This window comes from Thunnus albacares, chromosome 12 (genome assembly GCF_914725855.1).
Source record: "Thunnus albacares chromosome 12, fThuAlb1.1, whole genome shotgun sequence".
NCBI classification, from domain to species: domain Eukaryota; kingdom Metazoa; phylum Chordata; class Actinopteri; order Scombriformes; family Scombridae; genus Thunnus; species Thunnus albacares.
The window spans coordinates 24,317,555-24,605,912 of record NC_058117.1 but is presented as its reverse complement, the minus strand read 5'-3'; the positions used below and the strand labels follow the sequence as shown (position 1 = coordinate 24,605,912).

General features: G+C 38.9%; 16 protein-coding genes and 1 long non-coding RNA gene across 30 annotated transcripts in view; 4 read left to right on the top strand and 13 right to left on the bottom strand.

The window, feature by feature from the left end:
- The window catches only part of LOC122994026, a 103,598-nt gene extending 79,343 nt beyond the window's left edge, over positions 1 to 24,255 (top strand). The window contains exon 3 of the long non-coding RNA XR_006406494.1: positions 24,180 to 24,255. This is a non-coding gene — a long non-coding RNA (uncharacterized LOC122994026). The remainder of the gene's footprint in view (positions 1 to 24,179) is intronic.
- The window catches only part of LOC122994022, a 92,382-nt gene extending 30,458 nt beyond the window's left edge, over positions 1 to 61,924 (bottom strand). The window contains exons 1-5 of the mRNA XM_044368548.1: positions 61,458 to 61,924; positions 57,982 to 58,290; positions 57,618 to 57,902; positions 24,177 to 24,461; positions 14,179 to 14,463 (exon numbers count right to left, since the gene is read on the bottom strand). Coding sequence (XP_044224483.1) covers positions 14,179 to 14,463; positions 24,177 to 24,461; positions 57,618 to 57,902; positions 57,982 to 58,290; positions 61,458 to 61,515 — 1,222 coding nt within the window. The 5' untranslated portion in view covers positions 61,516 to 61,924. The remainder of the gene's footprint in view (positions 1 to 14,178; positions 14,464 to 24,176; positions 24,462 to 57,617; positions 57,903 to 57,981; positions 58,291 to 61,457) is intronic.
- A 5,963-nt stretch (positions 61,925 to 67,887) lies between these two features.
- LOC122993095 (ATP-sensitive inward rectifier potassium channel 10-like) lies at positions 67,888 to 81,303 on the bottom strand. Of its 2 annotated transcripts, none has more exons than XM_044366965.1 (6): positions 80,950 to 81,303; positions 73,856 to 74,201; positions 71,295 to 71,506; positions 70,922 to 71,053; positions 70,533 to 70,710; positions 67,888 to 70,060 (listed from the first exon to the last, which is right to left on the bottom strand). In XM_044366965.1, exons 2-6 carry the CDS (start codon positions 74,199 to 74,201, stop codon positions 69,666 to 69,668), a joined length of 1,263 nt encoding a protein of 420 aa, XP_044222900.1. In that variant the 5' UTR covers positions 80,950 to 81,303; the 3' UTR covers positions 67,888 to 69,665. The 2 variants fall into 2 exon arrangements, with proteins under 2 accessions (XP_044222900.1, XP_044222901.1); XM_044366966.1 differs by lacking the exon at positions 80,950 to 81,303 and adding an exon at positions 78,948 to 79,168.
- Positions 81,304 to 92,169: 10,866 nt separating this feature from the next.
- On the top strand, positions 92,170 to 100,689 carry LOC122994180 (purine nucleoside phosphorylase-like). 2 transcript variants are annotated; one of them, XM_044368735.1, is made up of 6 exons: positions 92,170 to 92,308; positions 95,230 to 95,399; positions 95,550 to 95,653; positions 97,049 to 97,224; positions 98,206 to 98,396; positions 99,511 to 100,689. In XM_044368735.1, the coding sequence occupies exons 1-6, from the start codon at positions 92,292 to 92,294 to the stop codon at positions 99,729 to 99,731; spliced, it is 879 nt and encodes a 292-aa protein (XP_044224670.1). In that variant the 5' UTR covers positions 92,170 to 92,291; the 3' UTR covers positions 99,732 to 100,689. The 2 variants fall into 2 exon arrangements, with proteins under 2 accessions (XP_044224670.1, XP_044224669.1); XM_044368734.1 differs by having other exon boundaries at positions 92,172 to 92,320.
- A 3,354-nt stretch (positions 100,690 to 104,043) lies between these two features.
- On the bottom strand, positions 104,044 to 107,189 carry LOC122993614 (zinc finger protein 33A-like). The gene is made up of 4 exons (XM_044367924.1): positions 106,815 to 107,189; positions 106,500 to 106,561; positions 105,841 to 105,934; positions 104,044 to 105,751 (listed from the first exon to the last, which is right to left on the bottom strand). The coding sequence occupies exons 1-4, from the start codon at positions 107,017 to 107,019 to the stop codon at positions 104,688 to 104,690; spliced, it is 1,425 nt and encodes a 474-aa protein (XP_044223859.1). The 5' UTR covers positions 107,020 to 107,189; the 3' UTR covers positions 104,044 to 104,687.
- A 4,713-nt stretch (positions 107,190 to 111,902) lies between these two features.
- On the bottom strand, positions 111,903 to 121,720 carry LOC122993613 (zinc finger protein 184-like). The gene is made up of 4 exons (XM_044367923.1): positions 121,255 to 121,720; positions 117,060 to 117,653; positions 113,507 to 114,283; positions 111,903 to 112,895 (listed from the first exon to the last, which is right to left on the bottom strand). The coding sequence occupies exons 1-4, from the start codon at positions 121,490 to 121,492 to the stop codon at positions 112,174 to 112,176; spliced, it is 2,331 nt and encodes a 776-aa protein (XP_044223858.1). The 5' UTR covers positions 121,493 to 121,720; the 3' UTR covers positions 111,903 to 112,173.
- Positions 121,721 to 129,054: 7,334 nt separating this feature from the next.
- Positions 129,055 to 132,448, bottom strand: LOC122993615 (zinc finger and SCAN domain-containing protein 21-like). Its single transcript, XM_044367925.1, has 2 exons — positions 132,066 to 132,448; positions 129,055 to 130,165 (listed from the first exon to the last, which is right to left on the bottom strand). The coding sequence occupies exons 1-2, from the start codon at positions 132,334 to 132,336 to the stop codon at positions 129,171 to 129,173; spliced, it is 1,266 nt and encodes a 421-aa protein (XP_044223860.1). The 5' UTR covers positions 132,337 to 132,448; the 3' UTR covers positions 129,055 to 129,170.
- Positions 132,449 to 136,317: 3,869 nt separating this feature from the next.
- si:dkeyp-68b7.12 (rho GTPase-activating protein 30) lies at positions 136,318 to 149,601 on the bottom strand. Of its 4 annotated transcripts, none has more exons than XM_044369035.1 (14): positions 149,505 to 149,601; positions 148,536 to 148,930; positions 147,311 to 147,413; positions 147,066 to 147,210; positions 146,654 to 146,736; positions 145,777 to 145,884; positions 145,347 to 145,465; positions 145,093 to 145,267; positions 144,643 to 144,740; positions 144,277 to 144,345; positions 142,486 to 143,247; positions 141,246 to 141,415; positions 140,280 to 140,875; positions 136,318 to 138,649 (listed from the first exon to the last, which is right to left on the bottom strand). In XM_044369035.1, the coding sequence occupies exons 2-14, from the start codon at positions 148,621 to 148,623 to the stop codon at positions 137,122 to 137,124; spliced, it is 4,044 nt and encodes a 1,347-aa protein (XP_044224970.1). In that variant the 5' UTR covers positions 148,624 to 148,930; positions 149,505 to 149,601; the 3' UTR covers positions 136,318 to 137,121. The 4 variants fall into 4 exon arrangements, with proteins under 4 accessions (XP_044224970.1, XP_044224968.1, XP_044224972.1 ...); XM_044369033.1 differs by having other exon boundaries at positions 136,318 to 138,652; positions 149,505 to 149,600; XM_044369037.1 differs by having other exon boundaries at positions 136,318 to 138,652; positions 145,093 to 145,225; positions 149,505 to 149,600.
- Positions 149,602 to 152,250: 2,649 nt separating this feature from the next.
- si:ch211-155e24.3 (uncharacterized protein LOC100150696 homolog) lies at positions 152,251 to 157,036 on the top strand. 3 transcript variants are annotated; one of them, XM_044369047.1, is made up of 5 exons: positions 152,251 to 152,359; positions 152,452 to 152,684; positions 153,838 to 153,959; positions 154,405 to 154,504; positions 155,873 to 157,036. In XM_044369047.1, exons 1-5 carry the CDS (start codon positions 152,322 to 152,324, stop codon positions 156,886 to 156,888), a joined length of 1,509 nt encoding a protein of 502 aa, XP_044224982.1. In that variant the 5' UTR covers positions 152,251 to 152,321; the 3' UTR covers positions 156,889 to 157,036. The 3 variants fall into 3 exon arrangements, with proteins under 3 accessions (XP_044224982.1, XP_044224981.1, XP_044224983.1); XM_044369046.1 differs by having other exon boundaries at positions 152,452 to 152,693; XM_044369048.1 differs by having other exon boundaries at positions 152,265 to 152,693.
- A 1,017-nt stretch (positions 157,037 to 158,053) lies between these two features.
- Positions 158,054 to 191,329, bottom strand: tesk2 (testis associated actin remodelling kinase 2). Of its 3 annotated transcripts, XM_044369039.1 has the most exons (14): positions 190,888 to 191,329; positions 186,097 to 186,276; positions 185,815 to 185,985; positions 184,549 to 184,668; positions 178,996 to 179,117; positions 176,195 to 176,243; positions 170,502 to 170,648; positions 168,211 to 168,293; positions 166,111 to 166,195; positions 165,680 to 165,763; positions 164,798 to 164,884; positions 163,301 to 163,442; positions 161,138 to 161,671; positions 158,054 to 161,015 (listed from the first exon to the last, which is right to left on the bottom strand). In XM_044369039.1, exons 3-14 carry the CDS (start codon positions 185,935 to 185,937, stop codon positions 160,681 to 160,683), a joined length of 1,911 nt encoding a protein of 636 aa, XP_044224974.1. In that variant the 5' UTR covers positions 185,938 to 185,985; positions 186,097 to 186,276; positions 190,888 to 191,329; the 3' UTR covers positions 158,054 to 160,680. The 3 variants fall into 3 exon arrangements, with proteins under 3 accessions (XP_044224974.1, XP_044224973.1, XP_044224975.1); XM_044369038.1 differs by having other exon boundaries at positions 185,815 to 186,276; XM_044369040.1 differs by having other exon boundaries at positions 158,054 to 161,012; positions 185,815 to 186,276.
- A 3,541-nt stretch (positions 191,330 to 194,870) lies between these two features.
- Positions 194,871 to 199,029, top strand: LOC122994386 (zinc finger and SCAN domain-containing protein 32-like). The gene is made up of 2 exons (XM_044369049.1): positions 194,871 to 195,376; positions 196,454 to 199,029. Exons 1-2 carry the CDS (start codon positions 195,094 to 195,096, stop codon positions 197,359 to 197,361), a joined length of 1,191 nt encoding a protein of 396 aa, XP_044224984.1. The 5' UTR covers positions 194,871 to 195,093; the 3' UTR covers positions 197,362 to 199,029.
- Positions 199,030 to 199,040: 11 nt separating this feature from the next.
- nectin4b (nectin cell adhesion molecule 4b) lies at positions 199,041 to 221,419 on the bottom strand. 4 transcript variants are annotated; one of them, XM_044369041.1, is made up of 12 exons: positions 220,902 to 221,419; positions 214,650 to 214,850; positions 213,154 to 213,321; positions 209,131 to 209,409; positions 205,720 to 205,837; positions 203,459 to 203,610; positions 203,276 to 203,317; positions 202,849 to 203,014; positions 202,580 to 202,655; positions 202,189 to 202,248; positions 200,818 to 201,018; positions 199,041 to 200,362 (listed from the first exon to the last, which is right to left on the bottom strand). In XM_044369041.1, exons 1-12 carry the CDS (start codon positions 220,951 to 220,953, stop codon positions 200,075 to 200,077), a joined length of 1,803 nt encoding a protein of 600 aa, XP_044224976.1. In that variant the 5' UTR covers positions 220,954 to 221,419; the 3' UTR covers positions 199,041 to 200,074. The 4 variants fall into 4 exon arrangements, with proteins under 4 accessions (XP_044224976.1, XP_044224978.1, XP_044224977.1 ...); XM_044369043.1 differs by having other exon boundaries at positions 199,041 to 200,326; XM_044369042.1 differs by having other exon boundaries at positions 214,650 to 214,847.
- Positions 221,420 to 223,350: 1,931 nt separating this feature from the next.
- fcer1gl (Fc receptor, IgE, high affinity I, gamma polypeptide like) lies at positions 223,351 to 226,573 on the bottom strand. Of its 2 annotated transcripts, none has more exons than XM_044368909.1 (5): positions 226,384 to 226,573; positions 226,152 to 226,243; positions 225,267 to 225,302; positions 224,688 to 224,799; positions 223,351 to 224,500 (listed from the first exon to the last, which is right to left on the bottom strand). In XM_044368909.1, exons 1-5 carry the CDS (start codon positions 226,436 to 226,438, stop codon positions 224,478 to 224,480), a joined length of 318 nt encoding a protein of 105 aa, XP_044224844.1. In that variant the 5' UTR covers positions 226,439 to 226,573; the 3' UTR covers positions 223,351 to 224,477. The 2 variants fall into 2 exon arrangements, with proteins under 2 accessions (XP_044224844.1, XP_044224845.1); XM_044368910.1 differs by having other exon boundaries at positions 224,770 to 224,799; positions 226,384 to 226,567.
- Positions 226,574 to 228,759: 2,186 nt separating this feature from the next.
- LOC122994296 (vang-like protein 2) lies at positions 228,760 to 247,790 on the bottom strand. The gene is made up of 8 exons (XM_044368908.1): positions 247,706 to 247,790; positions 236,329 to 236,716; positions 234,585 to 234,708; positions 233,239 to 233,846; positions 231,427 to 231,560; positions 230,988 to 231,123; positions 229,746 to 229,989; positions 228,760 to 229,624 (listed from the first exon to the last, which is right to left on the bottom strand). The coding sequence occupies exons 2-8, from the start codon at positions 236,397 to 236,399 to the stop codon at positions 229,364 to 229,366; spliced, it is 1,578 nt and encodes a 525-aa protein (XP_044224843.1). The 5' UTR covers positions 236,400 to 236,716; positions 247,706 to 247,790; the 3' UTR covers positions 228,760 to 229,363.
- Positions 247,791 to 250,648: 2,858 nt separating this feature from the next.
- ncstn (nicastrin) lies at positions 250,649 to 267,275 on the bottom strand. Its single transcript, XM_044368907.1, has 17 exons — positions 266,903 to 267,275; positions 264,805 to 264,906; positions 264,072 to 264,195; positions 263,504 to 263,625; positions 262,769 to 262,914; positions 261,657 to 261,801; positions 261,443 to 261,555; positions 260,222 to 260,374; positions 260,008 to 260,112; positions 259,353 to 259,430; positions 257,135 to 257,304; positions 256,925 to 257,027; positions 256,266 to 256,364; positions 255,754 to 255,841; positions 255,318 to 255,481; positions 254,663 to 254,878; positions 250,649 to 252,074 (listed from the first exon to the last, which is right to left on the bottom strand). Exons 1-17 carry the CDS (start codon positions 266,958 to 266,960, stop codon positions 251,952 to 251,954), a joined length of 2,109 nt encoding a protein of 702 aa, XP_044224842.1. The 5' UTR covers positions 266,961 to 267,275; the 3' UTR covers positions 250,649 to 251,951.
- Positions 267,276 to 267,757: 482 nt separating this feature from the next.
- On the bottom strand, positions 267,758 to 281,816 carry copa (COPI coat complex subunit alpha). The gene is made up of 30 exons (XM_044368906.1): positions 281,598 to 281,816; positions 280,907 to 281,020; positions 280,728 to 280,801; positions 279,944 to 280,024; positions 279,756 to 279,832; positions 279,031 to 279,140; positions 277,233 to 277,342; positions 276,529 to 276,628; positions 275,721 to 275,939; positions 275,218 to 275,368; positions 275,009 to 275,075; positions 274,813 to 274,888; positions 274,525 to 274,607; positions 274,016 to 274,241; positions 273,522 to 273,660; positions 273,026 to 273,188; positions 272,691 to 272,837; positions 272,211 to 272,400; positions 272,009 to 272,104; positions 271,688 to 271,776; positions 271,352 to 271,475; positions 270,892 to 270,981; positions 270,406 to 270,512; positions 270,040 to 270,186; positions 269,787 to 269,927; positions 269,402 to 269,584; positions 269,066 to 269,176; positions 268,800 to 268,961; positions 268,477 to 268,671; positions 267,758 to 268,191 (listed from the first exon to the last, which is right to left on the bottom strand). The coding sequence occupies exons 1-30, from the start codon at positions 281,635 to 281,637 to the stop codon at positions 268,132 to 268,134; spliced, it is 3,672 nt and encodes a 1,223-aa protein (XP_044224841.1). The 5' UTR covers positions 281,638 to 281,816; the 3' UTR covers positions 267,758 to 268,131.
- Positions 281,817 to 284,121: 2,305 nt separating this feature from the next.
- pex19 (peroxisomal biogenesis factor 19) overlaps positions 284,122 to 288,358 on the bottom strand; it is a 7,335-nt gene continuing 3,098 nt past the window's right edge. The window contains exons 3-8 of the mRNA XM_044368783.1: positions 288,311 to 288,358; positions 288,127 to 288,212; positions 287,860 to 288,033; positions 287,608 to 287,778; positions 287,206 to 287,250; positions 284,122 to 285,868 (exon numbers count right to left, since the gene is read on the bottom strand). The exon at positions 288,311 to 288,358 is cut by the window's right edge and continues 115 nt beyond it. Coding sequence (XP_044224718.1) covers positions 285,782 to 285,868; positions 287,206 to 287,250; positions 287,608 to 287,778; positions 287,860 to 288,033; positions 288,127 to 288,212; positions 288,311 to 288,358 — 611 coding nt within the window. The 3' untranslated portion in view covers positions 284,122 to 285,781. The remainder of the gene's footprint in view (positions 285,869 to 287,205; positions 287,251 to 287,607; positions 287,779 to 287,859; positions 288,034 to 288,126; positions 288,213 to 288,310) is intronic.

The following is a 288,358-nucleotide window of genomic DNA, read 5'->3' as shown; positions in this document are numbered from 1 at the left end:
TCATTTTCCACTGTAGACGATTTACTCTTTATGTCCTTGTCATCTAGACTGAAAATTAAAAGGCTTTGACAAAATGTCCATTTTTAATTTGATGCTTTTAGTAACTCAAAAATCATATGAAAGTACAGATGTCTCCCACACGTCAATGGTGAAAGGAGAGACTCTTCAATGTTTAACATGTGCAACTTAAAATAACCATTTTGGCATTTACACTGAGATGTAAATGCCAACCTGAGATGTGCTGCCCTCCTGCCAACACACTCGTCATAAAAAACTAAAAGGATGAGTGTCCTGGGCTCAGCAGCACCTTGTCTTCTTTAAGTCACTGTACGATCCACAGATCTCAATGTGAAGTTTTTCTTGAAACTGTTGCAATATATATTTCACATGTAATTTTAGCAATATTCGAGCAACACAAATGAATTCAGAATATTAATGTAATTAAAGTTCTGCTAGGTACAGCAAGACAGTCTACCTGCAGGGCTCCACTGTAGTGACACTTCTGGTGCAGGTCAAGTCAAGTCAATTCTTTTAAAGAGCCCATTTAAAAACAATGGACACTGACCAAAGTGCTTTACAGAGAGATTAAATTATGGGATTATTTGATTGATGATTACAATCTAAAAAAACACAGGAATGATCAAATATAAACACAGACATGAATAAGAGGATATAAGAAAATGAATATCTTGATAAAATCATAACACAAACAGCATTGCACAAACAACAAATAAAAATACAAGTAAAGGCAAGAGTGTGGTCAGGCATGTCTTCATGCTGACAATTAAGAGGCTAAAGAAAAGAGACAGGTCTTAAGAGGGATTTAAAAAATATCAATAGAGGGGGAAGATCTAATTGTTAATGGTAAACTTTTTATAGTAATAATAATAATATGTTGTATGTTATATGTTGTGGGCATTTTGGTCTGAGAAACTGTAGCCTGACATCTCTCTTTTTAGACAGCAGGTGGCTGCATGATCATTATGGTCACATTGTAGCAGTACATGGAAGAGGAAGCATCAGTTTTTTGTGAGGGGGGAGTATGTATGTACTGTTGATATTTAGTTAGTAGTGATGCTGCTCCTACGAGGATGGACACTTTCCAGAAGGCGTGAGTGTCAATACTTTTAATGAACAGTCCATCACTTTATCTTCTCAAATTCAGATATCTGTAATTAGTTATGATGAGTTCAACTCAAATATTTTTCATGTCTACATGATGCAGGTGGAAAAAACTTAAATGCACTGTAAATGCACACAAATAAGGTTCGATTCATAGGCTCCTAGTAGGACAGCCATACTCAAAATCACACACACACACACACACAGAAAAAACACAATGCAAAACATTAAAAAAAGATCAAAATGTTCAAATTACTCCTCAAACAAAACAATGACTGTCTCACTTAGATTAATGGACTGTCAATATAACAGTAAATCTGGATGCATTTATAGCAGTTTTATGAGTGCTATATAATGCATTCTGCCATGAAACTCACAAAAAGCATGAGAAAGGCCCACTCAGGAGCCAGTGTTTGGTTTGTCACGTTCTGGGCTACTGTTGAAACATGGTGGTGCAACATGGCGGGCTCCATGGAAGAAGACCCACTCTCTATGTAGATATAAAGGGCTCATTCTAAGGTAACAAAAACACAACTTCTTATTTTCAGGTGATTATACACTAATTAAAACATACTTATGATTATTATATTCCATTTCTGCCAACATTTCTGCCAATAGATCCCATAAATCTTACACAAACCTACTGTAAGTCAGCTAAAGAATTGTGAGGAAAGTAATTAGCTAATGTGCACGTTAAAACAAAATTTTTTAAAAAAAGTCAAATGTTACTACATCACATTACAAATCTTACTCAGCAAATCAGAGCCCAGAAGCCCCACCCTGCGGTGATGTGACGGTGTTTATATCAAGCAGCCCCAGCTGCACTCAGACACGGAACTGAGCGGCTCGCTGATCACTTGTTTATTCAAAGTTTATTAAACGTGTCGCGTGTCTAATTAACTTTACACTTAACAGTCCATGTTTCATTAGCAAAAGGCTTGCAGGACGGTCCAGTATGACCTCTGAGTAATATGTTTGAAGACTACTCTGGCTGAGCCGGACTGAGAATCCATCATGACACATCGTGATTTAGTCCTGTGAATGCATATTATCTGTGTTTTTCAGTTCAGGGTGGTGGTTGGATTTCGGAGTTTTTTTAACTGGAGCATAAATGGTCTCTGGCGGGGTGGTGTTTTTAGTCTCAGTGGATCCTGTGGGTCTAGTTGGAAATCCTACCAAAGCATAGGTAGAGTTAAAAGGACGACCTGAAGCATCTTCTGTGGCATTCTGATTAGGTCTTTGCACTGGATTGATGTCCTAGAAATAAATCAAACGACCATTTTAGAATTTTTTTTTCATTTTTACTTTACTTGAAATACTCAGTAGGGGAGAACGGGGTAACATGAGCCACATTTTACATTTGATGATTTTTATGCAAAACGAAAGTATGTTTCAAATAATAGTTACTATATATACCTCAGGTTGTTGTGTACCCATGGAAATTAAAACAAGTTATCTAATTATTATGGTTTTAGAACAATGAGCCATCAAAAAAAGTTAGTCCTATGGCACAATTTGCCCCAAGGTAGGGGTAAAATGAGCATGGGGGTAAATTGAGTGCTCTACAGGTAAATAGCGCTACAATTAAATACTGATATAAAAATTACAGAAAATCAAACAAATTGATTATAAAATTAAAAATAATGTTGAACTTTATTAATGGCATTAATTTAACAAAGGCATAAACTCATACTTTTAAGTAAAATGATATGTTTGTGTCTTGTTGTTCAACATGTTACCTAAACATTTTCAGTAAAGATTAAACTGTGATCTTTGTGTGTGAGCTACAGAAAGAATGTGTGTGTAAATGTGCTTTTGTGTAAATAGACAAGTGACAAATTAAAGGAAAAACCAGTACAGGTCTGAATGCTTGACCCCTACGGTGAGGGGATCTAGTGGCTCTGTTATGCTTTGGGGGGCATTTTGCTGTCATGGTTTGGGTCCACTTGTCCCCTTAGAGGGAAGGGTCACTGCTAATCAATACAAAGTTGTTGTGAGTGATCACCTTTATCCTGTGATGAAACATTTCTATCCTGATGGGAGTGGTCTCCTCCAGGATGACAATGCCCCTTTTCACTGGGCATGAGGGGTCACTGAATGGTTTGATGAGTCTGAAAATGATGTCAATCATATGGTGTGGCCTTCACAGTCACCAGATCTCAACCAAACTGGACACCTATGGGAGATTTTGAACTGATGTGTTCGACAGCGCTCTCCACCACCATCATCAAAAGACCAAATGAGGGAATATCTTTTTGAAGAATGGTGTTCATCCCTCCAGAATAATTCCAGAGACTTGTAGAATCAATGCCAAGGTGTATTGAAGCTGTTCTGGTGGTCCAACACCGTACTGAGACACTTTATGTTGGCTTTTCCTTTAATTTGTCACCCGTCTGTATGTTCAGCAAGTTTGTTTGTGGCTTAAACTTAACATTAGTCAACAGTTAGGTATTTATTCATCAACATTGTAACACTTGAACCAGTGATCAAACATTAACATGAACAGTGTCTCTGGTCTCTAGAATATCAGAAAATAATTTTGGGGGGTAAATTGAGCCATTGACTCAACTGGCCCCAACATCACTGGCACGTTTTACCCCACAACCTCCATTTTGACAAAACTGTTTCATACAGTGGCTCAAATCAACAATTATGCTAAGTTTATGACCTTGTAGCTTACACTGACTTAAATTAACATGTAATAATGTCCAAAACAAATCTATTTTAATTAAGATACAAGACTGATAACTTTAGCAACATGATGAATTCACTTGGCATGACAAAAATCTTTTTTTTCTTTTTTTGCTCTGTTTTGCTGACCACTCTCTCCATGTGCTTGAGTCCAAGATGGATTGAGTAATGTGAACTATACTTTCTTAATTTGTGGCCCCATGATTACTTTTGTTTATGGTTACCTAGATAAAGGGGGTGGCTCATTTTACCCACTGGCTCTATTTATCCCCTTCTCCCCTACTGATGTTCTGTTTGTTGCCCACAGTTGGCTGTGCATTATGTCCTTTCCTTTGACTGTATTAAATAACTGCAGCATCACACAGCAGCTGAAAGTGCAGCTTTAAATTAAGAGAGTGAAATATTTAGTAGTTCAAACAGGGGTGCAAAATTTTCTGTGTTTTTGTGCATCCTAAAGGCCTCAAACGAGTGCTCATAAAATGATAATTGAGGTACAAAATACAAAATGGCTGACTTCCTATCTGGCGAAAAACTTTTTCTTTTTTTTTTAATGTATTATGTCATGAATGATGAGAGCAATGAACCCACTGAATTTCGTGAACATCAAAGCAACTTTATCCCTACATGGCCCTGTACTTGGGGTCGCTATGGAGACTGCTGGCCACGTCCAAGCCCAGTCACTACAGAACTTTGCAATTTTTACCAGTTCTGACATGTATGCCTCCCAAAAAATGCAATGGTGTAAGGGAATAATAATCATCTTTACAAAAACAATAGGTACCTCACACTTTCAGTGCCAGGGACCGTTAGGCAGCACATAAGCCTTGTATTTCCCCAAAAGAATTGTATTCCTGGCAGTGTGGAAAAGGCTTTGAAACTCAAGTAAAGTAACAGCAGTAAAGGAAATTTCAAAATAACAGCTAGGAATGACTCAAAGAGCACATATCTCCACCATAATCCTCTATGTTTGGTGCTTTAATAAAACAAAAGGGTTTTGATGTTTTTTTTAATCTCTGTCTGGATCCACATTTTCAACAAAACACACATAACATTAGATAATGTTGCTGACTGTCTAATGGCAGTCCTAATTTTTGGGGAATACTTAAACCCTGTCTGAGTATATTAGGGCCTTGTAAGAATGAACAATTCAAATTCTAGTTTACTCTATTGTTGTATTCTAATTTCTCCTGCATTGAATGATTTTATCATTCATTATTATGATTTTAATTACATCAAACAGAAAGTGAACAAATTCTTCTTTTTTGAACCATAGATAGGGGTGGACTGACAAAATGAAATAATACATCTGAAAAGGTCAAATTTTAAATGAAGGGTTCAATAGTGCTAAACTACAAAAAACAGACTTTTTTGAACAATGGCTAGGAATGAAGTAATAAATGACAACATATAAAAAAAATTTTCAGTGAACACATGTCTCAGTTTTATAGTATATAATGTCAATAATGTCTAATTCAAAAACAAGTTCCAGTAGTGCCTCACTACAACAACCAGACTTTGAAAACAAAGTCAACCAACAACAGGAAATATTTAAAGTGAAATGTTTTACCTTGTGCTTCCCATGAATACAGCACACAAACAGCAAAGAAAAGTACGGTGAGAGCCATTATGGAAAATGTGCCACATGCAGGAAGTGGAAACACTATTTGTGTACTTTGAATGTGCTTAGTAGCAACTTGTCTTCTGTAAGTCTCTGTATGATCCACAGATCTCACTTAACAGTTTTATTGAACGTTGCTACCAAAGGAAGTGTCCCATATTTCAGATGTAATTTTAGCAATATTTGAGCAACACAAATGAATTCAGAATATGAATGTATTTAGCATTGTGGACAAAACTGAAGAGCCAGAGTTATCTGTAATTAAAGTCCTGCTAGGTACAGCAAGGCAGTCTGCCTGCAGGACTCCACTGTAGTGACACTTCTGTACATACCTGAGAGCACCGCATCTTTACCAAAAAAGGCCCACATTTGATTTGGGATCTTTGGGTCATATTTGCTATTTTACATGTGGGCCATTTCAGGCTCACATCCATTTTGTCTGGGCCAGAAGAAGGCCAGCAGTACCACATCATTACCTGAAGTGGCCCACTTCTGTATCCTATCTGGGAAGGCAACTCAAGTAAATTTTTTTAAAGAGCACATTTAAAAACAATGGACGTTGACCAAAGTGCTTTACATTTTGAGATTATGACATTATTTGATTGATGATTACAATCAAACAAAAACACAAGTATGATCAAATACAAATACAGACATTAATAAGAGGACATAAGAAAATGACTAAAAGCATAGAATATCTTGATAAAATCATAACACAAACAGCATTGCACAAATAAGATACAAACTGATAAAAGCCAGACTGTGGTCAGGCATGTGTTCATGATGATAATTAATAGGCTAATTAATAATTAATAAAAGAGATGGGTCTTTAGTGGGGTTATATTGTTGGGGTTGATATTTAGTTAGTATTGATTCTGCTCCAGAAGGCGTGAGTGTCAATACTTTTAATGAACAGTCCATCACTTTATCTTCTCAAATTCAAATATCTGTAATTAGTTATGATGAGTTCACCTCTAATGTTTTTCCTGTGGACAGGATGCAGTGGGAAAAAAAACTTAAATGCACTGACAGACAACATAAGGTTCAAATCAGAGTCTCCTAATAGGACAGCCGTACACAAAATTACACACACACTAAAAAACACAATGCAAAACATTTAAAACAGATCAAGTAAGATGTTTTTGCAGAATACATTATATAACACTCATAAAACTGCCATAAATGCATCTAGATTTACCATTATATTGACAGTCCATTAATCTAAGTGAGACTGTCTGACATTACTTTACTTGTCTCACATTATAAAAATGAATGTTCAAGGAGTAAAGGCAGTGGCAGAAATATTCAGCTCACTTTCTTGATGACCACTTTTAAAAACAGTGGTGACTGAAAAAGCATACAAATGATTTTGATTTCTGTTCTTTTTACAGGGTCCAGTGATGTGACAACTGTGTTTGTGCAGAAAGGGAAGGATTTACGTCTGGATGTTCAGAAACCTGTTCAGAAACCTCCAGAACTTGCATTGTGCATTCTTATACACTGAGTAATTTGTGAATAAATTATTCAATTTGAGTTCTTCTCCTTGGGTAATTTCTACTGTTCATCCCCGTTAGGACAGACATACAAGAGTCCTAGGCTCTCTCCTAGGTGGCGTTTTCATTTTACAAACCTCTTCACCGGCCACACATGTCTTTTTGTCACATCATTGGTGCAATGCAAAGATGACGTCAAAAGATGAGGCCTTTACAGGCTCCATTTTCTTTGCTGCAAAATGTCGGTTGTCTGTTTGAAAATTTACAGATGTCCACACCACTGGTATCTTTCATCTTGCAGCCCAAAAATGCAAGAGGTGTTAAATAACCTGTAGTGCAATGAGAAAGGAAGTGGTTATATTGCATGTGCAGTGAGCTACCTAGATAAGTGTGTTAAAGTGACTCAAACTAACTAAACTAATACAACAAATACACAGTATAAACTTTTAAGTGGACCACAGATGAAAATGATCCGTCAGCTAACTCTGGTGCAACATAAAAAACCTTTTCCTTTAAATATAGCGCTATTAATTATTCAAACTTTTCAAGGATGCCAACAGGATCTATTGAAATATATAATAGTATTCTTGTTTATCATTATCTCAACTTCTTATTTGACAGACTTAAATGATTTCAATAATTCCACAACAGCTTGGAGAGGAAGTTTGAATAGAGAAGTTATTTTGTTCACATCATCAACATGGTAACATCCTGTAAGTTTATGTGGTTTTAACAGGAAAACACACCTGTGACACAAAGGCGCTGCACCTTGAAGTCAGGGCAGCCAGAGATTATGATGTTTATCTTTGTGATACTGGGACTTCTGCTCTACAAAGAAGTAGCAGGTAGGACAAACATATTATATTTTAATTTTATTACAGATACAGCAATGATACCTGAGCAGACTTTGTAAGGGTGATTGATGCACTGAGCATTGTGGACAAAGCTGAAGAGCTGTAATCATCTGTATGAAAGTCCTGCGAGGTACTACAGCTTTGAGTTCATGATTAGGAACTAACATGCAGTTTTAAAGGTTTTTATCAAAGCAGCAGGAAAGAAGGTGATACTGTAGCTTGATTAAAGGGTATCCCTGCATTTAGTAGTTGGTAGGCACAAAAAGAAGTGATAATTTTTTTGAGCATCTGAAATGATAGAAATAATAATCATTGTTATTATTAATTATTATTGAATTGATAATAATAAGAATAATATGTTGTATGTTTTATTTTGTGGGCATTTTGATCTGAGAAACTGTAGCCAGACTGATCTCTTTTTAGACAGCAGGTGGCTGCATGATGATTATGGTCACAATGTAGCAGCAGCACACGGAAGAGGAAGTATCTGTATTTTGTGAGGGAGGAGTATGTATGTGTTGTTGATATTTAGTTAGTATTGATTCTGCTCCAGAAGGTGCAAGTGTCAGTACTTTTAAAGAACAGTCCATCACTTTATTAAACCTGAAATTCAAATAAATAAATACATTCAAAAAACTTAAATACACTGACATAAGGTTCAATTCAGAAGCTCCTAGTAGGACAGCCCTATTCGAAATCACAAACACACACAAAAAACCCACAATGCAAAACATTTTGTTTGTTTTTGCAGAATGCGTTATATAGCACTCATAAAACTGCTATAAATGCATCTAGATTTACCATCATATTGACAGTCCATTAATCTAAGTGAGACTGTTGTTATTTTATTTGTCTCAAATCAAGGAATAAAGGCAGTGGCAGAAATATCCAGCTCACTTCCTTAATGATGATTTTTTCAAACAGTGGTGACATACAAGTGAAAAAAGCATACAAGTGATTTTGATTTCTGTTCTTTTTACAGGGTCCAGTGATGTGACAACTGTGTTTGTGCAGAAAGGGAAGGATTTACATCTGGATGTTAAGAAACCTGTTGTTCTAGTAGAAGACACTGAATTTAGATGGAAATTCAATAATACTCACAATGTAGTAAGATTATTTCCTGATAAAAGAACAATAATAAGTAGCAGTTGTGTAGGAAGGGCTGAGTTTTCTCTACAAAATCACTCTTTGCTGTTGAAGAATGTGCAACAAAATGACAGTGGAGATTATACTGCATCGATAATTGGGGACAAATACCAACATGTAGCTGAATACAAGGTCATAATTCAAGGAAGGTTTCTTTAGATTTCAAATGTTGATACACAGTAGTACCCTGTTTTATAACCCTTCACATCTATTTTTTCCCCTAGATCCAGTGTCTCCAGTTAACCTGTCAGTGGACTCTGTGTCTAACAGCATAGAGTCCTGTAACCTCACTGTGAGCTGCAGGACAGAGCGCTCTCACATCAACAGCACTTTTGGATGTGAAAACCAAACCTGCTATCAGAAGGGAGGAGAGCAATCAGAGGTCACATCCTCTGATTCTTCTCTCCATGTCTACCTGTTGAATGACTACATCATTAACCATAGCATGTAACCATAGCAACCAGGTCAGCTGGACCAAAGAATTGAAGAAGATTCGGATGGCATGTACAGGATGGATGCTAATAGTGTGTTCACACACATGAATGCAAAGTCGTAGTCAGTCTCTGACCTCATATGAATCTGTAGTTCTTTGTGTTTGTGTTGTATAGAGAACGTAATTTACATACTCCGCTTCGACTGCACAGTTGTTTTCTGACCCAGCTGCTGTACTAATGGACCAATGATGACAGCGTTTTGTTTCCACACATTGTCCTTCTTTTAACAGTCCCAGTAGCTCATTGAATACAGTGTAGTATAAAGGTAGTAGAAGAACCAGAGACCATGACGATCAGCTTTTCCTCCATTTTAAGTTATTTCCAACACATCCTCATAACTAAACAACCACATAGGTGGATTGTACCTGCACTCCAGAACAACCCATTTTCAGAATGACCCATGGGAGTGTAATATGCTGCTTTCAAAAACCGTTACCAAAACCAAATTACTGTTAAAAAAATATTGATGTTTTATGGTGTGACAACGCTGTGGTTAAGGTCTGGTTAGGTTTAGGCACAAAAACAGCTTGGTTAGGGTTAGGGAAAAATCATGGTTTGGGATAAAATGATCACTTGAAACATGGTTTCTACTTCCTTAAAGTTACACAACCTTCGTCGTCATGACAACAGTAAACACCACAACAATCATTGTTATGTTTTTTTTTTTTTTAAATGTCCCAGCTGGAAACGTGACACTGACAGTTGGAAACGGGAAGCGGACAGCAGTCTCCTGCAGCTAAGTAAATTTTTGCCATCCAGTTATCTGGAAAAGAAAAATAACAAATAGAGATTTTTACATTTTTGTTTTTGTATGAACTAAACAAACATTTTAAATAGTAAGCTTTAGAGGTTATGTATATATTTTTAACTTTGTAGAGAGTAAAGCTAGCTGTTTCCAGTCTTTGTGCTAAGCTAAGCTAATTGACCCCCTGCTGCAGCTTCATATTTGAGGCACAGACATATTTTCATTTATCTCTCAGCAAGAAAGCAAATAATGTTTCCCAAAAAGCCAAGCTATTCTTTTGACTTATTTAATGTATTTTTATGTAAGTCTTCTTGTCCAGGTTGGCAGTTTACTCCCCCTCATACAGGTTAGGTGAATTAGGGACTCTAAATTGCTGTTGGCTTTAAATGAATGTGTGAACAGTTGTCTGTATATATGCGTCAGCTCTGCAACAAACCTGTTCAGGATCTCACCCAATGGTAGCAATTACCTCCAGAGGCCCCAAGACCCTGATCATGATAAGTGGATAATGATAATGGATGAATGGAAAAAATAATAAATTTCAACATGGATTATCATTCAGCCAACAAGATTAAGTGTTCTTGTTTTTCTGTCTTCTTCATCTGCATTTGTTGTGTATGTTCAGTGTATCATTCTTGAAAGAAATCTCTCCCACAATATTGGAGTGGGGAAAAAACTTCATGCTATATGATCATTTACAATACAAGGCCCTAAGTGATTCACAAAAATACACAATATGACATGAGAGTTTAGTTTTCTGGTTCTTGTAATAAATAATGTGTTTACATGTTTCGCTTAATTTACCCAAAAGTTAAATCAGCATACATACTCAAACAAATATTAGGGACAGAATTTATGCGTTGGTCAGTGTGTATCTGTTCAGATCTGTTCTGGTCTATTATTCTGATCACTGAGAAGTCCTGTCTGAAATCAGAAATCACATGACTATTACTTCAACCAAAAGGTTTTGAGTTTCCTTCAGTCTTTAGATATAAAAGGCCTGCTGCTGTTTCTTTGTTCTGCAGACAAACTTGTTTCAATCAGGCTGCATGAACAAACTTCAGGAACAAATATCTGAGGTTGTATTGATTTATGGTGTAAAACTGATTTATTTTTAAGGTAAAACAGGTTTATTAAGACAGACATCCTAAAGAAGAGGAAGCAAAACAAGTAGGTGAAATGAAGAAGATTTATTAAGCACCTAGGTTGGCTGTTGAAGTAGCAACGCAACACTCTTCATTAAGAGAGACAGAATATTTTTACAAAGTTAAGAGGTTGTGATATGTAGCACAACAAGCAAGTGAAGCTCTGTAAACAGGACCGCATTCCCACATACACACAGTGGTGTCTGCTGTACTATTTGATAAGAATGTACATGACAGGTTGGTTAGTGTAGAGTCGTCAACAAAAGTCATTTAAAAGTTTATACTGTGTATTTGTTGTATTAGTTTAGTTAGTTTGATTCACTTTAACACACTTATTTAGGTAGCTCACTGCACATGCAATATAACCACTTCCTTTCTCATTGCGCCACAGTGTATTTAAGACCTCTTACATTTTCAGGCTGCAAGATGAAAGATACCAGTGGTGTGGACATCAGTACATTTTCAAACAGAAAACCGACATTTTGCGGTAAAGAAAATGGAGCCTGTAAAGGCCTCATCGCTTGACGTCATCTTTCGAGCACTCTGAATTGCACCAATGATACACGACAAAAAGACGTGTCGAAATGCAGCTCACATGAGAAAAGAGTTTAGTTTGTTTCCAAACTAAACTCAGGTCAGATGGGTTGAAAACGTCACTTGGTCTCATGTAACCTTCTTCCTTTTATAAAGGACAGAATTATTGTGTTAGTCAGTGCTGCCAAGTCTGCTTCTGCTTTGACCAAAAAGTTTTTGAGTTTCCTTCAGTCTTCAGATATGAAAGGTCTCCTGCTGTTGATCAGTGCTGCATCAACATTAGTTTAGTTTTGGTTTATTTAATTTACAGTGCATGAACATCTTCTTCATGGTCTTCTAATGCTGTTAGAATAGGTAAGTGTGTATCTTTAGTGCATTGAGACTTGATTTCAGTTGTTTTTAATAAGATCTTATATCAGTATGGTTTGCAGGTTTAGGTTCACAGAAATTATGGACCAGACAGACAAAATATGACAATTATTTTTACATTTTTGAGACCAACAAAATGAACGTTTTCTAATTTCAGTTGGACTTAAATAATCAGCAATGCACTAAATGCTGCTGTATTTAGATGGGAATCCACAGCTGTGGCAGAATGCATGATTTACAACATATCGACAGGGCAGGGTAGTTACTATCATGGACCGGCTCACGGTTCAGACAAAGAAGGACACAAAAGGTTGTAGGTCAACAAAATAAACTATTTATTAAATTAAACTATTTACAAAAACAAATACATAGATGTGAGATGTAAGTACATGGGTGAGTGAAAAATAATGCAGGAAGTTTGGATGCTGAAAGAAATGACAAATCAAACAAACAAAATTAGGAGATCAAGTGGGAGCTGAGAGAGAAGGAAGACCAGGTGAAATGTTTTGAAAATCAAAGAGCTTGTGTGTGTGTTAAAGTGGAACAGAAATACAGCTTTCCTAATGCACTGGTCAGCCTATAACCATGTACACCAAACACTTTATCCTAATGACTTGGCAGTCTATCTAAATGATCTCCATCTCTCTGCTATAACAGCTGCTTCACCCAGTCTGCTGTACTGGTGCTGCTGCTTGCTCCCACTGAACCTGCCACATGCAGATGTCACTGAAGACAGCACTGTTTGTGCTGCTTTCTTGTGTTTAAATGTCTTCATTTGAACTGAATTATTTCCAGATGTACCACGACCCACCTGTCCAAACCTGCTGCTCTCATTGTACAGCAGGTTTGAATATATACTGTACTGAATATGTAAAAATGGAAAACATTTTTCTAACACGGTTGTTTGATTTATTTCTAGGAAATCAATCAAGCCCAAAGTCCTAATCAGAATGAGGAAATGAAAACATGTATGATGGATTTGTATAATTAATGATTTTCTACTTTTATATTAATTTGAGGTTAATCCAGATGAGAATGTGCATGACAGATTGGTTGGTGTAGATTTGTCTCTTCATTATTGCTTCTTGAGCTTCTCCATCAGGTGGACACTGATGACGGCAGACACCATGATGACCAGACCGACAGAAAGCACGACTGTCTTCACCAGACACACAGAGATACCAGCAGAGAGACTCTCTGAACCTGCAACATAACAAAACTGTAATTTCATTACAGTACTGACAATACAGCACAACATACAACATACCGGATGTAACAAATTACCCCAAATACTGTATTTGGAAAACTTTTTGTGTCTTTTTAAAATTTTGACAACTTTTCTGGCTTAAAAAATGGTCCACATAATTTTGTCTTACAAATATATTGTTATACAGTAAGTATTCTAATTTATACATTTGAAAATAAATGTAAAGTACAGTTGATTTTTATGACAGCACAATCATAGTATTTAATGAACTGTGTTGATTGATTCTTTATTTTTGCTTTTTGTGTTTAATTTTGTTCTAATTCAAACAATCAAGGTCTGTCGTACATATACTGTACTTCATTGAAGCAACAACTACAACAACAGTAGACTGTCACTAACACAGACAGAAAGACACTTAAAAGAGAATATTTGCCATAAAAAAACAAAATAGGTCCCATGCAAATGTCATTAAGACTTTATGATGTGCAAGTTAAATGAACACAACACAAGAATTGAGTATTCTAACCTTCAAAAGTGAAATATTTTTGCAGGGCATTTGTATTGACATGCATTATATCGCAATACAGTACGTTCCTATAATTTTGTGCAGCCCATGTATGATCCCTATAGTGAAAAGTTGTAAATATGTAATTTTAACTTTGTGCCCAGAAATCTATAAAAATGTTGCAGAAGTTTACTTTTACATTTCAGTGAAATAACTTTATTCACATTTTGATTTGTCATTGTCTTTATGTCTCACCAGCAGTTGAAGAGCAGAGAAGCCAAATCTTCTTCAAGTCTTTGGTCCAGCTGACCTGGTTGCTATGGTTACAGAAGATGGAGTCACTCAACAGGTAGACACGGAGAGAAGAATCAGAGGATGTGACCTCTGATTGCTCTCCTCCCTTCTGATGGCAGGTTTGGTTGTTACATTCAAAAGTGCTGCTGATGTGAGAGCGCTCTGTACTGCAGCTCACAGTGAGGTTACAGGACTCTATGCTGTTAGACACAGAGTCCACTGACAGCTGGACTGGAGACACTGGATCTAAGGGGAAAAATAGATGTGAAGGGCTTTGAAACAGGGTACTACTGTGTATCAACATTTGAAATCTAACGAAACCTACCTTGAATTATGACCTTGTATTCAGCTAGACGGTGGTTTGTTTCCCCGGTTATGAGTGCAGTGTAATCTCCACTGTCATTTTGTTGCACATTCTTCAACAGCAAAGAGTGATTTTGTAGAGAAAACTCAGCCCTTCCCTCATAACTGCTACTTATTCTTGTTTCGTTATCAGGAGATAATCTTACTACATTTTCAGTATTATTGAATTTCCATTTAAATTTACTGTCTTTTACTAGATCAACAGGTTTCTTAACATCCAGACGTAAATCCTTCCCTTTCTGCACAAACACAGTTGTCACATCACTGGACCCTGTAAAAAGAACAGAAATAAAAAAAAATGAATGTTGCTTTCACCTGCCTTTATTCCCTGAGCACTAATTAATGTTTTTAAATTAATTTTAGTAAAATAATGGCAGACACTCATTTAGATTAATGGACTGTCTATTTAGTGATGATTCTTGGTGCATTTATAGCATTTTTAATAATGCTACATAATGCATTTTGCAATAACATATATTACCTGATATGTTTTAGATATTTTCCATTGCTTTTTTGTTTGTTTGTTCTGGTTTTATGTGTGTATGTGTGATTTTGAGTAGGGCTGTCCCCTGAATGAGGAGCCTCTGATTTGAACCTTATGTTGTCTGTCAATGTATTTATAGTTTTCTTCCACTGCATCATTGTACACAGAGCCATAACTAATTACAGATATTTGAATGTGAGAAGATAAAGTGATGGAAAAGTTAAAAGAATTGACACTCATGCTTTCCTGAAAATGTTCATCCTCATAGGAGCAGAATCAACACTAACTAAATATAAACAACACATACATACTCCACCCTCACAAAGTACAGATGTACAGATGTAGAAGCACATGGAAGAGGTTCCATGTGCTGCTACATTGTGACTATATTCATCATGCAGCCACCTGCTGTGTAAAAAGAGATCAGTCTGGCTACAGTTACTAAATCACAGTAAGCAATAATAATTAATAATAATTTAGCATAATTTTGTTATAATTGTCACCTGGTTTTGAAACTGTTGCCAGTTGGGATATTTGCAATTTGTAAAATCTCTGCTATAACACTATAAATTTATTCAAACAAGTTGAATTTATCCGGAAAAAGAGTTTTAGAGGTTCAACAAAGAGTGAGAAGACAGAAGCTGCAGTTCCTCCAATAGTGAAGTAGTTTTATGACAAGCTCTTCACTGTAGATTTAAATATATAAATATATACATATAGTCTTATGGATGGTATGTGGCTGCTTGTATTGATGTGGACACTAATCTTTGTCATGGTTAGCAATATGTAATCAATTATAACCCAAGACAAACAGAGGAAGACACACAAGTCTGCATCATTTTAGCACATGTCAAACAATACAAACAAATGTTTCAAGAACTTAAAAAAGGTCGTCAAAAATGTACTGATAAAAAAATGGAAGTGAACATTTGACTTCCTCAAGTGGTTTTAACAGGTCTCATGTGGAAATAAATGCTGTTCTACATTTCAGCAGCTCTTTTCTCACACTAACAAATGTAATCTATAAGCACAAAATAGTACCTGTTCACCTAATGTTGTGACCAAAAAATGGTCTGACACACACACACACACACACACACACACACACACAGATGCACGTTACAGGGAAAATGAGTTCAGGTTTGTCCTAAAGCTCTGTGATGATATTGAGCCCTTTTTATGTCATTTTTTCAATAACCATAATTTATTGTGGTTCTTTCATTAATTTGTGTAATCTTACTCTGCATTTTAAAGTTGTGTCTCTACATCTTGTCCATATTCATACCCTTCTTGTAAATACAGTTGTAAAGTCTGTAAAAAGAACTTGGGGACTGTCTCAATGTTTCATTGTTTTTTTTTTAATATATGTAATCAGGACTCCTAGGAAATCAGGATTGATGCTTAATTGATTTAAAAGAATATGATGTGACTGATTTTGCCTGGTTCCAGACGTCTTAATCGCTGCCCACATCTTAGGCTTTGAAACTACATTCACACTCTCATGTTGCAAAACTCAATTTATAGAAAACACGATTAAGATAAAAAAAAATTAAAGGGGACATATTATGCTTTCCTTATTTTCAGTCCTATATATAATGTCACAATGTCAGATGTTCATATTAAAAGTAGCCAATGTGTCAAATAACGTGGTAAACGTATGTAAAAGTAATCCCTGTGTGTCGGCTTCAGACTGCTCTGAGTACTTAGTTTAAGGGTTTTTTCTACTTTCAGCCCAAGCCGACATCAGCTTGTGACAGATTTCTTTATATGGTCATCTGCTAGATGCACAGCACAAGTTCACTACTCTGCTCTGGGGGTGGTCACGCTGAGCCATGACTCCATTACAAGGCACAGTGAAGTAAAATAAGTAGTTTACCTATTGGCTGGTCGTCTGCAGCTCTACATCAAACATCATCATCACTGTGGCTGTTTCTAGTTGTACTATTCCTCTCTGTGTTATTTCTAACTGATTCGCTGAACAGATAGCTCCAAATATCTCCATATGTTGTTGTTTCAACTGGTTTTTAGTACTGCTAATAAAGCTCCGCTACTTTACTGAGGAACATGTTTCATTTCCTGTGAATTCTTCACAATAACAGTCTCCTGGTTTTTAGTAATTTAAAAGCTTTTAATTTGAGACAGTAAAGCAGGAAATGTTAGGTTTGCATCATTGACTGTATATAAATATGGATGTCATGACAGATCCCCAAAAGTGAAGCCAAGACATCTCGATCGCCCCCTGGTGGCTGGCTGCAGTATAGGTCATAAGTCCCGCCCCCTCCATGTTAGTGAATGGGACATTTTTCCCAGAGATGGTTTCTGTAATTTCAGGTAGTTCTTATCACACTGCTGTTTGTCCAAGTGCTCATTTTTTCTGAAAAGTTTGTTGTTAATTAGTTATTTCACGATATAGAAAGGGGGTCTGACGTCATAATTGACAGCTGTGACAGCTGCTCTCAAACCTCCGTCAGGCAGCAGGATGGCTAAGGGGGCTTGTTCTGTGGGCCTTCATCCCGCCAACCGACTCTACTTCGCAGACTCTGTCTCCAAAGATATCACGCAAGCAAGATGGCAGACAGGAGATATTTTGGCTTCACTTCTGCATCGCGGTAGGAAGTGGACACGCGTTGTCCATATTTATATACAGTCGATGGTTTGCATTGGCGGTAAAGTTACACAACTCTGATACGTAAAACTGGCCATCAGAACAGTGTGGGTTCATCGGGAGGGGGGCCTTAAAGAGACAGGAACTAAAACCGCCTGTAAAGAGAAACAGTGTATATTGAGGAGCTGCATAAAGGGCCAGTATAAGATAAATAAGGAGTTTTTCAAGTGTGAATCATGCAAAGCTACTCTAAAAATTTAGAGCTGAAATGAGCATTATAGGTCATCTTTAAAGATAAATCAGCCTAACAGTGCAGATATTGAAAGGAAATATACTGAATGTCAAAAGCTCCACAAATGTAGAGATATACTGAAAGTAAAACCAGAAAATAAAGAGTGTATGCCTCTACCATAATACTCTATATTCATTATTTTAATAACACAAAAACGTTTTAATTTTTAAAAAATCTCTGTCTGGATATATTCTGGTCTTGTACAGAAATGAAGAATTCTAGTTTAATGTACTGTGTTCAAATTTCTTATCTTATCATTGATTATTGTAATTTTTCTCATTTACATCAACCAGAACGTTAACAAACCCCATTTTTTGAACAATGGATTGGGATGGAGTAATAAATGACAACAACAAGTTCCAGTAGTGCCTCACTACAACAACCAGACTTTGAAAACAAAGTCAAACAACAGAAAATATTTAAAGAAAACTGTTCTACCTTGTGTTTCCCATGAATGCAGCACACAAACAGCAAAGAGAAGAACGACCAGAGCCATTGTGCATATGAGCTGTATGAGGAAGTGGAAACACTATTTATGAACTGTGACCGTGCTTAGTGGTAACTTGTCTTCTCGGAAGTCTCTGTACAAGCCACAGATCTCACTGAGCAGTTTTTTATTGAAACTCTTGCTACTGAAGAAATGGTCCCATTTTTCACATAATCTTTGGAATATTTGATTACCACAAATAAAATCAGCCTCTTGCCAACGCACTCATCATAAAAAAACCTAAAAGAATACACTACTGAAAAAACTGAAATGAAATATGGCCTCTAATCTCATAATCAAGTTTAAGTCATTTTTTAGAGAGAACGGTCTCATTTGAAAATATGTTTTCAACAGATCTCTCTATCTGCACTTTAGACAGCATTAACACTCCTGAGCTTAATGTTAATTAGAGAACGGTTAAAAAGGTTAAAAACATGTTCTATGCAATTTCCAACATATTCATATCCATCATACTTCATCTGTCATGTCTAACCATCATCATCACACATTTCCATCAGAACAAATTAATTATCAGTGATTTACAACATCACTTTCATTTCATATTCACACCTCTCAACACTCACTTCTGGTGTGGTCATCTTACCACTCATTTTCCACTGTAGACGATTTACTCTTCATGTCCTTGTCATCTAGACTGAAAATTAAAAGGCTTTGACAGAATGTCCATTTTTAATTTCATGCTTTTAGTAACTCAAAAATCATATGAAAGTACAGATGTCTCCCGCACGTCAACGGTGAAAGGAGAGACTCTTCAATGTTTAACATGTGCAACTTAAAATAACCATGTTGGCATTTAAACTGAGATGTAAATGCCAACCTGAGATGTGCTGCACTCCTGCCAACACACTCGTCATAAAAAACTAAAAGAATAAGTGTACTGGGCTCAGCAGCACCTGGTCTTCTTTAAGTCACTGTACGATCCACAGATCTCAATGTTTTTATTGAAACTGTTTATTGGAACTGTTGCGATATATATTTCAGATATAATTTTAGCAATATTAGAGCAACACAAATGAGTTCAGAATATTAATGTAATTAAAGTCCTGCTAGGTACAGCAAGACAGTCTACCTGCAGGGCTCCTCTGTAGTGACACTTCTGGTGCAGGTCAAGTCAAGTCAATTCTTTTAAAGAGCCCATTTAAAAACAATGGATGTTGACCAAAGTGCTTTACAGAGAGATTAAATTATGGGATTATTTGATTGATGATTACAATATAAAAAAAACACAGGAATGATAAAATATAAACACAGACATGAATAAGAGGATATAAGAAAATGAATATCTTGATAAAATCATAACACAAACAGCATTGCACAAACAACAAATAAAAATACATGTAAAGGCAAGAGTGGTGTCAGGCATGTCTTCATGCTGACAATTAAGAAGCTAAAGAAAAGAGATGGGTCTTAAGAGGGGTTTAAAAAATATCAATAGAGGGGGAAGATCTAATTGTTGATGGTAAACTTTTTACAGTAATAATAATAATATGTTGTATGTTATATGTTGTGGGCATTTTGGTCTGAGAAACTGTAGCCTGACATCTCTCTTTTTAGACAGCAGGTGGCTGCATGATGATTATGGTCATATTGTAGCAGTACATGGAGGAGGAAGCATCTGTTTTTTGTGAGGGGGGAGTATGTATGTACTGTTGATATTTAGTTAGTAGTGATTCTGCTCCTACGAGGATGGGCACTTTCCAGGTGTGAGTGTTGATACTTTTAATGAACAGTCCATCACTTTATCTTTTCAAATTCAGATATCTGTAATTAGTTATGATGAGTTCAACTCAAATATTTTTCATGTCTACATGATGCAGGTGGAAAAAACTTAAATGCACTGTAAATGCACACAAATAAGGTTCGATTCATAAGGTCCTAGTAGGACAGCCATACTCAAAATCACACACACACACACAGAAAAAACACAATGCAAAACATTAAAAAAAGATCAAAATGTTCAAATTACACCTCAAACAAAACAATGACAGTCTCACTTAGATTAATGGACTGTCAATATAACAGTAAATCTGGATGCATTTATAGCAGTTTTATGAGTGCTATATAATGCATTCTGCTGTGGAACTCACAAAAAGCACACGAAAGGCCCACTCAGGAGCCAGTGTTTGGTTTGTCCGTTCTGGGCTACTGTAGAAACATGGTGGTGCAACATGGCGGGCTCCATGGAAGAAGACCCACTCTCTATGTAGATATAAAGGGCTCATTCTAAGGTAACAAAAACACAACCATTCTTATTTTCAGGTGATTATACACTAATTAAAACATACTTATGATTATTATATTCCATTTCTGCCAATATTTCTGCCAATAGATCCCATAAATCTTACACAAACCTACTGTAAGTCAGCTAAGGAATTGTGAAGAAAGTAATTAGCCAATGTGCACGTTAAAACAAAATTTTTTAAAAAAAGTCAAATGTTACTACATCACATTACGAAGCTTACACATTGCTGTAAGGTGAGGTGCCGGGTAGAGGGGTCTTAATCCAGACAGAGACTTCACTAGTGAGACTAAACTGAGGTTGAACCGTAGAAGCAGTTTACAGCCTTCCATTGGTTGATTCTGCTGCCAATCAAACATGTCTGTGCTGCTATTGACTAGTTTTACTGCCTCCGCCTCTGTTATTTTTTCTCCTGTTCTTCTCTCTCGGGCAGTTTTACTGAGCAGGGCGCATTTAAAGTTAAAGTTAAAGTTTAAAGGATGACCTGAAGCGTCTTCTGTGGCATTCTGATTAGGTCTTTGCACTGGATTGATGTCCTAGAAATAAATCAAACGACCATGTTAGACATTTTTTTGGACTTTTTTTGTTCGACAGCGCTCTCCACCACCATCATCAAAAGAACAAATGAGGGAATATCTTTTTGAAGAATGATGTTCATCCCTCCAGAATAATTCCAGAGACTTGTAGAATCATTGCCAAGGTGCATTGAAGCTGTTCTGCTGGTCCAACACCTTACTGAGACACTTTATGTTGGCTTTTCCTTTAATTTGTCACCCATCTGTATGTTCAGCAAGTTTGTGTTTGGCTTAAACTTAACATTAGTCAACAATTAGGTATTTATTCAACAACATTGTAACACTCGAACCAGTGATCAAACATTAACATGAACAGTGTCTCTAGTCTCTAGAATATCAGAAGATAATTTTTGGGGGTAAATTGAGCCATTGACTCAACTTACCCCAACATCACTGGCACGTTTTACCCCACAACCTCCATTTTTGACAAAACTGTTTCACACAGTGGCTCAAATCAACAATTATGCTAAGTTTATGACCTTGTTTTGTAGCTTACACTGACTTACATTAACATGTAATAATGTCCAAAACTTATCTTTTTTAATTAAGATACAAGACTGATAACTTTAGCAACATGATGAATTCACTTGGCATGAGAAAAATCTTTTTTTTTGCTCTGTTTTGCTTACCACTCTCTCCATGTGCTTGAGTCCAAGACAGATTGAGTAATGTGAACTATACTTTCTTAATTTGTGGTCCCATGATTACTTTTGTTTACGGTTACCTAGATAAAGGGGGTGGCTCATTTTACCCACTGCCTTGATTTACCTCGTTCTCCCCTACAGTATATATTCAAACCTGCTGTTCAATGAGAACTCAAACTGCAGGTTTGGACAGGTGGGTCGTGGTACATCTGGAAATAATTCAGTTCACAGCAAGACATTTAAACACAAGAAATCAACACAAACAGGGGCATCTGCATGTGGCAGGTTCAGTGGGAGCAAGCAGCAGCACCAGTACAGTAGACTGGGTGAAGCAGCTGTTATAGCAGAGATGGAGGTCGTTTAGATAGACTGCCAAGTCATTAGGATAAAGTGTTCAGTGTGCATGGTTATAGGCTGACCAGTGCATTAGGAAGGCTGCATTTCTGTTCCACTTGAACTTACACAAGGTTTTTGATTTTTTTTTAACATTTCACCTGTTTCTGAAAATCAGGTATTGACTGTTAAATTATTCACAATGTGAAATTCTGTTCCTCAGTTTGACAAGCAAAGTTGGGAGAGTTATGTTGTTATGACCCACCCTTAGTCGGCCCTATGGGGTGAATAACACTCCACCATTTACCCAAAGTAAAACTCCAGCACCTTTTAAAATACCCCAAACCATGGGATTTATTAACAAAAACATACAAAACAACCAGGAGGCTAAATAAATGCTAAAAAACAATCAAAATACAACAGAAAAACTAAATAACATAAAGTCCCAGGCTGAGAGGCAAGACCAGTGGTCCACAAACAGGAAGCTCCCTTCTCTGCAGCAGGGACCTGGAGCATTTAACCCTTCCTCCCTCGCCAGGTGCACCTCACTGTGGATCGATTATGTGGAGGAGACCTGAGCGGAGCAATAGACAGAAGAGGAAAAGGACAGAAAGCACAGAAAATACATGCAGCCGTAACACATGTAGAAAAAAAAAGAAAACAACAACACTGTGGCGCTCACCTGAGGAACAGCATTTACTGTTTTTGCACTGTTGGTCTGTCAAAAAACATTGTTGATTTGCTTAATAATAATGATAATAATAAAGGCTATCATGATTGAGGTTAGCAAGATTAATTCAGGAAGCAAAACAACATGTAAAATTCAAGATGGACAGATTTTGGCAGAAAAAGAAAATAAACCTGTTGATGCTTATTGAGCTCAAATACAAAATATGATGTTTATCTTGTTCTGAAGTTCATTGTAGTGGGAGGGACTTTGGCTTTTTTTTGTAGCAGTTTGGGCAAAACTTGATTTGCATTTGAACAACAGAAATGAATGAGAAACATGCAGTTGATGTTCTTCGTAATGTTATTTAATTAAGTTTAAACTTTGCTCCTTTTGTTATAAGCTTCACCATTATTGTTACTGGTTGATAAATATTCAGTTGAGTTTTTATATAGGAGAGAGGAGTTGTTTCAGCTTGTGGAGGTGGGCATGACAGAGGAGATTTGGGAACCAACTCATGAAACCTCTTTTACCAAGCAGGTCTATGTTTCCAAAGTAAAATATACATATTTTAATTTTAGTTGGACTTCAATCATTCTGGTGGCATTTTTTTATTCATACATAGGAGGTTTGTGGGTGTGGTAGATATTCTCTGCTACAATACTGGAATTCAAATACAAACAGATATGAAGATTTTAATTACATTATTACTCTTGCTGAAATTTACATTGGGACTCCATTATTGTGGTTCTCTCATTAATTTGTGTAATCTCACTCAGCATTTTAAAGTTGTGTCTCTACATCTTGTCCATATTCATACCCTTTTTGTAAATACAGTTGTAAAGTCTGTAAAAAAGAATGTGGGGACTGTCTCAGTGTTTCATTGTTTGTTTGCTCCCATTAGGAACTGTAAATAAACAACAACAACAAAAAATAGATCAGAAATGTTGACATATTTCAAGATTGCAGTTTTAATTTCATAATAATTTCTGGGAGGCAGAACAGAAATAATCTCTGTCTGAGTTAAACCTCAAAGAGTTTTTGACTACCAACCCTCTAAAAGTCAATGAATTCATTAAATAACTTTTTAGCTACAAATATTTTTCTGAACAGTACGAAAATGTTAATATGTTGACAAACACAGTATTTGGTAATTAATCTTTATGGATGAGGAAGATTTGCACTGCATGACAAGCAGTGTGTGTAAACTGTGTTATTGTCAGTTAGCTGTTATGTCTTTCAGTCTCACCAGTATTTAGAGGGCAGAGAGTCCGAATCTTCTTCAAGTCTTCCTTCCAGCTGACCTGGTTGCTATGGTTACAGATGATGGAGTCATTCAGCAAGTAGACATGGAGAGTAGAACCAGAGGTTGTGACCTCTGATTGCTCTCCTCCCTTCTGATAGCAGGTTTGGTTGTCACATCCAAAAGTGCTGCTGATGTGAGAGCACTCTGTACTGCAGCTCACAGTGAGGTTACAGGACTCTGTGCTGTTAGACACAGAGTCCACTGACAGGTTAACTGGAGACACTGGATCTAGGGGGAAAAATAGATGTGAAGGGTTATAAAACAGGGTACTACTGTGTATCAACATTTGAAATCTAAAGAAACCTACCTTGAATTATGACCTTGTATTCAGCTAGATGTTGGTTTTTTTCCCCAATTATGAGTGCAGTATAATCTCCACTGTCGCTTTGTTGCACATTCTTCAACAGCAAAGAGTGACTTTGTAGAGAAAACTCAGCCCTTCCTACATAACTGCTACTTATTCTTGTTTCGTTATCAGGAGATAATCTTACTATACTGTGAGTGTTGTTGACTTTCCATCTAAATTCATCTCTTCTTCCTAGAACAACAGGTTTCTTAACATCCAGATGTAAATCCTTCCCTTTCTGCACAAACACAGTTGTCACATCACTGGACCCTGTAAGAAGAACAGAAATCAAAATCACTTGTATGCTTTTTCAGTCACCACTATCTCAGCTACTAATCGTTCTTATGATTTTTATGATTTAAGACAAATAATGGCACAGTCTCATTTAGATTAATAGACTGTCAATGTAATGATTAATCTTGGTTGAGCAGTTTTATGAGTGCAATGAAATTTTGCAATTACATATATTACTTGATCTGTTTTTACTTTATATTTATTAGATTTAATAATATTATGTTATTTGTTATATTTATTTAATATATTTTGCTTTTTTTTTTTGTTGCTGTTGTGCATGACTTCGAGTGACTGTAAATGTATTCAAAAAGTGAGTGTTTCTCAGAAAAAAGAGTTTTATAGGTTCAACAAAGAGTGAGAAGACAGAAGCTACAGTTCTTCCAACAATAAAGTGGTTTTATGACGAGCTCTTCACTGCAGATTTAAATATATAAATATATACATATAGTTGTATGGATGGTATGTGGCTGCTTGTATTGATATGGACACTAATCTTTGTCATGGTTAGCAATATGTAATCAATTATAACCCAAGACAAACAGAGGAAGACACACAAGTCTGCATCATTTTAGCACATGTCAAACAATACAAACAAATGTTTGAAGAACTTAAAACAGGCCGTCAAAAATGTACTGAGAAAAAATGGAAGTGAACGTTTGACTTCCTCAAGTGATTTTAACAGATTTTCTGTGAGACTAAATGCTGTTCTACATTTCAGCAGCTCTTTTCTCACACTAACAAATGTAATCTGTAAGAACAAAATAGAACCTGTTCACCTAACGTGGTGACCAGAAACCACACACACACACACACACACACACACGCACGTACATGTTACAAGGAAAGTGAATTTAAATTTGTGCTTTGTCCTAAAGCTCCGTGATGATATTGAGCCCTTTTTATGTCATTTTTTCAATAACCATAATTTAATGTGGTTCTCTCATTAATTTGTGTAATCTCACTCAGCATTTTAAAGTTGTGTCTCTACATCTTGTCCATATTCATACCCTTTTTGTAAATACAGTTGTTAAGTCTGTAAAAAGAATTTGGGGACTGTCTCAATGTTTCATTGTTTGTTTTAATATATCAGGACTCCTAGGAAATCAGGATTGATACTTAATTGATTTAAAACAGTACGACGTGACTGTTTTTCCCTGGTTCCAGACGTCTCCAGACGGTTTTTAATCATTTAAAAGCTTTTAATTGGAGGCAGGTTTGTATCATTGACTGTATATAAATATGGCAGCCTGGTCGCCAGAATAAAACATTGGCACTGTACGTTTCTGCAAACCACAGAAACGTTGAATATCTACATTTCAACACGTGAAATACGCAGCATATTAACATTTCAACAAAACGTGTCACATCAACATTTCTACAGAACGTAGCATATTGACATTTCAACAATACGTATCATATGAAAATGTCAACAAAACGTATTATATCAACATGTCCAAAACACGTATCATCTCAACATTTCTAAAGTGACATAGTTCACATGTGATCTATATGAGTTGATCTTTCCTATATAGGCGCATGAGGGGCAGGTGGATGGTTAGTAAGTTTCTTGGCAGCAAGCTGGAAATCAGCAGAGAACACGGTTCGAGACCACCTCGAAACCGAAACCAATGTTCATTTCCCATTTCAACCAACAAAAGCGGGTGTTTTTAGCAAGATGTCAGGACATTTGCAGCCCTTTTTTCTGGCGGGATAACCGGCTTTTTTTAGTGAGACATTGGCCGTTTTTATTTTATTTTTTATTTTTATTTTAACCCAAACCATGATCTTTCCCTAACCCAAACCAAGTGGTCTTTGTGCCTAAACCTAACCAGACCTTAACCACAGCGTTGTCACACCATAAAACATCATTATTCAACAGGTAGAAATGTTAATATGCTACGTTTGTAGAAATGTTGATACGATACGTAATTCACGTGGTGAAACGTGATTCACGTGGTATATATTCTACGATTCTGTGGTTTGCAGAAACGTTCAATGCCGTTTTCTTCTGGCGACTGGGTTGAATATGGACATCATGACAGATCCACAAACATGAAGCCAAGACATCTCGATCGCCCCCTGGTGGCTGGCTGCAGTATAGGTCATAAGTCCCACCCCCTTCATGTTAGCGGATGGGACATGAACCAAACTAAAAAATCAAAGTACACATCAAATAAATTTTTCTCAAAGATGGTTTCTATCATTTTAGGTAGTTCTTATCACACTGCTGTTTGTCCAGGTGCTCATTTTTCTGATAAGTTTGTTTTTAAATAGTTATTTGACAATATAGAAAGGGAGTCTGACATCATGATTGACAGCTGTGACAGCTGCTCTCAAACCTCCATCGGGCGGTGGAATGGCTGAGGGGGCTTGTTCCGCGGGCCTTCATCCCGCCGCCCAACTCTACTGCACAGACTCTGGCTCCAAATGACATCACACAAGCAAGATGGCAGCTCCCGCAAGGACATATTTTGGCTTCACTTTTGCATTGCGGTAGGAAGTGGAGACGCGCCATCCATATTTATATATAGTCAATGGTTTGCATTGGCGGTAAAGCTACACAACTCTGATGCATAAAACTGGCCAATCAGAACAGAGAGGGCTCATCGGGAGGCGGCCTTAAAGAGAGACATACTGGAAGGAAAACCAGAAAATAAAGAGTGCGTGCCTCTACCATAATACTCCATATTCATTACTTTAAAACCAAAAGGTTTTAGTTTTTTTAAAACTGTCTGTCTGGATATATTTGGGTCTTGTACAAGAATGAAGAATTCTAGTTTAATGTATTTAATGTATATTATAATGTATTGTTGTATTCTAATTTCTCTGGTTCTAAAGAATATTTTATCATTGATTATTATAATTCTTTTCATTTACATCAACCAGAAACTTAACAAGCTGCATTTTTTGAACCATGGATAGGGATGAAGTAGTAAATGACAACATCTAAAAAAGTTCAGATTTTCAGTGAACACATGATTCAGTTTTATAATATATTGTGTCAGTAACATCTAAATCAAAAACAAGTTCCAGTAGTGCCTCACTACAACAACCAGACTTTGAAAACAAAGTCAACCAGCAACAGAAAATATTTAAAGAAAAATGTTTTACCTTGTGTTTCCCATGAACACAGCACACAAACAGCAAAGAGAAGAACGACGAGAGCCATTGTGCATATGAGTGAAAGAGGAAGTGGTAACACTATTTGTGAACTGTGACCGGTAACTTCTCTTCTCGGAAGTCTCTGTACAACCCACAGATCTCACAGTTCTAGGAACAGTCTTTATTGAAACTCTTGCTACTGAAGAAATAGTCAAATTTTTCAGATAATTTTTGGAATATTTGATTACCACAAATAAAAATCTGCCTCTTACCAACACACTCATCATAAAAAACCTAAAAGAATACACTACTGAAAAAACTGAAATGAAATATGGCCTCTGATCTCATCATTAACTTTATTAAATTGTTTTTTTAGAGAGAACGGTCTCATTTGAAAATATGTTTTCAACAGATCTCTCTATCTGCACTTTAAACAGCGTTAACACCCCTGAGCTTAATGTTAATTAGAGAACAGTTAAAAATACATGTTCCATATAATTTCCAACATATTCACATCCGTCGTCTGTCATGTCTAACCATCATCATCACACATTTCCATCAGAACAAAATAATTATCAGTGACTCACAACATCACTTTCATTTCACATTCACACCTCTCAACACTCACTTCTAGTGTGGTCATCTTACAACTCATTTTCCTCTGTAGCCTATTTACTCTTCATGTCCTTGACGTCTAGACTGAAAATTAAAAGGGGCTTGATAAAATGTCCGTTTTTTAATTTGACAATGTTAGTAACACACATGAAAGTACAGATGTCTTCCACCTCAACAGTTAAGGGAGAAACTCTTCAGTGTTTAACACGTGGAACTTAAAATAACCAGGTAGGCATTTACATCTCAGTACCTGAGATGTGCTGCCCCGCTGCCAACACACTCCTCATAAAAAAAAAAAAACTAAAAGAATAAATGCACTGGGGTCAGCTGCACCTTGTCTTCTATAAGTCACTGTACAATCCACAAATCTCAATGTGAACAGTTTTTATTGAAACTGTCACTAGCAAAGGATAAGTCCCATATTTCAGATGTAATTTTAGCAATATTTGAGCAACACAAATTAATTCAGAATATTAATATATTTAGCATTGTGGACAAAACTGAAGAGCCAGAATCATCAGTAATTGAAGTCCTGCTAGGTACAGCAAGAGAGTCTGTCTGCAGGACTCTGGAGTACGCTTTTTTAAAGAGCACATTCAAAAACAATTGACGTTGACCAAAGTGCTTTACAGTGAAATTAAATTATGGGATTATTTAATTGATGATTACAATAAAATAAAAACACAGGAATGATCAAATAAAAACACAAACATAAATAAGAGGACATAAGAAAATGAACAAAAGCATTGAATATCTTGATAAAATCATAACACAAACAGCATTGCACAAACAACAAATAAAATACAAACAGATAAAAGCCAGAGTGTGGTCAGGCATTATTTCATGATTACAATTAAGAGGCTAAAGAAAAGAGACGGTTCTTTAGAGGAGTTTTAAAGATATCAATAGGGGGGAAGACCTAATTGTTAGTGGCAAACTTTTTATAGTGATAATAATATGTTGTATGTTATATTTTGTGGGCATTTTGGTCTAAGAAACTGTAGCCAGACATCTCTTTTTAGGCAGCAGGTGGCTGTGTCATGATCTCGTTGATCTGAAGATTAATGAAATTATTATTGATCAATAAGGAGACAGAACTCACACAAAGCAAATCATTCCCCTGTCTCGCTATACAAAACCAAACTTTTTTATAGTCTTCAGAGACAAAGAAATGATCAATGATTGGTCTTATGGAAACTTATGGATTACAGCCAATGGCAAACAGCCATGAGATGTACATTTACATGCACATGTATGTTAGACAAGAGTCACATTTCCCTAAGACTCAAGAAACCAAGGGCCCCAAGCCAGATATGGCCCTTGTCCCCTTATGCCTGGGACACAGCCTGTTGACAGTCATATTGACATCATACCAGCAACATTACACCTTTCACCATAGTTTCAATGTCCATATCTGTACAATATGTCACAGACATGAAGTGACACCACTACTGCAGGTCAGCCTGCGCGGTGCACACCGGGGCAGGGAGCCGCTCTGACAGGGAACTCCAGCATGGAGAGTCGGTGACACACGGAGCTTCTTTTCTCGACTCCTGTTGCTCTCTGTGCATTGCTGAACAATGAATGTTATAATCTTCAATCTGTCTTTCCATCTTAATTTGAAATTGTTACTGTGATTGACAGCAAAGTCTAATCATGTAAAGTTAATCAAAACATAATGCTTGGGATATAGAAATGATCATGGTGAACAACAAAACTTTTAGAGAAATGAATGCAGCATAATTTATTCACCAGAGGTTGTAGTCTGGACTCAGTTTAATGGAGTTAATTCACATGTGTGATTGGGTTCATTTTACTATGAAAATTAAGTTCATCAAACTTATTTATAGGTTGGTACAAGTAACCTGTACTCATTTTAATTAAGTCCAATATCATGTGCAAGTGAGTTACCTTTACCAAGAAAATTAAGTTTATCTAACTAAGTAATATCTGTAGTATTAGTTAACTCAGCTTGATTTTGCTGGGTTCATGTTAAGTAATTTAAGTGTTCATTCTACTTAAAAAAAAGCCTTGAAGTTGGCTCAACTCAAAAAGTGCAATGTAATCACTTATCTCACTTTTTATGTTAGGCAAGGCAAGGCAAGTTTATTTGTATAGTACATTTCAACAACAAGGCAATTCAAAGTGCTTTACATAGAGCACAAAAGGCATCAAGACAGAATTTGAAAAAAAAAAATAAAAGTAACACAAGGCAATGTAAAAAGACATTTAAATACAATTAGAAACTGTTGAAAACAGATAAAACAGGAGTATAAAAGTTATAGTGCAGTGTAAGATATTAACCATCAAATTTGGTTTAATCAAAGGCAGTGGCAAACAGAAAAGTCTTCAGATGTGATTTAAAAGAACTGAGAGTTGCAGCAGATCTGCAGTTTCCTGGGAGTTTGCTCCAGATATGTGGAGCATAAAAACTGAACGCTGCTTCTCCACGTTTAGTTTTGACTCTGGGAACAGAAAGCAGACCTGTCCCAGACCACCTGAGAGGTCTAGATGGTTCATAACGTAGCAGCAGATCAGAAATGTGTTTTGGCACTAAACAATTAAGTACTTTATAAACCAACAGTATTATTTTAAAATCAATTCTTTGACAAACAGGAAGCCAGGGTGAGGATCTGAGAAGTGGAGTTATATGATCCACTTTCTTGGTCTTAGTGAGGACGAGCAGCAGCGTTCTGAATCAGCTGCAGCTGTCTGATTGATTTTTTAGGGAGACCTGTAAAGACACTGTTACAGTAATCGAGTCTCCTGATGATAAATGCATGGACAAGTTTTTCCAAATCCTGCTGACACATAAGTCCTGTAATTCTTGATATATTCTTTAGTTGATAGTAGGCTGACTTTGTAATTGCCTAATGTGGCTGTTGAAATTCAGGTCTGAGTCTATGACTACAACAAGATTTCCGGCTTGGTTTGTGGTTTTTAACATTATCGATTGAAGCTGAGTGCTGACTTTTAATCATTCTTCCTTGGCTCCAGAAACAATTACTTCCGTTTTGTCTTTGTTTAATTGAAGAAAATTCTGGCACATCCAATCATTCATTTGTTAAATGCACTTACTCAGTGCTTGTATTGGTCCATAGTCCCCTGGTGATATGGTTATGTAAATTTGTGTGTCATGTGCATAACTGTGGTAACATATTTTGTTGTTTTCCATAATCTGAGCCAGTGGGAGCATGTATATGTTGAACAGAAGAAGCCCCAGAATGGAGCCTTGGGGAACTCTGCATGTCAGTGTTTAGGTGTATGTCATTGAAGACCTTAATAAGAGCAGTCTCAGTGCTGTGGTGTGGTCGAAATCCTGACTGGAAGACATCAAAACGGTTGTTTAGTGCCATAAAGTTGTTCAGCTGTTGAAAAACAGCTTTTTCAATGATTTTACTTAAAAATGGGACGTTTGATATGGGCCTATAGTTGTTCATTAGTGAAGTGTCTAGATTGTTCTTTTTTAACAGTGGCTTGATGACAGCAGTTTTCAGAGTCTGTGGGAAGACACTTGAGAGAAGAGATGTGTTGACAATCTGTAGAAGATCTGAGGCCATGCAGTTTGAAACTATTTTGAAAAAGCCTGTAGGCAGAATATCTAGGCAGCAGGAAGAGGATTGTTGTATAATGTCCTCCAGGTTTTTATGGTTGATTGGATAAAATTATGTTATACTACTCAAATTGTTTTTAAGTAGACACAGGGACAAAACATACCCTGTGCCTGATATGGAGGCACTGACTGCTTGTCTAAATTTCTGAATTTCGTCAGTGAAGGAGGCAAATTCATTGAAGGCCTTAATGGATAGAAGTTCAGGGGCTACTGACACAGGAGGGTTTGTTAGCTTGTCAACAGTAGCAAACAAGGCATGTGCATTATTATTGTTTTTGGCAATGATGTCAGAGAAGAAGGACCAATTTGCATTTCTCAGTTCCAAATTATAAATGTGAAATCTCTCTTTATAGATGTCATAATGAACCTGGAGATTTGTTTTTTGCCACCTGTGTTCAGCTTTTAGACACTCTTTTCTTTTCTGACCAGCGTGGCATTTCTCTATGGAGATCTTTTCTTACTAGAGACCACCTTCATCTTAGTAGGTGCAATGACATCAACAACATATGTAATTTTAGAACTGAAATTATCTTCAAGCTCATTAACTGAGACCCAAGAGAGGGTGGAGGTGTGGACGAGAAAGCTTGAATAAATATTTCACTGGTGTTTTCAGTGATATACCATTATGTGATTTTTTCTGTTTGAACATTTGTGTGGGTGCACTCTCAAAGAAAACACAGGAATGATCAGAGAGAGCAACATCAGTCACCACAACCTTAGAAATGTTCAGACCCTTGGAGATGATTAAGTCCAGAGTATGCCCCTTGTTGTGTGTGGGCTCCGTTACATGCTGAGTCAGTCCGTAGTTATCAAGAACATAACACAGTTCTTTAGTCCCTCTGTCCTGGGGGTTGTCAACATGGATGTTAAAATCCCCAACAATAACTACACAGTCAAAGTCAATACAGACAATAGACAGCAGTTCAGCAAAGTCATCAAAAAAGGTAGCACAGTATTTTGGTGGCCTGTAGATATTTAGAAATATAGCTCAAGAGGAGGAGTTCAACTGAAGAGCCACATATTCAAAAGAATAAAAATTTCCTTAAGACATCTGCTTGCACTGGAGGGAATCATTAAACAACAGCAGGCGCTGTAACAGTGATGAATGTGTCAAGACCAGCTGAGGACTTAAAGCCATCGGTGGGATTGGGGAGAAAAAATAGGAGTAGGGCAGGGTGTGAGTTTGGTCCCTGTAGTGACCAGCTCTTTCATCTGGTCAGTGAATTCAAAGAGGGGGGAGGAGGGGGAAAGGGTGATTGGAGAGTGAGAGAGAGGAGAGTGACCTGGATGGGGTGTGGGGGGGGGGGGTGAAAGGGGTTAATCCTCAAAGGTGGAAGTTGGTGAGGGGGGTGGAGACTCCTCCTCTCGACTCTGATGACTGTCTGGTTTAAAGCTCTCTTCAGACAGAGGCTGAGGCGGCTCTCTTTCAAGGTTTCTGCTGCATTGTTATGTCTTCTTCTTGTTTTGATTCCTCTTGTCTCTTGTCCTTGGCAGAGGGAACAGATGGATGACGCAGGAAGTAAAATAAGTTAGAGATGAACAATTTTACTCCTGACTTGTTAAGGAAAATTCCATCTGCCATAAAAAAGATATCTGCAGTCCCAGAAAAAGTTGAAATTGTCAATAAAGTGCAGTGAATGGACGGTACATGCAGTTTAGAGCCATGTGTTCAGTGCAAACAATCTGCTGAATCTTTCAACTCCTTTTCTGATTGGTGGTAGAGGACCATTGATAAATACTTCAACATTCAGAGAGCTGACTGTGTTCAACAGATCAATAACGTCTAGTTTCAGCACTTCAGACTGTTGTTTCACAACATCATTGATCCCTATGTGCAGTATGACATTTTTCACATTTGGATGTGTAGCCATGATATGCAGGATTCTCTCAGTCATTTCAGAGACCATGTCTCTGCCTGTTACTTGTCCTCCTGTTTTCCCAGGAAATAATTTACTCGTAGGCTTTGCTCTAAGAGGGTTCCAGGGAGGACTACCACTTGTAGATTTATTATCCTGTTCACAGCCCTCCTATTTCTTGGTAGTCTTGGTGGTGCTAATTAGCCGTGTGTTAGCATGCTCTTGTCCACTGTTCTGAGTCCATGGTAAGGTGGTGTCCCTCCCACATAGTTCATTCACTTCCACGTTGACTTCTAACCTGGTTTCCAGCACTGCAATCTTCCGTAGAAGTTTATTGTAGTCGTCCGTGGAGAAGGGAGGCATCTTGCTGCTAATTAGCTTTAGCTAAGTGCCACGTTTCCAGTCACTGCAGTACAGGCTTGTGCTGCTGGTAGGTATCACTCATGTAGTGCTGAGGAGGTCATAAAAATGTTGAAATATAGCACTAGCCTACTATATCTACAAAAAAATAGTCCCAGTGATTTATAAGTATCCAGGAGCTACTGCTCATAGTTTATTTAAGAAAATAGACAGGACAAGTTAGAGAAAGGCATTACTTTGTATCCAAATTATATAATACGTAATACAAATGAGTGTATCCAGATGACAGACAAATCTATATTTCATTGTCTCCTGACAACAAAAGGACTTCCAGCACCTCTGCTTCCTCACTTGATTGACAATAATGGATGATCCCTTAGATGTAGTTATGGTAATGTAAAGTGATTCCTTATCAAAGTCACCAAACAGCCGTACTTTTATCCATTATGTTTCCTTTTGTGGTGCAGGACACATGCAGAATCCATTCCAACAACCAAAGGTATTTACATTACAAATATGGTTTTTAGTTGTTGTGGAAACAGTCCATATTTCATTAGCAAAAGGCTTGCAAGAGGGTCCAGCATGACCTGTGAGCAATGTGTTGCTTGAAGAATACTCTGGCTGAGCCAGACTTAGTATCCAGCATGACACACCAGGATTTAGTCCTGTGAATACATTTTATCAGTGTTTTTCAGTTCAGGGTGGTGGTCAGACTTTGGAGCTTTGGTTGAGCATAAATGGTCTCTGGCAGGGTGGTGTTTTTAGTCTCAGTGGATCCTGTGGGTCTAGTTGGAAATCCTACCAAAGCATAGGTAGAGTTTAAAGGAAGACGTGAAGCACCTTCTGTGGCTTTCTGATTAGGTCTTTGGGCTGGATTGATGTCCTAGAAATAAATCAGACGACCGTGTTAGAAAAATGTTTTCCATTTTTACTTTGCTTGACATACTCAGTACAGTATATATTCAAACCTGCAAAACATTTAAACACAAGAAAGCAGCACAAACAGTGACATCTGCATGTGGCAGGTTCAGTAAGGACAAATCAGGTCTTAACTGTTGAATTATTCACAATGTGAAATTCAGTTCCTCAGTTATGTTAAAAAAAAAAACAACACTGTGGCGCTTACCTGAGGATCGGCATATATTGTAATTTCACAGGTCTTCTTTCTTTTCTGTTTGTCTGTCATAGAAAAACATTGTTGATTTGATAAATAATAATAATAATAATAATAATAATAATAATAATAATAATAATAATAATAATAATGATGATAATAATAAAGGCTATCATGATTTAGGTTAGCAAAGGTTGATTCAGAAAGCAAAACATCTTGTAAAATTCAAGATGGACAGATTTTGGCAGAAAAAGAAAATAAAAACTGTAAATGCTCATTGAGATCAAATACAAAATATGATGTTTACATATTTTCACTTCAACATGTAGTTGAAGTGAAAATGACTTTTTTCATTCTAAAGAGAACTCAAGAAACATCTTGTTCTGAAGTTCACTGTAGTGGGAGGGGCTTATGTCTTTTAGGTGAAATTTTTTGTAGCAGTTTGGACAAAACTTGATTTGCATTTACACAAGAGAAATCAATTAATTGGTTACTAGCTTCACCGTTATTATTACTGATTGATAGATATTAAGTCAATTTATGCATAGGTGGCCATGACAGGAAAGGTCTTGGAACCACCCAGTAACGCATTTTTGGTATGTACAAAAAGAGCCTTAGACTAAAAACTTAAAGTTGTCGATCCAAAGAGAATTCAAGAAACCTCTTTTACCAATTAAATAGGTCTATGTTTCAGAAGAAAAATATAAATATTTTAATTTCAGTTGGAGTTTAATCATTCTGATGGCATTTTTTTTATTCATATATAAGAGGTTTGTGGGTGTGGTAGATATTCTCTGCTACAATACTGGAATTCAGTTCAACTCTTTTGCTGAAATTTACATTTGGACTTACATAAAGTGAAAAGGCCAAAGCAAATACAAAGACCAACGACCAAACAGCCGACTATGATCCCGATCCAGCTGCCTACTGTTAGGCTCCCATTAGGAACTGTAAATAAACAAAAAAGAAAATAGATCAGAAATGTTGACATATTTCAAGATTGCAGTTGCAGAGTTAAACCTCAAAGACCTTTGGACCACCAACCCTCTAAAAGTCAATGGATTCATTAAATAACTTTTTAGCTACAAATATTTTTGTGAACAGTCACAAATTGTTAATATGTTGACCCCCACAGTATTTGGTAATAAATCTTTATGGATGATGTAAACGGTGCATTATTGTCAGTTAGCTGTTATGTCTTTCAGTCTCACCAGCAGTTCGAGAGCAGAGAGGCCGAATCCTCTTCAAGTCTTCGGTCCAGCTGACCTGGTTGCTATGGTTACAGATGATGGAGTCATTCAACAGGTAGATGTGGAGAGTAGAACCAGAAGTTGTGACCTCTGATTGCTCTCCTCCCTTCTGATAGCAGGTTTGGTTGTCACATCTAAAAGTGCTGCTGATGTGAGAGCGCTCTGTACTGCAGCTCACAGTGAGGTTACAGGACTCTGTGCTGTTAGACACAGAGTCCACTGACAGCTGGACTGGAGACACTAGATCTAGGGGAAAAAATAGATGTGAAGGGTTATAAAACAGGGTACTACTGTGTATCAATATTTGAAACCTAAAGAAACCTACCTTGAATTATGACCTTGTATTCAGCTAGACGTTGGTCTTTGTCCCTGGTTATGAGTGCAGTGTAATCTCCACTGTCATTTTGTTGCACATTCTTCAAAAGTAAAGAGTGATTTTGTAGAGAAAACTCAGCCCTTCCTTCATAACTGCTACTTATTCTTGTTCTATTATCAGGAAATAATCTTAATACATTGTGAGTATTATTGAATTTCCATCTAAAGTCACTGTCTTCTACTAGAACAACAGGTTTGTTAACATGCAGATGTAAATCCTTCCCTTTCTGCATAAACACAGGTGTCACATCACTGGACCCTGTAAAAAGAATAGAAATCAAAATCACTTGTATGCTTTTTCAGTCACCGCTATTTTTTATATAAAAAAAAGTGAGGTGAATGTTGCTTTCACCTGCCTTTACTTCCCAAACACTGAGTAATGTTTGTAAATTCATTTTCATGATTTGAGTAAGTTTTAGATTAATGGACTGTCAATGTAATCATAAATCTTGGTGCATTTATAGCATTTTTATGAGTAGCTAAATAATGCATTTTGCAATAACATATACTACTTGATCTGTTTTAGATATTTTAGATATTTGGCATTGTTTTTGTTTGTTTTGGTTTTGTTTTGTTGTTGTTGTTGTGTGTGTGTGTGTGTGTGTGTGTGTGTGTGTGTGTGTGTGTGTGTGTGTGTGTGTGTGTGTGTGTGTGTGTGTGTGTGTGTGTGTGTGTGTGTGTGATTTTGAGTAGGGCTGTCCTCTGAAAAAGGAGCCTCTAATTTGAACCTTATGTTGTCTGTCAATGCATTTATAGTTTTCTTCCACTGCATCATTGTACACAGAAACATCATTTGAGGTGAACTCATCACAACTAATTACAGATATTTGAATTTGAGAAGATAAAGGGAGGGACTGTTCATTTAAAATATCAATACTAACTACATATCAACAGTACATACATACTCCCCCCTCACAAAATACAGATATTTCCTCTTCCATGTGCTGCTGCTACAGTGTGACTATAATTATCATGCAGCCACCTGCTGTCTAAAAAGAGATCAGTCTGGCTACGGTTACTCAGACCAAAATCACAATTATTAATAATTTAGCATAATTTCATTGTAATTGACACCTGGTAATGAACTGTTGCCATGAACTGTTGGGATATTTGCAATTTGTAAAATCTCTGCTATAACACTGTAAATGTATTCAAACAAGTGAGTGTTTATCAGGAAAAAAGAGTTTTATAGGTTCAACAAAGAGTGAGAAGACAGAAGCTGCAGTTCCTCCAATAGTGAAGTAGTTTTATGACGAGCTCTTCACTGTAGATTTAAATATATAAATATATACATATAGTTGTATGGATGGTATGTGGCTGCTTGTATTGATATGGACACTAATCTTTGTCATGGTTAGCAATATGTAATCAATTATAACCCAAGACAAACAGAGGAAGACACACAAGTCTGCATCATTTTAGCACATGTCAAATAATACAAACAAATGTTTCAAGAACTTAAAAAAGGCCGTCAAAAATGTACTGAGAAAAAAGGAAGTGAACGTTTGACTTCCTCAAGTGATTTTAACAGGTGTTATACAGAAAAAAATGCTTCTCTACATTTCAGCAGCTCTTTTCTCACACTAACAAATGTAATCTGTAAGCACAAAATAGTACCTGTTCACCTAATGTGGTGACCAAAAAATGCTCTGACACACACGCACACAGACATACATGTTATAAGGAAAGTTCGCACTTTGTCCTAAAGCTCCGTGATGATATTAAGCCATTTTTATGTCATTTCAATAATCATAATTTATTGTGGTTCTCTCATTAATTTGTCTAATCTTTCTCTGCATTTTAAGGTTGTGTCTCTACATCTTGTCCATATTCATACGCTTTTTGTAAATACAGTTGTAAAGTCTGTAAAAAAGAAGTGTTTCATTGTGTGTTTTAATATATCAGGACTCCTAGGAAAGCAGGATTGATACTTAATTGATTTAAAAGAATACAATGTGACTGCTTTTGACTGATTCCTAGTTTTATTTTAGTTTTGGGTTTTTTCACTTAGCTATTTTAAGGCCTGCAAAATAAATTAATAAATAAAGTTATGTATTTCCCCAAAAGAATTGTATTCCTGGCAGTGTGGCAAAGGCTTTGAAACTACATTCAGATTCTCATGTTGCAAAACATAATTTATAGAAAACATAATTAAGATAAAAATAAATTAAAGATAAATCAGTCTAACAGTGCAGTTGTTGACAGGAAATATACTGAATTTCAAAAGCTCCATAAGTGTTATCTGCTCTAACGGTTGAAAGATTTACTGAAAGTGAAAGCAGAAAATAAAGAGCACATGCCTCCACTATAATACTCTGTTTGTTACTTTAATAGCACAAAAAGGGTTTTTTTTTGTTTTTTTTTATCTCTGTCTGTATATATTCAGGCTTTGTACAAGAATGAATAATACAAGTTCTAGTTTAATGTATTGTTGTATTCTAATTTCTCTTGTATTGAAGAATATATAATATATAATAATCATTAATTATTATTTATTGAAGTAATAAATGACAACATCCAAAAAGTTCAAAATTTTCAGTGAGCACATGGCTCAGTTGTATAGTATATTGTGTCAATAATGTCTAATTCAAAAACAAGTTCTAATAGTGCCTCACTACAACAACCAGACTTTGAAAACAAGGTCAACCAACAACAGAAAAATGTTTTACCTTGTGTTTCCCGTGAGTACACCACACAAACAGTGAAGAGAAGTACGACGAGAGACATTGTGTATGAAGTGCCGCATGAGGAAGTGGTTATACTATTTGTGCTCAGGTTGCTATTTGTGCTCAGTAGAAACCTAGCTCTGGGGAAGTCTGTAAAATCCAGTAGTTTCACTGAACAGTTTTTATTGAAGAAGAAATATTCCCATTTCTCAGATGTAATTTTACGAATATTTGATCACCACAAATGAAATCACTATATACCTATATGAGTCTGAGATGTGCTGCCTTCCTGCCAACACATTCATCATGAAAACCTTAAAGAATACACTACTGAAAAACTGAAATTAAATATGGCCTTGTTGTGGAAATTGTCTGAAAACACTAAACAAATATATGAAATAATACACAAAACACTGCTGGGTTGAAGATTAAAAAAATATTATTGTAGAATAAGGAGACAGAACACACAAAATTTTGCATCAGTTCATCTGTCTCACTATACATATCCAAACTGACCTTTGTACAGTCTTCAGAGACAAAGAAATGATCATCGATTGGTTAAATCATACCAACTTATGGATAAAAGCCAATGGCAAACAGCCACGACAGACATTCACATGCACATGTATGTTAACTAGGAGCCACATCACCCAAAGACATCACCTGTTTACTGCAAGACACAGAATGGTACCTTATTTGAGCCTAAGCCAGGATGGAGAGAGAGGAGTGTGGGCCTCCTAAGGCACATTCCTTCTCGCAGGAACATGCACACATTAGCAAAGGAGAGAAGTAATGATTATCCTTACACAATGAATTAAAATGATAAGACAATCCTTTAGTCTTTGATTACCTTTACAGCCTCTTATGTCATAATCAACTTTATTAAATCATGTTTTTAGAGAGAACAGTCACATCTAAAAATATGTTTTCAACAGATCTCTCTATCTGCACTTTAGACAGTGTTAACACCCCAGAGCTTAATGTTAATTAGAGAACGGTTAAAAACACATCTGACACCCAAACCTGCTATCAGAACTCAGGAGAGCAATCAGAGGTAGCGACCTCTGGTTCTTCTCTCCGTGTGTCAGAGTCTGCTCTCCCCCTCACCAATCATTCAGTCTCACTCTCTGCTCTGCCACACCCCTCATTAGTTCAACCACTTTCACCTGGCGCTCCCACCTGCTCATCATCTCCAATCAAGCCAGTATATAAGCTGCCTTGGCCCACTCCTTCTTTGTCAGATTGTCTATGCTACTATGCTAAGTCGTCTTGTCTTCATCTCTGGACTGGGTTACTTCCTGGTTCCTGATCAGCTTGTCTACGACCGTCGTTCCTTGTCTCTGCCTTCCAGCAGTATGCCCCACCCCCCTGCTGCTTCCCCCCAGAGCTCTGGACTAGAGACTGTTCTTGTGCAGTGTTACATCTTTCCCTCTTTGTCACCGATCTAGCCTGCCTAAGAACTGTTGGACTGTTGCCAGTGCTGTGGTTTGTCTGCCTTGGGAGTGGAAGATCGGGGTTCGATTCCTGGTGGAGCCATACTCATCAGAACTGTGTTTCTCTGACCGTGCCACTATTGTCTTGACATTGTGTGGAATAAAGACTGTAAAATTTATACCGGTGTCATTTGTGCTGCAATTGGGTCCATTCTATACCCGTTACACCGTGTCTACCTGTTGAATGACTCCATCATCTGTAACCATAGCAACCAGGTGAGCTGGACCAAAGAAGTGGCCTCTCTGCTCTCCAACTGCTGGTGAGAATTAAAGACAATGTGCAATAAATGCGTTCTGAATATGACTAAACTACACTGTTGGGCCTCATGGATGAAATCAAATCAAAATGTGAAGTGTGTGATGTGTTATTTAACTGAAATGTTACTTAAGTAAACTACTGTGATGTTTTTATAGACCTCATTTACAGGTTTACAACTTTGCAAGAGGGATCATACATGTGCCGCATAAAATTACAGGAACATACTGTATTGAGATATAATGCATGTCAATACAAATACCCTGCAAATATACAGTATCTCACTTTTAAAGGTTAGAATACTCAATTCTTGTGTGTGTGTGTTTTTTTTTATGGCAAATCTTCTATTAAGTGTCTTTCTGTCTGTGTTTGTGACAGTCTACTGTTGTTGTAGTTGTTGCTTCCATGAAGTACAGTACATGTGTGACAGACCTTGATTTGTTTGAATTAGAACAAAATTAAACACAAAAAGCAAAAATAAAGAATCAATCAACACAGTTTGTTAAATACTATGATTGTGCTGTCATAAAACTCAACTGTACTCAACAATATATTTGTAAGATAAAATTATGTGGACCATTTTTTAAGTCCAAAAATTTGTCAACATTAAAAAAAGACACAAAATGCTTTCCGGATACAGTATTTGGATTAATTTATTACATCCAGTATGTTGTATTGTCAGTACTGTAATGAAATAACTGTTTTGTTGTGTTGCAGGTTTGGAGAGTCTCTTTGCTGGTATCTCTGTGTGTCTGGTGAAGACCGTTGCTGTTATTTCTGTCATTCACCGGCTTTCTCTCTCTCAGAGAAAACTTTCCACTGCTGTCTTATGCTCACTCGTGCTCTCAGCTCGCTCGCCCTCTTTCTCTTGTCTTTTTGAAAATGAGTCAGGTAACCCACTGCAAAGCCTCACTTTTAACATTATCAAAGGAAGAGAGATGTCGTCCCCTCCTCTCTCTCATGGCAGGGTTGTACAGCTCTGATCATGACATGTAGTTGCAGAGCACAGGAGCTCCGCCCTGCCGCTGCAGAGAGCAGAGCTTGATCACTTGTTTATTCAGAGGCACCAAATGGCACCAAATTAGTCCCCAGACATACACCTGCCAAGTATGGAGTCAATTGAATGAAGGGTTTGAGAGATACACAAAGGACATACACACAGACATACAGACAGAGATTCCTTCCTTTAGTAGATAGATGTTGCCTTGTCTTGTGCAGGACACATACATAATCCATTCCAAAACCCAAAGGTATTTACATTAGTTTCTGAGGAAACAGTCCATGTTTCATTAGGCTTGCAAGAGGATCCAGCATGACCTCTGAGTAATGTGTTTGAAGACTACTCTGGCTGAGCCAGACTTAGAATACATCATGAGACACCGTGATTAAGTCCTGTGAATACACATTATTGGTGTTTTTCAGTTCAGGATGATGGTTGGACTTTGGAGCTTTGTTAACTTGAGCATAAATGGTCTCTGGCAGGGTGGTAGTCTCAGTGGATCCTGTGGGTCTAGTTGGAAATTCTACCAAAGCATAGGTGGACTGTGGAGAAAGGCCTGAAGCATCTTCTGTGGCATTCTGATTAGGTCTTTGGGCTGGATTGATGTTCTAGAAATAAAACAAACGACCATGTTAGAAAAATGTTTTCCATTTTTGCTTTGCTTCACATACTCAGTACAGTATATATTCAAACCTGCTGTTCAAAGAGAACTCGGACAGCAGGTTTGGGCAGGTGGGTCGTGGTACATCTGGAAATAATTCAGTTCAAATGAAGACATTTAAACACAAGAAAGCAGCACAAACAGTGCTGTCTTCAGTGACATCTGCATGTGGCAGGTTCAGTGGGAGCAAGCAGCAGCACCAGTACAGCAGACTGGGTGAAGCAGCTGTTATAGCAGAGATGGAGGTCATTTAGATAGATTGCCAAGTCATTAGGATAAAGTGTTCGGTTTGCATGGTTATAGGCTGACCAGTGCATTAGGAAGGCTGCATTTCTGTTCCACTTGAACTTACAAGGTTTTTGATTTTTTTAAAACATTTCACCTGTTTCTGAAAATCAGATCTTAACTGTTAAATTATTCACAATGTGAAATTCTGTTCCTCAGTTGGACAAGCAAAGTTGGAAGAGTTATGAAAAAAAAAAAAAGCAACACTGTGGCACTTACCTGAGGAATGTCACATGTAATTTTGCAGGTCTTTTTTCTTTTCTGTTGGCCTGTCATGAAAAACATTGTTGATTTGCTTAATAATAATAATTCATCTATTACCAAGCAGTTCTATATTTCCAAAGTAAAATACACATATTTTAATTTCAGTTGGAGTTGGACATTAAAGGTGCAATATTTGACATTCAGCCCCACTAGATGTCGCACTATAGCACCAGCATCTCAGACCAAAACAAATTTGCACATCATTTACTCAATAAAATTGGAAAAAAAATAAGGAAGCACCCCTGCGCTCAGAAAACTCAGATCAAACTGTCAAACTAAGCAGTGCTGATCAAATATGGATCAAGATTCTGTTACTTTATTGTTTATTTCTCACCTCAAATGTTTTCAGAAACATATTTTAGTGTACTGTTTAGCTGTAATTAGAGAAACTTTGGGACCCCGCCGCCATGTTGAAAATGGACACGAAGGACAGGGAGGGACTCACACAGAAGGAGTGTGGCTTTATTCTCTAATCAGGACATCATTACTCCACTATATCTTTACATAGCAAATAGTTGTTTACTGACATCTAGTCGGGCTGAATGTTGTATATTGTAACTTTAATCATTCTGATTGCATTGTTTAATTATACAGGAGAGGTTTGTGGGTGTGGTGGGTATTATCTGCTACAATGCTTAAATTCATATACAAACATCCAGGAAGATTTCAATTACATTATTACTCTTGTGAAATATACACTTGGACTTACATATGATGGAAAGGCCACAAATAAGAAGGCAAAGGAAAACTGCGATCCCGATCCCGAAGGCAATTGTTTGGCCCAGATTAGAAACTGTAAATAAACAAAAAAAAGAATTGATCAGTATATTCATAACTTTTTAGAACTTTTTAGCTACAAATTACACTCAAAATGCTATTATGAGATAGTAAAATTTGTTCCCACTTAATTTGTACACATGAGATACAATTAATTCCCACGATTTGGTTAATTTGTGCACACGAGATAAGTGTATATACAGAGAGCCAGCACAATAGACCAGCCTTTCTCCACGTAGCATGAAGCGCAGTGCACCTGCTTCAACTATCAGGTGTCAGACTGTGGCTGCCCACTGCTCCTAAATAGTTAGAATGGGTTTATAGTATAACAATACAATAGAATGGGTAAGGATAGGATGCAGAGTATAAATTCCTGATGTATAAAATGTACTTGGAAAATGATTCTAACAGGATGATGAATAGATTTCTGTCAATATTCAACAAGCACTAAATAGTACAAGACTTTCTGATAAACATTCCCTGTCAGGTTGGTAAATGTGAACACAAAGTTGGAACATTGAATCACAGCCAAGACAAAAGGTTTGTGACTTCACATCAGGTGAACCCTTTGGAAGAAGTACGGAGACCTTTTACTCAGACCCGGTGCCATGAGGTGTCTTAAGGTGTATTTTTTGTTAAAGCTTTGTGTATCTATAGAAAAATAGCAAAAAAAAAAAAAAAATGTGGCTCAGCTGTTGTTTCAGAACAATGAACAGTGATATTTGTGAGGGTGTGTGCACCACACCACGCGCCTCCCCCTGCTTATTTGACAGAGAATCATCCATAAATCAAAAAAATGTTTAGCGCTCTGCTCTGATTAAGAAATGAATCTTTGATTTTGAAACAGTAGACTTATGTTGTTGTTATGACTTTCTGAGGCTGTTGCATGGTTAAATCAATGTTTTATGAAAAAAATGCCCCCTTGCATTTATTAACAGCCTCCTCACTCACTTCATCCTGGCACTGGGCCTGTTTTTACTCAAAAAGTAGCAATACCAAGATATAAAAAAAGGAGGTGCACTGCACTTCCTGCTCTGGGAAGAAAGGCTGGTCAGTTGTGCTGACTCTCTATACACACTTTTCTCGTTGGCACAAATTAACCAAAACTTGGGAATGAATTGTATCTTGTGCGCTCGATGTAGTAAAATATAGCCTCGATTATTTTTTTTTTCCCTCAATGGCCCTTCCGCGGCTCCTTAACAAATCTGACTAGTAAGAAAATATTAATGTGTTGACCCCCCAGTATTTGGTAACAAATCTTTATGGATGAGGGTGATTTCCACTGGATGACAAGCAGTGTGTGTAAACTGTGAATTATTGGCAGTTAGCTGTTATGTCTTTCAGTCTCACCAGCATTTAGAGGGCAGAAATCCCAAATCTCCTTCATGTCTTCTTCCCAGCTGACCTCGTTGCTGTGGTTACAGATGATGGAGTCATTCAGCAAGTAGACATGGAGAGAAGAGCCAGAGGTTGAGACCTCTGATTGCTCTCCTTCCATCTGATTGCAGGTTTGGGTGTCACATCTAAAAGTGCTGCTGATGTGAGGGTCCTGCGTACTGCAGGTCACAGTGAGGTTACAAGACTCTGTGCTGTTAGAGACAAAGTCCACTGACAGGTTAACTGGAGACACTGGATCTGGAAAAAAAACATTTGTGTGAAGGGTTTTGGAAATTAGAGTACTATTGTGTCAACATTTCAAAATTATAATGAAAAAATGATAAGAACCTTACTTTGGACTATGACCTTGTATTCAGCTATGTCTCGGTCTCTTGCACCAGTCACTAGTGCAACATAACGTCCACTGTCGGCCTGTTGTAGATTCTTTAATAGCAAAGAACGATTTTGATCAGAAAACTCAGCCCGTTGTGAGTAGCTTTTATAGATTATTTTTTTGCTTTCATATGGTAATTTTACTATAGAGTAACTGGTATTGAATTTCCAAACAAAATCTTCCCCCTCAGTGAGCTTAACATATTCCTTGACTTCCAGAAGTACATCATCTCCTCGCTTCACAAACACAGGAGTCACAGCTGTGGACCCTAAAAGAACATATCAAAAAAGAACAGATGTCAAAATCATGTATGTGCATATTTAATCATTAGTGTTTTTATAGTGGTCATAATTTGATTCAAAATTAATTATTTTGGTAGTAAGTTCTTATTTTCTTTTCATATTTATTAATGTTTGTGTTTATTCGTTTGTTTATTGGGGTGAAGGATTAATAAATGGCTGTCTAATTTGAGCTGTTAAAGCAAGTTTAAAGTTGGATTTATATTGCGGAGTAGGGTACAAAGGAGTGAGGTCTGCACACTGTTAAGCTCCCAATAAATATTTTTATTCTCTTTTTTGAGGCAATGTTTCTTTTTAATGCACAAATTGAAGGACCTGGCCATATTACATTTCACTATGATTGTACCTTATATGATTTCATGTGGAAAATAAACTTGATTGATTGATCGTATGCAAAGAATACTGAAGAGACCACTTGGGGGCTTTGTGGTTTGCCAGGTTCACTAATGTACCAGAGTCAGACAGTTAGCATGTTGGCTTGTGGATATTATTCCTGCTCCCTGCAGAGATCACTGCTGCAGTTTGGTTGATAGTTAGACAACTTTTAGTGCCTGTTAGTGAGAGTATTGCATATTGATTTAAATACTTCTATCATCTCCAGTTCATTTTTTATTTCTGCTACTGTCATGTTACACAATTATCACAGTAAATAGTAAAATAAAAACACACTTGGTATAAAAGTTATTTAACTCCGTTCCAACACACAACACACTCCTACACTGTTGTGGGTTGAAAGATGTGCAATGCTTTCATATTCAAAAACCCCAAAACTCAAAAGTTCAATACATTTAGAGGTCAGATCCCATGTACACTGAGGCCAGACAACACTCAAACTTCCCGTCACTCTTCCCTAGCCCTCACCTCTCACAGTGGTTGAGCAATAATGTAGCACAATGTAGTTGGCTGTGAAAGCTACAACACCACAAATCTGATCAGACAAGTCCAATTAAAACAGGACATGTAGTTGTCTAACATGATTTCCATTGCAGATTCAAATGTATGCTTGACCAATCTCTCTGTGTGTGTGTGTGTATTCGTCATGTTAGCATACAAACGTTGAATGAAGGGTTTCTGGAACTAAAGATGGTGAAGAAATGCACTGAGGAAAAGAGGGAGGTGAACTAGCAGCCGCTGGGTTTCCGCAAGTAGTTTCACAGGTTTTTGATAGGAACAAATGTCGCCATAGATTACAGAAGCTCTTTTCTCACACTAAACAAATGTAATCTGTAATAACAGTACCTGCTGCTAATTTACATCAAAACAAAACAAACAAAAAAACACTATTTGTGTTTTGCTTAAAAACGTATTTGTATTCAGGCTCAACCCTACTGTATATAAATATGGACGTCACGACAGATCCCCAAAAGTGAAGCCAAGACATCTCAATCACCCCCTGGTGGCTGGCTGCAGTATAGGTCATAAATCCCGCCCCCTCCTTGTTAGTAAATGGGACATGAGTTTGTTTTGTTTGTTTTTAAATAGTTATTTGACGATATAGAAAGGGGCTCTGACGTCATGATTGACAGCTGCTCTCAATCCTTCATCGGGCGGTGGAATGGTGAGGGGGCTTGTTCCGCTGGCCTTCATTCCGCTGCCCGACTCTACCGCGCAGACTCTGCGCAATGACATCACACAAGCAAGATGGCAGCTCCCGGAAAGGAGATATTTTGGCTTCACTTTTGCATCGCAGTAGGAAGTGGAGACACGTCCTCCATATTTATATACAGTCAATGGTTTGCATTTGCGGTAAAGTTACACAACTCTGATACGTAAATCTGGCCATCAGAACAGTGTGGGCTCAAACAGTGTTTGACAGTACAAGAGAGAAACAAGAGAAACAGTGTATACTGAGGGGCTGCATAAAGGGCCAGTATAAGATAAATAAGGAGTTTTTCAAGTGTGAATCATGCAAAGCTACTTAGAGCTAATTTAGAGCTGAAATTAGCATTATAGGTCATCGTTAAAGATAAATCAGTCTAACAGTGCAGATATTGAAAGGAAATATACTGAATGTCAAAAGCTCCACAAACGGTATCTACTGTAATGGTTGAAAGATTTACTGAGCACGAAAGCAGAAAATAAGAAGCACATATCTCCACCATAATGTATATGTTTGTTACTTTAATAACACAAAAAGGTTTCATGGTTTCTTAAAATCTCTGTCTGGATATATTCTGGTCTTGTACAAGAATGAAGAATTCTAGTTTAATGTGTCGTATTCTAATTTCTCTGGTACTGAAGAATATTTTATCATTGATTATTGTAATTTTTCTCATTTATATCAACCAGAATGTTAACAAACCTCATTTTTTTTAACCATTGATAGGAATGGAGTAATAAATTACAACATCTAAAAAGAGTTAAAATTTTTAGTGAACACATGGCTCAGTTTTATAGTATATTGGGTCAATAATGTATAAACCAAAAACAAGTTCCAGTAGTGCCTCACTACAACAACCAGACTTTGAAAACAAAGTCAAACAACAGAAAATATTTAAAGAAAACTGTTCTACCTTGTGTTTCCCATGAATGCAGCACACCAAAAGCAAAGAGAAGTACGACAAGAGCCATTGTGCATATGAGCTGTATGAGGAAGTGATAACACTATTTGTGCACTGTGACCATGCTGAGTGGTAACTTGTCTTCTCGGAAGTCTCTGCATAATCCACAGATCTCACTGAACAGTTTTTTATTGAAACTCTTGCTACTAAAGAAATAGTCTGATTTTTCACATGTAATTTTTGGAATATTTGAGCACCACAAGTGAAATCAGCCTCCTGCCAAGACACTCATCATACAAAAAAACCCTAAAAGAATACACTACTGAAAAAACTGAAATGAAATATGGCCTCTAATCTCATAATCAACTTTATTAAATCATGTTTTTAGAGAGAACGGTCTCATTTGAAAATATGTTTTCAACAGATCTCTCTATCTGCACTTTAAACAGCGTTAACACCCCAGAGCTTAATGTTAATTAGAGAACGGTTAAAAATACATGTTCCATACAGTTTACAACATATTCATATCGTCTTAACCATCATCATCACACATTTCCATCAGAACAAAATAATTATCAGTGACTTACAACATCACTTTCAGTTCCTATTCTCGCCTCTCAACACTCACTTCTGGTGTCATCATCTTACGACTCATTTTCCACTGTAGACTATTTACTCTTCATGTCCTTGACGTCTAGATTGAAGATTAAAAGGGGCTTTGATAAAATGTCTGTTTTTAATTTGACAATGTTTGTAACTCAAAAAACACATACAAATACAGATGTTTCCCACCTCAACAGTTAAAGGAGAGACTCTTCAGTGTTTAACATGTGCAACTTAAAATAACCATGTTGGCATTTACACTGAGACGTAAATGCCAACCTGAGATGTGCTGCCAAGATAATAAAAAAAAGCCAGAGTGTGGTCAGGCATGTCTTCATGATGACAATTAAGAGGCTAAAGAAAAGAGACAGGTCTTTAGAGGGGTTTTAAAGATATCAGTGGAGGGGAAAGATCTAATTGTTAGTGGCAAATTCTTTACTGTAATAATAATAATAATAATAATATGTTGTATGTTATATGTTGTGGGCAATTTGGTCTGAGAAACTGTAGCCTGACTTATCTCTTTTTAGACAGCAGGTGGCTGCATGATGATTGTATTCACAATGCAGCAGTACAAGGAAGAGGAAGCATCTGTATTTTGTGAGGGAGGAGTATGTATGTACTGTTAATATTTAGTTAGTATTGATTCTGCTCTAGAAGGCACAACAGTCCATCACTTTATCTTCTCAAATTCAAATATCTGTAATTAGATATGATGAGTTCACCTCAAATATTTTTCATGTAAACATGATGCAGTGGGAAAAACTTGCACTGACAAGTCAGAGGCTCCAAGTAGGACAGCCGTACTCAAAATCACACACACATAACTGTGTTTATGCAGAAGGGGAAGGATTTCTGTCTGGATGTTAAGAAACCTGTCATTCTAGTAGGAGACATTGAATTACATGGACAATCAATAACAGTCACAATGTAGTAAGATTATTTCCTACTAAAAGAGCAAGAATATTTGGCCATTATGTGGGTAGGACGGAGGTTTCTGTACAAAATCACTCTTTGCTTTTGAAAAATGTTCAACAAGCAAACAGTGGAGATTACACTGCACACATAACTACCAATGTGTAGCTGAATACAAGGTCGTAATTAAAAGTAGGTTTCACTAGTTTTCAAATGATGATACACAGTAGTACTCTCATAATCCTTAACACACACACATTTCCCCCCCTAGATCCAGTGTCTCCAGTCCAGCTGTCAGTGGACTTTGTGTCTAACAGCACAGAGTCCTGTAACCTCTGTTGGGCCTCATGGATGAAATCAAATCGAAATGTGAAGATAGTTATTTAACTGAAATGTTACTTTAGTAAACTATTGTGAAGTTTTTATAGACCTCATTTACAGGTTTACAACTTTGCCATATAGGGATCATACATGTGCTGCACAAAATTACAAGAACATACTGTATTGCGATATAATGCATGTCAATACAAATACCCTGTAAACATACAGTATCTCACTTTTGAAGGTTAGAATATTTGATTCTTGTGTTGTGTTCATTTAACTTGCACACAATAAAGTCTTAATGACATGTGCATGGGACTTAATTAATAGAAATGTTTACAAAGTACTAAATAAAATGAGTACAAGTGACTGTCAGCAGTGCGGGGCGTTTGTTGTTTTTTGTTTTTTTTGTGGCAGTACAGTACATGTGTGAAAGAATGTAGTGATTAGATGGAAAAAGTAAAAATAAAGAATCAATCAACACAGTTCATTAAATACTATGATTGTGCTGCCGTAAAACTCATCTGTACGCCCCAGGGTCTTGGGGGTTCTGGAGGTATTTGCTACCACTGAGTGAGATCCTGAACAGGTCTGTTACAGAGCTGATGCATATAGACAGACAACTGTTTACACACATATTTAAAGCCAACAGGCAATTTAGAGCTCCTAATTCATTTAACCTGTATGTGGGGGAGGAAACTGCCAACCTGGACGACACCAACATTTACACAGGGAGATCATAAAAATATCACATAGGCCATGGCGAGATGGGTCAGATTTTTAAAGATGGGGGAAAAACCTTAATAGCTTTTGAATAATTTTACATATTGCAAAAAGCTCTGTCTTGTTTTAATGATTTGCTTTGTTTTATAAACAAAACACTAGTGTGTAGGATTTAGTGGCATCTAGTGGTGAGGCTGATGATTGCTGAATACACTCACCCTTCCCTCCCAAGCATGTAAGAGCAGCATGCAGGTTGGTTACATTGCTTTCTCACTCCCTCTCCTCTGCTCCGCTGTCACGTGAGAGTGTTGTGTGTGAGAAAATGTCCACCTTTCTAAATAAACAGTGCTAAGCATATAATTAGTGAGGGAGTTCATGCTTCCTCACACACATCAAAAGAAATCCTAAAGAAATCCTAAAATAATTTCAAAAAGTGAAAAGTTGCTTAAAACATACATTAAATAAGTTAAAAGAATAGCTTGGCTTTTTGGGAAACAAAACACTTTCTTGCCGAGAGCTAAATGAAAAGATGTCTGTGCCTCAAATATGAAGCTGCAGCTGGGAGTCAATTAGCTTAGCTTAGCACAAAGACTGGAAACAGCTAGCTTTACTCTCTACAAAGTTAAAAATATACACCTAACCTCTAAATCGTACCAATGAAAATGTTTGTTAAGTCTGTACACAAACAGACATGTAAAAGCCTCTATTTGTTATTTTTCTGGCCAAACAGTTTAAATTGCAGCTCAGCACTTTTCTGCAGTATCACCACTGGTTACCAGGCAACCTCACAGTGAAGACAAGGCTGCTCCCAGTTGTTGTTCACTAAGAAATACTTACAGCATGTAACAGCCTGTAAAACCACATACTGTCATTTTTACATTTCTGTTTGTGTACAGATTAAAATCTTTTAAATTAAAGCACAGACATGAGAGTCAATCTTCTCATCTAACGCACAACAAGACAATGAATATGCACATTTCATAACATTGTTAAAATTCCTTTAATTCAATGTTTTAAAAGACAATATTAAAATTCTACAGGCTTATCAAACACAACCTCGGCTATCATATCTATCCAGATGACAGACAACTCTATATTTCATTGTCTTCTGACAACAAAAGCACTTCTAGCACCTCTGCTTCCTCACTTGGTTGACAATAATGGATGATCCCTTAGATGTTGTTGTGGTAATGTAAAGTGATTCCTTAACAAAGTCACCAAACAGCCATAATTTTATCCATAACTAGTGAAGTACCCATTCAAAATGTGTCGATTGCTTATTATTTCTCGAGAACCATATATATATGTATAAATTTGGCAAACATATCAATTAAAACGATGAGGATTTAATAAATTAAATGGTTGAATCCAGACATAGACTATACCAGTGAGACTAAATAGGTTGAACCGTGGAAGCAGTTTACAGCCTTCCGTTGGTTGATTCTGCTGCAAATCAAACCTGTCTACACTCCTATTGTCTAGTTTTACTGCCTTCGCCTCTCTTTATTTTCTCCTGTGTGCGCTTACACTTTTCTCTCAGGCGGTTAAACTGAGCAGGGCACATGCCTTTGTCTCGCTCAGCAAGTCAGAGCCCAGAAGCCCCACCCCGCTGTGGTTATGACAGTGTTTATATCAAACAGCCCCCACTGCACTGACACTGAGCTGAGCGGCTCGCTGTTCGCTTGTTTATTTAAAGGTAATTAATAATAAATGTGTCACATGTCCAAAGTGTCCCAAAGGTGCGTCTGTTTTCACAGTAAATCACCTGTTGAGTATTTAATGGTTGTTTATTTGTGCTTTAGAGTGTAACCGCCATCAAACAATCAGAAAATAACTTTTTATTTCTTTCATTCACGAGTTTTCTCTCTCTTTGAGAAAACTTTCCAGCCTGTCTATCTGTTGCTCACTTCTGCTCTCAGCTCTCCCACCCTCTCTCTCTTTCTCTTGTCTTAAATGAGTCAGGAAACCCACAATAAAGCCCAACCTTTAACGTTATCAAAGGAAGAGAGATGTCATCCTCTACTTTCTCTCATGGCAGGGTTGCACAGCTCTGATCATAATATGTAGTCACAGAGCACAGAAGCCCCGCCCTGCAGCTGCAGAGAGCGGAGCTTAATCGCTTGTTTATTCAGAGTATAAGTTTATTAATATTAATTGTGCTGCTTGTCCAAATTGTGCCAAATTCAACACCGCACTCTCTTCCCTAGACATACACCTGCCAAATGTGGAGTCAACTGGATAAACGGTTCAAGAGATTCGCAAAGACTACTCTGGGTAAACCGGACTTAGAATCCATCATGACAAACCATGATTTAGTCCTGTGAATACATATTATCTGTGTTTTTCAGTTCAAGATGATGGTTGGACTTTGGAGCTTTTGTTAACTTGAGCATAAATGGTCTCTGGCAGGGTGGTGTTTTTAGTCTCAGTGGATCCTGTGGCTCCGGTTGGAAATCCTACCAAAGCATAGGTGGAGTTTGGAGAAAGACCTGAAGCATCTTCTGTGGCATTCTGATTAAGTCTTTGGGCTTCATTGATTTCCTAGAAATAAAACAAACAACCGTGTTAGAAAAATGTTTTCCATTTTTACTTTGCTTCACATACTCAGTACAGTATATATTCAAACCTGCTGTTCAGTGAGAACTCGAACAGCAGGTTTGGACTGGTGGGTCGTGGTACATCTGGAAATAATTTAGTTCACATGAAGACATTTAAACACAAGAAAGCAGCACAAACAGTGCTGTCTTCAGAGACATCTGCATGTGGCAGGTTCAGTAGGAGCAAGCAGCAGCACCAGTACAGCAGACTGGGTGAAGCAGCTGTTATAGCAGAGATGGAGGTCGTTTAGATAGACTGCCAAGTCATTAGGATAAAGTGTTCGGTGTGCGTGGTTATAGGCTGACCAGTGCATCAGGAAGGCTGCATTTCTGTTCCACTTGAACTTACACAAGTTTTTTGATTTTTTTTTAAATATTTCACCTGTTTCTGAAAATCAGGTCTTAATTTTCAAATTATTCACAATGTGAAATTCTGTTCCTCAGTTTGACAAGCAAAGTTGAGAGAGTTATGAAAAAAAGCAATACTGTGGCGCTTACCTGAGGAACAGCGTATATTGTATTTTCACAGGTCTTTTTTCTTTTCTGTCGGTCTGTCATAAAAAACATTGTTGATTTGCTTAATAATAATAATAATAATAATAATAATAAAGGCTATCATGATCAAAGTTAGCAAGATTAAGTCAGAAAGCAAAATTACTTGTAAAATTCAAGATGGACAGATTTTGACAGAAAAGGAAAATAAAACTGTTGATGCTTATTGAGCTCAAATACAAAATATGATGTTTATCTTGTTCTGAAGTTCACTGTAGTGGGAGGGACTTGTGTCTTTTCGGTCAAATTTTTTGTAGTGGTTTGGGCAAATCTTGACTTGCATTTGCACAACAGAAATGAATGAAAAACATGTAGTTGATGTTCTTTGTAATGTTATTTAATCAAGATTAAACGTGGCTCCTTTTGTTGCTAGCTTCACCATTATTGTTATTGGTCGATAGATATTCAGTCAATTCATGCATAGGTGGCCATGACAGAAAAGGTTTGGGAACCATAGTGTACTCAATGCCTCATTTTTGGTAGGTACAGAAAGAGCTTTAGACAAAAAGACTGAAATGAAAGTGAAGTGAAAATAATGACTTTTTTGCTCTAAAAACAACTCAAGAAACCTCTTTTACCAAGCACGTCTATATTTCGAAAGGAAAATATAGATATTTTAATTTAAGTTGGACATTAAAGGTGCAATATACGACATTCAGCCCCACTAGATGTCGCACTATAGCACCAGCATCTCAGGCCAAAACAAATTTGCACATTATTTACTCAATAAAGTCGGAAGAAAAATAAGGAAGCACCCCTGAGCTCAGAAAACTCAGATGAAACTGTCAAACTAGGCAATGCTGATCAAATATGGATCAAGATTCTGTTACTTTATTGTTTATTTCTCACCTCAAATGTTTTCAGAAACATATTTTAGTGTACTGTTTAGCTGTAATTAGAGAAACTTTGGGACCCCGCCGCCATGTTGAAAATGGACACGAAGGACAGGGAGGGACTCACACAGAAGGAGTGTGACTTTATTCTCTAATCAGGACATCATTACTCCACTATATCTTTACATAGCAAATAGTTGTTTGCTGACATCTAGTAGGGCTGAATGTTGTATATTGTAACTTTAATCATTCTGATTGCATTGTTTAATTATACAGGAGAGGTTTGTGGGTGTGGTGGGTATTATCTGCTACAATGCTAGAGTTCATATACAAACATCCATGAAGATTTGAATTACATTATTACTCTTGTGAAATATACACTTGGACTTACATATGATGAAAAGGCCACAAATAAGGCAAAGGAAAACTGGGATCCCAATCCCAAAGGCAATTGTTTGGCCCAGATTAGAAACTGTAAATAAACAAAGAAAAGAATTGATCAGAAACGTTTACATATTTATTTGAGTTACCTTTCAAACATTCCTAGATTCATAACTTTTTAGAACTTTTTAGCTACAAATTACAGAGCCCCTAAGGGGACCAGGGCAAAAATATATATTTTTATTGAGGCCACGCCGTCCTACATCGAGCACTTGAAATACTATTGCGTGCACACAAGATACAATTCATTCCCATGTTTTGATGAATTTGTGCACTTGAGATACAATTAATTCCCACATTTTGGTTAATTTGTGCACACAAGATAAGTGTATATACAGAGAGCCAGCACAATAGACCAGCCTCTCTCCCCCGGTGCACCTGCTTCAACTATCAGGTGACAGACTGCGGCTGCCTACTGCTCCTAAATAGTTAGGATGGGTGTATAGTATAACAATATAATAGAATGGGTAAGGATAGGATGCAGAGTATAACTTCCTGATGTATAAAATGTACTTGGAAAATGAAGAGATTCTGATTCTAACAGGATGATGAATGGATTTCAAATAAACAGTCCAAGACTTTCTGACTGTACACATTCCCCATCAGGTTGATAAATATGATCATGGAGTTGGAACATCAAATCACAGCAGAGACAAAAGGTTTGTGACTTTACATCAGGTGAATCCTTTGGAAGAAGTACTGAGACCTTTTACTCAGACCCAGTGCCATGAGGTGTCTTAAGGGGGCTTATAACACCCTCAGTTGTATTTTTTGTTAAAGCTTTATGTAGCTATAGAAAACAGCAAAAACAACAAAATGTGAATATGGCTTAGCTGTTCTTTCAGAACAATGAACAGTGATATTTGTGGGGGTGTGTGCACAGAGACAGAGAATCATTCATGAATTAAAAAAATGTTTAGAGCTCTGCTCTAATTAAGAAATTAATCTTTCTCTGATTTTGAAACAGTAGTCTTATGTTGTTGTTATGCCTTTCTGAGGCTATTGCATGGTTAAATCAATGAATTTCATTTTATGAAAAAAATGCCCCCCTGCATTTATTAACAGCCTCCTCAGTCACTTCATCCTGGCGCTGGGCCTGTTTTTACTCAAAAAGTAGGAATACCAAAATAAAAAAATACTGAGGTGCACTGCACTTCATGCTCCGGGGAGAAAGGCTGGTCAGTTGTGCTGAATCTCTCTATATACACTTATCTCGTGGGCATGAATTAACCAAAACGTGGCAATGAACTGTATCTCGTGCACACGCAATAGCATTTTGAGCACTTGTTGTAGTTAAACACGGCCTCTATTGATTTTTTTTCTCTCTCTCTTACCGAGCTCCGTAACAAATACTTTTTCTGACCAGTAAGAAAATGTTAATATGTTGACCCCACAGTATTTGATAATCAATCTTTATGAATGAAGGCGATTTGCACTGCATGACAAGCAGTGTGTGTAAACTGTGTTATTGTCAGTTAGCTGTTATGTCTTTCAGTCTCACCAGTATTTAGAGGGCAGAGAGTCCGAATCTTCTTCAAGTCTTCCTTCCAGTTGACCTGGTTGCTATGGTTACAGATGATGGAGTCATTCAACAAGTAGACACGGAGAGAAGAGCCAGAGGATGTGACCTCTGATTGCTCTCCTCCCTTCTGATAGCAGGTTTGGGTGTCACATCCAAAAGTGCTGCTGATGTGAGAGCGCTCTGTACTGCAGCTCACAGTGAGGTTACAGGACTCTGTGCTGTTAGACACAGAGTCCACTGACAGCTGGACTGGAGACACTAGATCTAGGGGGAAAAATAGATGTGAAGGGTTATAAAACAGGGTACTACTGTGTATCAACATTAGAAATCTAAAGAAACCTACCTTGAATTATGACCTCGTATTCAGCTAGACGTTGGTCTTTGTCCCTGGTTATGAGTGCAGTGTAATCTCCACTGTCATTTTGTTGCACATTCTTCAACAGCAAAGAGTGACTTTGTAGAGAAACCTCAGCCCTTCCTACATAACTGGGAATTATTTCTGTTTCGTTATCAGAAAATAATCTTACTATATTGTGAGAATTATTGTATTGCCATCTAAATTCATCTCTTCTTCCTAGAACAACAGGTTTCTTAACATCCAGACGTAAATCCTTCCCTTTCTGCACAAACACAGTTGTAACATCACTGGACCCTGTAAAAAGAACAGAATTTATTTTACATTTATTATATTTATTAGATTTTATATTATTATATATTTATTATGTTATATTTACTTAATATATTTTATATATTTTGCATTGGTTTTTTGTTGTTGTTGTTTTTGTGTGTGATTTCGAGTAGGGCTGTCCCCTGAACGAGGAATTTCTGATTTAAACTTTATGTTGTCTGTCAATGTATTTAAAGTTTTCTTCCACTGCATCATTATACACAGAAACATCATTTGAGGTAAACTCATCATAACTAATTACATGTATTTGAATTTGAGAAGATAAAGTGATGGACTGTTCATTTAAAGTATCAATACTAACTAAATATAAATAATACATACATACTCCCCCTTCACAAAATACAGATACTTCCTCTTCCATGTGCTGCTGCTACATTGTGACTATAATCATCATGCAGCAATCTGCTGTCTAAAAAGAGATCAGTCTGGCTACAGTTACTCAGACCAAAATCACAATTATTAATAATTTAGCATAATTTTGTTATAATTGACACCTGGTAATGAACTGTTGCCAGTTGGGATATTTGCAATGTGTAAAATCTCTGCTATAACACTGTAAATGTATTCAAACAAGTAAGTGTTTCTCAGGAAAAAGAGTTTTATAGGTTCAACAAAGAGTGAGAAGACAGAAGCTACAGTTCTTCCAACAATAAAGTGGTTTTATGACGAGCTCTTCACTGTAGATTTAAATATATAAATATATACATATAGTTGTATGGATGGTATGTGGCTGCTTGTATTGATATGGACACTAATCTTTGTCATGGTTAGCAATATGTTATCAATTATAACCCAAGACAAACAGAGGAAGACACACAAGTCTGCATCATTTTAGCACATGTCAAACAATAAAAACAAATGTTTCAAGAACAAAAAATGTACTGAGAAAATGGAAGTGAAAGTTTGATTTCTTCAAGTGGTTTTAACAGGTGTTATATGGAAATAAATGCTTCTCTACATTTCAGCAGCTCTTCTCTCACACTAACAAATGTAATCTGTAAGCACAAAATCATACCTGTTGCTATGGTGGTGACCAGAAAATGCTCTGACACACACAAACACAGACATACATTACAAGGAAAGTGAGTTTAAGTTTGTGCTTTGTCCTAAAGCTCTGTGATTATGGTTATTGTCATTTTTTCAATAACCATAATTTATTGTGGTTCTCTCATTAATTTGTGTAATCTTACTCTGCATTTTAAAGTTGTGTCTCTACATCTTGTCTATATTCATACCCTTTTTGTAAATACAGTTGTAAAGTCTGTAAAAAGAATTTGGGAACTGTCTCAGTGTTTCATTGTCTGTTTTAATATACCAGGACTCCTAGGAAAGCAAGAATGATACTTAATGATACTTAATTGATTTAAAAGAATACTATGTGACGGTTCTAGACCTCTGAATCTCTCCCACATCTTTATTTTATTTAGCCATTGAGAATGAAACCAAAGGCAATTCAGTCTATCAGGTTCAGGCTGATTCCAGTATTATTTTAGTTTTGTTTTGTTTGTTTTTTTCATTTTAATACTTTAAGGCCAGCAACATGAATTAATAAATGGGGTAGTGCATTTACCCAAAAGAATTGTATTCCTGGCAGTGCAAAACACAATTTACAGATAACATAATTAAGATAAAAATAAATTAAAAATTAATCAGTCTAACAGTGCAGATATTGACAGGAAATATACTTAATTTTAAAAGCTACATAAGTGTTATCTGCTCTAATTGCTCTAATTGAACGATTTACTCTCTGAAAGTCAAAGCAGAAAATAAAGAGTGCATTTATCCGTATGGCTGCCACGCCAGAAAAAGAAAAACGGATCAGTACAACGTTATAACGTGAAAAGTTTGTTATAACAAGATATTTTCACGTTATTACAACATACAAACTTATCGCAGTATAACAATATACTACTTATCTTATTATACGTGACACGTTTCGCGTTATAACGTGAAACTTATATTGTTATATCGTGATAATTTTATTATAACGTGAAGCTCATATTTCAATGAATAAACGGCGTGCGGAGAACGGCAGGAATATGGCTCATTTACTTCATGCTTGGGTTGAGACATGGCGAGATACTGCAGTTATTGAGCACAGAGGATGATATTGTGAAGAGTATACGTACACTAAGAAGGATTTTGAAATGCATGGGGCTGTACAAAAGGAAATATCAGTCCGATCCGCTGGAGGTAGTAGCATTTCTCTTTGATCAGTTGTACGGGCATAATTATTCAGTTAACGTTGGAGGGGCTACCAGAGTCCATAAGCACTAACACACACATGACAGGTCGCTGTCTTCTGACTCCTTTTAAGAAGCGTTTAACCAGGGGGTGCGCAAAGGCAGATCTCTCTCTATAGCCTTCATGGCAGGACCGTACATAGAGCCACACTTCTATCTACTAACAGTTGGAGGGAAATTAAGACGAGATAGAAGGCACGATGTGTGCCCCTCTCCTCATACCAGCACTGAAAAATGGGCCATTTCGTGTGCAAGAGGCCCTAGTAGGTGAGGTGTAGGATCGGGCCGTCTTGTTTCATTGCGAAAGGCCAATTGCTAATTCATAACTGGAATACATCAAGGGGAGTCCACCTCCGCCCAAGACCAATTTATCATGTTATAACAAGAGAGACCTAGTATATTGTTATAACGTGATACGTTTGTATGTTGTAATAATGTGAAAATATCTTGTTATAACAATAAACTTTTCACGTTATAACGTAATACTGATCCGTTTTTTTTCTTTTTCTGGCATGCAAGTACACTTCCGTATACTTCCACCTACATTCAGGCCGTGTACAAGAATTAAGAATTCTAGTTTAATGTGTTGTTGTATTAAAATTTCTCTGGTACTGAATAATATTTTATCGTTGATTATTATAATTCTTCTCATTTACATCAAACAAAAAGTTAACAAACCCCACTTTTTTGAACCATGGATAGGGCTGAAGTAATAAACGACAACATCTAAAAACATTCAAATTTTCAGTGAACACACTCAGTTTTATAATATATGGTGTCAATAATGTCTAATTCAAAAACAAGTTCCAATAGTGCCTCACTGCAACAACCAGACTTTGAAAACAAAGTCAACCAACAACAGAAAATATTTAAAGAAAAATGTTTTACCTTGTGTTTCCCTCAAATACAGCATACAAACAGCAACGAGAAGTACGGCAGGAGCCATTGTGCATATGAGTCAGATGAGGAAGTTCAAACACTAAAAGAAAGAGAATGACTGACAGTGGCTTCTCTCATACACGTGGGTTCAGGTAGATCACAGCCCACAAGTGACTTCCAGTTTGCTGAAAAGTGGCTTTCCAGGGTGTAGAAGTATATGTATGTGTAATGTCTAAAAAGGAAAACCTTCACGTAAAATAAAACTAGCATAATTAGCATGACCAGCAGTAACAGCCAACAAAAAAAAGCAAAATCATCTTAGCAAAGAAGGAATATACATGTAACTACATTAAGAGTACTTACAATTCGATGGACACACACAACAGCCAAAAGGCAGTGACACCCCTCTTAGAACTTGATTAGCTTCAATTTTTGAACACTGAAAGCAAACAGCGGTCAGTCCCTTGAACAGCAGTCTTAGGCTGCATTCACACCAAATCAGGCGGTGCGGCATTCAGCCGCAGGATCAAGCGGAGGTGTGTGGGTTTGTGGGCATGTTTATTTGTGCTCTGCGATGTAACCGCTGTGAAACAATCAGAAAATAACGTTTTATCGATCTGATTCACCGGCTTTCTCACTACCAGCGCTCCCTCTCTTCATTCACTCTCTAGCTAACTCGACCACAGCTGCTCTCTCTCTCTCTTTCTCTGGTCTTTTTTAAAATGAGTCGGGAAGCCAACAGCAAAGTCTAACTTTATTAACGTTATCAAGCGAAGAGAAATGTCCTTCCCTCATCCTTAGCATGATCTCCCTCATCCTTAGCATGATCTCCCGCTGTAATTGGCCACCGCAGCCTTCAGCTGCAGTGACGTCAGGTTACGTTTCTCCAAAAGCTGACTGAATCAACTTTCCGGCCGCAGTCCCATGCAGCACCACAGCAGCTAAAATGGCCGCAGCCGAGCCGCACTGCCCCCATTCAAACTGGCGTTTTCGCCACACCGCCTGATTTGGTGTGAATGCAGTCTTAACGAGCTACACAGTGGAGGTGGAACATACCACTTTGGGGGGGCGGGGGGGCGGAATAGTCCATGTGGTGCTGGCCTTTTTTACAGCTGCCCCCAGATTTCTGTAGGAAATTTGTACAGAACAAAGGGCCGATAGCCAGTACTCACCTGTCTTTAACAGTCTGGCAGTTTAGGAAGGCTGACTATCCGGGATACCGGGTGGGTGTAAGAGCAACCTCCTACTTTTACTTCCACAGTCCTTACTCTGCCGTCAGGTGCAGGGACAGTCTGGGTGATCAGTCCTATGGGCCATGAAGCCCGAGGTAGCTGAGGGTCAACAATCATCACTGTATCACCAACTTGAAGGTTTATAGCATCAGAACACCACCTCTGTCATGTCTGCAGACCAGGTAAGTAGAATCTGATAAAGCTCCTCCAAAAGTGATCAGCCAGCAGTTGGCTGTGGCACCACTGCCGTCTGCTGAGGAGTTCGGATTCTGGGTACACCGCCTGAGGCAGTGATGCATCCAGCCGCTCCTTCAGCAGGATGTTGGGGGTGACAGGATCAGGGTCTGCCACATCTGACAACGCTCAGCCCATTGACTTGGAATTAAGGATGCCTTCAATTTCTACAAGCACAGTCTGCAGGACTTCTTCAGGGACGGACTGTGCGCCAATGGCGACTTGGAGCGCTTGCTTTAGTGACCTTATTTCTCTCTCCCAACAGCCACCAAAATAGAGAGCACTTGGCGGATTAAAGTGGAACTTGATCTGTTGAGAGGCAAGCTGGGCTTGTAAGTCTGGCTGCAGTGAAGAGAATGTCTCATGTAGTTCATGCTCTCCACCCTTGAAGTTCGTGCCCTGGTCAGAGAGTAACTCAAAGGGCTTACCACAGTGGGTGACAAACCTTCTCCAAGCCGTCAGGAAGGAGTCAGTGTGAATACTTGTGAGGAGTGGACCACCCTGGTGGTCATGCACTTGAAGATGATCCTCCATCTCTTCTCAGTTCTTCTGCCAATCTTTATAGTGTAGGGACCAAAACAATCGACCCCTGTCAAATAAAAAGCTTATGGAGGCACAGCCTGGCTGGGGAGAGATCTGCCATTTGTGGGATTTGCGGTCTCCCACGCCACTTCCTGCATTCAGTGCAATGGTGCTGATGGCGTCGAACAGCCTCCCTTCCTCGGAGAATCCAATATTTTCTTCTCAGCTCAGCAAAAACTCATTCACTTCGTGGATGGTGAAGCTGGGCATCATAGTGCTTAATGAGAAGGTGTGTGATTTTATGCTTTGGATCGAGGATGATTGGGTGCATGGCCTCAGAATCCAGGACAGTAGTGTGGTGAAGCCGTCCCCCAACTCAGATGAGCTTAGCAGCCTTGTCAAACTCTGAAGTGAGAGTGATAAGACGACTGCTGCCTGATAGGGGTTTCCCAGTTTTCAGCTGCTGCCAGTCATCAGGGAAACATTCCTGTTGCTCTCACTGGAGTAGTAGGTTCTCTGCCTCTTTGTAGTTATCAGCAGTCGGTCGAGTGTTAGCCGCCCCCTGTAGGGACTGAGCAGTGGCTGCAGTCAGCTCTCTCCAAGTCTTGAACTGCTCCGTGTCTGGAGTAGTGGGGAGGGCAGGTGCTACAGTGAAACCACAGAAAGTTACCTTATTTATTTCCTCGCAGTCTGTAGAGATGGCTGGCATGTACTGCAGTTGTGCCCACTGGTCTGAGCTCCTTTGCAGGAAGGCAGGACCTTGGAACCAGTGACTACTTGCAGTCAAATCTTGGAGGTGTTTTCCGCAGGTGATATCATCCGCTGGGTTATTGGCAAAATCCTCATATCTCCATGATTCTCTGGCAGTAAGGTCCTGGATCTCCGCAATGCGTGTCCCGACAAACACCTTGAACTTGCAGGAATCTGAATACAGCCAGGCAAGTATAGTGGTTGAGTCCATCCATAAGGTGATCTGATGGATGGAAAGAGTGAGCTCCTCTTTCAACACCTTTGACATCTGTGCTCCTGTTAGTGCTGCACACAACTTGAGGCGAGGGATAGACTGTTGCCCTTTTTGGGGCTATACAGGATCTAGCAGTGAGAAAGGCAGTCTCCACTTTACCCTCTGCATTCTCAGTCCGGAGGTATGCCACAGAACCATAATCTCACTCTGAGGCATCACAGAAAATGTGAATTTCTCTGTGGCTGCCTTCAGAGTCCATCTCCTCACTGCGGTAGTACCTGGGAAAGATGATTTTTTGCAGGGCAGGGAGCTCACTCTCCCGCTCCTGCCAGGCATGCAGAAGATCGTCAGGAAGTGAGGGGTCATCCCAGTTCCTCTTCTTATCCCACAGAAGCTGCACCACCACTTTGGATCTGGTGGTATAAGGAATAATAAACCCTAAAGGGTCGTATTGGTTGGCAAGCACCTGATATATGGTGCGTATGGTGACTATTGGGTGTTCTAGGGGACGGTGTTTGTAAGACAGCATGTCTGAAGGGCAATACCAAAGAAGTCCAAGTGCTAGTTCAGAGGCGTTTGGCTGACCTTGAGTTATCCATAACTCTGCACTATCTGATCTGATCTCAGGTGGGAGGTGTGTTATGACAGAAGGCTTGTTGTTCAACCATTGTCTCATTTCAAAGTCCCCGATGGCCAGCGTGTCCCTTTGCTTCATCTTCTGATGTCCGACTTAGTAGACAATTGTCAACATAGAATGACTCCAGCACTGCCTCTCTGATGTCCTCACCCTCACAGCTCTGTTCGATTATGTGTTTCTGGAGCGCAAATGTAGCACAGCAGGGGGAACTGGTGGTGCCAAAGGGAAGCACTTTCCATTCATAAATGCTGGGTGGCTCGTCACGTTTCAGATTTCTCCACAGAAATCGGAGGAGGGGCTTCGGGAAGCAGTCTGACTTGGTGAAACATGCTGTGAATGTTTCTGCTAATGGCAATTGCATGCTCTCGAAATCCCAATAGCACAGCCAGTAGGGAAGGGTTGGTCCAGGGAGCAGGAGCTGGTTTAGGTTATCACTTCGGAACTCAAATGAGCAATTAAAGACCACCCTGTTCTTCCCATTGTGCATCACCATATGATGTGGAATATACCAGCTTGTGGGTGTGTCTTCCCCTCCTGGTTCCAACCTTTTGACATAGCCTGCCATGTGGAGTTTCTCAATTTCGGCATATCGTGTCAGGTCGATGAGTCTCAGTTGGAAAGAGTTTTAAATTAACTCAAGGACAAAAAACTTCTCTTTGATATTCAAAAATCATCAGGAGACAGAGTTCTGAGCAGCAAAATGTACTTTAATGCCGGCAAAAAAGGAGAGCAAAACAGTGTACACAAAGTTCACCGGAAAGCTCTGGCAAGCTGACCTTCAGCCCCCAGTTTTATATCTTTTGTCTTATATAAGGCACGCCTATTGTCCAGCCCCTTCATACTAGCCAATTACACCATTATAATTTCTTTGCATCACCTGTTGCAGGCCTAAAATCCTGCAACAGCTGAACTGGATATGCCTAAGCATATCCAGTTCAGCCCAAAACCTATTCTATCCAGTCCTATCCAGTCATGCTCTTTTCCTTTTTTATAACTGTTTAGGGTCACTTTACACCATTTCTGCCAAATCTTCTCCTGGCTTTATTTTTCTTACAAGTTACTCTTGCCATTTTACACCCTTATTTCTTGATCCTTTCTTGAGGTTATTATTATTTTTAAAAGTGAAGTTTAATACAAAAGGTGGTATTAATTATAAACATACTTATATTTTGTCCAGTGCTCTGGGTGTGATTACTTTTAACATATTCTGTGCCCATGTATTAATCATGTTTACTGTGATGCATACATACAATATAATAATAATTCAACACACTTCTACTTAATGTTTATCCTCTTAACAGTAATCATTTGCATTGCATTGTGTCTTTCTCTCAGCACATCATAAGTCTTATAAAATTACACCACAGGCACTATAGGCTGCTGCTTTCTCACGGTCTCTCAACAATCTCTTTTCGGTGGCTCGGAGCTGGGAGAGGACTGCCTCCTTTGGGGCCTTGAGTAGGGGCATGCTCTGAACCCATAAGAGAGGGGTAGCATATCGGTGGACACCTTCTATCTCCAGTCTTATTGTCCTGCTCTCCAGAAGAGCTATGGCGTCTTTCTCCTGGCGTGAGCAGGTACAAGCCTTCTCGCTATGCCATGGCAGCACGTCCATTTGCCACAGTTTCTCTACGTGGTTGTAGATATCTGCGGGTGGTGACAAAATGGAGGTGAACAAGCACTGCTGCTCTGACAGACAATGCCTCAGTTACTGAGCTGGGTCTTGGACAGTCCACCCGGGGCGAGTCTTCACCGCTGCTGGGCCTCCGGGGGGGCCCCAGACGTACTGGCTCAATGAGTGTGATCAAATGGGGATGATCAGAGCCAATAATTAGAACTGGGCAGACACAATGCAATGGCTGCAGGGGTAGATGTCTCACTGGATGCGTGTGCTCAGCTAGCCCCAGGTGTTGTGCCGTGAAGGCTCAATTGACAGAATAAAGCTGGTGTGGTTTATCTGCTGAGGAGATGGTGAAGAAGACCATGGCGCCATGTAGGATCTGCAGCTCTTGCCTGACCGTTCTTAGAGGGAGATCCTCAGGTTGCCCTGTGAGGCCTAGCTGCTGGGCTGCCGGGTGGAGGAGGATAGTACGTTCTGACCCGTCATCCAGAATGGCATAAGCATCCATGGTTCTGTCTCCATTTCTCAACACCACTCTACTGACCTTGAGCAGAACCTTTCGTCCCTCTAATGGTCTGTCTATGTATAAGACTTCCTCTGTGGTGCTGTTAAGGGGGGCTGGAATGCACTCTGGCTTCACTCCAGCCCGCTCTCTGTCATCTGTAGCTCACTCATTGATGTCATGCAGGGCAAGGAGGTGTCTGTTGCTACAGGTCTTGCATCGCATCTTCAGGTTACATAGAGTAGCCCAATGGCCTCGGCCACAGTGCCAGCAGCCATTGTTATCCTTGATCTAAGTCTGCTTTTGGATGGGGCTAAACATCTTAAAATTAGCACAATTGTTCAGTGAATGTTTACTATTGTCACATTAGGGGCAATATTTCTTACTTGTCCCCACTGAGGTTGGTTTGGGAACTGCCTCCTTCTGTGACATAGCCACTGTGCTCATTAGTACTGTTGAGGATCCCATCGTAGACCTGGAAGTCCTTTTTTTACAAACACATTTTGTGCTCAGCAGCAACAGAAGTCTGACCACAAAACTGATTTTTATTGAAACTGTTTCTCCAATAGAAAAAGTCTCATTTCAATTTTAGGAATATTTGATCACCACAAATGAAATCAATATATAAGTATATAGGTCAGAGATGTGCTGCCTTCCTGCCAACACACTTGTCATAAAGAAAACCTAAAAGAATACACTAATGAAAAAATTGAAATGAAATATGGCCTCTTATCTCATAATCAACTTTATTAAGTCATGTTTTTAGAGAGAATGATCTCATTTGAAAACATGTTTTCAACAGATCTCTCTATCTGCACTTTAGACAGTGTTAACACCCCAGAGCTTAATGTTAATTAGAGAACGGTTAAAACACATGTTCCATACAGTTTACAACATATTCATATCCGTCGTACTTCGTCTGTCATGTCTAACCATCATCATCACACATTTCCATCAGAACAAAATAATTATCAGTGACTCACAACATCACTTTCAGTTCATATTCCCACCTTTCAACACCCACTTCTGGTGTGGTCATCTTACAACTCATTTTCCACTGTAGACGATTTACTCTTCATGTCCTTGTCGTCTAGACCAAAAATTAAAAGGGGCTTCGATAAAATGTCCAGTGTTAATTTGACAATGTTAGTAACTTAAAAATCATGTGAAAGTACAGATGTCTCCCACCTCAACTCATCTCACACCTCAGTGTTTAACATGTGAAACTTAAAATAACCAGGTAGGCATTTACATCCATACATGTACAAAAGCTGTTTGTGGCTATCTCAAAACATTATATCACTAAAATCAGGAAGTTTGCTTAAAGCCACCGAGACACTGAAAATTCAATTCCAGTTAGTTCTGTAGGGCGAAGGCATCTATTTTAAGGTTTATTGGAAGTGTAAGTGCATTTAGTAATGTTAAAAACTTTTCTTTCTAAGGTAAGCAAGTAACCTTCCTAAGGTGCAAATGTACTTACATAAAGTGCTACCTTTCTGTTTAAAAAAACAGCAAAATCAAGAGATACAATATAGAGAGCACCGTGAGCACAGGATATTCCAACTTAAGTGTGTCTACATTCAGTTTTGTAGTGCTACATTAGTCAAACAGAATCTCCAAAGTGCTTGATCTTACATATAACATTGCAATGCCAGTGTTCAACAGGAAATATAAAAATATCATGAAAGTGTTGATGGGAGGAAGCGGGGGTGTGGGGATTTTTTGAGTTATAGATTAAGTGACTCACTCATGCCTGTTTTTTTAACTGTAATACAATCCAAAAAACTTAACTGGAAACTCCAAGTCACATGATTTTTCTAAACATGTGCGTGTTTCTGTGTGTTTAAACAACATATATACATGTATGTTAGAATAATGAAGCTTCTATCATTTTATACTGAAGTATCTGTGGATGTTTCCTGCCCACATTATCGTACCATCTTTACCACACTTCTCTATACCCATCTAGCCTTTTTACACTGAAAAATACACCCACATATTGACTCATACTTTCTTTTTTTGATTTAACATTTAGCACTAAGGGCCCAAACAAGCCCAGAGGGATTTGTCTCCTCTCCTGCACAGCTTGTTCTGTTTCATATTTTTGTTTTTTTTTCTTTGCAAATAAATAATCCAACCTGTTGTTTTTTTTGTTACAAAAGTGTATACAGTATATGTGAGGTGAATGTAAGACCCCCACACTCAAATGCAGTGTGTTATGCCAACATGTGAATACAATCAAACCAGTTTAAAACATGTATTATCCTAGCAAACAATGACAAACTTGAAGTTGACCATAGTCCATAGTCTTATATTTGCTTTCTGCATCAATTGGTGCTACTGGGACCCTAAAATCTCTCTGATATAAGTTCAAAACAGTCTAAAAAGACTGTCAGCCAAGCTGTTTTGACATAATGTTGCATTGATTTGCTATTGATGTTGAACTTGGACGTCTCCTGCATGTTGCTCTCTATGAAATGCGCTCTTCTCATTCAGTCCAGCTGTTTACACATTGCTGATGCGAACACTGAGGGGAGTGTCCCTGACACGCCCACGGTCCTCCCCTCTCTCCCTATAGCTCTGCTCCAGACGAATCTTCTCTGGATCAGACACCTCGGGCAAAGTCCCGCCCCCATTGCTCTGGTATCCATGCTGGGGGCTGGCTGGTTTGAAGATGGGCGTGGTCTTGGTCTTGGCCACTTTGTCGAAGAAGGCGAAGTCCGCTACGTATTTACCTGACGTGGAGAGGGAGACCACAGGGGGGAACTCATAGCCCCAGAGGATCTCATCTGGCAAGTAGGAGGTACGAACCTGGCAGGTGGCGGAGGTCGGCTCCACTGTAGCGCTCATGATCACCAGCAGCTCAAAGTCAGCCAGCTCTGGATCTGTCCAGCCACCACCTAGTAGAGGTAAATGGGATAGATTGTAAATGCACCGCTAGTGCTATGGTCCGCTCCACCCTCTTGTCCAAATATGGTCACTTCTGGCTCCAAAAATCAAACATGGCGATGGTCAAATCCAAGAAGGCGATGGTCAAATCGCTACACTTGAGGCTTCAAAACAGCAGTTCACAAACCGATGGATGACATCACAACGACTGTGTCCATATTTTTTTACAGTCTATGGTTATAATGGCAGTACGTGTCTCAAGCCCAATACATTTCAAGCTTGAAAACCAATCAGCACAAATGATTCTGCTGTTCTTTTTGGCACTACCCTTCATTCTCATCACCTCTTGAACCCGCCAAGCAGAATAGTAGAGCTGTCTAATGTATTCTCACCAATGACATCTGATGGACTAAAGATAAAACACCTTTTACTTGTGACTCTTCCACGACTCACCAAATCTCCCACCCTCACCATCAAACTTACCCTTGGCTGCCCAGGCTCGCAGGGGGCTGCTGTCATCAATGACGTGGTAGAAGGTGAGGGGCAGAATGAGGAAGGGGCTGTCGCTGGATGTATCCACTTGAAAGGGGACGTTCCTCTGGTCCAGACGAACTGTCTCACCTTCCTTGGTCAGAGATGTCTGAAGCAGTTTTCCAGTCACCTGGAGGGAACAAGCCGCATAGAGCAAAATTTGTTTTACTGTTTGACAACTTGGTCAGAACATGAATACAACATATTATGAATCATTTAACGTAACTGTCAATTTGTTAAGACAATTTGGTAAAGAAATAGTTTTTATTAGTAGTAGTTGAATTTTAGTAGTGGTGTAAATGATCGGATAATATTTTTGTCTCTACACACTCTTATTGTACCTGACACCCCAACAGGAGACTCTTGCGCATGTTGGCTACCCTGATCATCAGGCAGGGTCGGCCTTCGTGGGTCGACACCACAGCATGCTGGCTAAACTTCACAGTCTCTCCTCGCTTCTTTGGCCGAGCAACCTGAGCAGAGCAAGAGTTCAATCAGTTCTAGTTTCAGTTTGATAATCTTTGATGAGGTTCGTGTACAGTAAGAGTCTCAACATAGGAACAAGTGTGTGCGGTACTGTGCATAGTTGCGCAAAGCAAATTTAAGATGCAGCGCGATTCAATTCAAAGTCGCATCTGTGCAAGTTGAAAATATTTCAACTTGGGCAAAAAATTCGCACTGGATGTTTCGTGTATTGGCTGCCGATAGTTGTACCTTGGCCAGGAAGGTACCAGTGATGAAGATCTCCATCAGCATGGTGAGAACCAGCTGGATGATGAGGAGGATGATGGCAGCTGGACATTCCTCAGTGATGCAGCGGAAACCATAGCCAATGGTTGTCTGGGACTCCAGGGAGAAGAGGAAGGCCCCTGTCAGGGTCTGCATCTGCATCACACAGGGTGTGTGATTGGATGGAGGGTCAAACTCTGGAAGAACACAGTTGAAAGCTCATTCAAGGTATTCTATGTTAACATAACATATTCAGTTTGTGTGCTGTTGTTTTTTAAAACTTGATTATAGGATGCTGGTTGTTGCATTGTCTCAAAAGCTCAATGTTTCTAGGGAAGAATATCTACCTCACTAAAAAATACCCCATTGACATGCAACATTACACACGACTATAAATCTTTAATTATGACACTAGGTAGAGCACCTACATTGGAAACATGACTAATATTAGGATGTGGGGGCGAGAGCAAGGGTCTTATTGGAGATATGAAATAATCTGCTGCCATCACGGATGTTTCACTTTTGTTAAGACTGGTTTAAACTCAAGACTAAGTTCAGGCAATACAATAAATATCATCATTTATACCTCTTTACGACAACTAAACATAACACTCACATTCAATGAAAATCCATAACGGAGCTCGTGAATCATGTATTTTATCATTACTGTGCATGGATTGTATTAGCTTATTTATTGGGCACTTGTTAGAGAAAAGTTACAAAGTATGTCATATAACATAATTAATAATTTAGAAAAATATATGAACATTCAATAAATCTATATACAAATATTCTTAAATTTTAGAAAACAGTAACACAATAAGAAGGTAGTTGAAACCGAAAAGGCATAAATGACATGTTTTTTTTTTAACATAGCACTTGTCACTGTTTCCAGGCACCCTTGACACCCTTCACCCCCACATCTTTACACCATCTTTCTTGTCACATTCTCACTTTTTTTTTTAACAGTGTTAATTCCTCCCCTTCCTATCTTTTATTGCACAATGTCTATGTACACAGATGTTTAGGTATAAAAACAAAAGTCACATGCACAGAGTTTTGGCAATGTGTCATTTGGACACTTAAATCCTTGACAATTATTATTAATAATTGACAATAATTATTAAGAGTTTAACACTCAAAAGCAGCTAATTTGCTTCATCAGGACTGTGTGTGTGTAGTTTGCTTAGATTTGATTGGCAGTGACCAAACAACCAATCAAATGTCATCAGAGTCTGATTCAAATGTTGCCTAAAAATGATTGGTGCATTTTCTAACTGAGCTACATCACCTATAAAACCAGTGAGAAGAGCACAAAGGGAAAAGAAGAAATATAGAAATCTTTCATGTGAAATAACAAGAACTGTTCTAAAATTGGCAGAAAATAGTGTGTTAATGTAAGACCCCATCACTCGTAGTAAGAAGATTATTGAGAGACGTTTTCAGGGGATTTTAAGAGGGAAACTAAATAAATATTGTTTTGTTTGCACATAATGTATCTCTCTTCACAGCTATGCAGACATTTTGGTGTTGTGGCCAAAGTCGGAATTGCAGGTCACATGACCTCAAAAAGATGCCCATAGGATTTGAGCCATTAAATGGGCCCAATAAATGTCTCACATTACTGTGTCAGCAAATTAGTTTCATGCTATTCATGTATATGAGGAGCCAGCAGAAAGTCAGCCAGCTCAGCCAGCAGAACAGTCAAATGGGGATGCTCTATGGGCCCAAAAGCTAGAGCACCCAAGAAGCCTATTCAGCCTCTCCGCCCAGTGAGCAACTTTCATTGAAATGAATTGGGTGCCATCTTGGATCAAATTAGTGAAAAGCAAATAAAAAACAGAATAGGTGTTAAATAAATAGATTGGATTTTTTTCATGGACATTTGGACATGTCACAGTAGAAAAAGCACAGGTGTAAATAATGAAATGAACGATAGATGAAGTCCATTTAGCCGCTTCAGTTTCTGGATCTTGGTATCATGCGTGCTGGCTCACTGTCATGATTTTTTTCTTGGACACTTGAATAGAACTGAGCCACAGTTAAGGTTATCAGTAACACCTGAGCCTTTCCTAATATGGTGTGTCAAATTATCTTCTGTGGAAATGGTATATGCTGTTTCATTTCGTCATTTGGTTTGTCACTCGCTTGAATTTTGTTTCGGATAATTTCCTGCAGTTTACTTTAGTTGACTCATAATGTAATTCACAGCCGTGCATAAGTGCTAAAAATGAGTCTTTTATTTGCTGAGTTCACGGGAAATCCATTTTGGCGGTTTCTGCTTTGACCCCGATACAATGAGGTGAAAAGAATTTTTGTTTGTGCTGCTCAAAGCATTTAAAAATGTCCTTTGAAAAACTCGAAGGGCAGAAACAATGTCCCAGTGATTCAAGATCATTCTTGCTACCCGTTTTCATTGGAACTACTTTATCCACAGTAGGGCAGAAAACGGGCAGATTAGGAGAGTTTAGGAGGAGACACATCAAACTACCAATGAACCTTTGATCTCCTCTTTTTTTTTAAAGCTCCCCTTCCATCTCTCTCACCTAGCAGATCTCCATGCACCAATGCCACAAGGTACCACAGCACCCCAAACAGGAACCAGGTCCCCGCAAACGTGGCGATGAAAAGGAAGAACTTGTAGCGCCACTGCATGTCCAGAAATGTTGTCCAGAGGTCACGCATGTACAGAGCACTCCGCCCGCTGACATGCTCGATGCGCACATTGCTACGTCCATCTTTGGACAGGACGCGTCTCCTCTTCCTCAGTGTTCCACCCCCACCAGAAATGCCACCACCCAATAAGGGTTTCAAAACGTCTGTTTGTGTCTGAGAGTGGCAAACTTTCTGAGGCGAGGAGCTACGAGAGGAAGGAGGTGTGGCAGATGTCATCTGGTGAATAACAAAGAAAGAGGGGTTAAGTGTTGTCATTTCTCTGGTCAGCTTCTTAACTGACCAGTGCTGTTAATAGGCTCGTTTGAGATCTTTTTCAAGTGGACTGGGAGATCTGAATAAAGTTTGGATACATAAATATATTAGCTTTTCTAATACTGTGGTATTTACAACAGCAGCGGTTTCTCTTGATATGATAAAACTTATGTTGACTTCCTCTGTAATTCGGGGAAAGATAGAAATTGCCCATGATCACTGTGGGTTTTGGTAATTCCCCTGCAGCCAGTTGCTCTCATTTTTGGGGGAAATTCATCTCAAGTGAGCCTAATAATGCATAAAAACCAAACCCGGGAAAAAAATATATACTGAAATGAAATAAAACAACCAGCAAATAAGTTAACATTGATCTGTTACTTTGAATTACAAAGCAGAAAGAAATCACAGTTTTAATCAGCAAATTATCCAAACTAAACTGAAAGGTCATGCAAATCCACACAAGTGGTTTTGGTCATTTTGGCTAATTAGATGTCTTTTTCTGTTGAACTGTACTGGGGGTTTCCTCAGATCACGAAGCTCCCAAACACCAAACTGTACTGTACTTACACGCAAAGGTTTGATTAGTATTCTCAGTAAATACCAGGTAAATACTAGGTTAATACTAGGAACTCAATTCCAGGTATTCAACCCTAATCATCCAGAATGAGTAAAAACACCTGTGTGGGTGTACTGTGCATGAGTGGCTCTCAATCTTTTGGTTCATGATTTCAGAAATACAGACAAAGTGGTTTCGAAGCCAGCAGGTTTTAAAACAAACCTGGTTATATTATGTTTATGTACAAATGTGTTTACACGATATATATTCCAAATTACCACATTCAGGGTAAGAGAGGGGTAAGATGTGATGAATTGTACAAATGGGGATTATGGCATACATTTCTCTTCCTGAGGGTATTCATGGTGTTCTGCACAGTTGTACATATGAATGGAGATAAAGGTAGTTTTGGGAACTTTGTCCCTCTCTGTACACTTGACTTATCTGACTGTCAGATTCTCTGTTTCAGGAAGTTGCAAAAGTTGCCACACCAACCCAACTCAATTTTAACCATCGAAAGGAGTGAGGGGAGGGGGGGTTTCAGGTGCTGTTAGATGATGGATAAGCACATCACGTGAAGCACACTGAGGCCCTTAGCTTGCACTCATTGGAAATTTTATTAAAAAACATATTACAAAAAGTGACGCAAGCTACTGTCAGATGATATTGTCATGGGAAAAAGTTGCAGCTGTCCGAGAAGTGTGGAGTTTTTCAGTTGAGAAGAACAGGCACTTCCCCTTTACTTTTGAAAACCCAAAGTGTTTCGTCATTGTTCCGCACTTATGAGGTAAGTATCATTTGTGTAATCCATACTTCTTTATAATATACAGCCAATGACAAAGCTTGTTTTTCTCTTTTTCAGGTATTGCAGAGTACTTGAGTTATTTGTCTTAAGTAGGTTGCAGAAAGTGATATTTATTAAAAACATATTGATACAAATGAAAACCATAAAGACTAATAATAATAACAGTAATATATTTTTATGACAGCAGAACATTTTCACATTCTACTCTGGTGTGAACCATCAGTTTGAGAACCACTAACCAAAACATGCAAAACCACAGTCAGAATAAAGCACTGGTGCAGAAGAAGGTTTGTGTCAGACCTGAATAACAGAGGCCCTGTCTATTAAAATACTTACTTAGTGTCAACATTTCAACCTGTCACCAATTCAAACTTGTTTCAAGTATTTTGTAAAATCAAGTTTCTTACTACACTGGCATCATTTTGTATCTAAACAACTATCAGATGACTTGCCATTAACTTTTGTACAGACATTCATTGTGCCCAGAGGATGAATCCTAATGACTTTGTTGATCCCATGACTTTTCATCTCGCATCAGGTCAGCAGGTCAAACCTTTCACTTATCCTACCAAATTGATCAACATCTACTAGATCACAAAAATTGGCACAAAAATTTGGTACAGATGTGGATGGTTCTCAGATAATCCTAATGATTCCCAATCTGGTGACCCACTGACTTTTCATCTCTTCACTAAAATGAGGTTGACATTTTTGGTTCAAAGTGAAACATTTAAATACCTACTGGGTGAATTTCCATAAAAATTTGGCGCACACATTCACGTCCCACTCAAGATTAATTGTAATAACTTTTGTGATCCCCTGACATTAAAATTTCAGTATGTTCAATACTTTGATTTATGACCAAATACTTGCAAAACTAGTAACATTCCCATCATCCTCAGCTGTACCTTGTGTTTAGCGGTAATTAGCAAATGTTAGTTTGCTAACACGCCAAACATCAGCATGTTAATGTCATTGTGAGCATGTTAACATCATAACCAGCTGCCAGTTATGCATATATCTGACTGCAGGCACTATAAGGATTAAACACAAACTTTAGACCTAAACTTTTATCCATCTTATAATTGATTTCTTTACAATTAGAATTACAACTTCACACAGACACTAGTGTGGCTGCAGAGTCATGTGAGGACACAATTACAAAAAATGCCTTGGTGAGAGAGAAATGATTTGCAGTGTGTGCAGCGACAGAAGCAGTTCCTGTTTACTTGATAACTTCAAGATCTTCAAAGATATATTTGGAAAGGGGAACTAGTAGTATAGACTTGAGTAATTTGCTATGATGACATTATTTCACTACATGACTGTACAATTTTTGAGTCACAAGGCAAATCCATTTTATTATTGTCTTTGCAAATACTCCCAATGGAAAAGCTACATGTCACTGTTATATTTGTTTCATTTTTTTAGTGCTTCACATTGTGGGATGCATGCATGAATGTGTGCCTGTCAGTCCACCCCTGTCACAGACAGACAGTTACTGTATTTCCACACACTTGACACGCTCACTTACGTCAAATAAATCATGTAGGCCCATGGAGAGAAGATAACCGAAAAAAGGAGGAGGAAGATAAGGAAAGAGAATAGAAAGAAGAGCAGAATTAGAATGAAGGTGTACTGCATTGACCCAATGAACAGTGGACACAAAGTCTCATTTGTGAGCCAGAGGAGAGAGGAGAAACTTGAATGAGTCAATTAAGGTAAATCTTTGTCCAAAACTCGGACATTTATCTAGATAAAGTTGGGGTTTTTTTAATGGCTTTAGTGTTGATTCTAACCAGAGAGGCCTTTAGTGGACAAAGAGTGAACTTCTGACTGGAAACTGGAGACGACTGTAAGAGTTTGGTAGGAAAAGGGCCAAAGTTTTGGCTTTCTGGGTGCCCTGCTCCAGACTTCTTTTCAGTCTGGCACTTTTGCAATCTTTTTCTCAGGTGTTTTTTGTTGCTTTACACACTGCGTCCTCACAGGGTCTCTCTGTCTCTCTTTCTCACACATATTAAAGCAGAGCAGATAATCCTACCTGATATACAAGTTGTGAATGTTATACTTTGTGGCCAAAAGCATGTGGACACCCTGGCATTACACCATATGTGATTGCTGAATATCTTTTTCAGCCTCTACTCTTTTTTTTTTTAACAAGATGTTTGAGCCTTGCTGCAGGGATTTGTTCCCATTGTGCTACAAGCGTATTAGTGAGGTCAGGCACTGATGCTGGATAAGATGAAGTCAGAAAGTACCACAATGTAAAAATACTTAGTTAAAAGTAAAAGTCTTGCATTGAAAATCTTACTACCAGTTACCACTACTACCACAGACGTATTATTAGCACACCGCAAGTAAAAGTACTAAAATTGCCCCTGTGACTCATATGTAAGCTTATACAGTACCAGCCAAAAAAGACACACTTTCTCATTCAAGTAATATTATTAGTTTGTTAATACTGATGCATCAATGCACAAGCAGCATTTTACTGTTGCAGCTGGTTGAGGTGGAGGTGGTTTTAACTACTTTATCTAATGTTTCCCAACATAGGTATTAGGCTCCCTCTAAAGGTTGACAAGATAAATCTGAGAGGTCATGAGATGATGAATGGGGTAGGGAAGAGGAAAAGAAAAAGTTCTGCTGCACATACATGTATTTGTTTTTGGTCTTTTCTCACATATTGCTTGAAATGAAACTATCTGTGAAGTTTAGAGTGGAAATCTTTTTTTGGTAAAGTTGAGTAAAGTGTGCAATTGCCTGAAACTGTACTTAAGCACAGTAGTTGAGTAAAGGTACTTGATTGCTTTCCGCCATTAAGGCAAAGCTTGTAGTCACGATTTCAGTTCATCTCAGAGTTGTTGGTTGAGGTTGAGGTCAGGGCTCTGTGTGTCAAGTTCCTCAACACCAAACGTGGTGTGTAGAAGTATACAAGAGAACAAAAACAGGGATGTCCATATACTTTTGGCCATATGGTGTAACTCAAAATAGCATTTCTGCATTCCTGATCATGGATTACATAACCAATCAACTTTAATTACATCACACTTTTGTGATTATGAAAGGGCGAGCCCCTCAGAAGCTTCATAACTACAATGACACCATTGAAAACTTCACTCCACTTCACTTCAACTCTGAATCACTCCTCTCACCCAATCTTTTCTTGTCACTCACACACTCAAACACGCACACACGCACAAACACACACACACACACACACATACAAATGCACTCATATGTCCCCGAAAAAAAAACAAAAAACAGATTCCACTACCAGCGTATATCAGATAAAGAATAAATGACTAAATGAGTCGGTGAGAGTGAAAAGAGGGAAATATTTTTGACCAACCTCTCCAGTAGGATGTATTCCATCTCCATGGCAACACGACAACTTACTGTACTGCCCTGCCTCAGTGAGTCGAATCCAAAAACTGAATCAAAACTTTTTCTTTTTGCCAAACAAAGGAGCGCTGAATGTTTTCCTGATCTCCCTCTCTCTTTCTACTTTCCTCTTTCTCTCTCCTTCCTTCTCTCTCTCCTCTGTGTACACAGGAATGCTTTGTTTGGAGCTGAGATAAAAGAAACAAAAGACACCATTGACAAAAACGACTCTGTGCCCATCCACGTGTGTGTGTGTGTTGGTGTGTGTGTGTGTGTGTGTGTGTGTGTGTGTGTGTGTGTGTGTGTGTGTGTGTTTGTGTGTGTGTGTGTGTGATTATGTGCGAGTGGGCATGCAATTACATGTGTATTTCTGCGTGTGTGTGTGTGCGTGACTGTAGGTATACATGTGTGATTTTGTGTATGCATGTATGTGTATGTGTGCAATTATCTGAGTGTACAATTATATGCGTATAAATGTGTGTCTATGTGCAGTGTGTGTGAGAGATGAGTGAAAGGAAAAACGAGAGAACGGAAGAGAGGAAGGGAGAGAGAAAGAGATCTGTGACAAAAGGCCCTCGTTAGTATTCTGGAGTGAGGAGTAATCCCCCTCCATCTCTCCCTGTCTCCCCCTTTCTCCCCCTCGCACACACGGACACACACTTTCTCTCTCTCTTCCCCCCTTATTTTGTTTCTCTCTCACCTTCCTATTCTATCTCTTTCTTCAAATAATTACATTTTGGCACAAACCGAAACACTTAAAGAACCGAAATGCGATGATATTCATTAGGAACAAATTAAAACTTACGCGTAAACATGTGTTCGAATGTGTAAAAGAACTCTTTTGTACCTCTAGCTCATTCTTTATCTCTCTGTCTCCTTCTGCCTTTCTTTCTCACAAACTTGCTTTTTTTCTACAGTTATCAGGTTTCTTCAATACTTATTCCTCCTGGTACAAGTGTAAAACACGTAGGTAATTATCAAATACTGATGGGGATGGGCAGTAGCAAAGGGTAAACCTGCACAAATATGTATTAGTTTGCAGAAATGATCGCTATAAACTGTTTTAAATAAGAAACTAATGTATGTTGTGTTCGTAGCAGGTTCCTAAGGCAGCACAAATCACTTCTTTATTGACATTATTTGATGAATAAAGTACACTAACTGCACAATTACAGTCCTTGGCAATAAAAACGCACAACATTCAAGCCTAATGACTCAGTTTCATTGTGCTTCTCCAACTTTAAAGGAAAAAAACATGACTTTTTGTTCATTTTTGGTCATTGATTCCCACTTTTTACTCACAATGCTGCAGCAAAGTGCACAATGACAGCAATAAATACATCTCGTCTCATAATGAGAAGAAGTTTAAATTCAGATTTCACTAAATGATCACTTTTAGAGCTTCTTTTTTTGTTTGAACTGCATTTTGAGAAGTATTGCATGTGTATTTCACAATGATGGTACAAACAACACTGTACTTGCTCTAAAAGCTGGCAACACTGAGAAGATATTTCCGTTTTCCATAAGTCTTGAAGGTGTTGTATCACGTGTGGAGGTGCATCCTGTGAAACTCTGTACTAAACTTTACGGCTGTGTCTGTGTCAGTTAATATATTGTGAAGGTACTGAGAGGAGAGTTTCAACCTTGTCAGGATTCATTATGCAATTGAAAAAAAAAAAGCCATGTAAACTACAAGCTGTGAACTGTAAACACGTCATCATGAAATAAACAATCAACTTTTTTTCATTACCTAGTTTTTGTAAAGCTTACATCATTTTGATACTACCTAGTGTTGTGTGATTTTCCCATCTTTCTGGACAAGTCATTATCCAGGTAGGAACAAATAAGAAACTTACCTTAATTGTTTAAGAAATGCCAGTATTTTTTCTCATTTCTTAACTTAGGAAACAAATCAGTTTAGTTGCCATATGAAACTCTTAATTCATTTCTAATGTATTTGCATTGCTTACCTTCTCGGCGGGGATTGCAAACTAATTGACCCGTGCAGAGAGGAGTTAGGAGCCTGGAGCCTCAGCCTTTCGTCCACATGTCTGCTTTGTTGTCATATGCATGCTCACACAACACAACTGGGACTGTAATTCTGCAGGAAGAGTAACTTCAGCGGCTTGCGTTCCTCGACATTGATACACCATTGAGGAGAATTATGGTGACAGTCAATGGACAGGGCTCCTGTTTCTGACCAAAAGCCCAGTCTCACTGCTCGCAAATTCTTCCCAAAGTGACAGGACTTGGCTATATAAGAGGCAACTCTCTCTCCCTCTCTTTTACTCCTTTCCCCTCTCTCCCTCACTCCTGAATTCCTGTTGTGTCCTGCTCACGTCTGTGTAATTGCTGTAATAATTGATCGCCAAAACCCCCCACCCACCCACCCACCAGTCTCAATTCAATATCAGAATAACACGAGTGACAACAAATGCATCACATTGCGGCCTTAAAAAAGAATTTAAAAAAATGAAAGAAAGAGGTTCGAATTATTGAATTTTTTTCATCATGTTTTGTTGCATCTGTTGTTGCATCAACCCCTCCCCTTGTAACTAAGACCTGAAAGCCAAGAAAATGTGCACATGTTTGGGGCCTCACATGCACATTCTCCACAAATGCACACGGGCACACGAGCACATGCCCAGAAACATCCCCAACAAACCACCCCCTGCAGCACACACACACACACACACACACACACACACAAACACTCTTTTAGGGGGTACCACAGAGCCCCCTATTCATAACTTCTTTGCCCAGCGTTTGCTGTGTCCAAGAGCGTCTGTACGGAGCGTCCTGTTAAGCTGAAACACATAAAGAGGGACATCCGTGAGGTGAATACAAGCCCTTATTCTGCCTCAGGAGAGGGTGACAAAGCATTATTTAATTGAAAGAGAGAGAGATGGATGGTGTCGATAAGGACAATTGGTAAAATGTGCCTGAGAGTCCCCGTGTGTCCGCCTGGTACAAAATTCAGGAAGGCCTTTTTTACATTTTTGTGGTATTTTTGTAATGTTAAATAGCCGTGTACCTAAAGTACACAGTGGTAAACATGTGGAAGGATGGGGGCAATTCTAGTGAAGAATATCATGATTTTATTTTCACTTTCTTACCATTTACCTTATTTATTTGCAGATGCAAGTTTCAACATGGAAGACATGAACTCCACGTCTCAGGGCCCTGGAACCACAAGCCAGATTAGCAGACACTGATGGTGATACTTAGCATCACCTCATGTCACCACACTTCCTCTATTTAAGTTGCACATACTGTGAAAGATAGACTGTGAATTCTACACCTACATGACAGGAAATGTCACTGTGGTTACTCACAGTGACTACGTGACCATTTGTAAAGAGACAGAAAAGAGAAAACACGTAGCATCATGGAAAGACAAAAAACAAAGCTAAATAACCTACAATTTCCACAGCACTGAATCTGCTTGAGCTGTCTCTATCTGCTCTATATGATCACATAGAAACGGAAAATAGCTGTGATAAAAAAGGTGCAACTGCTGCTGTTTTCGTAAGCCTGTGGTCTTCTTCTGAAGAAGATGGAAGCAAAAAGGAGAAGCCAAACCCAAATTAACACATTCAGGCTCAACAGCCAATCAGAGAGCTCTCTCTCTCTCTCTCTCTGACCAATAGCCTTTTCAACAGAATCATCATGATAAGGGCTGTCTAATGGTGATGGTGTTAGATGTGACAGATATTAAGCTACAGCTAAATATGACACCCTAGTGTCACAAATGCAGTATAGACCTACACCAGATCTTCTCCACCTCTGTTATGTACAAATGTCAAATTGTCAATTCTTAAAGAATTTGGCTGGTGATTTTCTATGTTTTTCTTATTGTCAACAAATCTCCTGTGCAGAGTGAAACCAACAATGAACTGATCTACTTATGAGTATTGTGTGTGTTTATGCAAAGCCTGATATATCTTATTCTTCTGTGCTGTAGACTTCCGTTGTTATCTAAAAGCTGTTAAAAATACATCGGTGAGCCACACTGCTGCACTGGGTGACATGTTCCTTCACCCTGAAGAGTTGTGATCATGGTAGTTTGTTTAGAAACAGCTCCAAAGAATAATTACAGCAGCAATCATGTTTTGAGTCTCCAGAGAGTAGTTCTTTGTACGGCAGATGCTGCTGCGCATGCTAGCTTGTTGTGGTACATATCCCAACCTCTTGACTTTATACTAAAACTGTACAATATAGTGTAAAGTCAAGAGTTTGTCATACTTAGCACAACAAGCTAGCAAAGCTCTATAAACGGAACTGTGTTCCTGCACGTGCACACTGGTTTCTGCAACAGTGTGCATCAGACAAGTTTCTGAACATTTATTGTAAATTAGGTATATACTATTTGGAAGCTGGTTTAAATGACTCATCAAGAGAAAAGAACTGTGTGCCCCATGAATGCCTTTTACCGTAGGCATTAAAACAAACGTTGAGCAATAAAGGTTCAAAAGTAATGTTCATAATTAGACTGGTATTTGAGTAATTAAATAGTTTCTCTTTGTCTCTTTTATTATATTCCACATCATTATTATTAATTGTGGTTTAGGTTAACTACATACTTGGTTTACTAAACAACGTCTATCTTATTTCATTATTGCTGCAATTTACTCTATTTTATTTTTTGGTAACTTTGTGTGAAGATTGTTGACAGAGGGCGACGGAGACGGGATGGAATGAGGGTGATTGGGAGGGATACATATGTCTGGATGTGCTGAAATTCAAAATGACAATAAATATATATGTAAAAAAAAAAAAAAAGAAATAGTTTGTTGTTTATGATTTGAATTCAATTACAATATCTGAAGCACCCAGTTTTAATTTTGTGACGATTTCAGGTGAGAGATAAAGTCTTGACCTGCTGTTCAGTAATTTATCTCACTTTCTAAGTAAAAGCATGTTGTAGAGGTTGTCATATAGTTTCTGTAAAATGTCCAACAGATTAAAGATAGATTTGGCCACCTTCACATCACGTGTAAACACGGGTATGATCTGCATTTAGTACGGTGTTTTCATTCTTTAATGGGGAAGTTGAACCAAACTCTCACAACCTCGACATGTTCGACATCACCTCTACACGACATGTGACCTGCTTCACGGTAAAGGCCTGAGAAAGAAACAACTGTTCAAACCACTTCCTCTGTGCTCAACTGTGGTGCAAAAGGAGGGGAATGAAAAAGGATGGTGTGCGTGTGTGCATGTGCATGTGTGTGTGTATGGGGTCAGTCAGTGCTCTTGGCTCATAGCAGTGGTGGTGTTGGGTGGTGTTGGTGGACTTACCTCCGCTTCATTCAGTCTTAGAAACTCTCTTTTCTCCATCCAGCCTTTTATCTAGCTCTCTACCCCATGTCCTGCATATTTATTTCTTGTTTTGCTCGCTGTTTCACTTCCTTCCTGTGCTGTTCATGCAGTCAGATTGAAAAATACTGACAGGGTCACAGAGAGTGTAGACACCTGCTGACGCTTTGGAGTCAGTCACAGATTCATGATGTTGCATTTGTTCAACATTGTATCTTTGTTTACTAAAATTTTTCAGGGTAAGGACTAATGGGTGTGTCCAATGTACAGCACCTTGCTGTGTGTACTCCTTTTTGTAATGTATATTATTCATTCTTTCATTTTGTGCTTTTTTGAGAAAAAACTGCTTTGTATTTGATTTAATTTAAGACTGTGGCTATTATTGTTATTATTTTGGGTTTTCACAGTGTATTAGTGTTCCTAATATTTTGCCCTCCTCATGTAGGTTAATGTAGTGGACAAAATATTAGGAACACTTTTCAATATATAATGCACCCCAGCACACCACCACCACCCACTATGACCTATCTGAATCTATTGCATTAGATTGCATAGGTGTTCCTAATAAAGTGACCGATGAGTGTATTTTATATATTATATATTTTGTTTCATTAATTAATTCTATTCATCATCCACCAATATGTAATTAACTTCATCCTTACATCAACCATTCATTTGGTTAAACATGCTGTGTTACAGTAGATAATAATAATTATTTGTAAATAATAAATAATTCAATGTCTTGATCATTCTGCAGAAGATTTCAAATAATAGCTTAGAGTTGGTGCAGATGTGCAATACCCAAATCTGCTACTTCAAAATATTCTATATCTGTAAGAGTTGATGAATAACTAATGACCCCTCAAGTGACTGATGCATCCACAAATGTATTTTTTGCTTTCAATGAACAAGAACTGAGGTGCATTGTTGCACTAATTCTTCAGTAATTCTGTAAAACAGTGTGAGCTACACATATAATATGTTAATAAAATGTGAGGATAAACATGGTCGTGCGTGCAGATATTGATCAAAGATCTGACAACAAAAGGACATGTGGCCATATTTTACCATCCCACGACCCCACTGGCTCATACTAATTAAATGAATAGAAAACAGAAAGGGAAAAAACTAAATCCCCGCTGCCCTTGTTGCAAGTTTGAGTTCAGCCAACAGGTGGCAGCAGATAACAGATTTTCTTCTTCCATGTAGAGAAGGGCTTCTTTGTGTGTAAGTAGGTGTGTTTGTGTTTATTGAAACTTCCCACAGTGCCCAGGACGGCTGGTTCTCTTTCTCATGGGAAAAGGACTTCAGTCTGCTCAGCTGAAAGCAGACACACAGTTAAGGGGCTTGATCTGTGGTACTAATAACAAATAAACACACAAAATAAATAAATGCATAAAACAGGATTTTTGTAATGATCTGCACAAAATGATGGATTGAATTTTAATTTTTTCAGCCCACAACCAAATACTAGCTGACAGTAGATGTGAAACAACTTCACTTGTATTTTACAGCTTTTTTCAGAATTTGCACGTTAATATCATAACATCTATATTTGAAATACTTTGCATGCATATGGAGTCAAAATATATTTGTTTTTGTTGTTGTTGTTGTTGTTGTTTTGGAGGGGGGGATACATTTCTTTACAAACACTTGAAATGCATATTGTATTATTTAAATGAACACATTTTGAAAGAACCCAAAAACAACATGGGTAAGGCAAGAAGTAATGCCCATATTTAATGAATTTTCTGTCTTTTTTTAAGGATGCATTAGTTTACCATCAGAGGTGACTTTAATCACATCTTCAAAAAGTTCCTGAGATTGATGAAAACCTCATGTCTGACCCCAGTGACCAAAAATAATCGCTTAACGTCTTGAAAGATGACGTGTTTTTGGTACAGAGCTCATAAGTTACAAGACCTTTGAGATGCCATAGCAGTGCTACTACTAACGACTTATTCAGTACATAAACAAATTCATCTTTAGATCCAATGACTGAAGCAGTAACTTGGATTGGGGCTCCCCTCACTGGTGGTTAAAAGCATCATTGTCTGATTAGCTGCAGTATAGAACGTTACAGATCAAAGAAATGGGCCACAAGGTTGATAAACCAATCAACCAAGACTGCTTTGCTATGATGTAAAACAGACTTTAAATATATATAGGCCTATTCAGAAGGTCAGGTGGTGCAACGCAAAAAGAAGATCCAGTTTGCTTCCTTGTCAGTAAGCTTAAGTAACTGTTACTTGATTGGCATGTGACTGATACTGTGTACACACCTACAAAGACAATAACACATACTGTGTACTTACCTATACTGAGGAGAATTACTTGGAGCTTAGATCATACAGAATGAAAAACTACTGTATGATTTTTTGTTTTCCTTGAACATGTAATAACTGTGTGAAACGCAGTGTCTTGAATGGAGCTGTAATAATGATACAAACAAGATTTATTTGTATTTTGTAAAACAACACGTAAATACATCTGAAAGCAGAACAATGTGCACGAGGCAGGAAAGAAAATAGGAAGCGAAATTTAAATAATAGATCGCAAAAAGGATGATGTTGGGATGAATGACATATGGCCATTCAGAGTTTCTGAATGATTCAACGGTTTCAGATGTACTTCTACTAGACTGTATACATTAGAGTGCAGTAGGAGCTATGCAGTTTGTTCAGAGTTATGGTTATAGTTACTTTTGGACAAAATTAGCTTTTGCACCTCAAAACAATGTTAAATGACATGATCTACAATGCATGTTCTGTATCTTCTCAGGGAATGCAAACTCCATCCACTGGTGACTCATCTCTGTTTTGTCTACAGAGTGAGAGCAGCAGGTTTTGGCTGGCGCTCCGGTATAAAGGCCTGACAACCGTGTGAATACAAATCAGCTGTTACATAACACCGGGTTACCACAACACTGGCTGCTCTGTATTGTTATCACAGCATGTACATGAAACGCACACATATTGTAGATATAGAGTACTGTGTAAAAGTTTTAGGCACTTAGTTTAGATTCTTATCCATAATATAAAACCATCAGGGAGGCATCTAATCAGTCAATTTATTCTGCAGCATGACAACAATCCCAAACATACAGCCAGACTCATAGATGCAGGAACAACCAACCTGCCAAGTACCTTGAAAAACTGCATGTGTACCAAGGAGAACTGCTGCTGTTTTAAAGGCACAGCTGCTCACACCAAACTTTGATTTCATCTAGGTTTCTTTTGTTTATGGCTTTATTTTTGAACGCAGTTACTTTTAGTGTCTAAAACTTTTGCACAGTACTATATATGCACATATAGAAACAAATACCATGCTCACTTACACACTCAGGAATGCATTCACATGCTTGTACACATATATACACCCAAGTATTTCAAAGCTATGCACATAAAACCTGTCTGAGCCTATTCACTCCAGCTGTTCAATCTGTTCTTCTTTCCATCCATCTGTCTCTTTATTGATTAGTCCATCCAAACTTTGATCAAGAGCAAGACACCTCAACAAATACCTGCCATTTATTTAGTATAGTTGGTTGTTCCTGATGGTTTTGGTTAGTGCTACCCTCAGGTCATAATATCTTCATCAAAGATCTTCAACACTAACGTCCAGATCTCCATTGACATTTGATGTGAACATTCATGGTTTCCAAAAGGTCGATCCTAATGTTTTTGGTATCTCCTCATGATTACTGTATTTGTAACCACCATCAGGCCAAAATGTACCCTGGAAAAATTTACATCTGCTCTAAGCACATTCATTTTAGCTAAGTTAGTTGCATGGCTATAGGGATACAAACGTCGGTCTGTCAGTTTTCCACCAGTTTGGTCAAGACTCAAAGGTCTCAACAACTATTACAAGGATTATCGTGAAATGTGCAGACATTCATGGCCCCTAGAAGATGAAGCCTAAGGATCCTGTGACTTCTCCTCTAGCACCACCATCAACATAAGCAGAGCAACCATAGGGGCAGAGAGGACAAACACTTGGCAATAGCGGCAAGGAAAAACTCCCCTTTAACACAAAGAAACCTTGAGCAGAACCGGACTCTGTGTGGGAGGCCATCTGAGAGGGAAAGAGGGGGGGAAGGAGAGAGAGGCAATAACAATAGATATATGACTAATAATGATAATGGCAGGCATGGGCGTCAAGCAGGACCACATCAGCACAGGGTCCCCATGGCCACGGTCCATGGAGGCCGGCCGTCCACAACTAGGGGGTCCACGACCCTGATCCAAAGGAACCTGTGTGACGAGAAAGCACAAAAACTCCAGGGAAGAAGCCAGGTCAGTAACATGCATTAATGGGCCATGAATGCGTACAGATGGAGAGGGGGAGGAGGAGAGAGGAGCTCAGTGCATCATGGAAAGTTCCCTGGCAGTCTAGGCCTATAGCAGCATAACTAGGGGCTGGTCTAAGGCGAGCCTGGCCGACCCTAACTACAAGCTTTATCAAAAAGGAAAGTTGTAAGCCTACTCTTAAATGTAGAGAGGGTGTTTGACCCCTGGACCGAATCTGGATGGTTTCACAGGAGAGGAGCCTGATAGCTGAAAGCTCTGCCTCCCATTTTACTTTTGGAGATTCTAGGAAAGTAAACCTGCATTCTGGGAGCGCAGTGTTCCTGTGGGGTAATGGGGTACTATGAACTCTAAGATGTGATGGTGCCTCACCATTAAGGGCTTTAAATTCTATTCTGGATTTTACAGGGAGCCAATGCAGCGAAGCTAAAATGGGAGAAATAAGATCTCTTTTTCCAGTTTTTGTCATTACATATGCAGCTGCATTCTGGACCAGCTGGAGAGTCTCTAGAGACTTGTTAGGGCAGCCTGACAATAAGGAATTGCAATAATTCAGCCTCATAGTAACAAATATGTGGACTAGTTTTTCTGCATTTATTTGAAACAGGATGTGCCTGATTTTTGCAATGTTACATAGGTGAAAAAAGGTGGTCCTTGAGATTTGTTTTATGTGGGAGTTAAAGGACATATCCTGATCAAAGATAACTCCAAGAGTCCTTATGATGGATATGAAGCCAGGGTAATGCCATCTAGAGTAGCTATATCATTAGACAATGTTTTTCTAAGCAGTCATATTATTCCAGTTTGAGAAACGATTTTCCAACTTCGAAAGAAATGGCCAAACTGTTCTCAGTACTCAATCCAAAGCACTGATGCTGAAGAGCATTTGCATTAGTGCATGGATGAGGCCAGACTATCCAACATCACTTTGCTGTGTGTTGAGTGGGACATAAACATTGACAAAGACAAAGTGGTTGGCAGGTTTGCCACCATGAAGAGAGAGGAGGATGAAATTTTAAAAAAGGACTGTGATATGTACAAAGTTTGTTAACCTGTTCAGATTATTTTGTTCTACAGAGGATGGCGGAATACACAAATGGACGAGTGAAACATCTATAATTAGTCTTTATTAACTTAAATTTTGGTTAGAAATCAGTCAGAATGTTAGATTAATCTGTTGTTTAACTCTGTGTTTACATCTCAGCACCTGTCTGTGTCATTGCCTGTGTTGTTGTAGACTGTCTACTTTGTATTGGGATAGGCCTTGTATAGTGTTGTAGATCACTGAGTCTGTTTTATGTTCATGTTATTCCCGTGTAAGAAAGACATGGTACTGAGACAGTGCACCTGGCCTGTCGCCTGTCAGCTATTTTACAGTTGTGAGTTTTAAAATGACTCTATCAGAAGGGTCAGCTCCGCCACTGACCATCAATTTGACATTTTTGGTTCAGAGTGAAATGTCTGGACAGCTATTGGATGGATGGCCTTGGAATTGGTTAAAGATGTTGAAGGTCCCAACAGGATCAATTCTAATGACTTTGGTGGTCCACTGACTTTCCATTAGCACAACCATCAGTTTGACATTTTTGGTTCCGAGTGAAATGTCAGGACAACTATCGGATGGATTACCCTGACATTTGGTACGGCTATCCAAGGCCCCCAGAGGATGATTTGTAAAATCTTAGATCCTCTGACCTTACACCTAGCACCATCATCAGGCCAGAACTTCTGTTTATCCAATACTTTGGTTTCTGACCGAAACTAATAATATTCCCATCAGCCTCAGCTGTACTTTGTGTTCAGTGCTAATTGCTAACAAATAGAAAATGTTAGAATGCCAAGAAAACTAAACTAAGATGGTAAAGATTATACCTAATACATTCATATGTTAATCATCAACATACAGTACTCGCCAAAGCACCAGAGCCTCCAGCATTGCTATAGCCTCTTTGCATTGTCCCTGGAGGATGAACCATTTCAGTTTAAAATATTCCATGAGCTTTCTTTAGTTTCATCTCTCAGTCCAAAATGTCAACATTTCACACAAAATATCTCATCATAAACTAAAAGGCAGACTGATGGGACATTTGCTGAGCACTTCCAAGCTCCAAGCAATTGCAAAATCATCAGTTAAGCGAATCTTATTCAAGACCTTGGAAATAGTAGTTTGACAAAATAATCTTAAAGTCTTAAAGTACACTTACTAGCTTTTCCTGGAGCTTTCAATTGCGTCTTACGGTCTATTATAATAATTTTGTAAAACAATGAGTGTTTTTGTTTTTTTTCCCCACTCATCACTTTCGTATTGTGGAGTGTCTGGTAAGTCTTGTTGGCTTCTCTGTGCAACTGACACACACACACACCCACAAATACACACACTCACACACACACCCACAAATACACACACCCACACACCCACACACAGATTGTTGAAAAGCACTAAAAGTTATGTGCTTGTCCAGTTAATTAGAAGACAGACGTCTTAACCTCAAGTTTTGTCCAGCTGTCTACTACCTCGACACCTGTAACATACATTTTTGTAATTTTTTTTCCTGTTGTGTCCTGCTTCTTCCAGGCAGAGGCAGACTTTACAACTTTAATAAAAGATATGAACGGTGACAAACAACAGTTTTATTGTGTGAACAGGGAGGGTTGATTTATCATAAAACTTTGACTTACTGTTAATGATTTATAGACATTTTAAAGTTAACCTTTGTTCTTCATATATACTAAAATAAATGCGTGTTATTTACAACCACAACTGCAAGGCTTCCAGCTGCAGTCCTATGGCCTCTTTGGTTATTTCTTACAAATTTAAATGAATAGATGGTAGTTATAAGTGCACAAACAGAAAACATTTTCCATTCCTCTTATAATAAATAATGTATTTCATACAGGCTAAGCTTCCTTAGAAATAATAGTACCAGGAAATTCTGTGTATGAAATTAAAGAAGCTGTGAATCACTTGAAGTGAAGCAACATGGCCACAGAATTGATCCGGTCCTGTTTGAAATCCTACTATTACACACAGGAAATAAACACAACTGGGAAAGTGATAATGGGATATAATGATAGAAAAGTTGAGATTTATAGAAATCAAGTGTCTAAGTCATGATATATCACAAGTGTAAATAAACAACCATGTATTATATTATTAAATGAATATTTACTATGATGAAGTAAATAAAACTATATATAGTTCTTTATATTGCTACATTTTTTCTTCAGTTACTTCAAATATCTTAAATAAACTTAAGATGCTTTCATATCTTTAATATTATCTAAACAATTAAGGTTTCTTCTAATTGTGACTATTTGTGGACTAATTGTGTTCTTGTATTAAATTACCAGTCAGCGAGTTGGGGTTTTTTTGTTCCTACTCTGCTGCTATTCTTAGCTTCTGCCTCATGTGTATTTTCTCATTATCTCGATCTTTGGGTTGCACCTAAACGCAACATTAGTTACTGGGCTGCGACCGCATCACAAAGAACAACGCCTGCGCTCTGACCAATCAGAGCCTCTGACGGTTGTGACGTGTGGAGGATGTGGTGATGATGGTGGAGGAGGAGGAGAGATGGAAATGAACCTAAAACCAGCCTCACTATTCCAGATACCCAGACAACGCTGACAGACCTAATATAACACGGAACAACCCGCTGACCCCATCTGCGTCACGTTGCATCATGTTCTGCATGTCTGAGTTCATGTCTGGGTGAGTAAATTTACTTACTAAAATATTCTTATTCTTAGAGGAAAAACGATAATAAACCTTTGTTGTAATCGTATATACGGCGTTTTATCCATTTACATACATTAAACCTCTCTAGAAACGTATAGTTTGGCTGTGACGCATGGTGACGTGTGAAGCATAATGTCATCACCCGGTTTCCATCGCTTATACACGTGGAAGCTGTAGTTTACCGATCTCCCTTTAATGTAGCTACACTTTCACCCAATCCCCAGAGAAACGTGTACACCCAGGATAGATAATTAAACTGATAATTAAACACGAGCTGAGAAAGCGCGCGCTACTGACACGCCAGGATGTCGCGCTCTTGAGGATGCAATTGAGTTCATTTTCATCTTTCATGTACACAGACCGGGCAGCTGCTGACTCGTGTTATTGAGGGTGGAATAAAAAACGTCTTCATCTCTATAATCCGTTAAAAATACAATGAAGCGCGGTATAGTCCGAGTTTTTGCTCCACTGACGGGACGGAAAAGCCCCATTTGGCACATGCTTCCCCCCCGTAGTGACGTCATTTCTGCCAACCCACCGCCCTCGTGCTTATAGAGGAAGGCAATTTATTTCAATGGGAACGAATTGGGCTTGTGTTTACATGCTAAATGACTGTGAGTTTGTGATTGGACCAAAAGTGACGGTGTCTATGAATCACACACGTGGTATGCGGCGGTGGTCAGTGACTGAAGTCACGTAGCACTAATGGAAGAAAACGAGGAAAAAATGATGATGATGAGTAACAGAGTTTGATGCTCTTTTAATCTCTTATACACACCCACAGCTCTCTTTTTTTGCTTTTGGTTGAGTGCAGTGGGCTTTTTTTTTTCTTCTAACTTTAAATAAAAAGAAGTCAGAAAGTATAAAAACAAAGGCAAAAGTTAAACCAGCAGCTGTGAGGGATGCATTAGGAAGTAACCTCAATACTTAAATATGTTTGTATTTCTGTTTTTATGAGAACCAACTGAAGTTTTAGACCTGATTGAAAAGGTGGCTCGCTGCTTCAGCTACACTCTCTCGTCATATGTGCTTTACAGTTTCACACACTCACACACCGATGGCAGCGAGCTACAGTACAAGGTGCTGATCTGACCATCAGGAGCCATTTAGGGTTCAGAGTCTCGACCGAGGACACTTTGATATGCGGACAGGAGATGAGGATTGAACCACCAACCCTGTGATTACTGAACATACCTGATATGAATGTGAATCTACCTCCTGAGCCAAAGTTTTCTAGAATAAACCACTTTGGACACATCTGGATCGCAATTCTTTTAAAGCCAAATTTAAGGAATCCTTAGCAATAAATGTATTACTGTCTGTTTAAAATGAATTTCAGGCAGGTTATTGTAAATATTGATATCAGTATCAGCCTCATATAGTGTCAATAATGTCAGGATCTGATTTTGGTTTAGGGTCAAATGTTAGATTCAAGATTAGGGATTAAAAAGGTTTTGGAGGACAGAGAGACAAGAGTGTCCTGAATGTTGTTGTTTTTTATAACATTAGATGTATTTTTTGGCATATTTGTAAGGTTGTGTTTCATACTTAGTGCCATTGATCTTGGTCTTAGTTGCATCACTTGTGATTGGAAATGTATTAATTGAATAATTGTATTTATATTTGCACTTTTTAACTTAGTTTCAGCTCCTGAGTTACACTAATGTGTGAGTTTGTAAGTTAGTGTTAATATTATAGTGTTAGTAGTCTTTCATGTGTCATTTGTTGTGACCTGTCTGACTTCTGTCTCTTTTCTTTTTTACTTTACATCAGCAAAGAAACCAGTTTCTCAGAATCAATAAAGTTATTTGTCTAAAGGGCTCAGGTTGCAAATGTAGGACATGTTAGAGCCTGAGGCAAAGGGATGGTCAGTACTAATGGTAGAGTCCTGACAAGCACAGAAATATAAGACTGTAGTTATTGTTGTGGCATTTAAAGGTCCCGTATTTCATCACCTGAAGGTGACACGTTGTTGGCACAATAGAGCCACTCAAACGTTTTAACTCCAGACACACAACAGGATTTAACCTGTGTGTTTTTGTGTGTGTACTTATGTGTGTTTAGGAAAATATTTCTCACAGTCAACAAAGAACGTCAGTTCAGTGACTTTATCGGACGCCTCCATCTGCCAAATTCCTTCCTTTTGTTAAATCGGATATTTGTGGTCATCTCCTGGTAACTGAATGCAACATGACGATGAGGGGAAGTTGAGGAGGTAGAGTTCAGTATATGTTCACCAAACTATATTAGTAACAAATGAAAATAGTAAAAACATATATAGGATGGAGAAATTAATATTGGTAATAATGTAGAATAAAGACCAGATTAACGCACATTTAAAGCATTAAAGAAACAAAGGAAACAATAAAAAAAGTGCAAAACAGAAAATGTTTCAATGTCTAAATTCCACTACACATTACCAAAAGTATGTGGACACACCTCTAGGCTGCATTTTATGTTCTTTCTTAGTTCCAAATAAAGGAAGACTTTGTGCTACAATGACATTTTAAACACTAGTGTGCTTCTGACTTTGTGGGAAATGTTTGAAAAAGGCCTTTTCCTGTTTAAAGCAAAGTCCATAAAAATGGTTTTCCCGGTTTGATGTGGAAAAACTTGAAAGGCCCACACAGACTGAACCTCCGCCCTATTTGCACACAGTTTGGAACTTACAAATGTGTTTGTGGCTTAATCGGTGCAAATCCATGCAGATTAATGTTCATGGTTTTGAAATGACATGTTCAACACATCACATATGGATGTAATGTTCTGACATCCCCATTTGTTAGGGTGTCCACATAATTTTGGCCACTTAGTGTATTTAAACTTTACAGGAAAGAGTTTAGTACGTACATGACTGATATATGTTTTTCTCACTCTTCCAGGGACAGCTATGATCAGTGCCGCGCTACAGCCGATTGGCTGATGTCCAACACACAAGTGAGGCCGACTGTGGGCATCGTGTGCGGTTCAGGTTTGGGGGGGCTGGCCGAGATGCTCAAGGACCCACAGATCTTCAAATACTCTGACATTCCTAACTTCCCCCGAAGCACAGGTATGGACAACCTGCAGCTGTCTGGGAAAACACAGCTGTTAGTGTATGTTTTGGCATGTTTGTTAGGTCTAATTTGTCTCACTGGGTGACTAACAGCGTGTGTGTGTGTGTGTGTGTGTGTGTGTGTGTGTGTGTGTGTGTGTGTTGCAGTGCATGGTCACGCTGGAAGGCTGGTGTTTGGAACACTAAAAGGGAAGCCGTGTGTTTGCATGCAGGGCAGGTTCCACCTGTACGAGGGTTACCCCATCCAGAAGGTGAGTAGAGTTTCAAACCTGCACCCGTCACTAAAAAGAATTTAAAGGGTCAGTTCACCCAAATCATAAAACTCTCACAAACCACTATAATGCAACTCTATAAAGTGTTTATAAACTGCAACTGATTGATCACCAGGTTGTAAAAATCACTTAGGCTGGTGTTTATCCACCTCCATGGCACTTGCTTTGTCCTTTTAGCTCTTTAGCTCATGAAAAAGACCCCTTAAATGGATCATTAAACCTGCAGAGCATTTATATTAACTTTTACAAATGCAGACTTGATGCATTATTGTAAGAACCCTTCAAAAATGATTTATGTACATTTATAATTGCAGACTACTTGCTAACTTTTGCTGGAATCATGACGTAACAACCCCTTTTTATATGGTGAACTAATTAAAAACGGCACTTTGATAAACATCAGTTTGATAAGAACTACTTAAAATGACAGAAACCATCTTTGGAGAAAAAATGTATTTGACGTGTACTTTGATTTTTTTAGTTTGACTCATGTCCCATCTGTTAACACAGAGGGGACGGGATTTATGACCTATACTGCAGCCAGCCACCAGGGGGCGATCGAGATGTTTTGGCTTTACTTTCGGGGAGCTGTAATAACGTCCATCTTTATTTACAGTCAATGTGTACAAAAAAGTTCAACACTGTGAATGCCTTCGAGGCCAACTTTTCTGTTATTCTCATATTTAAACGCACCCATCTCTATAATGGCCGGCTTTCCACCCCGCCTTTGGGTGAAGCTGTTTGCAACAGCTACACTTTTGTGTTCAGATGTTGAACCACATGTTATACGAACAAGCAATTTTCTAGCATCAACCAGCCCTTAGCCAGATTTCTCAGACACAAACCTCAGAGACAGACTTCCCAAAACCTCGACAAATAAAATCCAAACTATTCGCATGGCTTTTGTGAACTGGCTCTCTGGGTTTTACGTTGCTCATCTACTGTAGCTTTTTATTTATTCAGTTGGTGTCTGGAGAGTTGTAGATATCAGAGTGCATGTTCCTCCCTTCATGAGGAGCCACCTATTCATTCTTATTCTGGGAAAACAACTTCATCCAGATATAAATAAATACACTGCTGTAAACATGTTTTCACGTCAATTGTTGCATTGCGTGATGCTTGGCTTACTGTCAGTCACTTGACATGCAGATTAAGAAACAGATGTGTTTCCTCTGAAAACATTTAAAGGGAACACACTCTGCATTTCTGTTTCTGCATTTAGTCTTTGTTTCAAACAAGGTTCGTAGGCCAGGCATGCATGTGTTTCTTATATTATGCACAATAACAATGGTAACACTAGTAGTTCTTTTTCATTATGTTTATAAATGTTATTTTTATGCGTGGAAGTGCTTTACATTACCTTGCGTCTTCCAGATCACGCTGCCCATGCGTGTCTTCAAGCTGATGGGTGTGGAGACGATGATCCTGACCAACGCAGCCGGAGGCCTCAACCAGGACTACAAAGTGGGAGACGTCATGATCATCAAAGACCACATCAACATGCCGGGCTTTGCTGGACTCAACCCGCTGGCTGGACCCAACGATGACAGGTGAGTTGGAAGAGGTGGATGAATGGACATATGAATGTGTTAATAAAGGTAGATATTTACCATTATTTTTCTTATGAACCTGCTTGTTTGTAAACTTTTACACATGTTTAACCTTTTGCACTAAAGGAACCAGTATTTCCTGTTTTTTGAAGAATGTTGTTCTTGTCACAGTGTAAAAGCTCAGCAGCATTTTACCATCATAAAACACTCAAACTTAAAGAGACTCACTCACAGTCTTTCAAGTGGGGTAGTAGGCACATTAAAGGGCCAATCCACCAAATTTATAATATCACTGGCAAATGTTTTTCTTAATATTTGGCCAAAATTAATTTTAAAAATGTTTGTCATCAGTTTAAAAAGGTCTGGTCATTTTCATTTGAATTAATAAAGTCACATCTTATTTTTCTTGCTTTCAAGCAAGCAGTAGCTACTCATTCCTTTTACAAATGACTCAGCTGTACAGTCTGTCCTCCCCCACCATATTTGACTCTGTGGACTGATAATAAGCATGAGATCTCAGTGTCGACAGAAGCGCTTATTGTTCTCGAGGGCTAGAGGCTTGAGGCATGATTACACGGCGCTTCAGAGCACAAGTGTAATGTGAAGAAGAAAACAGACTTACACATGTTTTCTGGCATTCATGAACTGCAGGAGTGACCTGCTGATGTATTTGTTGGACTGAGCTGACACTTCCAGCCACAGGGTTTACATATATTATCATACACAAGGCATCAAAACAAGCACTGATGCTATACCGACAGTGTTTTATGCTATGCTGGTTTATGCTGCTGTTTGCACCGAGCACAAAAGCCAGTGAGATATGGAAAATGTTTTTGTTGTCATGGTGAAGTTAATTAATCTCTTGGTGTACTGCTTTATCTTTACCCGAGTCATTTTGGGGAATTTCAGTAATAAGAGGCACAGGTGTAAAGATTCCTACAGTTGGTTTAATGTGTGTTAACACCATCCTCCTCCCTTTAGGTTTGGTGTTCGTTTCCCCTGCATGTCTGACGCCTACGACCGTGAGTTGCGTCAGCTGGCCAATGATGTAGCGGCAGAGCTGGGCTACAGCGACTTTCTGCAGGAGGGAGTGTACTGCGTCCTGGGCGGTCCCTCTTTTGAAACTATTGCTGAGTGTCGTATGCTGCACAGGCTAGGAGCCGACGCTGTTGGTGAGATTTTAAGTCTCCCTCTCATACTGACATGTTTGTACTTTTACACTTGTGAAGACCTTCACTGACATACTGCAGTCCCTAAACCCTTTAACCATCACACCTAACCCCAAACCCAACATTATCCCTAAACCCAAGTCTTATACTTCAGACAGTCCTTTGAAGTTGTGAGGACCAGATGTCATGGCCATTAATTCTCAAGATGTACAGTCACGTCACCGCAAGATACCTGAGCACACACACACACAGAAATCAATTTCACTGAACTGACACACAGCAGGAAGTGTTGGCGTAATTCACAGGGCTTATTATCAAACTTTCCTTTGATGCAACTTCAGCCAAAAGCAGGATGTTTGAGAAAGTAATTTGTTTATCCTGTTGCTCACCATAAATTATAACTATGTACATTACAAAGGTCATTATTGAACATTTAATCAGTCATTTGTCATTTTATCATCATGTTTTGCTAATATGAAAGAAAAAAGTAATTGTAATTTTCAAAAAATGACTTATAAGTTACTAGTTGTGATATGAAAGTAAGAAATGTACTACTCCAAAAACCAGTTACATCACCAAATTAGGCCCTTTTATGTATTAAGTATCTATTAACAATTTAAAACATGTTCTCTGTCACTGGCTATTGTTTACTATAAAGAAAAGATTATCACAAAAGATCACTGAATCTATAATGTTTAGTTGTGATATATTAATATATTTATTTTTTTGTGTTATTTATTGTGCTTGTGATAGTAAAATTGCTTGAAATTCAATTGACGAACAGTTTATAGACACAATAACCACAGGGGAATGTCTGTTTTTGGCTAATCTAGTGAACAAAGTAGCTTCATCACTTTGATTTAAAATTCTGTAAATCCAATATTATCATAAATCAGTCCCACCCATTGATTTGTAACATTTTTCACATGGCGTTATACAACCATAAATATTAAGTCGAGAGCTACCTACTGTTATAAACTGTGTCGCTAATTCTCTGATGGTCTCTTTACCAACCCTAGTTTATAACGTAAATCTCCACATTCGTCAACAGTAACAAACCAATCGTATATTAAGAACTTTGCGGTGATGTCTCACCTTCTCTTTGTCTCCACTGCAGGTATGAGCACTGTACATGAGGTGATCGTCGCCCGTCATGCCGGGATGCGTTGCTTCGCCATGTCGCTGATCAGTAACCGGGCAGTGATGGACTACGACAGCCAGGAGAAGGCCAACCACCAAGAAGTCCTGGAGACGGGCAGGCAGAGGTCCGAGCAACTGGAGAAACTGGTGACCACTATGGTGGCTCGACTGGAGCACAACAATAACAACTCATTCTAAAGACATCTTCTGCTCACGTGGTGACCGCCACCACTGTACCTGGTCTCATGCCCTGTCCGGCTTTATCTCTGCACCACAACAGGAAGACTATTGAAATGCTTGTTAGAACGCTAAAAAAAAAGCTTTGTGCGGTTTCAAACCTTCAAGCCTGGTTTACTAATTGATAAACTAGTTTTGTAGTAAAAAATATTTTTTAGAAACGTTCCCACTGATTGTTATGTTAGGTCTAGTCTTAGGATCCTGGGAACTGGTCCACTTTTTTATACACTCCTCTATCAACAATGTTTACATTTTAGCAGCCTGCAGATAAATAATGCTAATTTAGTGGGAGTACTTTTCTGACAAATTCCTGTTATGATATACTTTACTGTATACAACCAACTTTAGTGTTTCAGTGAAACAGCATCGTATTTTAACTTAATAACTTTTAACTTGAAAACTAAATATTTATTGTTTCACTTTTTACATTCCCTGATATCAATCAATAACCAACATGAAAACAGTGATATTTGCATTTTTTCATTAAAGTAGAGGACCAACTCATCATGCATGTCTTAATACGGCTAAAAGGTGGAAATAATAATTTCATATAGTGTAAAAGAGGTGTAAAATATTCTAAAATAGGTCTAAATTATTTATACTAAATGTATTTAAGTAGTGTGTTTATTTTCTTTGATATTGTACTATGTTGAATAGACAGATCTTGAAAAAAGGGATCATATCCTGCATGGGACACTGACCACAGTATGTAGGTCAGATTTTGAAGAAAGGGATCATTTCCTGCATTGGACACTGACCAAAGTATGTAGGTCTGATCAAACTCTCTTTCCATGTCTTATCACTGTATTAACAAATGGACTGGGGTTTTGGTACTTTTAGAGGTACTTGACTGAGAACTGTACCATCTGGGTGGGCTGTGGATCAACTCTTACAATAAAATGACCCAACTTGAAAACCATATGGTTTAAGTGTGCTACATATGAAACTGAGAGGTCTAACCTTTCTGTCCTCATTCTAGTTTGTTCATTGGTGGGATATTTCTGATTTTTCCACATCAGTTGTGTCGTCAAGTCACAGGGAAATTTCCACTTTCAGATATTATAATGTTATAAATTATCAGTTTGAAATCCTGCAGTTTTTCCCCCTGAACTGTTCCATGTGCATGGTTAAGTGAGTGGAGCCTACACTACCCACGGGGCTGTTTTCTAACAAGACCAAGTGTCTACAGCCATGCTAGTGGCTCTTTGAGGTAGTATCTAGGCACAGTAATGCTTTGAGCTAAATGTTCAACATCAGCATACTAACATGCTGATGTTTGGCAGGTATAATGTTTACCATGTCTACCATCTCAGTTTAGTATGTTGGCATGCTAACTATCACTTAACGAAAAGCACAGCTGAGGCTTATTGAAATGCCATTTGTTCAGCAGGTACTTGGTCATAAATCAAAGTATCAGACAAACTGAAATTTTGACCCACTTGAAACATCATTGGGTATCGAGGTACCGAGGCGAACATGAATGTCTGTACCAAATTTCATAGCAATTGATCCAATGGTTGTTGAGATATATAAAATGACAAACTGTTGTTGGCGCTAGAGGAAAGCTTAGGGATCATCAGAGTCAGTAAGATTCATCCTCTGGGGACTGTGAATGTCTGCACAGAATTTCTCAGCAATCTGTCTAATAGTTGTTGAAATATTTAAGTCTACACCAAAGTGATAGACTGACTGAACGACGCAATGGTACTAGCATGGCTAAAGAACCGAGGCTGGATTACCATCTGGATGAGGAATGCAACCCTCAAATCTAGTTTTAATACCTGCATTATTTCACCTGGTATTGTGTTTATATGGTGCATACTGTGAAATAAATTTGTGTTTATTCTAATTACCACAAACTAATTGACACACAGTAATCCTACTGGTTGGTTTCTGGGGCTCTAGGAAAAATACGCTGCAGGACAAAAATATGTAACAGCATTGTGTCATGCAATGGATTCTGGTCTATTGATGACACTGTAGGTGCTTCCTGTATGGATGGATTTTCCTACATGAATAACATCAGTGAAATAACATCATACAGTATACACTTTTGCCCCTGCAGTGTATACTGTATGAATGAAGCATCACCACATAGCAAAACCAACTAGACACGCAAAACAGGATCATCAAGATCTGTCCCCTGATGCCATTAAAGCAGTAAGTAAGTCCCAGAGTAGGAATGCCGAATCTCAAAAATCTCTAAATCTAGATGGTGCATTCACTGTGAAAGAGAACATCAGGATGGTTGATATGTTTACTCCTGGTCTGGTTCATCTTATCAGCATTGTTTCTCCTCCCTTCTCCCTCCTGTCCAGTTTGCCCTCGCTCTCTCATGGATTTTCAACTTCCTGCTCTGCCTGTTCTCACTTTTTTAGTCTATCCACTGCCAATCGTCCCCTTCCTCCTCCTCCTCCTCCACCAAAAAGAATGAAAAAAAAATTTTCCATGACGCTCGGGCACCAGTGTTTATAGCCATAAAAGGTTGTGAGAGTTTTATGAACTGTCTGCCTGCAGCGAATGAGCAGGTCCAGGTGTCCGAACAAATTGTACTGATTTACAGCAGGGTAGAGAAGCCAAGTAAGCCAGGGGCGGTAGTCTGTTAGACTGACATGCTATCAGTAAGTTCACCTTCCAGTTTGGCAGGTTAAATCTATGGCTACACACACACACTCATTGATCTTTACAATTCCTAAATGTACTTAGGCTAATTAGCTTGCTTCATAGGCTAATTAGCTTGCTTCATACTGTGCAAATTATGTTTAACATGGGATTGTGGATACAACTTAATCGTTTGTTTAAGCTGTTTCACTGCTGGCTGTTAGTTCTGTTTTTTTCTTAGAACAAGGAAGTCAAGGGCATGACCACGAGCCATCTTGCATTTATTTTAACAAACTACCTTTTCAACCTTCTCATGGTTTTGCAAACACAACTCATGGAAACAGGCAGCTAGACAGCCCTGCATGAATCCTGAACTTGGGGAAATCATTAACTTAAAAAACGCTAACGTCCACCTCTTCCTGGCTGTGTGTATTTTTGCAGGGAGGTTCTGCAAAATAAAGCTGTCAAATGGCTGCTTTTTCATTTATCTTAACAATCTGGAAAGATAATATCCATGAAAAGGAAGCATCTCTGGCACTGACTACTAGGGACATGCTGTTCCAGAGAAGTGTTTATATTATGCTTTACTACCTGTGTAACCCTTTAAACACCAAACTACACCAATGTTAAAATTGGCATACACTATTAAAGAACAAACACAATGAAAATTATACTTTGAGTGTGGAACAGAACACAAAAATAGATAGAAATATATGGATATTGTGCCGAGATGCATAAAACCTACATCATCAATGCTTACAAAGCAGACACCCGATAACTGTATGGTCCAATAAAACAGGAAGTGTTCTCTCATCTAAATGAGCTGTTATGAACTCTACGCATATCAACCATATAGAACTTCTGCTTTGTATAGTTTGATGGAGGGCGGAAAAATTAAACAAAATCATCAAATAGTGAGCTAAAGGCAACCGGTATAGATTTATAATGAATCAAACAAAGATGACATGAATGAATGAAGTTCTGTACTGTTCTAAAGTTTGAATTTTACAATCTACCACCATCAAATACCACTTCAGTTCACAGTTCGGCTATAACTGGCACTTTCAATAATAAATACGTTTTTTAAAGTGTGAAGTTTCTTTTCCTGTTCAGGCTGCAGCTCCACAGTCACAGTTCTTTCACTCTCTGCACTGTTTTGTTTGAAAGGATGAGTTAGACTGCCCTCTGGTGCCATTTTATCTATCAAAGCGACACAACTACGAGGCTTGAATGATGCAGTATTTTGAGTGGTGCTTAAACCATTTAAACAGTTAAAAGTTAAACAACGACAATTTTGATGATCCGTTAATCATTTATCAAGCAAAAAACTTACAAATATTCACTTGGTCCAGCTTCTCAAGTGTGAATATTGTGTGAGATTGTGCTTTGTTTCTGTTTCATTTCAATGCTTTTTTATATCCACAAGTATAGATAGTTTGAGGAACAAACATGTCTTAGTTATTGACAAGTGTGACCAAAGTGTCCAAAACTAGAAACGCTCTGAGAATCGAAACATGCTCTCATCTAAAATCTGCATGTTTTAAATTTAAAGTGTAAATTTACTGAGACTTCACCTGAGAATCACTTGGAGACATTTGGTTAATACAGCGAACACATCCAGCTGATGACTTTTAACAACACTTTAACAGAAATCATGACAAATAGCAAAGGATTGTGGGGAGAAATTTTATGGGAAAATCCAACTCAAAACAATAATCAAGCAGGTTTCTACCATTGTTGACATCAAAACATAAAACCTGAGAGGTCCTCCACTGGCTTTGAATGGGAAATCCACTTCATGGAGAATGCGGCTGTAAAGGGGAGAGTTTATGGGGTTTCAGTGCTGAGATGATGTACAGCTCATTTCTACAAGAGAGACTCAAAGAAACTGAGTTTAGAAGTGAAGGTCAGTATGCAGGTAACTAACAGGAAAGCTGCAGGGTTTTTGTTTGATTACACCACCTTTTAGGCCTTGTTTTTTTTTTTTTGGATTTCTAGCTTTAGAAGTGTGTTGGTGTCTTGCAAACACTGACTTGTGGGAAATCTGTTTACATGATTTAAATTTATGTTTTAATAATCATAAGACGTTAAAAGTATTTTTTTTTTTTAAAAAAAAAAAGAAGCAAACGTTTTAAAATCCATCCCGATGGATTTTGCATAGTAAAATATACATTAAGATACAAAGTCTGTGAGCAATGCCACAATCTCGAGTCCCAACGAAAAACAAAAGAGCTGCCACTCACTGGCTTTGTGATTTGGCTTTGAAGGTCATTCGAGTCCTTTCACCTGAGTGACATCGCTCCACGCTCCTGCGCCTCAGCTGTACGTGTGGATGATTCTGTGCCGTTTCAAATGGTGCATCAGGATGAAGGTTTTCCCGCACTGGGCGCAGCTGTAGGGTCGTTCCCCGCTGTGTGTGCGCTGGTGGACCCTCAGGCTGCTCTGCTGCGTGAACCTCTTCCCGCACTGTCCGCAACCGTACGGCTTCTCGCCCGTGTGGGTCCGGTGGTGTATGCTGAGATGGGAAGAACACTGGAAACTCTTCCCACACACCGTGCACCAGAACGCCCTCTTTCTCTTGTGGCTCTGCTGGTGCAGCTTGAATTGGTGGAGGCGGGCGAACGTCTTTCCGCACTGCGAGCAAACATAGCCCCGCGCCGTGCCGGAGAGAGGTTTGTGGGGGGTGTGAGGGTGGTAGCTGCCCTGTGTGAGAGCGTTGTGCGAGTGCGATACCACCTGTCTATCCGTGGCCGCAATTTCCCTCTCGGGGTGATCATCTGGCTGCCTTAAATGTGCAACATGTGAGGCGTTTCTCTGCGAGTAATTTTGTTCCTTCTGTCTGTCTTGCTGTGAAACGGCAACCTGAGGTCTGAGCTGAAAATTGGACGACTGCGGATCCTTCTGATACTCACTGTTGTATATCCCATTACACGGCCTCTGGGAGGACGACTGCTGGACATTAGCTGACTTGCCAGTGTTAGAAACGACGTGGGTATCCGAGTGGTCCGGGAATGTGTTGGAATACTCCTCTACTACACTGGAAAAGTCAGGAAAACCAGAGTCAATGTCGTTACCTTCAATTATGGATGACCAGAGCTGATTCTCCCTTTCATCCAGGGAAAAGTCTGCAGGAAGTTGATTCTGCTTCCCTGCACCGTGCTGGCATCTGTCCTGACTGAATCCTGATCGATTCTCCTCCTTCTCTGTCTTGACAGTCAAGTGAAGGCCACTGATCTCTCCTGCATGATGACTTGAGTTGTACAAGTCACTGAACTCTGAAGTCTTCTGTCTCACAACCTCTGGATGGGTTAACTGACGGTCTTCTTCGAGCTGCTGACTCTCTGGAGCATTAGCTGGATTAGGGTACTGTACAGCAGTACCTGCAGATCACATGTGTTAAGAGTTATGTAAGGAGGTGTGTTAGGTTTAACCAAAAAACATCATATTTTTCTTTTCTTTTTATACTCACCAATTAGTTCAGCAGAATCACTGATCCACAGCGCCTCGTCTGGACTCTCTTCTTTAATTGTGAACGATACAGTCGCATCTTCAATCTCTGGAAACTAGACAAAATGGGAAATATTAAAATATCAATAATAATAATAACAAGCATGCTCCAAACCAGTTAGGTGGCAATTTTGGGATTCTAAACAGGTTCATTAAAATAGAAACAGGATTCAGATAATGATCGGATAAACCTGCTTGGTGGCCCCAGGACAAAAATAAGCTGCTGGGCCCGTGTTCCCACCCCTCTCTGTGCATTATGTGCAATTATTCCTGGAATATTACATGGCCCCAGGTTTGCTGAGTGGTGATTTTACTAAACACATCTTAATTTAGTAATGTAAGCACACTATAAGTGGCAATAATGAAGGTCTCTAACCTAGATTTTGACACACAATCAGGTAATTAAGGATTTTTCCCTTTAGTAGTGCATATTCCCAAATAATTAATCAAACTAACAGCCACAGAGTGAACGTGGGGATTTTAGGTCCCCGGGACAGTTGCCCACTTTGGCCGGTGTGTAATCCAGCCTTGCTTCAAGTACATCTGCAAACAGGTTTGTGTCCCTGAGTAATATTATTAACATAAATTAAAAGTTTTTGTGTTTTGAAAAATGAGACAGACCTTAATATCTCCTGTGGGATGTGGACAGTTGCCCACATCAGTTCCTCTGTCCATGTAGTTTTCTGGATGCAGAAAAGGAGGAAAATCAGTTTAGCAGTTGAAACTACATTTTCTTTTAAAAGCAGGAAATGACTCCATTCACATTAACAGAGAAATGACATTCATTAAGTAAGAATATAAAGCATTCCTGCCCTCTACTCATTTATCTACCTTTTTTTAATAAGACGATTAGGATTTGTGTTATCGCAATTTAATACTTGAAAACATGCATTAATAGTCAATTATAAACACAAATGAGGCTTTTGAGCATCTTACCAAACCCTCGCTGCAGCTGTGCGTGTTTATTCTCCATCATTAGTAATTTCCTCTGTAGCATCTCATTCTCGCTTTGCTTTCGGGATATTTCAAGATGCAAAAACGCACATTTGTCATCGACTAGTTTTGATATCTCTGCCACTGCTGCTTTAACCAAAACCTCCATTATTGAGGATAATTGGGTTTGGAAGGGAATGCACGCCATGTTAATCCATACAGGGTAATATGTGACAAAAAATACTAATAAAAATGTCCTTTATCGCAATGATTTCTTACAAATTGCAAGGATCGATGCACTAGAAAAATTTGGACATCCCTGTGCATTTCTTGCTAGCTGGAACCTTTCTTCCGTATGGCGGAGGGATCTACCGTAAATACCGCAGTACAGACGCAGTAGAATTACATATGAACAAGGAAGAGACGAGCAGAGGTCTGATAGGAAATGATGGCCTTTGATTCTGTTTGCTATTACTTGAAGGTATTTCAGGTAAAACTATGAGTGACTTACCTTTTCTGTCTGTCAGAAAACCGCAATTCTTAAAAACAAACGACGATGAAGATGATTTATATTTATTTTATGTTTATATGTAAGGATAAAGAAATTGTAGTGAAGGAAATTTTATTTTCATGCATTTTTTATTGTTTTATTGATATATTTTCTTAGATTCACTCAGTATTTCTGTGCAACAAAACACACGTGAATACGAACGAATAAATAATAAAATAAAACCAAGTAAATGGCTATTTCAAAAGTCAATACTGCATTATGTGTACTTAACAGTATTATTGAAGCCTTGGACAATCATCAACACTGTGCTGCACTTTTCATAGATCTATCTAAAGTATTTGATTCAGTGGATCATACTATTTTACTTGAAAAACTACACTCGATTGGACCAGATGAACCGTCCATTAAATGGTTTCATGACTATCTCTCAGGTTGAACTCAGGAAGTATCTTCCAACAGTTCCAAGTCAAGTCCCCTAAACACTAGTATAGGTGTACCACAAGGGTCTACTCTTGATCCTCTTTAATTCATCATAAACAATATCATCAATATCATTTATACATTTCAGATCTCTCTCATCAAACATAAGCTTATTTTAAATTCTGGCAGAACTAAATGTATGCTATTCTCTAGGTCACTTGAGAGTATCCAGCCTACTGCCCATATCCATACCCCTGGCTGGATACCAGACTCACTTTTAATACCCATGTTGAACACCTACCAAGCAAACTGAAGGTCAAAACTGGATTTTTGTATAGAAACAAACCATGTTTCTCTTCTGCTAGTTGAAAGACCATTGTACAATCTACAATTCTGTCTGTGCTAGATTATGGTGATATTGTATATACGCATGCTGCTCCCTCTGTATCACAGTACACTGCCCTTCGTCACAGGTGATTAATTCCTTACTCACCATTTCATCTTAGATAGGTTGGATGGTCCTCCTTAACAAAGAGAGCACCATTGCATGGTATTGTTTATTTATAAGGCTCTACTGCAAAAACTCCCTGGTTACCTCTGCTCTCTGGTTACATTTAAACACAGTATTTACAATGTCAGGTCACAGGACATTTTAACATTAGCTGTACTTCTTGTTCACACTGAACTTGCTGCATATAAATGGAATGAGCTGCAAAAAAAATATGAAGTCTCTAATTTCACTCCAACATTTTAATAGGCTGTACTTATGTATTTGCAATCCTACTTGTAATTGCAACAGACTGACATTTAATGTTGAAGGCCTGTGACTTTTGAAGTACAAAATTACAGTTGAAAGTACTGCATTATAAGTAGCCTACATTACCATCTTTACCGATTAAAGACAAGTTACTGGACTAATCTGCGATCTTTGACTCAAGAAATTTGACCCGAAGGATCTATATTGGGTCCTCTGCTTTTTAGTCAAGATCAAACCTCACACATTTTCCATGAATGTGGAAACCCTGGAGGAAAGAGAGGCAAGAGGAGAGAAGTAACAGAAGGAGGAAGGAGGAGGTGTGCAGGAAACATTCAACAATCATTTATTTGCACTGATCAATATTAAAATAAGCAGAGTGCCACACTCAACAATTCTTAATTTGGAATTTATTTGAAAATACAAAAAGCTAAACAAAGAAAATCAGATTTTTCATTATATATATATTTTTTGGACCTGTATGTATATAACTGTAAAGGTCATGTGATACCTGTGAATCATGCTATACTGAGTACCCAACGGTCGACATTATTGATCAGTGATCTTGTGCAGTAAACCATTGGATTAAAGCAGACTGAAAACACTCATAAATTATGAAAGAACAAACTTAGAGGAATTTGAATTTGTCACACTGTTTTGCAAAGCAATAACACTGCAGTGGCAGTTAGAGGTTTGATTCCCATGTGAAAACGTAGGCACTCATACTGTACTATAAAGGGGGTTGAGTCACCCTGTCGACCCTGGACGGTAGGCTTAGCTGGACTGTTAGTTTTGTCAAACTATTTTAATGACCTCTTCAAGTCCAGCCACCTGCTACAAACAAATGCGAACTCTGTTGTTCATTCAGGACCTTTAGCAATTTACTCAACCAGAGTAATGGCTTTTTGTATTAGTTATCTAGTTGTAATGCATTTTATCAGATAGCCTTATCACTGACATTAAACCAGGGCATTCTTTGACTGAAATGTATTTTGCAGGAGATATTTTTACAAAGTGAACTATAAAACCAAAAGAGAAGTCCCAAATTCTAAGACTTTGTCAAACTCTTCATTACTATAGGAACCCTGTTTATCAGTGAGGTATTTCATATTTCTTTAAGAAGTTACATATAAAGCCCAGTTTCCAGCATAATAGTTCAATATTTAGTATATATATCTATAGTTGCATCTTTGCTTTCCCCATGGCAAACATTACCATGTTGTCTGTTACCATTTTTGGTAGCAGTTGCTTTAAATTAGCCTTTTGAAAGACCAAAGCAACATAATATTGTAATATTATTATCAAGACATATTTACATGCAACTTTGAAGGCAATAGTAATTTGAGGTATACAGTACATTGTTGTATGAGGACAGTTCAGTTTGATTTAAAATTAGGATTTTCATCTCTAGGAATATTTCCAACCCTGGCCTTCTACATGTGCCCTCGCTACATCCCCCTCAAAATGAGAACTAGGTATTAATCTATATTTTAAGATACAGTACACTGATGTGGATCCACACAAAGCTGTGTGTTACAACAACAGTCAGCAGTGGCAAGATGTCTTCTTTAAAGCTTGATCAAAACTGTCCTATAGACTTTTTTCATGTTTTTTATTTAAAAATGCCATGGTAAAAAAAAAAAGCTTGATAAAGAAACTTGATATGCTAAATTCATGCACTTTGCAGATATTGTAATTTGTATTGATTCAGACAAACTCCACTTAATATTGTTTGTCACCAAGGATTTTTTTTTCGCATATCATTGAACCCTACCCTACACTAAAGAAACAAAAAACTTAAACTTTGTTACTGATCCATGTTATTAACTGATTTGTCTATTTATATATATTTTTTTAAATACACAGATTGTATATTCTGGACGATAATGAGAATTTTGATTAATTTCGAATCAGGAAAATTCTTTCTATTCCTTGCAATATAAAGAAATAATCAGTGTTTCAAAAAAGAATAACAGTGTGGTTCTATATGAGGGTGATGCTTGATTAGTTGGACTAATAATCCTTCAATTACCCGAACAGTCTACAGTGATAAAATACAGTACTTTTAGCATAGATATGAATATCTTTGACTGGTTTACATTTTATGTTCTTAACTTGTTCTGTGAAAATAGCAGCAGCACAGCAAAAACCCAATATTTCAGTTAGTGCTGTGACTCAGCATTCACGCATTCTTGAAACACTGAAAAGTATCATTAAAATAATTTCAGGAAAGTGAAACTAGTGATCAGTCTGAGCAACAGCTTTGGCTGTAAACCAGCAAATGTCCGGCTTCAAGTGCCACTTAAAACAACACTCGGCATTGTTTGGTTTCTCTCCGATAGTAATTAAGTCATTATCAAAGCCACTCAAACGCTAAATATGGGCCAACTCAGAGCAAGTAGAGAACAATTGTGTTTTCTGTCTATGCCAATGGAAGGTGGAGGAGGTCATAGAGGCAGGAGGACATTTGTGCAAAGTGTAATAAATTTTGCTCTCACTGCAAATAAGATTGCTGAGGATATGCATTTAATCAGCACTGCAGTGAGAAAAGTGATGTTGTTCTTCTGTTATAGCCTTTGGAAGTTTTGGGACATGTCAAGTATTTGTTTAGACCATGAACTGTCAACCATGACAGAATGGTCTTGTGCACATTGCCTGAATACGATGAAGCCTGGTGGCAAATCACGTACGAGGGAGGACCCAAAAGTTCCCGGAATTGTTAAAAAAAAAAAATGTCATTATAAATCTCACAGTAGTACCTTTCTCATCCCCTTTAAAAGTACTGTCCTTGAGATGTGATACACTCATTCCAGAGCTTCGCCCATCCCTGGAAACATTTCCTGTAGTCTTTTTTGTCACAATGTCCAGAGCCTCCTGCATTTCTCCTTGGATTTCTTCCAAGGACGCAAATCTTTTCCCTTTCAGTCCCAATTTTAGTTTCACCAAGCTGCAGGTATACACTACCTCCAATAACTACACCCTACTCGTGTGCTATTGATGGCTTCTGGGAATTTTTGGGTCCCCCCCCTTGTATTCTTCTTGTGCACACTAGAAATTAGTTTATTCCATGTGCAGTTTAAAGGGGACCTTTTATGTTTTTTCTTATTTTGTCATAACATTGGATGTTCATGTTAAACATGACCAGTGTCAAATAATGAGGTAAATGTATGTAGAAGTAATCCCTCTTAGAAAAAAGCACCAGCTTCAGACTGCTCTGAACACTCTTCTTCCAACGAAGCTCTGCTAATTTGTTGAGGAACACATTTCATTTCCTGTAAATTCTTCAGAATAAAAGTCTCCCATTATTTAGTCATTTAAAAGCTTTTAATATGAAGCAAAACAGGAAATGCTGGGTTTGCATCAGCAGTAACTTAACACAACTCTGATACAGCTGCCCCTCGGCCAATCAGAACTGAGTGGGCTCATCGGGAGGGGGGCCTTAAAGAGACAGGAGCCAAGTCTGCCTGTTACAGACAGAGGCTGGACTGAGGGGCTGCATAATCGGCCAGCATAAAGATAAATATGGAGTTTTTTGAACTATGAATCATACAAAGCTACTCTAGTGGAGTCACAAAAGAAAAATATAGAGTAGGAAATGAACATAATAGGTCCTCTTTAAGGTGCAATTTCAAAATGTCCGTCTGATTCAAAATCTTACCACATATCTCACAGCTGAATTATTGCTCAGTGACATTTTTACACTGGTGTTTTTGAAATAAACTGAAACTGTCAAAGCTTTTCCCACAAGTTGAGCATATAAAGCAGTTTTGCCTGGTGGCATCTCCACTGCAGTTATTCTCACAGTTGCCTGAGTCAGTCATATTAAAGTCAAATACACCTCCCTCCTGGGTCCTATCACTCCCTGCTGTGTACTCATTCACAGACACCTCTTGTGTAACATGTTGATCTCGCAGCTCAGGTGCTAAAGTCATGTCAGAGCTTCTACATTGTATTCCCATTAATGGATTGTGCATCATTTCCACCTTTTCTTTGTCGTCTAGAAAAGGCAGATCCTTGAATGGTGATATATATTCTCTCTGGTCATTTGCTGCTCCAGCAGCAGGATTGAGGTGATACTTAACGTCATGTAAAAATACACAGACAGACTGTTCAGTGGCATCATCCCTCCTCTCTGTCCCAGTTGTCCATAGCTGACTTTGGTCTGGTGCTGCTGTGGCGTCATCATTCCCTGTCTGACTTAGAGTCTGAAAATCTTTACTATCGGGCTCCAGCTTTACCATTACCACTTGTTCGCAAAGTGTCTCGTTGTACGTGGAGCCGGATAGCTGTTCGTCTAAAGCTGCCAGTCCAGTCTTGGGCTCTGCCAGGTGCTCCAACGGTTGATTATCAGGCATTGTAAACATCATGTGATGTGCCTCCAGCAGTTCTGTGTTCTCCCCTTTTTTAAAGAAAGCAACAGAATTAAAATGAGCAATGAATATTTACAAGTTTGCTTGTGTGCTTTTAAAATATATACAGGAATGGGGCTTTAAGCAGTCTTGACCAAGATACGGATTTAGAGAAAAAGTCATGGAGTTAAAAATTGATATTTTACCTAAAAATTATACTGTCAATTTAGTATTTTCTCTTAAAGAATTCTATTCCAAGACAACCTTTTGGAAAACATTTCTATCTACTGTATCTAAAATGTAGAGAACTTAATTTGTCATTAATATAAAACGTGTCACCTTTACAGGAAGTGGATCAACAGAAAGTTATTCAGCAAATATTTTGAAAAAAAAAAAATCACTGATTTGAGCCTCTCAAATGTGAATATTTAATGGATTTCTTATTCTATGAACAAAATTTTTTGGATCTTGGATTGTTGGTTTGACATAATAAAATTTGAATATGGCATTTAGGGCTAAAGGAAAATGTCATGGGATTTTTTTTTTTTTTTTACTATTTTCTGACATTTTATGGACTAAATGATTGATCAGTTAATTGAAAAAATAACAGACCAATTTATCGTGGTGAAAATAATTGCCCAAGTCAATACATTATCCTTACCATTTCTGTGCGTCTTCATGTGGCCCTTGAGGCTACTCTTCTGATTGAAGCACCTCCCACAGATATGGCAGCCGTATGGCTTCTCCCCAGTGTGAATTCGTAAATGTCTCTCAAGGTGCCCGCCACGCTCAAAGACCTTGCCACAGTACGAGCAGATGAAGCATTTCTTTGGTTTGATCACCTGGAAAGACCTGCTTCTCCTCTGTCGATGGTGATCCAGTGAGTCCCCCTGCAGACCAGGCAGGCCGGCGTGAACAGCTTCACTTGGAAGCAGGAGTGTTTCTGAGGACCCATACGGTGGCTGGGACATCATGCTGTTTTTGAGTTCCCCAAACGGTTTCCCCTGAAAGGGGAAGTTGCTATGGGAAGCCTCTACTTGTGGTGGGAGTAACTGAGCCATCCCTGGGAAGGACATCATATTCTGTCCTGAACTGCCCAGATATTCTGTGCTACTCATCTCAGAGTTGTTTTGCCCTTGTAACCTGGACATCCATTGTTGGCTGTCTCTCTCAAATGCTGTGAAGTTCTCCCTGAGGTCATCTACACCTTCCCTTATCTGTCCGTTTTCTCCAAGAAATAGTGGTTGCGCTATATTTTCCTCCATAGGCTCAGATTTGACCTGTACTGGTGCTGGAGGAGTGTCCTCAATCTTAGGTAGGCCATCCTCAGCAGTGCTGTGGCTCTCTCCCTCAGAGTGACGAGTATCAGTACCTGGCTTCTCCTCAGGAACCGGTTTCTGTTCAGCCACTTGGATCTCAACTGGTCTTGGCTGAATACCTGTTTAAGTAGAAAGAAGTCATCATTATTTTACCATCCATGTCTAAGAAGTGAAAAGCATTTGACTGTTAATTCTTCAAATTTTAAAATCTAAACAACTTTATTGTCCACCTTTGTAGCACAAAAGTAGAAATTTGTCTTCAGCTTGCATGATGATCAACATCAGATTTCACATCATACACATCAAAAGCAGTAAGTAAAAACATTTAAATACACTATATTAGGTATAATTTTGTAAAAAAAAAAAAAAAAAAAGCAAGGAATAAAATATTTGAAATAATTTAAGAAGTAACACTATTGACATATCCATTAATTACCAGTTTAACTGATGTATGGCATGGGATGATGGATTTTTTATAGATATTTTTCTTTGCACAGTGTCTCTGTACCATCACCCCGAATGCAGGAACTGAAAGTTATGATTCAGGGGATAGCATGAATCTTCTAAGACTTTGTCATTTGTGCAACTGGTTTGTCGTGGTGATAAACTAACAGGTTCTGTTTACAGCCTGATATTGCACTAACAAGTTTGACTGTTCTGGAGAGTTTGGCCTTGTTTTTGACAAGCAAGTATGTGAACCGGGACACAATGTTCAAAAAGACGATGTCTGTTAAACTCGTAAGTGGTTTGTAAATACATGTTATAACTTTTTAAATGAAATAAAACATTAACCTTCAGGGAAAAAGAGAATAGGCAGCATGTCACACATCAAATGCTATATTTATATAGTATCTAATGAGATTGTTCAGGCATTCATCTGCCAACTGCAATGATCACGAGTAGAGATGCATCAGTATCTTAGGTGGCTTACCACTTCTGCTAAACAATTTCCTGGGGAAAACCCTGAAAATGTACAATTTGTTCAGAGGGAAATGTACATCTTGTCTTCATCCATACAAGCGTTCTTTAGAGGGGTTCGAGGAGAAAATTGCAGGATTTTTATTGCCTGTGCAGAAAGGACATAAAAGACCAGGCCCTCTTATGTGCCACCCCGGCTCACACAGCTGTCAGCGGGACACTTTAAAGTCACCATCCCCCCCCTTCACTGTCGTCTCAACCAAATTTTTTTCTCTGCTGACTGTGACACCGAGGAATGTCACAACCAAAGACTTCCAACTGTGAAGTGAACCAAGACTGCAAGTCAGAAAATAAAAATAACACAAGAATAAATATAAAAAGCTACAGTGTCGGGGAGATGTGGTGGACCTTCGAGTTTTTAAGAGTAGGGCCCAACCAATACTTTGTGGCCGATACCAATATTAAGGAGTAAAAAAATTCTGCTATCGATATATCAGCTGATAATCTTATATACACAGATTGTATACATAAACACACATTTTTTGCAATGATCCTTCTAACGTTGTTGTCAAACACTTGTGATAAAGCTATGTAATGTTTTACAGTTTAACAATAAACTTTATTGTATAAAATGACATCAGTGCACTGAAACAGTTCACTGGGAATTTAATGATTATAAATTACTATAAATAAAAAAAAACAGAACAAAAAACATATGTACGTATATATTAAATTTGAATTAAGAAAAAGGATCAAATATACATAAAATGCTGCCTATATAACTTTAAAAAAATTAAAATATTGGCACATATGAGACAACATAAACGCAGATACTGATATATCTGTGATAGGCCAATAATATTGGCTGATATATCGGTCAGTCTCTACTTAAGAGATACATTTATTGCTTCTCTGCAACAGTTTTCTTAAAAAACAGCTACAGACCTAAAATATCAATTCATGAAAAGGTCCCAGTATTTCAAAGAGAACCAAATAATGAATACAGTTAAGAATAAATACACTAACAGTGAGCAAGAGACGCTATGTTTTCAAGGTTTGATTCCCCCCACGATCCTTAAAGAGGACATATCATGCTTTTTGTCATTTTCTGTTATTTTTACAGTTATGATGTCAAATGTTGAACATGGACGAAGGTCCAAAACTTGAGGTGAATGTATGTAAAAATGCTCCCTGCAAGTCAAAACACTTCATTTGCAACATTACCTCTACGTCCTCCTCTAATGACATCAGATTGTATCAAACAGCCGTCTGTTCTGCAGCCTTTGTTGCTAAAGTTGTTCCATGAGTTGTTCACGTTGTCCGCTTGCATATTTTGGATCGTATTGGGGCTCAAGCACGTACAGATGTATTTGAGAAGTTTCCGTTTCGAGTAAAGAATGAAAAAAAGAAATGAATTCCTCCTACAGCTGTTTGTTTATGTAGCCAATCAGAACAGAGCAAGCTGATCAGGAGGAGGGCCTTAAAGAGACAGGAGCTAACAGGCCTGTTTAAGACAGAGACTGAACTGAGGGGCTGCATTAAGAGCCAGTATAAGATAAATAAGGAGTTTTTTTAAATGTAAATCATGCAAAATATTCCAGTAGAGCCCTAGAATATGAATACAGACCTGGAAATATGCATGATACGTCCCCTTTAAATACCCAGCAGCTCCAGTTTTGAAAGTCATAACCTCCCAGTGCAGGAAAACTTTTTTAAAATTTCTTCTCAAACATTTATCAAAGGAACACTGCCTCAGCACACAGACTGTTTTGCGTGTACATCAAGCTCTCTGACACTTGAAAGCTGCCAAGTACACTCAGTCTTCAGACTCAGAGGACAAAGCACTTTGCTCAAGGGCAACTCTAAAAAGCAGCTGTTAAAAAAAAAAAAAAAAGGAGGATCAGAGCTTTTTTATGCTCTCCACAAACTTATTTCTCATCTAGTTCAATCCAAACAACAATAAAGCATTTCACTTACATCTTCGGTGAATCTTTGTGTGCTCTTTGAGGCTACACTTCTGATTGAAGCGTCTCCCACATATCTCGCAGTGGTACGGTTTCTCACCGGTGTGAATCCTTTTATGCCTCTCGAGGTGCCCGGCACGCTCGAAACATTTACCGCAATACGGACAGATGAAGCCTTTCTTAAACATTAACCTCTTCACCGTCCTCCTCCGTACCGTGTTGTACAAGTTACGGTACTGACTGTAACCCAGCAGCCCCCGGCTGAACGGGCTTTGCTGGAACCCACCGGAGCCGCTGCACGACACGGCTAGCCCGGTGTCCAGAGAGGATTCGGGAAGACACAGCTGGGAGTTTTGCCCTAAATTTAGATCGTCTGAGTTGTTGCGTTCCATCTCAGTTTGTGTCGCTGGTCTCCACTGTGCAAGGTCCCTCTCATACAAACCCAGCTCTTCTCCCAGCTGGCCGGGTTGTCCTCTGGCCTCTTCACTTCCCTCTTCCACGGGTTCGCATTTCACCTGCACCTCAGGTATCGACAGGCTGTTTTGGTCCTTATCAGCGTGCACCTTTTCCAGCAAAGTCCTCTCCTCCCCAGTGACACTCTGACTATCTGTGGAAAGACAATGGTACAGTTGTAGTTATGAAAAGGTCATCCAAAGGCTACTTGACACAAATCCTATAATTATTTTCGTATAATATATTGGTAGTTTACTTTATTCTGACATATCTGTGGCACCACAGTAAAGGGGGGAATAATGATACTGACTACATAAAATTCAAAGCTGAGGTGGAGTCACATAAGTGTCTGAATCATTCCAGTAAAACACCTGTTATGGTCCTTTACTGGGTCTTAACAGTTTTATTTTGCACTGTTCCATTTTTTTAAAAAGAAAACCAAAGAAACAAGCACAGTGTCCATCACTTGAACTCACTTTAAAGTGAGTTCAAACCATTTCTAAAAAAGGTGACACATGTAAGAGAAACACAGAAACAGCAAAGTGGTCCTCTGCTGTCACATTATATAACAGGAGACGACTGTTGGAGTTTTAACATTTGTAAAACACAATATAGGTAGAGCCTCAAACCTGGACTTTCTGAAACCATCAACAATTCATCACTAAATGACTTTTAATTTATTAATTATTATTTATGAGGGAAAAATGTCAAACATTTTCTGATTCCAGCATCACAATGTGAGGATTTTCTGCTTGTCTTTGTTTTATATAATTTGAAATTGAATATATTTGGGTTCCAGACTGTAAGTCTGACAAAACAAGCAATCTAAAGACTGATGGCCTGTTTTTACATTTTATAGATTAAACAATTAATTAATTAACTGTTAAAAAAAAAAAATACTGGACAGATCACACAAAAATGAGAATAATCATTAATTTGCTACCCCTACATACATGAGTGATTACGCCTACACCCATCATACAGTATTTTGGCAGTGCTAATGGAGGAGATTAAAGGCAGACTAGACAGAGCACAAAACAACAATCCCTTTATGAAAAGGACATTACTTGAAAGCCTTTATTTAATGCAACTAAAATAGGCCAATTAAGCAGTATTGGCAATATCATCATGTATGTACTGCATCTACATCCCTGTTATGAGCCTTATTTCAGTGTGCTGGTTCTGCTCCAGGAGTTATTTATTGAGACTAACCCCAGCAGACAGACTGACAGATCCTTGCGGAGGTGTGGAGGTGATGAGGTTGGAGAACAAGGGTGGCCCCACATTACTGTGTTCTTTCAACTGGTTTGTGCTAATTTAACTGAGAATTTGTTCTGATATAGGCTATTCACCACCAGCCTCAACATGAGTCCTTCTTTATTGCTGGACCTTGAGGCCCATTAAGCCATGAAGAGGGACCCTGTGTCAAAAAATATCTTTTTAAAACATTCATTGGTTCAGTTTTGAGGGGATGTGGTTTTTCCAAAACTTGAGATGAACGTATGTAAAATGCTCCATGCAAGTCAAAAGCCAGGGCTTCAGCCTGCTCTGAACGCTGCGTTTGCAATATAACTTCTACTTCATCCTCTATATCCTCCTCAGGATGGCGTCAGATTGTTCGCCAAGCCCCCGGGAACAACGCCGGGCTGTGAAGCCAATTGGACGGAGATAGCTGCCAAACCGTGTAATCCCAGGTCCGTCACGCACACTGGTTCAAAAAGCGATTTTCACGCACACAAACATTGGAAACGGAGCAGCTGTAAAATGTTGAATGAATTTTTCTGAGCGTCACAACACTCGCAAAATGACTCATTTTATAATCGGAATCTGATCCAGTTGGCCAGATAACATTTGGAAAGTTTAGCTAAAAAGGAGGGAGGCGTCCTGAAGCCGTATGCAGACCAAATAAGGCACCAGTCCTCCCAATCATTTGAACGGGGGTAGAGTGTTTCCGGTGCAAGCATTTTTTGAACTTTTGGAGAAACGCAACCCGACGTCACTGCAGCTGAAGGCTGCAGCGGCCAATCACAGCCGGAGATCAGACTGATCAGAACAGGAAACTCTGCCATGAGGGAGTACAAAGACGTTACTGGGAGGAGGGGAGGACATTTCTCTTCGTTTGATAACGTCGAAAGAAAAGTTAGACTTTGCTGTCCCGACTTATTTTAAAAAAGACAAGAGAAAGAGAGAGAGAGAGAGCAGCTGTGGTCGAGCGAGCTAGGGACTGAATGAAGAGAGGGAGCGCTAGTAGGGAGTTATTTATATAAAACATTATTTTTTGAAGAATATTTCTTGAGAGTGAATCAAGATCTGACCTGGACATAACATTTGGACAACACATCTGACCAATAAGCAGAGTGAACGTTCTCATGTGGTTTCTAGTCATGCATTTTGGTTCAATTGGATTTTTCTCTATGAAAAGAAACCGAACCAAGTTTACCAACTCATCCACTGATCTGGCCCAGAGAAAAGAAACTATAGGTTTGAAATCGAACCACAGGCAGAGGATAAAGACCTGAAAATGAGCATGATACGTCCCTGCTGATGTGTTAAAACCAAATGACCACACAGAGAACCTGGGGCCTGGGGCCAGCAGAGAAAAACTGTACACAGTCCAAAGAAAAGGGGAGAAACTGGGAGTTAAAGGGAACCCAGAACTTCATTTTCGCCCCGGGGCATCTAATCAGGTTACTGCGGCAATGGTGGTGAATATCCTCACCAACCATTGAAACCTCAAGATCAGATGGGTGATAAGAAAACACAGGTTTCTGCTCCCTCACATCAGTTTCTGAGTGAGCAGCTGCAATGTGTGATGTGTGGCCAGTGGTAGAAAGTCACTTAGTGCATTTACTCAAGTACTGTACTTAAGTATAATATTGAGGTACTTCCAATTGAGTATTTCCATTTTGTGCTACTTTATAGCCTACTTCTACTCCTCTACATTTCAGAGATAAATATTGTACTTTCTACTCCACTACATTTATTTGACAGCTTTAGTTACTTTTCAGATGAAGATTTGACACAATGGATAATATAACAAGCTTTTAAAATACAACACATTGTTAAAGATGAAACCAGTGGTTTCCAACCTTTTTGGCTTTTGACGTCTTACAAAAAGCAGTGTGTAGTCGGGGTCACATTTCAGATGTCTATGAGTTGTTAACAGCTCCACTGAACAGTGATTTTCCCTCTAAACTTCTCACATGGTTTCATTCCAATAAATGTTCAAATGATCCAATATTTCACCAATAATCAAAGATTAGAGAAAAAGTCCAAAAACTGAAAACAGATTTGTGAATCAGAACTGTGTTTTTTCTTCTTTTCTCTCCCATTAATCATCTCACGACCCCTCAGATTTATCTGCTGACCCTTTGGAGGGGCCCCGACCCCTAGGTTGGGAACCACTGGATTAAACCAGCTAACTGTATATAAAGTAGTTGAAACTAGCTCCACCTCCAGCAGCTACAACAGTAACATGCTGCTCTAACACTGATGCTTCAGTATTAATAATCTAATAATGCCATATATAATAATATATCAGTCAGAGGGACCAAATCACTACTTTTACTGCAATACTTGAACCACATTTTACTGATAATACTTATGTTTGTTTACTTGTGTAGGATTTTTCATGCAGGATATTTCTTCCACCACTGTGTGTGAGTGTACCTCAGATTTATACCAAGTTAACATGGTAGACTAGTGTGTTTTGGGTGTGTGTGTGTGTGTGTGTGTGTGTGTCAGGTCCATCTTACCATCTCTCCTGTGTGTTGCAGGTCGCTGGGTCACCCTCTCCTGCGCTGCTCTCAGCTCGCTGTGCAAAAGCTCGATGTTGCTCTTCAGCTTCTTGATCTCGTTTTCACGCTGGCACATCTCCAGCCGCAACACCACCTCACCATCCTCCACAACTTTGGAGATTTCTGCCACGGCTGCTTTGGACAGGGCATCGATAATGGAGGCAATTTGAGTCCGCAGAGCAACGCTGCTCAACATTATTATAAAGCAACCGAGTGACTGAGAAGCCTGAACTCTGACGCGGCGCTGAGGCTGCAAGTTGGTGCCGCTGATGATGTTACGCTCGAAGCGGACTACTCGACACTGTATCGACCTTACAAAGCAACAGCGGAAAGATGTTTCGATGCCTCGATTTACCACGCCAAAAATCACGTGACCACCCCAAACGAGGCGTCGTTACGTCACGCTCGTACCAAAGGGGGGTGCCACCTTCTTTGTTTAAAGGACCAGTGTGTAAGATTTAGTTGCATCTAGCAGAGGGGACTTTGCAGAAACTGAATATAATATTCATAAGTATGTTTTAAATAGTATATAATCAGCTGAAGATAAGAATCATTGTGTTTTAATTACCTTAGAATGAACCCTTTATTTCTAGGTAGGGAGCGGGTCCTCTTCATGGATGTATAAGAGCTGGATGGGCGCTGCTGCTCAGTCTTGCAGCCAATTTTTCCCAGTGGCCACTCGCGGTATTGCAGCGAAAAATCCCCAAAAATTCGGCCCAAAAATTTTCCCCATAGACCACCATTGTAAAAGAGACGCCGGTAAAACTGTTGACAGGACCCCTCGAACTGCAAACAATGTCGATTATGACTCTTTCTATTATGACTATTACTTTCCTCCCAAGAAAAGTGATTTAAAAATCTGTGACATCATCACAATGTAAAGTCTATGGGCCGAGTGGGAGCTTGCGGGCGGGGCTAGCGGGGGAAACACTACTGCGCATATTCAGTGGGCCACGGAAGCAAACCCGGACGCTAAAAACTTTTTTTGGCATATGTGCCAGGCGAGTAATTCCTATAGGATTGAATGGGCGCCATTTTTAGTCCGGTATCCAGCTCTTATAATACATCCTTGGTCCTCTTCCACAGAGGCCACCATATTGCACCGCCATGTTTCTACCATAGCCCAGAATGGACAAGCCAAACACTGGCTCTAAGGGGGCCTTTCATGTTTTTCTTGAGTTTCGTGGCCACCGTAGGTCCTCCTACACATCTGAAAGGTGTGGGGGGAGGGGTTACTAATTGGTTTCGATCTGCAACCTCATTGCTAAATGCCACTAAATTCTACACACTGGTCCTGTAATTAAATAAATATTTAAAGTCACAAATGTGCTAATAAACATGTAAGAAATGATAAGGAAAAGGAAGGGGAAATTACTCCACATGGGGATTTGTGTGGAACTCCCATTTTTCTAACATGCACTGGGAAACAACACGGCTTCTCCCATAATTTGTTATCCACAACAAATTGAAAGAATTATATTACAAAACCATGCATAATATATATCCCACCAACAAATTTGTCTCAAGATTTGTGGATATCGTTAACAAATGTGAATTTTGTACAAATAAAGAAGAAACAACTAAACATTTATTTTATGAATATCAGTATACAGGATTCTGGGGGGTAAAAAATGAAGATTAGTTTGACACTCAAACAAACGATTCAATTAAGCTGGAAGCCAAGGTTGTATATACTATGAAAACAAAACGAGAAACTTAAATGGATTGCCCATTTATTAATTTTACTAGGAAAATTTAAACTTCACATCTGTAAATCCAAGTTCTCAAGGTCTCACCCATTGTTTGAACTTTTCACAATTGAATTTAGAAATGCACATACAGTTAGTATGCTCCAAGACTTTTTTGAGAAATCTGATTTTATTGCCTCTTTCCTTTTTTATTTTTATTTATTATTATTGCTTTTACCCCATGTCCTGTTCCCATGTTGAATGTATCAACCAATTGAAAGTGAAGTCATGCCTATTATGTTACCTTTATTATATTATCACGCCTAAGTGTTTTCTGTGTTCATTTATTAATAGACTGGATTGAACAAAATAACAACGCTGAAAGCAGTAAGACCATTTATAATTGTTTAAATTGAACATTGTATAAATGTTTCATCTCGATTCAGCCATATAAGTGTAATACCAATAGTTGCCCAGCAGACGCGCCATTTTGATTATATCAAATGCTTCTAAGCAGTGAACCATTTTCAGTGCAACTGTTTCATATTGATTCAGTGCTTCCGAAAGCTTCGTTTCCTCAACGGTCACAAACTGCAGCTGTGTAGTTAACTTTGTGTTGGTTTTTGATGTGTGCCAGCTTTGAGTCAGCAGCGGCTGGAATAAACAATAAACACAAGTCGTCGTTTTACGGAAGTCATGAAACAAATACCGTAACAACTGGGGAAAACGCGCAACGCACATTGCTACAAGCACATGAGAGGTTCTCCCTTTTTTTATTAACCAAGAAACATTTCAAAACATTGCATGTCACATGTTTTTGTTTGTATGTGAACTATACGATTAATAGAATAAAAATAAGTACTTTTATTTTAAATAAAATAAAGAAAAGGGGGTAGTATGAAGCTATCTGTTCACATCACCCAGAGGGATTTTTCTCTTCAAATTTCTCTAAAAGATCTCCAGATTTTTGGAGACATAAAAAAAATACTCTGCTTTGAATAATAATTGGTGTCTGACATGTTTTTTCCACAAGAAAGTTCTTAAATTTCTTAAAAACTGACATCTCCTCCTTCTCTATCATTGAAAAATCCAGGACTGATGAAAATGAAAATATTTTTAATTTAAAAGTTTGAACTGCTGGACACAAGATGTTTCCTACTTCACTGTAAAGTCCATTCTCAGTGTACATGCACTGGAGGCTTCAAGTGTCCACATCATACTTGTGTAACTTGCACACTGGACCACAACTGGTTCCAAAATGGTTGTGATGTCATAAATCATACTCGTAGATACACGCCTATAACTGAGATTTTAAGTGAACACAGAGAAGCTTTCCTTCTTCAGCAAATAAATGTGAAAACAGCCTTCTAGTGTCAAACTCTGCACATACATCATTCAGCACAGTGAAACTCAAACATCCAACTGAAGGAACAAGAAGAAAAACACATTTGTTATTGAGGGTTTGAGTAATCATATTGATTCATTACTTTTAAATTATTTAAAAATCCAAAAACATTTAAAATTGACATTCGACAGTGTTGTTACATACTGTAAATATTACGTTGGCATGAAAAAAACAATGATATATGTTATATTACTATACTGATTCTCCAAACTAGAAGAGGTGATGTTCAAAACAGTTTCTGTTGTTTATACAAGAATTTGACAATGGCATGTTTTGAAATATAGAAATTGAAAGGACAGAACATGTATTGTACTTGAGTAGTATTCTCTTTCTTGCCACCTTTTACAAATAACATTGTGAACTGGCTCAGTAAAAAAAAAAAAAAAAAAAAGACAAGTTACAGTATGTTTTTATAACAAGTCTGAAAAAAGAAATGGGAATCAGGCACTTATATACCTCTATGTACTTATAAGTATATATTTTATATATATTTTAGTATATGCAGTATAAAAGAGGCGGGATTGTTGCCGGTTTGATCCAGTGCAAAATCAACTGGTCCAGTGGAGCTTCAAAGTGTCAATATGTGTAACTATGGGAGTGTGATCAAGGCTTTCCTGTAAAAGAGAATTGGGCTCTTCCTGAAAGTTCCCTAAATAAAAGTAAAAAACCAAAACAAACAAAGAAAACCTCTATTTAACATTCAGGAATAGAGACGCTGATAAGAGGAATAACAGGGAGGTTTATGGCTCTACTTAGCCATCTTGTCTGCTCTCTAAACAACAAATTCTAATCAGTACCAGTTTTTAACAACCATATCTCAAGAACCTGACAAACACAAAGTCCTCTGATCAGACAGCCCATTCTCCCACATCAAAAGGGGCAGTGTCCCTTTCCTACAACAGATGATTTAACAATGATTCAGCAGTAGAAGTAGAAGTACACATTTTAAAATCTAGCGAGGGAATATGAAATGGAGGCAAAATGGAAATACAAATGTAAAAATTAAAACAAATCTCCACAGATGATTTAACAAACTATTAACTATTGCAGAGGTATACACCCCCTTTACTATGACACACTTGATAAGTTGAATGGTGATCACTTATGTGTAATCATGGTGGAAAAAGTGATTTCAGGTTAAAGTCAAACAGCTTGTTGATTGATTTCCTGGCAAAAACTACATCATGAAGACAAAAAGTACCAATCAGGGAGAAGATACCAAAAATTTCAAAGGCACGGAAAAAACCCTCTGAGTACTGCAAGATCATAATACAATTAGAAAAACTGTGGCCCTGCTGTAAATCTATCTGGAGGAGGACATCCTCCTGTGTCCCTGTGAGAAAGTGTAGAAGGACATCAAGAAGCCCCTGATACTCTGTAGGAGCTGAGATGACCATCATGACAATAAATGCTTAGTATTTGTTTAGGGTATGGTTGGAGTGATATGTATATAATATATATATATATATATATATATATACTGTGAGTAGATATATATATATTTGTCAACCATCAGAGATTTTGTTGTATGGTAGTTATCTCTTAAATATCTCTGGGTGTAGAAGACCATTGTGAGCCATACTGGAAATCAGTGAGCAGGACTGCTTTATGGCAATATTGGGTTTTTATTAAAGCCCAAACAATACTTGATTTTTGAGTCTAATAACAATTAAGATATCTTAGAGTTTTGTTTAGTTTTTTCATATTTTCTCAGCATGTTATGCCTTTAATAGATAGAGACAGTAGAGAGAGATCACAGGACACAAGGAAGGAGAGATGAGATATGACAGGAAATGAGGAAAGAGAAATGAAGTATAACGTGCAACAAAGTTCCTCTGCCAGAATCCAACTGTGGACATTGCGGTTATGTGGCATGCGACTAAACCAGTAGGCTACCGGGATGCATCGAGTTTTGTTGGGTTTTTTTTACCTAAAGAAATAAGATGAACAAACATTATAAAGGATATGTTAAATTTGTTGTTTGTTGTGACGATATGTATAACTAGAAATGCATTTCCTGTGGAAAGTGTGTGAAAATGCTGACAGCTGAAATAACTTGCAAAGCATTGCCCCAGATACGACGCTTGTTCAGCATCCCCATCTGTACAACTTTGCAGAATTTGGTTACCATGGTATATTACATTTAAGAGATATGGCAGTTAATATGTAGTATGGTGGTGTTTTACTCATGATTACAGGGTGGAGATAAGAGCATCATCCACACCTTCAAAAGTTTGGCAACCAATTACAGACAAACAGAAAGTGATGCCAAGAGATGAACTCATAAGTTTTGTCCGGGGTCATCTAAATATGATATTTACCAAGTTTGGTTAAGGTTAGAAGCAAAAAATCCTAAATGGCAGAGAACATTTCTGGGCGCAAATGGGCGTGGCCTATATCAGTTGAATCAGCATTGTCCAAGGAAAACACTGTGCAAATATTTTGATCCCTCATGTTCATGAATTATGTAAGCATATAACTGACCACATGGTGGCGCTATTGGTCCCATATTTTAATATGTTAAGCATCTCCACATGGGACACCTGCCCATGTAGTATTAATACTTTAGCACTTTTAGGTTTTGAGATACCACCTGGCAAACATTCCTCCCATTGACATTCTGTCACTTTTTGTGTTTTGGGGTTTTTGGTTTTGTTTGTTGCAGATGAAAGATTGTAGTGTTGTTTTGCTATTTGAGTTGTATTCATGTTTATTCTGTGGCAGTTTAGTATGAAGAGTTCAGTGTTTTCTGGGTTTTGTGTTTTTTGATGTGTTCCCTCCTAAGTTCCTGTGTTTGCTTTGCCCATCTACACACCTGCCCTGCATCTAGCATCGTTAGCAGTGCTCTGCTGTGTTTCCACACACCTGTCCTGTATCGTAAATAAACCTTTGAAAACAATAGTGTGAATGCATGTGTATATTTTGCAAAGCTTGCCCTGAGAAGCATGTCCTGCCCATATAATATTTCTGACATTTTCACTTGGCCGTAAACTAATCAAAGGTTCATATTCATGTGTTTGGTGCACATCTAGGACTAAAGAGGCCTAAATCACCTGACTCACCAGAGAGCAGCCATTGTATTGGTAAATCAGAGTTACTTTTTGTATTTAAAAAGTCATTTAAGCATTTTATTGTGAAGTCCTTGTTAACTGGAATGATTAGGAATTAGGACTGTAACACGAACTAGAAAATGCATTTCCTGCAGAAAATGTATGAATGCTGACAGCTGAAATGAATTGCAAAGCATTGCTAAAAATGCAGAAATCTGAAATGAATTTTATTTTTTCAAAAAGCTGAAAGCTCAAATACACTGCACTGCTGAAAAACCTGGAAGCTGAAATGTAAAACTGGCAACATCGGAAGCTGAACTGTGTTACCTAAAGAAGCTAAGAGTTAAAATACATTGATAGAAAAGCTGGAAGCTGAACTATAATACTTTCAATGATGGAAGTTGGAATAAATTGCCTAAAAAGGCTAAAAGAACAAATGCTTTGTATTAATATTATGTAGATGAACTGAACTGCTAAACACATTGGAACAGAAAAGGCATCGGCCCCAAAGAACTGAGAGTTGCAAAGTATTACTGAAAATACAGAAATGTGAAATGAATTGCTAGAGTTGGAAACTAAACTGCATTTTCTAAGGAATCTATGAGCTGAAATGCATTGCTATGCATTGCTAAATTATTGAAAGAGCTTCATATTTTAAAAAGTAGAAAAGTAAAAAGTGTGGAATGGACGCATAAATGTCCTAAAAGAGCAAGTTTAACATTTGAATGGCTTCTGTAGCTTCAAGTATGAAGAAGTAGTAGTCAACCAAAAAACATACAGAAGAAGAACAAATTGCAAAGCATTGCCAAAAAAGCAGAAATCTCAAATGAATCACTAAACTGAAATTCCAGCCTCATCTGTGGCCCACAGGTAAGCTCCTATTAACATTTCAAGACTTTAATTTTGAAATAAAAGTCTCATCCTGAACTTCCTGTTAGATACAGTAACTCTATGGGGCTTTTATTAAAAAATAAATAAATAAACATTACTGCCTGGGGCTTTTATTTTGCAAAACTAGGTCCATTCCTAGTTTCCTGTTCAGATACAGTTAGTGTCTGGGGCTTTTATTTTGGAAAACTAGGTCCAATCCTTTGGTTCCTGTTAAGATATAGTTACTATCTGGGGCTTTTATTTTGGAAAAACAAGCCACATCCTGAGCTTCCTGTTAAGATACAGTTACTCTATGGGGTTTTTATTTAGAAAGAGTGATTGTGTGTACATGTCTGTCTGTCTGTCCTTTAAAACTATAAGAAGTAAGACACAAAGAAGGATTCAGGTGGAATGAATACTGCTTATAAAAAAGGTAAACAGACAGAAGTATTTGGGTGGAAAAATCCTTTAACACTACAAAACGTTAGACAGAAAGTAGTATTTGAGCGGAATAAACCTTTAAAACTATAATTAGACAGAAAGTAATATTTAGGGGATATAAAAAAAATCCACAAAGATATATGATAAAGAATGAGCAAATGCATTGCCCAGTCCTAGTCTGCATTTCCAGTATATGAACGCACTGGTTAGAGGAATTATTAACTATGGAAATCCCATTTTTCCTCATCCATGGTTTGAACACTGCCAGCATCCCTGCTCTGGCCCCTGAAATGCAAGGTAGACATTTTTATTGTTGCATTCAATGCTTTATTTTTAGTTTAAACAACAATACCCTGGCAAGATAAATAATTTGTGCAAATTCTTAGACACCTATAGAGCGAGAGTCCCCGTAACTGAGCGCTATCGTCCGTGCAGGTGAGTCTCTAGATGTATTTTGAGGTTACCCAGCACTGTGAAGCTTTTACTACACTGCCCGCAGCTGTACGGCTTCACCCCGCTGTGGAAACGTTCATGTCTCAGGCAGTTGTCCTGCCTCGAAAACATCTTGCCGCAGATTTTGCAACTAAACGGTCTCTCTCCCGTGTGCACGCGTTGGTGCGTTTTCAGCCGGGTCTTCTGGGTAAAAGATTTCCCGCATTCGAGGCACCTGAAAGGTTTGAAGGGTTCGTGGGTGATCTTGTGCTCCTCAAGCTGGGACAAGCGGGCGAAACCTTTGTTGCAGACCGAGCAGATGAACAGTTTCTGATTTGCTCTCCACACATTCAGTAGCCTTTTTGCTCTATAGTTGTTTCTACTGAGGATGTGATCTTCTGCGTTTGATCCCGACATTCCCACCGTCCTCTGCGCGTTAGGCGTTGCTAGTGACGGACCCGCCTGACGTGAAATAGACTGACTGACTGCGGGCTGTGAAACATGTCTGAACTGCTCGCTATGAACGGACTCTGAAGCGGTGCTTCCCATGCACATAGGTCGCATCTCAACCTCTACTTTTATCGGCACGCTTAAGGAATCATCTGCAAATTCTTCTACTGCAGTCGATGAAGAATTATAGGAATTTTCTGTATTTCTATGAGCAGCAAATTGTTCGGGGTGAGAGGAGAAAATCGGTATTTGCTGCTGCATTGCGTGCACTGCTTCAACTGAGCTTTCCTCAAACATGCTACAAGCAGGAGGAGGCCAGATCTGATCGTCTGGCTCTCGAGCATCAAAGCAGGAGTTATTGGCTGCTGTTGTAATGTTGTCAGTTGTTTCCTGGGTGGCAAGTTCATCTGCTGGCTCACATTTCACCACTGGCCTCATGTTATTGATCTCTTCTGTTCCAAGTTGGGGCTCGCAGAGTGAATCACCAGGGTTCGGTTCCAGATACACTGCAGGCCGTTCCTGGTCTTCTTCATCTGAAGATAAAAGAAAAAAAAAATGTTGATACACATGAATTTGACTATTAAAGGGACGGATTCACAATTTTTCAAGTCTGCCTTAAACAACAGTCAGGAGCCCAAATGAACATTGAAATAGGTTTTTCTTGCTGTGATGATTCCTCCTATTCATACTGACCATTAGAAGATCCCTTCATGATTTTCTTACAATGTAAGTGATGGGGGACAAAATCCACAGTCCTCCGTCTCTGCAAAAATGTATTTAAAAGTTTATCTGAAGCTGATATGAAGCTTAAGACGTCCAAATAAGTCAAATCAAGTAGATATCTTTCAATGTTACAGTCTTTTTAGAGCCAAAGTCCCTCTTTTTGTTACTGTGCTTCAACTGCAGCTCAACATGGAAACACTGTCTGAGGAAACACAAAGAGGGAATTTGATGCTAAAAAGACTGTAAATGTGTCAGATATCCTCTTGATATGACTAACTCAGACTGCTGAATCCTCATATAAGCTTCAGATCAACTTTTAATGCATTTTGCACAAAATGACTGTGTGGACACTGTGGATTTTGACCTCCATCACTTACATTGAGAGCACATTTGAAGGGGATCTTTTAACAGTCAGTATGAACAGGAAGAACGATTACAGTGAGGAAAACCTCTTTCTCTGTTCATATGGACACCTGGACTGTTGTTTTAAGACAGACTTGAAAAATTCTGAACCCGTCCTTTAACTGCTAACTGCTAATAACTAACAAATGTAAGCAAACAAAGCAAGAACATTTAAACATTTAAACAGTACAGCTACATTGCTATTTATTTAGCCTGTTTATTGAAGGGTGTCCATATCTGAAGAACACGATGTGACATTTACTCAACACTAAGGATGAATTCTTTAACCTTGGACTTGTCCACAAGAGACATGATTCAATTTTTTCTGTCCTAATAACAATTCTGGTATCAACATCCGATAACAGTCTTTTCCTCAAATTCATAATCTTCAGACATAACTGCATGGAGCTCATTTGAATCAAATATATAAAAAAATATGTTAGCTTAATTTTTCGACCTCTCCTGTCACACAGACTTCTTGTATAGAATCAAAGGATGTTTGTCTTCCTCCATCAGTAAAACTATTGTGCAGTCAACCTTCATGTCTGTCCTTGACTATGGAGATATTCTGTATTGTCACGCTGCCCCATCAACACTTCACGGCAGTTGTGTATCATAGTGCTTTATCACAAATGACAAATTTCATACTCATCATTGTTCTTTGTATCACAAGGTTGGTTGGACTTCCTCACAGTCAAGAAGAAAAGCCATCTCATGTTATTCATCTATAAAGCTCTACTGTTGAAGCTTCCAAACTACCTCATATCTCTTCTCTCATTTAAATCTACTAACTACAGAAACATGATCCAGTAACAACTTAACCTTAAATATCCTTCATGTTCACACTAATGTTGGTAGTTTCAGGTACTATGCAGCTTTTAAATGGACTGAACTGCAAACTGCCCTCAAACTTGAGTCTTACATTCCTCTTAGAGATTTTAAAGCTGTTATTTTATAATTCTTGTATTTTTATTAATTCCTTGTTTATTGTGTAGTTTCTTTGTGCTGATTATCTCCTTATGAATGTTTCTTGTTCTCAGGTCCCTCTTGGAAAAGAGATCTTAATCTCAATGAAATGACTTCCTGATGACATAAAGATTAAGCAAACATCTTTTATTTATATTATCTGGATTTTATGCAGTCTAAACTTTTAATTAAATTAAAATATTGAAATGAGCGGGGTTTTTTTTCCCGGATTCAACATAACTCCTGTTCTCTCAGGCAAGAAACTGTGTAAGCATCTAAAATCGTAATTTCAGATTTTTCTATTTTTATTTTTTTTGAATGAAGTTTGGTGTGGTTGCTCACCTTTACTTGGCACCTGAATGCCGGTCGGTGTCTGCTCCTGTTTGCCCTCTTTAGCTCGGGTTGTGGCTGCTTCTTGAGCATTACAGAGTTCAACCTCCATCGATTTTAAACTTCTTTTGAGCTCCTGAAGCTCGCTGTCCCTCCGACACATCTCCAGGCGCAGAGACACGATCCCGTCATCCACCAGCTTCGTTATTTCTGCGACTGCAGCCTTCGCCAACACATCCATGATAGCTGCCACCTGCATACCAAAAGAGGAAGGGAAAGACATCCTGCAGAGGGGAAATTAAATTAGGCTTGTTCCTTTCTCTGTTTCACAGGTAGAGCTCCAGCAGGGGGCCGAAGCACCGAGATTTATTTATTTGGGTTTGCATCCGAGATGGGATGTGACGTAGGGCCTTCTTCTTCTTCATTTCCGGTAGGTTAGGTGCTTTGAGGGACATTGTTGCCTCCCGCAGGTCAGGATTAGGTTGCAGGTCAGGGTATGTCTCTGTTCAAAGGTGTAATCTTGTGGCAGTGACGATAGATAGATAGATAGATAGATAGATAGATAGATAGATAGATAGATAGATAGATAGATAGATAGATAGATAGATAGATAGATAGATAGATAGATAGATAGAACTGCTGGTTGGTCAGTATTAGTCCTGTCTGTGTATGTCGTTCTACCAGGTACTGCAAGTTCGTCCACATGGTCCACTTGGGGTATGTTATGCTGATCCACAGCCTGGAAAAATAAAACTGATGTTTAAGGCTGTTCGAGACTGGCTCTGCAGCATCACAATCTCCTTGTGTCTATGAGCTTTAATTATGGAGGCACAGCAGATGGAGGTTGTAGAGGAGGTACAGCAGATGGAGGCTGGAGCGGAGGCACTAGGGTCCGAGAAGACCTCTGTGGTGTCATCAGAAACCACTAGATCTGCAAGTGTGGCTTCTCCTCCTCCCACAAATTCCTCGAATCCCTCATCTTCCTCCATAGGCTTATTCTCATCTGACTCCTCCAGCAACTAGGATGTCTCCTCAGAATTAGGGTGCATGTCTTGTAGGGGCTTCTTATTCTGCCTCAGCAAGTACTTTATTCCAATGAGCTCCCCCAAGAAAATGTTAAACCACGAAATTGAGAAGAAGAAGCTGAGACAGCAGCAGCCGCCCGGCCTTGGTTACAGCAATTTAGTCCTTCCAACAGGTAAATTTAGTAGTTAAAGGTGTTTGCGCTGTTCCCTGAAGGAAAGAACAGTACAGGATGTTAAGTATAAGAGGTTCCTGCTACAAGGTAAAAAATAAACAGTGTCAACAAAGAAAACACTATTGTAATTACAAGTTTGAATGTATTTAGAGCCACAAATCACTGTTTACAGTCTCCGTGGACTTTACAGGCCCACAGGTTTACAACAAACAAAACAGGATGACACCCTCTGACCTTAACCCTCATACACAATTATAAATAAACAGTAATTTATCACAGAGAAATATGTGGACATGAACAACATGAACATTTAGCACAAACCTTGGAATGAATCAATTCAGGTGGCAGTGAAACAGTTCCAGAGATGTGGAACCCTCTGGCACACCACAGAGTTTTTAAATAGGACTCCTCCCTTGGTGCTTCCAATGCCACACAAGGAGGGTCCTGAATACACTCCACATACCGCCTTTGGTCACGTCAGATATGCTGCATCCTGACAGTGTGAAGGAGAGGAACACCGAGGCCATCGTTCCCCTTGCGGCTCATGTCTCCTCTCTGCGGGTCCTTCTCCTGCAGTCCAGTGCAAGTTCATCCTTTGATGTGTCAGTCCAGTTCCCTCTCAGTCAGAGCAGGTCAGTCCCGCTGGGTTAGTTGTGCCCTCTTGGCCCTTCTCAATTTGGCAACATCAGCTGCATCCCATTCAAAAATGCAGGGTAATACGCGTGCCATGAAAATAGGGTACAGCTGATGTGCAACAGTGGTGCATCCCACTGCCAAACGACACATGAAACGCCAGATGTCTAACCGGACATTGATATTTGGTCACCCACTGAATCTGGCCTTCAGCTTAGTCTCTCCCACCTCCTTGCAGTAGCCACTGTCCACATAAAGGCCAACAGGAGGATCAACACTGGCCGCCTGGTACATGAGGAGATCAGGACGGCTGATTCAGTTTTGCCTCTTATATCTGGACCATTCTTAAAACTCACCTTCATACAAAAGCATTTTTGTTATTCCTTGTTTCTTTATGTGAAGCACTCTGTAACTTATTAGTTATTTTTGACATTGTGACATTACAGCTATTCAAATAGTTTTTCTAACCTTTGTAGTGGAATCCATTTTTAAAATGGATCCGTATGTTGTGTTATGTTAGCCTTGATACCCCCCAGCCTGTTGAGGATGTCTTGGCTGTAAACTACAGTGAGCCACTTGTAGCTGGGCAGTACCACAGGTTTTGCGGGCTCCTGGAAATGTTGTGGCAGCAGGCTAGAAATGGCCATGAAGGCAGCATCCGCTGGAGCCACTTTCGATGTGGTTCTCCTTAATCCGTACTGGACTGTTCCCCAGACCTTGCTCACACAGAAGATGGATAACCTGTATGTCACAGTCATATCTTTGAAAAGTAAATAAATACATTTGATTATATTTCTACACATTGCACAAAGACATGGTACTGTATATGTGTATGTGTGCATGGTGACATGTAATCTAACTGCGTGTAAGGATGGCCCTGAACTCAGAGGGTCATTCAAACGTATTAACCCACACCTGTCCATAAATTCCTCTAAAGTGTTCCTATTATTATCTTTTATTTTACTGCACACAACTGTACGGTTGTGTACATTGAAGTCACCCACCCAAATGACCGGGGTCCCTATTTGCACCTTAACCCCCTCATTTTAATTCGCAAACAGGGATCGGAAAAATGTATTATGTTTACCCGTCCATGCTTTCCCCATACCCTTACTACTACGCATTCTAGTGTAGACTTAAGTTTCACCCTCTGGTACTGTACATCCAATCTTATAAATATTGCACAGCCTCCTCCAGCTTTTCCATTTCAATCATGTCTGACACTTTCATACCCTGGGAACACAAAGTCTAAACATGGCTTTTGTCAAGTTTCGAGAACACACAACACATCTGTTTGATCTTTAAATACATCTACAAATCTCTTAAATTTCTGCCTATTTGCAACCAAACTCCTTGCATTTTATCGTAAAATGTATAACATCAGCAGCTTAACAGTCATATTCATATATTTTCATGTTTCCTTCTTCAATGCAATCTTCACTCTTGTCGGTACACTTCTTTTCTCTTCTCCCTCTCTCATACACTTCCTGCTTCTGCCTCATGTATTTGTGCAGCTCCTTTGGGCCCTGGTATACACCCTCAAGGAATCTCTCTGCAACATCTACCACCACTCTAATGATGTCTGACCTTTTGGTTTGGCTTCTAGCTGCCCATAAAATGTCTGCCATAAATGCAAGGAATGACTGTGTGTCTATTACCTGTTTGCTGCCTCCTTAACCATAGGCAGTGAGGAGAATGCTCTAGTTACCCCTGACCTGCTAGGTTCCCCTAATCCCCTCACTTTCCTCAAGGAATCTACATATGACATTTTCCCCTCAGCTCTCATTTTGCTATTTCCACAGCCATTACGTGATGCTCACATCCTCTGGAGGAAGACATGGTTTCCACGACAGTTGCAGCACTTGATTTCCTCAGACTGACATTGTGCAAAGTTGTGGTTTCCTCCACGTTGTCTACATATTCTATTTCTCCTACACGCTGCTGCTACATGGCCAAAGCACTGACACTTAACAACGCAGTGGGAGCCATATGTATTGACTCACTTGAAAGCTCATATATCCCAGACTAACTCTTGTTGTCGGTGGCTGTGAAACTCTACTGTAGAAACATGGCAGTGCAACATGGCGGGCCCCATGGAAGAGGACCAGCTCCATATGTAGGTATGACGGGCTTATTCTAAGTTAACAAGAACACAACAATTCTTATTATCTAGTGATTATACACTAATGAAAACATACTTATGAATACTATATTCCATCTCTGCTAAGTCCGTTCCACTAGATGCCACTAAATTCTACACACTGCACCTTTAATATGTAATTAGTGTAATATGTGTAATACAAACTGTTTTATATATAGCTTATTGATACAATGGATGTCTTGGCTTTGTAACCCTTGTTCTATATGTGGTACTTGTTCCAATAAAATGTTAAAAATGTAAAGAAGTATAGTCAAAAATAAATAAAGTCATTGTCACTGGAAATATAATTTTATTCACATAATTCTGTAAAACAGTGACTTCGGCAGGCATTATATTTACCCTAAATTATACATTCCATTCATCAAACCTGCTTCTTCAAATCTACCATTTAGTTAAAGAACTTCCAAGCTTTTGTTTATACATATACTGTATATATACATATACTGTATAGAATTACAATTTATTAGATAATTAGACAGCCAGCATACAGGGGAGTGAGCTGGATTTGAGGCTCATATTTTTACTTTTAATCAAAATTGAGTTACACAATACATAATCACTGAACGATGCTTTTCAAACTACTGTTAAGATTCTGGGGTTTGTACAAGTTTCAGTGTATTTACTCGGACAAGACTTGATTAATGTATCTTAATCTGTACAGCCTACAGATCCAGAATAGCGGGAGGTTATGACACGTCTAGGTTTAATTTTTTTTTTTTGTTAAGCAACAGAAATTTGTCCTGATTTTTTGTCTTAATATTTCATCCACAACATGTTGGAGCAGCACTTCACCTTTAATCCCAACCCCACAGCTTCTGAGGTTTTATATAGCTGCCGCGTCGGCAGCTAAATTCCAGCCATTTAACAGTTTCTTGATTGCACATGGTATGTGCATGCCAGAGAAATATCTAAACATCTTGAGCAACATTAGATTTGCAATACTGTTGTTATACATGCATTTGATAATGAAAGAAAATCCTCAACCAGTTTACTAAAAAATGCATCCCTTTATGCTACATGTAGAAAAATAGTTTGTACAGTAAATCAGTTTAAATCAGTGTATCGACAAAAACACCTCACTGCACTTCACTTCCCCAATCCCTCTGCCTCTCTTTCTCCTTCTCACACTCTTTCTCCTTTTCTCGCCTCATGGTTACCATGGCAACCGCCTCATCGAAACACAAGCTGAGGGGACTGTTTCTAGCCGTGTCCCTCGTGGCACCTTCATCCCCGTCCCTCCTCCTCTCCCTATCTTTCTCCCCTACCCTGAGCAGCTCCTTTTTCCCCTTGCCCTCATGCTCCAAGTCTCCATCTTTCCCCTGTTCTCCTTCTGTTGGGACTTTCAGCATGCAAGCGGCGTCTCTCCTCTCTCGTTCTTGCTGCTGCTGCCGGATGTTCAGGGCGGTCATTTTGCAGTGCTGCGGCTTCGGTGGCACCACCGGCACCGCTTTTACTTGGTAAATTTTAATTGGAGACTGTTTGGAGATGACCAGCTTCCTTCCAACTCCTCCCTGGCTCTCCTCACACTTCCAGCCCTCTTTTGATTCTCTAATATTTGACTTGACCTCTTTTTGTCGTTTATCCTTTTTATCTATGCTTGGCGGGAATGTAAGTTGCTCATTAGCTTTGTCTTTGTCATTGTTCTCTTTATGTTCCACTTCTTCCCTGTCATGATCTTGTGCTTCTTCTTTGCCTACATGCTTCTCTTGGATTTCTTTTTCTAATTCACTTCTCTTTGGTAAGTAAGTCTCTTTTTCCTCAAACTCTTGCTGCGTCTCTGCATCCTTGTGCTTTTCTTTAGCTGTCTCCCTCGGTTCCTCCACAACCTCTATTTTATCTTCAGTTTTGTTTATCACTTTTTCCTCAACCTTCGCCATTTTCTCTCCCAAAATCATTGCTATCTGGTCTACATCCTCTACAACAGCTCCCTCCTCAACACCGTCTCTAACACCCTTCCTTTCATCCTGCTTACTTTCTTCATCCTCGATCACTTCACATATAACATCCTCAAGTTCATCCCAAATTTTGCAGCTTGTTTTACAAAGTGCCTTGTGCTGCTGTTTGCCATTTTCCTCCATCTTTTCCTCATGTTTTTTGTCAGCTATTTCTTCACTGTCTCCCTCTGTGGGCTCTTCGTACATGCCCTCATCACTTTGTTTTATTTCCAGAGCCATTTCTGTATCCACAGCTGTCTCAGATCTGCTTTCCTTTCTTTCTCTTTCTCGACATATGTCCTCTATCTCCTTATCTATCTTCCTGTCCTCTCCGTCATCGCCCTCTCCCTCTTTCTTTCCCCCTATAACACATGAATTGAACTGTTCTGTTGCCCTTTCAGAAAAGTCTCTGGACGCTGCTGAAACGTCAGCAGTTTCTTTCTGTGTATCACAAGAATCTGTGTCACAAGGTGGATAATCACTGTGAAGATTATCAACCACTTCATTCTCTTCGTCAGCCTTCGTGTCAGCCATAGTGCTCGATTCATCAGTGTCTTCAATCCTTGGCAGTGGAAACTCCACTGAGCAGTGTGTTGATGCCTCTGAAGGGGGAAGTTTTACTTCATCACACCAAGCATCCTCCGTGGCACTGAGATCTACCTCTGTCGCTCTGCTGCAGATGGATGACAGGTAGAAACAGTTTAGACATGAACTGTATCAGTATCTGTGTACTTTCAGTGTATTTACTTGGACAAGATTGGATAAATAATGTGTTTTGATTTATAGTTGCATGAGGTGTTTCTTTCATTTATGTGATGTGAATATACTGTAGATCTACTTTTAAAAAAAATATTACGCACTGCTTACTTTTAGTAAAGCTACTGTAAGTTTTACGTAATGTGGCATGTTTCAAAGTATCCTGATGGTGCAAGGTTTTCTCGAAACCTTGTTGCTTTCAGTCCATTTAATGTCAGTGTCCTCACGTAACAGTTTGCATTGCTGTCTGCCACAGTGTCTCTTTTGATATTACCGCTGACAGGCACTAAAGATGGACATTGTCAAGTTTCTAAGTGACTATGTAACTTTTGCTGAGTAATGACCACTGTGTCCATAAGGGTAAATGCTGACATACAACATAGTGTAACTGTAGCACAAGTAGAGAGGAGTCATAATGTCAGCAAAGCGACTAATTACTGTCAATTATGAGGTGATATTATTATATATAAACTAATGTTTACTGGCAGTAACCAACACCATAAGTTGCTGGTCATACCAGACCAAGTAAGGCTGCAGTAGCTAAACACATGAATGTATTTCTAATGACCATGGTTGTGGTTTATCGCTAATGAATTGAATTTTTATTTTGTAAGAGGAAGATGTGTTATCTCTTAACACATCTTCCTCTTAACAAGCTACAAAACACAACATTGACATATTATCATGTCAATGTTGTCAGGTTCACCAAATGAACCTTTATACCTTGAAACCTTGAACCTTGAAAAGCATATATTCATTTTCCCGTTTACATATCCAACAGATGTGGTGAAACATGAGCATTCACTTAGAGTTGTGTTGTGTCCACCTAATCAACGTATGTCCAATATTCACTGTTCTTCTAGTTCTCCTGGCTATATTTTGGTCTTTGCCAACATCTGTGTGAAATATCTGGCTCTTTAGCTGCTAGATGTTCCACTTTCTTTACCAGCTAGTTGTTAACTTTGTGTGTCTGCAAAAATAGTCCGACTCAGAGTCCCGCAGCTGGGAAGAACAGCAGGTGAGCCAACCGCCAGTCATAGCTATCAGTCAACACCCACACAGCAGACATCAGAACTACTACAAGTCTTCAAATCTTATTAATGGTGTGATAATTTCCACATAATGACCACAAGCACACCAGCAGAATTTAGCAAGTTGAAGCTTTTTGAATGGGAGTCACTTGGAGCCAGAATCTAGCAGCCATCAGTGGCGTTGCACTTTAAGGTATATTTTATTATTTATTTGGCTTCAATCTCAAGCCACCCGGTCAGGTGATCATTTTTTACGTGTTAGACACTATGAGCGACACCTTTCACATTATGCATCGTCATTTGCTTCATTGTTAGTATAAAAATATTGATTAGTGCAGCTTTAAAGAAAAACGCATTCAATGATAAATACTTCCATCAGTAAAGACCAGGACTGACAGAAATGCACTTGCACGATAAGTGATTACTAATTTTAAGAAATTAAAACAGATTTGTTATATATGTTATGAAATGTGTTCTGTATGAAAAGAGATTTGAGATAAGAATGAGTTTCACCTTTGCATATTGCTCTCTGGTTGGTCTCGTCCCTGGTGAACTGTATCTTCCTCTTCCTTCTTCGTTACCTCCTCTCTCTCCTGTCCATCTTTATCTCCCTCACCTTCTTCTTCATCTTTAATTTCTGCCTGCTCCTGATCTCCAGCAGTTGTTTCTTCACAGGCAGAATATTCAGGGTGCAACGACTCAGATTCTCTTTTTGACTGATCTACAGGAACTTCATCAAGAGCGCAACTGTGTGTTTCATAATCGTTTAAAATGAAATCGGCAGGAAGGCTTTTCATAAACATGTGCTCATCTTCCTCACTATTGTACTCAGGATCATCAGAGTACTCCCCTTCAGACTCTTCGGACTCCTCTGGTCCATGGATAGGTGAGGTCATATAAGGCAAACTGAGGGATTTAGCGTGTCGGCTGTCTATGTCGAGGCTGAGCGGCCTGTGTGAATTTAATTGAGTTTGACTCTGAGTGTGTGTTTCGGGGTCTGGCTGAAGGTGTTTCTGTAGCTCTGCAGGATGATGGTAAGCCTGAGCTTGTTCCATGACTTCATAGTCATCATCCCAGTGACCAGGAGGTTCGACGGAGAACTCATTCACCTGAGAGGTAAAAAGAAACAGAAGTGGACAGGAGGATTAGGGTTAAGGTTAGGGTTAAGGGTTAGGGTTAGGTGGGTTAGGGTTAGGGTTAGGTGGGTTAGGGTTAGGGTTAGAAAAAGTTGAAATTCTTGGAAGATATTATTAACAAATACAGTGTGTTCTCATTAGTGCTTCCTCCTTCAAACAACAGTAATTTAAATCACTCAAGTGCCAGAAAATATAATATTATATATAATATATAAAAGTATATTTAACAACTAGAAAAAGGTTGCAATTTCACGATCACATTATGTGTTAAGACATTTTTGCATTTCCTCAAACACTGTTTCAACCTGATAAGAACACCATCTACATGTAAAACCACACACACCTGATAGGGCACACTGCAGTCCATGTGGTCCAGAAATTCAAAGCTATCTTGAACGTAGCCAGACAGTTCGTGGTCATCCTCTTCCACCTCTGTAGAGTTGAGTACGTCAGAAGCATCTAACGCACAGTCATTGTCACGATGAGTCACCTCTGACTGAAATTCTTTCATTTCTGTGAATGATACACAGGCTTAGATGAGAGATTAGCTAATGTTTGTAACATCCATGTTGCGCAAAATACTCGCAACATAATTAGCAGCAAAGAATGCGTTGTTAAAAGGGACTAGTTTTTAGATGTGTAATGGTCAATGATCATATCACCAAGAGATTAGATATAAGAGTATGGTCTAGACCTGCTCTATCTGAAAAGTGCCCTGAGATGACCTTTGTTGTGATTTTGTGCTATATAAATAAAATTTAATTTAATGTAATCTCTATAACAGAAATGCAAGTACAATATTAGCCTGTGCCTTGATATTTGGTTGTATTTTCTTTCAAAATATTTATCCAGTGTTTGTACTAGTATTTATTAGCTGAATTAGAATTATTGGAAAATTATTCCAATCACAATTTTGATAATTGATTAATGTTTAAGTAGCTCTGTGAGGTTGTGCTAAAGAGTTTTTTTATCTGTTCCAAAGCTGCAGAGGTGAGACGCAATAATCGAGGATAATGTTGCTCATTTACAGACAGGGCATTTATAGTGTTGCATTTAGTTCTATGTACAAAAAGGAACAGAAATAGTTGTATGAAGAATGAAAACTGAGAGTCTGAGTGAGAAGTTCAAACTCCGCCAACTTTCTGGCCTCCTCACTCCTGGCCAATCACTGTGTTAAGTAAGTGTCTGATTTTTGGTTTCAGAATGTATGCAAAGTATTGGACAAAGATAGTTTTCGACCTGATAACGGAGCTAAATGAAAAGTCAGGGGATCACCAAAGTGATTAGAATTCATCCTGAAGGGGAGATGAATGTCTGCAACAAAATTCATGGATATCGATCCAATACTGTTGCCTACTCGAAACTACAAATGTAAACTCATGGTGGCGCTAGAGGGAAAGTCACCAGAGGATTCAACCTCTGGGGACCATGAATGTCTGTTTAATTTTATGGCAATACATCCAGCAGTTGCCAAAGTGATTAATAGACTCAATCGATCGATGACTCAAATGAAATTGATAATAATAATTAATTGCAGACTTAGTATTTATGGAGTATTTATGGAAATAAATAAAGACCATTACCCATGTATTCACTGTTTTCATCAACATCGTGGTCCTCTTCCCTATGGTCATCATTGTCTTCCTCCACGTTGGATGTCAGACTTTTGGGTCGTTGCTTCAGTTTCCATTCTTCTCTCACGTCTTCTTCCTTTTCTTCTTCCTTCTCCTCCTCCTCCTCTTTCTCTCCAACCTTTTCCTCACTAGCAATATCTGCCACTGTATCCTCTTCTCCGTCCGTGACTCCTTCCCTGTCTGTTTCTCCCCCCCTGTGATTTTTGTCCTCTTCACCAACCTTCCTAACCTCTTCCACCTTCCTTTCCGTTTCCCCGCTTTCCTGCCTCTCCACCTTCTCTCCTCCCTCTTTACATTCCACCCTGTCCCCTCCATCCTTATCCCTGGCACGGTGGATGATCCTGTCGCCCCCGCCTCCTTGCAGCACACCTAACGCCAGGTTAGAGGTGATATGCAGGGGCACTGTAACGATGGTGGGCCCTGTTATGTGCATAGCTGCTCTTCGGCCTACTTTAGTAGAGAGTCCCGGAGATCTGGACTGGACAACATCGTTGCTTGTGAGCCCTAAACCTTCAGGGTCAAGGGCAGTATAGGTGCCCTGGACCCCCGCACCCCCGCTTACTAGTCCTGTTCCCCTGCGGTAGGTCACAGCATATTCACTGCCACCCATCGCACCAGTAGGTGCCGGAGCCTCTGAGCCAGACTGGGTGGATGGGGCCACGAGGGGAGACATGTTGGTGGAAGGAGGGCGTTGGGAAGGATGTCTTGCACCTGGAATATAAGAGACAGATAAGACCTGGGACCAAAACTTTTCAACATTTCAATCTAAGTAAAAGTATAACTGTGAATCTGTTTCTTTACCAAAACTGTTTCAGACAATTTATCTGCAAACAATTTTAAGATTTTGTTGATTAAGAACAACCAAATCATAAAAATACTTTCCTCTCATCCTCAGTGTTATGTTGTCATGGACTTAAGTTTAGTTTTCAAGATATCTGTCTCTGAAACTTTTGTTTGTGGTACTCTAAGCATTTTGAAAGTGAGAAAAGCTCCCCGCACACCGTCTCACTTCCTGCTGGAATATTTATTGAATCATAACGTTTTGCTCTGTCCGACCGTCATCAGGTATATGGGCAGCGTCACAACACTTCCATATATATATATATGCGTCACCAGTCAGGTAAAGCATTGGAAAGATTAGAAAAACACAAAATGGCACAATATAACATTTTCAATGAATCTTATTATACATTATAGCAACATTCATATAACCCCAAAACTCTCCGAGAATAGAAAATGATAAGTGAATTAAGAGCAAAAGTATTTATATATCATAAATCTTACAGTGTCATCAAACATACCAAACCTATTCTATCAAAAAGTTAGAATGGAAAGGTTTCTTAAGGACAAAAGTTTCCATTTCAATTTAAGCATTTAAAAATGACATTTCTGGAAAGTCAACAAGCTTCGCTGTCAACAGTCTTTCCTGGAACGTCTTTTTACCGAGAAAAAAAAAAGTTATCCCTATGAAATTAGTTGACAGCATGTTCTGCAGAGGATTCGGGGATTTTTCAATGATTTGAGCAACACAAGCAACATTTAATTAATCTCCATTGTATTAGGGTGGCCACAGAAGTTTTAGGCAAATATTTCAAAACCCTAAAACAGGTCACAGTTGAGCCAAAACTCTTTAGTATGTACATTTAAATAGTAGTTTCTTCAACTGTAGAAACATTTGTGGTATTTATTTATCATTCTGAGTCACAAAATCAGTGGTGAAAGTTGTGAGAAGAGCAGTACCTTCTGGAAAGCACGGGGAGCTGAGGGAATCCATGCTTCTCGCTGGTCTCAAAGTAGGTCTTTCTTTCTCTACAAAGAAAAGCAAATGATTTTAAACTCTGCAAATTGAGTATGTAGGAACCTAAAACTTTTTTCTTTTTTTTTAGCAAAAAGCCATTTGCCACAATTTTGTTATAAACTCATTGATTTTAGCAAAATCTAACATTCATAGGCCTAACTTTGACATTAAGAAACTGTCAATTATGACCATCCGTTTTTAACAGTATGGAAGTGTTCGCTGCTGAAAGAAAATTGGGAAATCAGTTACACATATAAACTGGAATGGGAGGTTTTATGGTTTTAAAGTGTTATTGTCATAAAATGTACCTTTAGCTGAGTGTTTGTGCCTTCGCCTTGGGTCGGGGAATCGTCCTCCGATGTTGAAGATGGACATCCACTTCCTTCCCTTGAGGGATCCTTTCCTCCTGAGGCAAACAAGACACAGACATTCACACTGGTTAAGGAAAAATGAAACAGAGAAACTGGATTTTTCCTTTCCTCAGGAACCTGTTTTCTAAGATACAATGACTCGATGTAAGCAATATTTTACCAAAAATATTATACACACAAATTAGACCTAACATGACATATTAAGAAGTTGTCTAAATGTCTGCATGGCAAATATTTAAAACATAAAATTGGAGCGTCACTTTCATCAAGCACTCAGAGTTTTGGAAATGGTACCAGCTGGTAATGACTGAACTTTGACCTCTGGATGGAAAAGTTCCTCTCAACTAGATTAAAAGGTTCAGGCAGATAAATAAAAGGTCTACTCACTTGTCAGTGCCTTCTATTATAGCGTGGTAAGGTCGTATAGGAAGAGGACCATCTCCTGGGCTGAGGTTTCCATAGTTGGCGTGAGGATGAGTGGGAATGGACTTGAAAAGCCCTTCCGCCTGAATGGGCATCGCTGAAGGAGAAGGGAGGGAGTTTCTTCTTTCAGATGATACACCTGAATAAAGCAGACATGAGTTTGTGTGTGTTTTTGTGTGTGTGTGTGTGTGTGTGTGTGTGTGTGTGTGTGTCTGTACCTTGTTCAGGAAACAGCTGAGAGACGTGTGTGAGGATGAACTCCACCACGATGGACTGGACCCTGACCTCCATGAAGGCAGCTGTGCCGTTAAACCCTGTAGCCTCAATGTCCTTTGACCTTAACATAGAAATTGATTGATTAATTGATTGATATCATAAAATGGAATAAAGGAAGGGTTGGGCTGAAAGAATAAAGGAGGAAAAGAATGAAAGCATCAACTAATTTTATAATATCCACCAAACAAAATAGCCCCAATGATTACATTTTAATTAAGAATTCACATGCGCCTCTCAAACACACAAACAACTTGTATGTTCCAGCAGATTCAGAGCAGGATGTGGTTCAGTGTCTTTCTCAAGAGCATTTCAGCAGAGATGGACAACAGCACACATACAACACATATGATCTATGACTATCTATAAACAAACCTGAGCAGATTAGGAGCCCAGACGATGGCCAGGTTCCTGGCGTGCATGTTGGTCTCGGAGGAGAACGAGGCCATTTTGACAAGATGGCACATCAAAAACTCCAAAGTCCTGAAGGAAACAAGAAACGAGAGTTTCAGAGATTTCAACTGGTGCCTGAACCACTGAGTGTTAGAAACACAAAAGTAAAAGCTTTCGAGCTATATGTTTTGGCTGAATCATTACTTTCATGTCATACATTGTTCCTCAAGGCAAAATCTCATTACAAAATCAAATGTAATGATTTCCTCAGATGGTCCAATTTTAATATTCTTGATTTCAACTACTAACATAATGCTGAATTACAAGACATACAATGAAATGATGCACATGGCATTCAAGTTTTTAATTAGATTAAATGGTGCAAACTGAAAAAAAGTAACTTTGGATTTGAATATTTATCCTAATATAACCGCGGTACAGCTTTGATGAAGCTCTGGAACAGGAAGATGTAGAGTTAGAATATATACTTAAGTCAACAGTTATTTTACTACGTTATAAGTCTCTTGATGCTACATGAAACTTCCTGTGCTGTATCTACAGTAACCTGATTGTCCCAGCTGGCCTGGCATCTCTAAACCTCTTTCTTAGAGTGTCTGCTATGAAGTGCTGGATGGCACAAAACTCCTGATGTGTAGTTTATTTTTGTTAATCTCTCTGAGGAATGAAGTGGGCATTTTGAATATAGATACCTCTTTGTTTCCTCAAAAGTGAATTAATTAAAATAATGGAACAGAACTGTTTTAGGGTTATCCATTGGGTGACATTTAATGGCTTCATAGAAGTCAACTGGGAAAACTACATGAATATGAAGCATCCAGTGTACAGCGGAGGACTGTACCTGTAATGTTGACTTGGTAGTTCTTTCAGCACATCTTTGATTTTCACCAGCCTCTCCTCCTCCAGCTGGATGGCCACAGCCTCCTGCAGGAACACAGACGTGTGTTTGAAGCAACATGTTCACACAATTTATAACTGTTTTCCATTTTATTTTTTTAATGAGTGGATTTCAATTTAATTGTTGGCATAACGGGATTGTACTTTACAGTCTCTACTAACCATTCATTGCAAAAAGAAAGCTGATTTAAACATTTAAAACCATACTTGTATATTTTCACTGGGGGATCTGGACTTATTCTAATTTATATATTTCATGCTTTCTTTGCACTGGAGGTTTTTCATACCACGGTCAGATACACTCCACGGACACACAGGAGGGGGTAAATTGTGTGAAATGTGTCAGAGGTACTCACAGCAAACTTGTCGTAGAGCTGGTATGTGAGCAGAGGGTTCGGCAGCTCTCTGAAATACGCTTTACACAGAGAGCTGACACAGTGGATGTCCTGCAGGTAGACATCTTTGTTCAGATCTGGATTCGCGTCATTCTCAAACTCATTCCTGTTTTTAGGAAAAGAGAAAGTCGCTTTAGAGCATGTTAACCCAACTCACACACAAACCTGATGGGTATGATTTAACACATATGTACGTAACAACTGACCTCAGTTTCTGTATGTTGGACGATACTCCAGATAATCTGTAGATCCCGTCCACGATTCCATGATGCTCAACAAACTCACTGCAGCATCGCAAGACCTGAGGAACTGTGGGAAACAGGAAATGACTCGAATTAATGAATGGATAATAACCTGAGAAACATGCAGTTAAGTGTATAAAGTTTGTATATGAATATACACATTCAATATTTAGGTATTTTGTCTGTATGTTTCACACAGTACATGGTAGTCTGTTACATGATTTGTGTATGACAAATTTGTCATATCCTGCATAATCCCATTCCCAATTTTTTTCTCTTCAACATGGACAACTGAGGAAGACCATTTTGTGGTTGAACAAGATAGCAGTGTTGTTTGGTTTTTGTCTTTTTGTACAAATTATTGTTTTAAAGCAACTACAAATAATTTAATGATTTCCAAATGTGTCATCTACAAACTTTGTAGAACAAATTTGTATTATCAAATTAACATACGCATAGCGTGGAGATTAAGAACTGTATCGAAATTGTGTGACACAAAATACACAAATAAGTGTTTGTATACATACACTCAGCGAGCACTTTATTAGGAACACCTGTGTAATCTAATGTAATCTAATACAACAGCTCTGCCATCAATTCTACTTTTACAAAGCTTATACATTTTCAGTTTTTGTTGACATTGTCAAAAAGGTGATAATTCTACTTCATGTTTATTACTTTATTATGTCACAGGTTCCTGATAAAGTGTTTGCTGAGTGTATATACAAGTTTATATAACTGAAAATGAATGATCTTATTATATAAATTATTGTTGTGAAAGATTTTTTCTATCTAATGGAAAATGTAAAAATGAGATGACCTTAACCCTGGACTTTTAAAAAATAAGTACTGTAAGAGAAACTAAAATACATGTGCAACTAGTAACATGGTAATAACAAGCAACACAGGCAAATCTCTCTCTACATGATACTGTTTAACAAATGAGAATATATTATCTTTTACATGCCGCATGGTGACCTTTCAGAGGATGTAGTCATAAAACATTAAGTAACACTTTTTTACTATCACTTCAATCTATATGTATATTTCATGGTTGCTCAGATGTGTTTCTGGTGAGGTTAGAAGTACATGTATGGCTATGTATCTGTACAGCATGGTGTTCAGTCTGTTGATTAAAGTAGAACACAATAGAGTAAGACATGTTTTGGAGTGAGGGCCGTTCACTTACTCTCTTGAGAGGTGGCTGTCAGGTGCTCCAGCAGATCACATCCAAACACCTTCTCTTTGTTCCCACCTTTTCTCCGATTTCTCCGCATCGTTTCCTGTCTTGCTGTTTCACCTCACATTCAGACCGGCCTGAGCTGCTTTGTTTGTTGACCGTCAGACTCACTGACTGTCTGAACTGTCCGCTGCTGGCTGCTGGATGTGTCGCCCGAGTCGGTTAATGTGACACTGACTTTGTAGAAGTGCCGCACATCTCAGAGATTTTGACCGTGCTGCTGTTATTTCCTTTTCTTCAGCGCATGTTGTCGGGTGCAGGTTGTTTCCTCTGTAAGCTGCGTTGCTTTGGAGTTCATGTGTTAAAGCTGGAGTATTAGGACATACTTTGGTTTGTCTTCCACCCTGCAAAAAGGAGAACTGATAAAAGTTTCTTTGTGCAAACACCAGCTTCAAATTGCAGATAATAACATCCCCTAAAAGCAAACAATAAATTGCACTGAATCCTCAGTGTGCATATGTGGCTCTCCACTTCCCCCTGATGCACTCAATTTATTTTCGAATGAAAGGCCACACCCTTGCCTCTGTACTTCTCCTATTCAGTGAAATAAGCCTGTGACCATTTCACTCCAATCACACCATAATATCCCTCTGGGCTCGTGGACCCACCTAAACCTGCAATCTCAGCTTCAGCCTGAAGTCTGGGCTCCTTACAGGCCCCATCTGTCCTCCCTGCCCGCATGTCATGGCCATCGCTGACTCCTTTTTCACTGGAGCGGAAGTCAAGCTTTGTACAAGCCTGATCATATAGACTCAAACAGACAATCTAACTCACTCATCATCCCCTCCATCTTCCTGACACCTGTCGCTGCTCTCGTTCGTCCAACATCCCTCCCTATATGTCCACTTTTAGGAATGATTTCAAATGTAGAAACACAAGGAAATAAACAATTTAAAAAGCGATTATGAGTGTACCTACCTTCAGTCTGCATCGGCACAAGTAGCAGCATAAAATGATGACGCAAGAAACCACTAAACTTCCCCTGCTAACTTCCTGAGTGTCTCTCCTTCTTTTGTGCTTTCTCTTTGTATGTGGCCCACAGTTTTTTCGGCTCTGCTGATTGGGTAGGGAAATCAGTTCTGTGTATCTGTACAGTGCATCTATTTCCCTTATGTGATGTGTTTGTCTCTGTGTAGGCCGAGCTCCATGTGTGTTATTCACTCTGACAGCGAGAAACAGATAGTGTTTGCACGTTAAGGCCCAATTCAGCTGCTGTTAGATAACGTTAGGTTCATTTCCTGTCACCGTGTCAGTGTGTAGACCTATGCTACGTAACAGTATGAATTCCTACAACCAGAGCCTCATTAAATACTGCAGAAGAACCTGCAAACAACTACACAGTACAGCACAGCGAACCACAAAGTACAACAAGGACTCAGAAAGTACTTGCACAAACAATCGTCACAGTATGCATCCTGGATTGCTACAAGCTACTACACAGAGTAACTCAAACTGCTATTAAGTGCTGGAAATTACTGCAAATCACCACATATATCCAAAAACTCATAAATCAACCACAAATAAATCACAAATTACCATAAATGACGATTACACAGTATTACACATTATTGCAATCACTAGAGTGTTCTGCAAATTACCACAAAATAGACCTTTAAGTGCCACAAGTACCACAAAATGCCAAATTAGTACTACAGAGAGCACCAGTGACCTTACCTTAAGTATGAAGAGTTTCACAAAGTGCTACCAGTAAGAAATGAAATAGGCCCAATATGGAATACCATAGAGTAGCAAAATGATGACTGAGAACTGCAAAGAATCACACATATGTAAGTAAAGTGTGATATCACACACTGCTGAAGTGTCTCAGTACACTTTACAAATGTGTTGTAAACATTACAGTTAAAAAAAAATGTAAAAAAAAAAAACCTCACAAAAAACATATATTACACAAACTACAAAAATGTACTACAAAAAATCACAAAATACCACACGACATACCTTAAAATACAGTCTGCATGTGTCTTATTCTTTGTATTTTGTAAATACCTGGATATTACTTGGGCATAAGTGTACTATATTTTGTGTAATACTGCATGTAATAAAATAATAATAAAATATATCACATTTTAAATATTGTGGCAGTATTGTGATACTCTCTGTTATAGTATATGGTAGTATATTGTGGCTGTACTTGTATCCAGGGACACATCCAGGACTTAGGTCATAAGGTCAAGAGCTAAATTTTTGACTCTTCTTTAATTTATTTGAATGTTTCATATTTTATTCATCCAATTAACTGACTCCACACTACCAAAGATAAAATTCTGGTGATGAAAGGTTTTGAGAATCCTTTTGGCTAATGTTTATTCTTTCTATTTGTTGGTAATTCATATATATAATATATGTCATATATGTGATTCCACCATATTTACATACATTACATAGATGACATTTTAATAAATGAACATATATTAGATTTCTGTATGCATGAGTCTACCTGAGTCACAAGAGGACTGTCTAAAAAGATAAATCAAGTGTCCTGCTGGAGGAGGATAAACACCAGCTGCAGGGATATTTCACAATCTGGCAACCCGATCTCATTAATGGCTCATAACTGATGTATAAGGCATTAATAAATACATTTATAAGCACTAGTTACAATTTATAAACCCTTTAAAGGGTTAATTATGAGAAAGTGGTACCAAATGCGCTGAATATAAATGTCTATTTTCTCTCTTATACATTAACTTGCATCTAAATATTGTCATTCATTTTCATGAGATCTGTATCCTTCATATGACAAGGTTACTGATATAATGATTTTATTTGAATAATTACTGATCTGATATATAGTCATTTGTATATCTATGATAATATGTGCTGTAAATATTGATGTCTTGTGAAGGTGTTTTATAATCCCATGAGATGTTGGCCATTAGATGGCAAGACACTAGAGCTGCAATGATTAGTCAATTAATCAATTAGTTTTCAACTATTAAATTAGTCACCAACTATTTTGATAAATGATTAATCATTTGGAGTCATTTTTTGATTAAAAAAGAGCAAATTCTCTGATTCCAGCTTCTCAAATGTGAATATTTCCTGTTTTCTTTAGTCCTCTATGACAGTAAACTGAATATATTTGGGTTGTGGACTGTTAGCCGAGACATTTTAGGTTGCATCTGACAATTTATAGAACAGATAACTAATTGACAAATCAAGAAAATAACCGACAGATTAATCAATAGTGAAAAGTAGTGAAAAGTGAATAGTTAGTTGCAGCCCTACAGGACACCTAAATACAATAATTAATTGAACCTTTGGAAACAATTTCAGATCATTACGGATGTATGATGATGAATGACAAGGAAAACAAAATGCTTTTGTCATATAATATAGAGTCAGCTGGATTTTGACTTCAGTTCTACCACTAGGGTCGTAGGACGGATGTAGTCCAACATTTACGGTAACGGTAAAAGCCTACTACGTCATCTGTCGTTAGAAGTGAAGTAGCTATGGTCACCTCGCTTTAATCCTCACTACGTGCCCCATGGGCGGCAGTACAACTGAGCGAACAAGCTTGTTGACTTTAAAAAAAATACACAAACACTTCCCAGATCGTATTTATTTTTCAAATGGTAGATGGTGTTGAAGTATATTTATAATACAGCTCCAATAATAATGCGACCAGAGGGAGTGATGCCGCCCGTACGAACCGAGCGGTGCTAAAAACCGAGCGCACCTCTTCCACTACGATCCGTTGACATTTCTAGCATGCACACATCTTTCGCTCTCCGACAAAGACAGACGCGGCACTGAAACTAGTCGTTTATCAGGCATTTATCCTGTAAGTGAGTGAATTACAGTCCACACAGACGAAGATATTTATTCATATTTTAATCAGAAACGGAAGTCGGGTCGAGATGGAGAGCAGCAGCTTCCAGACTCAGCTGCTGTCCGTCATGGACGTCCTAGCGAAAGCAGCCGTTGCGGAGATTAACCGGCGTGTGGATGACAGCTGCGCGGTGCTGCGGCTGGAGGTGAGCCGGAGCCGGAGCGACATCGACCTGCTGAAGAGGAAGTGTGAGGTGATGGAGGCAGAGCTCCGGAGGACCAGGATGAGAGCCAGGAGGAAAGGTGAGCACGGTGGGTCGAGGCTGGGAAGTTCCTGATTCTACTATCTGGTGGTTTATCATATCCAGTAGTGGAAAGTTACTAAGTATATTTACTCAAATACTGCCCTTAAGTAGTAATTTTCAGGATTCAAAGCATTTCTACTGTAAACCTACTTAATCTGGTGCAAAATTACATTGTATTTATTTATTTCCTTATTATTTTAGAGCTTTTACTGTCAGCTGTGGATGCTTGTTTGTTTAGGTTGTTTTGTTTTTATTGTGTTTTGTTGCTTTCTATTTGATTTCTATTCTAATTTTGAGGTAGTTATACTTTATTTGAGTATTTTCATTTGCTACCTTATACTTCCACCATTACATTTCAGAGGGAAATATTGTACTTTCTACTCCACTACATTTATTTGACAGCTTTAGTTACTTTCCAGATGAAGACTTGACACAATGGATAATATAACAAGCTTTTAAAATACAACACATTGTTAAAGAACCTTTTTGGCTTTTGACGTCTTATAAAAAGCAGTGTGTAGTCGGGGTCACATTTCAGATGTCTATGAGTTGTTAACAGCTCCACCAAACAGTGATTTTTCCCTCTAAACTTCTCACATGGTTTAATATCAATAAATATTCAAATGATCCAATATTTCACCAATAATCAAAGATTAGAGAAAAAGTCCAAAAACTGAAAACAGATTTGTGTATCTGAACTTTGTTTTTTCTTCTTTTCTCTCCCATTAATCATCTCACGACCCCTCAGATTTATCTGGTGACTCCTTTGGAGGGACCCGACCCCTAGTTTGGGAACCACTGGACTAAACTAGCTAACTGTATATAAAGTAGTTGAAACTAGCTCCACCTCCAGCAGCTACAACAGTAACATGCTTCTCTAACACTGATGCTTCAGTATTAATAATCTAATGATGTCATATATAATAATGTATCATTCAGAGGGACCAAACCACTACTTTTACTGCAATACTTTAACTACATCAAGCTGATAATACTTATGCACTTTTACTTAAGTAGGATTTTTCATGCAGGACTTTTACTTGTAATGGAGTATTCTTACTTTGCTGTGTTGGTACTTTTACTTTAATAAAGGATGTGAATACTTCTTCCACCACTAATCATATATATATCTTTGTGTTCTTCCTCCTCAGTGTTTTATCCTCCAGCAGCAGAGATATTTTCTCCTTTAGTCAAAGTGGTTTTAAACAAAGAGAGGCAGATCACAGCCTGGGACAGACAGGTGCACAGTGAGGCTCAAACTCAACCCCAGCAGGTACGTATATACATCCAATACATCATGCTCTCTGTCTTTTATTCATCTGTAAGTGCATAATAGTGTGAAAGCTATTTGAAGTAAAGTCTTCAAATAGCTTTTTTGTCAGAGCAACAGTCCAAAACCATATTATATTTCATTTACAATGATTTAAAACAGGGAAAAGAGATACATCATAACATTTGAGAAGTATTAAAAACATTTACTGAAAAGAGTAACTACACTGTGCTGGAAAATTCTGCAAAATTGTTGTTAATTAATTTTGCATAAACATAATGTGAATGTTTATATCTTTTCTTCGTAAAGTTTTATTTGATTATCTGTGGTCAGATTTTCATAGATGCCATTTTAACGGAGTTTGAACTTCCACTTGCATAATGTGTGCATGTTTTCATGTGTATTCATTTTTCACGTTCAAGTATTAATGTGGAGCCTGATGTTGCAGTGTGCAGACGAGGAGCCTGTTAACGAAGCTGAAGCCGTGCACATCAAAGAGGAGTGTGCAGACGAGGACGTGTGGAAGAACGACGCAGAGGACAAACTGAGTGAGTATCAGATACAAACAGAAACGCCTTCTGCTAATATTGATGTTGGAATCACACACACACACACACAGTATAAAGTTTCGGGTGATGTCACCACCTGACTTTGACCAATCAGGCGACGACAAACTTTGATATCTCACTGAGGATTTCAGATGCTCAATTTAACACACCCTCAAAAATCTAGACAGTATTTAACCTTAATAAATTAACTATTAAGGGCCTTTTATGTTTCTGTCCTTTTCTGAACTTTCAACTATCAAATGAAAAAGGCAAAAATACTCCAACAACCTTTAAAAAATAACTATTAAAATAAATAGATGGGTGCTACGTCTGACCAAAAAAGGTTCATTCAGTATCTATCTCCTTTTTCCTTTTACTAAAAATACTATCAGTTAAAATTAGATACTTGTACTTCTCATCTGAATATATATATATATATATATATATATAAGCAGAACAACCAGGAATGTTCAGAGGGCCTTAATTTATTATTTCGGTGCCTAATTTATAAATCTGTGAGTGAACAGTGCTGTTATTTGGGAGGGGGGTGTTCAGGCTTACTCATCAGATGATCAGCAACAAGTGTTTTGTAGCAGCTGTTACACTCAATTACAGATCATGTGACACATATTTTTAGTACATTTGAATGAATTTCCACTATATCATTTGACTGAAAAACAAAGTTTAGCCCTAAAATGTCACAATATCCTCAATTTAGAAACAAATCCAATTATTTTTAGACCATTTACATTTACTTATAATCTTTCTTCAGGCTGCAACTGATGATTATTTTTATGTATTTTAAGATATTCAGTTTTCCATCATGTATGAGACATAAAAGCATCAAATCCTCACATTTGAGAAGGAGGAAATGTTTGGTATTTCTCCCTTAAAAATGACTAAAACGATTAATCGGTTATCAAAATAGCTGCACATTAATTTTCTGTTGATCAACTAATCGATTAATCGACCAGTTGTTGCAGCTCTAATCTTACTAAATAGACCTACACCCAAATAATGTGCTGCTGCCTGTTCCTGCTCCATCATTATGTTTGGTATTATTTTTTGCAGGTTGATTTAAACTCCACAGCAGCACCAGTCATTTCTGCTGTATTTTTAATCACAAAACACAACATATTACCTGTTTGTCATGCGGCTTTAACACAAGTTTGCTCGGACACAGTCGCTCTGCGATTAGTCTGTTGGAGCCAAAACATTTCAGGTCCAGCTTGTTTGGATTGTCAGCTCAAGACCTCGTCTAGAAGTCTAGAAATTGTTCAAATGTGCTTTTTCTGTGCTTGTGGATTCAAGTTTCTGGATCTGAGAGCCTCTTCTATGAAATAATACGTTTCTCCTGCTTTCTTTTAGTCTCTGGAGCCGAGCAGCCGCCATGCTTCGAAGCCTCACAACCCGCCCAGACTGACAGCTTCGTAGAGCGTTACGACTCAGCCGAGAACGCAGCCGACCCCGGAGCTCTGGTTTCCCCGACAGACGGCTATGACACATTCCCGGAGCAGCAGCAGCTGAACAGATACCAAAGTGAGGCAGAACCCCTAGTGAAACACGAGAAAGAGGAAGAGCCCGACGAAAACGCAGCTCCTCTCGATTCAGGCCAGTTTGCGATGGAGGAAGCTGACGGACAGCTGTGGACGTCCGATCTGGGCGGAGACGCCGCCGATCCGAGCTTCTCCTACACGGGACATCAGTACGAGCAGATCCCTTCTGTGTTCACCTCTCTGAGCGGTTTGGTCGATATGGTACCCAGAATTCACTCAGTGGGGAAGTCACATTCTGTCATGGTGAGCGCGGCTCGGGCGAAAAGACGAGCCAGGACGTTCGGTTTTAAGAGAGCGCAACAAGACGAAGGACACGGCACTTTATCCCAGATTAACTCCATGGATCCGAGCTCGATCCCTCCACCAATACAGCAGCAGTACAGGGACTCCGCACCTCACGCGAGGAACCCGAACGAGGATCCGATGGCGCCGAACCCAGCAGCATCCGTGTCCTTCGGGCACGGGCGCAGCAGCATCAGCAGCAGCATCAGCAGCAGCAGCATCAGCATCAGCAGCGGCGGCGGCGGCTTCGGCCTGGTGAGGAGAATGAGGACGCCCTGGAGATCGGGCATCGGCGAGAAGAGGTTCAGCTGCACGTACTGCGACAAAAGCTTCATGAGGTTCAGTCAGCTCAAAGAACACCTGAGAAGTCACACGGGAGAGAAGCCGTTCAGCTGCATGCAGTGCGGGCGGAGCTTCACCAAACAGTGCAACCTCATCAGACACGCCGTGGTCCACAGCGGCGAGAAACCCTATGAGTGCTCGCTGTGCGGGAAATGTTTCACGCAGCGCTCCAGCCTCAAGTCCCATCAGAAAACAGCACACTGACTTCAGTCCGGACTAACTTTCTTTCTAACTAAAGAAACATTCCACTATTTTTAAATCTCTAAAGGACACGTTGATATAAAACCAATAACTTAAAAGTTTATCTGATTTGTTCTGTGTGAATTAAACCAACAATGACTCTACCTGTCAACATTTTGTTTCATTTTTTTTTTTATTTGTTTATTATGAATATTTTCTAAAGAGGAATTCAGGCATATCGTCACATTATATTAATAATGTATGTTCAAATTATTTCCTTTAATTGTACAATGTGAACCACGATGTAAAAACGATCAGGTTTTAGGTTATTATCAGGTTTTTCTGTATTGAAATTATTTCTGTTATTTATATAACAAAAAGTTCATATTTTTCTTGTTTTATGTGTAATTTCTGGCTACAATCTTTTTTAGTTATAATCTTTTTCATTGTGCAGCAGACAAAATATTTTTGTAAGCAGATGGACGGAGGTATCTCTGAAGACTCTGGAAATACTTTTTTAACTGCAGTTAAGTGTCGTAAGGCTGCAACTAAAGATGATTTCCATCATCGATTAATCTGCTGATTATTTTTTAACTAATCGTTTGTTAAATGTTAAAAATGTATGAAGAAATAGCATTCACAGTTCCTCGGAGCCCTCAGTGATGTCTTCAATTTGCTTGTTTTGTGTGACCAACAATCCAAAAAGTTTTTTAATTTCCTGTCACATGACAATGAAAAGCAGCAAATCTTCACATTTGAGAAGCTGAAATCAGAAAATATGATACTTTATAAATATAAAATAAATATATATTAAAATAATTGCAGATTAATTGTCTAATGGTTGCATCTCTTAAGTGATAAACAACATACTGGATTCAGAAAAGATCATCTTTTTTCTTTAAAATCGTTACTTGGCTCTTTCACTCATAATTATTATACATGAGAAGCACAAACTGAGGCTCAGCTAGTTGACCAGTCTTAACATTTCTTCGTGCAGAGACGAAACGTCTCCTTGAAACCTCATCAAGATGTAAAATCCAGATCTTTTGAGACCAAACTGTCCACATGTTGTCATTTTTTTAACATTTATTTTACAACAAATATAACTTTATAAATTTGAAGTCCAGGCTTTCTGAGCTTTTCTGAAATCAGCCAGAAGAAAAGAACAAGAGACAAATACAAGAAAAACTCAGGGAAGTTTTGTTATTCAATCAGCAAAAACGTCTCAGTCTGTATTCATCAAAGCAAATAACACAAAGTTTTTTTTACACAAATATACAACAGTAAGACATTAAAAATGTTCTTTTTTTCTCATAAATATCAAATTAGATTCATAATCCTGCAAAACAGTGTGATAAAAGTTACATTTATTGCATAGAAAAGTAGTGATAAAGTAGTTGCGAGGAGATCACTGTATATCTTCAAGTGCATTTTAGTTTTCCTATCGAAGTGATCAGACTGAGATCAGCAGAATGTAACGAGAGTCGTCACGCGGGAGCCGAGGAGGCAAACATAGTTCATGTTCAACAAATATATTTAGTTTATACACTGAAAACATTCAGAAGAACACTGAAAATGGTTTTGATGTGAAATAAAAACCTTCTCGATGACACTTAAATGATTTTTAATACTCATTAAAGACAAATAAATTTCCTTAAACCCCCGATTAGTGACATGTTCAACTCTCAAATCTCAACACAGGAAACAGATAAAACAGAAAGTCTTTTAACGAATCTGTTTAAGATTTTTCTCTGGAGTGTGTTCATAAAAGCAGGAAATGTCATGAGGCCACCAATTTATTTAAAAAAAAAAATCAATCAAATGTTAGCAGCAACCACATATGGAGTGTTTCAGAGTCTCTTGTGAGTTTTGGTGGGTCAGACTGGAAGGAAATTTCAAAATAAAGGAAATGTGCTCCAATTTATAAAAATGACACATTGAATTTTAAGCCAAATCTCACTATTTGAACCTTGGCTGGACCATCAGAACCATCAGAAAAACAATGAAGGGATAATTATTCTTCAGGACAATTAAATTTGTTACATTTGCGATAGAACAAACACTTTTTTGGATGCTTGAATGTCTGTTGAACTCAAAACCAGGTCCTCAAGAACTCAAACACCAGGTTGTGCTGTTTCAAAAGATTATTCAACCAACCTACGTTGTATTCTGACACTGAATCCGTCTCCTGTAGCTCATTATACGTAAAACGAGTCCAACAACTTATGTCTTTTCTGAGTTTTCAAGTAAGTGAAATGAGATGGAATTAAACCTAAAAATAAAATGAATTTGTGTGGGGGTTTTACACAAATCATTGTTCAAAAAATTAAGAAATTGGTCTTGGATACGCATTTTAACGAGACAAATCCAGGATAACAGGCTGAATACGCTGCATAGTCACTCCCTCGTCATGTTGGAAGAATCAACTCATCACAACTTCCAGGACACATTATGACACCATTAATTAAACTTTTTGTGTATATAGTTCAGATGACTACCAGCCTTTATCTTAAATAAGATGTAAATTTTTAGATCAGTTTTGCATCTTGTTTCTATAATTTCAGTGATATAAAAACATAACTTTAAACTTGTTTTAGAGTGTAATTCATCATAGTAAATACATTTTATTTTTGACAGTTTTAGCATCATTGTGTAGTAATGTAGTCGAAAGGGAGAACTCTTAAAACCCTTGAGATGCTTTTGAGAAAATGACATCTGAGATTTGAGAGCAAAAACACAATTAAATTTCTATGCTCCTCTTCACAACCTTCATGTTCGCCTGCAGTTCGTGAACGCTCCGCTATGACCGCTGATGATACACCGTATGATGCCTATGACCAAATACAACGATCTCCTTGTCAATAAGAGGCTACCAACCTGCTGTACTTAGCAGTTAGTGGGCTAACTGCTTGTTAAATATGGTCCTTTCAGAGCTCATGCAGACAATGTAACAACCACTACAAATGCTGAGCTGCTTGCACAAATATAATCTGGCCTCTAGGATTTTTATATTTACTGGAATAAACTGTATGAAAACCTAAACTGAAACCATCTCTAAACTCATCTTCACCATTGCAAGGTATAAAGTAGTGGACTGTAAATCTGCTAAATGAAGATACCACTCCAGCCTTCTTTTTCTGTGGTGCTTTAAAACGGCTTCAGATTTAATGTCTCATGAATATCTGTGTTTGAGGCACACATTTATTATAAATCATTATAATATTTCTCAACTGAATGTCAGCGAACTGTCTCCTTAATCAAAAAAGATCTGGGATGTTTTTGATTTTAATATCAGGGGTTGTGTAACAAAGAACACGTGGGGGGGAGAGGGGTTGACTTTTAAACACTCACACATACACAACACAAGGGATCTTCAATACCCCTCATCAAGACATCTAATGTAAGAAACCCTTACAGGAAAAAAAATCTACATCATCTCACAATATTAAATATAAACAACTTTTTCAAAAAAATAATCTCTATGCTGGGTGTCCATTGTGTTGATAATAGCCTTTTTTTGTGCTAAATGGAGACTTGTTCTGTCACACCTGGGTTATAAGATCTCTGAAAAATAGTTATTTATCTGAATCAGGTGTGCTTGATTTCTTCAACATGTCATACATTCACTTGAAAGATAAAAATCAAGTGCTCTATCTTTTCTTTTTGTTAGATTTTTACCAAAGTCTTTGAAATGTGTCCAGTTTTTCAGTCCTCACATCCAGAGGTCAGAGTCTCTCTCTCTCCAGTCCCGAACCCCCACCATCCTCTCCGCCACCCCTCCGTGTATGTGTGTGCCTGCGTGGGTTTACAGGTGCGCTACATGGGGCAGGTGTGTGTCCCTCTCTCTCGTTGCTCCTCTTCCTCCAGGCTGCTGGAGCAGTCCATCGCCTCTCCACTGTCTCTCTCGCTGCTGGGGATCATCGGAGACCAGCTCTCCCCAAACGCATCCTCCTCGTTTCCCTCCTTCTTCCCTTCTACTGCTCCATCCTCCTCCTCCTCCTCCTCCTCCTCCTCTTCTTCCTCCTCCCCTCCTCTCTGCCTGCAGTAAGGTGGGATCTCAACCACGACGTATTTCTTCGCCCAGCTGCTCAGCCCCGCTTTCTGTCGGACATCGTTTCCCATCAGGCCTGACTCGGACCAGGAGTTAGCTGCTGAGAGAAGAAGTGGAAGGGAAAAGGAAAAGAGCAGAAAAAAAGGTGAAAACACACTAAAGCTAAATGGTAATGATGAAAAAACAAACTTAAACAACAACCTAAACATTCAGGGAGCTCACCTGGCAGCGTTGTGGACAGCTGGCTGGAGTTACAGGTGAGAGAACCGTTGTTATTGGAGTTAACAGCAGCAGTGACGTGGAAGACCTCAGACCGCGGGAGTTGGGGGGACACCGGTAAGGAGTGACACTGTCTTCCTGGCAGCTGCTGCCAGTAGTAAGACGTCTCCTGTTGGGGTCCGCCGGGTCCGTGAGCAGGGGGCAGGTTACTGAACACGCTCCCCGGGGGCGAGTGGAGGTCAAACACCAGCGAGAAGACAGACTTGCTGGGCACGTCGTAAAACTTGATCTTGCCCCCGCACAGGTCTTCTCGGGCGGTGAAAGGGTTGATCTTGCGAGCTTTGGAGGCTCGCTGGGAGGTGGGGGGGTTGTAGTAAGGGTCCTGGACGTTGACCTTTCTTCCCGGTTTGCAGGAGAAGATGTCCGATTGGCTGCGGCTGAGCCAAATGTTTCGTCGGGGGCGAGGTGATTTGGGAGGGATTTTGTCATCCTGGAAACCGAGAGGATTCAGACGCTTGAAGCCCTGGATCTTCTCACCTTGAAGAGACAGAGGAGGTTTTTGTGACTCGTTTTGCATAAAATGTACATAAAACTGTGATAAAACATAATATTTACTTGTTGCATATTTGATTTGGAGAGAAATAAACATATCAATGCAATACTGACATATCTTGTTCATAGTTTCTGGAGGTAAAGTGAAAATCTAATGTAACCACCAGGTGGCATTACAGGCTAAATCCTGCATCGAGTGCAAGTCATGGTCTCCTTCAATCCCTGTTCAAATGCTTCCAGAGGCACTTTACTGAAGTTTGGCTGGATTTTAATTTTCTCATAAACTTTAATTATTACTGATTTTAAGTCTCAGTTTCCAGCAATTGTTCATTTTGTTTAGAAATCAGCTTTGTTCATATAAGCACATATAAATGTTAGTTCACAAAATCTGTCATTCCCAGTGGTCTTGCATGTAAACTAACGAGCTATCCAGGAAAACGTCTTATTTTATCTTCCTCTCATTTCTCAAAGTATTTTTGCACATCGGAGTGATCGAGAGTCTTGTTTATGCCAGGAAATATCTGAAGGAATTACTCATGTTGCTCACCAAAAAAAGCTACTCTACAAAAATATTTTGCTAAAAGTGTTTTGTTACGCAGCAGAAATATTTCCTACTATTTCCTACTGGTCTCAGGAAATGCTGAAGAGAGATGGAGGAGGAGGAGGAGGAGGAGGAGGAGGAGGAGGGACAGACAGAGAGAGGGAGCAGAAGAAGTTTATGATGTAATAATCGACAGAGAAGTGTCAGATCCAGGCCAAGTTTTCTATACAGCTGTTGTATATACAGAATGTTTCATATATTCTGCTTCTTCTAGATTTACATCCTATCACCAGATGAGAGAAAACTACTGTATAAATCACGACTTCATCCTGTGACATCATGTGTTCGTGCTCTGCTTCAGACAGCGTCGCCCTGAGGAAAAGGATCTATGTTCGGCTTGTCTAAACAACAACCTCACTGCCTCCTGACTCCGTGACGGTCGGACATGCGGGCGGCTGAACGCTGAACCAAATTAGAAGTGAAACCTGGACCTGCATGGATCAAGTATCTGTAAACAGGAAGGTTGATCTCGAACCAGTTTTCCTCTTAAGCCCTTAAGTTTATGTTATCAGAAACCATTCTGGCTCCGGATCTTTGAAGGGTGATGCTGGAGATCAGGGGATAGATGGAGATATTACAGTGAGGTTATCGCTCGCCTGACAAACTTTCTGACTTTCTGAAGTGAAGTAAAAATCTAGTTTGGCTCTGGTTGATTGGATGTGGACAGTGTAAACAGTTTCCTCGTCACTGACTAACTGGACAAACGTGACACTGTGCTTTGCAAGAGGAACTGCTGTTAGGAAAGGAGGGAAGTTTCCGTCAGACTTGTCACAGACTACAAGTGAAATATTGACTGGTTGGCAGTCTGACTACATAATAGTACAAGCAGAGTGAATGTATGTGGTGGTAAAGTGGGGTGAAAGGCTCTCGAGGCCAAGAGAGGTGTTGTAATAAACATTTCTGCTGCACTGCTTGGATAACAGCTTCCCTTCCTGTCAGCGTAAACCTGAAGCTGAAACGACAGATCACAGAACTACACAGCGTGATTTTGCGCGTGTGTTCAGCGTTCATACCTTTGGGTATGGTCTTCTTGTCGTTGTTGTCTGCGCTGAGCGGGACACACTCGTGCTCCATCTCTTCAACTTTGAGCCGCGCAAGGATCTCCTCCAGGTGTCTGACGATTTCTGGGAAGGATGGACGGAGTTTAGGGTCCATCTGAAGGAGAACAGAACGGAGAGATGAAGGAGGATGACTGTGAGACGACTTATACATGATTATACATCCCATTTAAAAGGAGCCACATTTAAAATTGTAACATAAACTGTTACCATGTTACTTATGAGACATTATGATAATTAACATAAACAGACAAGGCCAAAGAAACGTTTCCTCTTTTTTTATGCAAGGTTTTACAGTGTGAAAGTGACATTTTACGAGTTTGGTTTTCCAAGAAATCTGCTTTATTGCTTTATTGCTTTATTGACACAGTTTCTCAGGCAAACTGAAAAACCGCTTCCTTCATGATAATAGTTCTGAATGAAGAAACAAACATCTGCTTTGTAACTGGAAATAACAGAATTTACAAGAAATGTGTTCTTAAATACACCAATACAATTACATTGTTAGTTGTCTTCAACAATCATATCCCACTTTTGCCTTCTTCAACACTAAATTACAGATATTTTAATCTGTTGTTGCACTTTAAGTGAAAATATTAAAATAATTATGAGGAGGACAGGCTGCTGATAGAAGTCTAGAGTACCTAAATGTGGATCAAATACGAAGGAATGAAGCTAATAAAGAAGTACAAAGGGGTTAGAGTAAGATGCTAGAAAGATACTGTAAACATGACTGTTCAAAATGAAATTAGAAAAAAACCTGGAGGGGGAAGAAGGAAAACAAGGATGATAAAAGCGAGACAACAGACATGGATGAGAAAGGATGGAGGGAGCCAATATAGGATCAATCAGCAGGGTGCCCCAAAATCTTTAATGCCTTCATCCTCTGTGATTTGTAATTATGTCTACCCGCTACAGGATTCAGGAAGTCCGACAAAAAAAAAAAAATCACAATTACAGTCCGATAATTATGATATAATACAAGCAAAAAGAAACTGGCCAAATCTCCTGAAAAAAATACATTTTATTCGGTTTGATTCACTAAATTCTCCATATTTCATCACTCAACTGAACAACAAATCTAACGCATGTATGAATAGTGCAAAAAGAACAAGTCCACCAAGTCACTGATCCAGCTTTCAGAGAATAGAAGACCCCCTGGATAGTGAGCTAAATCAGATTATTCAGATAATCAGATTGCTCCTCCATTTCTGAAGTACTTAAGAAATTAAAAACAAAACAGGAGAAATTACAAGAAATGACCGAAGAATGCTACATTATAGATGGACTAAAACATGGCAAAACTTGACCACAATTCACTAACTTTGCCAGCTATATTAAAGTTATTGCCTGATAATTTATATGCTGCCCGGTTATATCACAAATAGGCTTATTTTTTTTTACAATAAATGTGAACATCATCACAGACAGAAACAGACATGGTGCACTCACATTGCAGCAGTTGAAAGCCAGCTGGAGGAAGTCGGGCGGACAGTCTCCAACCATGTGCTGGAACATGTGGTAGTCCAGGCCGAAGTTCTGGTCAGGAGGACAAGACGACAACAAGACGGAGAGACACAGAGGCGTGAGTATATGAAAGTTAGACAGGAAATTCATTTTTACCATTCTGATAGCAGGATAAAGACAGACAGAGCTTCATCACATGTTTGAAATACTTTAACTCTTCTGCCAAAGCCAGCTCCAGGTCAAATTAATCCCGCTGACATGGTCCTGCTGACTGCCAAACTCTCTTATGATTGTAGACCATCAAGGATTAATAACTACATTTCTGAGTTTGGATTCATTTCTAAGCTTGGCTTAAAGGCGCATCCATTAAGTCTGATATTTTGGCTTCAACTAGAAATGTTTTATTAAGTGTGAGTTTTAGTCTTTATTTTCTGTACAATTAATTGCAGTTAGAATAAAGTTTGAGACCAATTCTGCCCAAAAAAAGTTGTTTAAAACAACAGATGTAACTAATATAACTGAAAAGGCTGCGTTCATCTGTACTTAAAAACAATTACCTGTAATTTCGTCATATTTATGTACTACTTTACAGATTTAATACTAAATACAATACACTGAGAGAACATGAAGAAAATAAAACTTGCCAAAAGTACTTAAAAGTCCTGGTATAATTTTGTTGAAATGGGTAGAATGTATCGTCTTCAACATTCAGTTCTTTATTGTTCATATATAATGTCAACAGTGTAAACAAGGTGAGAACTATGGGATACCGAGAGGATTAACCTGTGGACATTGTAAACAAACACGCAGACGGAGTGTTATGAGGTTACGGGGTGGTAAAAAGGTGAGGAGGAGATATTCAGTCACCTCTGTGCGGGGAAGGAAATCGGGGTCAGCCTGGATCCTCGCAATGATCTCGCACAGAATTATACCATAAGAGAACACATCGGCCTGAAAAACAGACAATATCATCATACAGATATTCAAAAATGAAAACTTCCTTCTTAAATAGCCTGTTTTACTGTTAAGTGGTGCATTTGTAATATTCCCAAGACTTATACGACAGATTTACCAAACTCCCTGACCTTCCATGTCCGCAATGCAACTCTCTACAGATATGTTACGATCAATGATCTCATTCACTTGCTTTGTAATGCTAACACTATGCTTTTATCTGTTACATCTTATGGGAGCTTATCAACTTAATCTGATGAAATTTTATGAGACATTATTTTGCATCCTATCTTTACTACCACTTCTTGGTATCAGTTGGCAGAAGTTGAGGTCGGTGATCTCACCTTCTCGTTGTAATGTTCATCTCTCAGAACCTCTGGGGCCATCCAGAAAGGGGAACCAACTACTGACAGCTTCTCTCCTTCAGCGCTACACACAAACACACAACAAATTATTATGCACAACATGTTGACATCTTTGGCTCATCATAATGAGGAAGTCATCTGTGCAAGATAATTTAAGAAGGTTCAGGGGGTTTGAGGTGATTGAACTCTAAGTTCCTGGTTGACTAATGCAATAACACCATGTTTACAAAGGACATATTCAGTAGCAATTTATGTGTAAATACTGTGTGTCAAACTGGTGAAAAGTTGGGATGATATAATCCTCTTGTGACCCCTGCAAACACCAGAAAAGCCTCACCTGACCCTGGTCATGTAGTGTGTAAATAAAGACTGTAAGATTGCAGAGAAAAACACGAGGTTGGGCTTTCTGTTGCCATTTTCAGTTTTCTGAAGAAATCGTTGTTCCAAGCAGACCCTCTAATGATCACATAATTATAGTTTTTTAAATTGTAGCAGACCAAGAATCACTACGGTTTTACCTTTCAATCAGTTTCAAACATATTTCAGATGCTCTCTAATCCTTTGAGTTCAGTAGCTTTTGGTGTATTTAGATTTAAATTGGGTGAAGTCCAATCAATGCAAGCAAAGATGTGTCATTTCTTGGCGAATAACACCTTCTCCATTAGTAAAAATAATATATGTGACTACATTCTGGCATGCAAATCTATACATACCCACATACCAATGCATAGAGATATGAGATTATACATTGCAAAATTATAATTTTTGTTCAAGGCTTGCCCACTTTGTTTCTGAAGACAGTAATTTAGTAAAGAGAACACAAGCCCCCTCCTTTCTCGTGCCATTGAAGCGTTAAAAAAAAAAAAAAAAAACCCTGCACTGATAGTATCCTCCTGTTATCAAAACACTAAAGTGGAGAATGTGAACTGTACACGCCGCTGTTAATGTTAGTGTCTGACCCGTGTGTTAATAAATAACCCTGTGTCTGGTATGAGGAGGAGGGACACTCTTACAAATAGCTATAACAGAGAAAGGTAGAAAAAAAACATAATAGTGGGAAGCAAATATGTACAAATCGATGATAAGATGCTGGAATAAAAATCTTCTGATGTAACATTTTCCCTCTGTGTATGTAATTAAAATGAATAGCACCAGATATTTATCTTGACAAGGCTTCAGAGGGTCAGTGAGAAGATTTCTTTTCTCATGTGAAGGGAAGTGCGGCCAAGAGGATACTTAAAATAAACTAAGACAAGACAAAAAAAAGCTACCTAAGAGACACCCAAACACATACCAAACTACTGAAGTACTCAACGTGGCCTCCAGAGACAAGTATTTGTGTTTTGAGGCTACAAAATTGGCTGGAACTTTTTTATCAATGGAGCCAAATATCACTTAAGCTAAATCACTAAAGCTGCATATGTGATTTTTTTTGTCACTAAGGGGGAAACAAAATAATCGAAACAAGCTAACAGGTAGTGTAAACAGCTACAACCATACTTCAACTTATGAAGGTGTTATTGCTGATACATTAACAAACAACTGGCTATTTACACATCACGCAAACACAACATTAGTATCCGTGTGGAGTCATGTGTCCGGCCACCTGAAAAATCTCACTCTCCATTTATCTGAGTTTTTCTGAGAAACAACATTTTGGGACTCAAGTTGCTACATGTTTAACTTTGTTCGTCGGCCACTCGCTAACTGTCTGTCTTTAAGTGATTCACAGATTGTGTTTTTTTTAACTGGAAACATCCGCCTACATGTGTTGGTGAGAACAGCTGAGACATAACCACACAGTCAATGCGCCGTAAGACCGAAACAGCAAGCTAAAAGAGGCTACAGAGCTACGTCAGATAGAGTTGGGTGATAAGTCTCCATGATTTCAGCACTGTGAGCAGCTCCTTCTACATTACAGAGTCATTAGATTCAATGTTAATATCAAAATTATTGATTAATGCCAGTTTCAGTAACTAAGTAAGGCAGTAATGCTGCTAGAGGAACAGAAAAAATGCTTTCAAAAGGCTTTTAGTTGTTATACATTTACTAAATGTAAGATTGGTTGTAACTCCTTACAGATTAGTGGGGATCTTTTCTGCCAGGCCAAAGTCTCCCACTACTGCTGTGAAGCTGTTGTCATCACATTTGATCAGGCAGTTCTGTGAATACAAAAAAAAAAAGAAACATCATAATCAACACATACTGTATGTGTAGTTGAGGAAGTTGCAACACTGAAGGATTTCAAAAAAACATTTTGTGGCTCAGAGATATCAACATCCACTTCCTAAATGAACTTGAACTCAAGCCTTCAATATTAGTTTACAGAACATTCTTGTTCTGTGTATGACTGAAAATGGGAACTAACGGGACATTTCAGCGTGCACACCCATGAGGTTCGGGTTCTTACTCTGCACCGTAAAGGGGACTTTGTTTGTGAATCTATTGTTACGGTTAGTTGCTGCACATACAGGACTCACACTCTTGACAGCATTAATAATTCACAACATCTGGTACCGAGTGGAGCTAGATGTTGATCTTCTATAAACTCGTACTTTATTTATAGTGTACATATCCTTATACTTGACATCATTCATAAAACATTAGCCCGTTGCACAACCAGATTCTCACTATGCTTCCTTCCTGTAAGTTACGTGCTGCTCCGGTGTACATTCATGTGCACTCAATGCATTGTTATCTTGCCCTTTAATCCTTGTATCATGTGGCATTATGTTGTAAAATGTATGTGCTCCTCTAGTGTCAGCGCCTAATTCCTTGCACTTTGTGAATATATTGGATGGGTATACTGACATGTAGCGCTATAAAACTACAGTATAATCTGTAAAACATAGGATAACAGTACAGTTGGTATGAGAAAGTGTTTGAACAGATACATACTATGAAACAAAGAAGAGAGAAAGTTTGTCTGTTCGTTGACTTTTATAACTGAGGTACAGTATGAGTCATGAGCACATGGACTTTGTAATAATTGGAGGAAGTATAATCAACCATGCTACGTTTAACCATTTAACCCCTAATGTCAGCTAAAAAAAAAAATATATGCTGGCTTTTCAATTTTTCCTTCAGTTTCTCTGAGCAGGTTTTTACTCCTCTGCAGATTGACCATCTTTAAGCTGAGACAGGAAATGAATATGAGTTTATTCGTTCACTGGCGCTGTCCGCTGCCAGTTCCATGCCAACATGGCTCTGGGTCAAGTTGGAAAAACTAGAAGCTGCCTGTTACAGATTATCACATCTGACAGTGACACTGTGTTCTTTGCAGAGAGGTTGGCAGGTCCAGGAGTAAAGGATACGTTACATCTAACATCTAACATCTAACGCAGGTTTTACATACAGAAGTTGCTTCATCCTTCTCGGGTCAAACACTGATGATGTACTATAAGCTGTCAGAACCGACTAATATTTAAATAAATGCTAAACAGTTCTGTATAAAGGTACTGGGCCGCCTGACAAATTATTATTAGTCAAATGAGGAGTTACACAAAATCTTCTGAACTAATACATTTTCGTCCCAGTCATATGTCGTCTTCTTCTCTACACAGAAATACTTGCAAACAATTTACCGCAGGCCTTCTTGAAAAAATGGCAGGATAGTCTAACATTAATGCATAACTGCAACGTTCAAAGGTATTTTATAAGTAACAGACAGTTTGATTAATAAGTGTTCCTTAAATCAATTGTGTGAGTGACTCAAGATATACAGAATATATGCCTGTATCAGTTTTATGGTGAGTAAAACAGTTAGAGCTGCAACAATTAGTCGATTAATTGATAAATGGTCAACTATTAAATTAATCGCCAACTATTTTGATAATCTATTAATACTTTTGAGTCATTTTTTAAGAAAAACACGACCAAATTCTCTGATTCCAGCTTCTTGGAAGTGAATATTTTCTGGTTTCTTTAGTTTTCTATGTCAGTAAACTGAATATCTTTGGGTTGTGGACTGTTGATCAGGACAAAACATTTCAGGTTGCATCTTCAGCTTAAAGAAACAGTCATCAACATCTTTCACCATTTTCTGATATTTTATAGACAAAACAACTTATCGATTAATCAAGAAAATGATTGACAAATAAATTGATAATGAAAATAATCGTTAGTTACAGCTCTAAAAACAGACCCAGGACCATACTTGGGCCTCTAAACCAAACACACTACTCATCAAAGCTCCCATTTATCAAGATAAATAGTTTAAAAAATGTAAATACTTATGTAATAAACATAATAAATACAAATGTACAGTGAGTATTTTGTTCTACTGTGGACACAAGCAGGCCTGCAGTTCTATCTTTAGCTATGAGTTCTCCTCCTAACGACCAATTAGCCTACTATCTATCGTAACTAACCTTGGAGGTCAGATCCCGGTGGAATATGCCTTTGGAGTGCAAGTAGGCCAGACCGCTGGCGATCTCATAGGCCAGTTTCACCCTGGTCGGCCAACTCAGGTGTTTGTTGCTGTCTAGAAGCTGCTCCAGGTTTCCACCGTTGATGTACTAGAGAGAAGTACAGCGAGACACACAAATGAATGAACAAAACACTAACAAACAAGTGCAGGAACATACTCCTAAACTGGCAAAGAAAATTGAGAAATACTGATTGTTTAACAACTTATTATGGGCTACAGAACAAACTGTGCTATTTAGATTGACAAATTATATCTTACGACTTTGCACAAACAGTAATTACTTAAACTAAATGTTATTTAACCAGAAATTTCATTGCTATCCTCTGAACAGCAAAATGTTTGGCTGCATACTGTATGTCCATTATATTGGTGAGTTGGGAAGATGTCAAAACGACTTTTCTCAGGAGTTAAATGTGAGATGTCTGATCTCAGTCAGTGTGAATACTTTAATCATAGCAACATAACACTGTCAGGTGCCAGCAAGACAAACAACAGATGACTGTCTAGCTATCTTAAGAATTTACTGGCCAAATGGTAACTGACTGATCTGGTTAAAAATATACAGACATGCTTAACAAATAGCACAAACGTACTGAGTACATTACAAAAACCCAACCGCCTATCTGACTTCATCAGAGTGGATGGTTGGTGGGGTGTTTTGGTTACAGACAGCCTGCCTGCCTGCCTGCCTGGAGGGCTAGCTGGTGTATCGACCAACTGGCTGAATAAAAATCTGGCTGGCTTCCTGTTCAATTGGCTGACAGAACTGCTAGTTTCCTAAGTACATGAATGTCGACCGTCTGATTCATCATGCAGGCACAAGAGTGGGCGGCCAAGAGAACAAATCAGCTCAGTGGGTTTAAAAGTATCCAGGGTCCTTCACTCTGTCTGTCAGCTTTGATCCAGAAGAACCTGTCTGACCTTGCTGCTTGCATGCAAACACACTAGCAGACACACTAATCCCATGTCACATATCACGGACAACATGGGTTAACTAGAGAGAGCGGAGATGGGATAAAGAGCTGGTCTAGTTTAGCTGTGGTGATCGGTTTGAGTGACAGGCACAGAATTAGGACAGAGGGGGCTGACGGTGAAGGGAGGAGGTCTCTACGTCTTCACACGGTTGAATGAACTGGGCTTGGTATATTATTACAACGAATGTAAAACTATCTGAATGGAGTCTTGTAGAGATAAAGCCTGATCAAGAGAATTGTGATAACAGTTAGTAAGATCGTATCCTGTCCACTCCCTGAGCTGCCTTCCTTTAACAGATCTGTTTATCTATGCATCATTTTCCAGCTGAATGCAGGTTCACATCTCTAGTCACAACATCTCTCTAGACCACTTTAATCTTAAGTGCTGAGATGATTCAGCCTCTGAGAGAAGATTAGGTTTCACAACGTCAAAAGATACTGACTGGATTTTTTTTTTTTCAACACAGGATTGCGTCTTGAGATGCAAGATGTATTAGAAGTTGTGTTTAATTTTAGTATCTCAAACAGAAAATAAACATGCACATAACAGGATTGATGCTAAATAGATTTACTTTGGATTACAGCCCAGCATAGCTAATATGGAAAACCTGCTTTGCCAACCAAGTTAAAGTCAATATGACACAGTTGGCTCAGGAAGTCAATGTAGGTAAGGCACATAATGGTTTTATATTTTTGGATCCACTGCCGAGTGACCTATACTAGCTATTTGTTACAACTATAAATATCTTTCTAACCACAAACATTATTTTAAAAAAAAACCTACTCAGTGGTATATATATACAGCAATAACCTCAATGGTAAATGGCCTGCACGTATATAGCACTTTACAGCCTCAGCAGACAAAGTGTTTTACAATTGGTCTCTCTTTCACCTGTTCACACACACTCAGACATGTGGACAGGAGGACAACCTTACAATTAATGGATGACCAGCTCCGCCCAAACTAGAACGTAGATAACAAGTAATGAAGATAACAAGTGTGTTGGACTATTGCCTTACAGGAGGGACTGAATAGAATAAAATATATTCGAATAAACCTCGTCCCCGACAGTGGAAAATTGCCTTTGGCCCATCTGGTGGTTCGTTAAAACATCAAAACACACACACACCACATAACAACACAGTGAGTACGAATACTCCAAGTAATAAAGCTACATGAACATCATTTAACCTACAATAAATCCACATCAATTTGTTCTTAAATCCTAAATCCTCATTAACATTTCAGAGAAAATATTCTATTGTGGCTCAGAAGCTACTGGAACAGTGATTGATTAGAAATATCTTGAAACGCCAAAAAGGTCAAAAAAATACAAAAAGTTAATGATTAAATATTCTGGGGAGTTGTTGACAAAAAGTAATTTGTGTGTCAGTATGTACAAAAGTCATTAAGCCTGTCCTCCAAAAGGTTGAGCTCGCTGCAGTCTTATACCCATAAACATTCTCACACACGAGCGTACCACACACACACACACACCCCCAAAGCAAGACACCGGAGGATTACAGTATTTGTCCAGCAAATTCCTTAGTAGCCACAGAGTTCAACATCTGTTGTCTGCCTGTTTGGGGTTTTGAGGGGGGGGAGAGAGGGCTACAGGGGAAAACTGCACCGGAGACAATTAAAACTGGGACTAATCCAACTTCCTTCCTTCATCAACTGATTTACGAACTAGACAGCACCGTTTTATATTCTCACACTTGACGGCATATGCAGAGAACGCAAAGTGTGCTTTGTTAAAAATACAAAACAACATAATTTAGTGGAAGTGCGCACCTGCTGTGTCAACTAAAAAGTAACTGAAAAGGGTAAAGTAGCATTCAGAAAATCCTCTTATTCAAGCATGGTACTTTTCCCTGGAATTTCTTTTATCCTACTTGTGGAGTTACTGATATACCACAGTAATCATTCAGCATAGCACATGTTTAGGTCATTTAAGCGCCTCGCTATGATCATGTATAATGTAGAGTGGTAAGGAAATGAGAAACATACGGCTGGTAACACAACTGGAAATTGCTCTGCTACACTATCTGTGTTTCAGGTTAAAAAACCCTGGAAAGACTGAAACAAAGGCTCCTTGTTCACCACTGGGAGCAGCTTCAAACAGCAGTATAATCCTGCCATGGGTCATGACTTACCATTAGCCCAGATTATGATTGCAATAGCATTTCCGATAAGGTGCATTAAATTGAGATTCAGCAGAGACCGAAACAAGGCTTCGTGCTCCAGATAACTCTCTACATCTTCTAGAGTCTTCAAAGGCTCATTCTTATGTGAAAGTTAATCCGTCGGTGGTGTTGGCAACCTATGTTTTGCAGTAGTTCTATAATATATTATAATATAATTCAAAGTCTGGTGCTAGTCTGTGGTGGAATATTCCTGATGAGTCCCTTGATAAGTTAGTAAGCTACTGCAAAATGTTTAAAGATGCCTTCCAGATATGTTTTAAGACATAAAAATACTTTTAACTGCTGGACAAAAGATGTCTCCTACTTCAATGAAAAAAAAAGCCCTCCAAATTAGTTGTCATGTCATAAATCATGCTTGTAGGTACATGCCTTAAAATCAGATTAAAGGTGAGCAAAGAGAAACATCCTTCAAGTGTCCAACTCTGCACATACATCATTGTGCACAGTGAAGATCAAATATCTAACCGAAGGACACATTTGACAAAAACACATCTTTGAGTGGAGGGGTAATTAAGTTCTGTCTTCAACACGGGGAGATAACACACAGATAAGGCTCTTTGGTTGTTCTTAATGTTAAAATCCTTCACAAAAAGTTTTAGATTTAGATCAATCCATAAAGTGTTTAGGGGCAACATACCAATACTTCATTAAACAGTTATATTTTGCCTATTTTTTTGTGTATTTTGCTGTTTCCATGTGGATTTGCGTGTCTCTGTGAGAGAGTTTCTGGAGGTAGCTCGGGGCCATGCAGTGACTTCATTCTCCATTTCCTCTGAGCACGGCCTCATAGTGGGGGTCAGGTAACAAAACAGCATGAGCCTGCAACCAGGGTCAGAGCATTCAGTTTGGTCCTGACACGACACAACAGGATCTGTTTACGCTCCAGCAGGAAAACAAGACCTACCGCAGCGCGCATGTATATTCATATCCATGTCTTACAATACGCGGATTCTTTTTTGCAGCTACAGAAATGAGCATGTGTGTGCATGTAAGTTGTGTATTTTCAGATGTGTTCCCTTACGCATTTGCATAAAGTTGGTGTTTCTCTTTGTTTGTCAAGGCTACAATAAGCACATTCACTGTGAAACGCAACAGTGTAATCAAGTACACGTGTGTGCGCCTGCAAGCATCTTTAACAGAGTGTGCTTTCTTCAAAGTGTGATGAATCGTGTGTTTTGTAGCATTTCTCCATATTTGCATGTATTTGCTCATTGCATGTGCATTCAAATACACATATATATGCAGAGATGTATCTGAAATTGTTGGTTGAACTGTTAGTTTGTGCATACATCTGTACATTTCCAGTGCATGCGTTTATCTGTCATGACTGTATTTTTATGCAGTTTATGCAGAGTACAATTAACACAGAACTGTCAGCTTGTGGTTTGGGATGTCAAACTAATACGGTGATGTTATCATCCCTGAATAAAACTTGTGCATCAAGAGGAGAGTGCAGCAAGAAATGTTTTTTTGTTTTAGAAGGATCGTCATTTCTTCCTGTCCACCATCCATCATGTGTCAATATTTCCTTTATCCAGAAAGTGAAATGATACCCAGCTACTGGCTCTAAACTGGCTCTAGTTATATATATAGTCATTTTAAAAAAGCAACATCCTCTTTTAAATACTGTCAAAGTCCATCTGCTTCATGATGATGCATGGTCTTTTTATGCCAAAGGAAAAAAAAAAATAGAGAACCAACATTTGATGCTTGTTTTGATTAAGTAAATCCACTCTAACAGGGATGCCATGTTAATTCTGCCTCAAGTTACCCTTTGTACCATTCATTTGTCTTCCAAATTAGGAGAATTAGATTGACCTACTGTACAACTATGATTAACAGACTATTGTTTCTAAATATATCAACTCCTTATCATGTATTTTCCATGACTTATAAATGATTATCACAACCAAAAAAGTTCTCTCTCCCTCTCGCAAACACAAACTCAGACACACAGATAAACATACAAAGGTTAAATATAGGCTATGTGCTGCCTAAAAATATAAATATTGCTCACTTTAACCCTAATGGTCCTAACTTTAAGCATCTCTGGATAATTTCATTAGCTGTCTGTATCAAATTCTGCCTCCCTCTTCCTCACACACACACACACACACACACACACACACACACACACACACACACACACAAGGATGCAGCTTAAGTGTTATGTGCCCTTAAGAACATTGAGTTCTTTTGGTTTTCCACAATTACAGGCTACTACTGTAGTACTATGTTGTGTTCACGGATGACGTGATGTTCACCTGAAAAATAGTAACAACAAAACACACAAACACAGGTGCTCACACTCACATGTAGGCACGATAAGTACTGGAACATAAGCATACCACTTTTTATTATTAGAGCCACTTTGATCTCACATATCATTAGTTTGTACGGAAGTTTTAATGTGAAATGGTGTGTTTGTGTGTGTGTGTGTGTGTTGTCCTACCTCCGTCAAGGCGTGAAGCTGGCCCTCATGAACACACACTCCCTTAAACCTACAAGACCACAAAAAGACATGCAGAGTGAAGTTGTTGTTGAATACTGGTGTCATAATGTCATGATTTCACCGTTGAGACAACAGGACTTTTGTTAGAGTTAAAAACAGTCACATCTTACTTATTTTCACCATATAAAGAAAAAGTTGAGAAAAAAAACTCCTGTGCATACAGATTTTAGTTTACTCTATAGGGTCATATAAATTAAAATAAGTTGGAAATATCTTAACAGAGCACTTGGACAACCCTCTCTGTCATGGGTAAACAGAGAAAGCAGGAAGCATAGTTAAGAAAAGATTAAGATTCCAGCAGGCAAGACCAGACAAGTGATTCCTGCGAGACTGTCTGTTAACAGGAGGATAATAACAGCTCAGACGCTTCACCTGCATTCCTTACATTTTCCCCTCTACCTTTCCTATCAATTTACACATTCTTAATAAAAAATACACGGTATCTTCCTTACTACTCTTTCATTTATGTGTGTGTGTCTCTACAACTGTGATGCCCTGGATGTAGTTGTATTAAAAACCTATACCTTGCTTTTAGCTTAGTAAAAATGCATTTTAAACTTGTTTGATGGAGTTTTAAGAATCTTCTTAATACCAAGAGGTTGGAAAAAGTCCTTAACCCAGAGAGGACCATGCACTCCTTCATTTAAAAACAAACAATGAGTGTGTGCAGAGCAACATATGAACCAACTTTGTTCCCGAGCAGCGCTGAAGGCCTCATAATTCCAGAGGCAATGAAAAGGTCGACTTTGTGGGTCCTTGTTGGATTTTAGCTAACAAAGACCCCCTCAGTGTTTCCTCCTTGTTAACACACAGAAAAAAAAACACACACACACACACACACAATCCACTAGGCATGCTCAACAAAGATGGCATTGTAAAAGATACTGAGCATGTGTGCGTGTAGACAAGTACACACACACGCATGCCAAGACGTCGATGCATGTATGTGCATGTTCAAAACACATGACCCCGTAGCAGAATGTGAACCTGATATAAAGTTATTACTGCAAAAACAGGAACAATACTACTCTGGGACATCATAGCCGGTGTAATTGAGATTGAAAGGATTTATATTCTCATTCCTATAAAGTTTTATTTTGTCTGCCGACTTTTTATTTTCCTGTCGTAAAAGGTGAGGCGAGCAGGTTTATTTGTATAGCACCTTTTAACACAGAGCCAATTCAAAGTTCTGACTCAAGGCACTATCAGCTGACTGCTTCCTACAGATCAGAGAGACCTACTGGCTTTAGATTGTATGTGGCCCGAGGCTGTTGAGTGATTTATAAACTTGCAGCAGCACTTTAAAAAAACTCTTCTATAAGTAACCTGAAGTCAGTGTAATGTGCTTAGTTCTCCTGGTTCTTGTTATAACTCTGGCAGCAGCGAAAGTGCTCAAGTTGTCTGATGGTCTTTTTGGGATAAAAAGTGAGAAATGACGGAAAGTTATTTTACATTCACACCCGCCTAATAACACAAATAAACAGGAGTTTATACTATTATGTATTCATGAAAAAAGCTCAATTCTTTGTTGCAGGTGATAACAGACACAGTTGCAATTCCTTGCTATACTTGTCAGGTTTGCAGTAAATACAATAAATACACAATTTTGCCTCTGTCACAGGTTTAAGTATTGGCATATTTTGGCATATTTTAGTTTGACCAAAGAGAAGATTGCAAGTGCTTTGTGTCTTGGTAATAGAGGTAGAGGATCCAGTCACCTATCTAAGCTGCATTAAGTCCCACCTCCACTGAACTGTGATTGGTCAGCTCATAAAAACAGTCAATATTAAAGAGCTGCTCTAAAATGTGTTTGCTGGTGATGATTTCTGCTAAAGTCAAAGTCTCTGCAGGAGTTTGGAGTAGAATAGAGGTGATACAAAACAGACAGAAAGTGTCTCTGAGGCACCACAGATGAAGGGGTCAAACTTTACCCTTTTTGTCGGACCAATCATTGACCAGATTCTCTAAAAAATTAACTGGGGTGTTGATAGATTAGTCCTATTCCCTTGTGACAGAAAGGGTCCTCCTTGCTTTTCGCCTCTAGGCAGCTGCTGCAACTCTAACAAGAGCTGGCAGTTTAGAAAATCCATTGTTAATAGGCTCTGTGTTTGACACAGTTTCAAGCTAACCCCAAAGGAAACAGGTCACAACCACAGACTCATGAGCAAGCCAGAGAACAGAGGCAGAGGTGAAGGTAGAGGCAGACAGCACGAGAAAATATATCTAATTAATAACCGAAAGTGTCAGGTGTTAACAGAAATTACTAATATAATGTGCAACATCATTTGTGCGGAAATAATAAGGATTTACTCTATTTGTTATTAGCTGTTACTCAGTAATCTAAACTCTTAAGCCTTAAAATAATCCTATTGTGAATTTATGAAAGTGAGCTCATTCCAAGTTATTACTGGCACCTGTCTTATAATGAACTGATACATAACAGGCCTTATGGATTAGACCTTAAAATATGTTACGGGTAGATAAATACCAATAAAAGGTTTATTGCACCAGAGCTAATCATGTTTTATAAAGAATCTGCCCTTATGTGATAATGCAATTATCAACCATTTAGAAAATAATGGTGTGTTCCTTGGTTAATTTGTTTCATAAGCAGTATTAAATCCCTTTCAAGCTGATGTCCGATGGGTAGTAGAACAAGCACAGTTTCAAAAGTGAGATGGAATTCACATATTTTATTAAACCCCCCCTTGGTTACAGTAAACAGTTATTAAGATACCAACCTGAGTATGTTTGGATGTGAAAGCCGGTTCATTAATTGGACCTCTCTCAACATGTTTGCTCTGTTGCTGCTGAGCTTGTTCATCTTCAGGGCCATAACTTGATCTGAAGCTCGGTGACACACCTGCAAAACCAATTAAACCCATTTCAACACGTTGCAGATACAGTCAAATACATCCAAACAATGGTCTTTACTGTATACCTGGGAAACCGAAACCTGGGACAGGATTTCAGAATGATGTTACAAACTATGGATTAACATATAATTTAAATAATTTTCAGATTGGGCCACTATAGGAACAGAGCTAGAAACACTGCAAAAAAATCTGGCTCATGCTACACGACAGCAGAGGAAGCAGAAAAGGGAGGTAGCACACAAAAGAGAACTGAAATGAGGTCAGTCACTGCTGACCAGCCATGACAAAGTAGATGTGTCAATCCAGAGCTGCTGTACAATCAATTTTGTATTATTGTGCATTGGGATTTTTAGTTTCCATCTCATTGTTAAATAGTGGTGGCATGACCATCCATGGTTGACTGGAGCCTATCCCAGCATGCCTTGGGTGAAAGGCAAGCCACACTGTAGACAGGACACGTCAGCAATAAGCAATAAAGTCCTTCCTGCTGATGTTAAAAACAGGACACACGGTGCTATAACAAAAGACATAGTTTGGTTTGTCAGATCTTGAAGACTAAAAATATTACTGAATTACAAGTGAGATCACGGTACTAAAAAGAGAGCGGAACAGTCTCTGAACAGCAGGCGGCATGTTGGTGATGGGTTTCATGATTGATAAACATTGACTGGGACTGGGACTACCAAATGTGTATGAACACTGTTGCGAAAATCATAAAACACTCCTGACTAAGAACAAGCAGTACTATGTGTTCCAGTGTTCATTTAAAAAACAAAGACATTAAATTGAATTCCAAAACACTGACATTTATTTTCCAAAAATACCTCCAGTCCAAAACCTTTCCCCAGAATGTTATGTTTCATAGGGTGAAAAGGCCTCTAAAAGAGCACTTAGCACATTTAATCTCTCTTCTGAAACCTAAACAAATGGTTTTTTTTATCACAGTAAATGTTCTATTTAGGACAACGACAACCACCCTGCACATCTAAACAATAGCCCCTATTTCCTCACAATCGTAGTTGAAATGATCTGAGGTTTTCACACCACAGGTTTCAGAGAATCTACAATGCACAGATATTGATTACCGAGAGCTTGAGTTCTTCTGAACACGTATGCACGTCTGCAAACCACAAGGCACCACATCAGATGACTGAGCTGCTGCAGACTGATTTAACAACTTTAACGTGCTACCTCGTTTCCTGACGCTGAAACACAGCGAACATATTTAGACCATGAGGAAAGTTCAGGGGGTTTGACAAGGCTAAATTGATTCTGCCGGTGTCTATACTGTAGGTAGTCAGCGACGAAGAGTCTATTCGAACATTATCAGCAGCTCCAGACAAGTAAATAAAATACAGGAAATGATTCAGATGCATCATACACACATGCAAAATTGAGCTGTTCACCATTATATTTGTATAATGGCTACAGTTTTATCACATTTTTGCTACTGTACTCGTGGCACCATAAATCTACATCTTGGCCATTTTCAACTGTAGTAGATATTGTGCACAAACAGTTAATAAATGGTTTATATACACTCACCAAGCACTTTATCAGAAACACCTGTGCAATCTAATGCAGTTCAATACAACAGCTCTGCCATGAATTCAACTTTTATGAAGCTTATACAGATACAGATAAATAGATCAGATTGATAATATAGTAAAACTGTTGTAATAATATAACATATGTCCTCATAGAAGAAGTTGACAAACACTGTACATTAATAAAAACTGTAAAATGTCCTTATAGCTTCTTACAACTATATTATAATGTGGTATAAACCATTCATTAAATGTTCATGTATTGCTTGTAAATACTAAATATGGGGACTTAAAACAAGATGTTGCTGTGATAATATATGATTCAAGACAAGATATAATACTTGGCAGAAGTGATGCAACATAATTTTGGATGGTACAAAATGGAAAATATGGTACCAAACAGACTGTCAGTCATATTAAGTACAACAGTGGGCAGCTTTATGTCATCTTGTCACAATGGCTCTTTGAGTTTCTTCCATCATCACGGCCACGTTGCACTGGTGGCACAACGGGCGGTATCACTTACAGCAAGAATGAGAATTGACGGATGGGACAAAGACAATATGGATTACACAGGAGGTATTAGCAATGAAAGTCAATAATATATAATGCTGGTCAATGCTGTTGCTATAGTGCAATGTTGGTGTACGAAAACATCATTTAAGGAGTCTGAATTGTCGCCATTATCTACGTAAAGTAGGAAAATCATAAAGGAGTTTTGAGTCAGATTGTGGGAGTTTTCTGTGTATGCTTCTCTCTCCCTCTTATACATACACACACAGAAAATCGCTCTGTTCAAGTTCAAAGCAAGGGGCCTGGCTATAATAGCCGACAGTCTCCACCGCAGGACAGCAGAGACAACAGATGGCCACTCCCCTGAAGGCCTCCTCCCCCACATCCATCCATCCTCCTCCGACCCCCCTATTCCTCACTCTTCACATCCCCCCATCTGCATTTATTCCCGATCCCCCTCTTTCTCCTCCTCGCTGTGGCCTCCAACAAACCGTCATCCCCAATCCTCATATTCCCAAGCAGTCAACCCCGAGCTCTTCTTACACACATCTTTCTCTTCTACCTTTTTTCCTCTTCTCGTCCCCCCGCCTTTCTGCTCTATGCTATCTCCTCTCTTCTTCCACCACTGCACATTACTGGAAAACATGACCCCCACTTCTCCTTCTCCTCTAAACCCTTTCTCCCCTCTGTCCTCCTCCCCCTGACCCAAACTCTAGCAAACCTCTAAATCACCTTCTTCTACAGAACTCCTCTTCATCTCGTCCGCAACCCTTTTCTGCCCCCATCCCTTGTACTCCATAAACTCCAAAAACCTCCTCTCAACCCCCATCTTTCATCCCGTTCATTATTCTTGCCACCACAACTCTCCACCATCTGAAGTTTTTTTTTTCCCCTCTGGTTCCTCCTCCTCTATGCCTCAACCTCTATCACCATTAATTTCATCGTCTTTTCGTTCCTGTCTCCGTCTGTCATTCTCCTCAACTTCAACCCTTTCATCAGTCCGGTCCAATTTCCTCGTCTTCGTATCCATTTTCCTCTCTCTCTCTTTCTACCCATGGATTCCTTTCTCTCTTGTTAAAAAAAGCATTGACAGGTATTTCCCAAGAGGGTGAGGTGGTAACTACACGATGATAGGAGAGAAGTGTTGGAAGTTGGACGTTTGCAGATTCGCTCAATTAAAGCCCAATTTGGCTCAAAGGTCAAAAGAAATACTGAGGTAGTCCATTTTAGATTTAGACTGACAGAGAAACAAGACAATCCCAATCTAATACTTAACCTACATTGTCCAAAATAATAAAGCTGCACAAAGCTGCACCGCCTGTTGGCACCTACGTCCTATTGGACTCAAACTTAAGCTTTATGGCACTTGCTCGTGTTGTTGTCTCCTGACTAGATCCCTGCTTGTGTTGTATCAGTCTCAGATGTACGTCGCTTTGGATAAAGGCGTCTGCTAAATTAAATTGTAAATTGTAATTGTAATTAAAAACATAGCTCTAAGAAGGCCTATATTAACAAAAGTAAAGTCAGTTTAACGGTAGACGACTTCTAGCCTCCATCATTACTTTCCTTTCTAAACAATAAATGGTATGTTTTATTATTGTGTACAGTATACTAAAGTGTTTTGTATCGTGTGTGTGTCCTATAGTGTGTTATTAAAAAGATCCAATGGAGAGAAGAACTGTTGTGGGAGATGTTTTTGGACAACATACTGAAGTTCAAATGCATTTTATTAAAGAGCAGCAGCACCGAAGCAACTGTTGACCACTTTTTAACCAAAAAAAAGGAATACTTGTTTCAATCACTGACACATGATTTAAATGTGGATATCATTAATTGAAATTGTTGCTGGATTTTTATTTTTTTCATGTGCCAGCTCCAGTGTTTACACAGCCCACAATGGGGTGTTTTTGAGCTGGCACATCTGGAGCACAACGGGTTAAAACAATATAAATAATAAATATAAGCTCAATTAAAATATCCCTTGATTAGCTCCAGTACAGATCTTGCAGAGTAGCTTAGGTCATCCCCAACCTCATGCGCATCGCAATCCAACATCACGGATAGCTGTCAGACACCATCAATAACACTATCATCCATCGACCCAACTCTGAGTTATAGCCTGACAGTGAGACACAATGGAAAATAAATGTCACGCCAGTTCACGAATCTAACAGGAGTTATCAATTATACATGCAACGGATGGCACATCATTGTAGGCAGATTCATGGTACCAGAACAATAGAAGCTCCTGTACACTGTACTGCAATATGACACAACAAAAATAGGAAATGAAGTTGAGCTTAATGTCATTCGAGGCCAACGTGTTAGTTAATCAGGCATCATTTCCCTTCGGTCGGAGATCATAGACAACCCTTCCCCCATACATGTCAACTTTATTCTGCGTGTGAACCCTTTACACAAAATACAAAAACAAGAGATCTATCTTACATGCACACAAAAGCTCTGATTAATGCTCAGAAAAGCATGTAACTTTCTATACAGCAGTCGCATTGAACCAACTTAAAAATGAACTGCTATCAGTCTATCAAGGCCATGGCTATTTTATTTTCACACTGCTTATCTAAACCACATGGGCCGTGCCAAACCTCAACACTGTCATGGTGTCTTGATAATAACACTAAAAAGAACAGATCAAAGAAATTTAATTTCCCCGCTGATGGATGTTTGATAAAGAAGCGTTCATTTTTCAAAGCCAAACTCATAATCCTAAGTGTGCTTGTGTGACTCCCATCCACATGCCTGGAGAAGGGGGAGGGCATGAAGTAACAGGGTTAACAAGCTCGTATTTAAGTGATGTCTTTGAAGTGATTGTGGTTTAACTTGACCTCAAAATGTCAGGGGAAGAGTAGCAAGCGAAGATCAAGATGCCGTCTTTGACCCAGTCTTTGACCCACCATGCTCACCAACTTGATGAGATCGAATCAAATGAAAAGTGACTGAGTTTCATCGTTTCATTATTTATGAATGGCGTTTACTTTTCAAGGCCATACTTTTCAAGTTCCCTTTCATTTCTATGATATTCAAATTCCTAACCACTGTACAGAAGGCACAGTATACCAGAAGAACTTTTGTCACGCATCAGGGAAAATAAATTCTGTGGTCATGTGTGTGTGTGTGTGTGATTTGATAAACATCTAATCTATTATAAAGCACGTTAGATGGATGGAAGGGAGGATGCCTGAGGAGAAAATGAGAGGTCACAGGAATAAAACAAGGGGATGGAAATGGGCAGAAAATGAAGTCAAGTAGGGTAGCAAAAAAAAAAAACCCAGAAAAGATAGGAGATAAAGCTGATGAGGGTGCATAAGAAAAGAAATAACAACTGATCTCTACCCACCTTGTAGACATCAGAGAAAAATCCAGAGCCAATCCACTCACAGGTGAAGTCATCAAGGCGTGTAAGACAAGAGAAGGCACTGATGAGGGCTCTGTAGGATGATGGCCACACCCTGCCCACCTGGAGAAGACAGGAGCAGACTGGTATCAACAGGTCAAGATGAAATATTTACCTGATGGGAATGCTATAGGACCGTCGCTATAACTTGCTTATCTTGCGAGGCAGCTGGATTTGCAAGATCATGGCATCAAAAGATCACGCGAGAATCCATCTCGTCAGGCTTCGAGTTACGCGCTTGTGTCAGAACCACCGGTGGTTCAGACCAATCAGTGTCCTATGAGGATCCTCACGTGATCTCGTGAATCCAGCTGCCTCGCAAGGTGAGACGGTGATAGACAGATGGTTCACCCAATCACCTGCCGAGTATTTTTTTTTTTAAAGTTCCTGCCCTTTTACAAACAGTTGCCAAGGACGACTTCTCAGATGGTTCTGTGTAACAAACCCTCTGGTACGTCAGGTTAATAACTTGCTTGTTTGTGCAGGAAAACTCAAGACATACTGATCAAACAGGCAATTCAGATATTTGAGATAATGGTGTCTATAAGCGGAACAAGGACTAACAGACTAGAAACTACACCTAAAGACTTTATTTAGAGTACGATTAGAGTTGTGTCACTAGGCAACCACAGACTCCTCAACAACCAAAATCCAGCAAGGACACTAATGCTTGTGTGTTTATACCAAAACAGAATTTCAGATAAATCAATCAACAGTATTTGCATTTATTGAACAATTACTGTTTTATGGAGATGCTTATTTGTCCTGTAATTTGCACAGAAAAGCCAAAATCACAGATGGAAAAAGAATTTCGGTGAAAAGATTGATGGATGGACATGAATAATATTCCCAACCATCTCTAATCTTAGCTTAATTTTGCTGTTTATGGTCATTTTTATGCACTTGTCGACTTCCAGTTGTTTCTTAATTCAATTAAAAAAACAAATACATTTCTTTTAAAAAAACAACCTTCCTTCTAGCGCTCTTTCTCATTATACTTCTACCTAGTCAGCTACTTGAGAATTTGTACCACGGCTCTTTTAAATTACTGTCCTCTAATGTTTGGTTGTCCTGCCTCACTTGTAAATCGCGTTGGATAAAATCTGCCAGATGTAAATGTCAATGCAAAAGAACCCTGTGTAATGTACCATATACACTGACTGCACTTGTGAAATGCATCTAACTGATAAGTAAAAAACAAAGACTGACCTGTGAAGGCGGGTTCATGCCCATATCGCAGACCCCAACCCCTACAATACCATCTCTGTCCTCATTGAGACGGTCAGGTCGTCTAGGGAACCCAGCGATGGAGTTGCGTTTGTTCCGGTCCATGGTGATGTGAAAGACGGTGATACCAGTGAGGGTAATATGGGCCTTTTTCTGTAATGTACCCACATGACAAGAGCACTAGATTGTTTTAATGGTGCCGAGGGATCCACCGCAGCACAGAATTTGCTCAGTTTGTGTCCTGGGAGAAAATATGTCACGCACATAGACTTCAGTTTAAAATTTTTGTTTAGGGCAGCCCCCGATGACAAACACTGGCTGGATACAAGACGTTTTCCTGTAGTCCTGTTCCTCCTCACTGCTCGTAACTGGGGAGTCCACCAGGATGGAAAGGGGGGGGGGGATTTCACATGTTTAACTGATGTATAGTAAGCCCTCGGAGACCTGGAGAAAGTAAAGAGAAAAAAATAAATATAGGGGCATTTCAGTGACTACCAAGGACACACACAATACCATTTATTTGTGAATCCTACTGTCCCAAAGGATGGAGGGGAAGCATAATACAATATGATCACAGGAACCCTTTCCAGAAAAAAACAAAAGCTGACATGCTATTCTGTCTTTCTTGAAAGATTTGGCTGTTCAATAGCAGCTGTAGCTGTAAACTGGGGTTTTGCCTTGTGATGGATGAGACAAGCCACTATTGCTCAACAGGCCCAAATGTAATGGCTGTAATAAGGACCAATTGTCCAATTATGGGAGATTAGCCAAGGAATAGCTCAGGTCCTGAACCTTTCTGCCATCCAAAACAAAATCAGCTTGGTACAAAGGGGACAGGGAAGGAAGTCTGGGCTGAAGGTCTTTTTTACACTCATAAACAATGTAGCTTTCAAATTTTCAAGAACTTTCAAGAATACTTTATGCCAGACAGAGATTTCTTTTGTTGATAAAACATGTTGAATCTAGTTATAAATCTTTCCTCCGAGTACTTTAAAAGAAAAGTGGAGTAAAACTATATTGAAAAACACATTCCTTCTAACTGAGACGGGAACAAAAAAACTCCCCTTCAGTTATTTTTCCCTTTGAAGGCATTTGTGAAAAGCTTATGTTTTTACTTGAGACTGAAGACTGAGGCCCAGATTTACTAAGAAAAAAAAAAACTGTTGTGCAAAGTTGTGCTGTGGTTTTTACAGCACAACTTTGCAATCTGCACATATTCAGCACCTGGTTTACTAAGATAGCAGTTAGCTCCTGGACTGCACACCCTGCACACAACTCACCCCTCGGACGATGCGAGGGAAGGAGGGATATGAGATCACCGAGCCCAGAAAAGACATAGTAACATAGTGATCTTGATTACAGAACATTTACTTTGACTGTGGTTCAACTCCACCTACTGACAAGAAAAACTGTAAATCAAAATGTTACTCTTTAGCATCTATCTAATTATAAATACATTAGGAGGCACAAAATATTGGAGACAGCGAGGAGGTGGAGTGAAGATAACTCAGAGTGGACATTTAACTTTCTTAACATAAGAAAGACAAGTGTAGTTGTAGCCTGTAGTGATTGAACAGTTCATTGAGCAAGTTTGATGAACACACACACAATTTGTGTTACAGTAATCAGACATAATGCTCATTAATAACGGCCTTGTTGCTTAATTTTTCTTTCTAATAATCCATTTTTAGTGACATACAAGTCTAAATGTAATGCATGTTTCTTTTCTCTACTACAACCTTCCTTGTGGCTCTTGGAAATCCCATCTGTGTTCATGCCTCAGTCTTAGACGCAGAGAATTTCACACGCAAAACTGACCATCACAAATTGCGTGACTTCAGTTAATCCAGAGGAATACATAATCAAACTGTGTTAAAATATCTTTAATTATTTGCGCAATCTTCTTTTAATGATCATGCAAAAAGGACAGAGATGGACACTGCAAACACATCTGTTTGATAAATACTGCACATGTTTGGGGCAGAATGCATCAGAAGCCTTAATAAATCTGAAACTGGACATCTTATACATAATTGTTGAATACAATAATGGATGAAGCAGCCTTCCATTGAGAGGAATGAGCCTAAACAAAATAATGCTCTTAGGATCTTGATGTCCAGCTGGTCGCAAACTACTTCTCAAATGAATTTTCAGATAATGACATCATGATGTATGCAGCAATCACAATGTAAAAATGTAAGAAAATATGTGACAGAAAATGTTATCTTTATTGCTCAGCCTTACTCCATATTTAATTTTAGTTTTACCATCTCCAACGGAGTAAATCAATGCGACGCCTGCACTCTCCTTGTTGTAGACAGAAGATTCTACACACACAGCAACAGTGGTTACCAACAGAGGCAACCACGTCAAACAAAATGATTTACAGTGGTCCAGTTTGGTTGCTTGGGGAAACTAAGCAACCATTACTGTTGATCTCTGCTTGGGGGTTATTCTATGATGACAGTTTTTTAGCCCACAGATATCCAAATAAATCCAACAGCAGCACCATCTTAGTGTCTCACGAGTTCAAAGCCATTTTTAAGGGGAAAATACTATTCATTATCTAGTTCCAGACTCTTAATTGTAAGGATTTTCAGAAGGAGAAGGAGTTATACATCATTGTACATTGAATATGTTTGAAGTTGCGATTGTTGGTTGGACAAAACAAGATATTTGAAGACACCACCTTGGGCTTTAGGAGATTGCGATGGGCATTTTCACTTAAATTGCAGCCCAATTTTGATCCACTTCAGTTGTTTTAAGAGAAGGCTGACACAGAGTTGCACAAACAAACTTACTGTGTAACATGAAAATACAAATTTTTGCACGTGTCATGATAAAAAGAACAAAGATTAAAGTTTAATTTCTGGGTGAACTATTCCTTTAAGTACTCACACACAATGAGTTAATGTATATCATAAAATAAAGTCACAGAGTTTACGCTATCGTATATCAAGGATGCAAAGTCTAACATGAAGTACTTTGATCTGTCGTCACAAACAGATTGAATATATTGCAGCCATATTTGCCAGGTGTAATCAGAATTTTACAATGTATGTGTACATAAAGCATAATGCAAACAGTTCAGTCAAACAATATAAAAAGTAACAAAGATGGAGATTTCAAATTAATATACAGAAGAGGCCTTTATTAACCCACAGAAGAAACACAGAAGTCAATTTTAGACCCAGATGAGGTCTAAAATCCTAAAATAAGCATCGAGATGACACAGCCAGATTCTGCCGTGGTCCATTAGCATTACATCACAGACACTGGACTCTTAGAGAGTTACTGTACACCTACTGGACTACTTCTGATGTCATTCTCTGTCCTGGCCACATCCTTAAAAGGCTTTTCATCCACCTCTTTCTCTTTTCTCTCCAATGACACCTCATTTTCTGCCTTGTTGAAACGATACCACAGAGAGAAAAAAAAAAAAAAAAGAAAAGTCTCTGTGCCAAGAAAAATGCAAGCCACAAGTACCAGACCTAAGCTTTCCTATCCTATTTCAGTAGCTTTCCCATCCAAGAGCAAGAACAGACACACACTTTTAATCAATGTCGTTCTATCTTGGTAGACGAGAATAGGTCAGCGAGTAAAATATAAAACTCACCCTTGACTCAAAACAGCTAGCAGCAACAGAGAAGAGCTTCTGTATCCACACACCCACATCAGTGGTCAAGGCAGCGAATACTGACTAAACACAGACTTCCCACACTTACTAGCATTTCAGTCATGCAAATTATATTCTAAAAAAAAAAAAGTTGGTCCTGTGTCATTCTGCAGTTCAGCGTGGGTGAGTGAAATCAGCCTACGTTCAGGTTATACTTCCAGGCTTAAAGTGTAGGCTGAGAGAGAGAATTGTACTCCCACGTCTACTGCCAACATGATAAGCAGACATCAGCAGCATCATTTCTGATCAGCATACAGTCCAATTACAGTGAAAACAACCCTAACCAAACCTATGGAAACCTTCCATGAGCTATGCTGCTACAAATCTTCTTGATGCAAGTGATTAGAAGAAGAAAACAGGCAAGCCACCAGTGTTCATTACTATATTTGTTTCCAAACTATACCCTGTTGCCTTCAAATCCTATGACCATGCATTTAAAACACCACAGTAAAAGGAGACTATGGACAGAAAAGGGTGGAATTTTTAAAGGCGGCCTTTTTTTTTTTTTTTTGGTCTGTAAAATGTGGCCAGTTGGTACTCCAAAACAGATGGGACATCTCCAAAGCAGCCTCAAGCCAAATGTTTTAACAGTAGTTTGGGGGCCTGAAAACTATCCAGCTGTGTCCCAGTGGATTAGAGACTAATAGAAAATGTCAGCGATAAATCACAAGTTAAGTGATGTTATAATGGTGGGTGACAGAGAGCGTTAGTGTGTCTGTGTGTGAGGAACAAGAAGTATTAAATGGGCGTGTGAATATGTGTGAGAGGTAATCATTTGCTCGTGGACTGTGTACATGTGCAACACAAAAGAAGGAAAAAAAACAAGCACTAATCTTACAGGCCTGGACATACTACAATTTCACAACTAAATCTACTGACTTAAACCTGCTTACTGTTATTAAAATCTTCTCAAAACACATGTCTGCGTTTGAGCAATTTACTGTCCTTTCTACCTCCTTTTTACCTCCACTAAAAAAACAAGCTTTGTCAAGTATTTGAGCAAGGTCACATTCAACAAGTCAATAGCAGCCTCTTATATCTGACCACAATCTATTGGTAAACTGCCATGATATTTGAGCTGTTGCATACCTGTCATTCTTCAAGGGTTTAAAGTAATGAATAAGTCCATGGGGCAGCCTCCGTGGAAAAAAACTGCCCATTATCTGGATACCATAGACAGCTAATGACTCAATGCTGCCAAAAGAGCTTTGTATAAGTCATACTAAGTAGAGGTAGTTAGATAAATAATTAGTAGCTCGAAAAACATGTCAAATGTGTTAGTAACGTGTTAGTAAACGCCAGACAGAAAATGTAAACAAACCAAAGCAGCAAGAGTCAGTATTAGCTTTCACTCCTTATTTCAACTTTAGCTGACTTACCTGTTTTTATTTCATGAAGATGTTTGCAAGACCAGTTCAAGCTGGAGTCCATGCCTTTCAAGGAGAAACATTTATCGAAAACGGCGAGCTAAGCCCCGACTCAGTAAAGTTGGTAACGCAGCTAGCTCCGAGACTAGCCGACTGGCTAGTTTGTCAACAAAACTCGAGCTGAGAGAAGAGCTAACAGACATTAGCCTGAGATCCACCAACACACACACACACACACACACACAAAACAAGAAGTTTTTTCGCCGCGACGTTTCAGTATGTCCACATTCCCCAGAGCTGAATTCACGAAGCAAAGTCGAAGTCTGTCTCTGTAATCCTTGTTCCCGCAAACGAGCAAAAAACCCGACGTTTTCTACTTCAACTGTCCGGGATAATATTTCAGACGACTGTTGCTGTTTGACAGCTCCGTCGTCTCTCCGCTCTCACCAGAGTAACTCCCACTGGCTCCGCCCATATTTGATTGACAGTTAATTCAACCAATCAATGGCCAGAACTGTGTGTGTGCGCGCATGTGTTTAACTACAAAGTCAATACAGTTAATACAAGGTAAATTAACTGAATAGAACAAGAAAAAAATGTTTTTCTCATCTTTTCTTCCACTATAACAAGTTACAGACCTTTTGGCAAGAACTTTCAGTTTCATTGATGAGCCTTTTACTTTTACTTTATATTGATGTAATTGCATTTTTTTCCTACACAAAGAAAGAACAGTTCCTTTCAGTATATTGTCAATTTTTATATTTTGATGGCTAAATTTAATATCAACAAATGCATTTTTTTCTAAATTTCCAGCTACTTTGCTGCCTTTCCTGCAGATATTAAAAGTCTCCTGAATTATTTTTTAGGCCATAAAAGTGCCTTACTACTATCTACTATCTAAACATGTAATCTTTATTTATTTACTTATTTATTGTCTTCAGTTTTCTTATTTCTTTTGCGTTTCTTAGTTAGTTAGTTTAGTTTTTTAAATATATGATTCTATTCCTGTGCCTTTTATGTTGTTCTACGTCCTGTGTGGTTTTGTCGGACTGTTTGTTTTGTTTTATTTGAAGTTTATTTGCATTGCATATAAAGTTGAAAGTGATTTACATGCTGAGGAGGGGGGTAATGCATACACCAACAAAAAAGGAAAATAAAGAGAGCAGACAACTTAAAACAGCAGACAGAAATAAATGCATGGAAAAGTAAACATAAAATCCAATAAACCAGTGTATAAGGATGTAGAATTGAATAATAAAGTCTTTCAAATACTGAATGTTATCTTTTGTGGGTTTAATTTTAACATTCTGTAACTCATAAAGGTTAAAATTAATTTAAAAAATAACTTGCCTGTTTATAAACTCCTTCTGCAAAGTAGTCTGTTTGAGTAATAAATGCAACCACAGCCACCGCCACATTTGTCGGACTCCAACTTTATTGCATCTTACCAAAGCTCTTTCAAGTGTGCAACAAACTGGGAACAGGAGATGACAAAGAAAACTTGAGGTCTTTTTGTTTATTTATGTTTTATTGGCCCATTATTTTTTCCGTGGAAAGATTACTTTAACAGATGGAGACCACTTAAGAGTATTGCAGTTGGAAATACAATGATCCTGTGATTTATTTCATTCATTAATATGTTTTACAGACTTAAGATGCTTCTTTTGTGGTTATATTCACAGTCAGATACACAATGTCTGTAAATGCAAATTGGTAAATTAGCTAAATACATTTTATACTGACAAACTACAGCACTGTAGATAAAAAAGGTCTAATTTTTAGGAGTTTTCCTAGAAGGCAGGTTTATGTGCTGTCATGGAAATAGAGCCTCATCTAGTGGACAAAACAAGAAAGCACTGCTACATACAGTATATCACACTCAAACAGCAGGAAACTGCCACACAAGTGTGCTCTTGGTTTCCTTTAAATATAAATTTGGTGCATGTACAGGTGGTTTTTTAAAATGTGTCCATGAAGGATTCAATCATCGATAGAGACACAATGTCATTCCGTGTGTCCTGGTGTCAGAGAAACAAACAGGATCAGACTATTAAGCATCACATGACAATTATCAACACTGCTGGGTGAGGTCGCGTCACATTTGTTTCCACTTATTTTATCTCTTCCATATTATGGAAGCCTATTTCCACAACTTATTAAAACAAAGTCCACCATTCATAAACATTCGTGTAAATTATTATGTCAAAGTCATGATCATTTCTCACAGAATAAGATTTATTTATGAGACTTTTTTACCAATGGACTTTCTCTGTTATGGCTTTATAGGCCTGCTTATTTGCCAGACAGAGTTTTTGCAATTTAAAGTCTATTTAAGAAAGGAACACATCTAATGATACCTGGTGGAAAGCCTGGACTACCAACTGGGCTCTCAGACCCCAAGGGGCTCCAAAAGCCCCAAATTCACAGTTTGCCATTAGGTTTTTGGAATTTCAAATTTGTTTTTAGTCTTATAAATTTGCATTGCAATGCTGTGCTTGTCTCTACCAGTCCAGGGGCTGCAGACGGAAAGTGCCTATTAAAATGTGGTGTGTGCATGCTGCACGTAAGGTGAGTAGTGGGTGGGTAGTGGGTTCAATAGGGGGCCTGACAGTCGGTGGAATCACAGGGGGAAAACTAGCGGATGAGGGCCCCTGTCACACCCATTTCTTCCACACTCGCTGTGCATTATATATGAATTTGTATTTAGTAAAATGCACCATGTAAGCACAATATGAGATGATATTAAGCCCTAAAACTAGATCTTAACTCGATGGGGCCTCTAGATTGAGTAATAACCAGTGGTGGAAGAAGTATTCAGATCCTTTACTTAAGTAAAAGTAACAATACCGCAAAGTAAAAATACTCCATTACAAGTAAAAGCCCTGCATGAAAAATCCTACTTCAGTAAAAGTACATAAGTATTATCAGCTTGATGTAGTTAAAGTATTGCAGTAAAAGTAGTGGTTTGGTCCCTCTGACTGATATATTATTATATATGACATCATTAGATTATTAATACTGAAGCATCAGTGTTAGAGCAGGATGTTACTGTTGTAGCTGCTGGAGGTGGAGCTAGTTTCAACTACTTTATATACAGTTAACTAGTTTAGTCCAGTGGTTCCCAAACTAGGGATTGGGCCCCTCCAAACGGTCACTAGATAAATCTGAGGGGTCGTGAGATGATTAATGGGAGAGAAAAGAAGAAAAAACAAAGTTCAGATACACAAATCTGTTTTCAGTTTTTGGAGTTTTTCTCTAATCTTTGATTTTTGGTGAAATATTTGATCATTTGAACATTTATTGAAATGAAACCATGTGAGAAGTTTAGAGAGAAAAATCACTATTTGGTGGAGCTGTTAACAACTCATAGACATCTGAAATGTGACCCCGACTACACACTGCTTTTTGTAAGACATCAAAAGCCAAAAAGGTTGGAAACCACTGGTTTCATCCTTAACAATGTGTTGTATTTTAAAAGCCTGTTATATTATCCATTGTGTCAAATCTTCATCTGAAAAGTAACTAAAGCTGTCTGATAAATGTAGTGGAGTAGAAAGTACAATATTTCCCACTGAAATGTAGTAGAGTGGAAGTATAAAGTAGCACCAAATGGAAATACTCAAGTAAAAGTACAACTACCTCAAAACTGTACTTAAGTAGGCTACGGTGCTTGAGTAAATATACTTAATTACTTTCCACCACTGGTAATAATAACACAAGTGTTGCCTTATAATGGCAAATAAATTATGTTTGCCATAAATTAAATTACCACAAAGTAATTATAACTGCCAAACCCTGAACCTGGAGTCTCTGGGGCCCCCTGAGGGTCTGGGACCCCCGGGGAGTTGCTGGGAAATCCAATCTGCTTCTATCCAACAGCAAATTTTGAGGAAAAGTTTGAGGATAACTTACTTAAATATATATATATATTTTAAAAGCCATTTATTAAGGTTATTCAGGTTAAGTGCTGTTGGTTGTGTTCGGGTTTAACTGATACATTTTGTCCCAACATCAGCGCCGTATATCTTCCGTCACGTGATCACCAGCGTTTCCTGTTACTATTGTATTACACTTCCATGTTTTCGTCTCAAACAGCTACTGTAATGTAAACTACAACGGAGAGATCTCAACTCTTGTGTGATCGGCCCCACATATAAAGTCAGTTTCAAGTCTGCCACGTCGCTAGAGCCGGCAGAGGTGCTGATCCGGGGGACAAACATGGCCAACTGTGTGGCTTTCCAGACCAAGTTAACCTCGATCATGGAGATGCTAGCTAAAGCCGCCGTGTTAGAAATCAGTAAACTGTGGGAGGACGGCTTCGCTCTCGTACAGGCCGAGCTCCGCCGGAGGGAGAGCGAAATTGAAGCTCTGAACAGAAAGTTGATGTTGTTGGAAAACGAGCAGCTGACGGGCCTGACTCAGGTTCAGACTTCAAACCTGTCCTCACCGTCTTCCTCCAGGAGAGAGCAGCAGAACAGGCTGCTGCCGCCCACCGGTGATGGTAAGGATAACCGCTGATTAGTTAATAAATAATAATCAATAATGGGGTTTATTCTAGAGCTGAAACAATTACTAGATCAATCCGTTATAAAGCTAAAACCAGTGGTGGAAAATAACTACATTTACTCAAGTACTGTAGTCTACTTAAGTACAATTTTGAGGTAATTGAACTTCACATGAGTATTTCAAACAAGGCAATTTGGAAAAAAAAATCACTGTTTTCAGAATTTTTATAGACTGAATGATTAGTCGATTAATTGGGAAATAATCAACATATTAATAAATGATGAAAATAATCGTTAGTTGCAGATCTAGTCCATTTACAAAAAAATAAATAATGACAGCAATTTTGAGACTCCATTAGTCGTTTAATTAATTTCTTAAACAATAAAGCCAAACATATTCTGCTTTCATCTTCTTAAATATGAGGATTTGTTACATATTGTAGACCGCTAGACCAGGGCTGCAACTAACAATCATTTTCATTTTTGATTAATCTGACAATTTTCTCCCGATCAATCGATTATTTGTCAAGTCGATCATATGTCAGAAAATAGTGAAAAATGTCCATCACAATTTCAAATTGCTTGTACTCTCCAACCAACAGTCAAAAAGCCAAATTTATTCACTTGACTATCATATATGACAAAGAAAAGCAAAAGATCCTCACATCTGAGAGGCTTAAATCAGAGGAAGTTTGGCATTTTTGATTGAAAAATAATTGCAGATTCATTTTCTGTCAATCAGTTAATTGACTAATTTCATTTTCAGCTGTACGCTACTGTAATTCACCAGGACACGACTATAGATGTACCATAATGATCTTCCAAAATCCTTTCAGGAGAGTCAAACCCATATTATTGTCTGCTGATGTCTATGGGCATTATTGACCTTTTAACTTCAACTGTGACGAGTAATAGAAGTAACTTAGTGTTGATACAGTTATTCCATTAGTCCGTCAGTCTGCCTTTGTAAATTACAGTTGTCACTACCAGAATTGCTGGTGATTCAATCAGAACGCATTTTTTTAAAAAGGTTTAATAAAGGCTAAAAAGATGAACCTGCTCTGTCATTTCAGGACCCGTTATAGATTCAGTCCAGACATTATCGTCTGAGCAGAGCGTCAGAGAGAAGACGGACACGTCAGCGAATCACAGAACGTCTCCACCCGCTCAGTCAGAGGAGAAACAGAGTGAGCAGCTCAAGTCCGACTACTGTGAAAGCGACAGCAGAGACGACGAGGATTTAATAGTCAAGCTAGAGGACGAGGACGACGTTCAGATCGTGGAGCAGATAATGGACTGTGAACACAGCGTTACTGACGGAGCCGGTCAACACGAGATGGAGCTGAACCACCAACCCGCCGAAGCTGCGGAGGAACAAGAGAGCCAGCAGTGGTCGTCTGTTTCAGTGGGAGACAGCGACACCGCCGACGACTCGGACTGCTTTTTTGAACCGAAGCAGTTGTCGCAAAACCTGGACTCAGAAATCTTGCTCATTCAAAACGCTTTGGACATTCTAGATAATTCAGCGGAGACGGCGTACTCTGACAGGTTCATGAGGGATAACGGTCAAGGTGCGTCAAGTAAACCGAGGGCTCCTGTGACTTTCAGCCAAGCTCAGCCAAGTCAACCTATAGAAGCAATAAATCACCCAGAGAGAGGGGTATCCATCAGATTCCTCTCAGAGAAACAACCACAGACTAAAAACATGTCCGCTTTCAACCCGGACAACAGATTCTTTCTCTTAAACGACCCGGAGTTGCATAAAACTATAGCAAGTCGCCGCATAAAGGAGAAGTGGTTCATTTGCCCGTTCTGCGGCAAAAGCTTCGATCGCGTCAGCCATCTGGAGATTCACCAGCGGATTCACACGGGAGAGAAACCGTACACGTGCGATACGTGCGGCAAGAGTTTTTCTCAGAGGAGTAACCTTCGCACTCACCAGCGGACTCACAAAGAGGTTTTAGCCCAAAACTCAGTTTGATTCATGAGATTTTTAAAGAAAGAGGAATGCTAGGAATAGTTCTGTGGCATTTATGTTTAGACGAATTAACAAATTACTTTTGTACTTCAGTATTACTGAAAAGTAATGTAGCAGACTGATTTTACTGTGTACTCCCGTTTTTGTTTTTTTTTTGATAAATCATAACTTTGACATAGATTGGATTTTAAACTGTTTGTTAATCCCGTAATTTAAGAGATTTATAAAAAACGTGTAGGGATATCCAGCCTCAGCGACACAGCTGAGTATTGACTTCTAAATGTTATACTCAAAATTTGTTATTTAATATTTGGCAGGTTGATGTGTTGGAGAGATCATCACTGCAGACCCGTCTGATATCCCTAAACGTTACCTATGTTACATTATTTTCTGCACATTCATCATTCATTGTTACATTTGTCAGTCGATGCAGGTCTGCATCTAAACAGACTCAAAAAATTAATCTTCTAACCAATTTTCTTTCTCCTAAAGGAGAAATTATCAAGGAGAAATCGTTACGAAAACACTGCAGCACTTAGAGAAAGATACTGAATCCACATGTGTTGTTTTCATAAAACTGTTGGAACAAGTTTGGTCACAAGTACATTTTTCTAATGTAAATTGTGACTTTTTGCAAAGAACAGTCGTGTTTACTTTAGACTAAGAAAGACAGGAAAGCAAGAAAGGAAGCACTGACTCTTCTTATCTTAGCATTTGCTGTTTAGATGTTTACAGGTCTGACAGGATCCCCTGATTAGACAATACTTCTTGAACATGTGTCTTTATTCTTCATCCAGAGCCCCCTCCAAGGCATGCTGGGAGATGAAGATCTTCTTGTAGGTTATCTTAGATTAGCCTAAGGTCCCCTACAGCCTGATTCACTTCCATCTCAACTGTCCAGTCTGAGTGGAGAAGCAATGTCTTAAACACTTTCTTGCACAGAGTGAGATGAGAAGATGGGAACCTCTCTTTACACTACACATGAATCTACAACCAGGAGACGGTTAGCTTAGCTTAGCTTAGCGACAGAATGGAAACAGCTAGCCTGGCTCTTTCCAAAGGTTAACAAATTCGCCTACTAGCATGTCTAAAGCTCACCAATTAACACATTATATCCTGTTAATAATAATCTAATCTTGTAAAACAACTCAACATATTAACATTTCAGTTTTTGTAGGGATGAAACAAACAGGATATAACATGTTAATCGGTGAGCTTTAGACATGCTAGTAAAGTTTTTTTAACCTTTGTACAGAGCGCCTGCTTCCAGTCTTTATGCTAAGCTAAGCTAACTGTCTCCTAGCTGTACTGAATGTTTATATTTAACAGATAGTATTGATCTTCTCATCTAACTCTTTGCAATAAATCAAATAAGTGCATTTCCTAAAATGCAGATATATTCCCTCAATACAGAAAGTACAACTAAGTCTTTTTTTGACTTTTGTATCCACAGTGTCAATTATTTCAGTCACTACAGACCTAATGAAGATGTGAAATACAAATGAGGAAATCACTATAGTCCGATACAACAGCTGCATTACTGCAGCAGCTGTGATCAGTGTCATGATGCTCTTCGTTCTCACGTACGAGGGCAAACCAGCGTGTCCCAAGTTACAACACAACAAGAACAATGACTTTGTTTTTATAATTGCATATGCTGTACTTTTATGAATAAACATTTAAACATTTACATGTCAGTTTTGCAGTTTCATTTAAAAAAAAAAACACTGAATGAATATAAAACAATTTACATAGTACTTGTCATCAGCTGACAGTGCGTTAACACAGAAGGTATTTACAGTTCATCTTCTGCATCCAGTCTCTTCATTGCTTTGTTGGCACTGTTAGCGTAGACAGAAATAACTCTGGTCACATCCACCTGTTAAAAATATTTTTTCCATGTGTGTGTGTTCAGGTCCTCACAGTAACAGCATTCAGTGAGTAACAAATTTTTTGTTGTAGTTGCAGGTAGCTGTTAATGACACGATCATAAAAATACATTGGCTCTTATCTATCTGATATCTCCCCCATATACATATAATACATACATACACAAATACACACCAACTGTTCATGCACAGGTCCATTGAAGCTGCAAATATCAAGGCTTCGAGTACAGTTTAATCTTAACCCACCGCTGACCTCAGAGCTCAGAAACTGTGTCTTCGTCCATATCGTCCTCCTTTTATGTTTTTGATGTAAACAACCTTAAGTTGACAGTCAGGATTCATTGGAACTCTCTGCTTAGAGGATGTGACATTTCAGCGCTTCAGATAAAACAGTAAACATTGTGTAACAGGAACTTTGATTCCTTGTACGTACAAGGAGAGTTTTTCATTTACATGACAAATGTTAGCAAGTGAAAGGCAAAACTCGCCAGTCACTTCATTCTCCAAGAGCGGATCTTCAAAATAAGTAGGATCAAAAACTTCCCAAATGTGTGTTGCATGTCGTTCCCCATCCCTTTCTTCCCCTTATTTCTATCTCTCCAGTTATTCCTCCACTGTCAACTATCTAATAAAGGCATAAAACGCCCCCAATTTTTTTATTTTTATATGTATTTTTTTAAAAACTCAGAGGCAAAAAAATATTCACATTCTCAACATTTGGATAGTCCTTGCTGCTAATTATCCTGTAGGCAATATATATAAAGCAAATAAGAGATCACAAAGAATAAGGTTTTCAGTTCAGGAATGCAGACTGTCCTGTCTGCGGTCTAGATGATCTGGGCTCTGGGGTGCAGCAGAATAGCGTTGGAGTGTGGCCGGGGCCTGAGGACGCCGTTGCTGTAGTAGAAATGATTGTTGAGCGCCTCTGAGATCTGGTAGGAGCTGCTGTCGACGTCGTCATCCTCATGTCCCTCCGGTACCGACTGGGTGGGACTCCAGTTCTCTTCACGTGGGGAGTCTCCCTGTCTGAGGTGGCCCAGGTCTGGCTCTCTGGGTCCGACGCCGTCGTCCTGCTGGACCTTCAGGGGAACCAGGGATGAAGGAAGACCTGAGTCCTGATTGACAGCAAGAAATTAGATTTACTACTTTAAACTCTAAATATTAGTGTTGGATGTCGATGAAGGTAAATATTTATTAAATGGGGCCAAGACACAGGACCACAACCGGCTGAAAAAACCTGCTCCAAAACTCCAAAACGAGGTGAACCTGGGGTGCGTTCAATATGAAAATATTCTGACGGAATAATTTGTCTCCTCCCAACTTTGCACAATGTTTTTCAACAGCCTATGAAATGTGTTTACTTCTGTTTAACGGAGGTAAAAACACTGTACCGTTCCAAACAGCTATCAATCCTTTGTTTTGTTGTGTTTGTGGCGCTTAACTCCGTTTCCATGACACCGACTTACAGTAACGATGCAAAAACATCAGTAAATAAAACCTGACACCTTATGACAAATTACAAATGAAACAGAACGCATTTCCACATAATCCCTCTGACGTTGACACATACCAGCGACATGTTGCTGCTCTTCAGGTACGACTCCACCCTCCTCCTGCGCTCCTCCTTCTCTCCGTCCATCTCTGTTCCTCTCATGCTCTCTCTGCCGTCGTGCCAGACGACGGGCCGTCCCAGTTCGTCCACATCGACCCCACCTGGAGGCCCCCACTTCCCACCCAGAGTGGACTGGCTGCCTTTGTAGATGGGTTGCTCCTGCAGGCGGGGAGGTGACACAAACAATAACCAGTAAACAGTTACCTTCTAATCACACTGTAGTATAAACACATTTTACATTAGATAGATGCTACTAACAGAAAGCTGGTGACTGGTGCCACTTTTTGGTATTTTTAGTTTACATTCTTTTATTTAAAAATGGGAATATGCATAATTTAACCCACATGTTTATTATTATTAGTACGGAAAAGCCTCTAAACTAAACTTCAGACTGTCTCCATTTAAAACAGACAAAAAATTCTCCCAACCAAAACTGGACTGATTTTTTTGATCAGCCATTAGATGAATAATCATGATAGTAGTGCTGCAACTGATGATTATTTTCATTATTAAATATGTTTATTATTTTTCCAATTACTCAATTGATTATATATTCCCTAAAATGACAGAAAACTACTAAAAATGACCATCACAATTTTTTCCGTCTTTAGTTTGACAACAAGAGCTATTTAATTTACAATGTGTATTGCTTAATAAATGGCAATTAATCAAACATTTAAAATAGTTATAATAATCTGATTTTAAAGGCCAATATTAGGAGTGAAAAATAAAGATAAAATCCTCTATGAATATATTATTTTATATTTTTGTATCAAGACATATCATTATATAGGTAATTTACTGAAAATCAATTAAGAAATTGTTTATGGATTGAAAAAAAACATACAGGAATGTTTGTTTTTGACTACTTGAGCAAATTAAACAAATCAAATCAATGTATTTTATCAGATTGATGCAAAAATCATAAATTTGATACTGCCATTGATTCACAACACTGTCCATAATGGTCCAATACAAACATAGAGAGGAAAGACAAAGCTACCATGATATAATAGACAAACGTATCTAAACAAATAACTTACTGTCATATCACCAAAACCAAGATATTAGAATGAGATTTGATATCAGAAAACAAAGTATGCATCCATAGAGGTTTCTAAACATATGTTGACTAAGACTCACCCCAAACCGAATGTGACTGAAACCTGGTCAATTCCAGTCAGGAACACTTATATCATGACATCCTCCTCTTTCCCTCTCTCTTTCTCTCACTTAATTTCCTGTCAGTGTATACTTTGTACTATCAAATATACGCAAACTTGCCAAAAAAAACAAGTCGTAAACAAGTCTTTCCAGTGAGAAACTCACCAGAGACGTTTGGCTGTTTTTCATCCGGCTGTCTACTCTGAGCAGGGTGTAATCCTCAGACTGGAAAGAACAGAGAGAGCGAAGGAAAGTTGGTGAACATGAATACAAAAGATCAATAAAATGAATCACACAGAATGGGGATATTAATAATATGTGTGTATGAACACTGCCTGTTATTTGTTTAAAGCTGCAGCAGCCTGTAATCATCGGCCTCCACAGCAGACATGGCTGCTGACTTGCAAGCGGCTCCACCCAGGCTGCACCCGGCCAGGACGGGTGTGTTGACCTGGTTTCTCTCAATCCTGCAGGTTATTGTTTTCAGAGGGTGTGTGTGTGTGTGTGTGTGTGTGTGTGTGTGTGTGTGTGTGTGTGTGTGTGTGTGTGTGTGTACCTGCGCTCTGGGGTCTGTGCTGACAGAGTTCAGTCTCCTGAAGGAGGCTTGTCTGGAGAAACTGTTAATTTCCTCTCTGGGAAAAAAAAAGAGAGCACATTTGAAGGATTTACAGAACAATAGAGCGACTGAAAATGTAATTTCAGAAAATCTGTCACAATCTGTGAACATTTTAAATAGCAGTTTATTATGAAAACAGTCAAACTCTCATCATAGGACCTCCAGTTTTTCACTTTATGGCTCTCTCCAGAAAATGTGGGTCAGCTCACTTTTTTTCACTGAGCTCCATCTCGAGTTTTTTGTTTCTTTTTCGATGATGGCGGTTGACCAGCAGGACGATGATGACCAAGATCATGACTAAAGCTACTGCCGAAGCACCAATAATGATCAGTAACAGGTTGTCAATGGTGGACTTGTCGTTATGTTTAGCAGTCTCTGAAGGAAGAAAGAAAGATGAGGAAGACATAAGTGCTGATGCAACTCTTTCACACACCAACAGAAGTACAGTGACATTTTTCATGCAATTAGTTATTTTGATCCTGATTGAGTTAAATATCATCTGTTCGTGCCCTCCATCCAACACAAGGGGGCAGCAAATCTGCACAATTACTCCAAATCAAAAGGAGAATTTTTCATGTTTTTTTTGTTCTGTTTTGTTTGTTTGGTTTTTTTTTGGCTGTGTCTTTGTAACTCAACTTGTCTCATGAGCCCAAGTATCCATCTTCTTATTTCCTCCTTCTGAAATACCAACAAAACACACAGCGGCTGTGCAGTTTCTTACTCGAATCCTGTGTGAGTTTAACCACTAACAAAGCTGAGAAGCTACAAATCTAGACAGATCCCCGAGATTCTGTTAAGAAGTAAAAACCTTTCACTCACCTGTTACGTCCAACATATACTCTGTCCTCCCTACTCCTATGTTGTTCTTGACCACACACTCATAGACCCCGCTGTCATTCGAGCGGAGAGCCCGCCCGAAAATGAGATTTCCTCCAACCACAGACACCCCATCCGGCAGAGCTCCCCCTTTCCTGTGGACAATCAAAGGTAAAATGTCTCCATTAGTTTGCACAGATGTAACACAGAGGTGAACTTTACAGAAGTTTTTTTATGACTCACTTCTTCTAGCTGTGACTCATTTTTGACAGAGAAACAAAGTGAGCAAAGTTCAAACCTGCATTCCAGTTCAAATGATTTCTACTGAATTGTATGAGCAGGAAACACACACACACACACACACACACACATATCTAACGACATCTCATCTAAAACAATACATTATCAAATACAACTGGTGAGCAATCCGGAAGTGATTGTGCTTAATGAACCATCAGAACAGGATCAGGTTCACCGCAGAGTGTAACCACCAATTTGCATGCACCTCAACCAAAACCTGCTGGGCTTAAAACTGGCGCCCATTGATCTGAATAGACCAGATAAATCATAGGTTTGGGGGATTTAAGCAAGTCCAGCTACTGAGCAAGTCCCAGACTGGAACTTGAAGACATTGAAGGCCACATAATGGGGGAACCAGTTTCTGATCAAGTCCACTGAGAGGGGTCATGTTGCCTCGGTTTCACTGTGCTGCTGCAGCAGCGCCATTTAACTGCTGCTTACCCCCCAAACCGGAGCCAGATCAGATTTCTTTTTCTCAAAACCCCACCTAGCTTCTCTAACCAGCCTTTTATAATAGAGTCACAGGTGGAGATTGAATCTGACACAGAGTAGATGGTTGAAAATGATACAGATAAGGTGAATAATCCACCTCAAGCAGCCAAAAAAAAAGATTCTAATCTCACTTCAGTTGACTCACAAACTTTGCAGATTGAATGTTTGTAAGTAAAATACCACAAATTCAACACAATGAGAGGGAGAGTTTTCATCTTACAATGAGTGCAGCTACAGAATACTACAATCTGAACCTTAATGTTTGCAATATTACCCATTAATTTCTCCTTAAACGTTTTTTCTACAATCTATGACATCAGATATTTTGTTCCAGTCTAGTAAAACTTAGAAAGAACTGAGGTTCACACGTGCATTAAAATATTCAAATCCAAAACACTATTTTTAGTTGATTCATTCTCAATCTTGGGGACACATATCTATAATAAATATTCTAGAATGAAGAAGGCCATAGGATACAGTCGAAAGCTGCAGAAATAGCTAAATAAGTGGAATTTGCCTTTTGAAAATTTACCACACACTATTGTTAAGGGTTGCTCTAATATAGCAAAAGGGAAAATTTAGATGTTATGTGCATGATTTTACGCACATTTCTTTGTATTCCAGTATGACATAATTGTTATGGTTGGAAACTATTTTTAAAGGAATAGTTCAACATTTTTGGGAAATACTTATTTACTTTCTTGCAGAGATATAGATGAGAAGACTGATACCACTCCCATATGGTGGTATCAATCTTCTCATCTAACTCTTGGCAACAAAATCAAATAAGCGTGTTTCCAAAACAAGCTTCCCTGGGTTTAAACAATGTTTGTCCCTCACAGCATAAGTTTGTACTGATGGACGCGCCGAGGGGTCTGTGGGGTTGAAAAGGTTTAATCCAGAATAAGCTTAATATCTCAAGATTGTCTCAGGGCTAAAATATTTTTTTCACTCAGCACACAACATTCGATCATTGTGTGTTCAGTCATAGCTGTAATGGCTGGTGCGGTGTCTCTAATTAAAGTACAGACCCTGTGTTTTACCAGGAATTAGAGTGATATTTAAAGCATGGCACTATGATTAAGCGCTTATCATGTGTCTCCTGCTCTTCCTTGTGTCGCTCACTCCCTCCCTCGTGTGAAAATATCTCCCTCCTTCTTTTTCCTGAACTTCAAATTGCGCAACACGACACCATATCTTTTATTCCGTGATGAATTGCACCAGAAGAAAAAAAAAAAAAAAAGACGCCCTCCCTTAGATTCAAGCACACTTCTTTGTTGTTCGTGGGTGTATATGCGTGTGTATGTGTGTTAGCGGTGGCTTATGTGTGTTTTGAGTCACATTCCAGCGCCATGTAAAGAGCAATTTAGCAGCATAGATAGTATTACGGTGAGGTTGAATTAAGGTGTAATTGTCAGAGTCTTGCTGGCAGCCAGACAGAGTTAAACCATAGACAGCCGTGATGACAGTACCATTTCCAGGTGAGGTTCTGAGGTTTGGGGTATCCTCCGCTGTTGCAGACCAGCTCAGCTTTCTCCAAACCGACAAACCAGTCTCCTGTAGCGGCGGAGATGGTTGCATCTGGGGGATCTGACACAAAAACACATATATAAGAGTGCAGCCACACAAAATATTCACATACTGTCTGTAAACACACTAGATGTTCTCGTCATGTGGCTCAGGTCGGGCAGCACCTGGAGGTTCCTTGATGCCCTCCTGATCATATTCTTCATATATGTTATTAATTTATCTATAATTTTGTCATCCTCTTTTTCCATATTGTAATTTTGCTGTCTTGGTCTATTGTGTGCAGACAACATCTAATGCATGTCTGTCTGTCCCTCCTCTGTTGCTCTTCCTAAGGTTTCTTCTTTTTTTTCCTCTGTTAAAGGGATTTTTTAGGCAGTTTTTCTTATTAAAATCAAAAGACAGAAGGTGTCGTATTGCTGTACAGATTGTAAAACCTCCTGAGGAAATTTGTGATTTGTGATATTAGGCTATATAAATAAAAAACGACTTGACTTTTTTTAGTCTTTATTTATGCAGAGATAAAGTTTCTTATGAATCAACACTGTTTTTAGTGCTACTTTATATTCACTCTGATTAAGTCTGCAAGAGTGGGACAAAGTCATTGTTGTGTCAAAAGTAAGTATCAAGTCTAAGAAGTCAGAAGTCAATTTACAGAAAAGGTGAATGCTTCTTAAAAAAAATAATTTATTACTTTAAAATTACATCTAAAAGCAAACAAATCAGGTGTTCCTTGATATGTTATTCCGGTGTGACAATTACAGTGTACGTCATGTTTGAGCCAAAAGTTTTTTATGTCGCTGTATTTTGCTGACCTCAACAATTCCAACCATCATTACCACACTGTCAAACACACCTTTCCCTCCGGCAGATTGTTTCAAAATATTCTGTCATGGAAAAAGACCCGACTGGCTGAACACTTTTTTATTACATAACTCATCTTCAGGGCTTGAGGAGGATATAAAGTCATTCCAAGTAAAAAAAAAAAAAAAAGTCAAAAGTCCAAATGAATCGGAGTTAATCAAAGTCAATTTGAAATCTTCACACCTTCACACACACCACACCTCTGTACATCTATAAACTGCATGTTACCCTGAACAAAGAGCTGTTGTTGTTGAGTTTAGATGCCTTTACTCCAACTGCACTAATAGCTGAGGAGGGAGCATTACTCATACACTTTCCCAGCATCCAACCTGCCAATATTGGCTAATCTTTAGTCTACTGTCACCCATTTATTTTCACAGACAGGAAGTTAAGTCATACAAATATCTCTTGCAATGTAGATAAAGAGGAAAATCTCTTTGGTTAAATTAACCATTTGTGGGCTGAGCTAATAAAACGCTTGAAGGCTAATGCGCATGCCAGTTCACTTGTATGACCTTTTTACTGACACACCTAAAATGACACAGGATTATCATTAATGTTATTAGATACACTTGTTTTTCTTCTCCTGCTATGAGAATCAGAAGCTGTTCCCAAGTTACTACATGCCACAATGATTCTCAGCATATTTTGAGTAAGTAGAGGGTTTTCACCAGAAAACACAGTGTGCGTAGTATGAAGTGCTTGATTTTTGACAGCACTGTTGATGTTGATACAGCACACAAAGGAAATACAGGCATTAACATGGCCGGATCTACGCACAGGCGTTCCAGACACAAGGCTAGGGCCACAAGGGGGGCCAGACAGACAGGTAAAGAACATCAACTGCCTACATTAAATAATGTTTAACAAAAAATATTTAATTATTTTAAAAATATAGAAATCTGATCTAAAACTTTATTTCAATGTTCACATATATATATATATATATATATATATACAATTTTAGCGCCAATGTGCAGGAAAAAGTATTTCCAGTTCAGTGGAGATTATGCTTGTGTGTTAGCAACAGCGACATATAGGCTAACAGCTTTCCAGTATGCTTTCGGGTGCAGCAAAGTGCAAAAAAAAAGAAAGAAGAAGAAAGAAGAAAGAAAACCGACAGAGTTTAACACAAGTTTCTCTCAGGCCCTGCAATTTCAAAGCCCACAAGCAAGCCTCAATTACCGGCTACAGCATAGACCCTCCACACCCGAACAGTCAGCAGCAGAGGCAGGTGATTTTAGCTCCAATGTTACATTAGCAGAGCAGCAGCAGGTCACAACTTTTACAGATACCGAGGACAATTCCTCTACAATGACACAAAAACACCACAACAAGCAACAAGGATGGACAACAGATGAAAACAACGCATCAACAACAACATCAGCATCAGCATCACGGGACAAGACTATGGAACCAGAACAGGCCAGAGAATGTGAGCCAAACATCTTTTTCACAAAACCTCTGGACACAGACAGGGTTGTAGCAAGCTAACGTTATTCATCTGACCCTGCAAAGTGGATTTTGACCATATAATGCGTGACTACTTCGCATCAAAGACACCCGGTCAAAATACCGGGGATTTTTCACATCACTGAATCTGCATCACCTTTGCCCTGTTGGCAACTGAGAATGGATTTACGACCTCTCTGGATTTTGATGACATTGTCAAGGACTTCACCTCATTGAAAGTCAGGAGAAAGCATCTGTAAATGTAGGTTTGCCATTTAAAAATCTAAATCTGAATAAGTAAAGACACATATTAAAATCAAATGTAAAATGCATATAAATGAAATGTATAATATAGGGCTATACTTTCCACGATAAATAAATTACTAACTAATTGCATATGAATACCAAAATAAAAATAGATAATCTAACTAAATTAATGAGCATAATAATCACGTGGCAATTAAAAGTCATTTTATTTGTTTATCAGGTATCAAAATGTGCATGTAGGTCTGCCTAGTGTAATCTACCCATTTAATCCGGCTCTGGTCGCTAGTCACAGCTGCAAAACATCAAAACAAATTGTGGATGGTACCAAGACAACTCAAGGAAGTACTTTGTGTACGTGCTTTCTCTTTTGTTACATATAATTGATAGCGACATTCCAAAGATGCTATTTGATGCATCTTCAAACGTGCGTGACACATATTTTCTGTTAGTAAAAATAAACTGCAAGTAAAGCACTTGTTTTATGTTTATCTCTCGTTACAAATAAATATATTATGACAATTAGAAGAGCAAATACTCTATACTTTACAATTAGTATGTTGTATGGAACTGGGACACATGTTATTCTTTCAGTTGCACAGTGAAAAACAGTATTGTAGGTCATTGGTTCCATTTTAACTCAACCAGTACCCATAAAATTATGATTAAAACTCTAATCTGATTTGCTTCGACTTCATAGCTGACGTCTTTTGGCCCTATGGTTTCAACTCATCCTAAATAAATCACACAGCATCGTCGTCATCAGCTGCACTTACATTGAACCACCAGGCGGTTTGAGATCCGACGCGGCTGCTTCAAGCCGGGATGCCACACCAAACAGTCCAATCGCTTCCCGTTCATGCTGCGCAGGGGGTGGAGGTGGTAGTAGCTGGACACAGACCCGCCCTGGTTGGTGCGGTTCTGGGACTGACCTGGCAGGTCAGTGTCCCAGGAGAGACGGGGAGATGGGCGGCCCACGGCGCGACAGGTGGCGGCCAGGCCGTACGACTGGCCCTCAACCAGATCCACATGTTCCAGAGACGAGATGGGTAAAACTGGAAGAAGAAGAAGGAAGAACATGATGAGTTTAGGATTTCAGGTCCTTAAAGGCATTAAAAGATTTGAGGTTAAGTCAATGACTTGTACTTTCTCCAAAGGATCAAAATGGCTTTCATTTGTGATTAGAGACATGTAGGATAAAGATGGCTTAGAAAAGTTAATTTTTACCTACATTTTTTTAAATAACTGACCTTATATTTACCTTCTTATATATGTTTGTTATTAAGTTTGTCTGATTTTATTTAATTGTAGTCCTGGAATGTTTAATCTAGTTTATTATTAGATTTTTACATACTACAGGACGATCACCGACATATGCAAACATGCCACCTAAAGCAGATTAGTCAAAAATCAACACACTTATTCAATATTTTCATTTCACTTCCTTTAGGTATAACATAAAACAGATTTAATCACTTTTACTTATTTCCTTGGGTAAAGTAATTACAAAAATGAGAGTCTCTTTGCACTTTCAGCTGTCAAATACAGGCAACATAATAATAATAATTTATATAATTCAGGGTTGTTATTAACACTCTCCAAATCCCGCTCAAAGCTAATTTGCCTTGACCTAAAATTACCTTAAGCGGTTGGAATTAGATCCATTAAAACCAGGATTTGACTGTTTTTGTATGTTTGTGTAGTGAATGTCATTGTAATGTACAAGTATGGACAAAGCCTGAAAGTATCAGATAAGAATATGGATCCCAAAAAAAACAAAGATTTCAAAGACCTTAAATACATCATGAATTACAGTGAAGACCACAATCAAGAAAACAAGGCACCACCAGTATCTTACTCAGCCATGACGGATGGTGGAGCAACAATAAAACTGAAGGGATTGTATGACGGAAAACTACACCGTGATTTGCCGCTGCAATTTTCAGTTGCTGGATATGGAGGTGACGGTGACGTATTTCTATCTAAAAAACATCATTGTCCATCTTGATTGTGCAAGAATACTGTATCCAAAACTGAGTACGTAAATACATTTTTGTTTTGTTACTCTTCACTACCAACTGGTTTAACACGATTGTGATTCACACGGAGGTCATGACAACTTTCATGTTGACTGTTGTAAACACTCAGCTTGCTAAATCTTTCTGCAATATTATTGCAGAAGAGAAAACAGGTAGTTAGCATTAAAAACAATATCCATTACAGATTAACAGACAAAATAAACCTGTAGAAACTCAAACTTCATCAGAACTCGCAGCAAGACATCACAGCGCTGCCGACTGTTTGATTGACAGGTGATACCTGGGAGGAGATGCACGCTGCAAAAAAAGGTCAAATTAAAAAATAATTCCATGTTTCAGCGTAAGAGAGGAACCTGTAGCCAAATAAACCTCGATGCATAGAAGTTGTATAGAAATGAAAAAACCAAGAGTATATCAGAGATCCCATTTTGTCATTAGAGACTTCTACACTTTTGTGCACAAAAGAACAGAAAGCAAAACCTCCATCCAGATGCATAAAATCTATTGATGAATCAGTTTAGTGTTATCATCAAAGCAGAAGACAGTTCTATTAAGTATAACTTAAAGGGCGAGTGACAAGATTTACACAAGCTAGGTGTGTTAAATTTAAAAACATGTAAATAGACAGTGTATACTGTATGTAGTTCATGCATAAACCCACGCTGAACATCTTATGGTTGAAGGTTTATGTTTTAAACAATAGAAGGAATTCAATGCTGGAGGTTGTCAGTTACTACTGTGAGTTTGTCTCATCTGTGGCATGTCGGGACAAGCAGATGTCACCACAGATGACTGGCAATGAAAATGAGAAAGTAAGAACAGATAGCAATCACTGCATGTTTTACTTCGAGGACAATCCATTCAAAGACTGAATTCCCACAGTTGTGTGATCTTTTAAGTGATGAAGAAGGAGATCTAAAAACTGATGACCCAATCACAATGACATCAATGTAACAAGAGTGTATTTCAAGACATTTTATCAGGTTTTTATCTTCTTTTACTGTAAGTCATAAGTTGCAGATATCTCCAGTGAAAACCTAAATGTTTTGTGACTCTGATTTATACTGATATTGAGCTTAATTTGCATACAGAAAACTGAGGGCAAGGTACTATTATTCATCATCAGCGGTACAGTAAAGCTGCAACCAACAATTATTTTCAATTCAATTGTTGCAATGACAATTCTTTTCTTTAATAAATCATTGCTTGTGTGTCAGAAAATAGTGGAAAATGCTGATAATCTTTTGACTGAAGAGCAAGTTCACATCTTCAAGTGACTTCAAGTTTTGTCTGATCAATACTCAAAAACCTCAAGAAGTTGAGTTTACTATCATCGAAAACTATAAAAACAATAATTCACATGTGAGAAGCTGGTTTTCTCCTTTTAAAAAAATAGCTTAAAAGATTTATCAATTATCAAAATTGCAGCCAATTAATTTTCTGTGAATTGATTAATTACCTAACAATTTCAGCTGTAGAGTGCTATCATATATAGTCGGGGTCAATAGTGACCCAAACGTTTGCCTCAGGGCCCCATAAGAGGTTGATCCGGTCATGCCAGTAGCCAGAAGTTGCATGTCTGAGCCATATTCTTTATATACTGTATGTTTGCACTTCATTTACCTCATATTGTCATTCTGTGTCCACATATTGTTATTTTACTATTTTTATTTGTCTTTACTCTTCATATTCAAGATGGAAGAGGGATCTCTCCTCTCTTGCTTCTCCATTTTTTCCCTGTTAAAGGGTTTTTTGGGGGGGTTCCTGATCCGAATTGAGGGTCATTCAAGGAAAATTTGTGATTTTGAGTTATACAATATAAGTGAAGCTGATTTGACTTAACTGGAAAGTATCATAAACTGAATCACACCCTGTGTTGAAACCTGTTTATCTTTTATCATACTGTCTCCACCTTGTTTGGGCAGCTTGTCAATTTTTTCACATCTACCACATCTTTTGGTATCTGTAATAATTTTCACTTACATTCTCACTTTTTGATGCCATTTCAGATTTCCTTATTTTGTATTTTTCAGCTGGAATTAAGCAGTAACAGGTAATAATAAGAAATAAACTATTACAAACTGTAATTTTCTGTACTTAAGTACAATTTTGAGGTACTTGTGTTTTACTGAAGTATTTCCATTTTACGCTGCTTCTACTCCACTACATTTCAAAGGGAGATATTGTACTCTTTCCTCCATCACATTTCCCTGACAACCATAGTTCAAATCAATATTTTATATATAAATTATCATAAAATATGCAGTGTTTTTAGACTATTCAGCAGTAGTTAAGATTAGTTGTTAAAGTTGTTAAATTTTGACATCAAACATCAAAATGCTGATTACATGTTTGTGAACATGTCAATGAATCTGTATTAATTAATATTCCGATAATATATTTGATAAATATAACACTCAAAAGGAGGCCATTTCACATAATGAGTACTTTTACTTTTGATACTTTAAGTACATTTTGCTGCCAATAAATATATACTTTTAATAAGATTTTGAAAGCGATACTTTTACTGGTAATGGAGTATTTTTTCATTGTGGTATTTCTACTTTTACTTAAGTAAAAGATCTCAGTACTTCTTCCACCACAAGTATTTTTGGCCACGTTGGCAAAACAGCTGAAATTTCCCTGGTTGGCAGAGCTTCTTCCTCTATGAAGATGATTATGGTTTAAACATCATTACAGCAGCTCTGACAGGATTAGGTAGGTGTGGGAGAGAGGAGAGAAAAAGTGAATGACTCTTACTCCACACGGTGAGCGTGATGTGCCTCTCAAAGTTTCCATTGGGGAAGGTGGAGATGTGGCAGGTGTAGCTACCCTCGTCCGACTCCTCTGTGCTGGGGATGAGCAGAGCCGAGTTCTCGGTGGGGCTGCTGCTCTCGAACCTCACTCGACCGGAGTAACGCCCAAACTCTGATATACAAGAAAAAGACCAGATATTCTTTCCTTTAGAAAGCTTAAAGGTGCAGTGTGTAGAATTTAGTGGCATCTAATGGAGCGGACTTGGCAGAAATGGAATATAATATTCATAAGTATGTTCCGATTAGTGTATAACCACCTGAAAATAAGATATGTATATATATGTATATATATGTGTGTGTGTGTGTGTGTATAAGATGTAATATATATGTATACTCATGGATGTATTAAGAGAACTAGATACAGTGTCGGAGGCGGGGCCCCATTCATTCCTATGAAAGTTGCTCAGTGGCACATCAAGCCAAAAAAGCCAATTCATGCTGTAAAGAAATTACCCGGATGAAAAAATACTGTGCATGCCTGAGCGTGCTCTATGGGCCCCAGAGCCCATAGAGCATGCACACTAGAGACTTCCGCCGGCCAAGACAGCTAACTTCCTGTTTAGCCCTCTGTGCCGCTCTTCTAGACTTTCCAAATGTTATTGGACCAAATTCATCAAATTCTGATAGTGAAATGAGTAATTTTGCGGGGAATCTGACACTCAAAAAATGTATCCACCATTTAACAGCCGCTCCTTTTCCAATGATCGTGTGCGGGAAAATACTTTTTGGGCCTCTGTCAGAAGTTGTAATTACACGGTTTGGCCACTATATATATAAATTGTCTTCAAAGCCCAGCGCATTTCCTGGGGGCTTGGTCCTCTTCCATAGATCCCGCCATGTTGCACCGCCATGTTATACAGAAGCCAAGAACAGACAAACCAAACACTGGCTCTAGAGAGGGCCTTTCGCCTTTTTCGCGAGTTTTGTGGCTACTATAGGTTCTCCTCTATACTTGAAAGGGACGCGGGGGAGGGTTATTCAGTTTGTTGCAATCTGCAACCTCACCCCTAGATGCCATTAAATCTTACACATTGGTGTAGAGAAAGAATTATACTTTAACACCTGTTCCTAATGAGAAATGTTTAATCAGAGAGCATCCAATCAAGGAAGGAGTAGTTTTTCCTGAAGAAAGACAGTAGTCGAGTAACAGTTAATGTTTCAGTAGTAAAACATGGGGTGTAAGGTTGAATTCCTAAAAGAACGACAGATCCTGCAAGTGTACTTGCAACCCAAGGGTGCATCATGTCTAAAAAATGCAGTAACTGTAGTAACCGCTGGGAAATAAATACTTGTGTGTGTTCATGAAATAGTTCTGTAATGTCAAACACATATCTCAAAGATGCTTCATCCTGCTCCTATTGCTATTTTTATGGAAAACAGTTGAGAACATTCTTCAACTATCACCCTGGCATTCACTGTTAACTCCTCACTGCAGCCTACCTGTGTGGCCGTCCGTGAAGTGGGCGGTGATAATCTGCTCCTTGATGCCATCAGGCAGCTCCTTGTACCAGGTGACCTGCACCACCTTCTCTCCTCCCTGCACCTGGTAGTGACAGGGAAGCCTGGTCTGACTCTCTGCCATGGAGCGCAGGGAGGTTTCGGGCTCAGGGGGCTCCACGAAGTCACCATGCACACATACTGCTGAGGAGGGGAGAAAAAATGAGAGAACTTCATTGAGTACAATTGAGGGATTAGAAGTTGTTATTGGTATGTGAAGAGTGCCGTGTAGTGCTAAAACTATTTAAAACCAAAGATAAAGAGCCAAACTTAAAACTTTGGGCTCTGGTAATTGTCATTATTTCTGACATTTTATGCTCAACAATAGTGAAAAACATTAGTTATTAGTATGTGAGGCTTTCAAACAGCAGTGATGGGAATCTTTTATTAATGTGTTCACCTTTAGCAATGCACACCACTTTTATCTTTATTTATATCTTTATTATTCATTCGTTTTAGGGCTTTAAAAGATCAAAGTCAATTATAATCAATTGGCTGAGCGACAAAATTAATCAGTTCATCATTTAAAAGTCATTTAGTAACAATATAGACTGTTTTCATGGCAGATATTTTGACTTGTCAAAGCAGGGAACACACAGGTGGTATTAATAACATTAAAGGGGACCTATTATGCTTTTCCATACTTTCAGTCATATATATATAATGTTACAATGTCGGATGTTCATATTAAATGTGGCCAAAGTTTCAAATAATGATGTAATGTAAAGTAATCCCAGTGAGCAAAAAGCTCAGGCTTCAGACCGCTCTGAACACTCAGTTTCCAACAGTTTTTTCTACTTTCAGCCTGAGCTGACGTCGGATTGTGACGGATTTCTTTATATGGTCATCTGCTCCACACACACAGCGCGCCAGTCCACTGCTCCGCTCCACTAACATTATGGCATTTTTCGTTCTGGGGGTGGTCACACCAAGCAATGACTCGAGTCGGGCTGGCACGCAATGAGTGTTTTTCCATCACACAGCACGGCAAAGTAAAATAAGTTGTTGGAGGTGTACTGGTTGTCTGCAGCTCTTCAGCAAACATAATCACTGTGGCTGCTTCTGCTTGTACTATTCATCCCTGAATTATTTCTAACTGAACAAGGAGCACCAAATATCTCCATATGTTTTTGTGTGGAACTGTTTTTATTGTAGAATAGCAGCCACTAACAAAGCTCTGCTAATTCAGTGAGGAACATGTTTAATTTCCTATCAGTTCTTCACAATAAAAGTCATATTATTTAGTCGTTTAACAGTTTTTAATATGAAGCAGTAAAGCAGGAAATGTTGGGTTTTCATCGGCAGTAACTTAACAGGACTCTGATATGGCTGCCACTCGGCAGGCTTCCAGAAAGCTGGCCAATCAGAACAGAGTGGGCTCATCAGGAGGGGGTCCTTAAAGGGACAGGAGCTAAGACTGCCTGTTAAGAGACAGAGGCTGGACTGAGGGGCTGCATGAAGAACCAGCGTAAGATAAATAAGGAGGGTTTTTTTTTTTTAAGTGTGATTCATGCAAAGCTACTCTAGTGGAGACCCAGAATAAAAACAGAGAGCTGGAAATGAGCAAAAAAGGTCCCCTTTAATCAAAGCTGCATTCAATTTAGGTGAGCCAGTTCAAGTGCTCTGGTGTTGTACATGTCACGTTTATGGTATTTCTTATGCATTTGTCTACTTCTAGTTGTTTCTTACTTTAATAATTATATGTATATATATATATATATATATATATGTATTTATTTAAACCCTTCTGTGTAGCGCTCTTTATCATTGCTTTTGTACCTGGTCAGCTACTTGAGAATTTGTACCAGGGCTCTTTCTGAGTCACTGCGCTCTGATGCAAACAATTTACGAACAAGGCAAGACAATTAATGGAATGCAGAAATCATAAGTGTTGTTATTTACACCTGTGCTTTTCATGCTTTGAAAGGTCAAAATATCTTCCGTGAAAATGGTCTATTATTAGCAACAAGACTAGAGTCAGCAGCCATTTAGCAGCTTTGTGAGGCTGTCGCATGCTAACAGCGAGAATGCTAACATGCTGATATTCAGAAGGTATAATGTTTACCATATTCACCTTATTGGTTTAGCGCGTTAGCATGCTAATCAGCACAGACAGCTGAGGTTGATGGGAATGTCATTAGTTTTGTAGGTATTAACATATTGGAAAAAGTTAAATTTTGAGGACATGATGGGACTACATGAGAAAGTCAGGAGATCAAAGTTATTAATCTAACAAATTTAATAATCTAATCTAACAAATTTGTGATTTGTGATACAGGACTACACAAAAACATTTTTGGACAAAACAAGCTAATTGAAGACATCACTTTAGGCTCTGGGGACTTGTGCGGAGCATTTGCCACTATTTTCTGACATTTCATAGACTAAAAGGTTAATCAAATCATCAACAAAATAACCAACAGAATCATCAATATTGATAATCATCATTAGTTGCAACCTTATCTTTTGTTCCAACACTGATATGATGAAGCTTCCTTCAAGACAACAATGAGAGACAAACAATATGCAAATCCTAAAACTTTCTTTGCACATTTTATTTATTAATTTGCTTGAACAGTCTATCCATCTATACACGTTATGCTGTTCAGGGTTGCAGGTTGAGCCGGAGATTATCCCATGTGGGGTTCACCTGACAAGTCACCAGTCTATCACAAGACTTTACACATACAGACAGATAAACACATTCAAACTCACATTCAACCCTAGACGGCCGGCATTTCACCAAACCTGCTTATCTTTGCAGACACAGAGAAAACACACAAACGCCACAAAGAAGGGTGACGGGTGTGAACCCAGGATCTTCATGCTGTGAGGCGACAGTGCTAACAACCTGAACAATAGTGCTTTTATGGTGTTAATTCTTTTACAAAAGCAGTAAACAGACATGCTGTTAAAGAGTTTTAGTGTTACATGATGATTTAAGTGCTGCTTTAGAGGCTTTTTCACATGGACTTGAAGTTTTTTGTAATATCCTTTATAATAATTGATCCGATTGTTCTTGTCTTCTTCAGTAGACTTCTCAAACATACATTTTTTATAGGATTTGTTTAAAGTTAATGAAGATTTTTCCAGTTTGAATATGAGACTTGGACTGATTATTGTCTGATCAGCTTCCCCATCCCCCTTTTTAACTTCTCTTATAAAAAAAAACATTAAAAAAAAACAAACAAACAAATATATTTTCATATTATTATCGTATTTTATATTAAAAAAAACTGAAGAAACTTTCTGTTCTTTCGCATTTTCATATGCACTCTATGGATCTTACATATGCTGTTTGTCTCATTTTAAAGACATTTTTATTAATTATTGATATGTAATTCTCTCAGAGATTTGGTTCCCCTTTTGATTAGTTGTTGTAGCCTGTGGATTTATTATAAAGATGTTGTTGTTTTATATTCTGAATTTGATGCCTGATGAAGGTCCATGACTGAAGTGTTGCATTTCTAATAAAAATCAATGCTGACAGTGTGGAGGAATCAAACTTTTTCTTTTACCCAGACAGGAACAAAATTCTGTGCAGCACTGAACATTTGTCTATTTTTGGCAGGAAAACATAAAATTCTGAAAAATGTTGAACAGAATATTTGAATAGTACAACTCTAAATGGCTTTTTTTTTTGCATCTGTAGTACAAAAAGGCAGCTACTGGCTTTGATGACTCATGTCAGCAAGGTAAAGACTAATGACTAAGACTGACTGTACTTTTAATCACACCTGGTGAAAGGTTCAACATCTAAGCGTGGGACACAAACAGAAACGTGAGAGAACTCAAACAGGAAAAAACAGACTTTGCCCTTCGATTTCTAGGGTGAACATGCTTTTTTTTCCCTCTGTGGTTACTGATTCATGAATTCATTTAATGATTACACTACAACCAATATGGGACTCCCACGGATTAAGTCTCTCGGTTGGTGCAAGGACACATTGACAAAAGAGTGACAGAAGAGGGGAAACAGGTCTTTTCACACCCACAGAAAGTTTAAATTTGGTCAACAAAGAACTGCAGTGTGGGTGACCTAATTGTAGAGTGGGAAGAAAAACAATGTTGTACAAGAGAAGCACAAGTTATTTTAACACGGCTGGTTAAACACTGGTTAAACTTCATATCACGAAAAGATAGAAAGGGATAGACAAACAGAGGTCGACACAGAGAATGACAAACATTAGAGGGAGTCAGAGAGAAATGAAGACAGATGTGAGAGTGTGAGCTAAGAGAGATAAACACTGAACTGAAAGAAAGAGTTAAACACACACTCCAGACAAACACAGGTTCACTGAGAGCGTCACAAGGCTGCTATACAAGCTTTTCCTGTTCACTCAGGATGACAGTAACTTTATCACACATGTGGTTGCAGGTATATAAAAAAAAAAAGAGAGACTTATATGTGTATTTGCCCTTTTAAGTGGAGCAACATAGTGTCAAAGTGTGAAGTTTAATCTCCACTGAAGAGAGAAAGAAAAGCCACATCAGAATAGGTCACAAAAACAGGAAGACGCAGGTTGAGCAATAAGTTGCTAAAAGTAAGAATGTGACAGAGCCACATTCTGTTGTGCTCCTTGTGTGTCTCCACACCTGCAGAGACAAACAGATAACCTAATGGCCAAAAGTATGCAGACACCTGAACATCAGACCCTCAGCCTTCAGGTTTCAGGCTTTCCAGCAGATTTTAAAACCCAGCTGCAGCAATTTGCTCCCCTTAAGACAGAAAGGTTTTAGGGAGGTCGGCCATTGATGTTGGGTGAAAAAGCCTGGCTCGCAGTCTGCGTTAGTTCATTCTAGAGGTGTTGGATGGGGTTGAGGTCAGGGATCTGTGCAGGCCAGTCAAGTGCCTCCACACCAAACTTGGAAAACCATTTCTTTATGTACTTGGCTTTGTGCTCAGAGTCATTGTCATATTGAAACAGTGAAGGGCTTCCTCCAAGCTGTTGCCAAAAGATGTAAGCATGTTATTTCCTGAAATATCACTGTATGCTGTAGCATTAAGATTACCCTTATTTGAAAGTAAGCGGTTTAGCCCCAAACCATGAAAAACAGCCCCAGATCAGAAGTACAGTACACATTGTATTGTATGCTCTACAGTTTTTATGTATTTTAACTATTTTCTACTGAATTATTGTTGTTTGTTGATGCGTTGTCTCTGTCACTTGTCCTCCTCATTATGCTGTATTGTCAATTATCCCATATTAAATAGTTTTTAATGCTATGTGGTGAAACCAAAGGTAATTTTCCACAACATGAACAAATTCAAGCTCCTAACTAACTAGATAACTAACTAACTACGGTAACATTGGTGTCCAGATACTTTTGGCCAAAGAGCGTAAACTGTTTTAATGAAACATCATGTTTACTGTTTGGTCATTTATCAAATACACCACTACACTATAAATGAGAGAGAAATACAAACTGAATCACAGAGAACAGAGGTGCCAAAGTGCTTTTGGCCATTTGTAATGTAACTACAATAAACCAGACAGCACATTCAGACAGTACATATTAGCACAAACATACTCTGAAGGCACCTGACTGACGACAAACAAGGTTTATACATGCAAATGTGTTTGTAATAGATCCGTAGTTACACTAAAGGGCCCAGTTTTGGAGGATAGTAGGCCTACGCAGACAACACACACAAGCTGTAGGTTCCTAAGAGAATATTATAGAAATATACAAATATAATACAATGTTCTGCTTAAAAAGTACATTATAGTGACTATAGTCTCACTCCAGCTGCTTTTAGGACTTTTATTGGGTTTTTATAGCATCAGATTTTGAAATGTAAGAAACCATGAAGGACTGTAAGGTTGCTATTTATCCTTCCATCCCATGCGTCGTTTTCCTGTAAAGCACTCTGCAACTTCTGCTTTGGAAGTTGCCGTATAGCCCATAAATCAAATAAAATACACAATAATAAGCACAGTAAGTTTACTGTTAGCTCAATATTTAATGTAACGCATACTGCAACTCCAGTTTTAGGAATATTACAGTTACTTTTAGTTGAAGTGACAACAAAGTAAACATATATTTTTCCCCTTTTTAAGTATTTACTCTGAATATGTCCAGAAAAGTAAGCTTTCTGGACTTGGACTAGCACCATTTTCTACATGTGTCCCAAAATGACAGTACACTCAATACAGTGAATTATGATGTATTTGAATGTAACACAAAACTCACCAACAAGAAACAGCAGAGCCAGACACTTCGCTACTTTACCGTCCAGCTCCATCTTCAGTCCAGAAACCCAAAGTTGGTCAGAATGAACTTCCTTTTTGGTTGTCAAATTAATGTCATATTAAGCTTTCATTAGTATAATCGCAGTAATAGTTGATAAGTTCAGACAAGAAGCTCAGTGCTGGAAGCAGTTTTCTGTCAAGAGGCGGGCAGGCAGGTGCAACAGGTGTTTCCTCTTCAGATCACACAAGATGTTCAAAAAAGAAAAATCCTTCACTGTTGTCCACTGACAGAAGCTGAATAATGTTTAGTGCAAGTTGTAAACTGCATGAACTTCATTTCGAGTGCAAGTCGCCTGCAGCACCTGTAGAACAAATCAGCTGAGACGTGAATGTAAACAGAGAAACGGGGACAGTGTAAATTATAGCTGAGCTATTACAGAGAAGAAAAATAAAGTTTGTATTGACCAAACAGAGACGTGTCTGGTTGTCGCGCACAGCGGGACGCACCTACAGCACAGATTTCACCCTCTGCACCTGCTGGTTGTTATAACCCCGCCCACTTCACCGGGTGTCCACGCCCATTCGAGGGTGCGTTCAAGTAATGTTAAAAAGCTCGGGACAGGTGGGCGCTCCTGTTTTGCAGTTAAGAGACATCCTGCAATTTAACAAGCTAATTTAATGAGATTTATCTAAACAAATGTAAATAATGATTAATCGAGTTAATCAAGTTACAATTACTCGATCACCTGATCATCTCTACTCATTTTATCCTTGTATCATCGTAATCAGTCAAGTCTGCTGTTATATATAAATTTACACATGACAGGGAGATTGAAGAGAAAAGAAGATGTGATAAAAACATGACAGAAAATGAAAAATTAAATTAAAAATCATAAAAATCCCATGGCACATAGAGACAATAAACACCTACAGAGACTTCATCAGAAAATTTAGATTAACAGAGTTAAAGGTCAGTGAGTAAAAGTGCGATTTAGGATGACTGAAGTCAGCTATAAACATGTATCCCATATAAAGGTGCTTTAGTGACACAAATCTTCATTTTCCCACTATTATATGAATGTTTTCTATTGTATTAGTTCTATATCTCAAGTAAAACTTGCCCTTATCTTTCTTATTTAGCATCAGTCCTGCCTTCAACTCATGCAGATATCATCTTTACAAAATGAGAGCACATAAACACACATAAAGGTTGAAATTACTAGGAGGTGATGCCGAATTTTTGACTTGAACTTCTTAGATTCAATAAAAACTGAAAAAATGGGGGCATTCTAAAACTTTTGACTAGTAGTATAGTTGTAAAAGTCATAATTTTTCAGGATATGTACTGTTACAGTGTAGTAATTAATAGATTTTGTTTGTTCAGTGTAATCTTTTAGTTTGCATGGATTTTCTTAATAATGATAAATGATCACTTCTTGTCCAAATGAGCATCTTCCATTCACAGGTTTGTCAAAGTAGCATAAAACAACCTCTTATTGATACAAATATAATTACATTAATCACGTTGTGTGTTGAAGTGCTTTTGCCTCTTTTTTTTTAAACACAACATGACACTAACAATCATGCTTAAAGCTATGTGTATGAATTTTCCAGGAGGACTTGAACACAGCATTATTTCCCGTGGAATTCCGAGAGATTCAGTTTTTCCAAAATGGGAAAACAGGAAGATGCTCCTGTTGTTTCAGCTGTTTATCGGTTGACTTATTCTGAGCTGATGGCCTGCAGACACAAAACAACAGACAGCTACATTCACACGGAGGCACCGTAGCTGTTTGAGATGGTGACTGATACATTTCACTCACTCACTTTATACAGGTGCGGCATTTTTTAGAAATACCTCAAATGAACGTGTATTGAAGTGTATCTTTATCAAAACAGCAGCAGAAGCAAAACACAAAAGCCTGAAAAGGTTCATTCGAATACATTTATTGTTTTGGTGCAAGAAAAAAAGTCACTTCTGGCAATTAATAATTATTTTATCATGATAATATGAACAATAAACCAAAAACATGCATGCACATGATAATAAATACTCCACCATCATCCGAATTCCCTCAAAGGTTTCCAAACTTCTTATGTTTCACAAGTTAAGGTGGGTATGATGCAATAGACGTTTGTGTCATTGTGAAGAGCCTGGGGGGCAAACAGCACACAGCCAGACTGCACGAGCTGTTATGACTCTGTTTTGAGTACATTTCTAGTTCTGTTTCTATGTAAATACGTGGGTGAGACTCCGGGTGAGACTCCGGTTTAGACTCTGGGTGAGGCTCTGGGTGAGGCTCTGGGTGAGGACCGGCCGTCACACAGGTAGAATGAAAACTGGCTTTCATAGTGACAGTGTGTGATTGCCCTCTGGTGCTGCAACTGTTATATTTCTATTATAAATGAGCATTAATGAGACATGAAAACTTCAAACAGTGAACCGCATCTTGAAATTCTTATCACTATATTTTTATTTAGATTAAGCATCAACTTAAGAATATACTTCCATTTTTCTTTACAGTCAGATAAAAAATATATTTTGGCCTTCGGGCCGCAGAAAAAGCAACATGTTAATTCAATGTACATAATGCTGCATTCTGCAAATAAAAATAAAAAAACAATAAGTCACATTCTCTAATTTTTATTAAGTGCATTCAACATGATTTTGCTGCTGGATCACAAAAATGAAAAAGAATAACTTGTACTTGGAATGGATTGCACATAAAAGGACAGAATGTTAAAAGTTGCTGCTATGTGATTAATTTCACTAATACAATGTTTACAAAATGGACATAAAATGTGTTGAAATGAATGTTTTAAATGTTATAATAAGAGGGAGAGCCGGGTGCTTCAAATCTAAATTTCAAGCAAAATTAAATTATTAAGTTTTCATCATTAAATTTGTTGAGTATACACAATATTTCTCCAACTCCTAGTTTTGTTCACTAATGCTTATCAGCATTGATTGATTGATTTTGCCATTTCTGAAGCACAAAACCAAAACATTAACTAGTTCCAGCTTCTCAGTTGAGAGAATTTGCTGCTTTTCACTGTTTTTATACAACTGAATATCTTTTGGGATGTGGACAAAACATTTGAAGACGTCACCATTGATTTGGCAGGTGAATCCATAATGAAAATAATGACTAGTTGCGACTCTATTTCTGCTCCTGAATTTATAAGAAAAAGGAACACGAAAAAAGAAACAAAAGCTAAAATTAAACTTCTGTTTTTTGGTAGACTGTGTGAAACCAGCTGTGAAACACGGAGCGACATGCAGTGAAGACACAATGACATAGCTTTCATCAATACATTGTTAAATAATTTTGTAGTTTAAACATCTAATTCATGCAAGACACAAAGGTTAGAAATAAGAGGTATTTTTACAACAAAAAGGAAGAAAATGCACGTGGAGCTTCATGCACAGGCCCGCTGCCATTTAACACAAATTAATTTACAGTATAAAGCTTCACAAGATTCAACTCAATGTTTTTTGTGCTCGCCATCCTCTCTGCGCCAAATCTTCTTTCATCAGACAATCGGCTTCTTGTCTATTTTGATGCTCTCGTAGGTGTCAGTAGTGTGAGAGCTCAGACCCTGCGGGACACAGACAGACAGAAATACTGAGAGGTAAAAACACCTCCTATAAAAAGTAAGACGCTTGTTCTGTTTTGTGCATTTCTAAAAAAAAAAAAAAAAAACAACACAGTGAGCATTTCCTGCGCTGAGGTCTAAGTGTGACTGTTCTGACAGCCGGGTAGGTGAGAATAAAAAAGTCCTTTACCGTCCGCTTTGCGGTAAGCTGTCACTTTTCCATCATGTGCCATTTTAAATGTCTTTTTAAGCATTAGAATGAGAAGTCTCACCGCATAGATGCCTCCCTCAGCGGGCTGCTTCTGTGGGATGGAAACAGTTGAAACAAGAAGGAATTAGCAAGTGAGCTTCAGCAACATGCATCAGTTTCTTAATAAATGTGACACAGTGTTTGAAATGTCTAGTTCCTCCTTTGAGTCTTGAAAGCCATATTGGTTACAGGTTGTTTTATTTATGTTAAGCTTTAAACAATTTGATGTCATTTTGGATGCATAAAGCAATTAACAGGAAGTGGAGTTCACACTTTAAGTGAAGACACACCGGTGGAAACTGTGACTGTGTACAGTGTATAAATAATCTAGGTCGGTGGTCAGCTCAAGTTTACAGGAAATGATAGACTGACGTTGGCTGTAAAGAAGAACTTCTGTTTTTGAAGACAAAATGCCACAAAATACGGACAGAGCATACACAGAAAAAGGTCATCAACTCATAACTGTCCTCTTTTTTTGTGCTTTTCTCACACAAATACAGACACAAACATAAATTTTACCTCAGGGTTGTTCGCAGGTTTACTGGTTTGATGAATCTGTCAAAAATACAACAGAAAACTCACATGATTCAATGATTCAGATAATATTCAGTCATGTATGACAGTTTAAAGCTGGAATAGCTGGATGTGAAGAGTTTGCCTCTAAAACAAAAGAGGGTGTCAGCTGCCAGTAATGGAGGAAGTATCCAAACCTTTTGATTAAGTCAAAGTAGCAATGCAACACTGTAAAAGTACTCCATTACACTGAAAACGTACTTATTATCCACAAAATGTACATAAAAAGTAAAATTACTCAATGCAGAGACTGTTATACTACTATATCATTATGTAAGTATTACTGATACATAGTTGGTCGCAGTGAGGGTAATGTTATTTACTTTATATATTGTTGGATAATTAATCTATAACAGTATATCATTTTATAAACTCACTATATGTTTTGAATTAAATCGTAATTTCTAACCTGTCAAACAAATGTAGCCTAAAGTGGACAAGAAGAATAAAGTGGCATGAATTAGGAAGTACGGCAAATGTGTACTTAAGTACAGGACTTGAGTATACAGTATGTACTTAGTAACTTTCCACCACTTTCAGCTAAACTTAGAGAATGAAGATGAAAGAAAAGGCCATTGAAGTAGAAAAATATGGAGGGCTTGAGGTATTTTGACAAAAAAAATGACCAAAAATGTGGTTAACATTGGTTAAAAGTGAACTTTCACATTTTTCGATGACTTTCTCCATGCAAAAATATAGAACATTTCTGAACAACAGCCTAAAATGTTGCATATTTATTTTTGTTCTGCCGAATGTCCGTAAAGTTCTACACTTTATAACAGTCGTCATGACAGGGTGTACGCATGTATGCGTAGTTCCTGGTTGTCTTACCCTCAGTCTGCAGTATAAGACGGTGAGAATGATGCCGTAGAGGATGAGGATCCCATCCAGGATATAACAGACGTTCATGTTTCCAAGGGATTCTGCACACAGACACAAACACATCATCATTCACCAACGTCAACCTCCAAAACCAAAAGCTGTTTTACTGAAAGTTTATATGATCGAAAAATAAAAATCTTCCTAGAAGAGCTCAAAAGATGTGACATTTCTTAATCCTCACCAGCACAGGCAGGATTGATCATCAAAAAGACGGTGATGAGCGACGCTCGCATCATCTTACCAGGCGAACTGCAGATAAGAGGGTCTCTTTTTGTTGCTCCTTTGTAGGCTGTCGGCGAGATCTCTAAAAAAAAGTGTCTGAAGTGAGCTCTGAGAAAGAGAGAAGCAGCAAACAGGAAGTCCGGGGCTCTCTGTCCGTTTTGAAGCTGTGAAACCACACGCCTACTGCACTGCCACCCCCCCCCAGCAGTTCCTCTAAAACTCTTGTGAAAAACATTGTACATCCGTTTGGTAGAAAATTACTCAAATCCAGTGACACAGCGTTTACATCAACAGGGAAAGAAACACACTCAAATCAGAAAAGCGGAATCTGTTAAGTGTGTAAGTGTGTCAGAAAAAGCAACCTACAAGTGGTCATTATGTTCACTTCCATGCAGTTCTGCATGTTCTTCCTCCTCACAGACTTACGTCATGTTTTTTAACAGGTAGTTTTACTTCAATAACTTCTAATGCCTTAAAAGGAAAAAACAAAGAAAACAAGACTTCAACGGAATAAATGGTTTAATAATGAAAAATGCCTAACACACTATACAAGCTACAGTTACCAAAAAGGAAGAAAATACAAGACAAATCTACAAATTTTTTTTTTTTACAAGCCACTTGTTTTTCAAAAGTGAAAACATTCAAAAAATTTGCATCATCATAACTTAGGCACCTTAAAAATGATAGAAAACAAGTTGTTATAAAAAAGTTTTGGAGCCCAAAATAACTCTAGCATGCATTTTTTTTTTAAAAAAACACATCTGCATTTTGATCACTCAGATGAAATGTCATACACGTGTAACCTGTCGAGATAAATGTTCAGAAATGTAAAGGGCTTTTTTAAAACCACATTTTCACCAGGAAATAAAAGCAAATAGTCAGTCGTGTTGTACAAACGGAGCGGCTCAAGTCTTCAACATCAGGCGAGTTTCAGCATTTACAGTAAGTTTTCGGGAGAAGGACAGCGTCGGGGGGGGAGGGCGGGGGGGGGGGGGGGGGGGGGGGACAGGTGTGTGCCCTCCCAACCCCCCTCCCGACGCTGCTTATCCTCCACATCTGGAGAGTAAGGCTGTCGGATGGAGGCAGCATGTTTCACTGTGCTTGTTTCAGCTCGTGGCACAAGGCGGTGATACGCTACTGCTGCAGAGGAGCTGCAGTGAGGAGTTACAATCACACGTCTGGTTTTGGGTTTTTTTTTTTTTTTGGAGAAATGCGTTGACGAGCAGCTCATAGTTAAACCACAGCTGCCTGGTCAGGACTGATTTCCTTATAAGTACATAGTTAAAAAAAAACAAAAAAACAAAACAAAACTTGAAATAGACTTTGACCTCATTTACACCTGCTATTAACATAAAATATGTGTCTGGATTCATTTGTAATGTATTAATAAGCATTCTTGTTTTCTGAATTCTACACTGTGATTGGATTTCAGTATAATTGTGGTCCGATGTAAACAATGATTTGTACATTTTCAGATAAACTGAAGAAATTTCAATGCATTCTGCGTGCAATTTACACCTTACCTTAAAAGGATTATTCTGGTAGTATTCTATATTTTCCTTACTGTTAACAAATGTCATGAAAAGACCAAAACCAACAGTAAATTGATCCTACAAACAATAATGTGTTATCTGTGCATCTGATATACCGTATACCTCTGTGCCATAGAGGTGCATTGTTGACCTAAAACTATTAAAAACACATGAATGAGCCACAGAGTTACAATAGGTGACATGTTCCTTCATTACCACTACACAAACAAATAGTTTATTTTTAGTCAATCCCACATAAAGCAGCTGAAAATAGTTCCCAGACACTGCGTTAATTTCCTCCTGTTTGACCACAGGAAATTATTCAGCCTTCCACAGAAATTAAATTATACCTTTGTGACCTGTTTTTTAAGATTCATATCCTGAGAGCAGTAGAAAGGGAAGGAAATCGAAAGTACTGAGAGACGGAATTACAGATTGTTGGTTTTGGTCTTTTTATGGGATTTGTTGGCAATAAGAAAAAAATAAAAATAAAACATCACCAGCCTTATTCTTTATCATCCTTATACAGACAAGATATTCAGATCCAGATCATATGTAAATACCAAGTGTAAATTGTGTCTTCCAGTTAAAACTGCAATATTCATTGTAAAAATGCCAGTGTAGAATAAAACAAAAGCTGCATATTTAGACAATCGTGAATGTGTGTAAGTCTGAAGTAGCCACAACTCAGGAATGTACTTCCATTTTTCTTTACAGTCAGATAAAAATACATTTTGGCCTTCAGGCCGCAGAAAAGCAACGTGTTAATTCAATGCACATAATGCTACATTCTGTAAGTAAAAAAAAAAAAAAAAAAAAAAAAAAGTCACACCCTCTAATATAAAAACAGTCCTCGCCATCTCAAGTAAAATAATACACTGACAGGGAACCAGAAGGCAGTGGTACACTAGCGTTGCAGTCAGAGCTGTTTTTAAGACACATGAAGAGGAAGTGAAAAATGTGATGTAATCCCCCTCCTCTGGAGTTTATGTGTTGAGTCAGCGCAGTAAAGTAGTCCAGTGGTTACAGCAAAAGAGGAGGCAAAAAGACAAAAAGTCCCCTTTAGAAAAAAGGTTGGTTTTTTTTGTTTTTTTTACAGCATGTTGTAAGATAAAGACTTAACAACACAGAAAATAAAAAGTCAAGGCATCCGTTTGTTGGACAATCATTGAGCTGATCACAGTTTGATATCAGAGCATCTGTGATGATCGTAAAACAGGGGGAGGATTCAGACTCTCCTTGAATGGGTTTCTTTGTCACAGTCAGGGGAAATGATTGGATATGAGTGGATCACATGGCCTCCACATGTCCCGCCACATCAGTGATCCAGCAGGAGCGAGCACGAAAAGAGAGGACAGCCGGGGGGGGGGTGTGTGTGTGTGAAAGGAGACACCTCAGGGGACGCCTTCACACCGAGGTCTCCGACTGCAGCCTCATGACGAACTTGTGGCTCTTTGGATCGATGAACTCCTCCCCGAGCCGCAGGAAGGGGAGCGGTGTCACCGTGACGACCAGGGAGAAGTCCAGGCGCCTCAGGGAGAATACCAGACCCTGTCGCAGGGCTGAAGTCACAGGCTCCTCGCTCACCAGAGTCCACTGGCGCCCCCTGCCATTCTGCTGCTGGTACTGCATGGTGGGGCCGGGGGTGAGGTAACGCTCCAGGAAAGCCTGGCAGGGAGGAAGAGGGAGGTTAATCATCATGACATCACTGAATAAGACATATTTTATTAAACGAGTAAGGTCATTTTAAATCTGAATCCCAAAAAATAAAGCCACAGTGATCACAAACCTTGGGCGTCATGTTGTGCGTGATGCAGAACTGCAGGTGTGTGAGGATGCTCTCCATGCTGTGGAAGGCCTGCTGCCGGGTCGTTCTCAGATATTTCTGCATGGCCCTCGCCATCGGGGCGAAGATGGCTTGAGCCGCCTCCCGAGGATCCATCACCTCCCGCGGGTGTTTGGGGGATGATGCGATCTCGTCCTCGTGGAGACGCTTGATGTGTGTGAAGGCCTCTTCTACCGCCACCACCAACCTAGAGGGTCGGCAAAAAACTGAATTTTTAGACGTCGTCAGCATTGTGGTTATTTCTCAACAGAATCTCCATTCAATTTGAAAATTCCTTTGGTCGCTTCAGCAGTGGAATCAGCATATCTTCACAGTCAAATTCTTTGTTTAGTCAGGACTGAGTGAAAATGGAGCTTCGAAGAAAAGGCAGCAATAAACAAAACCATATGTTGGGTAAGCTCTGATGAACAAATATTGTAGGAAAACTTTGGAAAATACAACACAAAAATACAAACTAGGAAAATTGTATTTTTCCCTAAACCCATCAGAAGGAGTAAATACTAAATTCTGCAATGGAACAACTTGAACAGAGGAAACACCAAGTTGAAACAGTTGAAACATTCATTGCATATTTCAGTCTACCCTCCTGCAGCAAACTCCAAAGTTTTGCAGGAGATCCTCAACAAACTGACAAGCTGTTTAATGTCACTAATAGCCAGAACAATGAGGACATGTGAGACACGACTGGCTCAAGTCATGCGTGTGACAGAATTAAGTCAGATTGTCAGAATATACATGTTGGCAAGACCTTATTGCCATCCTGGTGCTTCAGAGCGCTGCGAATTTAACAAACATGCCTTGATTTAGGTGATGAATGAATAAGAACCAAATGGGGTTACGTTTCAATTTCTGTTTAGTTTTCTGACTTTCCCTCTTTTAGAACAAACATTTCTGCTAAAAAAACCCCCAAAAAACATAAAACTGCATCTTATAATGTGCTACAAGATGTTCTTAACACCTTTTTAGTGTGACCTTAATTGACATCAAGGTGTCAGAACCCAAATGAGACATGGTTACAGACAAAAGATCTTAGTAAAACATGGATCACAGGTTTCACTTTGTCCACAGACAAAGACTACACATTGTCTGGAAGCATCTCCTTTGTTCGCTCCTCCACTGATCACATCACACTTATTTATTAACCTTAACAAACCCTGTAACTGGGAACTATCATCTGTGTCTGACCTGGCCTTGCGTTTGCGGACCCTGCGGTCCATCTCGGCCTCCTCGTAGTAATACTCGTTGTGGGAGTTGTCTCTCCTCCTGGCAGCGGCTGCTATCATGGCCCGGGACTGGCCTGTTGAGTTATTGGCTGGGTTTTCTGCAAGACGACACACGCAGAGAGAGGAATTAGTGGGTGGCAGTTGCATTTCAGGTATTTAGTTGACGCTCTTATCCACGTGAGATGAAGAGTCAAATAAAAATGTGAAATTTCCAACATTACAAACAGTAAGGAGGACTTATTATTCCTGTGCAGACGTGGGTAAAAACATGTTGCATTTATCTGCTGTATGTGTCAGACGACACCGATCTGGTACTGACGTAGGGTGATGAATGAACAAGGAAAATGAGGGAGTTCTGGATTAGAAAACAGGCGTCAGAGATGTGACAAGGCTGTATTTACCGTCCAGGGAGTAAACCTTGAAGCCAGTCATCTTCTTGGACAGAATGGACTTGGGCAGGTTGAGGAGGGCAGGGTTGTAGACGGAGAAGTCGCTGTAATAACGGTCCAACACCCAGACAGCTGCCCGCTGGATACTAAAACACAGAGCGTCAATCATCACTGCCAAAGTAAATACAGGTCAAACATCAGCTGCTGACTATAAAATGTAAACACAGATATAAGATAATACTGAATATTGGTGCCGTAATCAGTTCTACCTCTAACCAGAAAGTCATTACCAACAGGTTTATGGCTTTTTAACATGTTTTACTCGCTATTTGTAATCCCATTCTGTACTCATGTCTTTCATGACGGTAATGTTAAAAAATGAATAAATATCTGGATCTATATTATTGCAACTTAAATGACTATTTACTGTATAAGTCCACACAGTAGACCTTCAGAGGATTATACATTGGTAGGAGCCATTATTTTTGATTTTATAATAATTTTGACCCTAAAATAAACAGATTAAACTCATTTTCACCCAAATTTTTTGTCCCCCAGATGTTTTTTAGGATTAATCGTATGTGACAATCCAATTTTCTTTATTCTTAAAAACATATTTTCACATGTTTTTAATACTCAAAATGAAAGCTAGTCAATTCCCCCGATTTAAAAAAAAATTTAAAAAAAAAAAAATCATATTGCAAACAAACCTCAGTTTACTGTATCAGAGTTACAGCTGGTGAAAGTTACTGAAGTTCACTGATTTAGACTTTAAACTTTAATGGACAGAGATCGTGATCTTTTCCTGTGCGGCAAATCTCATCTATCTGATGCTCTGAGGATGCAAACACTCAGAAATATTAACTATCTAACATACTGTAGGTCTAGGTATCATATAAATTAATATTTGTCTCAGTGGAGTTATGCATCAAAGGTTATGGTGTTTGAGAAGCTTGTTCTGCATGCGGGTGCAAACATACACTCTTCCCTTTTATTTACATTTATGAGAGTTTGGTTCCAAAATGAGAAATAAATTACTGAAATACATGAAATCTACTCTTAGACAATATCTAACGGCACAATCTTCTACGTTGACTGACTATGGCGACTTCAAGTGGTACTATAAAAAAAAAAAAGAAGCTGACAGCATCTCACACACACACACACACACACACACACACACACACACACACACACACACACACACACACACACACACACACACACACACACACACACACACACACACACACACACACACACACAGCAGCAGTTTTCACTGAGATTGTCTCCTGTTTCTACAAACAAATAAAGATGCTGTCAGAATCATTTAAAAGATGCTATAATCAAAAAAAGAACTAAAAAACCAAAACACACAGGCTTCAAAAGATCTCATGGTATGCTATCAATATTTCTTAATATAATTCATTAATTTAATTTTAAACAGGATGTTGGGACTGGGCTGTGGACAATCAATCTTAAATGTAAACAGATTGGCTATAAATTACGCAGAACAAAGGCTTTGATAGGATGGAGCGGGACTGTGGAAAAAATATGAGACGTCTTTGCTGGTTGGGGTTTATAATTATATCCACTAGTACAACTGAAGATGCTTGTTTTCCAGAAATCACAGGCGGATTTCACTGGGTTTTAACCAATATTATAGTGTTTTATAAAAGTTAATAGGTAACCTAAGTCCTTTGTTGTCAGAACTATAAAAAATGCACAGTGTACCCTCAGCAAATCTAGCAACTCTTCTTTACTATTTGCACAGTAACCAAAGTTTCCGTAATTTTTTTATATTTTCCAAAACCACACACTAACCTGAGGTGACCCACGTTGTAGAACTTGCTGGCTCCGTCTGTGCTCCTGACAACCTTGAGGCAGAAGGCCGGCTGCAGGTGTCGGACCTCCAGCAGCACCAGAGCCAGGTACTGGATGAAGAGCAGTGCGTCCACCAGCGACGCAGCGTACTCCACGATCCCCCTGTAGTCCCTCTCCCGGGGCTCCAGCACCCGTACGCCGTAAAACAACCAGTACGACGCCACGAACAGGAACACCAGCACCATCAGCAGGCAGCGGAAGACGAAGAAGCGCGGGAGCGTAGCGCGAGGAGGGCGGAGGAACAGCGCCCAGGAGGAGATGAGCAGCACCAAGAGCTTGAAGGCCAAGGAGACGTAGAGGCCTTCGCAGGGCGTGCCGCAGGGCTCCAAGGCGTCGCGCCACAGCACCTGCGGTAGGATGAGGAAGGCTAAAGGCGTGACTAAGGCGAAGAAGCTCAGGCAGCCTCCCAGCGCCGGCCCGATGAAGCGCTTGCACTCCAGAGGAGTCGACTCCTCCAAATCTTTGGTGACGCGGGTCAGGTCCTCGTTGGAGATGCTGTGCTCTGAGGTGCCGGTGACGACGGTGGTGGTCTCGCCCCAGTTGTCATCCTGTCAGACAAAGAGAAGGAGATACAGGTTTATGATTGACCAATCAAATAATAAGCCTATCAATAATTATTAATCAAAAAATGTGCATTTGCTTGTTCTGGTTTCTCAGATGTGAGGATTAGATGCTTTTCTCTGTTTCATGCCGTTATAAACTGAATGTCTTTGCAACAAGCGATGTGTGGATGTCACTTTGGGGTACGGGAACATGTGATGGGCATTTTTCACTATGAAGAGTGAGAAAAAAATATGAGCCAAGGCCCTTAACTCAGTTATGAGAGGAAACAAGTACGAATAACAAACGCCTCATTACTATTTAAAGACAAACAGCTTCTCATGCCTCAGTCTCCTTAATGAAAACATGCCTCTTTACTTTAAATATTCCCTCTAAGACGCAGTTAGATAAATGTCAACACCTGTTCTTTCCCCGCTGACTGACAGGACAGCCATGGTTGAAGAAAAAATGACTGACAGCTCCAAGTAAAACACACTTGACTTCAACAGGAAAGCAATATTCTTCTGTTCTTAAGAGCTAAATGTGCCAGAGAAAAGAATTTGATAGGACCACAAAGCCTTTAAATAATAGTTTCAAGCCGTCACAGCAGGTAAAAGCTAACACATTAAAAACAAAGCCGACAGTTTACCAAGAAATGTAATTACCGCTGTTCACTCATAGAGGTCACGGATTAGTAACTGTGCAGTTAAAATGAACAGGCTTGCATGGAAAACAGCGTGACTGACCCTGTCGTCTCCGCGAGTCGACTCCGCATCGAGCAGAGGCTCTCCGGGAGTCTGGATGGTGACTGATTTGTCTGCACGACTGCTGCTGTCTCGGCTCTTAGAGCGGTGACGGTCCCTCCGATCCCTGTAAGACAAACACACAACAGCACACAGGGTAACTCGATTACTTTCCGTCACTCCGCTCGTGAATGATGTTTTGTGTAGCATGTTCAGGATGTGATATAGGAGACACTTCTTAGTATATTAAGCAGATGTGAAATATTCACTACATTTACAAGATTTGAAGTCATTTTATCTTCAGATTCCCAAAACAGATCGACTTGAGCGAATGTCTGCTTGGTTCCTACATATTAATGCTTATGTTTTTGCACATATTAAATGGTTCCACACTGATTTTAAGGTAGAAACATGGGGGGGGGGGGAATATTCTTGGGAGGGTTTGCTAGAACGCAGCCACCCTCAACATCCTCGACTAGCACGTTGAGATCTCAGAGAAGAAGAATTTATGCACTGCAGGCCTGTCAAGAGGAATACTGTATGTTTTACTGTTATATAAAGCTGCAGCAGCAAGCCGATCAATCGATCAGACAATTAATTTGCAAGTATTTTGATAATCGTATAATCGTTTTTAAGGAAAAACACTAAACATTTGCTGGTTGCAGCTTCTCTAATGTGAGGGTTTGAAGGTTTTATGTGTCACACATGATAATAAACTGAATATCTTTAGATTTTGACTGTTGAACCGACAAAAGAAGACGTTAAATGATGTCACCTTGAGTTCTCAGACATTATAAACAGGCATTTCTCACTATTTTCTGACATTTTATAGACAAAATGAAAATAATTGTTAGTTGCAGCCCTACAGTTGTAATTTATATATATATGTTCATTCGGACAGTGTGGACTGGACACATAACACAGCTGGAAACAGACAAAGTGACATCAGATCCAAAAACAAACAGCCTTTTCTTTATTGCTTAATTGTTGATGATGCAGAGCACCATCCTGGAAATTATCTCTTGGTGAATTTAGACCTTTGATTCATATCTGAAGTGTTAAAAAAACATGATCTAAACCAGCCCTTTAAATCCGATTAGATGAGGTCTCATCCTTGCGGTTGCACACCAAACAAACAAGCGTAGTTACACTCGTGTACAATTTAGGTTTGGCTTCTTATCAAACCCGCACTTTTACAAAATCACACCGTGTCCAGGCTGAACTGCTTCACTTAGCCAAGCTGGCTGATCACTGCTCTGATATTAATATATATATAAGCTACAATTTGTAACAACATAATACACAATCCATGATTCACAAGGAGCAGGGAGAAGAAAAAAAAACAGTACTACCTCTGCAAAAAGTAAAATTCTTTTTAATGGAGTTATGTTTTGGATAAATATATTTTAAAAAGTGTAATACATGATATATCTTGAGCTAATATTCTTCTAAATTTTCAGCAATAAGAAACTGACGTGTTATTTTCCTTTTTTGAGCGTAGACGGTGCCAAAACTGGGAACTCAGCAAATGATTTACTTCGATTTTAATCATTTTTAATCCACCAAAAATGTGGCCTACTTGTTAGTAACAGTCAGTACGTGTCCCCCCTGCGCATATTTGTATATTTGGTGGAAATAAACTCACCCAACCAGCCTCCAAGAACTTTCTAAACATGAATACGTTGAATGGTTGCTGCTAAAAGTCCAGCAGGAGAACGATGATGTTAAAGTCATCTGCGTGACCTACCTGTGCTTGCGGGAGCTTCGGGAGTGGGACGACTTGTATGAGTAGCCCGAGTACTGCGACTCGTTGTCCATGTCTCGGGTCGGCGGTGAGCGGGCTTTACGGGCCCCGCCTCCTCCTCCTCCCCCCGTGCCGCGCTGCTCGCCTACTCCTCCCAGCTGGCTCTTACGCTCGGAGATGGACTTGGTGGAGAGAGCCAGGGGCAGCTTGAGCAGGTCAACCTTACTCCTGAGGGAATCTATCTTGGAGGCCGATGAGGAGGGAGCAGGAGAAGGGAGGCGGGCGAGCGGGGGAGGCTACAGAGAGGAGGAGAAGAGGAGGAGGAAGAGGGACGAGGGCGAGGATGGCGGGTGGGAGAGTCGCAGCAGGGGAGAGCTGAAGTGGCCGTGATCTGAAAGAGATGAGCAGAGGGAGAAAGTCGGTCAGATCAGTGTCACTTTTCCACGTTACTGATTATTGTAGCTGCGTGAAATTATTTAATTATTATTAAATTAATGATGTTGTCTACTATGAATATTACAAGATGTCATTTTATTCTAATCTTAGGTTTCCTCTTTAACATCTGAACAAGGACGACAGATGAAAATCTCTCTAGCTCATTTACAGTTTTTTTTATTTCTGTTGATTAATGAACATCGTCCCTCTCAAATGAATGTAAAAAGCATTTTAACATGCTAACCTCATGGCTGTCAACTCTTCGTCTTCCTTTTATTTACAAATTTATGCAACAGTTTCACCACAACTACAAATATTTTGTAGGTCTTGGTTTAAATGTTAAGTTTTAGTTAGCGTCCCGTAATGATTGCAATGTTTCCAGCCTGTCAGTGCTTAAAGTTTTGGGGGAAATCACTGACAACTCAGTGCTGCACCAAGTCTCTCAAAGATTCAGCGTCAGAGTTGAGTTTTAAAGGGCAGGTTCACAATTTTTCCAAGTCTTTCTTAAACAGTCAGGAGCCCAAATGAACATTGAAACATGTTTTTCTTGCTGTAATTATTCCTCCTGTTCATGCTGACCATTAGAAGATCCCTTTATAATGCACTGCAAGTGATGGAGGAGAAAATCAACAACATCCTTCTGTGCAAAAATGCATTTAAAAGTTTATCTGAAGCTAATATGAAGCTTCAGTTGTCCAAATGAGTCAAATCAAGTAGATATCTTTCAACATTACAGTCTCTTTAGTGGCAAAGTTCCTCTCTTTGTGACTATACTTCCACTGCAGCTCAACAGGGAAACACTGTCAGAGGAAACACAAAGAGGGAGTCTGATGCTAAACAGACTGTAAATGTGGCAGATGTCCACTAGATATGACTAACTCAGACTGCTGAAGCCTCATATAAACTTCAGATAAACTTTAAAAACATTTTTTCACAGAAGGAGGGCTGTGGATTTTGTCCCCCATCACTTACATCGAAAGTCCAAGTAAATAAGTAAAGAAAGCTTATTTATATAGCACCTTTCACAGACACCAGTCACAAACCGCTTCAAAGACAGAATAAACAAAACAAAGATAAACAACAGATAAAACAAACAGTGGGGAAAAACGGGCATAATACCACATGCTGACGAAATGCCTATCTGAACAGATGGGTTTTAACTGCTTTTTAAAAGAGTCCACAGAGTCCAGAGACCTCGGACTTACTGGGAGACTTATTCCAAAGCTTAGCTTCTGCCAGCTGGAATGCATGATCTCCCTGAGTCTTAAAACATGTCTGGGGAACACTTACAAGACTCTGGTAAGAGCACCTAAGAGCTCAGCTGGTGGTGCGGGGGAGTAGAAAGTCCATGTAGTGATCTATAGGTGAGCAAAGCACATTATAAAGGGATCTTCTAATGATCGGTGTGAACAGGAGGAATGATTACAGCAAGAAAAACATGTGTCAATGTTAATTTGGGCACCTGACTGTTGCTTTAAGTCAGACTTTTAATTGTGAAGCTATCTTTTAAGAAGTCAGTCAAGCCTGATTATAGTGAGTTCAAAGTGAAACTCCCTTTAAACTCAGAGTTCACGTATGTGGGAGTCGAACCTCTCACCCCGGCAGAGCGAGCGCTGTGATCTCTCCACCGAGTGACACTTAAAACACATTAACCCTCTAAACTGAAGCTTTAGTTTTGGCTCCGCGTGCTTGTATCACGTCCTCCAGGTCTTGGCCGAGGTTAATCATCACACGACTGTATCTCCTCACACCAAGGAGCGAGCTTTAGCCGCCGTTAGCTCTGACACAATGGCAGCCATATTGGATTACTGTGTTTTCACAAAACTTGTTTGCCCTCTCCCTCCCTCTCGCCGTCTCACATTCCCTCCCGCGCTCCCCCCGTCCCCCGGGAAACAGGGCCTCTCCGCTGCCATGGCGATGAAAGAGGGTGTTCAGCTGGAGGGGGATTGGAGGCTGACAGTTGCTGTGGAAACCTGACCTTACGCCGCCCTCTGCCACTCTGTTCTCCACGCTGCCGAAAAATCGCCAAAACAAAAGTGTTGGCATGACGGATGTTGGACTGTCATACGGTGGTTAATTGATAAAGGGCGGGTGTGGTTCGCTGGCTTTGATTGGCCCCTCTGTGGGAAATGGAAAGGGGCGTTAGCTGCCATCACTGTCTTACAGGGTCCTGATTTAACTTAATGTGGCTTTTATGCTCCATCAGCGCCTTTGTGTTTAAAATCCACTTCCCCTTGGAGCCAAATACTGTACGACAACCAATCTGTGAGGGATTTCACCGTGTTTATCCACATTATATAACCAGCACGATCCTTTGTTTTATTGTCTTCCGTTCATATTTCATCTCAGAAGGAAGTTCCCTCACCCAGGACCACTAAATCTTACCAGACAAAAAGAACATTTCTGAGCCCCCGAAGCTACTCGTTGAACCTCAACAACATGCTTATTCCAAACCACAAAACTCAAAATGACTAACAGCTTCTGCCTGGTGCATCATCGTACGCTTTCATCTTTAGTAACGGCAGAGGAACGAGCATCTTACGCTCGGAGCCGTGCTGTGCTTTTCCATATAAAGTGCAGAAAAACTGTCATGTTTCATGCTGACCACATGATATCTCTGCAAAAGGGAGAGGAATCCGCCTTCTGAATGTCACGCAACAGGAGCAAACACTTATTTTAGATCATGTAGAATTGCATGACATTTAACTAAAAAAAAAGCACATTAAAAGAAAGTCAAGATTCAAACTCGCTCGCTCTGAACAGATCAGTCACTGCAGATTCACATGGAGGAGCAGATTTAAGTGGGGTAAAGTTAAAAAAAAGGTGCTGAAGGAGAACATCCAAATATTCCCAGACGAAGCGCATATTTCTGGACTAAATCTAAACAGTGTTTTTATCTAATTGCTGTGGAGGTGTAGTTGCTACATGCCCCTACAGACAGAGAGATACTGGCCAAAATAACAATCAGAAATCTTCTCTGGCCTTAATGTTTAGCCCACAACCTCATAAAAATAACAATTAAGCTATTATTGCAATGCTGTCCATATTTTTAAAGCAATTACACCGTGAGATGAGTCATTCTGTAATGAAGAGCAGGTCTCACTGATCCTTGAACGTACTGAGGTGGAAATACAGATTTCAGCAGCGTATTTACCCCTGTACAGCTCTGACATCATCATACATGAAATAATACAAACATACAGCAGAGTAGGATACCTGACAGTCTCTTCTATGACATCAAAAGTCTTTATAAGCTTCACGGGACACAAACATGCCGAACCTCTATCTAATTAGCTATAGCAACCACAGGCAAAAACATGAAGGGCCCATATGTACCTAAAGACCTCAGAGAGCAATTAAAGGACCAAAAATAGACGTCTAAATCCCTGCCAGTGACCCCTAAAGGTTGCCTGATATCAGACAGAATTTGATAGGGCGGATTCAAAAGGTCTGGACCCGAAAGCTGCAATGTTCAGTATTTTACACTCTTCAATACAAAAGTGTTGGACACAGTAAATAATCCAGTGACAACTTCAGTTTGACACTGAAGTAACATCAGAAGATGGATCAGTGAGTGCTGCTGTTTTGTTTTGTTCGATTTCCTACATTTCCCAGGATGGTTTTTGGCACAGTGATGGAACGTTGCTGTTTTTAGCCAGAAAATGTGTGTTTGGGCAAATAAGTCAGTGTATGAAATATAGGAGTTGTTGCTATTATGGTTAATTATCACAGAATTATCTTGATGTCATTGTTATGATATAATCATACACACTCAAATGGTTTTATTGTTATTGGTAAATCCAACATTTTGGAAAAATTAAAGACTATAATCAAGTATTACAGAAATTAATGCTCTCTGTCATCACATTAAATATGACTTTATAATGACTATGTGAACAGTATGGTCTGTTACTGCAACTTATTCGATCAAAACGTGACTTTCTTTCTGCAGGACTGCTGAACTTTTGTTTAAATCAACATTTCCTGTTTTAATTCAGAGGGACTGACATCAACTTTTAGCACTGACCTTTCAATTGCATGACAACCTGACGTCATGACACTAAACTATTTTTAAAGAGTCACGCCACCAATTTTACACATGAAGCTCAGTTTGTTCATCGTTGTTCGCAGCATTCAGCTTGTATAATGTCTTCTGAGAAAAATAACCCCGATGATGTCATCAGGCTTATCTCAACTTATGCTAGGAGACTACAAATTTAAAAGAAAAAGCCTCTGATACAAACTGGAGGTTCAGAGCTTGAAAGAGGTGGGTGTTTTCTAGGAGGTTTCTGATGAAAGATGCTATTCAGTTGCATTGTGGGAAATGTAGGATCCAGTGTTTTTGGCGCTTGAGTCAAACTAAAGACTAAAAGCGAGGTATCTTTGAGCTTCGATTTTGACCATTATAAATAAAATCTGTTTCTCACAAGCCCCCTACCTTTAAGGAAACGACATACAGAACTCACAGGAGGACACCTTTAACTGAAAGTCATCTAAGATTATTTTCTCGATGAATCATTTGGTCTATAAAATGTCTGAAAATGGTGAAAAACGTTCCCAAAGCCCAAGGTGACATTCTTAAATGTCTACTTTTTGTCCGTAGCCCTCTGTTGACTGACTGATTGTTGTAGCTCTATTCGCAATATGAGCACATAATGTCATAATGTTGGCAATAGAGCTGCAAGAATTGGTCAATTAATTGATTAGTTGACTGTTTTGATAATTGACTGATCGTTTTTTGAGCAGAAATGTCAAACATTTGCTGGTTGCAGCCTTTCAGATTTGAAGCATTTCTATGTCAAACAACATTAAACTGAATATCTTTGGATATTTGATTGTTGACCAGACAAAACAAAACATTTTAAGACGTCACCAGAGGCTGTAAGAAATTATAACTGGCATTTTTCACTATTTTCTGACTTTTTAATGCCAAAACGATAAATTGAAAAAATAATTGTTAGTCACAGCCCTGGTTGGCAACACAATACATTTAAATTATTGTCCAGCCCAATAGTTTAACCTGTAAATATACACGATGAAACATGATCATTTAGTCCCTTCACCCTCTTCATTATGGTACAAGTATCTCTTACTGGTATCCTTGAACAACACCATTTACTCTACAGCCTGTCTGCCGTACCGTCTGTGTCTCTGTCAGACTGTTAGTGAGAATATGACAGAACACTTGATCTAGAAAGGTGTGGTCCAGTAGTGAGATGGATAAGGTTTCCTATTCATCCCAGTGTCCTCTGGCCTACTTAATGAGCCACACCAGGACTCGTCACATTGTCCTCACTTTAGCAGCGTTAATGTTGAATTAATGTCATAACTTGTGTACGGGTCCGTCTGAGCTACAGCCTGTAAAAACATAACCTGTCTTTGTTTGTGTCTTTTGATAATCTGCTTCTCTGCATACACAGGTTCATTTCTTTTCATCCTACTCAGCTATTGTTCCTGCCTGGACAGCCATTGTTAACCGAACAGTGGCTCAATTCTTCGCATTATTTCAGGATTTTTACAAACAGCTCATTCGTTTCTCACAACCCTTTCTTCAGTAACTTCTTCAAAGTGTGAAAACCTGATTTCTAAAAAACAAGAAAATGACCCGTTGTTCACTTCACTTCAACTACAGGCCAGTCCTGTAATCTGTGTGTGTGTGTGTGTGTGTGTGTGTGGTCTGAGATTAAACAGTCATCATGTCGGGCTTCATGCCTACTAGTGCCACAGTTGGACGGTTTCATGACTAGTCCAAAGGGAGTGTAAAGTAATTTAATATGCATCATTAACTGATAGCAAAGATAAGTGTTTTCTGCACAAACATTCACTAGAAAAAAAATTGTATTTTTCCAGACATTGCTACCTTATCTTATAGGCACGCAACACTCCTTCTAAAGAGAACCAGAGTCACATATTTAGAAGTACTGCAGTCATGAGTCCAAAGTCTCTCATATCTTGTATTATATCTTCTGCAAACTGTATTTCTCTACATTATCATTCGGTAGAGTTAGTTAGGTATGACACTGGTGGTTCCTTTGGTTCATTTTCTGCCTAAAACTGTCAGATTTAGTCTAAAGAATATGAAAATCAGCATTAAAAATCTCAACATGTGCAATAAGTGTATAATCGTAGTGTAAATCTCTCTGACTCGTGTTGTCAAACGGCACCAAATTCCCAGAAATATCACAGAGGACACGACCTTGAAGTCCTTGACGGTAGCTACAGTCCTGCTTTTAAACACTTCACTTCAAAATCCAAGTAGAAATGATAGTCATGAGTAAAGCTACACTGTTTACTAAATAATCTTTAATTAGGGCTCAGTATTGAGCTTCGATACAGTTTTTGTACTGACTGAAATATATCCGTCACAGTATAAATAATGTCAAGTCCCTAAAGTTACAGCTGAGTGTTTTGGTCAGACTATTGTTTACTTTTCGGGGCGGCTGTGGCTCAGAGATGGAGAGCGGGTCTTCCACTAATCAGAGGATCAGCTGTTGGATCCCCGGCTCCTCCAGACCGCATGTCAAAGTGTCTTTGGGCAAGATACTGAACCCCAAATTGCTCCCGAAGGCTGTGCCATCAGTGTGTGAATGTGTGTGTGAATGAGTGAATACTGACATGTAATGTGAAGCGCTTTGAGTGGTTAGCAGACTAGAAAGAAGCTACATAAATGCAGCCCATTTACTATTTTTCTTTTATCACATTTTGCTTATTTTATGGGCTATTTTCTTTAGGAAAACCTAAACCTATTCAAACCTGGTTTTTTGGCCACTTGGAAGCGGTGGAAACAAGCTGCAAACACAACTTTTAAGTTGGTATGGCTAATGTGTTAGCAAATAGTTACTAATTTACACATCTAGCAGACACAGAGCAACATTAGCATTCATTTGGAGTCGTGTTTCTGTCCTCCTGGTGAATGTATGTTAAATATTCACTCTCCTTTTAGCTCCCTTTTGCTCTCCACCAACTCCTGAGAGAAATATTTAGCTCTTTAGCTGCTAAATGTTGCACAAAGCTCACCAGCTAGTCATTAACTCTGTCTGTTTGCCGTTTGGTGCTGAGCAGCTAGCGTACGGTTGCTGAAAACAGCTGCTGATAACGATACAGTGAGAGGAGTGAGAGGTTTTGTGGAAAAGGGTTTTTATAATCCTTATTATGGAGGTGTTGAAGTATTGTTTTCGTATCAATATGAGACTCAAGTATCATATAGGCACAGATAGCAAAACATATTTAAACGACATCCAAATGCCCAAATGATGATTTTAGCTGTCAAAAATCAATATTCATATATATATTAGAGCTGCTTTTACATCATATCTTTGCTCTTTCATAAGTTTTGTTGTAGACTAAATCTCAAGCACTCACTATTACCCATCTTGCATTTGCTTTGGAAGCTCACTTCTATTTCTGTGGTTTTGTTTTTAAATATTATGTTCTTTAATGTATGGATCTAATGCTTAATATTAAACATATTTCTTAACGTCTGTATTTCTTTTATGCAAAATATAAAGAACTTTGATTTACTTTTGTGTAAGAAATGAACCATACACACAAACTCACCGTACCTCAAAAAAGTGAACATGTTGACGTTAAATCCTAAAGGCCAGTGGGTTCGTGCTACTCAATAAAACGTTCAAACCGTCAATTATGAAACTAATTAATCAGGAATTTTGCTGTAAACACGCAACTCAAGTCACAAGATGTTTAAAAACGCTGAGATGTAGGATTTTACAGCCTCTTTTACCTCCCAAAGGCAAAAAGAAATCAAGCTGTCATCTAAGGCTGCAAGTAATGAGTGTTTTCATTATCAAGTAATCTGCTGATTCATTGTTTGGTCTATAATATGTCAGAAAATGGTGAAAAATGTCGATTTCCCAAAGCCGAAGATGACATCCTCAAGATCTTTTTTTGTCCACAACCCAAATATATTCAGTTTACTGTCATAGAAGACTTAAGAAACTAGAAAATATTCACGTTTAAGAAGCTGGAATCAGAGAATTGTGACATTTTTTCCTCAAAAAAAAAAAATGACTCAAAGCGATTAATCGATTATCAAAACAATCAGCGATTAATTTATCAGTCGGCAGCTACTCGATTAATCGCCGCAGCTTTACTGTCATCAAACATTTCGAGCTGCTGGCCCCGAGACAGCAGCTGTCACAGTGGAGAAGCAATCTGGGCCGTCTCTGAAATGACCAGCTCCATTCAAACAGCCATTTGAGGCCTGATATACCAACTGTGAAAATAAGCGTGCACACACCCAGGCTGCTGCTGCTGCTGCAGCCGGGGAAAAGGCTCATCAGTGCACCAGGGCCACACACACACACACACACACACACACACACATATATATATATAGGGCTGAGCACCACCCACTGCTGCCTGCGACGACATCAGTAAAACCAGCAAAAAAACAAGACAACTGCTACTGTCAGCCAGAGCGCACACATGGCCGGCAAACTGGAGCATGTGTGTGTGTACAAATCTCACAGGGTGTGGTTGAATCAACAGGCCCGTCCTCTGCTCGCTGCTGTGAATCAAACAGATCCCAGCTTACAATCTGTCCGACATATTCCTACAAAGTGCTGCAGGGACAGGAAGTGAGATGAAACGAAGGGGGTTTTAATTAACGATTAATCCGTTAGTTCGTTCGGTCTTTAAAATGTCAGAAAATTGTCAAAAATGTTGTTTCCAAAAGCCCAAAGTGACGTCCTCAAATGTCTTTTTTTTTTTGTCCTAACCAACAGTCCACAACCTAAAAATCATCAAAGACAATATCCAAATAGAATCAGAAGATTTGGAGCCTTTTTCCTTAAAAAAAAGACTCAAAACGATTGATTATCAACATAGCTGCAGATTAAGTTTCTGTCAATCGACTAATCGATCGTTGCAGCTTGCAAGCATTCAGATTCAGAAGAAATCCTGCCAGACATTGATGTTAAACGGTTAGTTCACCCAAATCACAAACAACATATTTTCCCCACTTAGCCGTTTAGATGACTAAGAGTGTTTAGTTTTATTTCCTCAAGTTTTAAAACCACTGAGATGTTTAACTCCGCCCCTTTACGACAGAGGAGTATGACGTTTGTGTTGCTCAAAGCAATCAAATAACAAATCAACAACACACCTTTCAAGAGACTGAACGACTGATACAACTGACAACAGCTTTCATTAGACGTTCATTTGTTAAAGGTAGAAAACAGTCAACACTGTGTCTACACAGACGTTAGCTTTCCTGAATAGAACGATATTATTGTATTATTTCATCTAAATCCTTGAACAGCGTAGTACAACTTAAATTATGTGATCTTTTTGTGGGCGACAACCTCGTTTATATGATTCTGTTTTCTAGTATTAACTTCCATCTTCTCATGTATTTGCATTACATTCCTGTCAGAGCAAAGCGTCTGTTTTTCTGATGATAAAATATTCCATTTATGGATGAAAACATATTATGCCGCTACAAGATAAACCAGCTCTGTTTCCAATCCAGCTGACCAGAAATGACATACAGTATCTCCTTGTTTGTTATGTATGACACAACAGATATATAACATGCTATTGTGCACAAAATATGACAGAATGTAAAGTTAGATGAATATAACTGATAGTGAAACATTCATTTCCAGCCACCGTATGTGTGTTGTGTGAGTTAGAAAACTGACCCGCAACCTTGAAAACATGTAAGAAATCTTTCTTATCTTCCAGCGAACAGAATATATTTTCATCCAGATGGTTAGAAAAGTCTTTGTGGATTCTCCTGAACAGCAGTACGTCTTGTTAAAACGACCTTCTGGGATCTTCAAAGATTTCCAGGCATTTATCTTTTAAGGAAAACGGATGCTTGTCCAGTCGCTATCTTGATGAAGACCGGTGGTCTCTGAAAACACCGGATGGAAATGATTGTTTGATCTCTGACCAAGATGATCCCAAAAGTCTGTCAATAAACCAAATGGTACAACAAGGGGGGGGGGGGGGGGAAAGGCAGAATTGTGGTTTTGGGGATTTGTTGAACTGAGCCTTTAAATATAAACAGGCTGACTGGGCGGATGTTATGGTGTATTAATTAACTCTAATGGTAGAAAAAACACTAAAATAGAATAAGTGGTGCTCCAGAAAGACTCTTTAGTTACATTTAAATACAATTTCTTAATCTTTTATCTGTCGTATCATTGTGTCGCTTACAGTTAATTTACACTGTCGTCCTGCTACTTTATGGTATCTTCATGTCCTCTGGATGCAGTTTATAGTCAAACTTTGCTGTTTTCTTTCACTCTAAAACAGTGGTGGTCAAACTATCTCACATCAAGGACCCCTATGTGCACACAAGTTAGACCACAGACCCCCATCTGATAAGATTTTTGCGTTTAGATGTTGTACTACAGATTAAAGTGTATGAATCCCATGACCAAAACAGTCATACATGCTGTCATTGTGCTACTTATGGATGGAATTACAGTGAAAATAAATGATTCCCCTTTTTGCTGGGGACCCCCCTCCCTCCCTCCCTCCCTCCCTCAAAGACCCCTGGGGGTCCATAGACCCCACTTTGAGAACCACTGCTCTAAAGTGTATTTATGGCATTATAAAAGATTTCCCTCACAAAGTTAATCCACGACCCTTATTTCAACTGTAGAATTAAGACTTAACAAACCCAGCAGCATATCAAACAGTGTCTACAGCAGATCCAAACCGGGCCTGTGACTGCAGCAACATTTCACTGTTTCACTTTGAGTTTCAACGAAGCTATTTGGACACATTTCAGCTCTTCACTTCGTGCTGCGGGTAACATGGATCGAGAGTCAAGCTGCATTAATAATTCAACAATATTCCACATGCACAAAAGGCTACAAGAGGCTAAACTTACTGTGAGTAACCGGCAGCATTTATGGGGGGGGCACACACACACACACACACACACACGAATATTAAGAGTTGTGCGACCTACAAAGATGAGAAAAGGAGGGTGCTGTGGTGAGGCAGGACAATGGGAGACTCCCAGGCCCCACTGGTCGCGCGTCCTGGTGCCAAATTATCCAAAAAAATGCTCGTTCCCTTTCTTCCCTCTTTGCTTTTCCAAACGGGACGCCCTCGCAGTAAATGAATGGACGCTCTCAAGATTCCCACCAGTCCTGCTCCGAGGAAGAAGATTCAAAAAACCTCCGGCCTACAATCACACTGGACGCGCTTCCAGACGCATCACCAGCTGTCCGCTTTCTTACGCTTTAGTTGCATTTCTACAGACAACACTCTTCCTCCCAACGTTTAAAAATCGGTCCGGAGAGCTACGTGGCCTCGGTGTGAGCGACAATAGAGACCAATGAGGGTCCTAAACTTCCCTGCGGTTTCAAAAAAAAAAAAAAAAAAAAAAAAAAAAGGCGACCACCACCGCGTCCTCTCGACTATTGTTTGGGGAAACCGGAGATCCTCGGCGCCCCAAATCCTCCCCTCTCTTTCCGCCTTACAGCAACGCACATGCACCCATATCACCGCCACCAGCGATTCAAGACATTTTCCACAGAAAAATACTACTTACTTATTCCAGATTGTCCATTCAGGTATTTTCTCACTTTCCACTTTCTTTCCACTCAGCCGTAGCACCGTGCGCCCCGCCTCCGCTCCAGTTTGGCCCCTCCTCCGCTTTCCCCTGGGGGCCAAGGCCTGTGAAACGGGGTGGTTCAGCCACAACACATTTACTACCTCTTAGATATTTCTGTGTGTGTGTGTGTGTGTGTGTGCTCACTGAGAAGGACTGGACGATATAATGGAGTCACACAAGTGGCTCACACCGCAGAGAGACAGTTTATGGAGCTGCTGATTGGAAAAAAATCCTTCAAACCATCATCACCATCATATTTAAATACTATCTGACCTTTATGGAGCTGTAAAGAGACATTTATGAATCCAAACCAGCCTATTAAAATACATTTTGGACATAAGAATCACTTGCTTGACAAAACAGATCCTAATTTAAGCTTTTTTTTCCCTGTAAAGCGGTAAATTATTTAAGTATTTTACTAAGTACTTTCAGTACTGAAACGATTAGTCGATTAAGCAATAAGTCGATCAATAGAAAAATTGATCTGCAGCCTTTTTGATAATCAGCGCATTGTTTTTGATTCCAGCTTCTCAAATGTGAATTATTTTCTGGTTTCTTTAATCTTCGATGGTCTTTAGGTTGTTGACTGTTGATCAGGACAAAAAGAGACATTTGACGAAACATTAATTAAAATTTTTCACCATTTTCTGACATTTCATAGGCTAAACAACTCATTCATTAACGGCCAGATCAACCTCATATGGGGCCATTTGTACTGAATTTGGGCTGAAATTCATGGTAGATTCATTGATTAATTGGTTGACAGAAAATTTATTGGCAAAACAGTTTTGATAACTGATTCATTGTTGATTTTTAAGCCCTCAAATCACTGGTATTAGCTTCTCAAATGTGAATATTTGCTAGTTTTCTATTTATTAAATTCCAAAATGTATAAAACACAACTTTACAACAAATGAGCTCAATATAAACTAAACAAACAATGTCCTAAAACTGGATTTAGTCCCTCTTCAAGACCAGATGAATGGAGGACCTTTCATAGTTCATATTATATTTCAGTTGTGCAAATTTCCAACAAATTTAACGATATACATAATAATTACATAGACTCAAATTATACGGAGTAAACCTGGGAGTCTGAGGCCAAACAGACCCTCAGGGACTCTCGACACTGACCTGCTGGTGATCCAGGATGTTGAATCACTTAATCAGGAAGCACACTGATAAGTAACAAAAATATAAACATAAAAAACTTTTATTTCATACTTTTCTTCTATAACTTACATTAATTTGAATGTTTACTCCATGATTTATGTCACATTATTAAATGACAAAATTCACTTTCACTCTTTTTTAACTGGACTGACCCTCCACTATAAACACTATGTATAATATGTAATACATGGAGTATATTCAGCACAATATAAAATCTATTATACATGTATAATTCTAATTAATAAAAGTATAATTGTAAATCTATATATCTATGTTTTTATGTTTTTACATGACTGTTTTAATAACATATAAGGATCTTTTTTTTTCAACTGAAGTTAGTTTAACAATGAAAATAACTCAACAAAATAAAAAAATGTCTTTATATGTACATTTTATTTACTTAATATTGTCATTTTGTTTCCCCACACTGTAATTCTACTGCTGCTCTGTTTGTCTGGTCTGTATATACAATTATAACACGTGTGTCTGTTTTTGAAGACTCTTCCTCTTCAGATTTTTAGTTTTTCCGTATCTGGATCGAGGGGATTAAGCATCGAGGTTGTTCAATGTTAAACAAACTGAAAAACCATCAGAGGCTCTGAGATTAGTGATATTGGGCTGCATAAACAAAATTAAATACATAAATAAAACTGATTTGACTTGAATATTCAGGATGATTTCTCAACTCAAAAAATTAAACCTCTTAAAAAACTGAACTTTAGATTTAAAGATAAAAGAAAAAAGAAAGAATGGTATGTATTTTTACAATGTTTTAAAAGAGGTCAGTGGTTCCCAACCTGTGGGTAGGGACCCTTCCAGTGGGTCACAAGGTAAATTTGGGGGTCACAAGATGATTTAACAGGATTAGAACCAAGAAGAAACATAATTTTATTGGAGAGTTTTTCCTCTTTAGGCCTTTGAAAGATAAAACTGGATGAAATGTTCACAACTCATGAACATCCTGCTTCATTTTAAAGGGTCATGAGGTCAGAAAAAGTTCAGAATTTGTGATTTAGATAACACGACTAAAAGGTATTATTAGACCTTTTCTGGTTTGCTAAACGTTCACCTCTGGCAGTAATTTCTTCAGGCTTAAACATCAATTATGTGTCTCGAGGCGTCTGTCGACATTTTGTTTATTTTTGTGTTCAATTCAAACCATTATGAAAGAAAAACTGGAAAAGCAATGTTTATTTCTTCATCAAAGGCATCACAATTGGTCATTGATTCCAGCCATCAAATGAACATCCATCATTATAATTAAAACCACTCGTGTGTTGTTGCATCAATTCTCAGACATCATCGTAAAAAGAAACCTTGTGAAAAGGTACGAACCAAAAAAAAAAAAAAGAGTGCACAGCCAGAGTACCAGCGCCTTGTCAGCGTCAAAAACTCCAATTTCTTTTCTCTAAGCAGAAGATTTTCTGACTGGATTTGAAGATTTTGGCAGCTGATCGATATGAAGTGAAGTGTCTTCCAGCCACAGCCGACTCTGTGACACCGAAATGGGTCGAAAACTACAAACGTGTAGTTTAAACGTGTTCTCGGACTGAACAATTTTTTTTTTTTTTTTTTTTGTTGATAATTTTCTACATTTCTGAGGGTTGGTTTTTTTTCACCTTCATAGGAGCCAGAACTCATCTTTATGTTTTCTTCATCATACATTCCCAGATTAATGCAAAACTGTAATTTAAAATTTGACTACTTGTTCTTTGACTCAGAAAGTGGTTTCTTATCATTAGAACTGATTGATAAATTAACTACATGACAGAGAAGACGGCTACAGTATTGCACATACCATCGCAATCCTCATACAAAGTTCCCACACACTCACACACACACACACACACACACACACTCATAATTGTTCGTACACACAGAATCACACGATAGCTGTCGCTCACTCACGCTGTCATTTATATATGCACATGTACGCACACACACGCACACACACACACACACACACAAAATAATGGTCAATGTTTAGTGCCTATCCCATGACACAGTAAACAAAACATTCTCTGACAATAAAAAGAAAAGAAAAAAACAAACCCTAAAAACCAAAGAAATATAAACATCTTTTCCACTCCCAGGGCCCGCTGGTGCCTGACCAGTGTTTTCTGACCCTGATGAGTCCAGATCCATCCAGGCCAATCCAGTCCGGTCCAGTCCTCATGTCACACCTCACCTGAGTGAGTCCATAAACATGGAGTCGTCGTCTTAAAAAAAACAAAACAAAAAAAAAAACAAGAAAAAAACACCCCTCTGCTTCTTTGAATAACCTGTCTGTGTACCTACTGTTGATGTGTTTTTAAAAAAAAACCAAAAAAAAAACCGGTCCATGTCTGCTTGGGATAGAAGTAGTAGTAGTAATAGAAGTAGTAGTGGTCGTGGGTCTGCGTCTCCTCTGAGGGTGTGTGGATCAGTACGTGGCGTTGGTCGGCTCCCTCCCTGAGCTGAAGAGTATGTCGGCCTTTGAGCTCATGAAGTACGTCAGCAGTAGGGACGTTAGCAGCACGCCAACACCCACGCCCAGCGTCAACATCTGAGGGAGGGAGAGGAGGTTTAGCGATAGAAAAATCTACATGGAAAACTTAAAAAAAACGGCTCACCAGCTCCCCTCAGCTTTACGGAGTTTTATATTGAGTTTCAGCTCATTGTTTAACTGTCCGGCTGCAACTTTACTGTTTTGGTTCACTCTCAGTAGTCTCATAGTGTCGTTTTTGGCCGCAGTAGGCAGCTGTTTCCAGAGAAAAAGCTCTAGAAAGCCACTGTACACTACCTGCTCAGCACCAAACAGCAAACAGACAGAGTTAGCAACTAGCTGGTGAACATAGTGGAGCATTTAGCAGCTCAACAGCCAGATATTTCCCTCAGTAGTTGGTAGAGAGTAAAAACAGAGCTAACAGAGAGTGAATATTGGACTTATATTCACCAGCTTGACAGAAACACGACTCCGAATGAAAAATAATGTTGCTCCGTATCAGCTGGATGTGGAAATAAGCAACTGTTTGCTAACAAGTTCAACATATCAGCTTAAAAGGTGACGATATAGCAGTGTTGTGTTCACAACTTGTTTCTGCTGCCCCCAAGTGGCCAAAATATCAGTTAATGCAGGTTTAAAGGAAGCCAAACATACCAGAAGTTATCACATTGACCTTTTAACCTCCAGGTTTCAATTAATTTAACTTTTTCCTCCATCAAATTCTTATTGATATATTATTCTTTTTTTAATGTTTTAATTAATGCAAAACAACAATACAATAAAGCAGCATTAATTGATTTGGCAGCTGTAAACACATCATTGACATTATCACCTTATAATGTTAATATGGCAAAAATATTAGCAAACAGTTGCCTATTTCCACATCCAGCAGACACGAAGCAACATTAGCTTTCATTTGGAGTCATGTCTCTGTACACCTGATGAATTTAAGTGTGCTATTCACTCTCCATCAACTACTGAGGGAAATATCTGGCTTTTCAGCTGCAGTGAAACCAAAACAATGAGCTGAAAGACACTTGAACTACTTAGAGGAGCTGAAGGGGAACCGGTGAATATTATCTGTGGGTTCATCCCTACAATGACTGTAGTCATTTGATACGATGCTGATATAAAAAATATTAGATTAGCGCAGCTTTAAAGCCATTAAAAGGAGAATTTCTGACTCTGGCGCCCCCAGTGGTCGACACTGTAGCAGACTGCAAAACACTTCACTGAGATAAATGGCTGACAGAAACTGCACTAATTTCTTCCTGGATCATCTAATTTTTTCTACATTAAAAAGCTTTAACCGTCAGAATAATTTGAAAGATAACTACATAAAAATTATACACTAAGTGGCTGTAAATGGTGACTTGACAGAGATAACACAGATTATGTCAGATTATTTCTCTATGATGTGGTAATGAACTTGTAGAAGCTTGCTGGAGAGAGGTGATCAATCACTGTCAACATTCAGAAAGATTGATGTTTGTTGTTAAGAGTCCATCCATTGCTGCAGTTTTGGAAACTTTAACTGCTGGTTTAGTCCAGTCTGACTGTTTAAAGCACCACATCTACAAACAATATTGTTAAAAAAAGTTACATCAGAGGAGAAACAACAAAAGAAGACGGATGCTGTTGAAAGGAAGATGCGAGTTTAGTTATTTCTTGCATATAAAGTTGCTGTCAGGCAGCCAAAGATTTCCCATAAACCCTGATATTCCCCAACAAAGAAAAGGCGTCTCTCAACTGCACTGACATGTGATAAAATATCATCTTTGACCAAAAACAAGGGAACAAGATATTAACTGTGGAGAATCTGCTTTTTCAAGCAAGTTTCAAGCCTCTGCAAAGCGATTATCATTCCCTGCAAACACGAACAAAAACAAGCAGCCGCCAGGAAGTCAGGAAATAAAAGCTTGTGATATTCTTCGCTACGAGTGATATAAAGTGTATGTAATTTGAAGTTCATGGGTAAAATATGCATTTTAATGTGAATAACAGATCAAATTTAAATCCCACTTCGCTTTCTTAATAATCTAATAATTAACAGTCTGATTGCACACTGATGGGCTTCCATCAAATCTTATTTAATGCACAAATGGTAAAAAAAAAAAAAAAAAGACATTTTGTGCTAATTGCTCTTCATCAGATTTAATTAGACTCGGTTAATTTAATTAATTGAAGTACAGAAGTGAGTCTTTGAGAACGCTGCTTTCCTAATATTTTCACTTTTCACAGTTTTAACTATTTGGTGCTCTGTTGAGTAATTACCCATGAAAAGGATAATTTGTGCTGGCATCCTACTTGTTAAGGAATCTGTATTTGCTTGATGCACTTAGAAACATATTTGGTGTACAGCACATAAGAATTTAACCAAGAGGGAGTCTGGCTTACAAAAGACTTAGAGCCTAAATACTAAAAATGATTTTCAACATCTATATTTTGATGACCTACCTTCAGTAAACATAAGCCTCGTCATAATTTATGTTGTTTTAATGAGCCACACATTAATCTAGTTTATCACTTTAAATTCCAGACTTGCTACATTATGTGAATCATCAATTAAATCACTAAAGGAAATAACAATCTGCTTATGTGTGTTACATGTATTGTCTTTAACACTGAGGAGTGAAAGGCGGATCTACCTCCAGTTCGTGGCTGGCCACCAGGAAAATGCGTCCTTTGATGGTCTTCCACCTGGACTCTGTCCACGTTGAATAGTCTTTGGAGGTGAACTCTCGCAGCGGGTCGAAGGCCGGGGACAGCGCTTTGGAGAGGCGAACGGTGGAGCGTACGCAGAAACCCTCCCTCTTCGTACTGTTGGGAGGAGCCGCACCTTGGACCCACATGTAGTAGTACAACTGACGGAGGAGGAAGAAAGTTTGTGTTATTATCGTCTTTTTTTATTTGAGGAAACGTGTATCCAAAGGCGAGCTAATGTTGCAATTCCTACTTGTCACCAACAGGAGGCAACACAAGTCACCTTTATTCTTCATTTATCTAGTAAATTTTTATTTTTATATTACAAAATGACATTTTTAAATACATTTTGTCCTCATTTATATCTCATGTAGCCCACCTAAATTTTGATTTGATACAGGTTTTGAGTTTTGTCGACAACTTTTCCCTTTTTATCTTGACTAACTTCCTCAAGTTGTTAATAAAAAAACATGAAATAAATGAGATTTGAGATGCATTCTTGACATTTTGTAGTATAATGTTTATTCCTTGTGCTATCATTTGTCTCAAATTGAATAAACTAAACCTAAATAAATAAAAGAAGATTGCTGTATGTCTTACATGTTTGCTCTCCTTGTCGTTCTCATCTTCTCTCTGGCTCTGGCAGTTTTCCTGGGTGATGTTGATGGTGCTGCCGGTGAAGTTAGCCAGCAGGTGCTGGACCAGGAGGGTTGGTTCGCTGGACTGCTGGGCCACGCCGACATAGAAGTTTGTAGGGTTGTCCTCTGGAAGACGGAAAACAGAACGGTAAAAGATTACACTTAATAGAGTCTCCATCTCAGCTTTCTTAAAACCCCAATATTAAAAAAAGGTCGCTAATTGCCCACATGGCTCTCTTGGGAAGAGTAAATTTACTTAAGTGCAGTGATGACATTTATTATTTCACCCCCAGATCTCTCCTTATTTGATAATTAACCTTGTATTGATAGCAGTTATTTCCCGACTCTGTCATATGGGTGTAGTAAAAAAAAAAAGATTAGCTTATATCTGAACTCACTCAGATGGCTCATGAGGTCTGAAGGGATCATTTGCTGGAACCAGGCGTTATTTGAACGAACAAGGAAACCGTACAGCATTTGGGTCACCTGAGGGAGAGAAAACAGTCAGACACCGATGATCACTTCTTCAAGATAAAAGATGAAGGGGAAAAAAAAGTCATCGATAAGAAATCTTCACAGGAGAGAACAAGAAAAGGTAAACAGAGTGTGTCAAACCTCGTTTTTATCAACTCAAGGACAGTGTCATCCTCCAAAAAAAGCTAGAAATGAAAGCAGCAACCCAATATTTTCCAGACTTCTAAACTGACTTTAAATAAAATAATTATGGGCATTTTAAGACTTTTCTCAGTCTTGCAAACATCATGTCACTACTAAGGTGGAGTAGAAGACAGAGTAACAAGTAGTACAAACTGACATCTACAGTAGGAATAGTGAACTTAGAGTAGAGTTATGTAGCTGTATAGCTTGAAACATGTCTTATTACTCGTGAAATGAAATCCGACAGTCTTACTATTTTAGGGTCTGCGTTGATGTTGCTCAGCTGCGTGTCCACTCCTCCTGCCTGCTTGTACAGAGCTCGAGCGACCATGGTGGCCACCTCAGTCAGAGCCTGAGAGATGAAGAGAAATACAGGAAATCTTAGTAAGAGAAGAGAGTTGAACGCCCGATAAGAACTAACAGTCAGCAATCAATGAGAAGGATGTTAGATGATGACACGAATACCTGCTCCTAAACGTAAGTACAACTATTTTAAGTACGTTTTATGGTTATCAAGTGAATAATAACACTCTTGTTCACTTTTATTTGATTTGTCAAAACAAAAAATTCACATTTTTAAAAAAAGAACAGATCAGTGAGTCATTTGACAGCGAACATGCCCTTATGTTTATGACATCTCTGAATGTGAAGATTTAAGATGCAAACAAGCTGATAAATACGTTCTTTTAGTTTCTCAAACTAAGGAAATACAGACTTAATATAAAATCTACATGGTATTTGTGCTACAAATTGCAAATTTCTGCTGGGTTTTTGTATTTGTTTTCCAGATTTTCACACGTTTTTTAAAAAAATTCAAAATAAACATATTTACAGATTTAAAAAAAAAAGTCTCCAACCACACAACATATTTCTCACATTTTGAACATTGTTAACTGGTGATAACAGCAGTACCTTCGCTGTGTCCGTGACAAACTCCAGCTGCTCCTCTGGCGTCAGGTTTGGTGGGTAAGATATATTCAGGTATTCTGCGTTATCGTACATACTCTCATAGAACCTGCAGAACAGAAAGATAAATTAACAAACGTGACAGTTCTTTGAGGCAACAGAGCCAATCATTATAATTAAACGTGATTAAATGTGTGTTTTAAAGAGATCCTTCACCTGTTGCTGAAAGACGACTGGTGATCCTCGATAACGATGCCAGGGATCGGCCGAGCTCGCAGGAAACGCTGGAAGGATGAGGGCGGGAGCGGCTGAGAGACATTGGGCTCCTGTAGTGTGAAGTTTAAACCTGTGGCGGCCGAGTGCAGGTTGTCAATGAGCTTCCTCACCTGAAACACAAGAATGAATGATTGTCTGTTATTGTGACACTGTTATAATGTCAGATGTCTATTTTAAAGGTGCACTATGTAAGATTTGGCCAGAATTTTAGTTTAAAACATGAACTAAAATTATGAAGAGAATGTGAAGAAATTACAGTTTTGACGTTGTGTCATGTGAGACATATATGTATTGTGTTGTAGAGATATCTACTGAAGTTAGCATGCTAACCAGCTAGCCCCGTTCTGTCCTTTCTTATAATACTGTAGCTGTAGCGCCCAGTCTGCCCTCAGTCCAACACGAGAGGAAGTAGCGCTGCCCCAAGTAACCACGGCAGACATTTTGAGCCAGGCTGAAGTTTCGCTTTAGGACTGTTGATGTCACTTAAGTTTTAATATTTCTTCAGGTGAGCAAGTAACCATTTAGATTCCCAATGTGTGGAATATTTATCCAAATAACGCCTGTTTAGAAATTTGAGCCAACGTTGTTTGGAGACGCCGTTGCTGCAGCTGCTGGCAGGGTGAGACAGCTTCGTCTTCGTAGCATTTTGATATCTTGACAACGAACAGCACAGATTCACTGTAAACAGTAAGCTTTACGCTATACTCAGTGAGTGATAATTCTATGTGTAGTGGTGGTGGTGGGGGTGGGGGTAATGGGGGGACGGTGCTTTCTGTTGATATGCTGCCCCCTATTTGTTTGGTGCAGGGGGCCAAATCTTACATAGTGCATCTTTAAACATGGTTAAAGTTCCAAAATTTGAGGTGAACATATGTAATAATAAATTAACTTTCTCTCAACACTTTGCAATTTTACCTCCTCATGATGATGTCAGATTGTTCGCTCACGCCCACTAACGACCGTTTGTTCTCTACCTTTTGTTACTAACGTTCCACAAGTTGTTAACGTTGTCCACTCGAATATTTCAGATCTAATTTGGGCTTGAACATGTACGGATGTATTTGAGAAGTTTATATTTTGAGTAAAGAACAAGAAGTGAAATCCTACTACTATTGTTTTGTTTATGTAGCCTCCAGGCCAGTATGAGATAAATAAGTATGAGTGTAAATCATGCAAAGATATTCCAGTAGAGCCCCAGAATAAAAATACAGACCTGGAAATGTGCATGATACGTCCCCTTTAAGGGTATTACGTATTTGGTTCCACATCTGTCCCTGTTTCAATCTTAGTGTTTGTTCAATGTGATACAGATTTTTTAGGCTGTTCCTAAGTCCTGCTAAAGACTAAAGGAGACCAGGCTTTTGTGGTCAGGTTACCTCAAAAAAGCCTTTTACTAAAGCCATTTAGCTCCAATATGTTTTATCTGCTCTATTGATTATTTCACCCTTTTTTACTATAATTAAATTATTTTACTGTTGGGTATTATGTCAAATCTCTGCACATTTAGGAGCATGATTTTATTAAATTTTACTGCACTGAATTCTTTTATCTTGGTTCTCCCATGTAAAGCACTTAGTAACTCTGTTTGAAAAAGTGCTTTGTAAATAAATCTTATTATATTATTACTCTGCCACGTATACATGCAAAAGGGTTTCTAATCAGCTTTTTACAACTGCGTATGTGCATGATAAGGGAGCGATAATTACACTGAGCGATGCTTCCTCGTATTTAAAGTAATTCCATCCAAAGTTCAACTGAAACTAACAGAAAGTAGCCTGTAGAAGTCTAAATACATCAGTTTCTACAGCTGAACATTTGACTGTTTGTTGAATTCACGCTGTGAGAAGCTCTGTTCTGTCTGCTCTGACACAGACACACAGACACAACAAAGAAAAGAAAGCAGCCTTTAATGCAAGTCATATCTGTCGACTGCGCTTCCAGAATAAGGTCACGGGCTGCTGCAAAATCCGGTTACTCATCTGCTGCATGTATTTGCAGATTTACAGTAACCAGGTTATTACAGTGCATGTAAACATGTTGCCCTGTTACCTGAGTAACCTGGTTTCTCTGAGTAACCTGGTTACTGAAGCGCATGTAAATGCACTGAATGTGTTGGTGGAGGAATGCTGAAAGAAAAGAGAGGAAACCAAATACAAACCTCGTCATTGACGCTGCTGTTCCTCCTCGACACAGGATCAGAGTGGAGCCACAGTTTGGAGTCAGTACGGAGCCCCACCTAGAGTCAACAAATACAACTGTGACACTGAACATTTAACATGCAGCTTTATAACATTACAATAACAAACCCCAAGAACATAATCTTTACTGATTCTGCTCACAGTGGTAATGCAAAAGATACACGGTACAGATACAATTATTTTGGCATCAACATGTTTCTACCATAACTTTGAAAATTGAGTCATTCTTTATAAGTAATCTTGGTTTAATGGGTCAATAATGTCTGTACTTTTTGGTAACGACTGAAATGCATCCATAGCATTGAATATTAAAACCGGTCCAAAGGGGTCTTGTTTACTTATTCTTTGTGCTTCTGACTTATCATTTCATCGATCATAATTTTGCCAGTTTTAAACTAAATCATTTTGGTGTTGGTTCAGCATCTCAGGTTTAATAATAATAATAATAATAATAATAAAAAGTATAAGAAGAAGAAGAAGAAGAAGAAGAAGAAGGAGAAGAAGAAGAAGAAGAAGAAGAAGAAGAAGAAGAAGACTACTTTTAGTATTCCCTTAAAATCTGGCTGTCTCTGCAGGTTGATACTTACAGTTACAGGAAAAGTGTAAAATACACACCTGTCCAATCTCCAGTACTGAGTGGACATTATCCAGATCCACAGCAAAATTTTTGTTCTCCATATCATAAACCATCCTCGAGCTGCCAATGTAGTCAAAGGTTTCCTGGGGACAAAAATGTATAAAAAAAACATGAGTATGTCTGAATAAGACATTCAGATTTGGCAGGTTTGTCAAGCACAGTGGTGAACACATCAGTGTGTAAAGAACTGACCCCTTGGAAGAAGGTGTAGAGGATGGTGCGGTTAGGCTGGGCCTCCTGGGTGGCGTTACGCAGAGCGTGAGCGGCCGCCAGGAGGGTGACAAACCCTGAGACGCCACTGTCTGCTCCGGGAGCGATGTCAAAGAAGAAAGACCTGCTGTCCAACTGCAGAGGAGAGAAGAAGAGAGGAGGATCCATCAAGCAGAGACCATATGTAGGTAAGTAGTTCAGCTAAACTTGCAATGACCTATTTTTTTTAAATCATCCCATAAATCAAAATGAAGCCACAAACTACACGGAAATCTAGTTTATGTCAAGGAGAATATGAAGAGACGAGCAAGTTTGTGTATTTTACTTACTTCACAGATCAACTACGTGTTTGTAACACATGATAAGAAAGAAATAATGCACTGCTGCCTCACTGGCTTTGCTTTACTAAGACATCTAAAGGGAAAAGAGCCATCATTAATGTAATTAAGGTTATTACTAATGTCTATAAAAGAAGGGAAGACAAAGAACAGCATGTTACTTAATAAAGGTTTAACCTTTCTGTAAATAAAGAGGAACTCGACTGATTGTACACGTTAAGTTAAGTTTAGTTGGCATAGGTAGTACAAGTCATATAATGTGTTCTGTTACTCTGGAGGAGATTTCTATTATTAGAGAAGATGCTTGGTTGCATTGTGGGAAATGTAGGAGCCAACACTTAAAGAGCTTGACCCCTATTGGGGGACTAAAAGTCAGGATATCTCTGCTTCTGCTGCTTTGATTTTGACCATTCTTTAAAAAAAAAAAAAAACTATCTTGCACTTTGTTTGAGGTGACCTATCATCTGACTTTAATGTCAATTTACCAGCCAATCAGGAACAAGCACTGCTAAGGTTTAAATATTCAAATCTGTCTTGATTTAACCGCAGCTGCCTTGTAATCACTTTCAAACCACCGTATGTGTTTTATTCTCATAGCTCTGCTTACAGAAGAAGCAAAGCTCACAAAAACTGTCAGTAACATTGACGTAACCGTGACTGTAACATCGCACGACATAAATTACACAGCGGGACTTCACTTTGACTCTGCTGCGAAGCTTTCAAAGCGAGTGAGATCACTGGCCGTAGAAATGTCAACGGCTTTCATGAACTCGCACGTGCGTCTGAATGCTAATAAGTAACACATGTTGTGCTGTAGTGAAACTCCGCTTTTTATCCCTTTTACTTTAGAAGAAAACAGACTCACCCTGGCCGCCGCTATGACCACACTCTCCCACATCTTGTGGCCCTTGGCTGTGTTGTTGATGGGCTTGGTAGAGGCCCAGACGTTGTAGTCACCCAGTGGGTCACACACCATCTCTACAAGGAGACACAGAACAAGCCCAAATATGGACTTATGTTAGAATCGGTTGTGTGTGTGTGTGTGTGTTGTGTGACATTTATTCGTGTTGTGTAAATACCCGGGCTGATGCTGAAGTTGATGTCGTTCCTCCTCATGCAGGTGGCTGTGTCGGTGACGGCGGACATGTGGGAGTAGAGCTGCATGGCGCACAGCGGGTACTGAGGAGCGCTGCCGTTCACGGGGCGGTTATGGTCCAAGTAACACTGCGGAAGGAGAAAAGCGTTTGCACATGTAACGTATATCTCTTTATATGTGTGGGTTTATGTTTACAGACGGAGAAAACACATTAACGTTAGTGTTTCAACGAATCTCAAATCCTTTTCAATCCTTAAAGCAAGTTAGAGCGTATACAGTTGGCTCTGGTGGCAGGTTTGGGCACAAAAACGCTCTAATTACCACGTCGGAGGCTGAATTTATCAAGTTGACACAGTCGCTGTCGTGGGGATTAAACTAGTTAATGTCAGTTTATAGAACAGTCTACTTTGGCAGGGAGCAACCACATAAACTCATACGAATAAACCCAAATGCAACCTCGAGTCTGAGTGAATGAGAAATGTAGAGAGTCAGAAAACACACCAACACAGCAATGAAAGGAAACTTGAAAGCCGCTGTTCCACCATTATCAGCAAAGCTCAAACAAAAAAAAAAATCAAAAAGCTGAGATAAAACAAAACTGAAAGTCACAGGTCACGTTGAGCTCAGCCGCTCAGCGATGTCAGCTTTAATCTGTGAAACACGAAACCCGCCGAGGAACAGAACCATATGCACGCCAGCGTCGTTGCATCAGAAGAGGATAGTTTAAACCTCTTGTAATATGATCTGTCACATAAAACAGTTGAAAAGCGCTTAATGATTTGTGGGTTTTGACAAATCGTCTCAATATAAATGTGCCACAACATGTCGGCTTCAGAGAGAAAATGATTTTGAGTGCTGCTACAGCTTTCTTGGCTCCGGTCCTAATCTCAACCGTCACTGGGACTCAAGTGGATCAGATTTTTTTTTTTTTTTTGTATCTGCACAGTTTTGGAAATGTAGCCTTTTCTCAAACACCGGAGGCGACTGAAAAAAACTATTTGACCGCCATTTTGTGCAGTGACAATACAGCTGAACAACGCTATGAGTGCAAATGAGATTCACAGACCGAATGTCGGCTCCTGCCGTCGTGTTTACCTGCCGTATGACCTGAGTGTCGTTGTCGTCTTTCAAGGAGAAGATGGGGAAGTCGAACTCCTCGTAGGACAGACCGTTTCCCTGTGGGTTCCACACCGTCACGTTACAGTGAGCCAAGGCTGGGTCGTAGTTCTCTGTATACACCCCTGAGGGAAATACAGAGAGAAAATATCAGCAGCAGCACTAATGAGGGCTCTCGTGAAGTGTGTGTACTGCCTGAACACATTTCTTCAGAGTTTTGTAAATAGACGTAAGCGACAAACAGTCATTAACATCGAGGGTTCAGATTTCCTAAAAAGTCAGAACAGTAGAGGCTTGAAAAATCTGTCTTTAAAAAGTATGAACCCCCCCTTGGACATTTTCCTGCTTTAAACAAACACATTTTTTAACAAAATGAATAAATAAATGAAATCCATCTTTAAAGGCAATGTAGAGCTTTTTGATTGTGCGCCTCAAGCTATTCTTGCCTCTTGCACAGCTAATAAAAATCATATTTGGAGGCACTACGGTCACGCATTGGATTTATCTCCGTGGCAACCAAAGAGGAAGAAACATAAAGCTATCAGACTTCAAATATAAACTGAGGTGTGATGTCGTTATTTGGCGACACTGTAATGTTGCAGAAAATGCTCACAAATAGCTCTGTGCCTTCTGAGAATCATGCGCCTGAGATTCGTCTCTAACTTGTTGCTGGAGCAGTGAGGGACAAGTCTAAGCGTGCAAACCACCACCCACCTGTGTTCTCGTTAGGACAGGTGGTGTGCGGAGAGAAGTTCTCAGCCGGGTTTGTGTTTGGCGCCACGACAGCAACGCCAGCCACCCTGCTGGAGCCGTTCTTCAACTTCATCATGATGGATCTGACAGGCAGCAGACAGTCGGCACGGGACAGAGGAGATGATAGGGGTACAAACGCAGGTCAGACGTGGGTTAGCTTCTTTTGAAACTGTGGTTTGAGTTTCAAGTCGCATTTTCAAAATTTAGTGACTAATTAAAAGTGGATTTATCTGCAGGGTGCTGACGTGATGACCACACACTCATCTACTGATCTAAACAGACTGAAACTTTTCTTCAATGACTGTAATAAATGCCAAAAAACTTGATTACTTTTTGTTTGATAACTTGTCAAAAATAACAACAAATGTTCATCAAGGTGTTATCAGAAGTCAAATGTTTTTAACCTCGTGATTACCGTCGCCTGTGGTGTGATGAACATTCAAAACAAAATCAAAAAAATGAAAGTAAATGAGCACCAGAGGAGCTTTAGATACTCTCTCTGCAGGGTGTGATGTGTTATAAACTGTACCTGGTGAAGAGAGAGGATTCCAGGATAACTGTATAAGGAGGATTGGGACCAGTGCGCAGGACCCAGTCCAGGTTTTCCTCTGACTCGAGCACATGGAGCACACCCACATCACCTGACAAAGAGGCTGAAATCCAAAAGAGGAAATGAAATATCAGCAAACGTGACATCTGGTACGACAGCTGTAACAGATATAAAAAATATCAAGCGAGAGCCTGGATGTCTGCGTGTGTGTGTGTGTCCACCGGGCCTGAACTCTTATCAGAAACATAGAGGAAAGGGTTCAGAGATTAAACGATTTGGTGCAGCAAAGACAAAACTGCTGCTGGTGGGGGTTTTTATAGTTTGACAGCTGAGTACAAGTGTTTGAGCATCCTTTGATACTCAGATATGTATCAGAGAGAATACCACTTTTATCTCAAACTTGTGTTCTTTCATCTCCTTTTGAAATTCACTTCCTTACTCTCACAGCCGCAGAATTTATTAGTGTAGTATCCAAACGAGAACTGTTTCCACAGTAAAACTGCCTGGAGCAACTCCTAATAAAATTCTTTTAAAGCTCTGTTTTTAGTAGATTGTGTAGTGAGCATTTTACTACAAAAACCAAGTGAAAGAAAGACGCTCAGAGGGCTTGAGGACACACACACCGTAACAAGCATTTTTACTTGTCATCGAGATGCATCACAGACACCTGTGACGAGTAGGAGGCATCGCTTTAACCTGTTGCTTTACTCACACTGGCAGCCTATTTGATGAGATGCATTGAGCAGTCGGACACATGGGACGGTGTAATTGAGATGCACGTAAATCTTCTTATCCACTGAATTACAGCCAACACCTGCAAGAGGAAACAACATCTGTAACAACTGCAAAAAGAAGAGCAATATGACATTAAGGCACAGTTATAATAGAGACAGTATTACAGAGTGAAACTGGAAATTATGACACAAATTGGAAGGACTTTAGTTTAGTTTAATTTTTGAATACTTCGCTAGAACAAGCAGGAGCAGATTTGATTGTTTAAGTCTTCCAGTATTCCCATGTTGCTGCGTTTTTGTGTCGTTTTATGTCCTTCACAAATTTTGCTTTGGAAAAGTATCCTTCAACCAGAGCACCAGGGCGCTATAGTTCATGGAAACACTGTCTTTTAATCAGTGACCCTGGATTCAAGCCCAGGTGCACTCATTCTGTGAAGCTGATGTGTCCTTGAGCAAGATGCTGGATCCCTATTGATTCCATATTTGATGTCGTGGGCAAGTGAAATAAAAATGTCCCAATAAATAAAGCTTTTACAAAGCAGGACAACTTCTTAAATCCATCATAAGTTTATCTTTGTGATAGTTTGAAAAGACCAGTTTACCAGGTGTGAATGAAGCTCCTTTTCAGATACTTGTGTCGAAAACACGACAGCTCGTAATTTCAGGTGATTATACACTAGTGAAAACATACATATACATATTTTATTCCATTTCTGCCAAGTCTGATCTGCTAGATGTCACTAAATTCAACACACTATAAGTCAGGATTTAGTACCTGAACTCTTATCAGCCACTGTTCCAACTTTCATTCATCCAGGTTTAACAATTTTTTTTAAAAAGCGTTGCGGATTAGATCCCCCCCTTTTTTCTGACCATTTTCCACCAGAGCACTCAGAGCAACAGCAGTAATAAACACCACTTTAATTCAGACAAAGTGTTATTTTAGTGGCTCACTTGTATGCCGCATTTACCAGATGTTTTTCAGCAATGGAGGAAGTCCCTCTGACCGATATATTATTATATATGACATCATCAGATTATTAATAGTGAAGCATCAGTGTTAAAGCAGCCTGTTACTGTTGTAGCTGCTGGAGGTGGAGCTAGTTTCAACTACTTTATATACAGTTAGCTAGTTTAGTCCAGTGGTTCCCAAACTAGGGTTTAGGCCCCTCCCAAGAGTCACCAGATAAATCTGAGGGGTCGTGAGATGATTAATGGGAGAGAAAAGAAGAAAAAAAACAAAGTTCTGATACACAAATCTGTTTTCAGCTTTTGGACTTTTTCTCTAATCTTTGATTTTTGGTGAAATATTGGATCATTTGAATATTTATTGAAATTAAACCATGAGAGAAGTTTAGAGGGAAAATCACTGTTTGGTGGAGCTGTTAACAACTCATAGACATCTGAAACTACACACTGCTTTTTATAAGAAAATTCAAAAAGGTTGGAAAACACTGGTTTCATTTTTAACAATGTGTTGTATTTTAAAAGCTTGTTATATTATTCACTGTGTCAAATCTTCATCTGAAAAGTAACTGAAGCTGTCAGATAAACGTAGTGGAGTAGAGAGTACAATATCTCCCTCTGAAATGTAGTGAAGTAAAAGTAAAAACTACCTCAAAACTGTACAGTACTTGAATAAATGTTCTTAGTTTCTTTCCACCACTGGTGTTTTAGTGTGAAAGTCAAATTAACGTTAAACTACGGATTAATGAATGTACATTAATCTGGTTTGACGTTGTAACGTTTGATCTGAGCTCCGGGCGGCCGCAGCGGAGAAATCACGAGCAGTCACGCTGAAGCTGAGTCGCTCTTATCAGAAGTAACCGAAAGGACCTCAGAAAAAGCAGTATATGTTCACTTGTTGCCTTTCAGTTGTTGGAAACTGGTCAAGAATTATAACAACAACGATGATTATTATAAAACTTGTGTTTTTAAAAAAAACCGGCACTGTAGATTAAAGCCCAACAGTGACTAGCTTAGCATCCAGCGAGCCCCGAACACAAAGAAGTCCGTCAAGCCAACCGCCGGACGCGGAAACACACTCACATTCATCACCGTTAGAGTACAACTTACCGACGAAAAGACAACAAAATAGCAAATTAATAGTCCATTTGATCGACAGCAAATCCATCTTCCTGGTTTGAAAAAGCAGAAAAACACAACAGGAAGTGTTGACATGGAAATCGTCCGGGTTTAGGAGACTTCCGCTGTTTGGTTCCGCTGCTCTGACAAGGACTTCCTCAAAATGGCAGCTCGGGATTTTTAAGCTTCAGTTAAAGTACAACGTTTGGAAAATTAATTATTTTTCTATCATTATCATTTACGTTATCACATCATTATTACACATGATTTATGTTTCTTCTCTACGGAAGAGGATTAGGGTCATATTTGAGAAATTTGAGTTCTGAGTTTAAACTTAATTAAATGTTTCACGTAGCCCTAATCCTCTCCTGTACTTATCTAATGTGCCTTGTACGTTGAAGTGTTTATTGTTGTTATGGTTTATATGCCTTAATGCTTATGAATGAATACTTTTCAATAAAAAGAATAAGAAAAAAGTTCATTTGTACTTTAGATAAACTGATTTATTTCATCCCAACACTTCCCCTCCAAGGTTTTTATTTTTCTGTGAGCAGTTTTTATTCTTTGTGTAGTTGTGTTCTTGTCTTGTGTTTCTTGTTCTCAGGCCTCTCTTGAAAAAGAGCTGCAATCTCAGTGAGACTTCCTGACTAAATAAAGGTTAAATAAATTTAAAAAAAATCTAAAGATCCATGTCATCATAATGCTTACCAAGGAGTGAGTCAACTCTGTAATCGTGTTACAGCCCTGTTGACTCAGCCCAGTTATTCATACACCACTTTTATATGCACAATAAAACCATATTCAAAGTCTCATTGACCAAAAAAACGCCACATAACACACAGACCCTTCATGTCCGTCATTCAACACTGATTTTTTATTTTATTTTTTCCAGATGCACGGAGCACAGCTGCTCACTTTGAATTATTCATCTCATACAAGTCAAAGAAGAGTTAACAGTAAGGTTTACAGCCCCTATAAAGCCACAGCACAGAGATGACGACGCAGCAGCACTTACAAGAAAAAGCTTTTTGCAGGATAGGTGGTGCACGGAGTTAAGATAGTTGAGAGGATTAAAAGGTTTAACATCATTGTGAGAAAACATACATATATCTCTGCTTCCATTTTTCTTGTTAATAACTGTATTATTTCTAAGGAATAAGTGTAGATGTGTTTCGCAGAACAGATTCTTCGTCCATTCGTCTCGTCCTCTTCAAATCCTCTTAACGGAACTGAAGTGGACTCACACGCAGACCGATCACGTCCTTACCGATCTCTGTCACCTGGGAAACGAGTTGAAATTAAAGGTTAGATTTTACAAGGCAGAAGAAATAATCAACTAATCTTTATGATAAAAGACAAGTGAACACTTAAAGATTTTAGCTGTTTATACTTTTTTATAATTAAATCTCAAATTATTGTCATTTTTTTTCGCTTCTTTCCAATTCTGAAGGTCTCATCAGTTTGCTTTTATAAATTTTCTTATAATCTAATCTATAATTTTAATTTAAGGGATTTAATTGAAGTTTTTCATGATCACTGGAGTTGTATGTGGCCCTCCAACCTACCTGTGTGACCCTGCAGATCTGGCCTTTGTACGTGGGGCAGTAGCAGGCTCCAGACAGTGGACACTTCTCGACTGGGCGCCCGCGGTACAGGGGGACAAAGGAAGCAGCGCACAGGTCAAATGGATTGTGGGGGTCGTAGTTCAACTGGTGGGCGTCTGTCAGGGTCTTCTCGCAGGCTGCCAAAATCTTGCGGGTCTGAGTGGAAAGGAGAGATTTAATTAGGCAATATTACACGAGAGGGTGTGTTTTACCGTCATTGTTGGCACGACAGTGATGTGGTCAGGAACGAAGCGCTTGTATATAAAAACGAAGCTGTAACCAACCTGCTGTGCAACATCTGGCTTCGGTCCGAGCTCGAGCAGGCGTCGTGCAAAGCCGGCAGCGGTCTTGAAGTTGCGCAGTTTAAAGAAGAGGTTCAGAGCCGTGCGCAACACCAGCACCATGTGGACTGGCTGGAGATTACAGTGAGTGAAATAAGCGGCCATCTGTAAGGAAAAAAAAACCCAAAACAAATTAGAAAACAGGGCTCAGGAATGAAACAGATGTATAAATACTGATCACTGTTTCAAGAGTAACAAAACAACGTTACCTCACAAAGCCTCTTCTGCTGATCCAAAGTGTCTTTAGGCAGCTTCTTCCTCTCTGTCTCCATGGTCAGACCTACGATGTACTCTTTGCAAATTGTGATCAGTTGCTGAGCCTGAAACACACACACACACACACACACACACACACAGATCCCAATCACACATTAAAAACATTGACATTTCATATATTTAGCAATATAGCTGAATGTTACTTATTTCAGTGCCAAATGTCAAATACACAGCTCACAGCAACATATCAGCTTTCGGGACACATTGAAATCTTTTAACTGCACTTGGATATTAAACCGATTCAGATTCAAAGAATGCCTGTTGCTCACCTCAGCAATCTCCTGCTTGTTATCAACCACGAGCAGTGGCACAGACAGCAGGATGGCTCTGAAGCGCTCGACGGCGTCCTCAAACCGCCCGGAAGTGGTCAGCTGGTAGCATTGCTGCAGACGGGCGATGAGGTCGGAGAGGCGCAGGCCCACAGCAGGGAGCCCCTGCTTTGCTCCACAGTCCTAAAGGAAATAGATATATAAATAACTTAACAGAAGAGCATGAACAAATGTAGGTAAAGAGTCAATTTTTCATTATAAATAAAACTAAAAGGCAACACCTCAAACAGCTGACATTCTCAAAGAAAGTGGAACATAAATTCACATCATTGACACACCTATAAGAAAGTTCTGTAACCATTAAGAGACAAGAAAACAGCCGTACCTTCCAGTTCCTCTGGGGATGGCCACGCAGGCAGGGCAGGGAGGGCAGACCCAGGTAACAGGTGCGGCCTCTGGACAGCGTCTGCATGAACAGTGACTTGTAGGGGCCGAAGCTCACGACTCCTACCTGGTCGTGGAGCAACTGTGATAGAGAAAGGGAAGCGGTAAGTGTGTGAGTAAACAGTGGCTTGGCCTCACCTCAAACATAACTGTATAAAAAGTTTATTTGAAGTAATATCACATTGTGAACATACTCTCATGGCAGTCTCGAAGGAACCAGCCAGGATGTGGTCCACCGGCAGCTGGGAGTTGTTGCACCACATCTGGGTCGGACTCATGCCCTTGGTGGGCGGGACGAAGAAGCCGTCTTCTGCTCCTCCACCTGCACCAGATGGCAAGTCCTGATGTGTTGGAAACAAGAATAAGATTTTGTTATAAAGACAGTTCGACATTCAGAATCATTGTCGCAGTGCACAAAATACCTTGTTTGTATAATGGACACTGATTGGCCAACTCAAAAAAAATTATGAGAAATGACAAGAACTTTATCAGCACTTGGGTCTAGTCTCAACCCTGGTTTTTGTTGGTGGTGGGATTTGTAAAGATGTAGCTCCACTCACCAGCTCTGGAGGAAGGTCCAGGTCTTCCTCCACCTCCCAGCCTCCTCCCTCCTCTTTCCCCATTCCTCCATCGTCTCCTAATCCTTCCTGAGCATCCATGAAGCCATCTGAGAGAAAGAGAAAGATGATGTTTGTGTACTGTTCTAAATGATACCGTCAGGGGCTAGTGTAGCCCTTTGAGGATCTCAGAGTATTTATTGATTTTTAGTGTTTATCCAGAGTAAGTGATTGTACTTTTTATTGTGGTATTTATGAGATATATGATGTGTAGTAATGTTGAATCATTTGTAGCTGTACAGTGGCAGTATAGTGTGTCCAAGGCAAATTTCCCCCCTGGGACATTAAAGTCTTATCTTATGCATTTTAATGTTAACAACAAAATTGTATAATTTATTAAATTATTCTGTGCAACACTGTAGTATTCATGATGTGGCCTAATTCACTCACCGAAGGGTTTGAAATATTCTTTAGTTACACTGAATTTACCTTCATCCAGCTGAAGCTCGGCATCGTCTCCCCAGCCCTCGCCTCCTGGAGCATCCATGTCCAGGTCGGCAGCCATCTGACCTGCTTTCCCTACAACAGAAAAACACTGTTCTCACTCTGGCAAAGTCAACCGCCACAGGTTTCATTTCATTTTATTTTTCCAACAGTTGTAAAGATAGAAAACACAGTTGCATATTAGAAGAGTTAACTGCCACAATCGATCAATCGTCTTTAATGAAAAGGACTTGAACACAGTAAAAGAAAATCACCCTTTAAGTTCTATTTTGTCTCCACTGTGACAGAGATAAAATAGCTTAAACACTGGTAAAGGATTAAGTTTCTCTTTAAGCTGCCATTTCTTTGAGTGTGCATGATTTTCTTGTCTTTGCTATATATGGTGATGTATCACCATCTTTAAATGCATGTACACATCTGTCATGTGTCAGGGCTGATGACTCACCCTTCGCTGCGATGGCTCCCTCAAAGAAGCCCTTTGATACAGTGAGCAGAGGCCAGTTGGTGTCCAGAGGGTTGATGGGTGGAGGAGGCTGCAGCAGCTCTGCATTGGGATCAACCTCCGGCACCTACGAGATACAAGATTAACGGTTATATTACAGAATGAGTGTTTTTATCCATTTTAGATGAGTGAATTTACTGTCAGAGGCTGAAATGCACATGACATGTTTTTAGGGCTAAAAGACAAACCAACCAGTAAGAACATAAATGTGAAAAAAAGCTTGCAAAAATGTTATAGCGCACTAGAAAAAAGCATGAAGAGAAAGTTTTCCAAACACACCGTCTCCTTTTCTGGGTCAAATGTCTCCTTTAGGGCCTCGGCCTCTTCATCCAGCCCATGAGTGGCTGCAGTCAGGTAAGCCAGAGACTCTGAGAACAGACACAAAGAGTTAAAACATGTTGGCTTCCTGTTCCAACAGCAGCACTGAGGGGTAAGCACATCTTTGATGTAGTGGAAATTAAAATTATTGTTTAGTTTTTATTAAAGTTAAAATTTTACCTGTTGTCATTGGTTACATTGCTCTAGCACTACAACCTGAGGTGAAGTATGCAGGTATGACATATTTCACAAATGTGTAATGAAGATGATGCTTAAACTCACTCTGTCCACAGTTCTTCAGGATGCGGACCCTCTCGCTGACGTCTCCCAGGTAGAGAGCTGCCTGGTAGTGACCGCTCATGTCCTTCCTGATCTCAGCTATAAATGACGAGTACACAGATATTAGATAAGTTTCCTGACGTACCGGACACACAAATCAAATCACCACATCATTTGCATTAAAAAAAACCACTAAATTCCTCACCAATCTTCATCATCTTGCGCAGCTTGGCCAAGTTGCCAGTGATGAGGTAGAGGAAGGTGAGCTTGTCAAAGTTCTTGGTTCTCTGGTAGCACATTTCCACAACCTGGTGGTGACCCTGCAGCAGTGCTGCCTCACCCAGACGCTCCCAGCAGCTGCGCTCATCCAGGGCCTTGGCTGCCTCCAGTGCCACCTGAAGCACACAGAGAGAGAAAGCGTGAGAGATGTTTTTCATTATACAGTTACAGCATCTCACAACTAAGCATATATAAGTGCAGACTCTGTTAAGAACATAAAGACTATTGCTTAACTGTAGATTAAGTTCCCACTAGGATACTGCATCTCTATTTCCCTCTCTGATCTGATTTGATCAGCCCACTACCCTCATTTCAACCACTAACCAGTAAAATTACAACACTGAAATTAAGGAAAAATGTTAATATAAGGGAGTGAAGTAATTTTGGCTTATGATGGCCGGCCTACCTCGATGTTGCCACACTCCAGAGCCAAACTAAAGCGGGTCTTCTCATCTTTGACAAAGTGCAGCGCCACCTCAGGATAGCCCTTCTTCTGCAGGTAAGCAATGATTGACTGGCCCACCAGCTTGGCATTACGCACCATGTGGAGCACCTGGGCGGGACAAAGATAAAGAGGAATTCTGTCAAAACCTGTATTTGGGATGTAAATGCTCAAAAATGTCAATGAAATAGAATTTAGCCCACAATAATTAAGTAATTTCATTTATTAATATTGCAAAGACACAGGTACAGTATACTCCGATCATCCTTTCACATAGACAGCGGTCATTAAGCACCCACCTCATCATATTTACGGTTGACTAAGGCCAGTTTGAAGCGGTATTCTGTGGGGTCAATGGTGAGGACGCGTGGCCTGCACTCCCTGTCCAGACAGTAAACACTGTTGCCTCTCACACGGGTCACATAGATGGGCAAGTCCAGAGTCCTGATGATGCCATGATCACTACAAGGAAACACAGTAAAAATATAATGTTGAAAGGCTTTAAAAACACCCCGTCAACACTTGATGTGTAAGGCGTTCTGCTTTTCAAACCTTTGAATCTAACTCTGGAGGTTATCGTGTTTGGAAAAAGTCTGAGATTAGATTGGATAAGCTTGCCAACTCTTCAAGCTGTTCCGCAAATATCTTACCGAGGTCTTAAATATTTAATTTGGTGATCAAAGCTATATTGACAATCTTCCGCTGTTGAATGTACAAAGTGGAGGCGATTTACGTGCCCTGATACCAGACTTCTGTTAAATGTTGTGTTAAATGAATCACATCAGGAGCGCATACCCAGAGGTGAGGGCGTATTTGATGTGGTTGGAGGTGGTGTAGATAAAGACTCCGCTCTCGTCCCAGGCTCCACTCTTCACTCTGATGTTCTCGTGAATGTTGCACAGACTCTCCAGCTTACGGTTGCAAATCATGATGGCTGAGGGACGAAAAGAGACACAGGAGATTTAGACTTTTTTGTTTGTTTTGTTATAACACCATCATTTCCAAGTCAAACTCATTTAAATGTACTTATCCTTTAATTAACTGCTTATCAGTGCTTGTGCCAACATTCACAAATCACTCTTCCACAAACTAAACCTTTAAAATATAGCATCCTCTTCTTTGCATGAGTTACCCTTCAGCACAAATTGATGCAAAACATTCAGACGGGTAATGTTTCAGAGCCTCAGTCCTGGCCTCGTAACAAGTTTAGAGGACATGAGATAAAGATGCTGTAGCTCTGTGATAAACATCTTTGTCTGTACCTACATAAATCACTCTTATCTACCCACCGTGTTTAGCCAGCAGAGCCACGTGGCTGGTGTCAGCGCTCCACACCACGTATTTGACCTTGGCGATCTTGACGGTGGCCAGCGAGCGTTTCTGCTGCACGTCGAACAGCGTGACGCCGTCGGCATCTCTCAGCAGCAGCGAGCCCGTCCCCGCGTAGAAGATTTCTTCGCAGCTCGGCACCTGAACTTTCTTCACTATTTCATTCTTCAGGTTCTTAATCAGCAGCTACAAAAGAGAGGAAGTGTTATAATTAATGACTGGATCAAGACAGAGACATTAAATAAGTGACAGACATACAGAAAGAGATGTTATTAAGCTTGATGATCCAGGATTGTTCTTCACAATGATCGATATCAAAACGTAGATGGCAGAACAACATTTTGTCAAACATCTTCTAATTCTTTTCTTCTAAAGGGGGAAAAAAAAAGTCTCTCTTTGCAAAAACTACAGAGAATATTATTCTTTTTCAATGCATTTCTATACTTTCTAGACCTGCAAATGGACTTACAGAGTGCATACGGTCCAGGACAGCAAATCGGTTCCTGGCCACCCAGACTGCTGTCAGACCAGAGGACCTCTTCCCCTCCGGCGCTGAGAGACGACAGAATCAGTCTTACTTTAGTTGCCACATGCGGTATATTTAACAGGGATCTAACTTGTTGGATTTCATAAATGTTACATAGTTACTGTTCATAAAGAGGGAAATATGAATGGCAAATAATTTACAGTTAACAAAAGAAAGTGATGTAAAGTGTGGAAAACTGTATGATTTTGTTGACTTAAGGTGTTTCAGTACCATCAGGGTTCTGAGAGTCACTTTCTTTGGGAATAGAGTACAGGTCATAGGTGCTGTTCTCCAGATTGGTTGCCCTCTGCAGGAGATAAAGAGTATTACATGAAGAGTATTACATAAAACACATGGAAAACAATGAATTTAGGTATCTGAACAAACAGTTAGTGATTAATGTGTGTTTTGATTGAGAGATACTTACAGTGCAGAGCAGGACAGCGTTCTCAGCTGGGTTGTAAGACATGCTGAACACTGGAAACTTGGACCCACTACAATAAGATAATATATAAAACACAACAGTTGGCTTCTTTCTCTTTCTTATTACACTTACTTGCATCCAAATAGTTCCACTTGTAAGAATGAGGGGTGGGGTGGTTGCGCTGCATGCCACAACATCTACAGATTACTTACCTGCGTAGCTGCATGACAGCAGTGTCCTTGCTGCTGTTGAAGTCCAGCTGGCGGAGGAAACGGTCCTTGACGTAGTACAGCATGTTGCCGTGGACGGCGTATGCTGGACGCTCACGCTCCAGCTTGAAAACGATCATGCCACTGTCATGACCTGAAAGACAAACAGACCGTCTTTCAGTGTGATAGTCCATCTGCATCACAGGAAGGTGCCTGTTTTACTGGCAGAAAGTCTAAAATGTTCAAATCTTACATACACAGTGGTTTTAAATGTTGCTGTTTTTACTGGCATGGCAATAAAGCACAGAAAACAGATTGTTTTCAGGAGGGACATGTCAGTTATGAATGTCATGCTTACTAGCATGACAAATAAAGTAACGAGATGGTTTCTTTATTGGTGTTCAGAGGCTGGATGATCTGTAAACTTATATACTCTACAACAAGTAACTTAGACTTCCTTTCACTTTGTTAAATGTGTACAGATGCAGATCATCATCACCACCTACCAGCAGCAAACAGGTTGAGGTTTGGGTGAGCTCCCAGCACCCAGAAGCGATCGTGGTCCCGGCGGAAGGTCTGGACTCCGGTCCTCTTGGACATATCCCACACCCGAATGCTCTTGTCCTCAGAGTTGGACAGGATGAGCTCCTGACGTGGGTGGAAGACGGCACAGGACACATTGTTGTAGTGACCGCGGCACGTATCCAGCTCCCATGCCTTGGATTCTGGAACGAGGGATGAAAGAGAGACCATTGAGGAGGTGATAAGGATGGAAAGAGATGCGAAAGAAATGGGAACACTGGGTTTTCAGAGGAAATCTGAGTCAGCAGAAGGAGAAATGCATCAACAAAAATATGAAACATTGGTGCAAGTTCTTGAAAATGCAGTGAGAACGAAAGTACAACTGGAGACAATCACTGAGGTATTTAACTATTAATGAAAGTCTTTCAGTGCATACAGAGGTTCACTGACTAGCCTGAATCAATTTTTTTTTTTTTTTTTTTTTTTTTTTACAAAAAGTTATGTAATAATAAATTTATCACTATTTATAATTGGCCAACAAACATCATATACACATAACTGGTGCACTAAGTGAAGAAATACAGATGTGTTGTTATTGTTCCATGTCATCCTGGGTGAAAAGCTTAATTTCAATTATGACACTCACTTGGATGATGGACCCTGCTTGTGAGTGACAAACAACGGCCAAAAAAACAAAATAAATTAGAAAATAGTCAACAGAGCTTCAGTTTTAATGGACGTGAGGCAGCGAATTGTTGACGGACGTTAACTAGTGTCTTCTGAGTCACTCACCATTCATCCTCCAGATCTTGACCTGCCTGTCGTCGGCTCCAGACACGATGAGAGGCATGCTGGGGTGGAAGGCTGCCCAGTTGACCCCCCGGTCATGACCCTGGACAGACACACAACCTCAAGTCACACCAATCCAAACAGAAATCCAGCATTTGTGGCAGCAGTGTGGCTTAATGACCACTAAAACACTTGCTTTCCTCTTACTACTTATCTAGTTTAACATCAAATTTAGAATTTCAAAAACCTGTTTATTAAAAGCAACAGAAAAATATATTAAATCCATATGTTATTAACCAAACCTGATGTATTTTTATGTCGTTGGGCTGGACATTTCTTCACCTCAGGGATAACAGATCAGGACTCAAACAGACCAACATGAAATAAACAACCTCCTTTCGCTAAATAAAACCCAAACATTAATTGATCTGATATTTCTCACGAACAGGATGGAAAACTTGGAAGTCAGTAGCAACTTGAAAAAATTACCTTACAGTACTTGCTTGTTTCCCTTTGGCTTTACAGTGGAAGACATATATTTCATGTTTTTATACTAATGTAGCAAATTTTAGTACTACTAGTGTTACAAGGGGGATTTTTAATATCTTAAACAAAGGATAGATTAAAGATTTTCTTCCTTTTCACCTGTGAAAAGGTTTATGCCTTCAAATGAAAACAAAATCTTACATATAAAACTCGCCGCTCACCTCAAGGACGTGCTTAACGACAGCATCTGATGCACCGAACAAGTCAACACCAGAGATGCCGCGAACATCCGTCTCCACAGCGCCAGGAGACAGGTTCTTCTTCCTCAGACCTGGAACCAACATTCAGAGCACCACGTGCAAGGGGGGGGGAGGGGAGCCATATTGATGTTACACAGGGCACAACCACAGTACAGGGGGGAGGAAGAAAAACATCGAAACAAGATACAAGTTAACAAAATAATCAGATATGAAGAAAGATCACGGGAGAAAAGAGACTCCAGAGAGGAATTTTATGGACTGTTGGACCACTGAACACACACACAGGGTTGAAACACACCAACACAACCTCTGCTCTCTCATTTCCTGCCAACTTGAGTCTGGAAACAATCATCATTGTAGCAGTGTTGTTGATCGGGTTAATGAATCGCTCACATGACGGAAGAAAGTTACTCGTGATTTGATTGGACAGCAGTGTGAGATTACTCGCAGACTCAAATGAGATCAGGAAAAAAAAAATAGTTTGAGAAAACACAGATCGCGTTCGTGATTCCTGCCCATCGAAACGATGCGGTGAACAGACAGTTCAGCAGTGTAAAGAGATGACATGGGGGGAAGGAAATAGCACTAGGAACCCATGTGCAGGTGTGGATGTTTCCAGGGAAGAGCATGGGATAAGGAGACACAGGGAGTGCGTGGACTCGGCTGATGGGGATGGGGTGGTGGTGGCTGGTGGCTGGTGTTGTAAAGACGTGCTCTGATGGGGCGTTGGATGTCAGGAATATGAGTAAGAGTTGGAAGTTACGTTTCCGTCAGGATGTTTGAGTCACATGCAGAGTTAATAGATTCTGACATGTCACAGATATAGGTTAGCAATGACAATGTGGAAACTTGTCAAGAAATATAAACATTGTTGTATATTTCATGTTATATTTTGGGGTAGTAGAGCCAGCCATGCAAGTATCATGCCAGGGGTACTTTAAAAACATTTAGCATCAGACCTAAAGAAGATTAAGTGTATAAAAGATGCAGTTTCAAACCAGTTAGTAGTCATGGCTATTGTTTTTCTTGATACCTATAAACCAATGCAAAGAAGTAGTACAATAACACTATGGGAAGCAGAATGGGCTTTCTATAAAGTGAGTACGAGTGCAAAGTGATCCTTTTAACATGGACAGTCGAGCATGTAGATTGAACAGCCTGCTGTGATGTCACGTGATCTAGAAGTTCACAAACATGGACGGAGGGAAGCAAACATGCTCAGTGCAAGAAGAGGAATCCCCAGGACAGGCAACAGTCACATTTTTCCACATCTTTTGCATGTTCATGTGTAGGAAAGTGAGATGTGAGCCAATTAATGGTTTAGTTAGTGGAAAGACAAGAAACAAGAAGCAAGAAACACCATCAACAAACATATTAAGAGCATGCAGAGGCACAGAAACACCTCTCCCATTTTCTATTTGCTAAGCTTTTTATCAACCACATCTTTCCATTCTATGAACCCTGTGTTTGTTAAAAATGCTTATTTATAGTGCAGTATTTCACCCTAACATACTGAACCATAAATCATTTTTTCTGGTAATAAACTCCTTGACTGTCTTTCCTGAGAGGAGAGGTGTTTCTGCAAACAGCCCACAGAGATTTGTCCTCTACAGTCGGAGAGGAAGAGGAGGGTCCAGGACTCAACATTGGTCCTGTTCCTGCTTCTTCCTCGTCCTTTGTACCACTCTGCCCCCCCCCCCTTCCACACCTCCCTCAACCCAACCCAATCTCCTCTGGTCAACTGTCCCCTGACCCTCACCGGAGATATCCCACACTCGCACGGTCTGGTCCAGACTGGCTGACACCACCAGGTCCTCAGATGGATGGAACTGGGCGCACATCACATAGTGATTATGGCCAGTCAGCACGCTGTGGGTGAGAATAAGGGAAACACAATATTGATGACTGATAATAATTAAAATGATTCCTCTGAAAGTTAAGCAGTGGCTGAGGTTTCTTGAGCAGTCTGAGCTATGTACAAATTAAATGTAATAACATAAAAACCAATAAAAGGCAGCATATTCAAAAGTTTTAAGTATAAACGCGGGAACAGAGATAGTGAAGTGGAATCAAGACTCGTCTATACACGTGATATCATCTCACTTGAACATCAAATCTGAGGACTTTTCAGACTTTTCTGGAAAATCCTTCATCTTAAACCTGCTGCTGCATCATCATAAATATCTATCAGTGTTACCCTCATTGTGTGAATAGTTGCTATGATGAAACTGATTTTTGTATTATGATGATTTGACTGATACAATAATCAAATTCCTTTAAGAGCAATTTGCTAATTCACTCAACTTTAAAGGCGTTATCTTCTGTATTCCAGGAACTTGTAAATAAGTCAAATTCCCAATGTAAGTTTTTTCACTTTGTGCGTTATAAACCCTAACAATGATCTTTTAAAATAATGCCTGTTGTTGTGAGCAATTTCATACTTTCTGATGAATACAGGTGAAACAGTTAATTTCAGTGTCTTACCAGACACAAGTCCTGGACTGCCAGTTCCAGATGCGGATGGTCTGGTCATCTGAGGCACTCAGAATCCAGGGGTACTCCTACAGAGAGAGTGATGATTTAATCAGTGAATTTTAGACTCTGGACGTTGAAATCGTCGATGAGAACAAAGGAAGCAGATGTAAACATTTTTAAGCGGCAGACCAACTCACATGGTGAAAGAAGGTGGTTCTGATGTAGTCGAGGTGTCCAAGGAGGGTGAAGAGGCACCGTCTCAGCTTGTAGTTCCACACCTTGTCAAAACAGAATAAACTTTATTGGCCAAGTATGTTGACATAAACAAGGAGTTTGCCTCCTGTTATCAGTAGCTCTCAATATACAGTAGGGTCCAAAAGTCTGAGACCACTTTCCCATTGGTACTGGTACTGTATGTATTGTACATACAGGGTTGTGGCACAGGTAATGTGAGAGTGCATGGCAGTGCAAAGACTGCTGGGAATGTTTCTATGGATATAGAGAGGTGGTTTTAAATGCATATGTTAAGTGTTTATGTACATATACAGTATATACAGTCAACAGAAATACTTTTACAGTTTTTACATATATGGCATTGTCTAATTATTTGGAATACTCATTTGGTAGATGCTTTCATTCCTAACCTTAATAGTACCATACAAACTGTTAAACATGACTCTTTCCTGACTACCTCTGACAGATATTATAATTCTAAATATTTGAACTTATAATATCAGAATAGAACATTTGCTCAGATACAGGCATCAAGAAAATGCACCAAACACCAAATAATGGATGTTATTTGATCAAACATGTCAGCTTCATAACACCAGGGACAAGATAGAAACAAAGCCAAGACTTTATCGCTCTATCCCTGACCAAGTCTAATATGTTGCATTTTAAAATAGACGAGAGTGTTGTCAATACACCTAAACCTATATAATATTTTTTCCTGACATGTCAGTGCCACAGAAGTCTCACCTTGATTTTATAGTCATCTCCTCCAGACACAAACAGGGGCTGCTGTTTGTGGAAATCAATTCCTCTGACAGGACCTGTGAAAGAAGCCACATTAAAAAAATACAATTTGTATCCATCAAGAATACACTGTGAGAAAAATGAAACAGTAACATACTACATCTGCCACATCTCTGTCTTACCATCGTGCTCGTCAAACTTGTCAATCAGTGTGCACATCCGATAGTCCCACAGCTGGATGACACCGTTGTGCAAACTAGCAAGAACCCATGGCCTCTTGGGATGGAAGCTCAGGCCTGAAATTCAAAACAATGAACATACTTTTTCAAAGGCCAATGTCACTTGAAAATAACCATTTAGAATTGCAGCCGATTAAGGATTTCTAGTTATATGACAGCAAAGGAACCATATGTAGTCTGGTTTAAATAGGTCAGTTACGTTAGCTTGCTAAATGAGGAAACGTACACGTCGCTTTCATTCATAAACACCAGCGGTGGAAGAAGTATTCAGATCCTTTAATTAAGTACAACTAACTAAAAGTAGAAATACCGTCGTCTAAAAATACTCCATTACAAGTAAAAGTCCTGAATTCAAAATGTTACTTGAGTGAAAGTACAGTATGTACCTCAAAATTGTACTAGAATAGCTGAGTAAATGTACTTAGTTACTTTCCACACCTGCTTAAAGACTAACCTTGCACACAAAGCCTGACTGACATTATTAAAGTTACGGTCTGTAATATTAAGCATTTAACCTTGTAAAATGAGAAATAGAGTTAGTAACACACACAGTATTAGAAGATCATTTAAATAACTTAACCTAACAACGTCAGCTAGCTAAAGTTAGCTTCCATGCTAACTGCAGCAAACTCACCTTTAACACGGGCCGACTTCGTTTCAAATTTGGTTAACATTATCACGGGGCAGGTGCACAGGTCGCTATCTTAATATTGTAGTAAGATATGATTCCACACGATGCATAGAAATACATAAAATATCGCAAACAGTTTGAGTCCGGCGGCCGGATCGCCGTCGCCCGTTTAGCTGAATCTCCTCTTCCCTGACACGTAGCTCGCTTTGTCTTCCGGCTGTGAACAATAAAGTTTTACAATGAGACGTTGACGCCTTTGGTTGACGCAGAAAGCTCCACGACGGCGGCAGATAGAAATTCAACACATAGATCTGAACTGCTAATTTAATGTTGTCAGAACTGCTCTAAAGAGCCCATTTCTGCACAGTCATAATTCTTCTTCTTCTTCGTTGATTTTTAGAGGTGGTTTACATCCAAAATGTTGCATTGCCGCCTCCTACTGAATTGAAAATAAGACTAAATTCTCCTATCTAATCTAAATAATGATATATTAAATAAAAATAAATAAAGGTCTTCCCCAGCCCTCATCCCATTCTCTAATATCATTTCTGTCTAAGCTCTGAGAGGGCCTGAAAGCCTCTCTCAACAGCCCCTGCACCACCTCTTCTGTAATTTCCACAATATCCAGAAACTTTCTCTCTGCAACAACAACTTTCTCAGATTTCCTTTCTGCCTCAGCGGCACAGTTAATCACTATGGCCAGAAATGCTAACAACTTAAACTTATCCTTGCAAAAACACTATTCATCATGCTTCCTAACTGATTTGTTCTTTTGTCAACAGCCTGGTTTAAAGAGGTTAAAATTTACAACAAAATACACAATAACACTACATTAGATTTCATACATACAGTTATAATGCTCCAAGAATTTTTTTTTTAAAGAAATCTGATTTTATTGCCTACCTCTTCTATTCTCAGTGTATGTACACTAGATGATTCATGTTTCCACTTCATATTTGTGTAAATTGCATACTGGACAACAATTGGCGCCAAACTAGTTGTGATGTCACAAATCCTGCTCATAGGCCCGCCCCTAAAATCTGATTTTCAATGAGCTCAGAGAAACTTTCCTCCTTCAGCAGATGAATGTGAAAAGAGCCTTTCAGTGTCAAACTCTGCATAGTGAAGCTCAAACATCCAACTGAAGGAACAAGAAGCAAAATACATTCTTGAGTGTAGGGAGACTGTAAAGTATTGCAGTAGAAGTACATAAGTATTATGAGCTTGATGTAGTTTAAGTATTGTAGTAAAAGTAGTGGTTTGGTCCCTCTGACTGATATATTATTACATATGACATCATTAGATTATTAATACTGAAGCATCCGTGTTAGAGCAGTATGTTACTGTTGTGGCTGCTGGAGGTGGAGCTAGTTTTACTTTATATACAGTTAGTTAGTTTAGTCCAGTGGTTCCCAACCTAGGGGTCGGGTCCCTCCAGAGGGTCACTAGATAAATCTGAGGAGTTGTGAGATGATTAAAGGAGCTTTTGGTCCCATGAGCTTTAAAGTGATCTTAAAGAGCTAAAAAAAAAAAATTACAATTCCACAGCAATTGTGCAAACTGCATCTGCTGGTGAAGCTTATGTTAATATGATCAGCGGCACCAGAAAAGCTACTAAACGGACCTTTAGTGAGATTGTTTTCTCAACTTCTGTTTCCAAGGTCAAGAATGGACTTTAAACCTCGGCTATACTGTTTCTACCTGTAGCGGAATAATCATTTAGACGGTGAGCTTTAAAGTTCATTCTTGACTTTACAAACTGCAGTTGTAAAATAAATAAATCTTAACTCCAAGTTCAATTATTTAAAAAGAAACAGTCCTTTATTCAAAATCTCAAAATTTCTGAAAGTTCAGAAGTATTACCAGCAAACTAAAAGCACTCATTATGCACCAAACCTCATCAATGTTGTATTATTATTATTGTGTACACTGTATTTTGATGATGTAGTAGGTTGAGGTGAAGCTAAATTAAACTACTTAAACACCTCAACAAAAACACAGATATAAACTTTGTCACCTCAGATAATTTTTTATTTCTACCTTGTATGCATATGTCTAAATGTTTATATACAATATCTAATTCAGGCTTTTCACTCTGCTATATGCACTTAATTCCAACATACTGAGATTTGCTTCATTGCGTTCATGTTTGATGCACATGTACACTTCAGGTGTTTAATGTCTCTGTCTTGTTTGACTCGTTCCCAGTTTTATGTTCTGGTTTAGAGACAGTATTTCATTTAAATGTATATCTTACAGTTGAAATGACAAATAAACTTTATATACTGTTGCATAGTTTAATCTATATTAATGCACCATCTTACTTTGGAAAGTAACTAGTCACTATACTGGTCTAATAAACGTATGCAGTAAAAAGTACATTTACCTCTGAAACAGTGAAATAGAGATAAAACAGCATAAAAATGGAAACACTTAAAAGTACCTCAAAATTGCACAGCACCTGAATAAATCTACTTAATTATTTTTGCACCACTAACTAATATAATAATAATAATAATACACAACATTAATTTGCATTATATAATTCTTTTATTTGATATATTTACAAAGTACAACAAACAAAAAAAAATAGTGTCAATAACAGGTCACATTTTTTTTTATTTTTTAACCACTGCTCTGGGCCTGTTTGTGTCGGCCCTGAGAGTTGAATAGATCGCATCCCACCATGATGAAAACCACAGGGACCTCCACAGCAGCTTCAGCTGCATGTGATGTAAATCTGATCTCTTTTCAGTGCATGGCTGACTGAATCCTTTCAGTACCCCTTTATTTTACAGTTACCGATGTGCTGATGACCAGCTGCTATGCTGCATGATTTCTAGACCTGTCTCTATAGTCACGGTGGCTAAACCTTTGTCTACTGGAAAGAGCATCCGGTGAAAAGTGGCTGCTGGAGTAAACAAACAACTACAGGCAAAATGTGCTAACATCAGGCTGTTTTGTCTTACCCAACAGTGCATCTGCATGAATTATGGACATGTTTCTCAACTAATCTGATACAATGTGATGTGTTAAGTGGTCTACCTTTCCGCTGGCAACATGTTTTTCTCTGCAGGGAAACATGATGTACTTTTAATAGAAGGTACCAAAGTACATACATGCTATCAGATAGTAAACACTCCTGGAAGTGTTTATCTTCCCCAACAGGGACCCCATAATTAGAGAAAACATCACTCTGCACATTAAAAAAAAACACTGGGAATCACAGGGGGAAGCACTTTGCACAGTAACTCTACACTATAATGATCACTGTAACCACAGCAAAGGCATCCGGAAATCATCATCTCAATCACTTCAAATCAATACCTGGGAATTGGGGGGTTATCACTCGGGGAATGGAAACATTAGCTGGTTGAATTACAGTAGGTGCTGGGAACCTCTCATGAGGCGTTCAATGCTCACTAATCTTTTTTTTAATTCTTTAAATATTAACAAACTTACACTCCTTTTTTTACTTTACTCTCTTTTTTTTCCAGTTTCTTTACACGTTAATAAATCATTAACTCGTTAAGTCAACTCCTGTACAGCCTGTGCAGAGACAGGTGAGTGTTAAAATTGAATGAAATAACTACATTAACGGATCACTAGCTTGGTGTAAACCAGGGATGTCATAATATTGCAAATTCACACCACTTTAAAACTACAATCTTGCGTGTTTAGCTGAAGGATAGCAGAACTTCCACCTTATGATGAGGCCTAAAATAATAACTTAAGAGTGCAGTTGCAAAGGCACCGTTTATACCCGTGAAGTGGTTTGACAGATTTCACCATGAGGCTAAACAGTATTGTAAAAAAAACTTGGAGAAAGTCTTTTTTCATTTCAAAAGGAATGCAGTTAACAATCAAACCGTGTAGAAGCTGTGGCGACCGTTTACAAATTAACGCGGAGATGTTAAAATCTCAGTTGTGCGTTCGGTGATTTTAGACAGAAGAGAGTGTGTTTGTGTGTGTATGTGTGGTTCCTGGTGGTTTTTATTTCCTGCCTCCTCCTCCTCCTCCTCCACACGGCTTCTACTTTGAGGGAAAACGGTGTCGACGGTCTGGTCACACTCCCGCCTGACCTTTGCTTCACACTCTGTCACCCTTCCATCACTCTCTCCCTGTCGCTGACGCACACAGAGTGATCCTCGCCCCCGGTGACTCTGATGGACCGCCCTGTCACCTCATCACATGATGGAGCACTGCTCCGCCGCCCCGGCCCCAGTGCCTCCTGGGAGATTGAGGGACTCCATGTCGAAGTTAAAGCCGGGAGGCTGGAGGGGAAGAAGAAAGAAGAAGAATGATGTCATGTCTAAACTGGGTTTGGGTGAAATGACAATACATACAATGTCATACTGGTCATACCGTGGTGGTTATTCCTTTCATGTCTATGGGTAGACTGGGTCATTGAGGGCAATGTTGTAAACCAATGAACAACTTCTTTATAGCAATATTGTTTTTTTTAAAAGTGTTTTACGTCAATGTGATGAAGTTCCTTTAATTTTCTGGTATTTCATTTGCTGTATTAGCTGAAAACCGTCAACCCTGTCTGGTTATTTTGTCTAGTTTGTAAGTTTATTTTTCTAGAAAATATACTTCATCAGGATACATATCAGTTATTGCAATGTAAAATATTGTCCATTCCTAGTCTAAACCATCTAAGGTACAAAACCTCCTTCACATGTTTGTTCCTAATCCAATACTATTACTAAATACTATATTTGTGTTCATTTTGTGCTAAGAAATTGATCAACATCATCTCCTGAGATTAGCATTTGAAACTATGTATGCATGATTGTATTCTTGAACAAATTAACCCAGATATTATATTTTCTTTTATCGAGGACAGCAGTGAAACATAAACTCAGATCAGGACCTCTCTTACACACCCTGCTGCTGAAACACTCATCCACGCCTTCATTTCCCCCCATCTTGACTATTGCAACTCACTCCTCTACGGCAGCAGCGCTAGCTCCGCCAACAGACTCCAACTGGTCCGGAACGCAGCCGCCCGACTTCTTACTCACACAAATCACCCCAGTCCTAACAGAGCTCCATTGGCTTCCTGTCTCTTACCGGATCAACTACAAAATCCTGGTTATCACCTACAAGACCCTTCACCAACTGGTCCCCTGCATATCTCACGGACCTCTTCTTCTTCTACCAACCCTCTCGGTCCCTCAGATCCATCTCTGCTGGCCTTCTCTCCACCCCCAAGTCCAACCTCTACAGTTTTGGGGACAAAGCATTCTCTAGGGCAGCTCCAGGCTCTGGAACTCCTTGCCCAAAGACATCAGAGACTCATAGTCCCCCACTGCTTTCTAATCCTGCCTCAAGATCCCTCAAGATCCCTCAAGACCCCTCTCCCCCATCCATCCATCCATCCTTGTGTGTCTTCGTCATGTTATCTGCTGTTTGTCTTATTAACACCACTCCTTATTGTACAGTGTAAAGCAACTTCTTGAAAAGCGCTATATAAGTATCAAATATTATTATTATTATCATTATAAACTACTATTCAATAATGTCAAATATATATAAATTGTGTTTTTGTTGTATTTATCTTAATACAAATCAAAATACTGTTCTGACTGAGAGACTGCAAACTCACCGCATCTCCTGCTAGCTCTTTCGGTGGTTGGCCCAGGTCTTGTAGCTGCAAGTAAAAGTGATATTATCTCCAATGAGTGCAAAGACATCAGTTTGCAGGCCATATCATCCACTGCTGCAGGCTCCCATTGCAGTAGTAGCAGCACTCTAATGTGTGATGTCTGCATCGTGTAAGCACTACTCAATAAGACATTTCCCGGTGACAGCGGCGGGATCTGCAGTGTGTCAGCTGCAGTGATGGCTGAATGCTTTTCACAATCCAAATATTTAAGAAGCACAAGAAAAAAAAAAAACATTGTAGAAACCAACTTGCATGTTGACTGACTCTGGTTCCTTCTCTGTAACGTTCACATTTAAATATTCAAACATGCAGACTGAGTGAATAGAGACGGTGTTGTTTCACCTGTTGCATCAGGTCCATGATGTTCTCGAACTTGCTCTCTTTATCTCCGGCTGCTTCTTCCTCCTTCTCAAAGTGCTTACAGATTTCTCCCATGATTTTGGACTGCTGCTCATAGCGCTGGTAGTCCTCTGAGCTAAGGCCTGGCTTGTTGGCATCCAACCACTCTGGGTACTGTGAAGAGGAGAGACGGTTATGAGTAGCCCTGGTTTAGTAGACTGGAGACAACGGTAGTTCTATTAAAAACACACAAACCTTGGTAGTTATCTCTTTGAGAGATGGATAAAGCACTTCCTTAGAGAGAAGGTTCTGCATGATGGACTGCATGATGGGCAGGATATTTCCTTCCTCACCGCCCCCTTCCCCACTCTCATCCAATCCCAGGCCTTCTAGAGCCTTGACAAGATCGTCTCCAGCTAGTCCTGTGGACTGTACGAAAAAAACACATCCGATAGTCAGTAACGTGTTTTATGTTTGCATCGCTCATAAGAAAATCAATAGTTTGATTCTCATTTGATCCACCTGCAGGTTGTCTGCGTTTTTAGCCAGGCCACGGAGGGTTTCTTTAAGACAGGAAGTGAATTCTTGTTGGGAGGCGGTGTCAGTGCCTACATAGAACACGGGGATAACATTTAGGGCACGGGAACAAAACGGTAAGCGGACGAACGCATGTAAATCACAAATAATAAAAAAGTGTAGACCTTACCGACTTTGCCTGCAGCTTCAGACAGTTTTTGAAAGTGCTGGAGTAGGT

Bases quoted from the DNA above. Each gene is read 5' to 3' on its own strand.
- LOC122993095 (XM_044366965.1), bottom strand. From the start codon at position 74,201: ATGACATCTGCCACACCTCCTTCCTCTCGTAGCTCCTCGCCTCAGAAA. The intron at 71,507-73,855 runs GTGAGAGAGATG...GTGTTCTTCCAG, and splicing joins GGTGCATGGAGATCTGCTAG to AGTTTGACCCTCCATCCAAT. The intron at 70,711-70,921 runs GTACAATAAGAG...TGTTCCCTCCAG, and splicing joins GTCTCCTGTTGGGGTGTCAG to GTGACTGGAAAACTGCTTCA.
- LOC122994180 (XM_044368734.1), top strand. From the start codon at position 92,292: ATGTTCTGCATGTCTGAGTTCATGTCTGG. The intron at 97,225-98,205 runs GTGAGTTGGAAG...TCCTCCCTTTAG, and splicing joins GCTGGACCCAACGATGACAG to GTTTGGTGTTCGTTTCCCCT. The intron at 98,397-99,510 runs GTGAGATTTTAA...TCTCCACTGCAG, and splicing joins GCTAGGAGCCGACGCTGTTG to GTATGAGCACTGTACATGAG.
- LOC122993614 (XM_044367924.1), bottom strand. From the start codon at position 107,019: ATGGCGTGCATTCCCTTCCAAACCCAATTATCCTCAATAATGGAGGTT. The intron at 106,562-106,814 runs GTAAGATGCTCA...TTCTGCATCCAG, and splicing joins ACAGCTGCAGCGAGGGTTTG to AAAACTACATGGACAGAGGA. The intron at 105,935-106,499 runs GTCTGTCTCATT...CATTTTGTCTAG, and splicing joins ATCCCACAGGAGATATTAAG to TTTCCAGAGATTGAAGATGC.
- LOC122993613 (XM_044367923.1), bottom strand. From the start codon at position 121,492: ATGTTGAGCAGCGTTGCTCTGCGGACTCAAATTGCCTCCATTATCGAT. The intron at 114,284-117,059 runs GTAAGTGAAATG...CTACTTAAACAG, and splicing joins CACAAAGATTCACCGAAGAT to GTATTCAGCCAAGACCAGTT. The intron at 112,896-113,506 runs GTAAGGATAATG...TCTTTAAAAAAG, and splicing joins CATGAAGACGCACAGAAATG to GGGAGAACACAGAACTGCTG.
- LOC122993615 (XM_044367925.1), bottom strand. From the start codon at position 132,336: ATGTCTTTCCCTTCCTCTTTTGGTATGCAGGTGGCAGCTATCATGGAT. The intron at 130,166-132,065 runs GTGAGCAACCAC...TTTTATCTTCAG, and splicing joins CATTCAGGTGCCAAGTAAAG to ATGAAGAAGACCAGGAACGG.
- si:dkeyp-68b7.12 (XM_044369033.1), bottom strand. From the start codon at position 148,623: ATGCGGAGAAATCGGAGAAAAGGTGGGAACAAAGAGAAGGTGTTTGGA. The intron at 147,414-148,535 runs GTAAGTGAACGG...TGTTTCCCACAG, and splicing joins GACAGCCACCTCTCAAGAGA to TTCCTCAGGTCTTGCGATGC. The intron at 143,248-144,276 runs GTACTGCTCTTC...CTTATATTCCAG, and splicing joins CTCCCCGTGCTTTCCAGAAG to GTGCAAGACATCCTTCCCAA.
- si:ch211-155e24.3 (XM_044369046.1), top strand. From the start codon at position 152,322: ATGCACACATCTTTCGCTCTCCGACAAAGACAGACGCG. The intron at 152,360-152,451 runs GCACTGAAACTA...TATTTTAATCAG, and splicing joins CTCCGACAAAGACAGACGCG to AAACGGAAGTCGGGTCGAGA. The intron at 154,505-155,872 runs GTGAGTATCAGA...GCTTTCTTTTAG, and splicing joins CGACGCAGAGGACAAACTGA to TCTCTGGAGCCGAGCAGCCG.
- tesk2 (XM_044369038.1), bottom strand. From the start codon at position 185,937: ATGGACCGGAACAAACGCAACTCCATCGCTGGGTTCCCTAGACGACCT. The intron at 176,244-178,995 runs GTTGGTATCTTA...GTGGTCTTGTAG, and splicing joins TCACATCCAAACATACTCAG to GTTTAAGGGAGTGTGTGTTC. The intron at 163,443-164,797 runs GTGAGTGCACCA...GTTCTCCTTCAG, and splicing joins TGGCTTTCAACTGCTGCAAT to ATGGACCCTAAACTCCGTCC.
- LOC122994386 (XM_044369049.1), top strand. From the start codon at position 195,094: ATGGCCAACTGTGTGGCTTTCCAGACCAAGTTAACCTCGATCATGGAG. The intron at 195,377-196,453 runs GTAAGGATAACC...CTGTCATTTCAG, and splicing joins GCTGCCGCCCACCGGTGATG to GACCCGTTATAGATTCAGTC.
- nectin4b (XM_044369041.1), bottom strand. From the start codon at position 220,953: ATGGAGCTGGACGGTAAAGTAGCGAAGTGTCTGGCTCTGCTGTTTCTT. The intron at 209,410-213,153 runs GTAAGAGTCATT...TTCTTCTTCCAG, and splicing joins CATCACGCTCACCGTGTGGA to TTTTACCCATCTCGTCTCTG. The intron at 203,318-203,458 runs GTGAGTGAAAGG...TTGGTATTTCAG, and splicing joins GTATATGTTGGACGTAACAG to AAGGAGGAAATAAGAAGATG.
- fcer1gl (XM_044368909.1), bottom strand. From the start codon at position 226,438: ATGATGCGAGCGTCGCTCATCACCGTCTTTTTGATGATCAATCCTGCC. The intron at 226,244-226,383 runs GTGAGGATTAAG...GTCTGTGTGCAG, and splicing joins GATCAATCCTGCCTGTGCTG to AATCCCTTGGAAACATGAAC. The intron at 224,800-225,266 runs GTAAAATTTATG...TCCATCCCACAG, and splicing joins AACCTGCGAACAACCCTGAG to AAGCAGCCCGCTGAGGGAGG.
- LOC122994296 (XM_044368908.1), bottom strand. From the start codon at position 236,399: ATGGACAACGAGTCGCAGTACTCGGGCTACTCATACAAGTCGTCCCAC. The intron at 231,561-233,238 runs GTTAGTGTGTGG...TCTGTGTTTTAG, and splicing joins TACAACGTGGGTCACCTCAG to TATCCAGCGGGCAGCTGTCT. The intron at 229,990-230,987 runs GTCAGACACAGA...CCGACCCTCTAG, and splicing joins GTCCGCAAACGCAAGGCCAG to GTTGGTGGTGGCGGTAGAAG.
- ncstn (XM_044368907.1), bottom strand. From the start codon at position 266,960: ATGGATTTGCTGTCGATCAAATGGACTATTAATTTGCTATTTTGTTGT. The intron at 254,879-255,317 runs GTAAGACATACA...CTCCTCCGTCAG, and splicing joins ACGACAAGGAGAGCAAACAT to TTGTACTACTACATGTGGGT. The intron at 252,075-254,662 runs GTAGATCCGCCT...TCCCTCCCTCAG, and splicing joins TGGCCAGCCACGAACTGGAG to ATGTTGACGCTGGGCGTGGG.
- copa (XM_044368906.1), bottom strand. From the start codon at position 281,637: ATGTTAACCAAATTTGAAACGAAGTCGGCCCGTGTTAAAG. The intron at 279,141-279,755 runs GTAAGACACTGA...TCTCACCCACAG, and splicing joins CAGTCCAGGACTTGTGTCTG to CGTGCTGACTGGCCATAATC. The intron at 269,585-269,786 runs GTACGGCTGTTT...TATTTCCTTTAG, and splicing joins ATCCCCAGAGGAACTGGAAG to GACTGTGGAGCAAAGCAGGG.